This window comes from Hakea prostrata, chromosome 10, assembly GCF_041222555.1.
Source record: "Hakea prostrata isolate BN-2017 chromosome 10, UWA_Hpros_2, whole genome shotgun sequence".
Classification (NCBI taxonomy): domain Eukaryota; kingdom Viridiplantae; phylum Streptophyta; class Magnoliopsida; order Proteales; family Proteaceae; genus Hakea; species Hakea prostrata.
This window is the reverse complement of record NC_142609.1, coordinates 7,034,970-7,323,327: the sequence shown is the minus strand read 5'-3', so window position 1 is coordinate 7,323,327 and position 288,358 is coordinate 7,034,970. Positions and strand designations below refer to the sequence as shown.

General features: G+C 39.6%; 5 protein-coding genes and 1 long non-coding RNA gene across 7 annotated transcripts in view; 3 read left to right on the top strand and 3 right to left on the bottom strand.

Moving 5' to 3' along the window:
* The first annotated feature begins 64,655 nt into the window (after positions 1–64,655).
* Positions 64,656–66,740, top strand: LOC149001781 (uncharacterized). The gene is made up of 2 exons (XM_089137748.1): positions 64,656–65,826; positions 65,931–66,740. The coding sequence occupies exons 1-2, from the start codon at positions 65,038–65,040 to the stop codon at positions 66,018–66,020; spliced, it is 879 nt and encodes a 292-aa protein (XP_088993874.1). The 5' UTR covers positions 64,656–65,037; the 3' UTR covers positions 66,021–66,740.
* A 2,436-nt stretch (positions 66,741–69,176) lies between these two features.
* On the bottom strand, positions 69,177–72,208 carry LOC149001780 (uncharacterized). Its single transcript, XR_016170358.1, has 7 exons — positions 71,735–72,208; positions 71,501–71,544; positions 71,315–71,410; positions 71,143–71,219; positions 70,831–70,933; positions 70,426–70,629; positions 69,177–69,544 (listed from the first exon to the last, which is right to left on the bottom strand). It is a non-coding gene; the product is annotated as an uncharacterized LOC149001780 (long non-coding RNA).
* Positions 72,209–111,053: 38,845 nt separating this feature from the next.
* LOC149001779 (uncharacterized) lies at positions 111,054–112,985 on the top strand. Its single transcript, XM_089137874.1, has 2 exons — positions 111,054–112,009; positions 112,113–112,985. Exons 1-2 carry the CDS (start codon positions 111,221–111,223, stop codon positions 112,200–112,202), a joined length of 879 nt encoding a protein of 292 aa, XP_088994000.1. The 5' UTR covers positions 111,054–111,220; the 3' UTR covers positions 112,203–112,985.
* A 15,780-nt stretch (positions 112,986–128,765) lies between these two features.
* LOC149001778 (L-arabinokinase-like) lies at positions 128,766–234,299 on the bottom strand. Of its 2 annotated transcripts, XM_089138914.1 has the most exons (30): positions 234,171–234,299; positions 233,641–233,748; positions 233,093–233,200; positions 232,337–232,405; positions 232,004–232,087; positions 231,754–231,830; positions 214,239–214,305; positions 212,285–212,342; positions 212,101–212,168; positions 211,962–212,024; positions 208,585–208,638; positions 208,368–208,470; positions 208,170–208,279; positions 207,947–208,066; positions 198,170–198,226; positions 194,492–194,664; positions 194,218–194,386; positions 175,474–175,557; positions 174,318–174,443; positions 154,898–155,028; positions 154,736–154,817; positions 139,033–139,120; positions 134,022–134,065; positions 133,840–133,935; positions 133,667–133,743; positions 133,161–133,385; positions 132,753–132,918; positions 131,980–132,051; positions 131,514–131,717; positions 128,766–130,594 (listed from the first exon to the last, which is right to left on the bottom strand). In XM_089138914.1, exons 1-30 carry the CDS (start codon positions 234,207–234,209, stop codon positions 130,472–130,474), a joined length of 3,045 nt encoding a protein of 1,014 aa, XP_088995040.1. In that variant the 5' UTR covers positions 234,210–234,299; the 3' UTR covers positions 128,766–130,471. The 2 variants fall into 2 exon arrangements, with proteins under 2 accessions (XP_088995040.1, XP_088995041.1); XM_089138915.1 differs by having other exon boundaries at positions 233,641–234,263.
* A 19,532-nt stretch (positions 234,300–253,831) lies between these two features.
* On the top strand, positions 253,832–256,753 carry LOC149001777 (RNA-directed DNA polymerase (reverse transcriptase)). The gene has a single exon (XM_089138305.1). The coding sequence runs from the start codon at positions 254,403–254,405 to the stop codon at positions 256,722–256,724; it is 2,322 nt and encodes a 773-aa protein (XP_088994431.1). The 5' UTR covers positions 253,832–254,402; the 3' UTR covers positions 256,725–256,753.
* A 24,440-nt stretch (positions 256,754–281,193) lies between these two features.
* The window catches only part of LOC149001776 (methyl-CpG-binding domain-containing protein 2-like), a 16,738-nt gene continuing 9,573 nt past the window's right edge, over positions 281,194–288,358 (bottom strand). Inside the window, 3 exon segments of the mRNA XM_089138327.1 lie at positions 281,194–282,033; positions 283,755–283,924; positions 284,109–284,162. Coding sequence (XP_088994453.1) covers positions 281,831–282,033; positions 283,755–283,924; positions 284,109–284,162 — 427 coding nt within the window. The 3' untranslated portion in view covers positions 281,194–281,830.

The following is a 288,358-nucleotide window of genomic DNA, read 5'->3' as shown; positions in this document are numbered from 1 at the left end:
CAAGCTTCCGTCTCACTGAATCGGTAAGTTTACTGATCTTTTCTTTTTGTAGTTTACTTGAAACGAGTAATGGCGGACGATAGGGCTTCTTTAGTACCCCATGCTTGGTGATAGCGATGATGCTTTTGCTTCTCCCTCTCCCCGAACAGTCGGATAGTGATAACAAAACCCTAACCGTCCTCTGCGGGGAGTTCGCTGAAGTTTCTCAAAAAGGTTTTGAAAGAAAAACCGAAACTTCTCCTGTCCTTGTCGAGTTTGGATCTTCCAAGATCGTTGATTCCTCTAGGCAACCTCAAACCTCCGGGTCCAATAGTGGGCCTGGCTCTGTTCCCTCCATTTATAATGGAGAAACTCTTCTTTCCGCTGTTGAAGATTTTGACCTTCCTTCCTCATATCAGGTTAGGGCTCCCCACCCTGATGAGAGGGTTGATTCATCTGTTTGTTCTAGCAAAGTCGCATTGATCTTGTATAACTTGTTAACTGTCACCTGTAATGACCTTCTTCTTTGATCAGAGATTGTATCCAGCTCTTGTAATTGTTTTGATACTGGCCTCTTTGGATCTTCTGAAGAAATAAGAAATTTTTATCTTGAACTTTGCTAGCCACTTGAATCGTCGTTGTATTAGGTCTTAGTTGTCTGAAACAATGCCTACACTTAAGGATTTCCGGAGAAATACAATAAGTCTGAGAAGGAACTCACTCGGGTTTTAAACCGATGCCTTATACTTAAGGATTTCCGGAGAAATACAATAAGTCTGAGAAGGAACTCACTCGGGTTTTAAACCGATGCCTTATACTTAAGGATAATTCAAAAGTTCAATAAGTCTCGAAGGAACTCACTCGGGTATTAAACTGACGCCTTGCAAAAGGAACTCACTCGGATTTTCATCCGATGCCCCGACTTAAGAAAGTTCGAAAGATTTTCCATAAGTGTTGAAGTGTTGAAGGACCCACACGAATTTTCATCCGATGCCTTATAGTTGGATCTTGTTCTTGAATGTGGTGTATGATGCCCCCCAATCAAAAGATAGTTTGTTGAAAACCAAAAATTGCATTGATTGAGTTGAAAATGATTACATCGCGAACAAAATTGAAATCATCTTCAAGGATAAAACTTTTTGAGATGCCTAGCATTCCACGAACGATCCAATTCTTTTTGGGAATCAATGTTCTTCAGCTTGTAAGCTCCTGAACCGACCGGTTTCACAACCATATAAGGTCCTTCCCAAGAAGGGTCCAACTTTCTTTGGTGACGCGGGTCGGAAGCTAGGGTGTTTCTCAACACCAAATCTCCGGCAAAGTACCGACGATTCTTCACTCGAGTATTATAATGAGACGCTATCCTTCTTTGATAATGTTGAGTTCGTGCTATTGCCTTTGCTCGAACTTCATCCAACAAATCAAGACTATCAAGCAGTCCTTGTTCATTTGCTTTTTCCTCGAACTCACGATCCCTTAACGTCCCTGCCATTATCTCCACTGGTGCCAATGCTTCGGATCCATATGCCAACCTGAATGGAGTTTCTCCTGTAGGTGTCCGAACCGTAGTTCTATAAGCCCACAGTACATTATATAGTTCTTCGACCCAAGAAGCTTTGTCAGCTTCGAGTCTTCTCTTTATTCCTTCCAAGAGCGTTCGGTTAGTAACCTCTACCTGGCCATTGCTTTGGGGGTATGCCACTGAGGACATACGATGCTCGATTATATATGTTCCACAGAATTGCTCAAATTGTGGACAGTCAAACTGAGTACCATGGTCAGTGACAATTATCTTTGGAATCCCAAAGCGATATATGATTGATTCAAGCACAAATTTCTCCACTTTTTTCTTAGTAATTGTCGCTAGTGCACTGGCTTCTACCCATTTGGTGAAGTAATCAATTGCTACTATCAGATATTCCCGTCCGCCCGATGCCTTGGTGAATTTGCCCATGATATCAATTCCCCACATTGCAAAGGGAATGGGATTTAGAATTGAAGTCATAATCTCCGCCGGGCGCTTCGACATCTTGTAGCATGAATTTGATAGCATTACTACATCGACGAACGTAGTCCATAGCAGCTTCTTGGATCTTAGGCAAATATAACCCCAATCTTAGAATTTTGTGGGCCAGGGCTCTGCCACCCATGTGAGCACCACAAATTCCTTCATGAACCTTAGCCAAAGCTGAGTTTGCTCCTTCGGGGCCTATACATCTCATAAGGGGTCCAGCATAAGATCTCTTATATAGTCTCCCATTCTGAATGACAAATCTAGCTGATCGAATCTTGATCAACCTTGCTTCTCTTGGATCCTCGGGTAACTTGTCATCTCTTAGATATTCAATTATTGGATCCATCCAAAGAACGTTCGCTTCAATATAAGAAATTTCTTTCTCATGATAACTTGGAAAAGTTACCTCTTCAATATAGACCGAAGGGTCTAGATTCTTTTCCTTGGCATTGGCTAGTCGGGATAGCTCATCTCGCCACCGAATTTTCATTCCTCGAAATCTGAGATATCTTCAAATTCGAAATTGGATCTGAAATGCCCGCACTATCTCCCGATATTTTTGCAAGCGTGGTTCTTTAATGCCATACTCCCCCTGGACTTGGTTGACTATAAGTCGAGAGTCACTATAAATAGTAACATCTGCAATAGCTAATGCCTTTGACAACCGAAGTCCTGCTATTAGGGCCTCGTACTCCGCTTCGTTATTACTCGCATCAAATGCGAATCTCAAAGCATATCGAATAATGAATCCTGCCGGACTTTTTAATAGAATTCCAGCGCTTGCTCCATCTTTATTACTCGAACCATTGACATATACCTCCCAAGTGGTTGGTATAATGGGATCTTCAATAGTGGGTTCCATTGGTGCGAGTAGTTTCTACTACAAAGTCGGCTAATGCTTGAGCCTTGATTGCAGTCCTGGGCTTAAAGCTCACTTGGAACTCACTTAGCTCAATCGACCAGGATACCATCCTTCCAGACAAATCAGGTTTGTTAAGAACTTTACTAAGAGGAAAAGTTGTAAATACCTCAATTGGATGAGCCCGAAAATATGGCCTTAGCTTCTGGCGGCCATCATGAGAGCCAGAGCACGCTTCTCAATCTCGCGAATATCTCGTCTCCGCATCCAAAGCAACACGTGGCTTACATAGTAAATCGGCCACTTGTTTCTTATCTTTCTCCCGAACAAGTACTGCACCGATCGGAAAGGGATGTCGCTAGATATAGCTGTAATATTTCCCCCTTCTCCGGCCTGGACAAGATCGGTGGTTGTCCAAGTGCTTCTTTTAATTCTTCGAAAGCTTTCCGGCACTCTTCGATCCACTTTGCTTCCTTGCTGCCCTTCGGTCTTTAAGTGCCTTGAAGAAAGGCAAACATTTTTCTCCGGACTTGGAGATAAATCGATTTAAGGCATCAACTCTCCCTGTCAAACATTGTACATCCCGAACGGTTTTGGGAGCCTCCATATCAATCAGAGCTTGTATTTTGGCGGGATTTGCCTCAATTCCCCTCTGTGATACCATGAAACCCAAGAATTTGCTCGAGGAGACTCCAAAGGCACATTTTTCGAGGTTCAACTTCATTTGATGTTTCCTCAGTATTGAGAAAACCTCAGTTAAATCTGCAATGTGATTTGCGTTTGTAAAGCTTTTCACCAAAGATGTCGTCAACATATGCTTCAACGTTCTTTCCTATCGGCTCTTTGAAAATCTTGTTGACGGCCCTCTGATATGTTGCTCTTGCATTCTTCAGGCCAAAAGGCATGACCTTGTAATAATAGCTTTCACGATCAGTCATAAAAGCCGTATACTTCTCATCTTCCTTATTCATAAGGATCTGATTATACCCTGAGTAGGCATCCATGAAACTTAAAGTTTCATACCCTGCAATAGCATCTATCAAGAGGTCAATCCGAGGCAACGGGTAGCAATCTTTTGGGCAAGCTTTGTTTAGATCCGTGTAGTCTGTACACATCCTCCACTTCCCATTAGCCTTTTTCACCATCACCACGTTGGCCAACCAAGTTGGGCACTCGATTGGTTCTATGAAACCAGAATTCTTAAGTTTTTCAACTTCATTCCGAACGGCTTCATACTTTTCAACAGAGAAATTTCTTCTTTTACAGTATCACCGGTTTCGCCTTAGGGTCTATCCGAGTTTGTGCTCTGCAATGGCACGATCGATCCCAAGCATGTCCTCGGCGAGACCACGCGAATACATCTTTATTCTGTTGAAGAAATAACTTCAATTCATCTTTAAACTCTTCCACTGTTCGGACCCGACATAAGTAATCTTTTTCGCATCTTCGGTACACAGCTGGATTTGCTCCAGTTTCTCCACTGGTTCGGGCCTTTGCATCTCTGTCTCTTCCCGATCATCTCGAATTTCTATGGGGAGGGCAGTAACCTTCTTAGGACCCTCCTTGTCTTTTAAATAGGCAACATAACACTGCCGAGAGATCTTCTGGTCAGAGGAGACTTGATCGATTCCATATCAGTCGGGAATTTTATCTTCAAGTGCTTTGTCGAAACAATAGCACCTATCTTGGATAAAGATGGTCGCCCGAGAATCATATTATAAGCTGGTAGTTCTCGAACCACTAGAAAGTTGATTCGGACAGTTGTTTCTTTGGGAAAACTTCCAATGGAAAGATCCAACTGAACCGATCCTTCCGCCACACTGCAGATGACCCCCGCAAAGCCATATAGGTGTGTTGATGAAGGTTTCATCAAATCTTGATCCACCTTCAATTTTTGATATACTTCGTAAGAAATTAGGTCAGCTGCAGACCCTGTATCAATCAATACTCTATGCACTTCCCGCCGTGCAATCTCTACCTTGATGACTATAGCATCATCGTGAGGTAAACAAACATCTCTCTCGTCTTCTTCGCTAAAGGTGATAGAATATTCACCATTCAGCTTCTCTGGCTCCAACAAATTTGGATTTGGATTTTAAACTTCGGAATGATTCAGGCTCTGGACCCCCGAAGATGGTAAGGATCGGTGACCGAGTAGCAGCTTCAATCACCTCCTTACCTTTTTTGGACTTCGGGGCCTCCCTTGATCGTTCTGAACTGACCGAACGATTCCTTTTAGGGGCAGCCGCACGTGGCCCACGTGGCTCCTCCCTTTTCCTCGCTAACAAAATCGGACGAGATGTCCCCGAGATATCAATCTCTCAATATCTGCCTTCAGATGACGACAGTCATTAGTGTAATGACCATAGTCCTTGTGGAATCGGCAATACTTTTCCCGATCCTGCTGCTCTCCGGGTTTCAAAAGAATTTTAGGCGGCCACTTCAAAATATTTTTTCTTTTGAGGATATTCAGAATATCGGCCCGAGGAGCATTCAATGGAGTGTACTCACTTCTGCCGGGGGATCTTTGGCGCCAAGGTTGGGATCTTCCAACCCGATCACGAACATTCTTCCTTGGCTTCTGCTTCTGCTCAGGAGCCTTTTGTTCATTATTGGAGACTTTATTATCTCCTTGGCGTGCATCTAGAATCTCCATGACTTCAGCCTGCTTCTGGCATCTCTGTACCAACTCAGCATAAGTCGTGGGTATATCATGTAGTAATAACTCCAGGAGTTTCCGATTTGTGAGTGATATGGAGAGTTTATGATCAGACCGGGTTCACACCTGGTCCAACCCTCGACCCCGTCCGAGACGGAGAAAACCGAATCGCTCTCGAGCGAACCGGATCCAGAAGATGGCTTGCTGGAGAAGAAAGATTATTCTGTTGCAAGCGTGCCCTAATCATACTTATGGATTAGGGTAATCACCTTGATGACAGCAGACTCAAACTGACGGCTGCGGATAATCATCATCAAAGGGATAACTATCGCATAACCTAACGGTTATCTCAGGAGTCCTCTACTAGCCCAAACTAGTAGAAGTCTATCGCTCAACGGGTCTTATTGATAAGATCCAACGACTACCCGAAGAAGGCTCGAGTGCATCCAACGAAGGAGATTCGAAGGTACACTCTATATAAACCTCACTACTATACAAGGTGAGGGACGGATCAATTGATCAAGGAGAATACTATCTGAAACTCAGGTTCAGATACATACTGATAGACCTCAACTATCAGCGTCTTGCTATCTAGATCACCTTTCCCGTTTCTTCATTCATTAGCTCTGTACTTCTAGCAGAGCCGTTTGTGATTAAGTTCATCAACTGACTTAGCCTTCGGAGGTGGACTCCCGACCCCAGCGGTCGGGCCACATCTGACGCTTTTGTTTTGCAGGACATTACGTGGAGATCCAAGGGCTGAGCAGATTTTGGACGCATCATTTGGCGCCGTCTGTGGGAATGACTTGAAAAAGCCATGGTGACTAGATCAGCAGCCGCAGCAGCCGCTGCACAACGCAATTCCGGTGTTCGAGATACCCGGGTGAATAATCCGGATATTCCCCGGAAAGCCAAAATCCTATCGAAGTGGATAAAGGCCAGGGAGGACGTAATCCTCCTGATACAATCCAAGATCAATTGGATCAGTTAAAGATTAAACTCTTGGAGGTGAGCCAAGCACTTCGCTTGCTCACCAGACGAGTGGTTTTGCCACAAGAACCTGATCAACACGATTCGGGGAGACGCGCATTACCACGTGACCAAAGAATGGCTGAAGACCGGAATGTTGATCAGAATTTTCGTGAAGGAGATCGAGGACTTCGGAGGACTGATGATCAACCAAGGCGAGGCAATCGGTTTGATAGACCGCAAGAGAGTACAACTGATTCAAATACAAGGTTGGATTCTAGGGTAAGAACTCACTCACCCATTGTCAGAAGAACCGTTCGTGATGATCGAGCGATTCGTGACGAGAGAAACGTTCGTGAAGGACGGGCTGTTCGTGATGATCGAGTAGCACGTGATGATCGTGTTAATCGAGGTCGTGATCGTATTGCTGAAGATCACCCGACCCAGATTGGTCAAGAATTGGCCAACATCAATGAGAAGTTAGGGCAATTGGCTAAGGGAAGGATAACTGAAGATATATACTCAGTCATTCGGAAGACTCCTTTTGCTGAGCCAATCGCGGGATATCGGTTTCCCCATAACTTCCGTTTGCCTACCTTCTCAACATTCGATGGCTCCGGAGATCCAATAGCTCACATTGGCTATTACCAACAGACCATGGCAGTTTCTGGTAATTCGATGAAATTTTATGCGGGGTTTTCGGATCATCTCTAACTGGAGCGGCACAAAAGTGGTTTTCTAACCTCCCCTCTGGAAGGATCGTAAACTTTGACGAATTGGCACGCCAATTCATAGGGCGATTCCAGAGTGGGATACAGGTCAAGAAAACGGAAGAAACCTTGTTTACTGTCAGACAGGGAAAGGACGAATCGATCAGAGAGTTTCTGAAAAGATCCAACTATAAGGCATCGGATGAAAATTCGTGTGGGTCCTTCAACACTTCAACACTTATGGAAAATCTTTCGAACTTTCTTAAGTCGGGGCATCGGATGAAAACCCGAGTGAGTTCCTTCTCAGACTTATTGTATTTCTCCGGAAATCCTTAAGTATAAGGCATCGGTTTAAAACCCGAGTGAGTTCCTTCTCAGACTTATTGTATTTCTCCGAAAATCCTTAAGTATAAGGCATCGGTTTAAAACCCGAGTGAGTTCCTTCTCAGACTTATTGTATTTCTCCGGAAATCCTTAAGTGTAGGCATTGTTTCAGACAACTAAGACCTAATACAACGACGATTCAAGTGGCTAGCAAAGTTCAAGATAAAGTGATTTCTTATTTCTTCGAAAGATCCAAAGAGGCCAAGTATCAAAACAATTACAAGAGCTGGATACAATCTCCGATCAAAGAAGAAGGTCATTACAGTGATTGTTAACAAGTTATACAAGATCGATGCGACTTTGCTAGAACAAACATATGAGTCAACCATTGAGAGGAGTCAAGGAAAAGAAGAGAAGAAATGAGGATTACAAAAATATTCCAATATTCAGAAAATCCTCTGCAATTTCATACTCTTTGCCCAGCTTGTCCAGGAGAAGAATGGTCCTCGACCAAACTCGCATTCGGCACAAGCTCGTCATAATTGACTTCTTCCAAATGGAGAATAAACAGGAGAATCTTCCAGATATTGCATAATATCTGGATCGGAAGGTGGAGGATCAATCTTATCCTTGGTCCAATCGGGAGGAGGAATACCCAAGTGTGGTAAATACTTCAGGATGGCAAACAAGACTTGTAGGGAGTCGTATCAAAATGAGGATCTTTCCTTAGTATTGATTCCCATACTTCGTTCTCACCATCCCGGTACGCCCTGCAAGTTGTAAGCATTCAACATATCAACAAAAGGCTTACTTGTGTAAATACTTGAAGACACAGCTCTGCGAACATCAGTTGGAAGGGATTCGGGCAAAGGAACGACGGCTTGCCTTTCGGGTAATGTTTCGGATCCTTTAGCTCTCCGACTTTCCAACTGTCCGTTCCGATTTGCCGGATCTTCTCCCCGGCATCATCCAAATCTGACCGAAGACGACCAATCATCGAATTCTTTTCTCCCCGCCACCTCCCAAGCTAGATTCCGAAGGCGAGCAATCTCAACATCTTTAGCTTCAGAGATTCCCCGAAGCCTAGAAACTTCATTGCTCAACCTACCGAGTCTAGTAACTGCTTCCACTTGGTTGTGGAAGTTACCAAGAAGACTCCCGCAAACAACTTTCGAGTTAGCAAGGAGCGAGAAAAGTAATTTTTCCAAATCGAGAGAAAATGAAGAAAGACTTACATCACCAAGTGACTTCGTAAAGACTTCATCCGGAAGTTTGGAAAGAACTACGCTCTCGAAGTCATTCGAGCAGCAAAGTACACCATTCCAACGCTCTGTCAAACTCGTTTGACACTAATTCAGGCGAAGGATGAGAAGGATGAGCTACATCAAGAGAAGGATGAGCTGCATCACTTGTCATCCGACAGCACTTCCTGGTGGCAAAATCCTCCAACTCGAAGGAGAGGAGGAGGATGCCAAACAAGCATTGGAGTTAGAAATAGGAGCAGCACTGCGTGGGGCCACACCTTCATCGACGCCAACATAGTTGCCTCGGATGCCCGAAGAGTCTCCTTCGGGGGTGCACCAACAAGCTCACCAGCAGGATTGCCGCCGGGACCATCGGCAACGGAGTGATCAAGATCTTCCCGGGAAAGACAAGCGGTCACTTCGGGCAAAGGAGGCGCAGGACGGCATCAACGAAGCTGCAGGAATCTGACTTGAAGACTCACCGCCAACAGTCGCCTTATGCTTGGAGGATTCATTAGTTGAAACCACTGCACTGGCCCCAATCACCGCCGACGGAACGATATTCTTGCGAGATTTTGCTATGATAAAGTCTGGGTTGATTTTGGGAGCCACTATACAAAAAACAAACAGCCGTATCGATCACGTAAATAAAACGACAAAGAACAATGGGGAAACCCTAGTTTTCTAAAGCTTCGACAGACCAACAAACTAAACCCCAAGTATAACTACTTGTGCGGTTTACTTCGGGGGAAGAGGGGAAAGAGATGAGAAATCAAAAAACTTACTTGTTCGGAAATGGATAGAGTCATCGTTGAAGTACGAGGAATACGGAGGCAGCCGAAGGACGAAAGGTTGCTTTGGCACTTTAGCAAATCTATCTTGCAGAAGTCAGGATAGATGGAGGGTACCCACGAAGGCTTTAAATAGCCTCAGGTATAAGACGACGATTGAAGGCTAAGAACAACCGACGACCCAGATCGAAACGACGCTTCGAAATCCGTAAAAAGCAAGATCAACGGTCGAAGGGATGCCACATGGAAACATGTGGAAGCGAGCACCTGATGCAGAGAAACCTCCAATCGTCGCACTGCCATTAAAATAATGGAGGTATTTCCGATTCATTGGAAACAGTGAATGGAACACAAAACCAGGAAAACGTTTGAACTTCGCAGAAGGGAAACGTGCGGACTTTGCAATAAATGAAGTAGTGGGGAAGATTAACGCATCTTCCCGAAACGCATCTTCACAATATTTCTACAAGATCGTTATTCGGCGAGAAATGAAGAGTTAAGTGATAAGTTTTATCATTAATACTTTGATATTCAAGGCAATACTTCGGCAAGAGATGGGGAAATTTTGAGACCAATATGAGTAAAGAAATATCTATTCATTAGAATGAGGGTACATCTTTACAAAAGGACAACGCCCTAAGCCTTTTCTTCATTGTTGCCCGAAGGACCCTGGTCGGGATGACTTTTCTCAGGATCCTGAGAAGAGCCTTCCTCAAGAATGTCATCGGCTGAATCCTCTATAGCAACAACTTGAGACTCGGCTTGTGATTTCTCCTCTGGAAGTGCCGGCTCGTCATCTAGATATGCCTCATATTGAGGGTCAGCTGGAAAAGGATCATCTACTTCCTGGGCCCAGTCTGGGAGATCCATACCAACTTTCCCGAAGACCTCTGGGTGGCATACCTCACGAAAAGGAGCAGTGTCGAAGTTAGGGATCGTTCCAAGGATCTGCTCCCAAACGTCGTTCTGCCCCATGCGGTAAGCCTGAATGTTGTAGAAACCTAGCAATTCGGAGAAAGGTACGCTGTTCAGGTATTTCCGGATGCACTCCTTCCGAAGGTTTGGCTTGATATGCTCAGGCTTGCCAACTTCAGATGTTCTTCGAGATCCCTACTCTTATTTTCAACGCCGTCACCAAACAACGTGGCAGCTGCCTTTTGCTTCCCGGCCTCGCGCTCGGCAGCGAGAGACACGAATTCTTGAAGCTTCAAGGGCTTCCTTGAGGGAGGTCACTTCTTCCTCATGCTTTTTCTGCAACTCTACAAAGAGCTGCAGCAATTGGTCTATTTCATAATTGGCCTTGGCCAATTTCTCTTCACAAGTTTGCAGCAAGGAGCTGGTGCGACCAACACGGCTCAATGCTTCCATGTGTTGATAAAAGCTCAACACAAGCATTCCCCGGGAAGACAGAAGATATCAGAAGAAGTCATAAGAAATTATGAGAACATAAATAAGCGAGAAGACCGTTACCTTGTAGATTGACTCACAAGGGAAGTGTCATCCAGGGCTTCAAACTCCTGGCGATCAGAAGGAGCAAGACTGAGAGAGCTCCACTCAGTAGCTTTCTCAGGATCCCGAGTGACCCCGTCTCGTCATCTTCGGGGTCCACCGAGGGAGGAAGACTTCCTCACTATCTCGAAGCTTTGGATTTTTTGTTGGAGGGAGCATCAATTGTGTCATGCCTCCTCTTGGTTCGGACGGAGGAGGAGACGGTGGCCCTCTCCACCATTGGTTTCTTCCCTTTGCCCGAAGCATCAGCTACATGCCTGATATTCCTGATACCCCTGTAAGAGGGGTCGGGAGAGGGAAGAGAAGCCTCTTGATCTGCAGTCAAGACCCTGGGCGATCGTTGTTCGGCTGTCACAACGGCTCTAGCGGCCTTCACCCGCAGACTTTCAGGGTTCGTTCTGGGAGGCACTGCAAAGAAGAAGGACAAGAATCGAATTCAAGACATTTCACTTCAGTCAAATCAAAGGATGATGGTTAGAAGCTCACAATGAGCCAAGCCCCAAGATCGAAGGATGGAGTTATACTCCATTTCATATCCATGTATCTCTTGATACCACGGAATGGATTTGATCTTCAAGATGGCCGCCTCGTCTTCTTTGGATAAGGGAAGGCCCCGGTTACTTTTGGACGAAGAAGTAAACCTCCTCCAGGTGGTCGGGAAGTTAAGATCTGATGGAGGCGCTCGACAGAAAAATAATCGTTCGCGCCATCTTTTGTGGTTAGAAGGGCAAGTTCCTTTGGCGAGGATGCTGCCCCTCCAATCAAGTTCAGCCCTATTGCGTTTGGAAAGAAAGACCCATCCGGGAGGATGGGAGATAGAAAGAACATGAAAATGTACAAAAAGAGAAAGAGATGGCGTGATGCCAAGCTCAAAACACAAACCCAAGAAGCCGACGATGAGACGCCAGCTATTGGGGAGGAGCATTCCGAGACAAATGTTCCAGTGATTCAAAACTGCGGAAAATAAAGGTTTGAAAAAGGGAAAGCGAACCCCGCTTTCCAGTGTATCTATATACAGGGAAAATTCACCCGGAAGAGATGAATCAACCCTCTCATCAGGGTGGGGAGCCCTAACCTGATATGAGGAAGGAAGGTCAAAATCTTTAACAGCGGAAAGAAGAGTTTCTCCATTATAAATGGAGGGAACAGAGCCAGGCCCACTATTGGACCCAGAGGTTTGAGGTTGCCTAGAGGAATCAACGATCTTGGAAGATCCAGACTCGACAAGGACAGGAGAAGTTTCGGTTTTTCTTTCAAAACCTTTTTGAGAAACTTCAACGAACTCCCCGAGAGGACGGTTAGGGTTTTGTTATCACTATCCGACTGTTCGGGGGCGGGAGAAGCAAAAGCATCATCGCTATCACCAGCATGGGGTACTAAAGAAGCCCTATCGTCCGCCATTACTCGTTTCGAGAAACTACAAAAAGAAAAGATCGGTAAACTTACCGATTCGGTGAGACGGAAGCTTGAGAGCGGGAAGGCGCGAAGCGACGACAAAGGTTCAAATTCCGGACAGGAAGAATGAAACCTACGAAGACAACGAACCGCTTTTAAAACTCCCGCACGAGTGTTTGGGAATCTGAACGATCGAGATTGATTCAAAATTGACGATCAAGATTGAAAGACGTTTTGAAAGTTTGAACTCACGAATCCGAAATAGGCGTTCGGAAACCGTCGCTTGGATGACGTGAGCCACGACAGATCAACTGCAACGGAGACATGTGGCCTTACACTCACAACGCTCGAGGAAAAGTGACCACCGCATTAAATGTGATATGACATTTAATGAAGCACGCAGAGATCATCACCTGACGACGAACCCAGTTAAAAACCAAGCCCTCGGGATCGACCGAACGCTTGGTCTGGGGGGCTCGTGATATGGAGAGTTTATGATCAGATCGGGTTCACACCTGGTCCAACCCTCGACCCCGGTCGAGACGGAGAAAATCGAATCGCTCTCGAGCGAACCGGATCCAGAAGATGGCTTGCTGGAGAAGAAAGATTATTCTGCTGCAAGCGTGCCCTAATCTTACTTATGGATTAGGGTAATCACCCCGATGACAAAGCAGACTCAAACCGACGGCTGCGGATAATCATCATCAAAGGGATAACTATCGCATAACCTAACGGTTATCTCAGGAGTCCTCTACTAGCCCAAACTAGTAGAAGTCTATCGCTCAACGGGTCTTATTGATAAGATCCAACGACTACCCGAAGAAGGCTCGAGTGCATCCAACGAAGGAGATTCGAAGGTACACTCTATATAAACCTCACTACTATACAAGGTGAGGGACGGATCAATTGATCAAGGAGAATACTATCTGAAACTCAGGTTCAGATACATACTGATAGACCTCAACTATCAGCGTCCTGCTATCTAGATCACCTTTCCCGTTTCTTCATTCATTAGCTCGTACTTCTAGCAGAGCCGTTTGTGATTAAGTTCATCAACTCGACTTAGCCTTCGGAGGTGGACTCCCGACCCCGGCCGGTCGGGCCACATCTCGACGCTTTTGTTTTGCAGGACATTACGTGGAGATCCAAGGGCTGAGCAGATTTTGGACGCATCAGTGAGTCCCGTGAATAGAGCGGTTCTGGCTACCTGTTCATCCAAGTTTTCTATCTCCATCGTCACCTTGTTGAATCTTTTCAGAAACTCTCTGATCGATTCGTCCTTTCCCCTGTCCGACAAGAAACAAGGTTTCTTCCGTTTTCTTGACTCCGTATCCCACTCGAATCACCCTATGAATTGGCGTGCCAATTCGTCAAAGTTTACGATCCTTCCGAGGGGAGGTTAGAAAACCACTTTTGTGTCGCTCCGATTAGAGATGATCCGAAAACCCGCATAAAATTTCATCGAAATTACCTCGAACTGCCATGGTCTGCGTTGGTAATAGCCAATGTGAGCTATTGGATCTCCGGAGCCATTGAATGTTGAGAAGGTAGGCAAACGGAAGTTATGGGGAAACCGATATCCCGCGATTGGCTCAGCAAAAGGAGTCTTCCGAATGACTGAGTATATATCCTCAGTTATCCTTCCCTTAGCCAATTGCCCTAACTTCTCATTGATGTTGGCCAATTCTTGACCAATCTGGGTCGGGTGATCTTCAGCAATACGATCACGACCTCGATTAACACGATCATCACGTGCTACTCGATCATCACGAACAGCCCGTCCTTCACGAACGTTTCTCTCGTCACGAACTGCTCGATCATCACGAACGGTTCTTCTGACAATGGGTGAGTGAGTTCTTACCCCAGAATCCAACCTTGTATTTGAATCAGTTGTACTCTCTTGCGGTCTATCAAACCGATCGCCTCGCCTTAGTTGATCATCAATCCTCCGAAGTCCTCGATCTCCTTCACGAAAATGCTGATCAACATTCTGGTCTTCAGCCATTCTTTGGTCACGTGGTAATGCACGTCTCCCCGAATTGTGTTGATCAGGTTCTTGTGGCAAAACTACTCGTCTGGTGAGCAAGCGAAGTGCTTGGCTCACCTCCAAGAGTTGAATCTTTAACTGATCCAATTGATCTTGGATTGTATCAGGAGGATTACGTCCTCCCTAGCCTTTATCCACTTCGATAGGATTTTGGCTTTCCTGGGGAATATCTGGATTATTCACCCCAGGTATCTGAACACCGGAATTGCGTTGTGCAGCGGCTGCTGCGGCTGCTGATCTAGTCACCATGGCTTTTTCAAGTCATTCCCACAGACGGCGCCAAAAATGATGCGTCCAAAATCTGCTCAGCCCTTGGATCTCCACGTAATGTCCTGCAAAACAAAAGCGTCAGATGTGGCCCGACCGCTGGGGTCGGGAGTCCACCTCCGAAGGCTAAGTCAGTTGATGAACTTAATCACAAACGGCTCTGCTAGAAGTACAGAGCTAATGAATGAAGAAACGGGAAAGGTGATCTAGATAGCAGGACGCTGATAGTTGAGGTCTATCAGTATGTATCTGAACCTGAGTTTCAGATAGTATTCTCCTTGATCAATTGATCCGTCCCTCACCTTGTATAGTGGTGAGGTTTATATAGAGTGTACCTTCGAATCTCCTTCGTTGGATGCACTCGAGCCTTCTTCGGGTAGTCGTTGGATCTTATCAATATGACCCGTTGAGCGATAGACTTCTACTAGTTTGGGCTAGTAGAGGACTCCTGAGATAACCGTTAGGTTATGCGATAGTTATCCCTTTGATGATGATTATCCGAGCCGTCAGTTTGAGTCTGCTGTCATCAGGGTGATTACCCTAATCCATAAGTAAGATTAGGGCACGATTGCAACAGAATAATCTTTCTTCTCCAGCAAGCCATCTTCTGGATCCGGTTCGCTCGAGAGCGATTCGGTTTTCTCCGTCTCGACTGGGGTCGAGGGTTGGACCAGGTGTGAACCCGGTCTGATCATAAACTCTCCATATCAAGAGCTTATATCTTCAATTGGATGGACATCTTGAAAAACTAATGACCCTTTCTGAGAAAGTCTTTGCCGAATTTTTAGATACTCAAAATGTCTAGCATCGGGTGAAGAGCTAGCCCTCAAAAAGATCGATTTTGCTTCAGTCCTGCGCATTAAATGCGCAAGACTGTTCAGCCAACTATTGGATCCTCTGCAATCAATCCTGGTCGTTGATACAATTTGAAATTTACAAATCGAACTGGTTTATTGTTTACAAATCGAACCATCTCCTTGGACCAGATGAACCAACCATCATTTCAAATTTTCAATTTTCATTCATATATGAATTCCTGGGCAGGATTCAAAAATTCAAAAATCAAAACTGAGAGAATCGCAAGACCATGATGGCTCGTTCTCAGGAATTTTCCTAGTATGAGGCATCGGTTTAACTCGAATGAGACCTCCTAACACTTAAAAAAATTCTCAAAATTTTCTAAGTATGAGGCAATGGTTTAACCTGAATGAGACCTCCTAACACTTAAGAAAATTCTCAAGAATTTTCCAAGTATGAGGCATTGGTTTAACTCGAATGAGACCTCCTAACAACTTAGAAAAATTCTCAAGAGTTTTCTAAGTATGAGGCATCGGTTTAACCCGAATGAGACCTCCTAACACTTGGGGAAATTCTCAGGAATTTTCTAAGTATGAGGCATCGGTTTAATCCAAATGATACCTCCTAATACTTAGAAAAATGCTCAGGAATTTTCTAAGTACGAGGCATCGATTTAACCCGAATGAGACCTTCTAACACTTAAAAAAATTCTTAAGAATTTTCTAAGTAAAGGCATTTCCTCAACCCGAATAAGATCCTAGCATTGGCTTAACCCAAACAAAAGCACCCAACACTTAGGAAAAATTTAGTATTTTTTTCAATAGCTCTCTGATATACCCTAGCATGATTATGAGACTAGTGAAATATTCAAGGGAGAATTACTGAAAAGAATTATCTTGGAGACAATAGAAAGAAAAGAAAATTTTTCATTGATTGATTTCATGGCCAAAGGGGGCCAGCCCTTACACACCAAAAAAAAACAAAAAAAAATCTGGTATTAATCTTGTACATGATCGGATATGGAGATTTCTTGAGGTTCTGCAGTCGGGCCTTGCTCTTCAAGAGGGACTTGATTGTCTTGCACCACTTCGGCTTTGGGGGAGAGAGCATGAGAATCACTAAGATAGAACTCGATGTTTAGGTCAGCAACTGACAGATCATCCTTTTCTTGTGCCCATTCGGGGAGGGGCTACTTCAGAGAATCGAAGACTTAGGGATGGCAGATTTCCTCGAAGGGACTGGCGTTGAAGGTGTCGTTCTATGCATTCCTGAAGGCCTGAGTGTTGAAAGGGACCAACAACTCGTTAAAAGGCTTTCTATTCAAACACTTCCGAATGCAAGCCTTCTTAACCTTGACAAGGACATGTTCGAGCTTAGAAGAAGCTGTCCGATCCTGGAGATCTTCTTTCTCCTTCACCAAAGTCTCAATCTTGGCCTTCGCCTCCCTCAACATCCCTTGGAGGCCCTTCACCGCCCAATCGAGGAAGCCAATTCTCCCGACGGCCACCTCTAGGTCTTTGTTGGCCCTCCCCAGCTTCATATTCTCCTCCTTGAGCTTTAAGCTCTCTTCTCTCAGCCGAATGATTTCGGCTCCCCTCGATCTAACCTCCTCCTCTTGCTGCTTGGACCGAGCACTAAGACACCCAACCCGAAGCATAGCCTCCATCTAACGGTGGAAGCTATCAACAATTACCCTGAAGAGAAAGAATAGAGTTTGATGATCAGGTTCTAGAAAAGTTTTAAACTTATGAATTTTTCAAACAAAAGTTTAAGGAAGAAAGCTTACTGGACCGAGGAATTGACAAATTCCTCATCAATGACAGACTCCAAGACTTTGCTGTCGGTAGGCATTTGGGCATATGTGCCCCATTGTATGTCCTTCTCATAATCATGGGTGACGCGATCGGTCACCTTTAATTTCCATGGAGGAATATAGATCTCCCCCTCTTCGGTACTCATACGCTGTTTTTTAGATGCGGTGTCATCGGTCAAGTCATGTCTCCTCTTGGTGAGGACAACATCTTTGTGGGTGGACTCTTCCACTTCTATGGGAGCTTCGCCTTTTTTGGCTCACTCGGTTAACATTTTCAAAACCCCTTTCAAGGCTTGTGTGGTAGGCTTAGGAGAGGGGGCAACAGTACCCTCGGACTCTTTTCTCTTCACCCGAGGGGTGCTGCCCTCTCCTGCCTCAATTCCTTTGGCAGCCATCGCCTTCACCACCTTCGGGTTGTATCGAGGAGGCACTGCATGATGAAAAAAACAGAGTTAGCAAATTAGATACAGTGAACAACTCAAAGTGATATTAAATTATGCAAAGGTGTAAGTGGGTTTGGGAGCTCATTAGGGGCTAAACCTCACATTTGAAGGACAGCTTCATACTCCATCACTAAGCCATGAATCACCTGACATGCCTTGATTGATTTAATCTTCTTGATGATGCTTTCGTCATCAAGAGTCAATGGCAGAGAACGTTTCGCCTGGGTATTGGAATCAACCAAATTCCATGCGACCGGGAAATTAAGTTTGGATGGTGGCGCTCGGCAGAAGAAGTACCGATGATGCCACCCCTTGGTTGGAAGGGCATGTACCCTTAGCTAAGATGCCACCCGACCATTGGAGTTCGGTCTTGTGGCGCTTGGAAATAAAAGCCCAACCTAGAGAGTTGGATTTGCTAATAGAGTAAAAGTGAGAAATAAAGTGAGAGAAGGCTGAACTCCAAGTTCAAAACAGAGCTCGAGGAAGTCGACGATATGATGCCAGCAATTCGCGAGGAGCATCCCTGGGCAAATCTCCTTAGTGATTTAAAATTTCATCAAATAACAGAGAAAAGAACGGGAACCTAACACCAATTTTTAAGGTGTCCAAGTAAATGGAAAACTCCTTGGGAGGGTTAGAACTAACCCTCTCGTTCGGGTTGGGCACCTGAAGGAGATATGATGTGGGCATGGAATAGAAATCGGAAGTAGATGCTAACTCATCATTAGTGAAATGAGAGATGAAAAAGCTAGGACCTTGGGCTAGTCTCCTAGACGGTCAGGAAGTTTTGGCAACAGTTTTGGAAGGTTTCTATTTTGAGGAATAAGAAGGCAAAGTATTCCCTGAAGGTTCCCTAGGGTTTTGGTTTGGGACCATGGAGGCTAGCCAACAATCGATAATCCTATCCCTGTGTCACCGGATAATTCAACAAAAGCAGAGGGCGTAGTATGGTCACCGAGTCTTCTAGTCCGGCGACATTACCAGCAGATACATCGTCTGAAGTTCTTCCACTGCCCATTAAAGAGAAAAGGAAGAGGTTTTTTCTATAGATTTCTAATAACAGAGGGAACTAAAATCTTAAAAAACGAAGCCCCAAACCCAAAAGAGCAAAAGAATGAAGAAGCAGTGAAGAGAGATTGATGAACTTACTTCTTAAACTTACTGGAGAAGGATTGAAGCCTGAAGATTGAAAAATTTGCAATTGTAGAATGAATGTAGGAAAACCTCAGACAAACAAGTTCGCAAATGAGAAGGTAAAAGTTGAAGATGAAGTTTGAGAGGGTAAATAGGCAAAAATGTCAAATCGTGTACCGACAAGATGCATTTAGATCAACGGTCGAGACCAAGCGACATTTCATGATTTAATCCAATGGATGAGATCAATCTTATCCAACGACTACAAAGAACTGTTGTTTCAAGCCTGGAGGTAATGATGATTACAGCTGACAAAGGCCACGTGGCATAAAGGGAACAGGTTACGAGAAGCGTGGGTGGCTCAAAATGTACCATTGTGCAGGCTAGCTCAATAAATGCAATGTTTGGGATTCGGGAGGACGTTTGGCCTTCTCCACATCTCGCCTTAATGATCGTGATCAGGAAAAATCAAACCAAACCCTCAGTTGAGCAATCCCAATCACTTGGCCTGGGGGGCTAATGATGAGGATGAATTAGCATCAAACTGGGTCCAACCATGGTCGGGTCGTAGATTCCGATTGGAGTCGTGCCTAGCTCTGGTCGGGTCTAGGATCCGGTCAGGACTGGTCTAGAGTTCAGATTAGTAACTAACGTGAGGGAAAATAACTTTACGGTTATAGAGATTAATATGATTCAGCCCACAGAATTCGTGATATGTGATCGAGTTATAAAAGGTAACTTCCACTAATATAAGGTGGACGATTGTGCTAAGAAAGGTAGCTGCCATTATCTCCGAAAGAGGGGTAAAAACCCTAAGATCGAACAACCATCAAGAAGAGGTACAAAAGAATCCAATGGTCGGGAATATAAGGTAAATCCTATATAAACTAAAGGATCACACAAAAGAGAGGTATCTGAATGGTTTCCCTCCATTATTGTATTCAGTTCAAGCTCTGCAACTAGCCAGAGCTCTATGATGTTCCACTTTCTAACTTAATCTTCGGAGGTGGCCATCCGACCGTGCGACCGGACCACATCTAACCTTACTTGCAGGTCACATCTTAAGGATTTGAAGCTTGAACAGATTTTGGACACATCAGACGGATTTTCTGGTCAAGGATAAATCCAAAGAACACTTTTCAAATCTACCATTGCACAACTTGAAAGGAGCAATCTCTAAGATGTAATACAGAATAGCAGAGGAAAACAAAGAGAAGATTAAAGAAATATGTAAGATTTCCACTAGCAACTCCACAATCTATCTAAATAAAAAGGAAGAGGAATAGGAGAAAAGGAACAGATGAGAAGGAAAACCGTGAGGGCAATTAAAATTAACAATACCCACAAGTAGAAAAGAAAGAAAAACGTGAAAATTAGTTTAGTTCATTTTCCTTCTTCCTTTAGGCCTGAGCATCAAAGACCAGAAAAAAGAATAAGGAAAAGGAAAGCAAACTATCACCACGAAGAAATGAATATAGATTTCACAAGACTACATTTACACCCAGTAGAGAGCCATAGACATAGATAGAAGCAAGTGGAAGAGCTTCTTCAGAGGTTTCCGAAATTAGGGTAGAACACGATATGTCAAAATCTCGTTTGCACCGAGTTTTGGTGTTTTCAAATGATTTTAAAAAACATATGGGTTGGTTCATCTGGTTTAGTGAATGGGTTCAGTTTGTAGATAGACCAGTTGGATGCTCACTTAACTCACTTAAAGTCACACATGTTGATACGGAGGAAATATGATCGAACCTGGTTCATACTCGGTTTGACCCTCGACCCCGGTCGAGACGGAGGGAATCGACTCGCTTCCGAGTGAGCCGGGTCCAGAAGATAGCTTGCTGAGGAAGAAAACTAAATCAGCTACAGCACGCCTTAATTCGACTTATGGATTAGGTTAATTACCCTAATGACGCAAGGCACAACTTGGCGGCTGTCACTTATCATCATTGAAGGGATAATCATTGAATAACCGTGAGGTTATCTCAAGAGTCCTCTACTAGTTCAAACTAGTAGAATTCTATCGCTCAACGGATCTAACTGTTAGGATCCAACGACTATCCGAAGAAGGCTCAAGTGCATCCAACGAAGAAGATTCGAAGGTACACTCTAGATAAACCTTACTTACCTACGAGGTAAGGAGGACTCAGATCCACATACACACTGGTAGACGTAAACTATCAGAGGCTTATGATCTAGATCACTTTCCCAGTTTTTCATTCCTTAGCTCTCTGCTTCTAGCAGAGCCATTTGTGATTAAGTTCATCAACTGACTTAGCCTTCGGAGGTGGACTCCCGACCCCAGCGGTCGGGCCACATCTGACGCTTTCGTTTTGCAGGTCATCACAAGGAGATCTAAGGGCTGAGCAGATTTTGGACGCATCATTTGGCGCCGTCTGTGGGAAAAGACTTATAAAGCTATGGTGACTAGATCGGCAGCAGCCGCTGCACAACGTGATACTGGTGTTCAAATTCCTGGAGAGAATAATCCGGATATTCCCCAGAGAAGTCTACCACCTCTTCAGGTAGATGGTGGTCAGGGAGGACATGATCCTCCAGAGGCATTCCAAGATCAACTGTCACATCCTCCCAGCCGGTACCCTATCTGGCATACCCGAGAGTGTGATCCACAGCCCGAAGATCAGGTATCGAGTAATCAACCTCCCACATAAACAATAACATAATCATGAACAATCATAATAAAAGTGCGGAAGATAAACCATAGATCCAATAAGGAAAGAATGAATCATAAATAAATCAGAATACTAGATATAATCAGAGTGTCAGACAGATAAGTAAAGTGAGGCAAAAATCCCACTCTACAACCAGCGGAAAAGTAGCTCTAAAAGATAATAAACTAGACAAAATCTAATCCCAGTAGCAAGTACAATGGGTAGCTAAATTGTTCTCCACTTTATAGACAACATCCTTATAAGTGTAAATCTCATAAATGGCACAAGGATGCTTCCACTCAATGGTCGGACTAAGCATCGTACGGAGCATAACCACTCGCGGGATCTTCAGTGTAATTGTGGTAACCGCAATCACCTTCCTGGAGATATGCCTCTTCGCCTTGCGCTTCTTCATAGGGACCGTCATAATACTCAGTACCTGCAGGATAGTCTAACAAACATTGTACAATAAAGGAATGAGTTTCAAAGAAACTCAAAGAAGGCGATTAAATCCATAATAACATAAATGGCAGGATTTCAGAACAAACATAAATGCAATATGATATGAGACAAGCAATGAATGAATGAATCTAACTCTATGTATGCTGGTCTCTATCGGCAGACATGCTTTAAGTCATAACACCGTACTTCTTTAGGAAGGTCTCAATCACTCATCATCAGTTGGTAATGGGTCCGGCATCCCTCGGGACATTCCATGGCTGGGGGTTAAGTCACCACTCTCTCACATCACCATTGGTCTAAGTACCGGCGCATGTCAGGGTAAAACCTAGCCAAATGCAAGTCTTCTACTTAGTTACATCAAGTCAGATCCGAGATACATCCATTCCTCGTCCCCGACGATCCTTTCCGGTATCCTTCACACTAGAGTCCTCATAGTCCCTGACTACGAACTCATCAACCCTATTGATCATCCACATATGGTAAACGGGAAGCTCTCACGTCCTCTCACGGGTTGGTTACCGGTCTTAAGCGCCCGTGAGCCCAAGTCTAACCATATGCAACCCTACCAATAAATGGCCCCCACAATGTGATTCCTGTCCTCTCACAGGTTGGTTACCGGTCTTGAGCGCCCATGAATCCCCATTGCTACCACGGATCGTTCGGTCTCAATACCCCTCCGATTAGGGTCTGACATAACAGGACATCCTAGCCAAACACTACTAGACAATCCTAGATATGTCATCCAACAGTTTAGGAAGGTGTCCAGAGGGCATCTCCGGAAACATCCCATAATATTCCCGTAGTAGTCCAAGGATAGAAGTGTCAAAAGGACACCTCTCCTTTCCAAACCATACTTAAGCATACACATGCATCAATTCATATCATCACATATATGGTAACTTCATATATGGAAAGAAATCAGTAATTACAATCACTTGTATATAATTGGTAAGTAAATCATACATGAATCAATTTAAGCAATGCTACTGTAATCAAGGTTATGCAACAGTAGTATATCATTGTAAGAATCTAGTTTAGGAAACATATCAATGATATTCAAATATAGAAACTAGATTTATGCTATCTATGTAATTAAGGAAATAACCATCCTTACCTTTTATAACTCGCAAAGGAATCCTAAGAAATCAAGTAAGATCTTGGCAAACTTGAGAAGAAGGTCCTAAACAAGTGTATACAACATATTAGGAAAGATCCCTAACAGAAAAAGATACCAAAACATCCAACACGAGACCAATTCCGGAGTTGCTTGTACTCATTGGTCGAGTGGATTGGTCGACTCGTCCACCATCGACCAATGCGATACAGATAGCCTAAAAAAAACAGAGTTTTAAGATATGAAATCCGAATTTGGTGGTTCAAAAGGGTACTAATCAAGGGGTAAACTACATCAGTAGTATTCTAACATATAGGGGACCTCAAAACACTAATCCAATCAAGCCATCAAGATCCAAATTAGGAAACAAAAAGTTACCATAATTAGATCAACCATGGATCTTGATGAATTCGAAATAGAAATCAAAGACAAGAACAATAGGAGGATGGATCATTGCTTCAGGTAAAGGTATCATGAAAACATACTTAGATCTTCAAGGAAATAGGCTTAAAAGCATAAATCTAAATAAGGAAACAAAACCTACCATATATGTAACTACCATGATTCATGAAGAACACATAGTATGGTAGAAGAGATCAACTAGAGATTGATAGATCATGGATCATGAAAAGAAAACACAGCAATTAACTACTAACATGATCAATATAGAAGATCCAAGGAGATCAGAATTCAAATCAGAAGTTTAACAAAGATTAGATCATGGTTTGATCATGATTCCTTCAAAAGCTTGCAATGATCATGGTTAAGATCATTGTTCTAGCCTCTAATCCTTAGGATGATCATGAGAGACAAGTCCGAGAGATGTTTGCAACAGAGAATGCAGCATCTCCTCTCTGTCTCAACTCAAAAAGGAAAGAAAATAAGAGATAGAGGAGAAGAAGAGAGTGTAGACATACCTTTTGATGAAAAGGAAGAGTTTCGACGAAGATCCGTCAAGAAAATCACCAAGGATGCGAGGGAGATGACTTGCAGAGGTCTTTGGTTCATTCCAAAGAGTTTGGAGGCAGAAAATACGAAGTAGACTCGAGATTGGACTTAAATAGAGCAAGAAAAACCTAATTGCCAAAGACAGCACTCATTGGTCGAGTGGATTGGTCGACTGGTCTAGTCGACCAATCGGTCGACCAATCTTGCCGACAAAATCCAAAACAGGGAATTGAAGACCCAGATCAAATCCAATCCTAAAGGGGTTTTGCACACATGTCAAGTGACTTACCTAATAGGTAGAAATGCCTTCAAACCAAGATAGAGAGCACTCCAAGTCCATCAACTAATCCGATCTTCATCAAGATTCAGTTTCCATAAATAGAACTTCATCATCAACTTTCATGGATTCAAAGCCAGACACCAAGTCCTCCACTGGGATGGCCCAAAGCTGACTTCTTACTTTACTTCGGGTCATCGGACCTACAAATAACAAGGTTTCCGGGTCAAGGTTAGGGCTGGGTTTTACATCAACTGAATCAGGTAAAGATTCAACTCTTGGAGGTGAGTCAAGCACTCTGCGTGCTAACCAGACGAGTGGTATTACCACAAGAACCTGATCATCGCGATTCAGAGAGGCGTGTATTACCACGGGATCAAAGATTGACTGAAGATTGGAATATCGGTTAGAACTTTCGTGAAAGTGACCGAGGGCCTAGGAGAATCGATGATCAACCTAGGCGGGACGATCAGTTTGACAGACCACAGGAAAGTACAACTGATTCAAATACAAGGTTGGATACAAGAGTGAGGACTCACTCACCAACTGTTAGACGAACCGTTCATGATGATCGATCAGTTCGCGATGAGCAAAATGTTTGTGACGGACGGGCCGTTTGTGATGATCGGATCGCTCGTGAAGATCATGTTGTTTGAGGTCGTGATCGTAATGCAGAAGATCACTCAACTCATATTAGTCAGGAATTGGCCAATATCAATCAAAAACTAGGGCAATTGGCTAAGGGAAGGATAACTGAGGATATTTATTCAGTTATTCGGAAGACCCCCTTTGTTGAGCCAATTGCGGGATATCAATTCCCCCACAACTTCCGTTTGCCTACTTTTTGTACATTCGATGGCTCCGGAGATCCTACGGCTCACATCGGCTACTATTAGCAAACTATGGCAGTTGTAGGTAATTCTGTTGAAATTCTCTGTAGGGTTTTTGGTTCATCTTTAACCGGAGCAGCACAAAAGTGGTTTTCGAACCTCCCATCTGGATGGATCGTAAACTTTGATGAGTTGGCACGCAAATTCATAGAGCGATTCCAGAGTGGAATCCAAGTTAAGAAGACAGAAGAAACCTTGTTTACCATTAGACAGGGAATGGTTTGGTTGACCGTTTCGGAAAGAAGATTCGTTAGGCCTACTCCGTATCCTACTCCTAGTTTTCAGCCTAGAAGTGTGAGCCAAAATTTTAGTTTTTCACCAGCTGGACAGCAGCGTCAATTCAGTGGGAATAGACCAACTGCGAATGTTCCAAGTGCTAAGTCAGTGAGTGTGAATCCTCGACCTATGGGTCCGAAGCCTCCAGTAGTAGTACCTTCAGTTGGACAGCCGGTTTGTTTTGTTTGTAAGCAGCCCGGTCATTTTGCTCGTACTTGTCCCAAGAAGCCTAATCAGCCCTATGTTCCTGTAGCAAAAGAGTGTATCTGCCCCTGTGCCTGGAAAAGTGTTTAGTATATCTAGTATTGAACAAGATGCAAGTCATGAAGTTGTGACAGGTACTTTGTTAATCGCTTCTATTCCTGCATTTGTATTGTTTGATACGGGTGCATCTCATTCGTTCATTTCGTCTGCATTCATTAGGAAGACTGACTTGATACCTACGAATTTGTCTAGTTGTTTAATGATTAGTACTCCTACTAGATCAATCGTGAAACTAGATAAAGTGATAGAAGATTGTCCTGTTATGATTTGTGAGAAGAAATTGAAAGCCAATTTAGTGATTCTTGACATGAAAGATTTTGATGTGATTCTTGGAATTGATTGGTTGACAGCCCATAAGGCTGTAATTGTTTGTTCTTCGAGGAAAATTCAATTTCAGATTAGTAGAAATTCAGCCTTTGAATTTCAAGGTGATAAAGGAAGAGTTAGTAAGAAAACTTTGTCTGCTTTGATGCAAGTCTGTGCATTAGTGGAAAGTGTTGCAGCTGAAAGTGAAGTCAAGGAAGTGAAAAAGAAGCTTGAAGAAGTGGAAGATGTTTGTGATTTCAAGGATGTCTTTCCGGATGATTTATCAGGATTACCTCCGGATAGAGAGTTGGAATTTTCGATTGAATTAATTCCAGGAGCCGCTCCGGTATCTAAACCTCCATATAGAATGGCGCCTACCGAGTTGAAAGAACTACAAGATCAGCTGAATGAACTCTCAGATAAAGGTTATATATAGCCTAGTGTATCGCCTTGGGGAGCCCCGGTTTTGTTTGTTAAGAAGAAGGATGGTAGTATGCGTATGTGCATTGATTACCGTGAGTTGAACAAATTGACCATTAAGAATAGGTATCCGCTGCCTCGGATTGATGATCTTTTCGACCAGTTAAGAGGTGCAACAGTGTTCTCGAAGATTGATTTGAGATCTGGATATCATCAGTTGAAGGTAAAAGCTAGTGACATTTGTAAGACAACTTTTAGGACAAGATATGGTCATTTTGAGTTTAGAGTTATGCCTTTCGGTTTGACTAATGCTCCTGCTGTGTTTATGGACTTGATGAATCGAGTATTTCATGATGTGTTAGATAAGTTCGTTATTGTCTTTAACGATGACATTTTGATTTACTCAAAGAGCGAAGAAGAGCATCGGAAGCATCTTGGTATTACTTTGCAAAGACTAAGAGATAAGAAGTTGTATGCCAAGTTTAGTAAGTGTGATTTCTGGCTTCCAAGAGTGGTATTTCTTGGTCACGTTGTTTCAGCCGAGGGTATTCGTGTCGATCCCGACAAGGTTAAGATAGTTGCCGAGTGGGAAAGACCGAAGACGGTGTCTGAAATAAGAAGATTCTTAGGTTTGGCTGGTTATTATAGGAGATTTATTGAGAACTTTTCTAAGTTGGCTGCTCCTATGACTAAGCTAACTAGGAAAGAAGAGAAGTTTGTTTGGTCTGACGCATGTGAGAAGAATTTTCAAGAATTGAAGGATAGATTGACAAGTGCCCCGGTTTTGGCAATACCCGATAATTCCGATGGTCTGACAGTCTATACTGATGCGTCTAAGATTGGTTTGGGTTGTGTTTTAATGCAACATGGGAAGGTGATAGCTTATGCTTCAAGGCAATTGAAGGTTTATGAGCGGAACTATCCCACTCATGATTTGGAACTTGCAGCCGTTGTTTTTGCCCTAAAGATTTGGAGACATTACTTGTATGGTGAGAAGATTGCGATTTTCACTGATCATAAGAGCTTAAAGTATTTCTTTACCCAAAAGGAGTTAAATATGAGACAAAGAAGATGGTTGGAATTAGTCTCTGACTATGATTGTGATATCCAGTATCATCCTGGTAAAGCAAATGTCGTTGCGGACGCTCTTAGTAGGAAAAGTAACAAGAAGGATTTAGATTTGAATGCTTTGAGCAAGTCGTTGTTGAAGTCAATTTCAGATTTTGAATTGGAAGTTGTTTCACAAAGTTCAGATGTTGTGCTTTCAGCCATGACAGCAAGTTCCACCCTTAGGGATCGAATTGTTGCCTTGCAAGATTCGGATCCGGAATTGAAAGAGAAGATAGAGAAGATTTCTTTAAATTCTGATTTGGACCCTGATTTTAGTATATCTATGGATGATGCGTTATTGTTTAGAGGAAGACTTTGTGTGCCTGCAGTTTAAGAAGTTAAAAAGGAAATTTTGAAGGAAGCACACTAGTCAATCTTTACCGTACATCCAGGAGGTACAAAAATGTATAAGGATTTGAAAGAACATTTTTGGTGGATTGGATTGAAGTCTGATGTGGAAGATTTTGTAGCTAAGTGTGAGACTTGTCAACGTGTTAAAGCTGTTCGACAACCTCCGTCTGGATTATTGCAGCCCCTACCCTTGCTTGGTTGGAAATGGGAGAACATTACTATGGACTTCGTGACTAGTTTGCCCCGAACAAGTAAAGGTAATGACACTGTGTGGGTAATTGTTGATAGATTGACCAAATCAGCCCATTTTATTCCTATGAAGATCACTCACACTATGGATAAGTTAGCTAGGCTTTATGTGGACAATGTTGTTCGTCTGCATGGAGTGCCTGTGAGTATTGTGTCTGATCGTGACCCTAGATTTACTTCAAGATTTTGGAATAGTTTGCGAAAGCTTTGGGAACCCGATTGAATTTGAGTACTTGCTCACCACCCTCAGTCTGATGGACAGTCTGAGCGGACAATTTAGATTTTGGAAGATATGCTTAGATCGTGTGTTGTTGATATGAGTGGTAATTGGGATGATCATTTAGCTTTGGTTGAGTTTGCCTATAACAATAGTTATCAGTCTACAATAGGCATGGCTCCTTTTAAAGCTTTATATGGAAACGCTTGTAGAATACCTCTGTATTGGACCGAAACTGGAGAAAGGAAAGTGTTAGGACCAGAAATGATTGAAGCTACCAGTGCGATGGTAGATATGATAAGAGAAAGGATTAAGACTGCTTAGTCAAGACAAAAATCTTATGCTGATAGAAGAAGGTCAGATTTGGAATTTCAAGTTGGTGAGAACGTTTTTCTAAAGGTATCGCCTATGAAGGGTGTAATGAGGTTTAATGTTAAAGGAAAGCTTAGTCCTCGTTATATTGGACCTTATGAGATTCTTGAAAGAATTGGATCAGTTGCTTATCGTTTGGCTTTACCTCTGTCGCTCGCTGAGACTCATAATGTATTTCATGTTTCAATGCTTCGGAAGTATGTTGAGAACCCAGATCACATACTACAACAAGAACCTGAAGGACTTTGTGCTGATTTATCTTATAAGGAAGAACCGGTTAAAATCTTGGATAGAAAGGACAAGCCATTAAGGAATAGAACTATCCCTTTGGTGAAGATTCAGTGGAAGAACCATACCCCTGAAGAAGCATCTTGGGAAAAGGAAGAAGATATGAAGGAGAAGTTTCCTCATCTTTTTGGAAGTTCAGGTATACTTTCAATTTCGAGGACGAAATTTCTTTTAAGGAGGGGGGAATGTGAAACCCGACCCTAACCTTAACCCGAATACTCTTTGATTGTAGGTCCGAAGAGCCGAAGTAGAAGTGAAAGTCAACTATGGGCCATATTGGTAGATGATATAGTGTTCGACTCCGAACCTATGGAGATTGAAGATGATGCCCCATACTTGAAGACAATGTTGGATATAGAGAAGAGACTGCACCTTGATGAAGAGAAGATTAGTTGATGACCTTAGAGCTTGGTGGGATATGATTTAAAGCCATTTTTCCATGCTAGGTATGTTATAGAATATGTGTTTAAAGTTTCGTTTGATTCCGAGTAGTGGAAGACCCTCAAATCCCTATTTTTGGCTTTGCTGTCAGCCTGGGTCGAGTGCTTGGGTCGACTGCCCAATGCTACCCAGCCAATCGACCCAGAGTTGCTGAACTCGAACAGAATCTTCTGTTTTGAGAATCTTACTATATATACCCCATGACTTCGTGATTTTAGTATCCCTAGCCTCCATAACACCTAGAGAACGAAGGGAAACCATCTCCAAGCCTCCAAGAGTGAAGAAGAAGACCTAATCTTGCAATCTTGCAAACTCTCTCTCTTGTTCTTCAATTAAAGGTTAGTAATCTATCTTTTATGTTAATGATTTATTCTTTCTATGATCACTCTCATCTCTGAACTGAGATTATGATGAAGATGCTGCAACCTTGTAGTCATATCTTTACAATCTCTTTTCATTCTCTTGTACTATGATCATCTCATTCATTCTTAACATGATTCTTATGATTTCTTCTTAAACTATGATAATATTTCCTATTTTGATTCATTCTAGCATTATAGATGCTTCTCTATGATTATTCATACCTCTGATCTACTGTGTTCTTGTACTAGAATGAGATCTAATCATCTCTAGTTCATCTCTTTCATTCATAGCATGTTTCCAATGAAAACTATGATTTTTACCAAAATAGAAACTATGGTTCTGAATTAGGAAGTAATGTTTTAATGGTGGTTTGATGTCTAAATTATGCTTTCTAGGCTTAGACTACTGTGTTAGACAATCCCTCCAAGTTTCGTCGCATTCCGGTTTGTGTAGCATAGGTTTCGGATCAAGATTCTATTTTTACTTTCGGATTTGCTCTTGGGCGATCGCCTGGGTCGACTGGCCAATGCTACCCAGCCAATCAACCCGCAACAGCAGAATCTGTTTTCTTCATCCGATTTGATCCAAATCATGCTTATTCTTTTAGGACTACTTCCTAATGATTGTGTGATGCTATTTTAGGGATTATTTGCTAACTTTGGATTCATCCTCTTGTTCGTTCGGAATATTCTCGGATCTATTTAAGGTAAGGAAAGTTGTTACCATATTAACATAGATTTGCATAGATTTAGTTTCTAATTTGGGAACTACTTAGATTTGCTACTGTTATGTTAGTTTCTATTATGATATGAATGCTGCAAGTACATTAGGATCTTATTTCTTTATTTACTTTATGTACTTGATTACGTATGAATACTTACTCATGTATGTTTCCTTATTTATTTAATCTTGTCTTTTTATACTCTTTCATATGATGTGATATTTGTCGTGGATGATATGATTGAATTATGATTGTGATTGCTTAGGTATGATTTGGGATTGGGGAATGTCCTTTTGACATTTCTGTCCTTGGACCTCATTGGGAGTAGTATGGGATATTTCCAATGTTGCCCTTTGACGCTTTCCCGGATTATTGGTTGTCATACCGAGGACTTGTCTAGTAGTGTTTGGGTAGGTTATACCTCTGTTATATCAGACCCGAATCGGAAGGGTATTGAGACCGAACGACCCGTGGTAGAAATGGGGATTCATGGGCGCTCAAGACCGGTAACCAACCCGTGAGGGGACATAAATCACATTGTGGGGGCCATTTATGGGTAGAGTTGCATATGGATAGACTTGGGCTCATGGGCGTTCAAGACCGGTACCCAACCCGTGAGAAGACATGAGAGCTTCCCGTTTACTATATGTGGATGACCTATAGGGTTGATGAGGTCGTAGTCTGGGACTATGCTGACTCTAGTGTGAAGGATACCGGAAAGGATCGCTGGGGGCGAGGAATGGATGTATTTGGGTCTGAGTTGATATGACCAAGTAGAAGACTTGCATTGGGCTAGGCTTTACCCTGACATGCGCCAATACTTAGACCAAACGGTGATGTGAGAGAGAGGTGACTTAACCCCTAACCAAGGAATGTCCAGGAAGGATGCAAGACCCAACTACCACCGGCAGACCCAAGATGCCAAGATGGCTGAGGGGGAGTGATTGACCTACCCAAAGAAGTATGGTGCTATGACTTAAAGCATGTTTGCCTATAGAGACCAGCATACATAGAGTTAGACTCATACATACATTGTTGCCTCATATCATATCATCTTATGCTTTGTTTGTGATATTATGTTATTTATGCTATTATGGAATAACTTGCCTTGCTGAGTTTCTTTGAAACTCACTCCTTTTTGTACAATATCTTTTGTTAGACTATTCTACAGGTTTTGATGGCTATGAAGCGCAATATGAGGAAGCACAAGATGAAGAAGCGTACCATACGCAAAGTGCTAGCGACTACGAAGATTACTTTGAGGATCCCTCGGGTGGTCTCTCTTGTTACCAGGATTAGCCCTACTGTGGAGTGGGAGCGTTTGAGCATCATCGATGAAGTCTATGTCTATGAGGACATCCTTTATAAAGTAGAAAAGACTCTAGTTTAGATTATATCTTTCTTTCTTGTCTTTAGAAATGGTTGTAATCCCATTTGATTATCGAACTACATTCCGCTGTACTCGTGGAGTGAGATTCCGCCTCACTCTACTTTTGATTTATATATCTATTGGTATCTTTTCCGCACTCTGATGAATATCTCGTTACTTTACCTTGATTCATTTGAATAATATTGTTAACATTGATTTAGTCTTGTTCTTGATTATATTGTTGTGAATGTGGGAGGTTGATTTCTCTAACTACTGGATCTTGTGGACTGTGGATCACACACTCGGGTATGCCAGATAGGGTACCGGCTGGGTGGATGTGACAATATATGTCCCATGGCTTGGTCAAACTAGGGTCCGTATGTGAAATCCCACCTAACCCTAACCCAGAAATTCTTATTGTAGGTTCGAAGACTCAAAGTGAAGGAAGAAGATAGTTGTGGGCCATCCAAATTGAACCTACTGGGTCTGACTTGGAACCAATGGAAGTAGATGGAGATGATGCTAAGATAGAAACCTCAATAGATTTCAGAAGAAAATGCAACTTAAATGATGACGGATTTGGTAGATAGACCATGAGTGCAGTGATGACACAAGTGGACGGTCCCATAAAACCAGGGAAGACCCTCCTATAACTTCGAAAAGGACCCAAGAAGAAGATAGAGCGTTTGGGGACCAAAATACAGTTTCTAGCCAAAAAGGTATAGGTTGGCAACCTGCCTTGGTCGCCCCAAGCGACCAAGCCAAGCGACCAACCAATCCCAGGACAGATTTGGTACTTTTTGGAAATTAGGTTTCCAAAGCCTATATAATCAATCTTCGATCTAGAGTCAACGTCTCCTTCTCGAATTACGCCTTCCCTTAACCCTATTGGTCATCCACATATAATGGGGGGGAAGCTCTTATGTCCCCTCATGCTTCTTGCATTATTGGGCTCCCACGAGCCCCAGCCTATTATATGCAACCCTACCAATGAATACCCCCATAGCAATGTTGTGTCCCCTCACACTTCTCGCATTCTTTGGCACCCACCAACCAAATACTACTGCCACGGGTCACTCGACATCAATACCCCACCGATAGGGTGATGATATGATGGATTTTCTAACTAAACGTCACTAGACTTCCCAGTCATGGCATCCAGTAATCATGAAAAGTGCCAAGGAGTATCATAGGATTGTGTCCCATACCGCCTCCATTGATGTCCTAAGACAGAAACACCTGAATAGTATTCCCCAATTCACAATCACAACTTACATTCACATTACAAGATGGATTCAATCACATTCTCAATTCACAAGTCAATCTAAGTCCATATAATCACATGTTGATCCATATATCATGAACATTATTCATCACATGTATACTAAAAATTTCAAAGTCATAATAATCATTCCCAAACCTTAAAACAACAATATGTAATCATCTAAGCAAGTTCCATAACAATCAAGAATGTCACTATGGTTATGTACAAGTGAACGTCCTCACCTTGCTATTGATTTGCAACCTTGTAAATTAGGTCAAAGAGTAAGTTTACACTTTCCAGAAAGTCCTATTAACATATTGGTTCAAAGTTATAAACAACCCTAGAGGTATGGGGTTGAAAAGATAAACAAACAACCAACTTGGCAGTGGGTGAGTTGCTTGGTTGGTTTCTTGGGGTAATCAGAGCAATCAACCCAACCATGAAAATTGCTAGAGCATCGATGGGTCGTCAAGGCAACATGAGCAATCAACCAGACCTCAATGTACGAACAAATTTGACTCAGATCAACAGGAAACTTCCCGTTTGGGCTCTAAACTACTCCAAAATTATTTAGAAAATTATGAAATCATATTTGAACATTATCTAACATAGTTTAGAGATCAAACATAGAAAAAAGAATGAAAACCTAATGAACCCATATTAGGTCTTCTCCGAAATCTAATCGCAAGATTCACGGATGAGCTAGAGTGAATGGGGATCCAGTCTAGAGTAAAGAGGATAGAAGAATCAGTTCATTACAGCAAGTAGAAACCTTCTTCTAGGTCTTGGCAGTAGGAGGAATCAATCAAAACAAAAGAACTAGAACAAAGAAGATAAATACTAACCTTTAAGAAAGCAACTCAACGTTTGAAAACCTTGACGGATGATCTCCACACCTTCCTTCACCTGGGAGAGGTTTCTCTTGAGGATCTCTAATGTTCTCTAATGACTTTAGAACATAATGACACATTTTAGAACGAAAAATCATTAAATAAGGCTTCAAAAATATCAATTTCCCAACATACCTTTTGTCCCCAAAGCTAGCTGGGTCACCTGGGCAACCAAAGCAGGCGACCCACCCTAGATACTTTTGCTCCAAGAGTGGAATTGAGGCCCTTAATGCCCTAGCTCAGTCTTGATCCTTTTTCTATGCTATAGAAGGGTCTTACCTGATTTTTCAAGACTTTTCTATACGTGTCATCATTGTATTTTGATCCATCTACCAAGTCCATCAACGTCTGAGTTATATCTTCTTCCATATTCTGACAGATCTCCCAACTTAGTATCATCTCCATCTATCTCTATTGGTTCAGATTTCAATCCAATGGTCTCAACTTGGATGGCCCACAGTTGTCTTCTTCCCGCACTCCGGGTTTTCGGACCTACAATATGGATTTTCGGGTTAGGTTTATGCGGGATTTCACACTACTGGAAAAGGATTGGCTAGATGCTTTCTAGGAGGCAAAGTGGCTACAAATCTTATTTCATAGGAACTTGAGATTCTTCGATTTTAATCTACCATGCAACAAATTTGTACTTATACACACAACATCCTTTTTCATTTTAGAAATACCCAAAATTGACAAGATTTGAGTTTTCTGTTTGTGACAAACATTCCTACTAAATAGGCTCCACTTTTTTCAAAATTGAATTCTTGTCTTGTGATATCAGAGAAAAGTTCCTGACAGCCCTTATGGTCAACACATCCTCTTTTTCCGACCGATAAAAAAGATATGCATAATCCATAAAAAAAGGTGAGACTTCCAAGGCTGTTTACGCAATCTTAATACCTTTGAACAATGCAAGACCCTGTATTCATTAGGGAGACTTGACAAAATCTCCATGATGAGAAGGAAAAGGTATGGGCTAAGTGAGTAGCCTTGTTTAATACCACTTGTCCTAGAAAACCATGTATGCAAGTTGTCATTGATTTTGAAAGAGAAGGAGGCAATGCTAATGAGCTTATACACAAGATCACACCAAAAGTGATCAAAGCCTAGAAAGGAGAAAAGGTCATGGATCACTCTCCAATCCACCCGATCATAAGCTTTTGACCTGTCAGGTTTTAATGCCATGAAACCAAACTTGCCCCTAGTTTTGTTCATGATATCACATCCTCCTAGCCAATATCCATTTACCCAAATACCCGAGGGAGTGATCCACAGTCACATGATCTAGTTTCAAGTCATATCACACACCATTCCACATAATAACATAATCATGAGCAAAAATAAATCAAAAATTTTAATATTAAAGAATAAATATCAAAAGTATTCAAGGATCTTAGAAGGATCTCAAAACAAATAAGTGGAAGCGAGGTCAAATCTAATAAAACTAATCCTCAAAAGAGAGGCAAACTGAAAAGAATAAACTAGAACAAAAATCTTTTTCAATGTTTCGCCTTCTTCTTGAAGCATTTATACACTTCCATCTTCAGGTCAGTGTCTAGCTCCTAATCCCAATGGTGTGTTAGGCATCTCCCCTCATTTTTGATCGGGGTCGTAATAATACTCCATACTGATACTTGGACCATACCACAAGCGACAGTTAGTTCCCCACTGTTTCCTCAGTTGTATAATCAGGGGGAAATATCTCCGAACTTGGGCTCAGGATTTCTTCTTCACTTGTATATTCATCTAAATACAATAAGCCACAAGGGATGAGTTTCGAAGAACTCAACAAGTAATTCATATAAATATGCATATCTTTCATTCGTACAAAAAGTAATAACAATAATATGCTACTAACATTGTACGAAGTGTCATGATTATGCAATGCAATGTAATAGTACTCCTATACGCTAACCAATGCAAGTCTCTATCTAGGTAGACGCATACTAAGATATATCACTAGCCTTCTCTGGGTAGGTCTCATCACTATGATCCCTCATCGACTGGTTACCTTATCGGGATCCTGAGCAAGGGGTACAATCACTTCACACCTTGGCTAGGGTTTAGGTCACCACTATCTCACCACACCATTGGCATGAGTACTAGTGCGTGTCAGGGAAAATCCTAGTCCAATGCACGTCATTTGCTCTGTCATATAATTCTAGGTTCAGATACCTCCCCTATGGCACCAACCAACTCAGTTAAGTATCCTTCCCTATCTAGAGTCAATGTATCTTATGGCTCCTGCCAACTTGGACTATGCCTTCTCTTAACCTTATTGGTCATCCACATATAATGGGTGGGAAGCTCTTATGTCCTTTCACGAGTTGGTTACTGGTCTTGATCCCCCATCACCCCACACTGTTGCTATGGGTCACTTTGTGAAATCCCCCATGATCCTAACCCAAAAATCCTTATTATAGGTCCAAGAACCCAGAGTGCAGGTAAAAGGTAAATGTGGGCTATCTAGGCAGACAAACCATTGGATTGGAATCGAACCAATGAAAGTGGATGGAGATGAAATTAAGTTGGGAATTCTGTCAGAGTTTGTAATTAGATCTAACTCGGACATGGTAGATGGATCAAGTGTTCATTGATGACACATGTGGAAGGTCCTGAAAATTAGGTAAGACCCTTTTGGAATGTAGAATAGGAGCTAGGGTAGAGCCATGGGCTTTTCAGGCCTTGATTTTGCTCTGGAACTAAGTTTCAGGGGTTGGTCGATTGGCCTGGTCGCCCTAGGAAACCCACTCAACCAACCACTCCCTACAGTGTTGGTTTTTGTTTCTATTTTCGATATAGGACCTCTAGGGTTATTTCTAATTTTAAACTAGCATGTTATTACGACTTTTTGGGAAGCATGAGCATACCCTTTGAGTGTTTTTTTGAAGTTGCAAAACAATAGAAAGGTGAGGACGTTCCCTTATACATAATCATTGTCTCTTTCTTATTTGATATGAGACTTGCATATTGATACACATGCTGCTGTTCTAAGACTTTGGAATAATGTTTATGTTCTAAAATTACAAAATACAAGTCGATTGTTATTGATATTGATGTATGGATCAAAACTTGAGGCATTATGGACTTGAATTGGTTTGTGGATTGTGAATGTTGATTTGAACCTTTTATTTCTTTGTGGGAGGTTGTTGTATGTTGTGATTGTGAATTGGGGAATACCTATCTGGGTACTTTTGGCTTGGATGTCAGCAGTGGTGGTATGGGACACTATTCTCTGATGTCCCCAACACTTTTTGCAATTATTGTTTGCTATGACTAGGAGGTGTAGAAGAGTATGGTTAGGCACCCTATCATATCACACCCTGTCAGCGTGGGTATTGATGCCGAGTGAATCATGGTAGTAGTGTTGGGTGGTGGGTGCTCAAGACAAGTAACCAACCCATGAGAGGAGACAACCACATTGTGGGGGCTGATTCATTGGTAGGGTTGCATATAATAGTCTTGGGCTCATGGATGCTCAAGACCAATAACCAATCAGTGAGAGGTCATGAGAGCTTCCTACCCATTATATGTGGATGACCAATAGGGTAAAGAGGAGGCATAGTCTGAGCTTGTTGGAACCATAGAATATGTTGACTTTAGTAGGGGAGGATATTGAACCAAGAGTGCGAGATGCATGAGGAGAAGTATCTAAACCTAGGTTGATGTGACTAAGTAGTTGACTTACATTGGGCTAGGTATATCACTGACATGCTCCAGTTCTCATGTCAATGGTGTGTGAGAGAGTGGTGTCCTAAATCCCAACTATGGTAACAGTCTGAGAGGGATGCTTTACCCCTTACCTGGGATCTCAAGATCGATAACCAACTTGTGAGAGATCAAAGTGACAAGACCTACCCAGAGAAGGTTGGTGTTTTATCTTAATGCATGTCTATCATATAGATTAGCATCAGTTAGAGTATAGTAACATTGTTGCATTTCACTTCATATCATAATACACTATATGATGTTTTGTTTTAAACTGTGATTATGGTTATATGCTTGTGAACCACTTGCTGATTTCTTTTGAGCTCACCCTTCGGGGAATTTGTTGCTTTAGATCTTATTGGAGATACAAATGTCGTATATTAAGATTACGAAGTGCAAGCGACAGACCTGTACAGTGTATAAGATTTTGGGGACTATGAAGCACACGGTGATGAATGTTCATGTCACAACTATGCGTACCAGGATTAGTGTGACTCATGAGTTGGTTAACACCGTTTGTGAAACAAAGACTTAAGTCCCCAATAGGGAGTTTTGTAGTTACATTTTGCTTAAGGACACTTACATTTTGTAATCTTAGGAGTGTTGTCTATACTTTTCCTTCCAGTTGATTGTTTCAATTTTGACATAACTTCTACACTCTGATTTGGTTTTGAGATCCTTCTAAGATCCTTGTTATTTGATTTACCTCTTTATTATTATATATGACATTGACTTATTATTGCTCATGATTGGTCTATTGTGTCAAATGGTATATGATTGTCTAAGACCTAAACTTGTGACTGTGGATCACTCCCTTGGGATTCGGGTGGATGGATAACGGTTGGGTGGATGTGACACACTCTCAATACCCTTGCCGATAGGGTAATAACATGATGGGGGTGCCTAACCATGTTTCCTCTAGACCATCTAGAGATGTTTCATAATCTATATGCTCCTTTTAAGGTTCCTAGGATGGTTAAACCATAACCTTAAATCATGTCCACTTTTATTCTAACTCAACAAAGCACCAATAATTCATGTAAACAGTTATGATTTACAATTTTAGAGCATTACAAAAGCTATAAATGTCTTTAAATAGCAACATGTAATTGAATACACAAGCCCAATATTGCATTAGAAATTAAAGATAAGCATAGGTAATGAATTCCCTCACCTTGTGATTGAAATCCGCAATATTTTCCCTCTTTGCCACGAGTTCTCTAACGTTCTCTGATGGCTTAGGAGTGAAATAACACATTTTATGTCAGAAATTATCAAATAGGGGTTTAAAATGTTGAAATCCCCAACTACCCTTTTTCACTTGCAAGCAGTAGTGACTCTGACCCTGACCCTTGGAATTATTCTAGGTGCAGTTTCAAGGGTGGTTCTTCCCTTGGCTTTGCTCCAACACATAGGAGATGTCTTACCTAATCTCTGGGACCTTCCACACATGTCGTCATTGAACTCCTGATCCACCTTCCATATCCACACATAGGGGATGTCTTACCTGATCTCTGGGACCTTCCAAACATGTCATCATTGAACTCCTGATCCACCTTCCATATCCGTCAACATTCGAGTAAGATCTTCCTCCGTAGATCTTCTTCCGTACTTTAAGACCTCTCCAGCTTTGTCAACTTTACCATCCACTTCCATTGGTTCAAGTTCTAATCCAATGGTCTCTATCTGGATGGCCCACAGTTGCTTTCTACTCGTGTTCCGGATTCTTAAACCTACAAAACGGATTTTCAGGTTAGGATCATAAGGGATTTCACACATGAAGTGAAAATTTTCATGTGTAAGAAAGATATTTTCAGTAATTTGTCTCCTGACAACAAAGACACCTTGCAAAGGGGAGATGATGGGTTTCAATCGAAGGGCAAGCATATTATAAGAATCTTGTATGTGACATTGCATAAACTATTGGGTCTGTATTCTGAGACAAGTCGAGCATTGTCTTTCTTGCGTATGAAGCAGAGCAGTGTGTGGTTGGTTCCCCATGGTAAGGCACAGTCTTTAAAGGAGGAAACGAACTTCAGCAGATCCGTTTGAATAAGGTCCATGCATTTATTTCTGAAAGAGAGGCATTATATCCATCAACACTAGAAACATTGTATGGCCTACGAGAGAACACTATCATTTTTATTTCCTCGATAGTGGGTGATGTTGTTAGTGAGCTTCTCAAGGCTCGACCGACCAAAGGAGGGAAAAAGGCTTTCAATGGAAGAAGTATCCAGGGGGGCTGCTGGAGGAACAAATGCATGAATTCAGCGAAGGCAAAGGCAATCTCATGGGGTTCCGAGAAGGTGAGGGCATTCTGATCAATGGAGTCAATCGTCCTTATCTATGGTTTTTAATCATAGTGCTTAGGTGATAGAATCTAGTATTTCGATCACCTTCTGAAATACGCAAGCCCTTAGATTTTTGGAATCAGAAGAACTCCTCTTCATCCAGGGCCCAAGAGAGAGTAATTCTCTCGTATCGCTAATAGCCTTCCAATCGGGATTAGCATTAGATTCTAGGGTATCGACTTCTAGTGTCAATCCTTCAAAAAGTTTAATCACATTGACAAAGGTAGATGAGTTCCAAAATGACAAGTACCTGGATACGTGGCAAGCTTGCCCAACTAAGGTTGGCCAGTGTTCAATTCCCAAGTATTGGATACATCCTTCAAAAAATTGGGGTGTAGGTGCTAGGCAATTTGGTAGTGAAACAGCTTCTTTCCACACTGCCTCATGTCGATCGTAAAAATGAGGAGTGGGTTGTGGTTGGAGTAGCTGCAAGTAATCTCCGAACAAATGTTGATTGAAATAATGTAATCTAATAGAGATTGGCAAAAATGTGGTCCAATTTTTCCTTAATTAAATTGGGTGGTTTCTACTAGTTTGACCAAGTAAAATAAGATCTGGGTGCAGAGAGCTCGAAGCGGGATTTTGAGTTTACCAAATCCAAGAAGGAGAACAGGGATTGAGTCAGTTTAAACTTACCCTCAGGTTTCCCATCAACAGATAAAATCTCATTGAAGTTTCATATCAAAATAAAAGGTTTGCCAAGGGTAGAGATGGAGGACATGTTTTCCAAACAACAACCCTTTCCGAGTAAGTGGGTGGGGTATAAATAAACACAACTACCCAAGGTGATGGGTCGAGGCATGAAATGGCAATGACATGATTACCTGAAAAGATTAGGGGACTTTTATCTCAGTTTGAGGAAGCACCAAAAGCACTCCCTTGAGTTCCTTTGTACCTGAGCTATTAGAATAGCCAACAATAGAGAAACCCAAAAAAAATTTCTATGATTGTAGTAGTTAGGGATGGTTTGCACATCGCATAAGAACATATAATTAGATCGTACCCAAAAAAAAAAAATGAACATATAATTAGAGGCTTATGTCTGTTCAACATCTTTTTTAGACATTGAAGTGAGTATTTACCATTCACACCTGTGATATTCCAAGAAAGCAGTTTCATTTTAGCTTAGTTCGCTCTCTTCACACCACCTAACACGAGAAAAAAAGGCTTAGGAAAACAAGGAAGGCGAGGCAGATATTGCACAATCAAAAGTATAACACATAAATAAAGAGAAAAAGCTGCAGAACAAAGAAGCCGAAGCGAAATAAAAGGGTGTCATGCCCTAAAAATAACCTAAAGTAAACAAAGAGCAAGAAAACCAAACGGGAATAAGCAAAGGAATAACTGCTTTATATCTAGTATACTGGCAACATGCCCAACGTGAAATAACATTGCCAATAGAAAGAACAAAAAAACATCGACCCAACAGGGCATAAAGCAAACAACAATCAAGCAAGGAACGAAAAAAATGAGGTAATAAATACTAAGCTGAGAAACGATACCTAGATCTAAAAGCTATTTTGTTGCACCAATAATAAATGATAGCCCAAACAGAAATGAAATAAACAATACACAGATTGAAAATTCACTATAGCGGTGGGCGTTGGATGCCGGCGCCACATTCTCTATTTGAAATGCAGCAGTAAAAGAGTTCATTAACTAGTGTTGGGAACTTTTGAATAGTCCAAGGGCAGTTGTGAAAATTCAAATATTAGGTGGCTACAATATATGAGGATATATTGGTAACCGCCGACCCACTCAACACACAAGTAAGATACGAGATTTGTTGAACAATGTCTCTCTCCAAGAAAATGCAAGAACAAAAGGGAGAAATTTTGGAGGTCTTCTTCCTTGTTCGACTTGCACTTCGATCATCCATCTACAACGGCATTTGCTTTTGTTATCGGATATTAGTTTTTCAGTACAACATAATGACTAACAATCCTAAGCATTGTAAAGTCCTCATTCTTGTAGAACTCCACTCCTTTGTATAATATCACATCATGTTTTGGACGAAAAGAAAATCTCATAATGTATGCTACCATCTTTATTTAAAGATAATGAATTTCTTTTTTTTTTTTTTGGTCAACAGATAATGAAAGTTCTTCCTAGAATATAGTTGATTGTGGATTTCACCATGGACGTAGACTTTACATTGAAGATCAAACCATGTTAAAATCATGTATTCATTCTGAACATAGTATCAGAGCATACTTGGATTTATTCGGCATGCACGCGTTCTTGAAGCTTTGAATCTGCGAAAGTGAGCGTGAGGATTGCCTACAACCATCGTGAAAACGTTCACCTGTGCAATGTCTGATCTGCTCCACACCATTCACACTAGAACGGTTCTTGTTGTCAAAAAGCGTCTTACGCTTGCTCATCCCCATTAGAATTTGAGATGCAAACTTCACCACTGGAAGTTGGAGACAACATTTTTTGACATATAAGAAATGCCTTTTTATTTTTTTGGGTCTCCAAACCCAAAACATCTTTTTGGTTCCACGTGGTGAAGAGTGAAGACTTTTAAGCACTTTTCTTTATTGGTTCTCACGTGGTGAAGACTTTAAGTACTTTTGTTTGCTTGGTTGCTGATTGGTTGTTAAAATAAAATAAAAAATAAATAAAAAAAGAAGAAATAAAGGGTAGAAGTGTTTATCATAACTGACCCAAAGGTTTCATATGAACCCACTGGTCGTCTTACATCCACCTTACTCAATGAAAGAAACTTCTTGACTTGGTCTCGTGCAATAACCGCTGCCTTAGATGGGCTTTCTAAGATTGGTCATGTAAATGGATAGATCAAAGCTCCTGATATTGTTGACCCCAAATATGGTGAATGGCTTGCCAATGATAACCAAGTTATGACTTGGCTTTTTAATTCCATGGAACCTCAGATATATGAGATTTTTGTTTACTCTGAAACGGCTAAATCTCCATGGGATGCCTTAAGACTCATGTATGGACAAGCAGATAATTCCTCTAGAATCTATGAACTGCAACAAGAGATTGCCCATGTTAAGCAAGGCTCTTCTCAGTCTTTTTCTGATCATCTTGCAAATCTTAGAAAGAAATGGGACAAACTTCATCAATAGTGTCCACCAGCCCAAACTATTGATGAATATTTGAAAAGAGATGAGCATGATCGTGTCTGTCAACTGTTAGCCAGTATTCTTCCTGAATATGAAGACTTAAAAAGACAGATACTTATGAATCTTGAAATTCCCACATTCACTACTGTTTATGCAATTATTCAGAGAGAAGCAACTAGAAGACGTGTTATGCGATTTAAATCTAAAACAAAGACTGATCAAAGTGAGACTAATGCCCATGTTGCAATTTCAAATATTTTTCCTAATTCTGGCTCTGAAAATCAAGTCTCTTATGGTCGTCATCATGGGAAAGGTCGTGGAACTCAACCTACTTATCATTGCAATCATTGTAATCATGATGGTCATTCTAAAGAACAATGCTGGCAATTCACCCTCACTTGCGTTCTTCTAAAGATCAAATCACCACTAAAACATCAGATCCAAAAATTGTTGTCCAAGCAAGCTCTTTAGATTTTCAAAGTCCTCTTGAACAGATTACATCTCAACTACAGCAACTCCTTCAGTCAAATAGTTTTGTTCACTCAATAGCTGAATCAAGCAATGTTGCTCACACCATTGGTACTCCCCTTGCCCTTTCAACTTCATCTCAAAATTACTTTATAGTAGATTCAGGTGCAACTGACAATATATGTCATTCTTCATATTGTTTATCTAATTTCAGTACTAAAAAAGAGGACTTCTTCTCTCCTATTATAGTTGCTAATGGCACCACTGTTCCTATTGAAGGACATGGGAAGTTGAATTTATTTTCAACCAAAGCAGATGCATTGTTTGTGTCATCTTTGTCTATGAATTTACTATCAGTTAGAAGGATCACTAAGAGTTTGAATTGTGATGTGATCTTTTCCAAAGACAAAGTAATATTTCAGGACAGTAGAACCAGATTGACGATTGGTGAAGGTCGCCTGCAACACGGTCTCTATGTATTGGACTCTCCAAATAGTGCTTTGGTTTCTTTAAGAAATCCTGAAAATCCCAACTTTGGCATTGGCGTATGGGCCATCCTTCTAATAGGATTCTAAATTTTTTGAATTCATCTTTCTCTTTTGATTCCAGTTGTTGTGATGCGTGTCATTTTTCTAAGCAACATAGATTGCCCTTTTTGAACAGTACTCATGTTTCTAGTATGTTTCTTGAGATTGTGCATTCTGATTTTTGGCACTCTCCTATGGATTCAAGAGATGCTTTTAAATTATTCATTAGTTTTATTGATGATAAATCACGAGCCACGTGGTTATATTTATTAAGATCTAAGAATGAAGTTCTGCAGATATTTCAAGACTTTTGCAATATGGTTCACACTCAATTTCAGACTAGTATTAAAATCTTGCGAACAGATAATGGCACAAAGTATACGAGTACTCATTTCCAATCATATCTCAGAAATATGAGAATCTTGCATCAAACATCATGTGTTGGCACACCTCAACAAAATGGAGTTGTTGAACATAAGAATAGACATTTGCTTGAGGTGACACTTTCTTTAATTTTTCATAGAAATCTTCCCAAAATTTATTGGTCTAATGTTATTCTTACAAGTTGTTATTTGATTAATCATCTTCCAAGTAGTGTGTTACAATTCAAGATTCCACTAGAAGTTCTCTATAATCTTCCAATTACAATGACTCATCTTAGAGTGTTTGATAGTGTTGCTTGTGTTCATTCGTAGCATGGTAGCAAACTTGATCCTCGCTCTCAGAAGTGTGTGTTTTTTGGGTACTCCACATCACAAAAAGGCTATAAATGCTCTAATCCTTCCACCAAGAAAGTTTTCATTTCTCATGCTGTTTCCTTTGATGAAACTCACATGTTTTATCATTGCAAAAATCAGATTTAGGGAGAGAATAAGGATCATTATAATGAACTTGTTGTGTAGGAATTTTCTCCTACCCCATTACCAAGTATTTCAAATAGCTCAGCAATTGAAATTGACCAACAAAACAATCTTGATACTCAAGAAGAACCACAAATATTGGCTCCATTTGAGAATGGGCAAACATCAGCTATACAAATTCGAAGGTCAATTCGAGTTTCTAAACCTTCCATCAGATTGCATGATTTCTCAACATATCATACAATAAAATATCACATTCAATCTCATATTTGTTATGATCATATTTCTCCTCAATTGCTTGCCTTTTAACTGCTACTAAGGATCATAACGAACCAATTAATTATTTTGAAGCCAAGAATTCATCAGTGTGGATGAAGGCTATGGAAGATGAACTAAAGGCCCTTGATAAAAATCATACATCAGATTTGTTCCACTCCCATTTGATGTACACCCAGTTGGTTGTCTATGGGTCTATACAACCAAATACAACAGTGAAGGCACAATTGAAAGATACAAGGCTAGGCTTATTGCCAAAGGATATACCCAAACATATGGGGTTGACTATAAGGAAACTTTTGCACCTGTAGTGAAGATGAACATTGTAAGAGTGTTAATGTCAATAATCATTAATTTTTTTGAATGGCCTTTCTTCAAATGGACATTAAGAATGCATTCTTACAAGGAGATTTCTAGAAGAAGTATACATGGAAGTTCCTCCACGTCATCCATTAAAAAATCAAGATGTTATTGCCTATAGATTGAAGAAGGCAATATATGGTGTTAAGCAATCACCACGAGCGTCGTATGAGAAGTTAAGTACAGCCCGGATTCAAAAGAAGTGGATAGACTCTTCAATGTTTGTCAAGAAAACTACTAGTGGTACAATTGTCCTCTTAGTCTATGTCGTGACATAGTTATCACTGGAGATAATCATAAGGAAATTACCACTCTCAAACAATATTTAGATGAAACTTTTGACATCAAGGATGTGAGAAAACTTCGATATTTTCTTGGTATTGAAGTTGCAAACTCTAGTAATGGATTGTTCATTTGTTAAAGGAAGTATACTCTTGACCTTCTAAAAGAAACTAGAAAAATGGGTGTGAAACCAACTAATTCTCCCATAGACTATAATAGCAAAGTAGTCAGTGATTCTACTACTCTGCAAGATATTGGTTGTTTCCAACGATTAATAGGACGACTAATTTATCTTACTATTACTAGACCTAATATTGCATATTCAATGAGTTATGTGAGCCAATTCATGCATGCTCCTACCAAAAGACATATGGAGTTGGAAGACCATATTCTATGTTACTTGAAGTCATCTACAAGATGAGGTATATGGATGAAGAAAAATGGGAACACTATTATTGAAGGATTCTCTAATGCTGAATGGGCTAGTAATCCTATTAATCGAAAATCAACAACTAGTTTTTGCATATTTGTTGGAGGAAACCTTATCACTTGGAAAATTAAAAAACAAAGTGTGGTTGCATGTTTTAGTGTTGAAGCTGAGTATAGAGCAGTGGCAACTACAACTAGTGAATTGGTATGGATCAGATCTCTTCTTCAATAATTAGGATTTGACGGTTTTAGTCAACCTATGAAACTCTTATGTGATAACCAAGCAACTACTCACATTGCTTCCAACCCAATATTTCATGAAAGAACCAAACACATTGAGATTGATTATCATTTTATTCGTGAAAAAATCCAAGATGGAACTATTGCAACTCTATTCATAAGAAGTGAAGAGCAACTTGCAGATATTTTCATGAAAGCTTTTTCCAACGGAACATTCCAAAAATTATTGTCCAAGTTGACCTCAAATGTCATCTTCGATCCAACTTGACAGGAGTGTTATATGAAGACTAGCAATCCTAAGTATTGTAAAGTTCTCAATCTTTGTAGAACTCCACTCCTTGTAAGATACCATATCAGGAACACTACCATTTCTATTTACATATAATGAAAGCTCTTCTAAGAATATAGTTGATTGGAGATTTCACTATGGAAGTAGACTTCATACTGAAGATCAAATCACGTTAAAATCGTGTATGCATTCTAAACAGGTTTGTAGATCTATTCTCTTTCCACAAGATTGATGATTTACAAATGATGGATTTCATGAATGAACGAGGACATGTATCCTTATATATTCTTCCACTGCATTTTTTTTATTTTGAGATTAACGAATCTGAGTAAGATTCTATCATCTTCATCTTTAGAATAATCAATCTGGAATATCATGCTATCTCCCATGTTAGATATAGAGAACCAACAATTAGGTATTCAAAGATGTTGATGTAACGTACTTTCATTTCACCCTTGAGAGATCGTAAATTGAGCAATGGGTCTAAGTGATGTCAGAAGGAGTGAATTAAGAGCAAATCAAAATGAATCAAGAGGAGTGGGACAGTGGAATGGTGGCGCTACACACTGGCGCTTGCGACTTAGGTTATTGCGCTCCTCCCCTTCCCCAGAGGATGCAACATTGCCCTCGCCAGACCTCACATCGCCAGGAGGTGCAACAGTGCTTGATCCCCTAGAAGGCTTGGTTTCAGATTCACCATTAGAAATTTTCACTGGCTGTATTGAACACGTGTTGTCTAGATTTGTTAGCTCTTCCTGCCCTATTTAAGTTGTTCAAGGGAAAAGAGTACAACAAGATCCTTGAGAATGGGCAAACAATTCAGATCCACTGTCGTATTGACCTCAATTCCATTTCCATTTGTTTGTTCATTCTGCATTCCAACCTCTTGACTTCCATTTGTGAAGTCATCAGCTTCAATAACATTTTCCCCCTTATCTCGCTTCTTGTCACTGTTAGATCCCACCTTCGTCGTGACAATTTTCTCCCCTTCAATTAGCTGCAATTTTTCCTATTAGGCTTTCATTTGATTTCCCCTTCTTTAAATTAGGTTACGATTTTCAGTACCCGTAACAATAGCATCTACCACTCGCTCTTTTTCTTCTCCAGTCTTTCTCCACTTCCTTTTCAGACTCCTTTTCAATTTGTTTTTGTTTTTCTTCAACATCTTTCCCATTTTCTTTCCATTTTTTCCCTTTTTTTTTCTTCTTTTTCTTTTCCCATTTTTTTTTCCATTTTTTTCCTTTTTCTTTTTCCTTCTCTTTTTCTTTTCAAGTTTACATGTCCATCAATCTATGCTTGGGAACTTTTGTTGTGGGAGACTTTTTTTTTTTTTTTGATAGAAACAAAGTGATATTACAAATGGCAGTTACACAACTCCGCTAGCCTTACTGCTTCCCATGTGTTTGAAATCGACCTATCTACGGTATTTTGTGCAAGGGAACAAATCCAAGCTTGGATTTTCAGTATTTGAATTGATTCGATATGGACATTATTAGTTGCCTTGGCTAAGGAAAAGAGATCTTTTATAACCTCAATTGGCCATGCTATTCGGGCTTTAGGAATGTAATGTGGTAGCTCTTTAATTGTTGACCATAATTTTGAAATGCGGATACCAAACGATGTTGCGTAACAAGATCATTCGATAAGACCTCGAATAACCAGTTGAAGCTGGTTGCTTGATCGGAATCTACCAACTTCACAGTGGTGCAGGCAGCCGTGTACAACAATGGCCCAGCAGCATCCTACCCATTCGCTCCTATCAGGTGTAAATCCTGCACATATGAGGAGATTATCATTTACAATTTCAGTTGCATGGAAGGTAGTGCAAGAGCAGACATTGGGAAAAGGGAGTAGCTGAGAAGTATCCATAGAGCTGCTACCTGGTGGTTTGAGACTAAGTTCCTTAATCCATTTGTTTAAAAATCCTACAACCCGACTGGGATGCGGAGTAGTTTTATTGGCAAGAGTCTCATTACGAGTAAGCCAAATACCATAAAAAGTAATAATAAATATAGAGGAAAACCATGTTAGGGTAGCTTTATCCAACATATCCTGGGAAATCATAAAAACACAAAGGTCCCGCATATCGGTTATAGACATATTTTCCAACCGAAGACCTAGTGGTCCCGAGGCCCAAATCCTCCGTGTCCATTGGCATCCAGCAAAGAGGTGCCAAATTGATTCACTATGGCTATCACAAAGTACGCACATAGGATCAGCCATGGTCCACTTGGCCAGTTGTTCCTTAACCGAAAGACCTACATGCAACATACGCCAAAAGAAGAATTTAAATTTAGGATGTAAAGGGATTTTCCAAAAGAATTTCCACCATTCAGACAACCTATGGCTTGTGCCAGCATATCTTTCACCAAGCAAAAAGTGATAAGCATGTTTAGTGGACAACTTGTTAATTCGAAAGTGAGTAACCACCCAATAATCAGCCTCTTGATTAAGAGGGACAGATGCCAGAAAAGACCTTTCCAGATCCCTAATTGGGACCAAAGGATGGGAGAGAGAACCAGGATGATTAGTTGCTTCAGCCACAGAGATCATCCGCAATGGTGTAGGGATGCCCTTACAATCGATAGAAGGAGCAAAGTCAGGATACACCCAAGGGTCAAACCATAAATTGGTCGTTCTCCCATTCCCTACTTTCCTTTTAATCATTTTAGACAGTAAAGGAATCACTTTCTGAATGCTGTTCCAAACCAGAGAACCCTTTTTATCTTGGACCTTGGGGTCAAACAAAGAAAGCTTTGGAAAATATTTGGCTTTAAAGAATTGAGAGCAGAGAGAATTAGTCTCAGTGAGAAGTCTCCAACCCTATTTGATAAGAAGAGCTTGATTTACCAAAGCTAATTTTTTAAGCCCTAAACCCCCCATGTGTTTAGGTTGACAACATTTATCCCAAGCAATGAGAGTGAGATGTTTACTTGAATCAGTATGTCCAAGCCAAAATCTCTGACAAATAGAATCCAACTTCCTGCAAATCATCTTTGGAAACAAAGAATATTGCATATGGTAAATAGGCAAAGTCTGAAGAACATATTGGATTAAAATTGTTCTTCCAGCAAACGACCTAGCCAACCTGGCTTGCACCTTACTAACCAAGCTCTCCAAATTCTCAGTGCGGGCCCTAGAATTACAGAGATTAGTTCCTAGATACACAACTTTGGAAGGCATTTCTTTCAATTTCAGGATATTTAGCAACAGGGCACGCATGTCACTAGACACCGCACTACTAAAGAAAGCCTCGCTCTTTTCAAAACTAACTACTTGACCAGTAATGCAAGAGAACAGGTCCAAAATAGTTTTAATCACACACACATCCTCCACAGAAGCCTGACTGAATAAGAATATATCATCAGCAAAGAATACATGGGAAATTTCTGGTGCGTTCCGGGAAATGGTGATACCCTTAAATGCATTCAAGCCTCGAAATGCATTTAACAGTCTACAAAGCACTTCCATAATAAACAGAAAGAGATTAAGGGCTAAGAGGCCATCCTTGACGAAGGCCCCTCGAAGCAGTGAACCAAGAAAAAGGAGAGCCATTAATTTTGATAGAGAAAGAGGTAGAAGACACAAGTCCATCAATCAATTTACACCACCAGCTACTAAAGCCCAAGCATTGCATAATTTTAATTAGGGAAGACCATTCGACCCTGTCGTAAGCTTTAGACATGTCTAATTTCAAAGCAATGAAGCCAAGCTTGGCTTTGGTCTTCTTCATGTAATGGAAAATCTCCTGGGCGAGGAAGATATTATCCATAATCTGATGGGTGGGAACAAAGGCACTCTAGCAGGGTGAAATAAAGTGATGGAGCAACGGTTTTAACCTCAAGGCAATGAGCTTCGCCACAATCTTATAAGAAACATTACACAGACTGATAGGGCGAAACTCACTAATAGAACTAGCATTCTCCTTCTTAGGTAGAAAGCACAACAAAGTATAATTAGTTCCAAAAGGCAACACAGCATTCAAGAAGAAATTTTGTACAAACATAACAATATCAGGATGAACAATATGCTAGAAATGTTGAAATAAACAAGCCTGGAAACCATCATATCCTGGTGCTTTATACACACCCATGGAGAACACAACATGTTTAATTTCATCATATTAGGGATGGCAGTGATATTAATGGCAGCATGAACAACAGACTCCTCATGAAAAAGGTTATCAATCAAATGAAGCATTGAGGGATTAGAGGAAGAATAAAGTTGGGACATAAATTAGCAAAGCAAGAAGCAATCTTCGCAGGTTCAGTAATCCATTCCCCATTATCACAAAGACCTTCAATTTTCCTATGTTTAATACGGATTTTAGAGGCTAAGTGATAATAAAGTCGTTCGCTTAGGTAAGAAGTTTTCTTTTTCTTGTTGATGCGTCCAAGAAATTGTCAACCTTCGATTCCTCGATGATTGCCTACAAAAGAGAGTTCGATGTGGCCTGACTGTGGGGGTCGGGAGGCCACCTCCGAAGTTTAAGTCAGTTCCTGAACTAATCACCAGAGCTCTGATAAGTTTCAGAGCTAAATAATGAATGCGTAAATTGGAAACAGTTTAGATACCTTTGGAATGAGTGGATCATTCGTTTATATAGATTTTACCTCCAATTCTCGACCGTTGAGTGAAGTCTCGATCTCTGTTAGTGGCCGTCCGATTGTAGGGTTTCCTTCTAGATATTCGGGACCGCTTATAGTTACCAATCGCGACATGATTCCCTCAATGCTTTGCCAGTAGTTGCTTCCTATAAGTTAGCTTCATCTACCGCAACATTCGGGAGGCCTTACCGGACTGCTAACCAAAATGCGGCGCCTTTATGATCATTAAATTAGGGCTTGGGAGGTCCCTGGTTATGGTCTAACATGGCTGAGGATTATGAACCTGGTCCACCGGTTCAGTGCAATTTTCCTCACATCATTTGTCCCATAGGCCAAGCATTTGATCAACGATGTTGAATGCTTGGTCTGGTGAATTTACCGATCATGAGCGGATGTGATATATCTTTCCAAGTAAAAATATCTCAGCATTTAATGCTGGTGACATCTCTTTCCAACGAGGTGTCGTCGAAACATTCTAACGCCTCGTTGCCCATGCGTAGTGGGCCACGTGGCAGTTGGGGAGGTGCAAACGTTACACCCTGCCGTCGAACCGTCCTTTCAGTTTTATTCCATTATGACAAAGTTTTTTGAATCGTCAGTGACGTCAGACCAGTAGAGCCTTAGGAATCATCCGATCTTTTTCTCTCGAATCGATGTGCCCCTATCCACCCATTAACTCTTGTTCATTTACCTTTTGAACCTATAAAAGGTTCCTCATGTCTCATTTCTTCTTTTTACTTCATTGCTCCTTTGGTTGTGCTCTTTCGAGTCTTTCAGTTTTCAACTTGCGCATCTCAAGCTCTGTTCTTCTAAATCCTGAAATCACAAGTAAGTTTTGTTTCCCTTGCTTTGTTTTATCTTCTCTTCTCTTTTCCTGCATTCGCACAGTCCATTCTTTCTACTTATTTCTTCAGAAATGGGTAGCGGTAAAACTTTTGAAAATAGCGATTCTGTATCCTGCCTAGTAGAGGGTGAAGAATCTGTTGACCAAGGAAGTCCCACTGCTTCTGTTGAACTCTCTGGTGATTGGGATCATAGGATTACCGAACACTGGTTGAGGCATGCCTAGGCTAACCCTAGAGACGCACCAGGCAATGCCCCCATTTTTAAGGGGTCTTCCTCAAAGAAGAGAAAAGCTCCTAAGAAGACGACAGTGGAGAAAGCCCGTCCTTCAAAAAGACCTTCCGCCGGGCCCTCAGGTATTATTTCTGTGGTTCACCCGGAAGATCTGAAAAATATTTGTGATGACTATTCCATTCCACACTCTTGTGTCCTTCGCGTCCCGAATTCAAATGAGAGGGTCAATTCCAACCCTCCAGGGGAATTCTCTCTTTACCTCGACTCCTTCAAGAGTGGGGTTCAGCTTCCTTTCTTCTCTTCTATGATTGCCGAAATTTTAAACCACTGGCAAATTTGTCCTGATATGCTTCTCCCGAACAGCTGGAGGCATATAATCGGTTACCTAGGGCTCTGCCATGAGCTCGAGCTAACCCCTTCTTTAGATGTTTTTCGTCATTTCTATACAATGAGTAGATCAAATCCACCCGGGTGGGTAGTCTTTTCCGAACGCCCAAAGACTAAGCTCAATTGGCAAGGGAGAATCCTTGCAGAGGGTACCTACCCTTCCAATAATAAAGGATGGCGGGAAAAGTTTGTTTTTTGTAGGGTTCCTGAATCCAAACATAAATTTCCAATGAGTTGGAGCACCCCGGACTCCTTCACCCAGATCAATTGCTCTCCTTTCCTTCCCACTGCCGAGAAAGAGGCAGTTTGGGTCATCAAATCCATTTCCTGGCGTTCGGAAATCCATGGGCATGCCATGGAGTACGAAGTAGTTCTTCGCTACTGGGGTTTGAGCCATGGTGAGCGCCCAAAAAGGTTTTATTCCACTCTATTTATGCATATACTCTTTGTTCTTATACTGATCTTGATCTTTGGTTGATTTGCAGTGCCTCCCAAGTTTAACCGCAATGCCGTCTTTTCTCTGGCTCAAAAAGGCTTGGCCGCTGCCGAGGAAAGAGTTCCCTGGAAAGGGAGAAAAGAGGCTCCTGAGGATGCCCCTTCTCCTAAGAAGGCTTTGTCTGTTGCTGCCCCGAAAGGGTTTACTCCCCCGAGGGGGCTCTTGAGGACCAAGCCGGATCGTGCTGCCCGAGGAAAAGATCCGGTAATAGTTGAGGAATCCACCCATGGTGATACCGCCCTTGTCAAGAGGAGAAGGGAGCTGACCGATGATGCTGCTTCTAAGAGAAGCAAGGTTGATCAAGGGGAAATCTATGTTCCCAAATGGAAAGTGAATCTTCAAGACCCGGTTCTCTTAGATACTGAAGCATCTAGTGATTGGGCCGTTAATGCTCGAACATTGTGCGATCGGAAAGCCTTGAATGAGATGCCCAATGATGAGTTGGTGAACTCCAATATTAGGTGTGTATTGATTTTATTTTTAACTCTTTTCCCAGCCGGAACCTCTGTAGCAGACTAACTTGTTTTCGTATTGTTGCAATAGGGTTCTTACTGAGAATTTCCATCGTGAGATGGAAGCAAACATGAGAGTCGGCCGCCTTCGTGCTGACGTTTGTCTCAGTAATGAGCTTGCCAAGAAGAGGTTGGGGGAAATTTCTGCGCTGGAGGAGGAGATTGCCCATCTTCGTCCTGTCTCAAGGGAACTTGTTGTTGCTAAGTCCCGATTGGAGGATTTGAGGAAACAGCTAGTAGAGTTGAAGAAAAGCATCCGGTCCTTAGAATGCCAAATCGAGGATGTTACCCGGGAGAAGGAAAAGTTGGAAGCTATTGCTTCTCCCCAAGGTCCCGATGATCTGAAGTCAGAGGTTCGGAAAGCTTGTGTCTTGAAATATTTGAACAACGTGCCTTTCGGTGAGTTACTCAATCGGTATAATCTGGTTGCCTATCGGGAGGGTGTCAAAGAAGTGTGGAAGAGTATTCTGACGACTGATCCTTCCTTCCTGATTGATGAGCACAAGGACTTAATTTTTGAGGAGACTTTTGTGGATTTGGATCTTCCAATTCCAACTTGGGTTGCTGAAAAGAAAAATATGCCGCCACTAATCCCCGGCGGCGCTGTCATTTGCGAATATTTGGATGATGAGCCAGCTTTACCTTCGGACGCCAAAGGGGTTGCAGACAATGTTCCTCCAACTACTCAAAACTTTGAAGGACAAACTGCCAAAGCTTTACCTGAACATGTTCCTCAATCTTCTGCAAATTTGTAGATGCTACTTTTTTTTTTTTTTTTTTTTTTTTGTGTGAGGGTAGACCCTCCCTTTTGGGTCTTAAACTTTAAGATGAAATCTTTTTTGGCTTATTGCTTGCTGTAGTTTTGTCGATTGTATCTTTGCATGTTTTATTGTTTCTTATACTCACATTTAACGGAACATACTTGCCTTAATCCGAACACAAACTGAAACTCTTTTGGATTTATTGTTGTGCTATCTTGTTCTTCTACTGCCCCTTATTTAAAATATTTGAAGCTTTGGCCTTTGAACGAACCATCTTGTTTAGGAATAATCTCTCCTTGATTCTTCCCGTTCGATCGTCCAGCGGTTATCTCAAACGTTCCTTTATTTTTTTTCTTGGAATTTATCTTCCTTGGGAAACGCAAACGTCACTTAGGTATTAAATGCTCGATTGACAGTTTGCACACTTGAGTTCGCCATCTTCATAACTGGCGCCTTCCTTGCCACATGGACAGATGCGATGTGTTCGAACCCGCTTTTTGAAATTCAAAAAGTTGCTTATTGTCCACCGTTCATCATCTGGCGTATTCCAATCGTCGTTAATCTGCAACCATTGATTTAGAAAGCTTGAACCATCATTATGCTTTCGCCGTTGGATTTCCCAAAACTTGAATCATCATCATCCTGTTTCAGTGTCCATTTAAACGCTTTGGCTTTCTCTTTTTTCTTGATTTCTCATTTTGGTTGTGCAAAGCTCTAACGTTTCTGGAACCACGCAGCAAAACTTCATCTTGTTGGATAATGGATTCCTCTGGCATTTCTGCTTCTACTGCAATGTCTGTGAAGTGCATACCATGGGAAAAGTCCAGAGAAAGGCGAAGAGACTTCTTTAGTTCCAAAACCTCCCCCTCTTTCTACGGATGAGATTTACAGGCCTCCCTGGAAACTGCAGCGTTCTAACTGTGTTACCGGCAGTTTTGGACGGGCGTTGGAGTGGTGCACTCTTGCCCAAACACTGGCCGAAAGCAAGGCTTTCGACTCTATTCCTCACGATGCTTTTGTAAAATCGTTGGTGATGTGAGTCTCTTCTTTGAGATTATTCTTCGCTTTTTGTATATTTTTCTAAATCCTGCAAAAAAATTGCTTGTTGTAGGAGTACCGTGGATAACTTCCACAAACAGGCGAAGGCAGCTTAACGGATTGGAAAGATGCATTCAGAACTCTCCAGGCTTTGGGCTGAATCTTCGTCCAAGGATCGGGAGATTACACGCCTTCAGGATAGGCTTTGGGATGAGGTAAAGGTAAGAAATACTGAGATTTTAAATCTTTCTCAAGCCCTGGATGTTGCCAATGGTCAAATCCGTGGTTTCGAGCGAAGGGTAATAAATCTTTTGGGGGAACTGAATAATTTCGAAGCAAGCTGGAAGAGCTGCGGAAGCAAATAGTTCCTCCCGATCTTAATTGCATTCCTGCCGAAACCCAGAAGGTTTGCATCCGTAAGTACTTAGACAGTAAGCCTTTTCGTAACTTGTTGGATATTTTGAATGATCATGCTTATTGGGATGGCCAGAATGAGGTGTTCGAATCAATCTTGAGGAGAAATCCGAATTTTGACATGGCTCCCCATCAATTTCTTTGCCATCCCGAAGTCTTCACGAAGTTGGGGCTTCCTTCTCCCGAATGGGCCGAAGATGTAGAGGATCTGCCGACTCCTAATCCGGACATCATGTTGTATCTTGATGACTCACCTCCTGCAACTCCAATAACAGAGGAGATTGCAGAAAACAAGGAAGAAGTTGACGCTCCAAATGTCAATCCGAAAGGCGTCAATCCTTCTTCCACAACGATCCAAAGAACAGGAAGGGATCGCCTGAAGCTTCTTCGCCAGATTTTCTTTTCCTTCTTATCTCAGCGACTGAAGATGAAGTTTCTTCATCAGTTAAAGGGTAAGGATATTGGAAAAGCTAGACGGTGGGTTTGGGCTGCTCTTCCCAGTTGTTGGTGGAGTTCTTGTTTTCTTTGTAGAAATGTTCCTTGTCCAAGATATTATATGATCTCCCGATCATAGTTTTAAATTTGAAATGTTCCTTGTCCAAGATTTTGGAACACTGTGTATATCCCGAACGTTGTATAGTGCTGGCCTTTGAATAAATGTAAAGTTGTTTTTGTATTAATCTTCCCAATTGCAAAGCTTCTTTATTGTTCCCGGATTAAGCTGAGTCAAATTGGTTATTGTTTGATGTGCCCGATCTGCGTTTGAGGATGGTATTCGGTTTATCCGAAGCCTGAAAACATTAGTTTCTAAGGTTTTAAGAGTTCGATAATTATAATCGGTGAGCAACTGATATATTCGACCCCGAAGAATTCATCATAACTTGTGTTCTTTTGAAGGTCCCACTCGGTTTTACCCGATGCCTTAATTGGATGCACAAGAGTTTCATAGGGATTCTTACTAAGGGTTCGATGGTTATATTCGGTGTACATCCGATATACCTGACCCCGAAGAATTCCTTATCACTCTTGTACCTTTCGAAGGTCCCACTCGATTTTACTCGATGCCTTTACCCGAAAATTCTCCAATAAAGAATTTTTGGCTTTCAAAGGTCCCACTCGGTGCTACCCGATGCCTTTACCAGAAAATTCTCCAATAAAGAATTTTCGGCTTTCGAAGGTCCCACTCGGTGCTACCCGATGCCTTTACCTTAGGAAGTAACAACTTCCTAGGCTTTTTAAGGTTCTGTTTGGAATTTATCCAATGCCCTTTACCTTAGAAAATTCTGCAAAATTTTCATCAAGGCTTTAGAAGGTCCCACTTGGTTTTACCCGATGCCTTTTGATCGAAGGTCTCATACGGTGTTACCCAAAGCCTTTTGATTCTAAATGTACTTTGCTATATACGGCCCCCAATTAAAAGATTTGGAAGTAAAACCAGTATTCTGCATTAAGTAATTATAGATCAAGATGATCAAGATCGATAAACGTTCTTCAATAAAAAAAATGTTGATAACTTCAAGAGAAATATTTCTTCAAATGCTTTGTGTTCCATGATTGTTCTAATGCATGCTCTATTTCCAGATCTTTCAATTTATAAGCTCCTGAGCCTACTTGCTTGATAATCATATACGGTCCTTCCCACGCTGCGTCCAACTTTCGCTAATGGTGTGGGTCCGATGCAAGAGTGTTCCTTAGAACTAAATCTCCTGCACAGAACTGCCTATTTCTTACTAGAGCGTTGTAGTGAGAGGCTATCCTTCAATGATATTGTTGTGTTCGCGCTACCGCTGTTGTTCTAACTTCATCCAATAATTCCAGGCTGTACAATAAACCTTCTTTATTGGCTTGTTTTTCGAACTCTCGCTCCCGAACAGTTCCTGCCATTATCTCAATTGGTGCAAGTGCTTCTGCGCCATATGTTAATTTGAATGGGGTTTCTCCAGTGGGTGTTCGGACTATTGTTCGATATGCCCAAAGGACATTCGGTAGTTCTTCGGTCCACAGGGATTTATTGCTTTCTAGTCTCTTCTTGATTCCATCCGGTAGCATTCGGATTGTCACTTCTACTTGACCATTACTTTGAGGATATGCAACAGATGACATTCGGTGATCGATCATATAAGTATTGCAGAAGAGTTTAAATTGGGGATTATCGAACTGAGTTCCGTGATCAGTCACCACTATCTTTGGAATTCTGAACCTATGGATTATTGACTCTAGAACGAACTTCTCCATTTGTTTCTCTATGATTAATGCCAAAGGAGCTGCTTCTACCCACTTTGTGAAGTAGTCGATTGCCACAATCAAGTATTCCTTTCTTCCTTTTGCTGTGGAGAATTTTCCCATCAAGTCTATTCCCCACATTGCAAATGGAATAGGGTTTAGAATTGACATGAGTGTTGTAGCAGGCGCTTTCCAGACGTTTGCGTGTATCTGGCATTGGTTGCAAGACCGAACATATTTCATGGAATCTTCTTCCAACTTGGGCCAATATAACCCAAGACGGAGGATTTTATGCCCTAGAGCCCTTCCCCCCATGTGTGCTCCGCAGATACCTTCATGAACTTCAGCCAACGCCGTTTCGGCTTCTTTGGGACTGACACATCTGAGTAAAGGCCCTGCAAAAGACTTTCGATATAGCCTGCCTTGCTGAATGGTAAATCTTCCTGCATGAATTCTTATCGATCGTGCCTCCTTTAAATCCTCGGGTAATTTATTATCCCGAATATACTCAATGATGGGGTCCATTCAGCATCTGTCGCTTTCTATGTATGAGATGAGGTCGACCTTAGCGCTCGGGAAGTTCAGCTCCTCAATGTAGACCGATGGCTCCAAGGTTTGTTCCTTAGCGTTTGCTAATCTAGAGAGTTCATCTGCTACTGAATTCTCCTTTCAAGGTATTTGACATACCTTTATCTCTTTAAATTGCTTCGTGAGATTTCTGACCAGCTCTTGGTACTTCTGTAAGCGAGATTCTTTTACTCCGTATTCTCCTTCTATCTGATTGACGATAAGTTGGGAATCATTGTATACAGTTGCTTCAGCTACTGCCAAGGCTTTGGCGAGCCTAAGTCCTGCAATGAAAGCTTCATATTCTGCCTCATTGTTACTCACAGTGAATGCAAACCTCAGAGCATACCGAATCAAGAAACCTCTCGGGCTTTTTAACAAGACTCCTGCCCCCAAACTGAATTTGTTGCTAGAGCCATCAACGTATATGTGCCACATAACTGAAAGGATAGGTTCTTTTTCTTCTTTGATCGGAGCTGTGGATTCTACCATAAAATCGACCAATGCCTGTGCTTTTATAGCTGTTCGGGGTTTAAATTCCACCTGGAATTCCCCTAACTCAACCGACCATGCTACCATCCTGATAGATTAGGTTTGAACAGAAGCTTTTTCAAGGGGAAGTTTGTGAGTACCTCGATTGGGTGAGCTTGGATGTATGGTCTCAGCTTTCGAGCTGCTACCATCAGCGCCAACGCCTGCTTCTCGATCATCGAATATCTTGTTTCGGGATCCAAGAGCACATGGCTAACATAGTAAATGGGCCACTGTTTTTTCTTTTTTTCCCGAATGAGGACAGCGCTCACAGCCAATTGTGATGACGCTAAATATACTTGTAAAATTTCACCCTTCTCAGGCCGAGAAAGCAATGGTGGCTGTCCGAGTTTCTTCTTCAATTCTTCAAATGCCTTTTGACATTGGTCCGTCCATCGAGCCTCTTTGCTTCCCTTCAAATCCTTCAGGGCTTTGAAGAAAGGTAGGCACCTTTCTCTCGATTGTGATATGAATCGGGTCAAGGCCACTATTCGTCCAGTCAAGCACTGAATGTCACGAACGGTCTTTGGCGGATCCATATCGATCAGAGCTTGTATCTTGACAGGGTTTGCCTCAATTCCTCTTTGTGAAACCATAAATCCCAGGAATTCCCCTGAGGATAAACCGAAGGCACATTTCTCCGGATTCAGCTTCATCTAATGTTTTCTCAAAACAGAGAATACTTCCTTAAGATCTGTAATGTGGCCAATCCTCTGAAGACTTTTTACCAACATGTCATCGACGTATACTTCCATGTTTTTCCCGATCAATTCACCAAAGATTTTGTTTACAGCTCTCTGGTACGTGGCCCCCGCGTTCTTCAAACCAAATGGCATAACTTTGTAAAAATAACTTTCCCTGTCAGTCATGAAAGTAGTGAATCTTTCATCCTTCTTGCTCATCAGGATTTGGTTATATCCCGAATAAGCATCCATGAAACTTAATGTTTCATATCCAGCCGTTGCGTCGATCAAAAGATCTATACGCGGTAAAGGATAACAGTCCTTCGGGCACGCCTTATTGAGGTCTATGTAGTCAGTACACATCCTCCACTTCCCGTTTGACTTTTTTACCATTACGACATTAGACAACCATGTTGGACACTCAATGGCTTCGATAAAACCAGATTTCTTTAACTTCTCAACCTCCTCTCTAATAGCTTTATGCTTCTCAATAGAGAAGTTCCGTCTCCTTTGAATTATAGGCTTGACCTATGAATTGATCCAGAGTTTGTGTTCGGCTACAGCTTGATCAATTCTTGGCATATCGTTTACTGACCAGGCGAAAACATCTATGCTTTTTTGCAAAAAAATTTGTAGTTCTTTCTTGAAGGGTTTTGGTTGTTCAGACCCAATATATGTGGATTTTGCCTCGTTTCTTGGCTGCAAGAAGATTCGTTCTAATTTCTCCACTGGTTCAGGTCTCTGCATGGTATCTTCGTCTTGATCGTCCCTTACCTCAATTGGTAAGGCTATGGCTTTTTCTGGTCCTTCCTTATCCTTTAGATAAGCCACATAACATTGTCAGGAGAGTTTCTGATCTAAAACTACTTGCCTGATCCTAGTGTTAGTAGGAAACTTTATCTACACATGCTTTGGCGAAACTATGGCGCCTAGCTTCGTTAATGAAGGCCTATCGAGGATCATGTTATAAGCGGGAAGATCCCGAACCACCAGAAAATTAACCCGAATGGTTGATTTCTTCGGGAAATTTCCAATCGAAAGATCTAACTGAACTGATCCCTTGGCTATGCGGACGAACCAGCAAATCTGTAAAGGTATGTTGAGGAGGGCTTCATCAAATCTTCCTCAAAATTGAGCTTCTGAAAAGCTTCATAAGAAAGAAGATCCATCGAAGATCCCGTGTCAACCAAGACCCTATGTATCTACCTTCGCCCGATCTCCACTTCGATAACTATCGCATCATCATGAGGCATGCTTACACCTTGCTCATCTTCTTCACCGAACGTGATGGGAATTTCTTCTACTTTCTTTCTTTTCTGTGATTCTTCTAATCCCACAAATCTTGACTTTGCCTTTAACTTCATCAAAGATTCCGGTTCGAGTCCTCCGAATATAGTGAGGATTGGGGACCTACTAGGTCCTGCCAATTCCTTGCCTTTCTTAGATCTTGGAACCTCGACCCGACGCTCCCTGCTTGGCGAGCGATCTCTTTTTTCATTCGTCATTCTCTTCTCATCCTCTTGGACTTTCAAAAAACTCCTGAGATGACCTTGATTGATCAATCTTTTGATATCTGCTTTGAGGTGTCTACAATCATTAGTGTAGTGTCCAAAATCTTTATGGAATCGAAAATATCTCTCCATATTCTTTTCACCCGTCTTTCCGACTATCTTAGGTGGTCATTTCAAAATATCTTGATTTTGATCTACATCAATATCTCCGATCGGGGAGCATTTAGTGGCGTGTATTCATATTGATCGGGTGATCGCCTTTTCCAAGTTGATTGTGGCTTTCTAGTCCGAACGATCCTGAGTAGGTTGCTTCTGCTTTTGGCTTTTCACAGGGGCCTTCTGCTCCTTGGTCGCTGTCTTAGATTCTCCTTGCCTCGCATCGAGTATCTAAGTTACTTCCGCTTGCTCTTGGCACCTTTGTACTAATTCAGCATAGGTGGATGGCATATCCTGAAGTAGATATTCCAATAATTTCTAGTTGGTTAACCCCATAAAAGGGCAGTTTTTGCCACCTGTTCATCCAAATTCTCTATTTCCATGGTGACTTTATCAAATCTTTTCAGGTATTCCCGAATCGATTCATTTCTTCCCTGTTTGATTGTAAAGAGTGTTTCCTCCGTTTTCTTAATCTAGATACCACTCTAGAAACGTCCAATAAATTTGCAGGCCAAGTCGTCAAAATCATTGATTCTTCCCGAAGGGAGATTAGAAAACCACTTCTGGGCTGCCCCAGTTAAGGAGAAGGCAAATACCCTGCAAAGAATTTCGTCAGAATTTCCAGCTACTGCCATGGTTTGCTGATAATAGCTAATATGTGCCGTAGGATCTCCCAAACCGTCAAATGCTGTGAATGTTGGAAGTCTAAAGTTATGCGGAAACACGAACATGGCTATTGCATCAACAAAATGAGTCTTCCGAATAATTGAGTAAACATCATCAGTTCTTCTCCCTCGGGACAGTTGTCTCAACCTTTGGTTTATGTTGGCAAGCTCCCAGCCTATATGTAAACAACTCTTTCCTAACGTTTGGACGTTGGAGAATGAGTACGTACTCCCCTTGGCAATCTTGTCCGGGAATCAGTTCGGCTAGCCTGTGGCCTATCGTACTGATCATCCCTTCTTGGATGTTCGCCAATCCTTAAATCTCGGGCTCGCCGCAGGTCTCTTTGAGCATTCGGGCCAAAATTCTGGCCTTCAGCCGGCTGCCTTCCCTTTCGATAGAAATCACTCGAATGTGCGATATTTGCTCTTTGCCTCTCCCGCACATCTTTGGGCCTCCACTTGATCAGGAGCCTGAGGAGCCACCACCTGCCTAAACAGAGTGCAGATCATGTCCTACATTTCTAGAAATTGGACTTGCATCTGGTCCACTTGTTGCTGAAGTGGATTAGAATGGTTTTGATGTTCAGGTCCATCAACTCCATCTTCATGAGTTTATGGGGGTTGGCCTCCTTGAGGAACATTTAAAGGATTATTCTCTTCAAGGAGTGGTGGAATGTTAGCTAGCCGCCGCAGCCGCTGCTGCCGATCTAGTTACCATGACTTCTTGAAGCATTTCCCACCGACGGTGCCAAATGATGCGTCCAAAAATTGTCAAGCCTTCAGATTCCTCGATGATTGTCTGCAAAAGAGAGTTAGATGTTGCCCGACCGTGGGGGTCGGGAGGCCACCTCCGAAGCTTAAGTCAGTTCCTGAACTAATCACCAGAGCTCTGATAAGTTGCAGAGCTAAATAATGAATGCGTAAATTGGAAACGGCTCAGATACCTTTGGAATGAGTGGATCACTCGTTTATATAGATTTTACCTCCAATTCTCGACCGTTGAGTAAAGTCTCGATCTTTGTTAGTGACCGTCCGATTGTAGGGTTTCTTCTAGATATTCAGGACTGCTTATAATTACCAATCGCGGCATGATTCCCTCAATGCTTTGCCGGTAGTTGCTTCCTATAAGTTAGCTTCATCTACTGCAATGTTCGGGAGGCCTTACCGGACTGCTAACCAAAATGCGGCGCCTTTATGATCATTAAATTAGGGTTTGGGGATCCCTGGTTATGGTCTAACCTGGCTGAGTATTATGAATCCGGTCCACGTGTTTGGTGCAATTTTCCTCACATCACTTGTCTTTTCTTTTTTCTTGGAGGGGCGGGGTCGGTGGGCTCTGCATTCTTTCTTTCTGCCTCTTTACTTTTTTATGTAATGATTTGTTTTTCTTCTTAAACGTCTTTCTTTTTCCTTATCTTTTTTCTTTCCCAAATTCTTTTTCTTTTTTCTGTTTTCTTTTTCTTTCCCCACCATACTTCCCAGACCTCCTTGTGACGCCACACCATCAGCAGGGATCATCAGTTCATGGTTGACGCGCTCTAAGTCAATACAAGGAATCAGTGCAGGATCACTTTCGTTGTCCATATATAGAAACTATACACTGGGAAAACGGAAATAGGTTGAGACTGTTGGCGCAACAGTGTGATTGCTAATATATATGTATCACTCTAGAATGCACTCAAAATATAATTACCTCACTAAATGACTGAAAACAAGAAACATCTCACGGACTCACGGTTGGTGTTGCAACACCACCTCTCACTATCTTACTATTTTTATCTTTCTACTCACATCACTTTCAATCTCTTTTCTTTTCTTCTTCCACTAAGTCTCTCTCCTCTCTACTTCTCTCCTTCCACTAACTCTCTTTCTTCTCTAATTGTCTCTTTTTCTTCCGTTCATACACGTTCTGCTACTTCAACACAACAGGGTGTTTCAACTTTCAACACCTTTCTTCTCTTACTCTCTTTCTCTCCTTCCACTAACACTCTTTCTTCCTTAATTACACATTACCAGGCCCTACTCTATTTACAGACATTCTTAACCGACTCTGAATCCGCCTCTATCTCTTTCTTTAAACTTGTACAGACTTCATCTTCAACCGCCTCTACATCTTTCCTCTTGAAAATTCTGCAGCATTCTACCATCTTCATCAAGCTTCTAACACTTTCTTTGAGTTTGCCGACCTTCCAAGTCGGTGTTTGACTTCAACAGAGACGGCACCTTCCTCTCCTCTCCTCTGGTGTTTGCCTGCATTCAACCGACTTAGAAGAAGAAGAAAAGGATTCAGGAAATTAACGGACGACATATGGCAACTGAAATGAGCTTAAAGCTTCTGGTGGACAAGAAGAGAAACAAGGTCCTCTTCGCCGAAGCAGGAAAGGATTCTGTGGATTTCCTCTTCAGCCTCCTCACCTTGCCACTCGGCACCGTAATCAGGCTCCTTACCCCAACCCAAACAACCACTGGATGCATCGGCAATCTTTATTCCAGTGTCCGAAACCTGGATAAGCTTTACATGCAACCCAAAGTGGATAAATCCTTGCTTCTTGAACCCCAGATTGGTTCTGCTGGTAATCCAGCGCAAACGCTGCTTATCCAGAATGGTGGCAAAGCCAATAATAGCAAGTCGGAGAGCAGCCAGCCGGTGAAGCCGACCTATTATCGGTGTGATCGGAATGAAAATCATAATATTCCTTTCGGTCATCATAATATTTCTTTCGGTCATAACCCTAGTACTTTTTCTGTTTCTCCTTCTTTCGGTCATATTAACCCTATAAATCAGTGCAAGAATTATGTGAGCAATATTCAGGGGGCTAAGTGTGGTTGCTGTGGAGGGAAGATGATGACACAGATTTTTTTCGTTGACGAAGTAAGCTCGACGGTGGCGGATGCTGGCGGTCCTTCCACAGTTGGAGAAGAAAGCGGTGGTGGTAGAAGAAGAGGATACGTGAAGGAGGCGGTGACTTACATGATTACTGATGATCTGGAGGTGACGCCAATGTCTACTATCTCTGGTATTACCTATCTTATTAAGTACGAAATCAAGGACATCAGCGTCTTGGAAGACAGGGCCGTTCGTCTGGGCATGGAAGAGGTACTTAAATTCACACAAAAACACAAACTCAAGTGTGTTTTGATTTGATAGATTTTTTTTTCTTCTTCTTCTTCTCTCTAGGTTGAGATTTATTGTGTGAACAGGGTCTGGATTTGCTGAGGGCATCACTGCAGTCAAAGTCGGTTCTTACGGATGTTTTCCTTACAAAGAAAGGGGCTAAATTGGAAGATTGATCTACTTCTTCTCTGTTTCTGATCTTCTTCTTCTTCCTCTCTGTTTCTGATGGTAACCATCATGTAGATAGTTTATGAGTTGGTGCTGGTAATTAATTAGTTTCGTGTTACTTCTACGGTAATTGACCTAATTAATTCGCTTTGAAAACACTTGATTTGGAGAAGTATTTGGCCTTGAGAATGGTAGCCAAAAAGAATTGAATCCTTTCACCCCGAAGGGGAGCACAGACGGTTTTTCCACCACAAAAATGGTGGGTTTCACCACCCCCACGACTAAAAATATTTAAAATAAAAAATAAAAAAAACCTTCCCATCACCACCCCTGAGCCCTCTTTTTTTAAGGTGGTAAGCCGTCGGGGTAATGCTTTTTTTGAGGCAGATCCGGACTCAAAAGAATTAAATTCACTGAAGAGCTTCACATCCCCATTTTAGAAGTAATGCTTTGTTGATATTGTCACATCCACATAGTCGGAATCCATTTACTTGAATACTGAGGGAGTGATTCACAGTCAAAAGATCTGGTTTCAAATCACATCACACACCATTTTATATAATAACATTATCATGAGTAATAATAAATTAAATGTTTTACCATTAAAGAATAAAGGATCTCAAAAGGATTAGAAATAACAAGCGGAAGCGAAGTGAAATCTAATAAAACTAATCCTCGAAGGGAAAATGAACTGGAAAGAATAAAGGTAGAATTCTAATTTTTTCTAATGTTTCGCTTCTTCTGCAAGTGTTTGTACACTTACAACTTTGGGTTAATGTCTAGCTTGTAGTCCCAATGTCAAATGAATCGTCTCCTATTATTGTTGATCAAGGCCGTAATGGTACTCCATCGGCATGTAATTGAATATATAAGTCAAATATCGCATTAAGAACCAAATATAAGCATAAGTAATGAATTACCTACCTTGCGATTGAGTTGTACTACTTTAAGAGAAACCAAAAAATGCTTTAACATGCCCTCAAATAATCCTATTCAAATGTTGGTTAAAGGTTAGAAACAACCCTCGAGGTCCTATGTCGAAAATAGAAACAAAACCAAAATGGGTAGGTAGGGGTCTCATGAATAGTAACAGGTAGGGGTTGTCCAAGGAGACCCTAACCAATCAACCCAGTGGATGGGTTGCATGAACAGTAACCATATGGGTTGGTTGGGGAGACCCTTAGTCAATCAACCAATGGGGAGTATGGGTTGCTCGGAGAGACCCATGGTCAATCAACCTAGAGGGTACAGATTGCTTTAATAGTGTCTGATAGGGATTGGTTGGGGAGGGAGACCCTCCTAAAGGGGTTGCTTGAACAGTACCCGATAGGGGTTGCTTAAGAGACCCTTGTCCGAGTACGGACAAAACTCTCTTCGACAGTCAAATAGCTACGAGATTTGATTTTATAACCCTTCCAAAGCAAGTAGAAAACTCTAAAAACATCTAACAACAAGTTTTAACGATAAGAATCATTCAAAAACTCAAATCAAATTGAAAACCTAAATGTTGGTGCAACCTAGAGGGGGGTGAATCGGTTGCAACTAGTGGATTGTCCCAATTTTTTGGTTTGATTGCAATTTCAAGATAAATTAAAAAATTCAAGTGAAATTAAACAATAACAAACAACCACAACACAAGAATTTATAGTGGTTTGACTTTATAAGTCTACGTCCACTCTTCTTTTAGCCTCAAGAGATATTTCCACTAGTGATTCTCTTTCAATACAATGGATAGAGATCACTTTTTACAATATTTGTTACGAGGCAAGAGCACCCTTTACAATCTTTGTTTATCCTAGGGCAAGAGCACCCTCTTCAATCTTTGTTCATGGGCAAGACCCAAAACCAATTCTAATCTACCTAAACTAGAATTGAACAATTGCAAGAGAAGGATGTTACCTAACAAGAAGTGTGACACTTTACCTCTTGGGTGAATGTGATGCAATGAGAGTTGTATGCTCAATTGTAAAATGAATGAACCACCAATGCCTTCAATCACCTCAAGCTTGACTTCCACAAGCTTACATAACACCTTGGTATGTTCTTCAAGGTTGAGTGAGGATGAGAGGCAAAGCATAATTGCTTTCTTGTGATTTGAGAGCTTAAAAGTGTTTGGGGAGTAGTTGATCAATTGTCAAGGTCTCAAATGATGTAAATTGGGCTTATATAGATGGCATTTGAGTGCCTTAGCCCAACCCCCAACGGATAGAAAACGAGCAAATTTTAGCCTAGACGGACGTCCGTCTCATTAAAAAAGTAGCCGTTAAAATTTAGTTGTCGCAGATTTTTAACCAAATGGCAACTGTCTCAGACGGAGCTCCGTTTGAACAAACGGAAGTTCCGTCTAAGCTTTTGTGACTAGACGGACGTCCGTCTGAAGCATAGATTGCATAGTTAGGTGCAAACAAGGACTTGTTTGGGTTTTCGGTATTTCTAGCCAACCCTAAACCTCATACACTCTCCTAATATGTCAGGTCAGTCTAGTGACATGATATTCGTATAATTGAGTGCAATTATATATGAGTGTACATGAAGTGAATTAAGTCCTAATTTGCTAAGTCTTTTTGCTTGAGCTTGAGTTGATGATCATTGATGTTCTTTGAGTCTTTTTGTACTCCATTCTTCATGCTTATCTTGACTTAGACTTCATGTCTATTTTGGTTTGGTCTTGGCCTTGACTAGGGCTTAGACATTTGGTATTGAGTTGGATTTGGTGCACTTGCTCTCATATTGAACTAGACAAATACAACTTAGTATAGCCATTTAATTCATGTTTGTTATCATCAAAACTAATGGAGACTGACATGGCAATACTGACATGGCATTTCCCAACACTAAAGAATCATAATTAGGTCTCCTCTGAAATTCATTCGAAAACAAAGATAGAATAGAGTGATTGTAGGATCACTGTAAAGCCATAATATGGAGAGGGTTTAGGTCTCTATTAACTAAGGTTATCTCTACAAGGATCCTCTAATAACAAAGAATCAAAAGAAGATAACTAGAAGAAGAAAGGATATACTAACCTTAGAAAACTTAGTTGGTGAATGAAAAGCTCTCTAGAAGATCTTTGTAATGTTCTCCCTCTTTGCCACGAGTTCTTTGATGGCTTTAGAGTGAAATAACACATTTTAGGTAAAATAAATCATTAAATAGGGGTTTAAAACACTGAAATCCCCAAAATTGCAGTCGAAGAACTATATAGGAGATATCCACGCAGAAAGTTAAAAGTTCAGGTTCACATCACTAACTTTTGGACTTTATTATTTACCAAAAAAAAAAAGAAGACTTTCGGACTTTAACCAAATTGATTTGGGAAAACGATTTGAATTGAATTGGAGCTATATAACTTCAATTGGATGGAAATCTTGAAAAACTAATGATCCCTTTCTTGAGAAAAGTTCACATCTTAGCTTTGTCAAAGAGAAAATCTACGCCGAATTTTCAGATACCCAAAATGTCCAGCACCGGGTGAAGAGCCCTCGAAAAGATATGGCAAATGGCCAGTGTCATTTTTGTATCTCTCTTGAATCTGAAAAGCAAAATGTTAAAAAGAATCAGTGCATTGCGAAGCACTAGAGGAAGAGTCACTGTAATCAAGAACAATTAATGTCAAACAAATTCAGAGAGAATCAATGAAAGCTCCTCTTAAAAAGTCATTAAGTAAGTGAGAATTCACACAGGAGTAAATTTCAGGTGGGTAGATGCATGACCATAAAGGCAAACAATGGACAGAATTTGGCTGAAACTTGCAACCACGTTCCTGCTGCTCATTCATGCACATAATATTTCATAGGATCTTTTGGAAAGTAATGAACCCTATTTGTGAACCCATAAAAGAAGGGATTTATTCCAAATCAGCACATACGACGGGCAGCAAGATATAACAGAAAGTTCTTTTTTTTGGCAATCACTGACGCAGCTCACGTATACATTGTGTTGTTGCCATTAACTGCAGCAGTCCATTGATCTGATTCTTCTGGTTATAGAGGGGAGTCCTGTTATGGCCATATATATATATATATATAAGAAAGAATCTACAGTCATAATGTGGAAACTGTGGCTTGATGGGTTGACCCCGAGCACTGCCACAGAGGAAGACATTACAAATAAGCTGATTTCTTGTTTAATAGGATCTTAAATCTGAGGCTATAAGGGTGTCCTTCAAGATGCCAGAGAACTGAATTAGAATAGTTGCATAAGCTGAAAGGAGGAATTGGTGACAGACAGGACACCTTTCTCTCTTCCCTTAGGGTGTGAGCTTACTTCCTTTTACCCCCAAGATTTAATTCTGGCTCAAACTCTCCAAGAGCATGACAGTGGTTGGACATACTAAGTAAAGAGCAAATCATGAAAGACACAGATACATTTTGTATCTTTTCCATTGATAATGAAGAATAATGTTTCAATTACCTCCAGAATTTGTTTGCTGCTCTGTTGACATTTCTTCCCAAGAACACAAACTGTTCCACCAGATCCTCCCCCAGTAATCTTCGCCCCGAATAGGGTACCACTGTTATTATTACTTACTTCTTTATGCTGCATTTCCTGTACCAGTCTTAATAGCCTATCCGTTCCATCAGAACCCAGTCCACAAGAACTGTATCTGTAATGGCACTGCAATATATGCAAACGAAATGAGTGATATTTTTTAGTTATCTGCAAGAGGTAGTTGCTTCATTTATTTTCTTTTGATTCAACTGAGGGGTATTGTAACTTCATATAGCATTACTAAAAACCAGTATAAAATAATATTCACTACAATAATCTTAAAAATTATCAAATGCAAGACAACAATTAACTAACACGTGACATTACCTATGTGGAAAGAGGTTACACAAGTAATCCAATGAAGCTTCAGCTTCAAGTAGTTCCACATCATCCCGTTCAATTTCACCAGGGTTCATCCCATTATCATTCACTAGTTCGTTAGAATTATCAGTTGACGATGAATATGACAGTAGTGAACATTACTATAAGAAATTATATAAAAAGTGTGACCACAGTCAAATAGTGTCATCTTCTCCCATACAATTGGCAGAAACTACATATAATAGATTATACTACTCTAGCTACTTTTATTACAAATTTGAGTAGACTTCAAGAGAAAGTAAAATTATAGAGACCAACCTGTGTCTTGTTCCAGAATCAATGCCCCAAAATTGTATATGAGAAGGAATTTCAACAAGACCTATTACTTCAGCAGGCTAAATAGGAAGAGAGAAAAAAAAATTACAATTTGATCTCAGAATTTCACCTTTAGAAGAGAGTAAAGCAAGGGCATATAACTTAAACAGCATACCTGGCAGATCATTGCAAGAAGTTTATTGGCTTCACCACATGCTGCTGTCATCTGGTCCATTACACCACAGGGGGCACCAACAACATGATTCTCCACCTGTAAAATAAAAAGTTGTAAGAATTTGAATGCCTGTTGATGCATTTTTCTGAAAATTCTGCTATCTATGGTTGGGAATTATGTTCATGCCTTTTGACATAGCATTGCAAGATCTCTTGAGGTGATGTTCAATCCTGGAGAAAAAAGAGAGATTTATTTATTTTCTGTGAAGCAGAATATAAACATCTACAGATACTGTTGTGGAATCACATGATCTAAGAATTCTTGAAGAAAAACTAAAAGATCCGCTAGTATTTAAAATGCTTTCAGTTTGCAAAGAAAAATAATATTAAATGCATAGTGCAGACAGTGATTCCCAATCACCATTGAAGATGAAGATGGTCTGTGCTTTAGACCAAATTGTCTTCTATAATTGAATTCCTCGGTGTGGTTTGTGTCTTGTCTTTAGGCATCAATGAAGACTGCATCTCCTCAAGGCTGCTTTCCCTCCCTCTTCTTCATCAGCGATTCTTGGTGGCTCTTCTTCAGTACTGGAGGTTCCTTCCTCCCTTGCAGCCCCTTGCGATGCTCCCTTTGGTATTAGTGACCTCCCTCAATCTTTGGCTAGCTGTGGTAGAAACCGAAAAAGAAAAAAAAAAATAGACGCCAAAGTGGAATTTTGGCATTTGACTCTCCACCACCTTGGGATACCCCTCATGGTGGACAAAGTGCTCAAGCTGGGTTCAGCTGAGGGTAGTACTTTGTCAGATCTCTGTGCTGACGCTTCTATCAAGATTGCTGTTGATGGATCTTCAAGGGCAACCATCCTTTCCTCGGTGACTAGAGGTCTGCATGCTACTACCATCTCCTCCCCCCCCCCTTGCTGCTAATCCCCTGCAGCCTAACCCCCTACCATCTTTCCTTACCCATTATAACTCTCCTTCTTTTCTCATCCTACTAGATCCACTATCCCCTTTCACTTGCTAACCTTATTAACTACCTAACCCTCATCTCCACTATCTCCACTTTACCTTTGGGGCCTATACCAAAAAAAAAAAAACTTTACCTTTGGGGCCCACTCCTCCCTTAGCCAACCTCCTCTTTTTAATGGCACATTTCCTTTGGTGGGCCTCACCCCCATCACCCACTTCGGTGGGTAATCTCTCTCTTTCCTCCTCTCACTTAACCCATTTCCTCCCCTCTTCACCTCAATCCAGCCCGCTAGAGTCTTTTAATGGACTTTTAAACCATAACCCCTAGCCCCATTAGATCATTTTGAACCTGAACGTATTTTGGCTTATACAAGGCCTTCCTCTTACCTCTCTTTGTCCCCCCACCCCTGCTCCCTCTCCCTCTCCCCCTCCCCCTCCAACCCCTCCCCTTTCTCCCCTACCCCTGATCTAGGTCTTCTATAAATCCTAATATGTTTGAAAGTTGAAACCCCTGCCCCCTTTGGTTCCAGCCTATCGACACACTCACCCCCCCCCCCCCGGGTTCCCCCCTTGTGTCTCTTAGTGTAGTTGTGCCTAATATTGTCAACGTTGGGGATCTTGTACTCAACATAGTAGGACACCCCTTGTCTCAGCCATGTCAGAAGCCTTGATTTGGAATGTCAAAGGCCTTAACTCCCTTGCAAAACAAGGGGATGTTAAGATTGCCACTAGGTCTTCCAAAGTTCTTTCTATGACCTGTTAGAAACCCATGCCCTTCCTGAGAATGCCTCTTGAATTGCTTCGGATATTGCTCCTTTCAAACTATGACCATTGTGCTACGGGTCTCATTTGGATTCTTTGGGATCCTTCTAAAATCAACATTTCTCTCTCCTTCTCCCAAATCATGCATCTCTGCCACTCTTCTCCTTCCTCCCATTCCCACTTATTCCTCTCCATCATCTATGGTTTCAATCTCTCCTCAAACTGGCTGCCCTTATGGGATGAACTCCAGTCCCTCGGTTCCTCGGTTGGAGCTTCTACCTCGGGCCTAAGTGGCAATTTCAATGATGTTCTTCTCTTCCAATGAACACGTGGGAGGCTTCCCCCCAACCCTTTTGTTGTTGATGCTTTTAATTCTTGCTTTGAGGACCTGTCACTAATTGATCTCCGTTCGTCTGGTCATTCCCTTACTTAGCTGAATTGCTATATCAGTGGTGAGTGTAGCCTCTAAGCTTGATTGCTTTCTCACAATGAAGCTCTGGCTCTCATGTTTCCCCTCCTCCCATGCTTCCTTCTTTCTCTAGAGCATCTCTAACCACTTCCCCTTGCTTCCTTCACATTCAATCTCCTCCTTTGCCCCCAAAGCCTTTCTTTGACATGTAGTTCTTCAATGCTTCTTTTCTTCCCACAATTTGTGCCGCTTGGAGCAAACAAGAGCATTATCCTTCCCTCCCTCTTGTGCCCTTTGTAGGACAGCTCCGTAATTCTAAAAGGCTTTCATGTCTTGTAAGAGGGTATTCTTGTGCCAGGGCGATCTTGCTAGAGTACAAACTCTCCTCCAATATGATCCCCTCTATTTTGCTCTAGCTATGAAGGAAAAATTCTTTGCAAGGACCTCTCCTCTTTTTTGATTTAGGAAGAGAACTTTCTATCAGAAATCTAGAATGAAGTGGCTTGAGCTAAGTGATTCAAACACTTTTTTCTTCCATTGCTCTCTCAAAGCTAGCCACAATTTCAACTTCATCCCTCTCATTCTCACTAGTAAAAGGGCTTATATTTGTGATGTCCCATCCATCAAGGTTGCGGTCGTCTCATTCTTATCTTCCCTCCTTGCTCCTTCCATTCCTCACTGCCCCCCTCCCTCTTCACCTTATCAATAAATTTGTTGACCCTAGCCTTCTTGATTCTCTTTTAAGCCTTCCCCTCATTTGATGAAATCTTTGTCGCTTTCCGCTTCCATAAATCTAACTGAGCCCCAGTCTGGATGGTTTCAAGTATAAGGATTTTCTATGTCACCAAGGATTTATTCAAAACAACCTTGTTTGCTTTATCTGTAACTTCTTCCTAAACCCCTCCCAGCTTACCTCTATAAACCAGACCTTCCTTTCTCACCTCCCCAAGAAGCCGGGTGCCTCCTCGCATTCTGATTTATAGCCCATTCCTTTGTGATCTCCTTTATAAGTTCATTGCTAAAATTCTCGCTAACGGGCTTAACTATGTGATGCCCTCCCTTGTCAGCCTGAATTACTCGGGTTTCATCTCTTGGAGAAACATTTCTGACAATATTCTTCTTTGTGCTAAGATTGGGGCTTCGATAAATCCTCTCACTCTCTCACTGCCCTTCTGATAGTTTGATCTCTATAAAACCTTCAATTCCCCCTATTCTTTGGATAGAAGTTAGCATCTCCAACCCTTGCTTCTCTGTTGTTACTAGTGGGTCCCCTGCTAGCTTCTTCCGCTCCCGTGTTGGTATTCGTCTTAGCTGCCCCCTTTTCCTTTTCTCTTCTCTCTTGCCCTAGAGGTGCTCTCCTGTATCATCCAGTCCAACTTTGACCAACTTTTTTGGATGATTTCATGATCTTCATTAAAGCTTCACATTCTTCCATTTCTAACATTCTTTCCTTTGCTGCTCTCTTTGAACCCCTCTCCAGCCTTCGTATCAACCTAAAAAAATCCACCTTCTTCCTATATGGGGTCACATATTCTGATAAAGTCTCCCTACTTCAGCTTACGTTTTTCTTTTTGAGTTCCTTCTAAGTGATCTACCTTGGCCTTCCCCTTATTCCAAGCAGGCTCACCTCTCACCACTACACCCCTATGCTCGACCACATCCATAAGAAGTTCTAACTTGGGAAAGCAAGGACTTCTCCTTCATTGGAAGGGTGGTCCTCATCCACTCTGTCCTCCAATCCTTTTACCTCTATTGTTGTAATATCTTGTCTCTTCTTAAAACCACCATTCAAGCCACGGAAGCCCTCTTCTGCTCCTTCCTTTGAAAAGTTTGTGAAGTTTCTTGCTTCCTCCGTCCCATCAGTTGGGCCTAAGTTTGCCACCCCAAAAAGGAAGGTGGGCTAAGCATTAGGAGAATCTAGAACTATAATAATGCCAATCTCCTTACTCATCTAGAAAATCTCCTTCAAGCATGACTCTATCTGGGACCATTGGATTCACTCTTATCTCCTCAAGCATCACTCTGTTTGGACTACTCCGATCCTTGCCAACCCATCTTGGGCTTAGAGGAGGTTGCTCCTTCTAAGGTCCCTTCTCTCTTAGCTATCTACACTTGAGTTTCGAATGGTTCTTCTGTATCCTTCTAGCTTAACCCCTTGCGCACCCTAGGCATTCCCTATAATCTCTTCGGCCCTTGTATTATGTACTACTTGTACCAAATTTGCCTCTCTCTCTCATCCTCACCTCTTTTGGCTCTTGGACACTTGACCTATTCTCACCCGAGTCTCACACAACTTTGGTCCCCCCCCCCGGCCCAACCGTCCCTATGACTATTGCATTTGCCTCTCAACTCCTTCGGGCTCCTTCTTTGTGGCATTAGCTTGGAACCATATCTGGACCTTCGCTGCTTTAGTCCTTTGGGCTCCCTTGGTTTGGTTCAAAGGTCACATCCCTCACCATTCTAGGAGGCAAAGTGGTTGCAAATCTTATTTCATAGGAACTTGAGATTCTTCAATTTCAATCTACCATGCAACAAATTTGTACCTATATACACAACATCCTTTTCCATTTTAGAAATACCCAAAATCAATAGGATTTGAGTTTTTTGTTTGTGACAAACATTCCTACTAAATAGGCTTAGCTTTTTTCAAAATTGAATTATTGTCCCGTGATATCAGAGAAAAGTTCCTGATAGCCCTTATGGTCAACAAATCCCCTTTTTCTGCCCGATAAAAAAGATATGTATCATCCGCAAAAAAAAAAGGGTGAGACTTCCAGGGTTGTTTCCGCAATCGTAATACCTTTGAACAATTCAAGGCCCTATATTCATTAAGGAGACTTGACAAAATCTCCATGATGAGAAGGAAAAGGTATGGGCTAAGCGGGCAACCTTGTTTAATACCACTTGTCCCAGAAACCATATGTGCGGGCTATCATTGATTTTGAAAGAGAAGGAGGCAATGCTAATGAGCTTATACACAAGATCACACCAAAAGTGATCGAAGCCTAGAAGGGAGAAAAGGTCATGGATCACTCTCCATTCCACCCGATCATAAGCTTTTGACATGTTAAGTTTTAATGCCACGTAACCAAACTTTCCCCTAGTTTTGTTCATGATGTCACATCCACCCAGCTGGTATCCATTTACCCAAATACCCGAGGAAGTGATCCAATGTCACAAGATCCGGTTTCAAGTCACATCACACACCATTCCACATAATGACATAATCATGAGCAAGAATAAATCAAATGTTTAATATTAAAGAATAAATATCAAAAGTATTCAAGGATCTCAGAAGGATCTCAAAACAAATAAGTGGAAACAAGGTCAAATCTAATAAAACTAATCCTCAAAAGAGAGGTAAATTGAAAAGAATAAACTAGAACAAAATCTATTTCATTTTTTCACCTTCTTCTCGAAGCATTTATACACTTGCATCTTCTGGTCAATGTCTAGCTCGTAATCCCAACGGCATGTTAGGCGTTTCCCGTCATTGTTGATCAGGGTCGTAATAGTACTCCATACTAGTACTTGGACCATACCACGAGCCATAGTCAGTTCCCATTGTATCCTCAGTTGTATAATCAAGGGAAAGTATCTCCGAACTTGAGGTCAGAATTTCTTCTTCACTTGTATAGTCATCTAACTACAATAAGCCATGAGGGATGAGTTTTGAAGAACTCAGAGAGTAAGTCATATAAATATGCATATCTCTCATTTCATACAAAAAGTAATAACAATAAAATGCTAACATGGTATGAAGTGTAATGATTATGCAATGCAATGTAATAGTGCTCCTATACACTAACCAATGCAAGTCTCTATCTAGGTAAACACGCACTAAGACATAACACTAGCTTCCTCTAGGTAGGTCTCATCACTTTGATCCATCACCGACTGGTTACCTCTATTGGAATCCTGGGTAAAAGGGTATAATCACTTCACACCTTGGCTAGGGTTTAGGTCACCATTGTCTCACCACATCATTGGCGTGAGTACTAGTGCGTGTCAAGGAAAATCCTAGTCCAATGCACGTCATTTACTCTGTCATATAATTCTAGGTTCAGATACCTCCCTTATGGCACCAACCAACTCGGTTAAGTATCATTCCCTATCTAAAGTCAATGTATCCTATGGCTCCAGCCAACTCAGACTGCGCTTTCTTTTAACCATATTGGTCATCCACATATAATGGGTGGAAAGCTCTCATGTCCTTTCACGGGTTGGTTATTGGTCTTGAGTCCCCATCACCCAATATTGTTGCCATGGGTTACTCTGTAAAATCTCCCATGATCCTAATTTGAAAATCCTTATTGTAGGTCCAAGAACCCGGAGTGGAGGTAGAAGGTAACCGTGGGCCATCTAAGTAAAGAGACCATTGGATTGGAATCCGAACCAATGAAAGTTGATGGAGATGATATTGAGTTGGGAGTTCTGTCAGAGTTTGGAATGAGATCTAACTTGGACGTCAATGGATTCGGTAGATGGATCAAGTGTTCATTGATGACACATGTGGAAGGTCCCAAAAATTAGGTAAGACCCTTTTGAAATGTAGAATAGGAGCTAGGGTAGAGCCATGGGCTTTCTAGGCCTTGATTCTGCTCCAAAACTAAGTTTCAAGGGTTGGTCACTTGGCCTGGATGCCCCAGACAACCCACCCAATCAACCGCTCCCTGTAGTGTTGGTTTTTGTTTCTCTTTTTGATAGAGGACCTCTAGGGTTATTTCTAATTTTAAACTTGCATGTTATTACGATTTTTTGGGAAGCGTAAGCATACCCTCTGAGTGTCTTTTTGAAGTTGCAAAATAATAGTAAGGTGAGGACGTTCACTTGTACATAATCATTGTCGCTTTCTTATTTAACATGAGACTTGCATATTGCTGCCTTAATTTGCAACTCTTTTTATTTCCTTCTTCAGTTCTTTGTTGCATTGCTTTCCTTCTGAGTAATCAAATTTGTATTTGAGGATATTGAAGATTAGTCATCATTTGCTGTGTTCAAGTAACAAATAAGGTTGCCAAGAATTAAAACTTTATTATTGCAGACGTTGGCATATATAGAGACATATCATCAAATCGTCAATACCTGCTAGAGTCACTAGACTCATCCTACCTACTGGGACCATTACCCTTCTAGGGTTCTAAAACCTGAAGCTCCTATATATGTTAGGACAAAGGAGATGGTCTCAATCAGGTAGTGTTGCTTTCTTGGATCACTTTCTGTAAAAATCAATCCACTGTAGCAAGTTTTGGCGTTCGTGGAATTGGATATACATGCCTTATCCCCAGCCATCAAAGAGTGCAAAAAGCCTGGGAACTGCCAAGAGAGAAGAGACCCAGGTGCCAAGTGCCCCAACCCTAGCTAACCCTTCCATAACTCCTTGGACATTATACCAAAAAAAAAAAAACTCCTTGGACACCTGTGCAATCTTTTCATTTTTGCAACCATGTACTGTCATTAGATCTTAAACATCCCAGAATCACGCTACAGCAAACGAAGACGCTAGAAATCATGACTGTTGCCATTTTTAATTTTATTCTGATCTGATGAAGACCGATGTAGTACTATTAGGGTTTCACCCTCAGTGGATGCAAACGTGTTCCCTACGTACCCCCTCTGCTCCGAGAGGCATAACAAGCACAAAGCGTCCCCCACTCATCATTTGACGAACACAACCAAACAAGCCCAAAAGGTTTTCTATTCACTTTCAGTGCCTGTAGATCCTCTACCCGTTGTATGTATATTTATACATACAGTACTGCACAATAACTACGAACAAAATGAATGGTGATGAGATTCAAATGGGTCTGACATGGACTCACCTTTATTATATAGTGAAGAAGTGTGAATGAGACAGACCTCATCTTTAACAGGGAGGTGATCCAAGACTCCACTTCTATCAGATACTTTCCATGTCAGCATTAAGCACCACCAGCCACTTTTTTACTTCTTTGTTTTTCCGTCAAAAACTGAAATTCCATCAAATAAAACACTCCAAGATTGGTGACCGGGAAGATAACAAAGTAGTATCAACAAAAAAACAATGGGAGAACTCCCCACCAAGATTTAGACAATGAAAAATCACGAGCACCCCTCGCCAAAAAAGTCCGGTAAGACATTGTTCGATCTGGAGAAAAAGTTAAAACACTGCAGCCACTTTGTTTGATAGAAACAAAAGAGTTTAGATCCTGTGTGTATGAACTTCTAATGTGCCTTGGTACCAACGGCAGGGCATCCACAGGTCAGATGCCTGGACGCACTGGATGCCTAAACGCAGAGGACCTGCGTTGGAAATGGATATGAGCACAAGGTTATGATGACTTGATGAAATGAGTCCAAATTCTTTCCACCTAACTTGTCCCTCCACCCGTATAGCTAAGGATGTAAACGGACTGAATTTGGCTCGGGTAATATCTGAATTAAAATCCTAATATTAAACACATTACCTGGATTTGAACCCAAAATCTATTAGATCTGTAAATTTATAACTAAATTCAAATTTGTTTAGTTATTAAATTTTTGAATAATATTCTATCTGAAACTGAAAGTAATCGGATGGATAAAAATATTAGAATTCGAATGAGATTTTAAATTCATTCTTGAGTATTTGGTCAATTAATGTAATGGTGTATTGGAAGTATAATGTAATTAGGTATTATTAATGAATATTAGTGAAGCGATAATAATGTGTCCCCTAAAATTAAACTTTAATCCGATATGGTAGCAGAACCAAATAGTATCCGTCGATTAGATCCGTCAAATATCTAATCAAATCAGATAATATCCGACTTAAAATTGACATATCCAAATTCGAATCCAAATAATCAAATTTAGATGCACGTATACAAATATGAATTGTCAACCATCCATTTACATCCCGGCAAACAGCCACATTCATAAGGTTTGTCCGTACCAGATGAGGGAAGTATGCCAGCATGGATCTCACACTCGTGTAATTGTTTTGTTTTTGTTTTTTTTTTTTTTTTTGTCAAAAACTGGAAAATTTCATTAGATGAAAAGGTCCCTAGAAAGAGACCCCATAGAGAGAGAAGAAGAGTTAATTACAAACAAAGGGGGATACCCCACCACACCCTAGATAACTGAAACATATGCGCCCCATGGGCTAAATAGTCCGCAAAACTATTAAGATGCCTAGGAATAAATTGAAAATGAACACAAGTAAACCTGGTAGTAAGGAGTTTAATCTCATATATAAGACCCATATAACCAATCTAAAGAGATAGAAGAGTCCTGCAAAGCTAAAATCGCAGAGTGGCAATCCGAATTTACTTTGATTGCAGAAACTCCTAGAGAAGATGCTAGAAAAAAAACCATCACGAATGGCCTCCAATTCCATCATCAAAGCAGATTGGGCTGAACTAAACTTGCATTGTGTAGCCAAGAAAACTCTCGTTGAATCCCAAATTAAACAGCCTCTCCCTCCTGAAGAAGAGTTTTTCTCCCACGAACCGTCGACATATAGTTGAAAAAAGTCAGTACCTTCTCCCATATCCAGATTTATTGTTGCATGGCTCGGATCCAAACAAGGATCAGTACGGACATGGAGTTGGATCTCTGCAAACAAAGAGTGATAAGAGTGTATAGTATGTGTTGGGAAATGCCATGTCAGCATTTGCCACATCAGCCTCCAATCAGTTTTGATGATGACAAACACTCTACTAATGATTCCATTTAGATGTGTTTTGTCCAGCTCATCACTCCAGTAAATCTCGATGCAAAATGACCTGGTCAAAGAATTACCGGAGAATCAAGCTCAAAACCAACTCAAACCATCCTAGACAAAGAACCAAAGTCAAGATGAGTATCAAGACCGTCTGGGCAGACAGTCGACTGTCTAGTTACTGATCTGTTTTTAAAACAATAGTAGGCCAGACGGAATTTCCGTCTAGACTACTTAAGCCAGACGGTCGACCATCTGTCCCTGACTTAAGTACAACAGCTATGTTTCAACGGCTAGTTTTTGAGACGGCTGACTGTCTGGGCAGACGGACGATCGTCTGGAGTAAAATTTCACTGAAATTTTATATCTGTTGGGGAAATGGGGAAGGCAATGAGTTGAGGTCTATAAAAGCCCAACCACCCCCATTTGAGACCAACCCTCTCCCCCACCAAGCCAATACTCACTCACAAGTAAAAAAGCCATTATATAATGGCTTTTTTAGCACCATCACTAGCTCTCCAACTCCATTCAACTTTGAGGGACATTCCAAAGTTGCTAAGCAAGCTTATTGAAGCAAAGCTTGGAGTCATTGAAGGTCATTGGAGCTTTTTCATTGGTGCATTGCTGTTCTTGAAGCATTCATTTATTGCATCACACTCACACAAGGGGTAAAGTTGTTAGGTAATATCTAACACTTCTTGTATTTGAATTGGTTGATTAGAATTTGTTATTGGGTGCTCTTGCCCGTGAACAAATATTGCTTGGGTGCTCTTGCCCGTGAACAAAGATTGTAAAGGGTACTCTTGCTCCGTAACAAATATTGTAAGATTTGACTCTCTACCCATCATATTGAAAGAGATTCATTAGTGGATACTCTCTTGAGGCTAAGAGAGGAGTGGACGTAGACTTGTAAAGGCGAACCACTATAAATTCTTGTGTTGTGATTGCTTGTCTTTATTGAATTTCATTTAAATTGTCAATTTACCTTGAAATTGCAATCAAACCGAGAATTTGGCATAATCCATGAGGTACAACCTAATCACCCCCCTTCTAGGTTGCACAAAAAATTGGTATCAGAGCGGGAGCTCAAATTGAGATTAAAATCAATCTCTAATAGAGTCAAAGATCATGGCATCATCATCCAACCAATTCTTTTCAAGACCCTAAGGTCTAAATACCTCTAGGCCTCCATATTTTGATGGAGAAGGGTTTGCTTATTGGAAGAATAGATTTGAAGACTTTCTATGTGCTATTGATATAGATGTTTGGGACATAATTACATATGGACCCAATGAGATTACCAAACTTGATAAAGACGGTAACAAAATCCCCAACCCAAGGACCGAATGGGATGGAATTGACAAGGTCAAATCCCAAGCAAACCACAAGGCTAAAATGTTCCTACAATGTGCCTTGATTGAAAAGGTGTACAATAGGTGTGGTACTTGCAAGAATGCAAAAGAAATCTATGACAAATTAATAGTCACCTATGAAGGCACAAACCAGATAAAGAAATTAAATTTAGATGTTTATATGCTTCAATATGAAAACTTCAAAATGTTAGATGATGAAGATATAACTTCTTTGTTTACTAGGTTTTCTAACATTATTAATAAGTTGCATAGTCTTGGCAAAGAATTTGCAAATGAAGATGTGACAAGAAGAATCCTGCAAGCTCTTCCACCATCTTGGAGACCCAAGAAAACAACAATTCAAGAAGTAGGAAATCTAGAACATATCACACTTGATGAGCTCATGGGATCTCTACTTGCACATGAGGCTGAGCTTGAGGAAGACAAAAGATATGAAGAAATTCATTCAAAAGATCCAAAGAAGAAGTCTATCGCTCTTAAAAGCTCCATCAAGAAGGATGATGAAAGTGAAGAAGAAGAAGAAAGTGACTCCGACAGTGATATTGCACTTATCACAAGGAAGTTTAGGAAATTTCTCGAAGGAAGGAAAGTAAGATTTCCATCTAAAGGACAAGGGTCAAAAGAATCCAAAAGTAAAAATCCTTCAAAATGTAGAACCCCACCCACTAATAGTCAAGATGTTATTTTGTTTTGAGTGTAGGAAACCAGGACACTTCAAAAACGAATGTCCCAACAAAGGAAAAAAGAAGGCGTACAAAGCCGAAGTAATCTACACTACAAGTGATGATGAAGAAGAAAGTGAAGAGTCCGATGAAGAAAAGATCAACTTAGCCTTGATGGTTAAATCAAATGAAGAACAAGACTATGAGGTAAATTCTATGAATGATAGTCTTGATTCTATGCATGATGAGAATGAAATAGATGATATTGATGAAGAAGACTTAGCTAGTGGTTTTGAAACCTTATACAATTTTAGTAAGAAATTGAAAAGAAAAAGAAAGTCTTAGAAGGAGAAGTACTATCTCTAAATGACACCGTAAGTGATTTACGGGAGTACATTAAGAAGATAGAAAAAGAAAATAGTGATCTAAATGAAACCATTGTGAAATCCACAAGTGAGCAAAAGGACCTAAATGGTCTTTTAGGAGAACTATATCCTCTCAACAACACCGTAATTGAATTACGAGAGCACATTGAGAAAGTAGAAAAAGAAAATGTGGATTTAAACATTCTCTTGTGAAATTCACAAATAGTCAAAAGAACCTAGATAGTTTTCTAGGAACCCCCCCCCCCCAAAAGAGTCCACAAGATAAAGGAGTATGATTCAATGGTGAAACTTCAACTCCCAGAAAGGGGAAGGAAGTTCTATTTGAAAAAGGGGCATCTAGCAAGAATCCCTCACCAAAACCCACAAACGTTCAATGGAACTTTCAAAGTGGGAACAAGACCCAACCTCAAACCAATAAAGGGAAAATGGGAAGAGGAAATCACTATTCCCAAAGGAAAGGTCAAAATGGTCCAAGGATTGACCAAAAAACAAGATGATCAAATCAAGGTCATTCAAGAAGCAATGGAGGAAATCAAAACTATTATGACCCTAGGTGGCAAAAATCCCAAAACTACCAACATGCCTATAGACAACAACATCATCAATTTTGGCCAAACCAAAATCAAATGATGTTTGATCACAGCTGGTCATATCCCTACTATGCATCTTTTGAGCATATGTCTCAACCTCCATTCAGACCATACATGCCAAACCATCAAAGACCTAGAAGAAATGAAAACTTCTATAAAAACACAAATAAAATGAATGGGCAAAACTTCAATGGACCAAGGAAACAAAGACCTCAAGTCCAAGAACCATTTGACATTTGTGATCCAAGGTTTCAAAGCCGAAGGGATATCAACCTAGTTGGTTCAACATGGAACCAATAAGATCTAACCAAGTTGGACCCATATTGTGAAACCAGGCCCTAACCTTAACCCGGATACTCTTTGATTGTAGGTCCGAAGACCAGAAGTAGAAGTGAAAGTCAACTATGGGCCATATTGGTAGAAGATATAGTGTTCGACTCCGAACCTATGGAGATTGAAGATGATGCCCCATACTTGAAGACAATGTTGGATATAGAGAAGAGACTGCACCTTGATGAATAGAAGATTAGTTGATGACCTTAGAGCTTGGTGGGATATGATTTAAAGCCATTTTTCCATGCTAGGTATGTTATAGAATATGTGTTTAAAGTTTCGTTTGATTCCGAGTAGTGAAAGACCCTCAAATCCCTATTTTTGGCCTTACTGTCAGCCTGGGTCGAGTGCTTGGGTCGACTGGCCAATGCTACCCAGCCAATCGACCCATAGTTGCTGAACTCGAACAGAATCTTCTGTTTTGAGAATCTTGCTATATATACCCCATGACTTCGTGATTTTAGTACCCCTAGCCTCCATAACACTTAGAGAACGAAGGGAAACCATCTCCAAGCCTCCAAGAGTGAAGAAGAAGACCTAATCTTGCAATCTTGCAAACTCTCTCTCTTGTTCTTCAATTAAAGGTTAGTAATCTATCTTTTATGTTAATGATTTATTCTTTCCATGATCACTCTCATCTCTGAACTGAGATTATGATGAAGATGCTGCAACCTTGTAGTCATATCTTTATAATCTCTTTTCATTCTCTTGTACTATGATCATCTCTTTAATTCTTGACATGATTCTTATGATTTCTTCTTAGACTATGATAATATTTCCTATTTTGATTCATTCTAGCATTATAGATGCTTCTCTATGAGTATTCATACCTCTGATCTACTGTGTTTTTGTACTAGAATGAGATCTAATCATCTCTAGTTCATCTCTTTCATTCATAGCATGTTTCCAATGAAAACTATGATTTTTACCAAAATAGAAACTATGGTTCTAAATTAGGAAGTAATGTTTTAATGGTGGTTTGATGTCTAAATTATGCTTTTTAGTCTTAGACTACTATGTTAGACAATCCCTCCAAGTTTCGTCGCATTCCGGTTTGTGTAGCATAGGTTTCGGATCAAGATTCTATTTTTATTTTCGGATTTGCTCTTGGGCAGACTGCCTGGGTCGACTTGCCAATGCTACCCAGCCAATCAACCCGCAACAGCAGAATCTGTTTTCTTCGCCCGATTTGATTCGATTCATGCTTATTCTTTTAGGACTACTTCCTAATGATTATGTGATGCTATTCTAGGGTTTATTTGCTAACTTTGGATTCATCCTCTTGTCCGTCCGGAATATTTTCGGATCTATTTAAGGTAAGGAAAGTTGTTACCATATTAACATAGATTTGCATAGATTTAGTTTCTAATTTGGGAACTAATTAGATTTGCTACTGTTATGTTAGTTTCTATTATGTTATGAATGCTACAAGTGCATTAGAATCTTATTTACTTTATGTACTTGATTATGTATGAATACTTACTCATGTATGTTTCCTTATTTATTTAATCTTGTCTTATTATACTCTTTCATATGATGAGATATTTGTCGTGGATGATATGACTGAATTATGATTGTGATTGCTTAGGTATGATTTGGGATTGGGGAATGTCCTTTTGACATTTCTGTCCTTGGAACTCATTGGGAGTAGTATGGGATATTTCCAATGTTGCCCTTTGACGCTTTCCTGGATTATTGGTTTTCATACCTAGGACTTGTCTAGCAGTGTTTGGCTAGGTTATACCCCTGTTATATCAAACCCGAATCGGAAGGGTATTGAGACCGAACGACCCGTGGTAGCAATGGGGATTCATGGATGCTCAAGACCGGTGAGTTATATCCGTGAGGGGACATGAATCACATTGTGGGGACCATTTATGGGTAAAGTTGCATATGGATAGACTTGGGCTCATGGGCGTTCAAGACCGGTAACCAACCCGTGAGAGGACATGAGAACTTCCCGTTTACTATATGTGGATGACCTATAGGGTTGATGAGTCCGTATTTGAGAGAGTCGGATACGCTGACTCTAGTGTGAAGGATACCGGAAAGGATCCCGAGAGGGGAGGAATGGACGTATCTGGATTTGAATTGATGTAACTAAGTAGAAGACTTGCATTGGGCTAGGCTTTACCTTGACATGCGCCAATACTTAGACCAAACGATGATGTGAGAGAGAGGTGACTTAACCCCTAACCATGGATTGTCCAAGATGGATGAAGGACCCACTACCAACCGACGTTGTGTGATGAGACCTACCCAAAGAAGTATGGTGCTATGACTTAAATCATGTCTGCCTATAGAGACCAGCATACATAGAGTTAGACTCATACGTGCATTGTTGTCTCATATCATATCACTTTATGCTTTGTGATACTATGTTATTTATGCTATTATGGAATAACTTGCCTTGCTGAGTTTCTTTTGAAACTCACTCCTTTTGTACAATTTCTTTTGTTAGACTATTCTACAGGTTTTGATGGCTATGAAGCGCAATATGAGGAAGCGCAAGATGAAGAAGCGTACTATACGCAAAGTGTTGTCGATTACGAAGATTACTGTGAGGATCCCTCAAGTGGTCTCTCTTATTACCAGGATTAGCCCTACTGTGGAGTGGGAGTGTCTGAGCATCATCGATGAAGTCTATGTTTATGAGGACATCCTTTATAAAGTAGAAAATACTCTAGTTTAGTTAGATTATATCTTTCTATCCTGTCTTTAGAATCGGTTGTAATCCCATTTGATTTTCGAACTACATTCCGCTGTACTCGTGGAGTGAGATTCCGCCTCACTCTACTTTTGATTTATATATCTATTGGTATCTTTTCCGCACTCTGATGATTATCTCGTTACTTATCTATGATTCATTTGAATAATATTATTAACATTGATTTAGTCTTGTTCTTGATTATATTGTTGTGAATGTGGGAGGATGATTTCACTAACTACTGGATCTTGTGGACTGTGGATCACACACTCGGGTATGCCGGATAGGGTACTGGTTGGGTGGATGTGACACATATAGACATGGGGAACAATGCACTGTTTTTCTTTTCTATATAGGTATGCTTGATGAACAGCCAAAGAAGTGAATGGTACATCGATAGCGGGTGCTCCAAGCATATGACGTCAAATCCAAAGCTCTTCACAAAGCTTCGATCGTATGATGGAGGAAGCATCACCTATGGAGACTGTTGGGAAATGTCATGTCAGTATTTGCCACATCTGCCTCTATTGGTTTTGATGATAATAAGCATGAATTACTAATGGCTATATTGAGTTGTGATGTTTTAGTTCAAGATGAGAACAAGTGGACCAACTCCAAGTCAAAGCCAAGATCATGCCAAGATGGACATGAAGATGGGCATGAAGTCCAAGTCAAGATGACCATGCCAAGATGAACATGAAGATCGTTGCTCAAGATCAAGTCGAAGATCAAGTCGAAGATCAAGACTTAGGCTGAATTAGGGCTTAGGACACTCTCGCATACACATTCATGTAAATGCATCAATTATATGTAATTCATATTACTATAGTGACCTAGGACATGTTAGTGAGGTGTACAATGCTTTGGGTTGACCAAAAAGTCCAAAAACCCAAGCCATGTCCCAGCCCCAACTCTGTTTAGCAAGACAGAGCTCAGATGGTCGACTGTCTGCCCGACCGTCTGTTTTGGTTTTTTGTTTTTCTCGAAAAAGGAAGGTCATACGGAATTTCCGTCGGCCAGACGGCTGACCGTCTGGCCTTGACTAAGTCATAACACCTAGTTTTTTAACCTATCTTTTCCAGACGGCTGACCGTCTGGGCTGAAAACAGGACAAAAATTATGTCCGTTTTCGATCAGTTGGGGATTGGCTTTAGGCACTCAAAGGTGCTCTATATAAGCCCAATTCACCTCATTTGAGAGGTTGAACACTCACACTTGATCACCCACTCCCCAAGTGATCCTAAAGCTCTCAAATTGAAAGAAAGGCGTTGTACTTTGCCTCTCACCCTCTCCCAACCTTGAAGAACAATACCAAAGTGTTAAGCAAGCTTGTGGAAGCCAAGCTTGAGGTGATTGAAGGCGTCCGTGGTGCATACATTTCCATTTGAGCATACAACTCACATTGCATTACATTCACACAAGAGGTAAAGTGTCACACCTCTTGTAAGGTAACATCCTTCCTTTGTAACTGTTTCAATTCTAGTCTAGGTTGATAGATTAGAATTGGTCATTGGGTGCTCTTGCCCGTTAACAAAGATTGATTGGGTGCTCTTGCCCGTGAACAAAGATTGTGAAGGGTACTCTTGCCCTACTTGCTAAACAAAGATTGTAAATGGTTCTCTTGCCCCGTAACAAAGATTATTGTAAGGGTTTGATCTCTACCCATTGTATTGAAAGAGAATCAATAGTGGAATACTCTCTTGAGGCCAAGAGAGGAGTGGACATAGACTTGTATAGTCGAACCACTATAAATCCCGTGTTGTGGTTGCTTGTAATTGTCTAATTCGTTTGAATTTTCAATTTACATTGTATTTCCGCATAAACCGCAAAATAGGGATATTGCACTAGTTGCAACCGAGAAGGACCCCCCCAAGGTTGCCCCAACAGAGACAATAACAAAGGAAAAATAGTTGGCATTGGATGAACCAACATTGGAGGTACTTCTATCTCTAATGTATACTTAGTTGATAAACTGTCCTATAACTTGCTTAGTGTAAGTCAACTATGTAGTATAGGATATAGAGTCACATTTGTTGTTTCTTGTTGCCATGTGAAAGATATGAATGGAAATCTAATCATAAGAGGTAGTAGGAGGGATAACATTTACACTTGTGTTCAATGAATCATCTCCTAACTTGACTTGCCTTATGTCACATGAAGAAACTATAGTTTGGCATAGAAAATTAGGCCACATCAACATGAGGCTAATTGAGACCATTGCATCAAAGAATCTAGTTAGAAATCTTCCAAAAATGAAGTTTGATAAAAACTATTTTTGTGATGCGTGTCAAAAGGGAAAACAAATCAAAGTGTCACATAAGTCCAAAAACTTAGTCTCCACTAGTAGACCACTAGAACTCTTACACATAGACTTATTTGGACCAATTCCCACAGCTAACCTTAGTGGTAAACACTATACCTTTGTAATAGTTGATGACTACTCAAGGTATACATGGACCATATTTCTAAAGCATAAAGATGATGCTTTTGAAGAATTTGTCATCCTTGCTAGGAAAATTCAAAACCAGAAAGGTTACTTCATAACCACCATTCAAAGTGACCATGGGAGGGAATTTGATAACAACAATTACTTTGGAGAATTCTGTGATAAACAGGGCATAACTCATAATTTCTCCGCTCCTAGAACACCCCAATCAAATGGAGTAGTAGAAAAAAAGAATAGGTCACTCCAAGAAATGGCTAGGACCATGCTTAGTGAATTCCCAATGCCAAAATATCTTTGGGCGGAAGCCATAGGCACCGCTTGTTATATCTTAAATCATGTCCTAATTAGGAAATTCCTAAACAAGACACCATATGAATTGTATAACAACAAAGTTCCTAGGGTTGATCGCTTCCAAATATTTGGATGCAAATGCACTATATTGAACACTAGAGATCCTAAGGGAAAAATTGAAGAAAAAGTGGATGAGGGAGTGTTCTTGGGATATTCCCAAAACAGCAGGGCCATATAGAGTGCTTAATAAAAGAACCCTAGTTGTGGAAGAATCAATGGATGTCTCATTCAATATATCTCCACCTAAGGAAAAATACAAACCTCTAGTTGATGAGGAAAATGATGGGAGGATTGAACATGCCATTAGAGAAAAAGTTGACAACTTATCTATAGAAAACCCCAAAAATGATCCCAAAGATGGTGGGACCCCCTCTCAAGAATTGCCTAAAGAGGTAGTCCCATGGAAAGACCATCATCTTGAACAAGTCATAGGTAACTTAGGCCAAGGAATCCAAACTAAATTAAGAACTCAAAACTTTTGCAATTATGTTGCATTCCTGTCAACCATAGAACCTAAGAATGCTAAAGAGGCCCTAACCGATAGCTATTGGATCATGGCCAGGCAAGAAGAGTTAAATCAATTCGAAAGAAATGATGTTTGGGAACTCATTCAAAGACCTCGAGACCATACCATCATAGGCACCAAATGGGTGTTTAGAAACAAGCTTGATGAGAATGGTCAAGTTGTTAGAAACAAGGCAAGGTTGGTTGCCCAAGGATATAATCAACAATAGGGAATTGACTTTGATGAGACCTATGCACCCGTAGCCTGTTTAGAATCCATAAGAATGTTATTGGCATTTGCATGCCATAAGAATTTCAAGTTATATCAAATGGATGTGAAAAGTGTCTTCTTGAATGGATTCATTATGGAGGAAGTGTATGTTGCACAACCCTCGGGCTTTGAAGACTCCACTTTCCCCAATCATGTCTTCAAACTCAAAAAGTCCCTCTATGGACTTAAACAAGCCCCACGAGCTTGGTATGAAAGATTAAGTAAATTTCTAGTCCAAAAGGATTCTCAATGGGTAAGGTAGATACCACACTATTTGTCAAGTACAAGAAAAATGATATTATTATCGTACAAATATATGTGGATGATATCATATTTGGTGCTACAAATGAATCCTATGTCATGAGTTTAGTACTTGCATGAGAAATGAGTTTGAAATGAGTATGATGGGTGAATTAACCTTCTTTCTTGGTTTACAAATTAAACAAAATGAAAATGGAATCTTCATTAGTCAAACCAAATACATAAAAGAACTCATAAAGATATTTGATGTAACATCTCAAAAGGCTAGTGGAACACCCATAAGCACATCTTTGAAATTATCAAAATGAGGATGGGAAGCCTTTTGATGCCACGAAGTATAGATGTATGATTGGAAGCCTTCTATACTTAACGGCTAGTAGACCGGATATCATGTTTAGTGTTTGTGCTTATGCAAGATATCAAACCAACCCTAAACAATCTCATGCTTGTGCTATTAAGAGATATTCAAATATTTGAAAGGCACATCAAACTTAGGCCTGTGGTATCCTAAAGGTCAAGAATTTGACTTATTGAGTTTTTTGGATGCCGACTTTGCCGGTTGTCATGTTGACCGGAAGAGCACAAGTGGCACATGTCACTTGCTTGGACCATGTCTAGTATCATGGTCCAACAATAAACAAAACTGTGTTGCTCTTTCGACAACCGAGGCGGAATACATTGCAGCCGGTAAGTGTTGTGCTCAAGTTATTTGGATGAAACAAACCTTATTAGATTATAAGTTTCAACTTGAGAAATGTCCCATCAAGTGTGACAGAACTAGTGCCATCAATCTTAGCAAGAACCCTATGCATCACTCAAAAGCCAAGCACATTGACATTAGACATCATTTCCTTAGGGACTGCATTCAAAAGAATGAAGTTGTCCTTGAATTCATTGATACAAACCATCAATTGGTGGATATTTTCACCAAACCCCTAAGTGAAGACCGTTTCGTTGAACTAAGAAGAGAATTGGGGCTGATTGACCTCTTAGAATAGAGAAAATCATTAAAAAGTTACCCCAAATCCCACTCTTAAACTCAGTGGGCAGTTCAGCAATCAGACAATCGACCGTCTGCCTAGACTGTCGTCCTTCTAGCCTACTGTGTTGGTAAACCAGACGGTCAACTGTCTGGATCAGACATTAGTCCGTCTGGCTCACTTAAAAACACACGCATGTTCTGTTTTTATTTCCAAAGCCTCTCTCACTCTCTCTCTCTCCTTTCTCTAACTCCCCACGATTTCAAAACTTTTCAAATCCCTAATTTCTCTCCTCATTTCCATCGACATCTCCATCTCTCTTTCTCTTTAAAAACCCTCTCCCTTGCTTGCATTCGACTCCAAGAACTGCAACCCTCAACTCCTCTCTACGTGTGTGAAGGACCCATTGCAGAAGCTCTCAAGCCCTCTCTCTATTGCTTGTGTGCTCTCTGGTAAGTCCTCAAGGATTTCCTATTTTCTTTAATGAATCAAAACCATGGATCATCTTAAGTTACAAAATGCAGTATTTTTTTTGAAATTCTAGGTTGCAGTATTTTACAAATCGATGGGTTTCAATCTACTTTGATTCAGCCAAAGACCATGCACAGCATGCACTCTCTTTGTCAAAGCAATTGGATTTTATAAAATCATGGACTCTTAACTCCATAAACCCTTTGAAAACCTGATTTTTCCCCTGTTTTCATCTCCAAAATCCCCTTAGAATCAAGAATACTTAGAATTCCTTGTTAAAACCATATTCTTTTGAATATTTATTGGTTAGAACAAGATTCTAGATGAGTAATAGCAATCGATCATCTTCCAACTGTTGAAGATCACATGTTTAGGGCAAAATTTGTCTTCCAATCATGATGGTTGCACACCTCTGCTTTTATTTCAAATTTGTGGATGCCAACCATTGAAATACCAGTATGGCTGCATTATCTCCTCTGTTTTACCTCCAACTTGTGGAGTATTAATGCATTTTTCAAAAACTCTGGTTTAGGCCCTTTATCTAATCTCAATTTTTGAAATATGAATGCTTATACCAGTGGGTATATCTCTTTGTTTGACAGATTATCATGTCTCATCGCAAGAACCCTGCAGTGCGAGGTGGTGCTTCCTCTTCTAGAGTCCCTCCTCCTAGCCCATCCCATAATGAGTCTCCTAAGGGTTCCCCTAGACTAGATAAATGGTTTAGGGATGCTAGAGCTCAGCGACTGTTTTCTCGGATCTCTAACCGAAGCATTGAGCAAGGCTCAAGTGTTGACCTTGATGCCTTCTCCAGATTTCCCGTCAAGGAAATGTTCGAAGCCATGGGCTGGGGTCCCATGCTTCGTGCCAATGAGGTCACCTAGCCCTGACTGGTGAATCATTTTTATGCAAATCTTCGCCATGAGGGAACAGGTGCAAATCTGCAAGTCACTTCCTATGTCAAAGGAGTGAACATTCCCTCACCATCCCCTCATTTTATCCCATCTGTAAGATCTCTACTGAGGGAGATCTTCACTTCTAGACTTACAAGGATACCCCACCTGAGGATGTTCAGATAGATGATGTTTATCACAATCTCCTCCCACCTGGACCCCATCCTAGCTACTACAGGGACATAAAAGAAACAATGTTTACTGAATAAGCTAAAGCCGTCAGCAAAATCACTCAACGGAACCTATTTCCTAAAAAGGGACATCAGTCTAATATTACATCTTTTCAGACCTATGTCACCTACTGCATTCTTCATCATCAGCCCCTCTGTCTTCCGTATGTCATTCTCTCATACATGATTCAGTCTGCTGTGACTGGGAACAAATGTCTACCATATGGCAATCTCCTCACCAAAGTCTTCATGCACTTTAAAGTCAGTCTGAAAAATGAAGACTCTACAAAACCCCCACCAAAAGTGGACGCCAAAGGCATTGTTCCATCCCGCAAGTGAACAGCAACACAAGCCCGCCAAAGGAGTGTACCTCAGGCCATGGATATAGAAGGTGCATCAGCCGGGCTGTCACATCCACCCAGCCGGTACCCCATTTGGAATACCCGGGATGTGATCCACAGTCCAAGGATCAATGATCTGAGGTCCATGCCTCCCACATACACGTTAACACAATCATGAACAATAATAATCAATGGTAAAAACAGTTAATACTAAATATCATGAATAAGATAAGACTAAATAAATCAGAGTGCGGAAGGCAATAACATTAGAGCATAATCATAAGGGTGAGAGAAGGTATGACAACCACTCTCTCAGAACAGCGGAAAAGAAGTGTGATAACGTCAAATACATGTCTAAGTATCAAAAGGGTAACTCAAAGATAAGTTAGTTACAAGACCAATGGTTCCACAAATACACCAGGGGAATGGGGCACTATGCTAGGGTTTCTTCTATACTAATAGTAGTCTCCTCAACAATACGGATGAAGTAAACCCAGCGCTGCCGCTCCCGCACAACTGTGGGGCTAACCCTAGTGCGAATAATAATCCTCCTCGGCTCCAATATACGAATCCTCACCGACGCCACTACCCGGAGGGTAGTATGTGGAATCATAGTCCGCCTCATAGGAGGTGCCATCGAAATCTTCGGTACCTGGAATGTAATCTAAAACATTTGCACAAAAGGAATGAGTTCGAAGAACTCAGCAAGGAAGTTATTCCATAATTAGAAATCATACACATTCAGAACATATAATAATGCAATGTGATATGGAACATATGATGCAGATATGAGCCTAACTCTATGAATGCTGGTCTCTAAGGTAGACATGCTTTAAGTCATAGCACCGTACTTCTCTGGGTCGTCAGTCACTCTCCCATTTCCATATCTTGGGAATGCCCGGAGAAGATCGGTAAAGTCATCAAAACCATGGTAAGGGGAATCGGTCACCGCTCTCTCACATCACCATTTGGTCAAGTACTGGCGCATGTCACAGTAAAGCCTAGCCCAATGCAAGTCATCTACTCAATCGGTCAAGTCAGATTCAGATACGTCCATTCCTCGCCCCCGGCGATCCTTTCCGGTATCCTTCACACTAGAGTCAGCAAAATCCTGGATTTCGGACTCATCAACCCTATTGGTCATCCACATATAGTAAACGGGAAGCTCTCACGTCCTCTCATGGATTGGTTACCGGTCTTGAGCGCCCGTGAGCCCTAGTCTATCCATATGCAACTCTACCAATAAATGGCCCCTTTCAGGTATCCGTAGCATGGTTTATGTCCCCTACCGGATTGGCTACCGGCCTAGAGCGCCCATCCAACCATACACTACCACGGGTTGTTCGGTCTCAATGCCCTTCCGATTCGGGTCTGACACGACAAGGATGAACCTAGCCACACAACTAGACACTCCTATGTATGTCATCCAATAACTCAGGAAAGTGTCGATAGGCACCATCGGAGAATATCCCATACTATTCCCTCCGATGCCCAAGGACAGAAGTGTCAGTAGGACACCCTCCAATCCCAAGTCATACGTAAGCAATCACACATCAAATCTCATCATTTCTCATGCATCCAATGCATATTCATGATAGTACTCAAATCATGATATTGAAACGAATCACTATAAACATAAGCAAATCAAAATGATAGAGTAACACAACAAATGTATAAAGATTTAAATATTACTGTTCCAACACATATGTATCAGTATCATAATGATTGAAAGAATTTAGGGACTTCATTCTTTAAATAAAGCATAGTTCAACATTTGATGACTTATATGTTTATGGATATAACCATCCTTACCTTGGATGAGTTGATGATGAATTGAGAATACCAAGAATAGTCCAATAGAAGTGTTAAGGCCCTAAACAAACATCAATAATAAGTTAGAAAAGAAGTCGGGAAGATCGGATGTCATTCGAGTCAAAACTGACCAAGGTTGCTGTCAGCAACAACTTTGGTCGATGGTATCGACCAAAATGATCGACCAAAATAGTCCTCGGGCAGAATAGTGGATTTTGGGGATTTTTGGTCCTAAATGAGTCTTCCGGTGTTCGGATCAATCTGGAACTTGGAGGCATACTTAACAACAGTAGTAGGACACTATAAATCAAGGAATTAACCCATCCAATGGTCTAATTAAAAAGCCCCAATTTGAGCTATCAAGTTCAAGTGATAAACATCATGGCATGAGTTGGAATTGATTGCATTGATGAGTAATAGCATGCAATAGTTAGAGGAACTAATAGAAATTCAATTGGAATCATATGGCAATGTTAAACATGAACATAATACACTTTATAGCTCAGTTTGATATCAAATGGTATGATGTTAATAGGTAAAGCATGGAATACATATGCTAGGCATGAGATATAAGCATTAGCATCAATGAGTGGCTAAGGGAATCATGGATTGAGCATGAGTAGGCACTTGGAGTGGTGGTTGCAAGGTTGCAGCACCATTCCAAATGTCCCATCAGCAAGATGACAATAGAAAGGAGTAGAAAATGGTAGGGTAGAGAGTGGAATGAAGAGTCTTACCTTAGTGTAGAAGATGAAGGCAAGAATCAATGATAAACTAAGTGTCCTTGATGAGATACCCTTCACACTAACCAAGGAGCTGCTTTGGGAAGCTCTCCCCACGTTTCCAGGTGAGAAAAATGATTGCAAAAGGCTCAAGGCTCGAGGTCATATTAAATAGAAAAGGAATATTCCATGGAATCATTAACTTGGCAGATCGGACATTTTGGTCGATGCTTTTGGTCGATGGTATCGACCAAAATGATCGACCAAGATGATTTCAGCAGAAAACTCAAGTTTAGAACAGCAACTTCAAGTAGGGATTTGAAAGGCTATAGAAGGTCAAATTGAGTGAGGTTTTCTTCCACAATTCAATCAAGAAGTCTAGTTTCGGGGAATACCTTCGGATTGTGCACAGGAGGTCATTTGGTACATCAACCATATTAATCTTCTCCGATGCGCAGACTTTCCTTAAACACTGACAATGCATTTAAGCAAGGGGTATCATTGTCAATGTCCATGGGCTCGGTCTCCGAATCATGATCATCAATCAGAATGGTCCATAAATCTCTTCTTCCACCGCTTCGGGTCCTCGGACCTGAATACAACAGTGGATCCGGGTCAGGGTCAAGGTTAGAATAGGGCTGGATATTACACGGGCCACAACCATCTTCCTACTCCTCTTCCACCAATTCGAGATTTCAGGCCCTTGATTCTTGCCTCACCTCCTTGCAACAACACTTTGATACCCATTTTGACTCAATGGGTAATCGCATGGATACTGTTGAAGGCATGATAGCTCATCATACAGCAATGATGCAACATATGATGACTCATCTCAAGATTCCTCCTATGCCGGCTCCAGTAGTTGAAGAAGCGGAAGGCGATGAAGGAGAAGATGAGGATGAGGAAGGAAATGAGGAAGAAGATGTTGAGGCCAGTGGCAGTGGCAGTGGCAGTGGCAGTGGAGATGAAGAAGAGGGTAGCGAAGATGAAGACTAGCTTCAGTTGTTTGTTTTTTTGGCTATGCTATTTTTTAGTTTATTTCTTTCAGTCGAACATATCTTATTTCCGGTCATGATGTTTTAGCTCTTGCATCTTCTTTATGTTAAACACTTGTCTTTACATATGACATTTGATCTTATTGATGTAAATGACATGTTATGAAATGCAAGCTTATGTTTTCTCTTCTCTACTATTCTCTTGTTCTTAGTACAAGGGGAAGCTCATGTTTAGGGGGAGCTTCATATGTAGGGGGAGCATGCCATGCTTTCTTCTCCTTTTTGTTAATGACAAAGGGGGAGAAAATATTATAGTCAATTAGAAGTCTCTTTAGACTGTAAACCTTAATAGCATGATGTTTAATGCATATGTCATATGAGATTCACATGATGATTTATGAACTGATCCAAAGTATGGGGGTAGCAAGCATACTTCATGGCTATATGTGTCACACCCCACCCGCCGGTCTCGGTTACCTGCCCGACAACCTGTGGGAGTGATCCGTCATAGGATCCACGGTTTTAGTCTATCAACAATATTAAATACAAATAAAGATAATCAAGAGCAATAAATGTTCAATAAATGAATTAAAGGAATTACAAGAGTCCAAATACTCCAATAACAATAATAAAAGGAAAGAATAATAAATAAAACGAATACGAGTTCAGCGGAAGTAAACAAAAGAGTTATATCAGTTTCTTTCCAGTTTCCTTTTTCTAGGCTATAAACTTAGACTCAAGTTTCACTGATCAAACTTTCTAACCACCTTCCGTCTCTGACCATCAATAGGTGCGATAAGCGCACTCCATGCACCCGCAGGAGCTCCCGCACAGGCTATCTCCATTTCCCACTGATGGTGCCACATCCTCTTCATACGGGATGGTTCCTTCATAGGAAACCAGTCCATCTTCCTGTACAATTCCTTCTTCTGTGCAGGCTAATAAACATATACAAAATAAAGGCGTGAGTTCTAAAGAACTCAGTAAGAAACAATCATAAATCCCATCAATTATCCAACAATGCCAAAATGCACAAATAATATGAATGAATGCAAAGCATGAATGATACTATGATTTCTAACTATGCTGGTCTCTAACAGTTGACATGCTTTAAGATATACACTAGCCCTCCTTTGGGTAGGTCTAGTCGCTCTGATCCGGCAAGGACTGGTTACCTCTGTAGGGATCTTGGGAAAAAGGGAAAGTCCACACCTGGCTCTCATCTCCATGGCTGGGGATAAGTCAACACTCTCTTACCACGACCATTGGTAATGAGTACTGGCACATGTCGGGGTTTCTAATCCAATGCAAGGTCATATTGGTTACATGTCTACATGAAGTCCAGATACATCCCCTATGGCACCAACCAACTCAGTTTAGTATCCTTCGCAACCTAGGAGAGAGAATCCTCATGGACTGGCTACCGCTGTTGGACTCCACTCCTTAACCCTATGGTCATCCACATATTATTGGGGTGGATGCTCTCATAACTCCTCACAACACCCAGTCCGTTCCTTGGACGTCCATGAGCCCAACCCTAACATATGCAACCTTACCATTTATATGACTAACAGTGGACCAACGTCACATCATTGTCATCACGGGTCACTCAGTTTCAATCCCCCTACCGAAAGGGTAGTAGCATGTGGGGTACCTAGCCATGCAATTCTAGACTCTACCTAATAATGTCATCAAACAGTCATGACAGTGCTGGAGACATCAGCAGGCATGTGTCCCATTCCACAGCCTTCTGATATCCCAAGCTAAGATATCCCAAAAGAGATACCTCTTCCATCAGAACCATATACTAACCATCATCAATACATAACATTCATAATCAACACAGTATATATGTAAACAAGACAAACAACAGTAATATAACAAGATTAATATATAAGACATGAATACAGCAGCATATATAAAGAAATACTAATTCTAATAGACACAAGACTAGCAAATTTCAAGTCTATTCAAAAGATAGGATGGGTGTTGCTTGTGTACCAAGATGTTACGCAAGTGCACGTGTTGCAATCAAGTAATAAATGATAAGTAGAGTATCGATCCCACGGAGAATTCTATCATTAACTTTCAATGTAAAAGTAGAATTGATTTAAACGAGATTAACAAGGTTGATTTGTGATTGACTAACTAAATAACCAAATGACAGGTAATAAAACTAAGGAACTAAAATGGAGATTAAGCAATACAGAGAACTTAGTGAGTGAAAAGAGTGTTGGGAATCAAGTTTCCCCTCCCCTGAATTGTATAATGCAAATACTAAAGTAATACTACAACCCCAAAATATATCAAGAATTTGGAATGAATGGCAATATGGTATTTTCCAATACACATTAGCTAGCATCCTAAATCAACATCTGCATATTCCTATGAAGAATTGAAATATGAATGCAATTTAAACCCAATCCAATCAATGTAATGTGAGGTAATTGGGTATTCCTACCCAACCTACTAATTAACACAAACTAATTAAAGGTTATGCTAACTCACCCAATTCAACAAACATCTAGACTGCATTAACTTTCCAACTAACTCAATCATAATAATCGTTCATGAAAGATTCTTCAAGAACCGATATTAATCAATATATATCATGTTGAATTCCTTGACAACAAGTTGTATTGTAATAAAACTAAAGAACACATGATAAATGCATATCAAAATTCAGGTTAAGTACTTCTATCATCCCAACACAACACAAGTTTAGCCCATAAAAGACATTAAAAACACAACACTAGTTATTGTTAACATAAAGCTAGAAGATGAGAAGATAAGTTTATAAGAATGAAAAGAAGCTAAAGCTTCAATGCTTCCACATGAACTCTAGCCTTCTTCTCTAGCAGCTCTCCTTGCTTCCGCATGAGACCAGCCTTGGTTCTATCTTCTCTCCTCTCAGCCGTGTGTTGCTATGTACTCCTTTGCCTCCTTCTCCTCTTTTGTCTCTCTTTTCTCTATAAATGTATTCAATCATTAGGGTAGAACCTGGCCATAGGATTAGAACATTCCTCCTGAGATCAAGGGCTGAGAACCATCATGTATTTACAAGAATATTGTCCACTTATGTTAGCCCTTTCTGGTCAATTCCATTTGAATTGGATCTGAGAATATTCTGCTCCGTTGCTGTGGCAATGCTGCAGCAAAAATCACAACAAAGTTAGAGGACAGCTTCTTCTCCTATTATGGCTCTTTACCTACATTTTTCAAAAAGAAAGAGAAATAATCAAATTCATCCACAAATCTGAAGAGAAATTCATGTAAGAGTGACAATAATGAACTAAACAAGATGCAACATGTTAAGACTAAATAAGACAACATCTAATGAATACTATCACTAAAACAAAGACAAAACACTCCTAAATCAAGCCATCTCAAGTATAAAGTTACCAATCTTAACTCTATTTCATAGAGTTATCACACCCCCAAACTTAAGACATTGCTTGACCTCGAACAATAAAGACAAGTGAAAATACCAACTAACTATTAATGAAAGCATTAAGAGATCAAAAGAAAAGAAAAGTAGATAACTTGGCTTAATCATGCAATAGGATAGTGTAAGATAGAAGTTGCCTCTCAATCTTTCTAATTTTTTTTTTGATCCAACACGTCTGGCCAATAACTCTTAGATGTCTTACTTTACTCATCAGGATGCTCGCAAGTGTGTGTGTGAAAGTTAAGAATCTTGCCCCAGAGTACCCTAGTCCAGCTGAATCATGATCCTCAAGTTTAGTTCATTGATCTAATATGTTAACCAAATGATTACCTCTCCATTAATTAGGGACCCATATCCTTTTACACCCCCAAGAACTTGATGCATACCATTTAGAGCATTTGACCCCCAAACTTATTCTTTATGAAGCTTTTTTTTTTTTAATTTTTTTTTATATCATGTTGTCATCCTGCCTTTTTACGCGAATACCGCTCATTTGTGATGAAGATACCCGATGACTCAACAAGATCACAAACAAGAGTGCCTTGCATGCTCATATTCCAAGCCACTGTTGACGTCAAAAATACACATGGGTTACATGCATATTCCTGGTTACTAGGCAGCCCAAATCAGTCGAGCACTATTCTTTCTTTCTCTCTTTTCTTTCTTTCTTTCTTTCTTTTTTTTTTTTTTTTTTTTTTTTTTTTCATGATATATGTGCTCATATTCCAGGCCACTGTTGACTTCAAAAATACACATGGGTTGCATGCATATTCCTAGTTACTAGGTGGCCCAAAATAGCGGAGCATTATTCTTTTGGGGAAGGGAAGGGGTCAAACCTCAGTCAATATTCACAATGCACAGAGTTCTTGGAAACACCCAAATGGGGACCCCTAATGTGTAAGTCTCAAGGTTCTCATTCAACCAATTCTAAAATCCTAAAACTCTCACATTGATCCAATTTTTCCCAGGTTCTCCAGAGCTTGAAACATCACTTGGTGCATCAATAATATGACATCACAGAAATGAGTAATTGCAGACATCGAATCATTATAGCAGACTTGTGCTAAGATTTCCAACAAAATCAGATTAAGAGGCACTGACGTTCTCATTCATTAACAACCATCCAAATTACATGACAAGCCAGATTAACTACACAAACAACAAATCCCATTCTCTTTAAAGTGTGTTCAATGTAAGACCACTCCAATTTGTCATATGCTTTACACAAGTCAAGCTTAAGAGCCATGTATCCCTTCTTAGATTTGGATTTCTTAAGAAAGTGCAGATATTCATGAGCCAAATAGATATTATCTGAGATGGCTCTACCTGGAACAAAGGCACTCTGAGTCTGGCTAATAATAGAGCCCAAAATGGGTTTGAGTCTAAAAGCTAGACATTTTGCAATGACTTTGTAAGGAGTAGTGCACAAACTAATGGGTCGAAAATGAGACATCTCTTGTGGGCTATGCTTTTTGGGACTAGGGAGATCACAATTTTATTCAGGCTCTTGAGCATAAAACCCCCCATTGAAAAAATGTTGGACCCCCTTCACTAAGTCAAGACCAACAATGTCCCAGTGCTTTTGGAAAAATCTAGCAGGAAGGCCATCTATACCAGGAGCCTTGGTTCCTTTCATTTGAAAGAGGGTCTTTTCTATTTCATCATAGGTGAAGGGCCTGCAGAGGGTAGCATTATCTGAAGCTATAATGCATGTGGGAATACTAATCAGAAAGTTCTGAGGGGGAATGGGGGAGGATGAAGTAAAGATGGAAGAGAAGTGAGTGCAGATTTCATTATGAATCAAGTGATCCTCCTTAAGCCAGTGCCCGTTACTATTCTTTAATCTGTGGATGGTGTTTTTCTGCCTTCTATTAGCGGTAGCACCATGAAAGAAGCTAGTGTTTTGATCACCTTCCTTTAACCATAGAACTCGGGATCTTTGACACCATAATTTTTCTTCCACCAAAAGTTGGACTTCTAATTGTTTTTTGAGTTCCATTTCTTCAAGGGCAGTGCTTTCAGAAGGGAGTTTTTGTTGGCATACTTCAATCAGGCAAGTGAGATTTGCAATTTCTAGGGATGCATCCTAAATGTGGCTTTGCTCCAAATCCTAAGGGATTTAGAATAGTGTCTAATCCTTTGGTGGAGCTGGAACATGGAGGAACCAGAGAGGGATCCATTCCAACTAAGATTTATTTGAAGGGAGAGATCTTGATGATCCTCCCATTTGGTTTCATAATGGAATCTCATAGGTCTACGTTTGGGTGGGTGAAGGGTGACCTCCAAAGGGGAGTGGTCCGATCCCACTATGGCCAACCGATGACCCTGAATTCCCCCATATAAGTGAAGAAATTCCAAATTAACAAAAGCCCGATCCAGACATTCCTTAATCAAGTCCATGCCTTGTCTTTTATTTGACTAAGAGAATTTAGGTCCGGTGCATTTAACCTCCAATAGATCACAACTCTCAATTGCCCTTCTAAAGCTATCCATTTGGCTTTGGGGTTTTGGTCTCCCACCCCATTTCTCCTCATTACATAGAATCTCATTAAAATCACCAAGAATAAGCCAAGGACTACTTACAGAGGTACCCAAGTGTGCAACTTCATCCCAAACTCTATCTCGGTGCTCTACCTAGGGATGTCCATATACCAGTGTAAGTCTAAAATTTGCATTAGAAGAATAAACATGTATAAGCATATCTACAATATGTGAAGAACTAAATAAGATAGTGAGGGAAACATTACCATCCCAGAGAATTCCAATACCCCTTGAGTTACCAAATAGAATCCAGTGAGAAGAAATCATCAAAATTAAGTTTCCTAGCAAGTCTATAAATGTCAGAATCTCCTTTTTTGGTTTCCATCAACAATACTATGCTAGGCCTCCTTTTCCTGCATAATTTATGCAGGTACTGTTGTGTCAGGGGTGGGCCAATCCCCTGACAGTTCCAACTTAGGAGTTTCATGATGACTGTGGGGGCTGATTAAGGGCAGCCTGCCTCACCCTTTCAAAAGAAGATAAAAAAATGTCCCGGTATCGTATAATAGCCCTAAATCTGCTCGGGGATCTGCCCATTGCTCGTCGGGCAAGTCCATTAAGACTACTAGGTTGCTTTGCTCTATTGAAGCCACGCTCCTTAGAATCCTCCAGACTCATTTTTTTTAAGAGATGTAGTGACTTGTTCTGCCTCAGGGTCAAGGTCCCTTTTTCTTGAGGGTGTAGGTATTGCCTCATATGAGTTGGTTTCAGGAGAATGAATTTCCTCAATCCATACACGAGGACCTATATTCTGGATGATATGAGAAGTCCTTATAATGATAGGCTAAGACATAGTAATGGCAATTGAAGGACTTTGAGCTTCAAGTGGGCTTGTTGTTCTAACAGAAAGAGGTAAATTCTCAGAATTAGATAAAGTAACAGGATTTTGAACAAATTCACCTTCTTCAAGGATCACATTCGTACATGAGGAAGAGAGAAGGTGTTCACTAGCCATAGCATTCAGAGAGTTCACTCTAGAGATTGGGTGGGATGAAGGTGAATCAGTTAGGCACTCAGAGCTGGGTGAAGGAGGAGTTAAAGATTGGAAAGAAGATGAGAAAATGAGAGGTGGATTGGGGTAATCAGAGGGAAGGGCCTCACTGCTAGCATGTATGAAAGAACTGTCACTAGCAGGGTCTCGGTGGGGAGAAGAACCAAGGCTGGATAGATAGTTTAGATCAGAAATTGGTTGGGAGTCAGAAAGAACAAGAGGGTTCAGAGGAAGAATATTTAAATTTGGGGCCTGACCTTTTTGGATGCTCGTATGGACATTGGGCCCAATTGTAGGAATGGAATTCAATTGGCTATGTTCATGATTGACAACCCAATTTTGGAGTGGGCTTTGATTATTAAATTGAGGCCCATCCACTTGACCCATAGATTCCCCTGAGATTGGAGTTTCCTCTTTCGGTGCCATTCAGCGGAAACCGACATGGTTGCATAATCTCCAGCAGATCCGCCGGGACTGTTAAAAGGTCCTTCGCAAATTGAATAATTTATGGTTGAAGATGTACAGGAGAGTTTTTATCTACTAGGGGCATTAGCAGCCTCAATTCAATCAAAGAAATTTTAGCCAGCAACTTGCGAACTTCCTCTCTAGGAGGCCGATTGGAATTACTTCCTACTTTGATCCAGTCTCCAAAAGAAACACTACATATTTCCCCACAGTGCAAATCTGAAATACCTTCAAAAATAGGAAAACCTCCATTATCAAGATTAAGCCTAAGCATGCAATTTCTACCCTCATGTCCGAAGTGACCACAGAAGTAGCAGATTGAAGGTAATTTTTAATATTGCAGGTCAACCCATATCTCTTCATCTCTTGCTTTGAACATCCGAATGCCTGGCTTGATTGGTAATTGAGAGGAACGGGAAATACGAATCTCAAGTGGCCGTTCAAGATTTCTAAGCTGATTATGAGGTTTAAACCTCTTAAACGTAACCAGTTTGTTTCCTATTAGTGCCGCCATCTCTGAATTCTGCAAATCAGGAGGGAGGTTTGAAGCATGAACCCAAATATCGTAGAAATCGAAAACCACTTCCTTGACTAGGATACTTGGAATCCACTTCTTTAGTAGGAGCAAGTGATTTTTTATTACCAAGGCCCTTGGTTGAGTTCTACCTCCATTTCCTCTGTGTTTGCGAGCTGTATAAGATACAGGTAGGGACCAACCTGGGAAACCTCAAGGTCACGGCGGATATTCCAAGCTCTGTTTAGAGATAAAGCCACAGTTGAAACTCCAATCCTTATAGAAGTAAAAATCGTGCCAATAACAACATACTCACTATTCATTTCCCATCTATTGAGGTAAGGTTCCAAAACAGTGTTGTTTGTTGCCGGAATAAAGATATCTAGTTCAAAACGTTCACCTGATTCCTATGGAGTCGCCATGATGGTGGCAGACAACAACTTGCAAGACGCTATGGAAAACCCCCAAAGTAAGCTTAAAGTATGACAATAAACGAAAAAGAAAAGATAAAGAAAGGAAACATGGACACCAACCACACAACTAGAACAACTCCAGCTCCTGCTAACAATCAAATCCATAATGTGACCTCTCTTTCTGTCTCCTCTCTCTCTTTCTTTCTCCCACTAAACAAAGCCAACTCGACCGCCGTTTGAGGCGAAGAGATTTGCCTATGCAGTCTCTCCACCTCCCCTGCTCCTTCTCCCGCCTCCTACCTGCTTCCCTCTCCCGCCTTCTTTCCTTGCTTCCGCCTTCTCTCCCTGCTCCCGCCTTCTCTCCTGCTCCCGCCTTCTCTCGCTGCTTCCACCTCCCGCCTCTGCGGCTTCTCTCCTCCTCGGATCTTCTATTTCTTCTCCTCTGATCCTCTTTCCTATCTTTTCCCCCTTTCCCGTCTCTATTTCCCTCTCTCCCGTCTCCACTTAAATAACCAGATCTGGGTTTCCCCTTAGATCTGATTGTTCTTACAGTAGATCTGGTTGCAGTACTTTTTTTCCTTTTTTTTCGTTATCAAATAACAAATCAATTATCTGGTTGCAGTGTTCTTTGGTGCACACCGCAGAACAACTCCAGCTCTGGGTACAAGTTCTTCTGCGGCGAGCTTGACAGGTACGCCTCTAAGGCAGAGCTGAATGGCAGGTCCGAACCTTCTCCGCACTTTTGATGCTACCATCGCAACAACTGCGTGAGTTTTCTGTCCGTCCTTGAGGCGTGTTGTATGTCCGCTCTATGTGGCGTGTTGTATGTCCTCCCTTGTGGCGTGTATTATGTCCCCCTCTGTGGGTGTTTCTTTGGTGTTGTAGTTGCTATAGTTTTTGTTCTAAGGGTTCTTTGGGCGTGACCCATTTTGGGCTTGATCCAACCCTTAGCCTACCCTGTCTATTGCATGTACGACAGTTTGGTCAATTTCTGCTCCTTGGTTCGGTTCGAACTTTGTGTATTCATATAGTTGTGTCTGTACTTTCTTCAGTTCACTGAATGAAGTGCTATTTACCAAAGAAAAACCACACAACTAGCATACCAAAGCAGTAACTACTACACTATACCTTTAAGACACCTGTAGAGAAGAAGACAAGAAAACTTCCAAAATACAGAAGAAAGAAAATGTGGAAGACAATCACAAAGACTAGAGAATAAAAAAACAATAATCACAACACCAATAAATCAAGAAGCTGTAGATGGAGAAGACAAGAAAGGCTTGCATAAACAGGGTTCAACAAAAAAAACTATTACTGTCATTCAAAGCTCTAAACCCTGTACCCAGTTGTTGAAATAAAAAAATCAAAAACCCTCTCGGGAGGGGACACCTAATGGTTCCATCGGGAATTGAAACGAAACCAAAGGTAAATAATAGTGTCTAGATGTAAAACCCAGCCCTAACCTTGACCCGGAAACCTTGTTATTTGTAGGTCCAGTGACCCGAAGTAAAGTAAGAAGTCAGCTTTGGGCCATCCCAGTGGAGGACTTGGTGTCTGGCTTTGAATCCATGAGAGTTGATGATGAAGTTCTATTTATGGAAACTGAATCTTGATGAAGATCGGATTAGTTGATGGACTTGGAGTGCTCTCTATCATGGTTTGAAGGCATTTCTACCTATTAGGTAAGTCACTTGATATGTGTGCAAAACCTCTTTAGGATTGGATTTGATCTGGGTCTTCAATTCCCTGTTTTGGAATTGCTGTTCGCATTGGTCGACTGATTGGTCGACTGGACCAGTCGACCAATCCACTCGACCAATGGGTGCTGTCTTTGGCAATTAGGTCTTGCTTGCTCTATTTAAGTCCAATCTCGAGTCTACTTCGTATTTTCTGCCTCCAAACTCTTTGGAACGAACCAAAGACCTCTGCAAGTCATCTCCCTTGCATCCTTGGTGTTTTCTTGACGGATCTTCGTCAAAACTCTTCCTTTTGCATCAAAGGTATGTCTACACTCTCTTCTTCTCCCCCATCTCTGTTTTTCTTTCCTTTTTGAGTTGAGACAGTAGAGGAGATGCTGCATTCTCTGTTGCAAACATCTCTGGACTTGTCTCTCATGATCTTCCTAAGGATTAATGGCTGAAGCAATGATCTTAACCATGATCATTGCAAGCTTTTGAAGGAATCATGATCAAATCATGATCTAGTCTTTGTTTATCTTTTGATTTGAATTCTGATCTCCTTGGATCTACTATATTGATCATGTTAGTAGTCAATTGTTGTGTTTTCTTTTCATGATCCATGATCTATCAATCTCTAGTTGTTTCTCTTCTACCATACCATGTTTTCTTCATGAATCATGATAATTACATATATGGTAGGTTTTGTTTCCTTATTTAGATTTATGCTCTTAGGTCTATTTTCTTGAAGATCTAAGTATGCTTCTCATGATACCTTTACTTGAATCAATGATTCATTCTCCTATTGTTCTTGTCTTTGATTTCTATCTTGAATTCTTCAAGAACCATGATTGATCTAATTATGGTAACTTTTTGTTTCCTAATTTGTATCTTGATGACTTGATTTGATTAGTGTTTTGAGATCCCCTATATGTTAGGATACTACTAATGTAGTTTACCCCTTGATTAGTACCCTTTTGAACCACCAAATTCGGATTTTATATCTCAAAACTCTGATTTTATAGGCTATCGTCTCGCATTGGTCGATCGATTGGTCGATTGGACCGATCGACCAATCCACTCGACCAATGAGTACAAAGCAACTCCCAGAATTGGTCTGTTTTGGATGTTTTGGTATCTTTTCTGTTAGGGATCTTTCCTAATATGTTGTATACACTTGTTTAGGACCTTCTTCTCAAGTTTGTCAAGATCTTACTTGATTTCTTAGGATTCCTTTGCGAGTTATAAAAGGTAAGGATGGTTACTTCTTTAACAACATAAATTGCATATCCTAGTTTCTATATTTGAATCTTGTTAAGTTATTTCTTTAATTAGATTCTTATAATGTTATACTACTGTGGTACTGTTTTGATATCAGTAGCATTACTTATTTATATTGAATTGACTCATGTATGATTTACCTACCAGTTATATACAAAGTGATTGTAATTATTGATTTCTTTCCATATATGAAGTTACCATATATGTGATGTTATGAATTGATGCTTGTGTATGCTTAAGTATGGTTTGGAAAGGAGAGATGTCATTTTGACACTTCTGTCCTTGGACAACTACGGGAATATTATGGGATGTTTCCGGAGATGCCCTCTGGACACCTTCCTAAACTGTTGGATGACATATCTAGGACTGTCTAGTAGTGTTGGGCTAGGATGTCCCGTTATGTCAGACCCTAATCGGAGGGGTATTGAGACCGAACGACCCGTGGTAGCAATGGGGATTCATGGGCGCTCAAGACCGGTAACCAACCCGTGAGAGAACATGAATCACATTGTGGGGGCCATTTATTGGTAGGGTTGCATATGGATGGACTTGGGCTCACGGGCGCTTAAGACCGGTAACAAACCCGTGAGAGGACGTGAGAGCTTCCCGTTTACCATATGTGGATGACCAGTAGGGTTGATGAGTCCGTAGTTAGGGACTATGAGGACTCTAGTGTGAAGGATACCGGAAAGGATCGTCAGGGACAAGGAATGGACGTATCTGGATCTGACTTGATGTAACCAAGTAGAAGACTTGCATTTGGCTAGGCTTTACCCTGACATGTGCCGGTACTTAGACCAATGGTTATGTGAGAGAGTGGTGACCTATACCCCCAGCCATGGAATGTCCCGAGGGATGCCGGACCCATTACCAACTGATGATGAGTGATTGAGACCTTCCTAAAGAAGTACGGTGCTATGACTTAAAGCATGTCTCGCAATAGAGACCAAGCATATGTAGAGTTAGATTCATACATTCATTGTTTGTTTCATACCATATTGCATTTATGTTTGTTCCGAAATCCTGCCATTTATGTTATTATGGATTTAATCGCCTTCTTCGAGTTTCTTTGAAACTCATTCCTTTATTGTACAATGTTTGTTAGACTATTCTACAGGTTCTGAATATCATGACGGCTCGTACGAAGAAGCGCAAGGAGAAGAGGCATATCTCCAGGAAGGTGATTGCGGTTACAACAATTACACTGAAGATCCCGCGAGTGGTTATGCTCCGTACGATGCTTAGTCCGACCATAGAGTGGAAGCGCCCTTGTGCTGTTTATGAGATTTATACTTATAGGGATGTTGTCTATAAAGTTGAGAACAATTTAGTTACCTATTGTACCTGCTATTGGGATTAGATTTTATCTTGCTTATTCTCTTTTAGAACTACTTTTCCGCTGGTTGTAGAGTGAGATTTCGCCTCACTTTACTTATCTGATTTAGACACTCTGATTATATCTAGTACTCTGAGTTATATATGATTCATTCTTTCCTTATTTGGATCTATGATTTATCTTCCGCACTTTTATTATTATTGTTCATGATTATGTTATTGTTTATGTGGGAGGTTGATTACTCGATACCTGATCTTCGGGCTGTGGATCACACTCTCGGGTATGCCAGATAGGGTACCGGCTGGGAGGATGTGACACTAGAAACATCTAAGACTCATTTGGAACCTGCAGAAATAGGTAAACAACGATTTCCGGCGAGAAATCCAAAGTAGCTCAGGCTCTTTTTGGTATCAATTCTCATTCTCTATTATGCCTATTTAAAATAAATACAAGAATTCATTATTGGTCAAGAATGAAAAATGGTTTGGTGAATTTTATCGAAAATAAATTATGAAATGAAAAATAAGTTTCGTGTCAAGATAAAAAAAATTGTTAAAAAATGATAGTAAACAAGTGAGAAAAGAAAGAAAAAGTATGGTTGTTATAAAAGAATGTGTATTGACTATTGTACCCTCATCTTACTTACAAAACTTTAAGTAAACTTACACAAATGAAGATAATGAAATTCTCATCATAATCCATAATGGACAAAAAGTTCATTATGGATTTTGGAGTTTTTTCTATTACTTTAAATAAAAATAAAATTAAGAATAAATGCCAAACAATTTAAAATAACAAATTTTTTTTTCATAATTTACAATGATAATTGATACCAAAAAGAGCCTCAACTTACGGAGCGCATACACAAACTATAAATTCGTGTAATTGTTGGTGTAAGTGATACCGACACTACCCAAAAAAAAGATGATACCGACACATGAATTTAATTTGTGCGTTTTAATTGTCGAAAGAACTGAAAAAGGTCCCACGCCCCAAATAGGTTTACATAAAGATATCTCCTCTGGTGTTCGCCTACATTCGATCAAGTTAGAAGAAGAAGAAGAAAAGGATTCATGAAATTAACGGACGACATATGGCAACTGAAATGAGCTTAAAGCTTCTGGTGGACAAGAAGAGAAACAAGGTCCTCTTCGCCGAAGCAGGAAAGGATTCTGTGGATTTCCTCTTCAGCCTCCTCACCTTGCCACTCGGCACCGTAATCAGGCTCCTTACCCCAACCCAAACAACCACTGGATGCATCGGCAATCTTTATTCCAGTGTCGGAAACCTGGATAAGCTTTACATGCAACCCAAAGTGGATAAATCCTTGCTTCTTGAACCCCAGATTGGTTCTGCTGGTAATCCAGCGCAAACGCTGCTTATCCAGAATGGTGGCAAAGCCAATAATAGCAAGTCGGAGAGCAGCCAGCCGGTGAAGCCGACCTATTATCGGTGTGATCGGAATGAAAATCATAATATTCCTTTCGGTCATCATAATATTTCTTTCGGTCATAACCCTAGTACTTTTTCTGTTTCTCCTTCTTTCGGTCATATTAACCCTATAAATCAGTGCAAGAATTATGTGAGCAATATTCAGGGGGCTAAGTGTGGTTGCTGTGGAGGGAAGATGATGACACAGATTTTTTTCGTTGACGAAGTAAGCTCGACGGTGGCGGATGCTGGCGGTCCTTCCACAGTTGGAGAAGAAAGCGGTGGTGGTAGAAGAAGAGGATACGTGAAAGAGGCGGTGACTTACATGATTACTGATGATCTGGAGGTGACGCCAATGTCTACTATCTCTGGTATTACCTATCTTATTAAGTACGAAATCAAGGACATCAGCGTCTTGGAAGACAGGGCCGTTCGTCTGGGCATGGAAGAGGTACTTAAATTCACACAAATACACAAACTCAAGTGTGTTTTGATTTGATAGATTTTTTTTCTTCTTCTTCTTCTCTCTAGGTTGAGATTTATTGTGTGAACAGGGTCTGGATTTGCTGAGGGCATCACTGCAGTCAAAGTCGGTTCTTACGGATGTTTTCCTTACAAAGAAAGGGGCTAAATTGGAAGATTGATCTACTTCTTCTCTGTTTCTGATCTTCTTCTTCTTCCTCTCTGTTTCTGATGGTAACCATCATGTAGATAGTTTATGAGTTGTGCTGGTAATTAATTAGTTTCGTTTTACTTCTACGGTAATTGACCTAATTAATTCGCTTTGAAAACACTTGATTTGGAGAAGTATTTGGCCTTGAGAATGGTAGCCCAAAAAGAATTAGGTTCACTGAAGAGCTTCACATCCCTGTTTTAGAAGTAATGCTTTGTTGATATTGTCACATCTACATAGCCGGAATCCATTTACCTGAATACTGAGGGAGTGATTCACAGTCAAAAGATCTGGTTTCGAATCACATCACACACCATTCCACGTAATAACATTATCATGAGTAATAATAAATCAAATGTTTTACCATTAAAGAATAAAAGATTTCAGAAGGATCACAAATAACAAGCGGAAGCGAAGTGAAATCTAATAAAACTAATCCTCGAAGGGTAAATGAACTGGAAAGAATAAACTAAGGCAGAAATCTAATTTTTTCTAATGTTTCGCCTTCTTCTGTAAATGTTTGTACACTTACAACTTTGGGTTAATGTCTAGCTTGTAGTCCCAATGTCAAATGAATCGTCTCCTATTATTGTTGATTAAGGCCGTAATAGTACTCCACACTGGTACTTGGATCATACCACGAGCCATAGTCAATTCTTTTTTCTTTTTCTTTTTTTCTTTTTTCAGCTGTATAATCAATGAGAAATACCTCTAAACTTGAGCTCTGGATCTCTTCTTCACCTGTATAGACATCTAAAAACAACAAGCCACAAAAAGGATAAGTTCTGAAGAACTTAGTGAGTAATTCATATAATTATGCATATCTTTCATTCAACCATAAAGTAAATCAATATGTTGATATAATATTTAGTAGCATGATTATGCAAATGCAATGTAATAAAGTTCCTATACTCAAACCAATGTCAGTCTCTATCTAGGTAGATACGCACTAAGATGTACACCAGCCTCCTCTACATATTCTCACACAGACCTCTCACAAAGTATCACCGATCTTGAGCGTCACGACCAATGTATGGGGATAAGTGGATAACAGTCCAATCATCGACCATGGTTGGGGATTAAGGCTACACTCTCTCACTACGACCGTTGGTATGAGAACTAGCATGTGTCAGGGTATTGCCTAGCCAAATACAAACTCTTCTACTTAGTCACATCATTCTAGATTCAAATACCTCATCGTATGCTTCTCGCCTTTTTGGTTCAGTATCCTTCCATATCTAGAGTCAACGTATGATATGGCTCCAATAAACTCGGACTACGCTTTCCCTTAACCCTAAGGGTCATCCACATATAATGGGCAGAAAGCTCTCATGTCCTCTCATAGAGTCTCATCAATCTTAAGCGTATTATATGCAACCCTACCAATAAATGGCCCCCGCAATGTGGTTGTGTCTTCTCATAGGTTGGTTACCGATCTTAAGTGCCCACCACCCCACATTGCTACCACAGTTCACTTGGCCTCAATACCCATGCCGATAAGATAATGACATGATGGAGTGCCTAACCATGTTCACTTGGCCTCAATACCCCTGCCGATAAGATGTTCTCTAATCTATATGTTTTTTTCTAGGGATAATTACTATTGACCCCCTGTATTTTGATTTTATTACTATTGTATCCCCTGTACTTTTCAAAATTACTAATCCAACCTTCAACTTTGTTCATAATTACTATTGCCCCCTACCGTTAAGTTCCGTTAGTTAATTGATGATGTGGCATCTTTATATTTTCTCAAAAACCCCAAAATACCCTTATACTTATCTCTTTACTTATTTACCCTTTTGTCAAGTTACAATAGTACCCTTAATTAATTGTGGACAAAAAAAAAAAAAAAACTATAATCCGTTTTATTCTCAAAAAAAAAAAAAAAAAAAAAAAAAGAATGATTGAATAAATCTCAAATAGAAACGGAAAAGGAAGGAAAATCGAATTCAACTCAAATTGGAAACTGAATATCACCTAAAAATTTTTCAAAATAAATGAAGTTTAGTGAGGGTGGGAAACCAAATTGGATTTGGATTTTGTTCATTTCTTTAATTCAAAATAAATGAAGTTTAGTAAAGGTGGGAAACCAAATCGGATTTGGTTTTTGCTCATTTCTTTAATTCAAAATAGATGAAGTTTTGTGAAGGTGGGAAACCAAATTGGATTTGGATTTTGTTCATTTCTTTAATTCAAAATAAATGAAGTTTAGTAAAGGTGGGAAACCAAATCGGATTTGGTTTTTGCTCATTTCTTTAATTCAAAATAGATGAAGTTTTGTGAAGGTGGGAAACCAAATTGGATTTGGATTTTGTCCATTTCATTAATTCAAAATAAATGAAGTTTAGGGTAAAATTGACATTTAATTTGGTTTTATAAATGGGGTAGCATCGTGTTTTGATTTTTTTAATTTTAATGAAGGGCAAATTAGACATTACATATTCAAACTTGAGGGCAACTTGTTATAAGGAAGGGGGGCAACAGTAATTTCGTAAAGAACAGGGTTTTATTAGTAATAAAATCAAACTACGGGGGGGCAACCAGTAATTATCCCTTTTTTCTAACGTTCCTAGGATAATGGTTAAATCACAATCCCAAATCAAGTCCACTTTTATTCTAACTCAACCAAAGCACCAGTAGTTCATGTAATCAATCACATTTTATAATATTAGAGCATTACAAGATTGTAAATATCTCCAAACATCGGCATGTAATTGAATATATAAGTCAAATATCGCATTAAGAACCAAAGATAAGCATAAGTAATGAATTCCCTCACCTTGCGATTGAGTTGTACTACTTTAAGAGAAACCAAAAAATGCTTTAACATACCCTCAAATAATCCTATTCAAATGTTGGTTAAAGGTTAGAAACAACCTCGAGGTCCTATGTCAAAAATAGAAACAAAACCAGAATGGGTAGGTAGGGGTCTCATGAATAGTAACAGGTAGGGGTTGTCCAGGGAGACCCTAACCAATCAACCCAGTGGATGGGTTGCATGAACAGTAAACATATGGGTTGGTTGGGGAGACCCTTAGTCAATCAACCAATGGGGAGTATGGGTTGCTCGGAGAGACCCATGGTCAATCAACCCAGGGGGTTACAGATTGCTTTAATAGTGTCTAATAGGGGTTGGTTGGGGAGGGAGACCCTCCTAAAGGGGTTGCTTGAACAGTACCCGAAAGGGGTTGCCTAAGAGACCCCTGTCCGAGTACAGACAAAACTCTCTTCGACAATCAAATAGCTACGAGATTTGATTTTAAAACCCTTCCAAAGCAAGTAGAAAACTCTAAAAACATCTAACAACAAGTTTTAACGATAAGAATCATTCAAAAACTAAAATCAAATTGAAAACCTAAATGTTGGTGCAACCTAGAGGGGGGTGAATCGGTTGCAACTAGTGGATTGTCCCAATTTTTCGGTTTGATTGCAATTTCAAGATAAATTAAAAAATTCAAGTGAAATTAAACAATAACAAACAACCACAACACAAGAATTTATAGTGGTTTGACTTTATAAGTCTACATCCACTCCTCTTTTGGCCTCAAGAGATATTTCCACTAGTGATTCTCTTTCAATACAATGGGTATAGATCACTCTTTACAATCTTTGTTACGGGGCAAGAGCACCCTTTACAATATTTGTTTATCCTAGGGTAAGAGCACCCTCTTCAATCTTTGTTCATGGGCAAGACCCAAAACCAATTCTAATCTACCTAAACTAGAATTGAACAATAACAAGAGAATGATGTTACCTAATGATATGGAGAAATTATGATCGGACCGGGTTCATACCTGGTTCGACCCTCGACCCCGGTAGAGTTAGAGGGAACCGACTCGCTCCCGAGCGAACGGGATCCAGAAGATGGCTTTCTGAGGAAGAAAACTTATTCAGCTACAAGCACGCCCTAATCCTACTTATGGATTAGGTTAATTACCCTAATGATGGAAGATTCAAATTGACGGCTGCGGCTAATCATTATCGAAGGGATAATCATCGCATAATCTAAAGGTTATCTCAGGAGTCCTCTACTAGTCCAAACTAGTAGAAGTCTATTGCTCAACGGATCTAACTATTAAAATCCAACGACTACCCGAAGAAGGCTCAAGTACATCCAACGAAGGAGATTCGAAGGTACACTCTATATAAACCTCACTGCCATACAAGGTAGAGGATACACACAATCTGAGACTCAGACTCAGATTCAGATACATATTGGTAGACGTAAACTATCAGAGGCTTACGATCTAGATCACCTTTCCCAGTTCTTTATTCCTTAGCTCTGTGCTTCTAGCATAGTCGTTTGTGATTAAGTTCATCAACTGACTTAACCTTCGGAGGTGGACTCCCGACACCCGCGGTCGGGCCACATCTGACGCTTCGTTTTGCAAGTCATCACGAGGAGATCTAAGGGCTGAGCAGATTTTGGACGCATCATTTGGCGCCGTCTGTGGGAAACGACTTGAAAAGCCATGGTGACTAGATCAGCAGCAGCCGCTGCACAACACGATTCCGGTGTTCAGATCCCTGGAGTGAATAATCCAGATATTCCCCAGGGAAGCCAAAATCCTATCGAGGTGGTCAAGGAGGATGTAATCCTCCTGATACATTCCAAGATTAATTGAATCCGGTAAAGATTCAACTCTTGGAGGTGAGCCAATCACTCCGCATGCTCACCAGACGAGTGGTTTTACCACAAGAACCTGATCAACGTGATTCAGGTTGACGTGCGTTGCCACATGATCAAAGATTGGCTGAAGACCGGAATATTGGTCAGAATTTTCGTGAAGGAGACCGAGGACCTAGGAGGATTGACGATCAACCTAGGTGAGACGATCGGTTCGACAGACCACAAGAGAGTACAACTGATTCAAATACAAGGTTGGATACAGGGGTAAGAACTCACTCACCAATTGTCAGAAGAACCGTTCGTGATGATTGGATAGCTTGAGAGGATCGTGTTAATCGAGGTCGTGATCATATTGCTGAAGATCACCCGACCCAGATTGGTCAGGAGTTGGCCAACATCAATCAGAAATTAGGGCAGTTGGCTAAGGGAAGGATAACTGAGGATATTTACTTAGTCATTCGGAAGACCTCCTTTGCCGAGCCAATTGCGGGATATCAGTTTCCCCATAACTTCCGTTTGCCTACCTTTTCTACATTCGATGGCTCCGGAGATCCAACAGCTCACATTGGCTATTACCAACGAGACCATGGCGCTTTCGGTAATTCGATGAAATTTTATGCGGGGTTTTTGGTTCATCTTTAACTGAGCAACACAAAAGTGGTTTTCGAACCTCCCCTCTGGAAGGATCGTAAACTTTGATGAATTGACGCGCAAATTCATAGGGCGATTCCAGAGTGGAATACAGGTCAAAAAGACAGAGGAAACCTTGTTTACTGTCAGACAAGGAAAAAACGAATCAATCAGAGAGTTTCTGAAAAAATTCAACAAAGTAACGATGGAGATAGAAAATTTGGATGAACAAGTAGCCAAAACTGCTTTATTCACGGGACTCACTAATCGGAAACTCCTGGAGTTATTACTGCAGGATATGCCTACGACTTCTGCTAAGTTGGTACAGAGATGCCGGAAGCAGGCTGAAGTCATGGAGATTCTAGATGCGCGCCAAGGAGATAATAAAGTCTCCAATAAGGAACAAAAGGCTCCTGAGCAGAAGCAAAAGCCAAAGAAAAATGTCCGTGATCGGGTTGGAAAATCTCAGGCTTGGCGCCAGAGGTCTCCTGGTAAAAGTGAATATACTCCATTGAATGTTCCTCGGGCTGATATTTTAAATATCATCAAAAGAAAAAATATTTTGAAGTGGTCGCCTAAAATTCTTTTGAAGACTGGAGAGCAGCATGATCGAGAAAAGTATTGCCGATTCCACAAGGACTATGGTCATTATACAAATGACTGTCGCCATCAGAAAGCAAATATTGAGAGATTAATATCTCAGGGACACTTGTCCAATTTTGTTAGCAGAAGGAGGGAGGAGCCACGTGAGCCACGTGCGGCTGCTCCTAAAAGGGATCGTTCGGTTAGTTCAAAACGATCAAGGGAGGCTCCAAAGTCTAAGAAGGGCAAGGAGGTGATTGAAGCTACTCGGTCACTGATCCTTACCATCTTCGGGGGACCAGAGCCCGAATCACTCCGGAGTTTGAAAACAAAATCCAAATTTGTCGGAACCGGAGAGACGCAGAAGCGAAAAAAGTTGAATGGTGAAGATTCTATCACCTTTGGCGAAGAGGATGAAAGAGGCGTCTGTTTACCTCATGATGATGCTATAGTCATCAAGGTAGAAATTGCACATTAGGAAGTGCATAGAGTTTTGGTTGATACAGGGTCTGCAGCTGACCTAGTTTCTTATGAAGTGTATCAAAAATTGAAGGTGGATTAGGACTTGATGGAACCTTCATCCACACATCTATATGGTTTTGCAGGGTCATCTGCGGTGGCAGAAGGATCTGTTCCGTTGGACTTATCTATTGGAAGTTTTCCTAAGGAAACAACCATCCGAATCAATTTTTTGGTGGTTCGGGAACTGCCAGCTTATAATGTTATCCTCGGGCGACCATCTTTATCCAAGATAGGTGCTATTGTTTCGACAAAACACCTGAAGATATAATTCTTGACTGATATGGGAATTGGTCAAGTCTCCTCTGACTAGAGGATCTCTCGGCAATGTTACATTGCCTATTTAAAAGACAAGGAGGGCCCGAGGAAGGTGACTGCCCTACCTATAGAAGTTTGAGACGATCGGGAAGAAGCAGAAATGCAAAGGCCCAAACCAGTGGAGAAGCTGGAGCAAATCCAACTGTGTACCGAGGATAAAAAGAAGATTACTTATATCGGGTCTGAACAACTGGAGGAATTCAAAGATGAGTTGAAGTTATTTCTTCAACAGAATAACGACATATTTGCATGGTCTGCTGAAGACATGCCAGGAATCGATCGGGCTATCGCAGAGCATAAACTCTGGATAGATCCGAAGGTGAAACCAGTGATACAAAAAAGGAGAAATTTCTCCATTGAAAAGTATGAAGCCGTTCGTGGCGAAGTTGAAAAACTCAAGAATTCTTGTTTCATAGAACCAATTGAATGCCCAACTTGGTTAGCCAACGTGGTAATGGTAAAAAAGGCGAATGGGAAGTGGAGGATATGTACAGACTACACAGATCTCAACAAGGTTTGCCCTAAAGATTCCTATCCGTTGCCTCAGATCGACCTCTTGATAGATGCGGCTGCAGGATATGAAACTCTAAGTTTCATGGATGCCTACTCAGGGTATAATCAGATCCTTATGAATAAGGAGGATGAGAAGTTTTCAGCTTTCATGACTGATCGTGAAAGCTACTTATAAGGTCATGCCTTTTGGCCTGAAAAATGCAGGAGCTACATATCAGAGGGTCGTCAAAAAGATTTTCAAAGATTTGATAGGGAAGAATGTTGAAACTTATGTTGACGACATGCTTGTAAAGAGCTTTACAAAAGCAAATCATATTGCAGATTTGACTGAGGTATTCTCAGTACTGCGAAAATATCAAATGATGCTGAATCCAGAAAAGTGTGCTTTTGGAGTTTCCTCAGGAAAATTTTTGGGCTTCATGGTGTCACAGAGAGGTATTGAGGCTAATCCTGCCAAAATACAACCTCTGGTTGATATGGAGGCTCCCAAAACTGTTGGTGATGTGCAGTGTGTTTAACAGGGAGAGTTGCTACTTTGAATCGATTCATCTCAAGTCTGGAGAAAAGTGTTTGCCTTTTTTCAAGGCACTCAAAGATTTGAGGGGCAGCAAGGAAGCAAAATGGACCGAAGAATGCCAGAAAGCTTTCGAGGAGCTAAAAGAAGCACTCGGACAACTGCCGATCTTGTCTCGATCAGAGAAGGGGGAAATATTACAGCTATATCTAGCGACGTCCTTTTCAGCGGTCAGTGTAGTACTTGTTCGTGAGAAAGATAAAAAAACAGTGGCCGATTTACTATGTGAGCCACGTGTTGCTAGATGCGAAGACAAGATATTCGCAAATTGAGAAGTAGGCTCTGGCTCTCATAATGGCCGCCAGGAAGCTAGGCCATACTTTCAGGCTCATCCAATTGAGGTATTTACAACTTTTCCTCTTAGTAAAGTTCTTAATAAACCTGATTTATCTGGAAGGATGGTGTCCTGGTCGGTTGAACTCAGCGAGTTCCAAGTGAGCTTTAAGCCCAGAACCGCAATCAAGGCTCAGGCGCTAGCCGATTTTGTAGTAGAAACTACTGCACCGGTGGAATCTACCATCGAGGATCCCATTATACCAACCACTTGGGAGGTATATGTGGATGGTTCGAGTAATAAAGATGGAGCAGGAGCTGGAATTCTATTAAAAAGTCCAGCGGGATTTATTATTCGATATGCTTTGAGATTTGCATTTGAAGCAAGTAATAACGAAGCAGAATATGAGGCTCTGATAGCTGGACTTCGGTTGTCAAAAGCATTGTCTATTGCAGATGTTACTATTTATAGTGACTCTCAACTTATAGTCAACCAAGTCCAAGGGGAGTATGGTATTAAAGAACCACGCTTGCAGAAATATCAAGAGATAGTGCATGCATTTCAAAACCAATTTCGGAATTTGAAGATATCTCAGATTTCGAGGAATGAAAATTCAGTAGCAGATGAGCTATCCCGACTAGCCAATGCCAAAGAAAAGAATCTAGACCCTTCGGTCTATATTGAAGAGATAACTTTTCCAAGTTATCATGAGAAAGAAATTTCTTATATTGAAGCAGAGCATTGCTGGATGGGATCCGATAATCGAGTATCTGAGAGATGACAAATTACCTGAGGATCCGAAAGAGGCAAGGTTGATCAAGATACGATCGGCAAGATTTGTCATTCAGAATGGGAGACTTTACAAAAGATCTTATTCTGGACCCCTTATGAGATGTATAGGCCCCGAAGGAGAAAAATCAGCTTTGGCTGAGGTTCATGAAGGAATTTGTGGAGCTCACATGGGTGGACGAGCCCTGGCCCACAAAATTCTAAGACTTGGGTTATATTGGCCTAAGATCCAAGAGGTTGCTATGGAATATGTTCGTCGATGTGGTAATTGTCAAATTCATGCTACAGTATCAAAGCGCCCGGCAGAAACCATGACTTCAATTCTAGATCTCATTCCCTTTGCGATGTGGGGAATTGATATCATGGGCAAATTCACCAAGGCATCAAGCGGACGGGAATATCTGATAGTAGCAATTGATTACTTCACAAAATGGGTTGAAGCCAGTGCACTGGCAGCAATTACTGAGAAAAAAGTGGAGAAATTCGTGCTTGAGTCAATCATATATCGCTTTGGGATTCCAAAGATTATCGTCACTGACCATGGTACTCAGTTCGACTGTCCGCAATTTGAGCAATTTTGCGGAACATATATGATCGAGCATCGTATGTCCTCAGTGGCATACCCCTAGAGCAATGGACAAGTAGAGGTTACTAACCGAACGCTACTGGAAGGAATAAAGAGAAGACTCGAAGCTGACAAAGCTTCTTGGGTCGAAGAACTTCATAACGTACTGTGGGCCTATAGAACTACGGTTTGAACACCCACAGGAGAAACTCCATTTAGGTTGGCATATGGATCCGAAGCATTGGCACCAGTGGAGATAATGGCGGGGACATTACGGGATCGAGAGTTCGAGGAAAAAGCAAATGAGCAAGGACTGCTTGATAGTCTTGATCTGTTGGACGAAGTTCGGGCAAAAGCAATAGCACGAACTCAACGTTATCAAAGAAGGATAGCGTCTCATTATAATACTCGAGTGAAGAATCGTCGGTACTTAGCCGGAGATTTGGTGTTGAGAAACACCTTAGCTTCTGACCCACGTCACCAAAGAAAATTGGACCCTTCCTGGGAAGGACCTTATATGGTTGTAAAACCATTTGGTTCAGGAGCCTACAGGATGAAGAACATCAACACCCAGAAAGAGTTGGATCGTTCGTGGAATGCCAGGCATCTCAAAAAGTTTTATCCTTGATGATGATTTCAATTTTGTTCGCGATATAAACACTTTCAACTCAATCAATGCAATTTTTGGCTTTCAACAAATTATCTTTTGATTGGAGGGCATCATACACCACATTCAAGAACAAGATCCAACTATAAGGCATCGGATGAAAATCCGTGTGGGTCCTTCAACACTTATGGAATTTTTTCGGAATTTCTTAAGTTGAGGCATCGGATGAAAATCCGAGTGAGTTCCTTCTGCAAGGCGTCGGTTTGAAACCCGAGTAAGTTCCTTCAAGACTTATTGAATTTTCGAATTATCCTTAAGTAAAGGCATCGGTTTAAAACCCGAGTGAGTTCCTTCTCAGACTTATTGTATTTCTCCGGAAATCCTTAAGTAAAGGCATCGGTTTAAAACCCGAGTGAGTTCCTTCTCAGACTTATTGTATTTCTCCGAAAATCCTTAAGTAAAGGCATCAATTTAAAACCCGAGTGAGTTCCTTCTCAGGCTTATTGTATTTCTTCGGAAATCCTTAAGTAAAGGCATCGGTTTAAAACCCGAGTGAGTTCCTTCTCAGACTTATTGTATTTCTCCGGAAATCCTTAAGTAAAGGCATCGGTTTAAAACCCGAGTGAGTTCCTTCTCAGGCTTATTGTATTTCTCCGGAAATCTTTAAGTAAAGGCATTGTTTCAAACAATTAAGACCTAATGCAACAGCGATTCAAGTGGCTAGCAAAGTTCAAGATAAAGTTAATTTCTTATTTCTTCAAAAGACCAGAAGAAGCCGGTCTCAACATCAAACATAAGATTACAAGAGCTGGATACAATCTTCGGTCAAAAAAGAAAGTCATCATCGGTGATTATTAATAAGTCATACAAGATCGGCACAACTTTGCTAGAACAAACATATGAGTCAACCATTGGTGTGGATTCAAGGAAAAGAAGAGGAGAAATGAGGATTACAAAAAATATCTCGGTATGCATAAGATCCTCCGCAATTTCATACTCTTTGTCCAGCTTGTCCAGGAGAAGTATGGTCTTCGACCAAACTTGCATTCAAGGCGAGCTCGTCATAATTGAATCCTTCCAAGGGAGAGAAAACAGGAGAGTCTTCCAGATAATGCATAATATCTGGATCAGAAGGTGGAGTATCAATCTTATCTTTGGTCCAGTCAGGAGGAGGAAGGCCCAGGTTGGTAAATACTTCAGGATGGCAAACAGCACTGTAGGGAGTCGTATCAAAATGAGGATCCTTCCTTAATATTGATTCCCATACTTCGTTCTCACCATCCCAGTACGCCTGCAAGTTATAAGCATTCAGCATATCAACAAAGGGCTTACTGTGTAAATACTTGAAGACGCAAGCTCTGCGAACATCAGTTGGAAGGGATTCGGGCAAAGGAACTACAGCTTGCCTCTGGGGTAACGTTTCAGATCCTTTGGCTCCTGACTTTCCAACTCCTCGCTCCAATTGCCGAATCTTCTCCCTGGCATCATCCAAGTCCGACTGAAGACGATCGATCACCGAATTCTTTTCTCCTGCAACCTCCCAAGCTAGTTTCCTAAGGCGAGCAATCTCGAGCATCTTTAGCTTCGGGAGATTTCCCGAAGCCTGGAAACTTCATTGCTCAACCTATTGAGCTTAGAGGCTGCTTCCACTTGGTTGTGGAAGTTACCAGTAAGACTCCTGCAAACAACTTCCGAGTTAAAAAGGAGCAGAAGAGTAATATTTAGAATCAAAAGATAATGAAGAAAGACTTACATCACCAGTGACTTCATAAAGACTTCATCTAGAAGTTTGGAAAGAACTGCGCTTTCAGAAGTCATTCGAGCAGCAGTGCACCATTCCAATGCTATGTCAAACTCGTTTGACACTAATTCAGGCGAAGGATGAGAAGGATGAGCTACACCAAGAGAAGGATGAGCTGCATCACTTGTCACCCGACGACGCTTCCTGGTGGCAAAATCCTCCAACTCCAAAGGAGAGGAGGAGGATGCCAAACAAGCAATGGAATTGGAAATAGGAGCAGCATCTGCTGGGACCACACCTTCATCAGATGCCAACATAGTTGCCTCAGATGCCCGAAGAGTCTCCTTCGGGGGTGCACCAACGGTCTCTGCAGCAGGGGCGTCAGCAGCGCCATCAACAATGGAGTGATCAAGATCTTCCTGGGAAAGACGAGTGATCACTTAGGGCAAAAGAGGTGCAGGGACGGCATCAATAGAAACCGTGGGAATCTGACTTGAAGATTCACCAACAGCAGTCGCCTTACGCTTGGAGGATTCACTAGCTGAAACCACCTCACTGGCCCCAACCACCGCCGACGGAACGATTTTCTTACAAGATTTCGCTCTGATAAAGTTCGGGTTGATCTTGAGAGCCACTATATAAACAGAAAAGCCGTATCAGTACAGATATCCAACGACGACAGAAACGAGGGAAAACCCTAGTTCTCTATCACTTATGAAAAACCCGATTAACTAAACCCCAAGTACTACTACTGTGCAGTTTACTCAGGGGGAAAGGGGGAAAGAGATGAGTAATCAAAAAACTCACTTGTTCAGAAGTTGATAGAGCTATTGTTGGAGTACGAGGAATACGGAAGCAGGCAGAAGGACGGAATGTCGCTTTAGCAAATCTAACTTGCAGATTGCAGGATAGATGGAGAGTACCCACGAAGGCTTTAAATAGCCTCAGGTATTAAGACGACGGTTGAAAGCTAAGGACAACCAATGGCCCTGATCGAAATGACGCTTTGAAATCCGCAGAAAGCAAGATCAACGGTCGGAGGGATGCCACATGGAAACATGTGGAGGCGAGCACCCGATATAGAGATACCTCCAATCGTCGCACCGCCATTGTAATAATGGGTGTATTTCCGATTCATTGGAAACAGTGAATGGTATACCAAAGCAAGAAAACGTTTGGACTCCGCAGATACGAGAAGGGAAACGTGTGGACTTTGCAGTAAATGAAGTAGTGGGGAAGATTAATGCATCTTTCCAAAACGCATCTTCATAATATCTCTACAATATTATTATTCGTCGAAGAATGTGAAGTTAAGTGATAAGTTTTATCATTTATATTTTGATATTCAAGACAAGATTTCAGCAGGAGACAGGGAAATGGAAAGGCCAACATGAAAAAGAAGTGTCTATTTATTAGCAAGGAGGTCAATCTTTACAAATATATATATATATATATATATATATATATATATATATATATATATATATATATATATATATATATATATATATATATATAAACTCCCTAAGCCTCTTCTTCATTGTTGCCCGAGGAGCCCTGGTCGGGAGGACTTTTCTCAGGATCCTGAGAAGAGCCTTCCTCAAGAATGACATTGTCAAAGTCCTCTTTAGTAGCAGTTTGTGACTCGACTTTTGACTTCTCCTCTAGAAGCGCCGGCTCGTCAGCCAGATATGCCTCATATTGTGGGTCAGCTGGAAAAGGATCATTTTCTTCCCGAGCCCAGTCTGGGAGATGCATGCCTAATTTCCCGAAGACCTCTTTATGGCACACCTCACGAAAGGGAGTAGTATCGAAGGCAGGGATTGATGCAAGAATTCGCTCCCAAACGTCATTCTGCCCCAAACGATAAGCTTGGATGTTGTAGGCACCGAGCAGCTCGGAGAAAGGTACGCTGTTCAGGTACTTCCGAACACACTCCTTCCGAAGCTTTGGCTTGATGTGCTCGGGCTTGCTAGGGACTGCTCACTTTAGATATTCTTCGTTCTCCCTACATTGAAATTCAAGCCTGTCACCGAACAACGTGGCAGCTTCTTTTTGCTTTTTGGCCTCGCGTTCGGCAGCAACAGCACGAGCCTTCGAATCATCAAGGGCCTCCTTGAGGGAGATCACTTCTTCCTCATGCTTTCTTTGCAGCTCCTCGGCAGCTGTAGTCAGCCGGTCTATCTCAGAATTGGCTTTGGCCAAATTCTCTTCACAGGTCTGCAGCAAGGAGCTATTGCGGCCAACCCGGCTCAATGCTTCCATGTGTTGATAGAAGCTCAACACAGCATTCCTGGGAAGGCGGAAATTATCAGAAGAAGTCATAAGAAATTATGAAAAAATAAGTAAGCAAGAAGACCGGTTCCTTGTGGATTGACTAACAAGGGCAACGTCATCCAGGTTTTCAAATTCCTGGCGATTGGAAGGAACAAGACTGAGGGAGCTCCACTCTGCAGCTTTCTCAGGGTCCCGAGTCACCCTATCGGTCAACTTCAGGGTCCACTGGGGGGTGAAGACCTCCTCACAATCTATTGAAGTTTTGGATTTTTTATGGGAGGAAGCATCAATTGTATCATGCCTCCTTTTGGTTCGGGCGGAGGAGGAGACATTAGACCTCTCCACCATTGGCTTCTTCCCTTTACCCGAAGCATCAGCCACGGGCTTGATATTCCTGATACCCCTATAAGAGGGGTCGGGAGAGGGAACAAAAGCCTCTTGATCAACGGTCAAGGCTCTGGGTGATCGTTGCTCGGCTGTCACAACGGCCCTAGCAGCCTTCACTCGCAGGTTCTCGGGGTTCATTCTTGGAGGCACTGCAAAGAAGAGCAAGAGTCAGAATTAAAGACATATCACTTAAGTAAAATTAAAGGAGGATGGTTAGAAGCTCACAATGAGCCAAGCCCCAGTACTGAAGAATGGAGTTATACTCCACCTCAAGTCTATGTATCTCTTGATACCATGGAATGGATTTGATCTTCCTGACGGCCGCCTCGTCTTCTTTGGATAAGGGAAGGCATCGGTTATTCTCGGAAGAAGAAGTACACCGCCTCCAGGCGGTCGGGAAGTTAAGATCCGATGGAGGCGCTAGACAGAAAAAGTATCGTTCGCGCCATCTTTTGTGGTTAGAAGGGCAAGTTCCTTTGGCAAGGATGCTGCCCCTCCAATCAAGTTCAGCCGTATTGCATTTGGATAGAAAAACCCATCCGGGAGGATGGGAGATAGAAAGAACATGAAAATGTACAAAGAGAGAAAGAGATGGCGTAATGCCGAGTTCAAAACACAAACCCAAGAAGCTGACGATGAGACGCCGGCTATTGGGAAGGAGCATTCCGGGACAAATGTCCCAATGATTCAGAACTGCGGAGAACAAAGGATTAAAAAAGGGAAAGCGAACCCCGCTTTCTAGTGCATCTATGTACAGAGAAAATTCACCCGAAAAGGTTGAATCAACCCTCTCATCAGGATGGGGAGCCCTAACCTGATAGGAGGAAGGAAAATCAAAATCTTGGATGGCTGAAAGAAGGGTTTCCTCCTTGTAAATGGAGGGAACAGAGCCAGGTCCGCTATTGGACCTGGAAGTTTGAGGCTGCCTAGAAGACTCGGCAGTTACCCTAGAAGTCTTGGAAGGTCCAGACTCGAGGAGGACAGAAGGAGTTTCGGTTTTTCTCTCTAAACCTTTTTGAGAAACTTCAACAAACTCGCGCCAGAGGACAGTTAGGGTTTTGCTATCACTATCCGACTGTTAGGAAGGAGGAGAGCAAAAGCTTCATTACCACTACTATTACTAACACTGGGTATCAGAGAAGCCCTATTATCCGCCATTACTTGTTTCAGTAAAACTACAAAAAGAAAAAGACCAGTAAACTTACTGATTCAGTGAGGCAAAGGCTTGAGAGCAGGAAGGCGCGAAGCAGACAACAAAGGTTCAAATTCCGGACAGGAAGAATGAAACCTACGAAGACAACGAACCGCTTTTAAAACACCCGCACGAGTGTTCGGGAATCTGAACGATCGAGATTGATTCAAAATCGAGGATTGAGATTAGAAGACGTTTTGAAAGTTTGAACTCACGAATCCAAAACAGGCGTTTGGAAACCGTCGCTTGGATTACGTGAGCCATGACAAATCGACTGCAAGGAGACACGTGGCCTTACCCTCACAACGCTCGAGGAAAAGTGACCACCACATTAAATGTGATATGACATTTAATGGAACATGCAGAGACTATCACCTAACTAAGAACCCGAAGAACCCAGTTAAAAACCAAGCTCTCGGGATCGACCGAACGCTTGGTCTGGGGGGCTCGTGATATGGAGAAATTATGATCGAACCGGCTTCATACCTGGTTCGACCCTCGACCCCGGTCGAGTCAGAGGGAACCGACTCGCTCCCGAGCGAACCGGATCCAGAAGATGGCTTGCTGAGGAAGAAAACTTATTCAGCTACAAGCACGCCCTAATCCTACTTATGGATTAGGTTAATTACCCTAATGATGGAAGATTCAAATTGACGGCTACGGCTAATCATTATCGAAGGGATAATCATCGCATAACCTAAAGGTTATCTCAGGAGTCCTCTACTAGTCTAAACTAGTAGAAGTCTATTGCTCAACGGATCTAACTGTTAAGATCCAACAACTACCCGAAGAAGGCTCAAGTACATCCAACGAAGGAGATTCGAAGGTACACTCTATATAAACCTCACTGCCATACAAGGTAGAAAACACACACAATCTGAGACTCAGACTCAGATTCAGATACATATTGGTAGACGTAAACTATCGAGGGCTTACGATCTAGATCACCTTTCCCAGTTCTTTATTCCTTAACTCTGTGCTTCTAGCATAGCCGTTTGTGATTAAGTTCATCAACTGACATACCCTTCGAAGGTGGACTCCCGACCCCCGCGGTCGGGCCACATCTGACGCTTTCGTTTTGCAGGTCATCACGAGGAGATCTAAGGGCTGAGCAAATTTTGGACGCATCACCTAACAAGAAGTGTGACACTTTACTTCTTGTGTGAATGTGATGCAATGAGAGTTGTATACTCAATTGTAAAATGAATGAACCACCAATGCCTTCAATCACCTCAAGCTTGACTTCCACAAGCTTATTTAACACCTTGGTATGTTCTTCAAGGTTGAGTGAGGATGAGAGGCAAAGCATAATTGCTTTCTTGTGATTTGAGAGCTTAAAAGTGTTTAGGGAGTAGTTGATCAATTGTCAAGGTCTCAAATGATGTAAATTGGGCTTATATAGATGGCATTTGAGTGCCTTAGCCCAACCCCCAATGGATAGAAAACCGGCAAATTTTAGCCTAGACGGACGTTCGACTCATTTAAAAAGTAGCCGTTAAAATTTAGTTGTTGCAGATTTTTAACCAGATGGCAGTCTGTCTAAGACGGAGCTCCGTTTGAACAGGAAGTTCCGTTTAAGCTTTTGTGACTAGACGGACGTCCGTCTGAAGCACAGATTGCACAATTAGGTGCAAACAGGGACTTGTTTGGGTTTTCGGTATTTCTAGCCAACCCTAAGCCTCATACACTCTCCTAATATGTCCTAGGTCAGTCTAGTGACATGATATTCGTATAATTGAGTGCAATTATATATGAGTGTACATGAAGTGAATTAAGTCCTAATTTGCTAAGTCTTTTTGCTTGAGCTTGAGTTGATGATCATTGATGTTCTTTGAGTCTTCTTGTACTCCATTCTTCATGCTTATCTTGACTTAGACTTCATGTCCATTTTGGTTTGGTCTTGGCCTTGACTTGGGCTTAGGCATTTAGTATTGAGTTGGATTTGGTGCACTTGCTCTCATATTGGACTAGACAAACACAACTTAGTATAGCCATTAGTAATTCATGTTTGTTATCATCAAAACTAATGGAGGCTGACGTGGCAATATTGACATGGCATTTCCCAACACTAAAGAATCATAATTAGGTCTCCTCTGAAATTCATTCGAAAACAAAGATAGAATAGAGTGATTGTAGGATCACTGTAAAGCCATAATATGGAGAGGGTTTAGGTATCTATTAACTAAGGTTCTCTCTACAAGGATCCTCTAATAGCAAAGAATCAAAAGAAGATAACGAAGAAGAAAGGATATACTAACCTTAGAAAACATAGTTGGTGAATGAAAAGCTCTCTAGAAGATCTTTGTAATCTTCTCCCTCTTTGCCACGAGTTCTCTGATGGCTTTAGAGTGAAATAACACATTTTTGGTCAAATAAATCATTAAATAGGGGTTTAAAACACTGAAATCCCCAAAATTGCAGTCTAAGAACTATATAGGAGATATCCACGCAGAAAATTAAAAGTTCAGGTTCACATCACTAACTTTTGGACTTTATTATTTACCAAAATAAAAAAGAAGACTTTCGGACTTTAACCAAATTGATTTGGGAAAACGATTTGAATTGAATTGGAGCTATATATCTTCAATTGGATGGAAATCTTGAAAAACTAATGATCCCTTTCTTGAGAAAAGTTCACATTAGCTCTGTCCAAGAGAAAATCTACGCCGAATTTTCAGATACCCAAAATGTCCAGCACCGGGTGAAGAGCCCTCGAAAAGATATGGCAAATGGCCAGTGTCATTTTTGTATCTCTCTTGAATCTGAAAAGCAAAATGTTAAAAAGAATCAGTGCATTGCGAAGCACTAGAGGAAGAGTCACTGTAATCAAGAACAATTAATGTCAAACAAATTCAGAGAGAATCAATGAAAACTCCTCTTAAAAAGTCATCAAGGAAGTGAGAATTCACACAGGAGTAAATTTCAGGTGGGTAGATGCATGACCATAAAGGCAAACAATGGACAGAATTTGGCTGAAACTTGCAACCACGTTCCTGCTGCTTATTCATGCACATAATATTTCATAGGATCTTTTGGAAAGTAATGAACCCTATTTGTGAACCCATAAAAGAAGGGATTTATTCCAAATCAGCACATACGACGGGCAGCAAGATATAACAGAAAGTTCTTTTTTTTGGCAATCACTGACGCAGCTCACATATACATTGTGTTGTTGCCATTAACTGCAGCAGTCCATTGATCTGATTCTTCTGGTTATAGAGGGGAGTCCTGTTATGGCCATATATATATATATATATATATATATATATATATATATATATATATATATATATATAAAGAAAGAATCTACAGTCATAATGTGGAAACTCTGGCTTGATGGGTTGACCCCGAGCACTGCCACAGAGGAAGACATTACAAATAAGCTTATTTCTTGTTTAATAGGATCTTAAATCTGAGGCTATAAGGGTGTCCTTCAAGATGCCAGAGAACTGAATTAGAATAGTTGCATAAGCTGAAAGGAGGAATTGGTGACAGACAGGACACCTTTTTCTCTTCCCTTAGGGTGTGAGCTTACTTCCTTTACCCCCAAGATTTAATTCTGGCTCAAACTCTCCAAGAGCATGCCAGTGGTTGGACATACTAAGTAAAGAGCAAATCATGAAAGACACAGATACATTTTGTATCTTTTCCATTGATAATGAAGAATAATGTTTCTATTACCTCCAGAATTTGTTTGCTGCTCTGTTGACATTTCTTCCCAAGAACACAAACTGTTCCACCAGATCCTCCCCCAGTAATCTTCGCCCCGAATAGGGTACCACTGTTATTATTACTTACTTCTTTATGCTGCATTTCCTGTACCAGTCTTACTAGCCTATCCGTTCCATCAGAACCCAGTCCACAAGAACTGTAACTGTAATGGCACTGCAATATATGCAAACGAAATGAGTGATATTTTTTAGTAATCTGCAAGAGGTAGTTGCTTCATTTATTTTCTTTTGATAATCATGAGGTATATAATATATTATTTTGAAAAATATTATAAAATTGGTCTCATTATAAATTGTGTAATTTTCTTTGGTGAAATTATAAATTGTATAAGTTGAGGATCCAAAATTTGGAAATTCGATGGGGGATATTGGTAGATAGCTAGACAATAGTTATTCAGTAAAAAACAGTCAATTACCTGATACATGAGTTCTCCAAGGGAAGAAAGTTGTTCATATGAATTCTGAGCTGTTAGAAGTGATTTAAACATCTGTGTCAAGAAACAGACGGTCAGAGGTAAAATAACCAGCTATAAAGCATGGGTGAGAGAACATCTTTTTTTGACCCATGCGGGATGAGTTCTGATAATTCATCTACTTATGCAGCTTCCACAATATTTGAATTCAATATAAAGCACTACATATCAAGAATAAACAACATTAATCTTCCACTCGGTCCAGATGCATCTGGAAAAGTTGTGATTTCAGATAATAGAATATGGGTTTACTTTCTAAACAACCAATTGATAATCCTTTCACATAAATCAAAATTTAGTACCAAAAAAAAAAATCAAGAAATTTTGAGGACATTTGCTACTAAAGAGTTATAGTGTTCACACCAAATATATTTAGTAGTAAGCGAGCCATGGCACAATGATTAAGTTGTGCCATTACAGCCTTCTGGTAGACGGTTCAAAACATGGAATTATAGCCTCTCCTGTATAGCAGAATGTAGGGCTGTATAAATTTGGGCCTCCCCAGACCCTGCAACAGTGGAAGCCTGTGCACTGGGTTTTCTTTTCTTTTTTTATTTTATTATTATTTTGGTAATTCATGCAGTGGATGGATCTTTTGTTTGCTCAGTCATATATATAGAGCATCAGGCAAACATTTGCATCCTTCAAGTCGAAAATTTGTTAGTTTTAATCACTGACAAAAAGGAACAACAGTTCCAACTACAACAAGAACTAACCTGGACACGGAAATTTTCATAGATAGGATGTTGAGTAGCTGCTTTCACTCCATAAGCCTGCCTGTGATCAATTACAGTAACCGAGTCATTATGATCGTTGTACTTCTCAAGGAATTTCTCACCATGCATTGACTCGGGAAGCCTCTTTGCATAGACAGATTCATATCTGTGGTCCAAAATAAATAAAAAAATGGAAAAGAAAACGGTGATTAAAGTACATAATGTGCTTATTGTATTGCAAAAAGCCTGTACTACTCTCGCAGCACGACTTTATACCAAAATTGATTCAAATGAGGGGTATTGTAACTTCATATAGTATTACTAAAAACCAGTATAAAATAACGTTCACTACAATAATCTTAAAAATTATCAAATGCAAGACAACAATTAACTAACACGTGACATTACCTATGTGGAAAAAGGTTACACAAGTAATCCAATGAAGCTTCAGCTTCAAGTAGTTCCACATCATCCCGTTCAATTTCACCAGGGTTCATCCCATTACCATTCACTAGTTCGTTAGAATTATCAGTTGACAACGAGTATGACAGTAGTGAAGATGCCATACACTTTATCATCTTTCGACCCATAAAGGCACCAATTCTCACTGATCCATAGTCAGTGCCGCCGACACTGTAAAAGATTCAGATGAAAAGAATCAGTAATACACAAGAGAAATGATAAGCCAAAAAGTGATAATTTCTTGCCATATTTTGCGAACAAAACCCTGTGGTATTTTAGATTGCTTTGGACAACATTACTATAAGAAATTATATAAAAAGTGTGACCACAGTCAAATAGTGCCATCTCCCATACAATTGGCAGAAACTACTTATAATTGATTAGACTACTCTAGCTACTTTTATTACAAATTTGAGTAGACTTCAAGAGAAAGCAAAATTATAGAGACCAACCTGTGTCTTATTCCAGAATCAATGCCCCAAAATTGTATATGAGAAGGAATTTCAACAAGACCTATTACTTCAGCAGGCTAAATAGGAAGAGAGAAAAAAAAAATTACAATTTGATCTCAGAATTTCACCTTTAGAAGAGAGTAAAGCAAGGGCATATAACTTAAAGAGCATACCTGGCAGATCATTGCAAGAAGTTTATTGGCTTCACCACATGCTGCTGTCATCTGGTCCATTACACCACAGGGGGCACCAACAACATGATTCTCCACCTGTAAAATAAAAAGTTGTAAGAATTTGAATGCCTGTTGATTTTTCTGAAAATTCTGCTATCTAGGGTTGGGAATTATGTTCATGCCTTTTGACATAGCATTGCAAGATCTCTTGAGGTGATGTTCAATCCTGGAGAAAAAAGAGAGATTTATTTATTTTCTGTGAAGCAGAATATAAGCATCTACAGATACTGTTGTGGAATCACATGATCTAAGAATTCTTGAAGAAAAACTAAAAGATCCGCTAGTATTTAAAGTGCTTTCAGTTTGCAAAGAAAAATAATATTAATGCACGGTGCAGACAGTGATTCCCAATCACCATTGAAGATGAAGATGGTCTGTGCTTTAGACCAAATTGTCTTCTATAATTGAATTCCTCGGTGTGGTTCGTGTCTTGTCTTTAGGCATCAATGAAGACTGCATCTCCTCAAGGCTGCTTTCCCTCCCTCTTCTTCATCAGCGATTCTTGGTGGCTCTTCTTCAGTACTGGAGGTTCCTTCCTCCCTTGCAGCCCCTTGTGATGCTCCCTTTGGTATTAGTGACCTCCCTCAATCATTGGCTAGCTGTGGTAGAAACCGAAAAAGAAAAAAAATAGACACCAAAGTGGTATTTTGGCATTTGACTCTCCACCACCTTGGGATACCCCCTCATTTTCCCTCATGGTGGACAAAGTGCTCAAGCTGGGTTCAGCTGAGGGCAGTACTTTGTCAGATCTTTGTGCTGACGCTTCTATCAAGATTGCTGTTGATGGATCTTCAAGGGCAACCATCCTTTCCCCGGTGACTAGAGGTCTGCATGCTACTACCGATGGCTCCATTCTAGGACCTCGTCTAAGATCTCGCCCCCATGCTGCTAATCCCCTGCAGCCTAACCCCCTACCATCTTTCCTTACCCATTATAACTCTCCTTCTTTTCTCATCCTACTAGATCCACTATCCCCTTTCACTTGCTAACCTTATTAACTACCTAACCCTCATCTCCACTATCTCCACTTTACCTTTGGGGCCCACTCCTCCCTTAGCCAACCTCCTCTTTTTAATGGCACCTTTCCTTTGGTGGGCCTCACCCCCATCACCCACTTCTCCCACCTCACCCCAATGTTCGGTGGGTAATCTCTCTCTTCCCCCTCTCACTTGACCCATTTGCTCCCCTCTTCCCCTCAATTCAGCCTGCAAGAGTCTTTTAATGGACCTTTAAACCATAACCCCTAGCCCCATTAGATCATTTTGAACCTGAACATATTTTGGCTTATACAAGCCCTTCCTCTTACTTCTCTTTGTCCCCCCCCCCCACTTCCCTCCCCACCCCCTCTCCCTCTCCCTCTCCCCCCCCCTTTCTCCCCTACCCCTATCTAGGTCTTCTATAAATCCTAATATGTTTGAAAGTTGAAACCCCCGCCCCCTTTGGTTCCACCCTATCAGACACTCACCCCCCCCCCTTGGGTTCCCCCCTTGTGTCCCTTAGTGCAGTTGTGCCTATTATTGTCAACGTTGGGGATCTTGTACTCGACATAGTAGGACACCCCTTGTCTCAGCCATGTCAGATGCCTTGATTTGGAATGTCAAAGGCCTTAACTCCCTTGCAAAACAAGGGGATGTTAAGAGTGCCACTAGGTCTTTCAAAGTTCTTTCTATGCCCTATTAGAAACCCATGCCCTTCTTGAGGATGCCTCTTGAATTGCTTCGAATTTTGCTCCTTTCAAACCATGACCATTGTGCTAGGGGCCTCATTTGGATTCTTTGGGATCCTTCTAAAATCAACATTTCTCTCTCCTTCTCCTCCCAAATCATGCATCTTTGCCACTCTTTTCCTTCCTCCCATTCCCACTTATTCCTCTCCATCATCTATGGTTTCAATCTCTGCTCAGACCGGCTGCCCTTATGGGATGAACTCTAGTCCCTCGGTTCCTCGGTTGGAGCTTCTACCTCGGGTCTAGGTGGCAATTTCAATGATGTTCTTCTTTTCCAATGAGCGCGTGGGAGGTTTCCCCCCAACCCTTTTGCTGTTGATGCTTTTAATTCTTGCTTTGAGGACCTGGCGCTAATTGATCTCCGTTCGTCTGGCCATTCCCTTACTTAGCAGAATTGCTATATCAATGGTGAGTGTAGCCTCTAAGCTTGATTGCTTTCTCACAATGAAGCTCTAGCTCTCATGTTTCCCCTCCTCCCATGCTTCCTTCCTTCTCTAGAGCATTCTAACCACTTCCCCTTGCTTCCTTCACATTCAATCTCCTCCTTTGCCCCCAAAGCCTTTCTTTGACATGTAGTTCTTCAATGCTTCTTTTCTTCCCACAATTCGTGCCGCTTGGAGCAAACAAGAGCATTATCCTTCACTCCCTCTCGTGCCCTTTGCAGGACAGCTCTGTAATTCTTAAAGGCTTTCAAGTCTTGTAAGAGGGTATTCTTGTGCCGGGTGATCTTGCTAGACTACAAACTATCCACCAATATGATCCCCTCTATTTTGCTCTAGCTATGAAGGAAAAATTCTTTGCAAGGACCTCTCCTCTCTTTTGATTTAGGAAGAGAACTTTTTCTATTAAAAATCTAGAATGAAGTGGCTTGAGCTAAGAGATTCAAACACTTTTTTCTTCCATCGCTCTCTCAAAGCTAGCCACAATTTCAACTTCATCCCTCTCCTTCTCACTAGTAAAAGGGCTTAGATTTGTGATGTCCCATCCATCAAGGTTGCTGTTGTCTCATTCTTATCTTCCCTCCTTGCTCCTTCCATTCCTCATTGCCCCCCTCCCTCTTCACCTTATCAATAAATTTGTTGACCCTAGCCTTCTTGATTCTCTTTTAAACCTTCCCTCATTTGATGAAATCTTTGTCGCTTTCCGCTTCCATAAATCTAATTGAGCCCCAGTCCTGGATGGTTTCAGTATAAGGATTTTCTATGTCACCAAGGATTTATTCAAGACAACCTTGTTTGTTTATCTGTAACTTCTTCCTATACCCCTCCCAGCTTACCAATATAAACCAGACCTTCCTTTCTCACCTCCCCAAGAAGCCGGGTGCCTCCTCGCATTCTGATTTATAGCCCATTCCTTTGTAATCTCCTTTATAAGTTCATTGCTAAAATTCTCGCTAACTGGCTTAACTATGTGATGCCCTCCCTTGTCAGCTTGAATTAGTGAGGTTTCATCTTTTGGAGAAACATCTCTGACAATATTCTTCTTTTTGCTAAGATTGTCCAGGGCTTCGGTAAATCCTCTCACTCTCTCATTGCCCTTCTGATAGTTTGATCTCTATAAGACCTTCAATTCCCCCTATTCTTTGGATAGAAGTCAGCATCTCCAACCCTTGCTTCTCCGTTGTTACTAGTGGGTCCCCTGCTGGCTTCTTCCGCTCCCGTGTTGGTATTCATCTCAGCTGCCCCCTTTCCCTTTTCTCTTCTCTCTTGCCCTGGAGGTGCTCTCCTGTATCATCCAGTCCAACTTTGACCAACTTTTTCGGATGATTTCATGATCTTCGTTAAAGCTTCACATTCTTCCATTTCTAACATTCTTTCCTTCGCTGCTCTCTTTGAACCCCTCTCCAGCCTTCGTATCAACCTAAAAATATCCACCTTCTTCCTATATGGGGTCACATATTCTGATAAAGTCTCCCTACTTCAGCTTATGTTTTTCTTTTTTAGTTCTTTCTAAGTGATCTACCTTGGCCTTCCCCTTATTCCAAGCAGGCTCACCTCTCACCACTACACCCCTATGCTCGACCACATCCATAAGAAGTTCTAACTTGGGAAAGCAAGGACTTCTCCTTCATTGGAAGGGTGGTCCTCATCCGCTTTGTCCTCCAATCCTTTTACCTCTATTGCTGTGGTATCTTGTCTCTTCTTAAAACCACCATTCGAGCCACAGAAGCCCTCTTCTGCTCCTTCCTTTGAAAAGTTTGTGAAGTTTCTTGCTTCCTCTGTCCCATCAGTTGGGCCTAAGTTTGCCACCCCAAAAAGGAAGGTGGGCTAGGTATTAGGAGACTCTAGAACTATAATAATGCCAATCTCCTTACTCATCTAGAAAATCTCCTTCAAGCATGACTCTATTTGGGACCATTGGATTCACTCTTATCTCCTCAAGCATGACTCTGTTTGGACTACTCCAATCCTTGCCAACCCATCTTGGGTTTAGAGGAGGTTGCTCCTTCTAAGGTCTCTTCTCTTTTAGCTATCTACACTAGGGTTTCGAATGGTTCTTCTGTATCCTTCTAGCTTAATCCTTGCGCACCCTAGGCATTCCCTATAATCTCTTCGGCTCTTGTATCATGTACTACTTGTACCAAATCTGCCTCTCTCTCTCTCATCGTCACCTCTTTTGGCTCTTGCACACTTGACTTAGTCTCACCCAAGTCTCACACAACTTTGGTCCCCCCGCCCCCCGCCCCAACCATCCCTATGACTGTTGCATTTGCCTCTCAACCCCTTCGGGCTCCTTCTCTGTGGCATCAGCTTGGAACCATTTCTGTACCTCTGTTGCTTTCCCTATATAGGGTTTCCTTATTCATCACCATATCGCCACTAGCCCTAACTACATTCTTTGCTGAAATGGTCTTGAGGATATTGACCACCTTTTCTTCACCTACCTTTCTCCTGCACTATTATGAGGAAAACCTCTAATTTCATTTGGCCCCACTCCAGATGCTTTTTCGGGTTTCCTAGGGATTGCTCTTGGGTTCTGAGGTCCTTTTCGGTGATTCCATTTGTGATCGACTAGGTAAGTTGGTTTTTGGAGCAATTGTCCACCAACAATGGTGGGAGCGTAACCTTAGGAGATGGATCTCCAACTCTAGGCCTTTGGACTCATTTGGAAAGCCATCCACATTTATGTCTCAAATTAATTGCAATAGATCCCCCATCCCCCTATTGGTGATACCCTACGGAAGACTTATTCTTATTACCTGGGTTTAGGTTCCACTATTCAGTTTATCAGCTAAAGACTGTTTTTTCTCTCCCCTCTACGGGGTTTTAGCAATGATATTTAAAAAAATAAAAAATAAAAGCAAAAAAATTAATCTAGATCTGGGGAAATAATCAACTGAAGTATTTTTTTTCTACATCAAAATATCAGATTAGAAACTCATTAAGCACTATTGAAGAGCAAGTAACCATAAGCAGCAGCTATCGCAGACATGCTAGCGACCTCCACTGCTGCAGAAGAAGATACGCCTTTGCCTTCAGGAACTGCAGAAGAAACCTGAAAGTTTTAGGGATAACATCAGAACAGTTTAACAAATAGTGGCCAGCAGATAAAACAAATGACTGCTCTGAAGGTTGAACCAATTGAATCTATAACAACCAGAGTAACATAGAAGAAGTTGGAACTGCAAAGGGAAGAAATTTTTGAGGAATTTACATGGAGAAAAATCATACAGAACTACAGCAGAGAGCGACCAAGAAGGTCTTTGACTATATGGATTGGGCACCATATCTTTCAAACTGTCACAAAAATTGCTCTACACAACAATCTTATGTGGTATAGGACATTTTCCTCTATCAATGCCAATTATCCATAAATTTAGCACAAAACGTTTAAATTTGATAGAGATGGTTAAAATATTTGAAAATCTGTGTGCTTGATAAGGGACTGTTCCAGTAAGAGGCATGGTATCCGATTTATTTGGAAGCATCCTTACATATTGGTAGGTCAAGAACTAATTGGTGGGAAGGACTGCCTTCATCAGAAAGAATATCCGCCTTCACTTGTGCGGTGTTGGTTGTAAGTCAAAAGAGAGCATGCCTCAGTAGAACCACAAGGACAATTTCTTCTTGTATTAAATAAGTTTAGGGAGGCAATTTTTTATCTGGGAGTGCTGGCTTGTTGTCTTTCATTAGGGGAAGTGACTCAAGGGGGGGAGGGTGCTCACATAGGCCACACTTTCAAAAAGAGTTCTTTTCCCATAGTTTTACACCGTAATATGGGATTATTGATAATTTGGGGAATCAAGCTTAATGTAACTGTGACATAAATGAGCGTCCAAGTTACAAATATACCTACTGAGCAAATCCACATATACAGTTTACATCAAACCCCTCAAGTTGGTGCATAGATATCAATCATGCTCAACTTGCCAATATTAGATATGAAACCTATTGTTCTTAAACCTTCAGTTAAAGATTCATTGTTGACCATCAGATGGAACATAGAAAATGTAGATAAGGCCTTGCTTCATCTTCTATTTGATAGAATGGGGACCAATCAAGACTATCATTCTGAAGAATATGACCATGATTGTGTAGCAATACTGATTTGAGAATTATTGTTAGAATATAGGTGCATACGTAGCTCCACATAAACGCCAATATCTTGGAGCAACTCATGCAGTCATAGTAATTCATATTAACCATGTGACATAGCTCTAAATCCAACTTTAGCATCGGACAGGATACCACACTTTTTTTCACGATTGTCCATGTAACTAGGTTACAACCAACATAGGTACAACAACCTGAAGCAAACTTTCAATCATCTGGACATCCATCTCAATCAGCATTTGTATAGGTCTGAATCCAAAGGTGATCATTAGGAGAAAGAAGACTTCTTTCTCCAGAAGCTGCCTTCAAGTACCTCAAGATTCTATATACAACATCAAGGTGTGAGGAACAGGAAACATATATGGCTGATTAACTAGGCAAAGTCCATTATTTTAGGGGCCTTACCAAGAATAGCAAACGACAACTTCTTGGATAAATGGGTTTCTCTGAAACCACTTCTTCATTTAAGTACCTTCTGCATGCTTTTGTTTTACGAAAGCTCTCAGTTGGTGACTTTAGGCCCATCCATGATAAGATTAGAAGAAGAGTTGAAGGATGGAATGTTTGATTCCTATTAATCAAATAATGAGCAAGGCCAACAAACCAACTTCTACTAACCTAGGTCTACAGGATTTTCACTGGATTTTGTTATACTTTATGACTTAAGAGTTGGTTTTGTAATTTATAATTGAGATTTGACTACTTATGGGATGTTCAAGTTATGTCTTATGTGTTTGTTATGAAAACTTTAATGAGGCTTCAATTTTTTTTGTCTTTATCAATTGAAATTGCGTCTCATTCATGTCAATTTATACTTCAAGCAAGTTATGGTTTGTTAAAATACAACATTTAATTTTGTCTGATAGATCCAAGCATGTGGGAATCCAAACACCAATTTATGTTGTTTGTTACTCAAATTAACCACAAATGTGTTTATGGCATTAAAATATGCTGTCCAACAAAACCAGGTAAAACATGCATACAACCTCCCAAAACCAGCCACTGAAACTTAGCACAATCATATACCAGGTTTTGACGAAATTTTTTGATCATCATGAGGTGGTCGAAACCTCGAGATGGAATGAAATTTCAAATCTTGGTCGCAACTGAACTTTTCTCCTCGAGGTGGTCCTTGTCTGGTACATCTGAAGAGTCTCCTATGTCTTCCATTCATAGGGATTGTGAGTTTTCTTTGCTCCAAATGACTACTGTAAAACTCAATGGGACAAATTATCTTAGATGGTCTCATTCAGTTTCCCTTGTTGGTGCTCGTATTAGGCGTGATGGAAAACAAATTTGCACTCTTGCAAGTGCTTTATCTGAGCGAGGAAAAGGTAAAATGCCTAGTCAACCTGTGCACCAACTAAAAAAAAATCATCCTTATCATGCCTAATAGCTCGTGGTCCTACTATCTTGATGGGACTTCTACCAAACCTTCCACACTTGGTTTGCAACTTTCCAAGTGGTACACAGATGAATGCTTGGTCATGGGTTTTCTCATCAACTCCATTAAATCAAGCATTGCAGAGAATTATCTCCCCCTTCTTGATGCCACAACTATTTGGAAAGTTGCTAGGGATACTTACTCATTGCACAGTGCTTTGAAATTAGACAGAAGATAAATCAGTTGCAACAGAAGGACCTTACTCTTTCTCAGTACTATAACACTCTTCGGGGATTTTACCAGACTTCAGATTTCTACAGGAAGTTTACATCGAAGAATTTTGAAGATGCTATTGCCTACCAACAATGGGAAGATAAACAAAGTTTATGATTTCTAGGCAGGATTGAATATAAAATTTGATCAAATTCGTGCACAAATCCTTTTTAGAGAGCCTTTTCCATATTTGGCTCAAGCCTATGCCATGGTAGATACAGAGGACAATCGAAGGACAACTATGGTACACACTCAGACACTTGATAGATCTGCATTAATGGCTAATTCTGGCAATAACAAATCTAGTTATGGTGATTTTTGCCCTCCACTAAAGTGCGAGTATTGTGGAAAAGAGCGTCATACAAAGGACAAGTGTTGGAAGTTACAAAAACGTCCAACAAATTCCCGTGGAGGAGGTAGGAATGGGAATAGGGGCAGCAATTAAGCATCCGCAAATCAAGCCAGTTCTAACACACTAAGTACTCTAGCACCTCTTTCCTCAGATGAGCTCTAGCATCTTTGCCAGATGATGTCCAGACTTGACTCATTTGCGCGTGTAGCTTCTGCTGTTGTTCCCTTTGCTGATCCACAATTCCCTACAGGTACTTTTTGGTTGTCACAATATCAATTTGACTTATCCGTCCTAGATAATCGACTCTGGGGCAACTGACCATATGACAGGCTCGTTTAATTTGTTCCATACTTATTCATCTGTTCCTTTTGCTCGTGATGTTTGAACGGCTGATGGGTCTCTCTCCCCTGTCTCTAGGAAGGGATCTATTATTTGTTCGCCTTCTCTTACCTTATCTAATGTCTTGCATGTTCCTAAGTTTTTTTATTATCTTTTATCAATTAGTAGCTTTACTCTTGATATGAACTGCAAAATAACATTTTTTCCTTCTCATTATGTGATTCAGGATTTGAAAACGGGGCATAAGGTTGGTAGTGGTAAACAGAAAGGGGGGCTTTACTTGTTGGATGGGTCCCCATCATCTCTTTCTACGACCTTTAGTTCCACCTCTCCTGCACTGTTTACCTTATTGCAATGGCATCGTTGTCTTGGCCAAGTTTTTTTACCTTTTTTGTCCAAGTTATTTCCTGATCTGATTAAAAGATGTTATTTGTTTGAATGATTTCTATAGTAAAGCCTGTATTTTGGCCAAATAGATCAAGCATGTTTACCCTATTTCAGATCATCGTAGTAATATTCCTTATTCAATCATTCACTCTGATGTGTGGGGTCCTTTTCGGATTGTGTCTTTATCTAGTCATAAACGGTTTGTTACCTTTATTGACTGTTGCACTAGGACCACATGGGTTTACTTACTTCACCAAAAAAGTGACATTTTTCTCAAGTTTTAAAAAATTTTGTAATGTGGTTAGGACTCGGTTTGCGGCGATAATCAAAATCCTTCATACGGATAATGGATTTGAGTACTTGGGTGGATCATTCCCTTCCTACTTAGCAAACCATGGCATCACACACCAGACTAGTTGCGTTGACACTCCACCTCAAAATGGGGTTGCCGAACGTAAGAATAGACATCTACTTGAGGTAGCACATTCCCTTATGTTTACTATGCATGTGCCTTCTCGTTTTTGGGGTGATGGCGTGACGCAGTTCTTACTACAACATATCTAATTAACCGAATGCCTTCTCGAGTCTTAGACCAGCGTTGTCCCCTTGAGGTTCTTTTAGGGACAACACTCTTTACCGTGCCACCTAAGGCTTTTGGATGTGTTGCCTTTGTCTGAAACCACCATGTTCATGGTAAGTTGGATACTCACGGGTTAAAGTGCATTTTCTTGGGTTATCCTCCTACACAGAAGGTGTATAAGTGTTATCATCCAAGTTCTTGTTGTTTCTTTGTCTCTATGGATGTTGCGTTCTAGGAATAGATTCCTTTTTTTTTCCCCTACACCTCTTCAGGGCGAAAGTCTTAGTGAAGAGGTTCCAGTGTTGATTCCTCCTTTCAATATTTCTCTTGAAATTCCTGCAGATGATCCTCCTTTGGAAGATGGAGTGACTAGACATAAACAATTGGTGGATGATGTGCAGGGGGAGACTAAACCTTTGAAGACCTATCAAAGAAAGCAACAAGTGACCCCTTCTGATCCAAGCCAGTTAAAAGCTTCCATTCCTCCAAGTGAGTCTGTCTTTAACCCTTCTTCTGATCCTATTTTGGACTTACCAATTGCATTAAAAAAGCAGCCTCGAGCTTACACCAAACATCCTATTTCCAATAATGTTTCATATCAATCCATGTCCACAGAATTTCAAAGTTTTATTTCCTCTTTGTCCTCTACTTCTATTCCTAAAACTTGGCAGGAAGCATTATCTCACTCAAACTGGAAGGATGAATGAGGAAATGTAAGCTCTGGAAAGGAAAAAAAACATGGGACTTAGTGACTTTACCTACAAGAAAGCGAATTGTTAGGTGCAAATGAGTGTTTGTGATCAAGCACAAAGCATATGAGATCATTGAGAGGTATAAGGCAAGATTGGTGGCCAAAGGCTTCACTTAGACTTATGGCATTAACTACCAGGAGATATTTGCCACTGTTGCCAAGATGAATGCAATTCGTACTATTCTTTCATGTGTAGTTAATAAAAGATGGAGTTTACAACAATTAGATGTGAAGAATGCTTTTTTGAATAGAGAACTCCAAGAGGAGGTATACATGGACTTATCACCTGGGTATTATATCGCCAAGACTTATGGGAAAGTGTGCAAGTTAAAGAAGGCTTTATAATGGGTTAAACCAATCTCCAAGAGCATGGTTTGGAAGGTTCCATAAGGCAATGATATCTAATGACTATAAGCATAGCAATGCAGACCACACTTTGCTTATTAACAGAGATGGTTCCCAAACTACTATACTTTTAGTATATGTGGATGATATTGTGATCACAGGCAATAGTGAGGATGAGATTTCAGCATTGAAGACTCATTTGGAAACCGAATTTGAGATCAAAGACATGGGAAACTCAGATATTTCCTAGGTTTGGAGTTGGCATTTTCTGCCAATGGTGTCTCTATCTCAGAGGAAGTATACATTGGATCTTTTAGAGGAAACTAGGATGCTAGGATGTAAGCTTACTGAGACTCCTATTGAGCCTAACCTACACTAGAAGGAAAAGGAAGGAGAACCAGTTGACAAGACAAGGTATAAAAAATTAGTGGGAAAGTTGATTTACCTATCTCACACTAGGCCTGACATTACATTTGCAGTTAGTCTTGTTAGCTAGCATATGCATGATCCTTAATCACGCATAGATGCAATATATCGGATCTTGAGGTACTTAAAGGCCACTCCAGGAAAAGGGTTTTTAATTTCAGCTCATGGACATTTGAAGATTGAGGCATATACAGATGCAGACTGAGCAAGATGTCCTCTAGGTATTGTGTGTATGTGGGAGGTAGCAGCAGCGATGATCGATGCTGAATTGAGAGTGAGAGAGAGAATCAATTTTTTTCTTTCTTCAGCTTTAATCGATCTTTGGTTGTGATACCATGTTGAGAAAATCGATTATGATAGAATGGCTTAATAGATCAGTGTGATCTCAAGCCTTCTATTCATAAGGAGGTGTAAAGAGAACCATTACATAAATACCTTTACTTGGGTAACAAGAAATAGAAAATTACACGAACTAAAACTCTAACATAATTGAACTCCTAAGAGAACTCAACCAACAGGAGTGTTAAAATGCACTCAAATCTTGTGGCTGCTGTCTTGGTGCACAAGTTACACAAGTTTCTAACTTAGAGTAGTCTTGGTGCACACGTTTTGGAGAATCAAAGTTTTTATTTCTGCTTAGTTTCTAGAGAAAATAAAAAATTACACGCTTTAATGGGGCTTAAAATCTAGCTTGCACACTTTAGTGCCCTAAATTACAGATTGCACACTCTCAAAATTACAAATTGCAGACTTATAACATTCCATCCATGATTATGTTAATTCATGTGTGAAATGTCTGCATTACCCTCATTAAGTCAAATTACATAAATACCCGTTTTAAACCCTCTCATACCCAACCCTCTAGGTGGGTGAAGGGATTCACCCATGTTCTACCTACACCTCACACAAAACTACCCATCTTCACCGGAAACCACCACCCACTGCCAAAAAGTCTCTCTGCCCATCTTCCCTTGCTGGAAACCCTCTCTCTCTCTCTCCAACCAATGGAGGCAGGAAGGTTTTGTTCCTTACATGAGCCCTAAAAGCTTGAACAAATTAGAGAGGTACCAGCGAAAGAGGGTTTCCAGTTCCATGGAACTCTCATTTTGAGAAAACTATAGCTTTAAATATCGATATGCTATCCTGGTTGGGTGTCATCCTATTTGTGCAACCCGTCGATGATGGAATTGGCATTTTGTGTCTTTGCGGAGGAGGAAGAAGAAAAAAGGGCAAGGAGAGGAAGAAGGAGAAGATGCAGAAGATCTTGGGATTTGTTCTTTAAGCTTTGAACTCTACAAATCGCTACTAGTTTCTTCTTTGACTTAAATTAGCTCGGCCATGGTGGCTCCAGCCCCATTTTTAAGGTACTCTCTCTCTCTCTCTCTCTCTCTCTCTCTCTCTCTCTCTCTCTCTCTCTCTCTCTCTCTCTCTCTAGTTCAGTTGATTTTCTTCAGTAATAATCAAGAAGCATTTTGATTTAAATCATCTACTTCAACTGCTCCGATTATCTCCATTGTGCTTATTCCATTCCCTTTTGTTTCGTAAAACCAAGTTTTCCGTGAAATTGGCACAGAGTTCTTCATTTGTGATGAATTGATAATTTTAACTTCTTTGCTCGGGATTTGGGATTATTGATTACTTAAATTGAAATTTTAGTCCATTAAAATTTGATTTTATGTTCATCAGAAGATTAAACTACTCCGTGTTTCTTGCAAGCATTTGCCTATACCGGCATAGAAATCACTATGATGGTCCCTAAGGAACAGATTCCTGACCTAGCCAAGCTCGTCTCAACTTGGCAATGGATGAAAACAAACGTTCTCCCTTACATTCTGGCATCCAACATAGTTCACATTCTCGTTGGCAACAAAATCCTAGATGTTAGAGAGAGAGAGAGAGAGAGAGAGAGAGAGAGAGAGAGAGAGAGAGAGGCAGGGGAAAGTGAGGTTGATGGTCACCAACGGGGGAGGGGGTACGGGTGGTTTCCGGCCACAGTGGTGGGTAGTTTCTAGTGAAGTGTAGGTAGAAGATGGGTGAAGGGAGAATTCCCCTCACCCACCTAAAGGTTGGGTATGGGAGGGTTTAAATGGGGGTAGTTATGTCATTTGACTCTAATGAGGGTAATATGGTCATTTTACTCATGACTTAATAGAATCTTGCATGGAATGTCAGGAGTGTGCAACTTGTAATTTTAAGAGTGTGCAATTTGTAATTTAGGGCACTAAAGCATGCAATCCAGCGTTTAAGCCCCACTAAAGTGTGCAATCTATAATTTTCTCATTCTTCAGCTTCTTACCATTTTCATACTTTTTATTTTGGGCAGAATGTTTTGTCAGTTTATTCTGTCCTTTTACAAGTAATTTTGTTTCATTTTCTAGAGGATGAGGTTACTTGTCTGTTAAGTTGTAATTTGAATTTGAAGGCTATAAATACACCAGCCTGAGATTCTAGGAAGTTAATCTAGAGTCGCAGGCTGCTACTGGTTCTTCTTTTTCTTCTTCTTTGTTTTCTCTTTCAATTCAGTTACTGATTTAACTCATAGAGCTTATTTTCTAACAGATATTATCAATGGGAAGTTTAAGGTATTGTTGAGGACTTTCCATGAGCACTTGTAGTACTGCAATCTCAAACAGTGTATCGAAACTGAAACATACTGTTGGTACTTTATTTAATGTATTTAAATGCCCCAAATTGTGCAACAGAATGTGTTTTCACCCCGAAGATCAGTTAATCCGTAACCATTAAAGTTGCACATCAGAATAGTTCCTTCAGGTGCCTTGTGTGATATTCCTGACTAGATCTTTACCCAATCGTGTTGGTCTGAAACGCGAGAGAGCTAGTGCAACAATGTTGTGGGCATTGAAGATAGACCCCACAAGCCAACCCATATATATGGAAGTGGACAATCCAAACCATGCAGGTGTATGGGATGAGGACTGAAGAAGGAACTCCCATCCAAATGTGATGGAAAGGTGGATAGTCCAGCTTCAGGAGTTGCACATATGAGATGACTCCATCAAGTAAACCCTACTGCTCAAAACCAATATTTAATCACTCGTTCCATAGGCACATATATGCATATAGACCTACCGCGTGGACCCTGAGTTCAATGCTCCTCCTATAGTGGATCCACCCCCTGGCTAACCGGTTGATACACCATCGACCGCCATCCATACCTGGTTGATGGTGTTTAGTGCAGGGTAAAATGGTAAAAGAGCCCCTAAACCCCAAGGAGATCCATATTATGAAGGGGAGACTCTCATTTCTTGAAAATATTGAAGGTAGCTTAAGAGAGAGGGAAGGGAGAAGAGTCTATGGGAGGCGAATGTGCTGAAACTAACAAAGTGACAATTGGACAAGGTATACTTCACTACCCTTTATCTTTAAGTTTCATCAAACTTGGCCATGCATGGACCCATAAGAGACCATTAATGCAAGGAAGTGGGGGAAATCAAAGGGGCCTTCCTCATCAACATTCCCCATATGCTTCTAACACCTAGACTAAGCTACTGATGTAGATGAATAGGTGTTTTAGCAAAGATAGGAAGATGTTGGGATTGAAACCCAAAGTTTGAGTGAAAGGAAACTTAAAATAAAGGATTAGGTTAAGGGTTTATTAACTAAGAAAATACATCAGAAAACAGGTCAAAGGGAAGGGATTGTTCATTTTGAAGCTCAGTGGGAATGGGGAGGAAAAAGCCCCAAAGCACGGATGGGATTTTGGTCAGAAAACCCACAGGTCGATACAGCTGGTCGATGCTGTAATGACCAGCTGGTGCTACTGCATCAACCAAGTATCCTACACGGGGCCAACCAAGACTGATATGGGGGTGGTTTTGAGAGTTAATTCCTTTTACATAGTCATTAACACATACATGTTAGGGCAAGTGGCAACATCCCACTTTGGATCATCAATTGGTTTGAATATTAAGTACAAGCAAAGTGAGGGGAATTGTATGCTAGACATAGGATTTAATACAGGCTCTGTTTATAATGTTAACGTTGCATATGTTTTAAGATGAATGTAGAAGTCATAATGCATGCATACATGGGGTGTAATTATGCGGGTCTCACACTACATAACCAATACTTCATTTGTTTAATATCTTCAATACTATATATAAATATGATTATATACATGGGATTAAGGGACTGCATTCTTACAATATGCTGGGATTGGTGGCTGTGGCCATTACCTTTGAATACTTATCCACCTCACATAATCATGCACACATGCACAAGTGCACAACCATATAGTTACATTGGGTTAGGAATCAACCCCTATGGTGCAGATGCCCTAACAAAAGGGGTATTAAGGTTGGCAACCTGCAGTGTGGAGTAGCGGTACTAGTGGGTGCCCAACAGACAGAATGAAAACAGTAAGGGGACATTGGGTATCCTACTGTACCATTATGTCAATACCCATAGAACAAAATTCAATCAAAATTTTGCATTTTGGGAACCTCGAAACGGAAAACTAGGCGACCGAAAAAAATCGCAAGTTTCGATCGAAACCTCAAAACTTGTCGAAACCTGGTTCAACCCAACTGGACCAGCTGGCTCATGAGAAAAAAAAATTCCCAAATTTCGTGGGAAACATGGAAAATTTCATGGAAGCCTAGGACTTTTTCCTAGAAGTTTCGTAGCTTTCCCAAATTTTCATTTTTTTCTTTCATGTTTCCCCAAATACCACGAAAAATACCCCCTCCATCACGACTTCCCTATCCAAATTGCGTATTCCCTCAGACTGGTTATCTTAGGCATGTTGATGACCAGACTTACAAAGTTACAGTTTTCAATTACTTGACAACCATAGGCATAAAATGTCATGGGATGTCTATGTTTGTTGGTTGGAGGAGAGGATGTTACATGCATAGTACTACTCAGCTCACGGGATGGATCCACCGAGGCACTCATCTTGGCACTAAGTTGTACTTTCCTTTTATTGTCAGTTACTTTGTATTTGATGTTTTGAAGTTAGAAATTATATATTGAATGTTATGTACTTAAGTAGTTAAGTTTATAATGTACTTCTCGGACAACTCTACATTGATGTTATGTACACTGAATGACATATCTACATTGATTTTTTTAGAAAAATACAGCCAATGTGTTCTTTAAACTCTAATTAGCTTAAATGTAGAGTCCCACCCTAAAACCTATTGAAACTTGCACAAAAAAGTCCTAAGTTTCCTCGAAATTTCCAAGTTTTGCACATACCATCCAAGATAGTGGGTGCTTGAGGATGGTAGCTTCTAACCATGGGTGCACTGTGAGTAGAGACCCTGCATTAGGCTAGGTAAAACCCAGACATGCATAATCCTTGCACCAACGGTCATGCATTTTCTATTCACGAGTGATGATGAGTGGATGGTGCAGATGTTGAGAGTGGTGAGGTGTTGAGAGTAGTAGTGTTGTGAATAGAGCGACAAGAGAATCCCTTAACCCTGGTCGTGGTGCTGAGTGTGGCCTTTACCCTAGAACCCTAGTGTAAAACGTGTTACTATAGTTAAAGAGCTACATGATAACATATGATGGATGTCATATAAGGTTGCACAACATGCATTGTGGATGTGATTGTGTTTTCCTCACGAGTTCGGTGGAACTCGCTCCTCCAAAGTTCTTCTTTTAAGTTGGAGCGTAGAAATAGGGATCACACTAATGGCTGAGGCAAATACGCTACTTGAATCGTAGCGTGATGCGTTCTTTTATTTATTTCAGATTTTATGCTAGAATTGGATGATTGTAAAGAAGTTGAAATTTAAAAGCTAAGGAAACGTTCAAGCTTTGCTCCAGTGAATTGTTATCTACTTTAGTATCGCTGAAGTGGACATGTGTTAATTATGGTACTGTATCGGGCTGGTCTAAGGGGAATATTGTGAGGGAATCTTGAGCCATCAAATTGATTCCGTATAGCCATAGACGCGATGTGACACCTTAAGGCTGTATTCACTGCTAAAATCGAAAGATGACAGGGAAGAGGAAGATAGGAAAATTAACCAAAATAGAAGAGCTTGTTCCTCAGTATATATAGAGTCCCAAATCCAATAGGCGAATGGATATGATCACCTCCTTATCTGAGTGTACTGCTCCCTATCACCTCCCTTAGTGAGGGAACCTCTCTAGGTCACCTCCTTATAGGAAGGTACCTCTTTGGGTCACCTCCCCATGGGAAAGCAGCCTTCTAGTAGCACCTTTTTGGATCAAGGCCCATAACCCATGATCCACGACCGACACCCCACGTCCCCAACTCCCAAGTTCCAAGTCGTAGATGTATTAATGTTAATTAGTTAATTAGATTATATATACAATCGCTCAGTTGGACTAGGTTCTAGCTCGGTTAGCATCGCACTGCATGTATGCGGTCCTTAACCCTAACTCCTTTTTGATAAGGGACTAAAATTTCCACGACAAAAAATCATAAAAGGAAACAGTAAATAAAAACATTTATATTAAAATATTATTACATAATTAAGTTTTAAACATTACATAATTAACTTTTAAACATTCCAACACAAGGCCCTTGGAAAGTTCAAGGTGTAAAAGGGAATCATTTAGAAGGCTGGATTGCTACATACAAAGGAGTTTGACATGTGTTCTAAGAACTAAATCAACTAACAAATCACATGACAGGTGTACAAATGGACAATATTGAAGTATAGTGGAACCTTCACCAAAGAGCTAGAGGATCCAATTCAAAAGGATGTCAAGTCACATTTTTATTATAAATTGTACTAGGGTCACTTGGCCACTTGGGTGTTGTAAAGATCAGCCTCAGAGGGGAAGGAGTTATACCACAGGTGGTGTTTTTCATGTGCAGCTCTGCCCTTTCTATTCTATAAATTTTTTTAAGATGGCCCAACAACTCAGAAGGGATGGCTCATGCTTTGAAAATGATTTGGAGTTGCCATTTAGGATTAGGGCTTAATAGCCCAGTCCTTGAAAAGGGTAGGGCTACATGATTCCACTTAATCCAGTCTAGAGATTCAAGCAAGTGGTTAGGTAATGAGTGTAGGAAGGTATTAGCAACACAACTTGTTTAGGGCTGCCAGTCTTTCTACTAAATGCAAGATACAAAATGTTCTCTCTTGATCGCAGTGCAAAATTTAGGTAGTAGGTACCAAAGATGACCGAAATTTCAGCAGATAAATTTCAACCCTTAATTTCAGTGGGTTTTTGGGGGTTCTGACATAGTTTTTGCTGTCAACCCTAATTTGAGGCCAATAAACACATTGAGTGTTATTTTTGCCTAAAACCTAAACCAAAGTGGTTTTCTTGATCGGCACATGCGCTGCTCCATGCAGGCGAAAATCGAAGTCTAGAACATGAATTTTGACAAATAAAAAATGGATAAGATGCAAGAGAACTACAATCTTCATTAATATGCAACAAGAAAGACAACAACTAAAATTCAATATACAAGTAGTCAAGTATAAGTGTAGAAGTCAGTAGTTAATAGTACAATATTAAAACAATATAACTGTATAATATAACAATAAATGAATGAATTACAAATTAAAAATTTACTATACATATCACAACTATGAATAACTTAATAATAGTTGTTGTGTAGGGGTGGCTCCATCATCTCAACCCCGTAGGCCTGCCTTTACAAAGGCTAGACATACTCAACCCATGTCATAAAACCCATATAGTGCTCCTTATAGTCGGACAAAGCCCTTCTATAGGTAACATCATCCTCATAAAACAACCAACCCATCTTAAAGAAAGTACCATAAGGGTAAGGACTTCCACAATGATATTTCAGTGAAATGTGAAATTTTAAAAATTTCAACCGAAATTAAAATTGTGTTTCGACTGGGATTTTGTTTTGGTGGGGACCACGACACTGAAATTTGGGCAGAATTTCACCAAAATTTCACGAAATTTTATGCTCTTGATGTACCCAAGACCAACATCGGTGAGTTCATGATCATGTGCACACATTGATACACATTCACTATATACACTATAAATGTGTTAATGTCTACATCTTGGCAAATTAAATGAATACAAATGAATAATAATATGATAATGGTAAAGAACATGTCTTGTTGAGGAATTGCTCAAGTGATGATGGAAGATCACCTTTCTTCTGTCTTTAGTTTGTCAAAGTAACAACTATGAATGGGATCCAAACTTCTAGAAAGTCGAGCAAAGTAATAGCATCATGAGGTTTTCATGAGTTGGTGCTCGATCCTTGATAGAATGATGTATCATGAACTCAGACTTCTGAAAAATTAGGCAAAGAGATGGCATCATAAGGTCTTGGGTCTGATTCCTAGATAGAACAATGATTGCAAATGGTGTTCAACCTATGACGGGCCAAAAATTTGGTAGGAGAACGGTGCTAGGGTTTCTGAGCTGGGAACTCATTACAACTCGGACCAAGCTAGCATATAACCAAAATTTGGAAAACAGGTAGAAGGATCTTAATATGGTCCCCCCTTGGAATCTACCATTAGTGAGTAGCAAATGGGAGGGGAACACTTTGTATCGTAGGCATCTAGGGACTTCTAGCCATGAGAAAGATCTTCAAGACTATATAATGGCACCGTAGATTCCACATTGCCCTTTCATAGCCACAGAAAAGGAAATGGTAGCCACAGACCTTTTAGGCCTATAGTGATTATGGGGATAGGTCCCAAAGCCATTTATGAAATTATTTGAAAATTGTTTGGGCTCGGTGGTTCTCGGAGAATGTCTAAGAAAGAGGTTGGTCCCCTTCAATTTGTCATCATTGTCAGTGAAGGATGGCCAATTTCAGTGTCTACAGATTGCCTTGCTTTGGCTGGTACTTGTATCATATCCAAAGGTCAAATACAAAGACTTTGAAATTTGTGACCCTAGAACAACATATTGCTGATATCTTGCTTAAGAGTGATGAAGATGCCATGCAAAATCACAGCATCTAAGACCCACTTTGAAAATTTTGTATGGTATATGCTGCCGCAATCTTGAAATCTTATCTTGTAAGTCTGATAGTGCATCACTTCACCAAAAATTTTAAGAGAGGGACAATTTTAAATTATTAGTGGAAGTACTATGGGTACTTTTACAATTGCTTCCACTAAGTGAGGATAAATTCTTTGATCTCGCTTTTGTTTCCTACCCTCGATTTGCACAATTGTGCCTATCAAAATCATTCCATCAATAAGGACATGATTGCTAGAATCATAGCAATGCCATTTTCACATCTCATATTACAAAACCGAATCAGAATCAAAATCCTTAATGTGCCTCATATAGTTTTGAACCGTCATATCATCAAGTTACACCATCATTAGGCCTCAAGTTCAGTGAGTTCAAGCCTTAGGGGCCTTAGGATACTACCATTAATACAAAGGAGTCTGAAAAATTCCGAGCATTGGTCAAAAAGTGACCCAGACACTGACCCAATTACCATAGGACTACAGGCTACTTTTGTGCAAAGTGGCTTTACTGTTTATGATAATAAATGATACTGTTTCTATTTTATGATATCAAGGTCTTCTGATACATGCAATGTAATACAACTCTGAGTACACATTATATTTATACGTAGAGAAATTAGTAATATTATATAATTCAAACACAAAGAGCATGTCCACATTGTTGTAACGCATATCTCATTGGTTACAAATAAAGGTTGTCCTTCCAAATAAAATTAAAGAAACATGCAATATCATGCATAAAATTGATGTTGAATAATCAGAGGATGAATACAAGTGGAGGGTATACCAGCATACTGATACTATTATCAAAACGAACTCCCAACTCAGTCATTAAGACAAGGATTGTCCCAGCTACATATGCTGCCCACCTGAAATGGTCCACTTATTAGTAACTGATCATTTTAAACTGTAAAGAAACAGTTTGAAGTCAATAAGAAGAGTGACCCACTTTTTGGATGGATCATGGGAGAAGAATTTATTTGCCTTTTCATAAGACATAGGCTTGTCACCATCCATCAAATCAGACAAGTCCATGTCAAAGGTTGGTCCACGATTACTTAATTCTGATCCATATGATACCTAAGATGGACAAAGTTGGAAATGAAATACAGAAATACGTTAGTTCATAGTTAGAAATATCCCAAACAAAGAGGGCAGAAAATTCATAACTAACAAGAGAAGTAAAAAAAATAGCACGACATATGTTGCAGTATTTGCTGCATTGCTTTTGCAGGCCATGACTAGATACAATCTAACCCAGACCATGGACCAGATATAGATTTGGTCATGTCAAGTAGGAAAAAAGATACTTTTTTCTTTGATGATAATTAACCATTTATTTATATTGCTTGACATTATTTGCCGGGAGAAAGCTGTATGAGGAGTTAGAAGTTACCTAGTTGAGTTTTGCTTACTCTTTGGAGTTGGTTTCTAATTTTCATCTAATTTCTTGAATATGCTTTATCAAGAAGAGTTTTCAGTTTTGAAGAATAAACTCGGTTTTTTGATCCAGTTGAAGCCTGTGTGGCCAGGGCAGCTCTCTTCATTCCTTTTTCTCCCCTCTTCATGGCATCCTGGTTCCCCTCCTTTTCTTCTGATTCTCTCTCCACTTCCCTCATTTCTCGACACCTAAGCTGATATAGGTGACTGGTTGATGCAGATAAATCACATTGATGGCTTATTTTACTGGTTGGTTTGTTAAGTGTTGGGCCTTAAATCCAGTAGGTTTTATTAAGGTTACATAATATTATCAGCCATAGGTAGTTGTACACCAGAGGCAGTACTATCCAGAAATCAAGATCAGAAGAAGAGATCTAAGATTTTCCATGGCTAGTTACAGATGCTTTGATGCTATGAAACAAGAACCTCTGTAACAGCCAAGAATTAAAGAAGAAAGAATACCCAGAAGAAGAAGAGAGAAGAAGCAGGTATCACAAGCTTAAGGAAGGCCTGTGATTAGGTAGTAAAGTCACTCAATGGCAGGATTGATTTATCACTTAATAACTAGTAATGAAACTCCAGTTCTGCCCTTTAGTAAATTACAGCAGAATCACATAATCAAAAGAACCAAAAACACTATTAACTGCGAAAAAAGGACAATTGTGCCCCTACATGGAACAAAATTAGATCGATATGGTTGATATTTCGACCGAAATGTCTGCAAAAATTGAAATCAAACGAAATATACATGTACAGGCACGAAAAGTGTCCTATATCATATGTCGGTCGATACGACACGATATTTCGGCCCGATACCATATCGGGCCAAAACAACACATGCGTAGGCTTTAAAATGTCCAATTCTGAACCATTTATCGACCTATCGCTAAATTTACTTGTTTCGAGTGATATCGCCAGGGTGATTTCGACCCTCTTTTGGATTTTTTTTAAATATCTCTTGCTTTCATCCCTCTTTTCACCTAATTTCTACAATTCCATTTCATTCAAACACTAGATTTGCTCTTGCATTTGTGCATTTTCTCAAATCTTGCGCGGTGAGTAACCAATTTCCTCATTTTTTTATTTTGGTTTTGTTTGTGCCTTAAATCATCTTAGATTGCTTCCAAATTTAAGTATGTTTACTTTAGAGTGTTGATCTATGAATTTGTAGTGTCAAAATTATTTTTTGATTCTTCCTACTATTTTTTTATTTTTCTTTAATTAAAAATTATTTAGTAAATTATGTATATTGCTAAAAATGTATATGTATAGTACATGTATGAGCTTCAAATAAATGTATGTGAGAGTTAAGACACCATATTGCTGTTATGGTGTTGAATTAATTTTTTTTTCTGTTAATTATGTAATTTTACTGTATTTAATATATATTTAAATAATTGAAAAAAAATTAAATATTAAAAAAAACTAATGAATTTCTATTTTAAATTTAAAAATAGGAGAGTATTAATGGAAGCATGTATGCAATTTTTGGAGCATGTTTTGGATATTTCTAAGATAGTGTGTATTTTATATATTTTTAAATTATATATATATATATATATAATATTCTTATATTTAAAAATAGGAGGTTATCATTAGAAGCATATATGTCATTTTTGGAGCATATTGTGGAGCTTTTCAAGATACTTAGTCTGTATTTCTTGTATCAGGCACTCTCTTTCAAAGATGTCAGACATAGTTTGACAACACAGGAGGCCACTGACAGCTAATAAAAGGAAAAGCGAGTGTAATTACTATAAGAAACAAATAGGAGGAGGTGAGGCCACTAGACTGAAGTTGCATCTAGATGGTGGAAACAGGGATGTAGTAGGGTGCCCAAAGGTGCCTGTAGAGGTCAAAAGGGCAATGGCCTCATATATCAGCGAGGGAAAGCAAAAGAGGAAAGATAAGAGAACACAAAGGGAGGAGTTCGAGGATGCATGCTTAGATGACGTTCCAGAGCCCGAGGATTATAGTCTGGATGAGCTAGGAGAGTATGGATGTGACCCTGATCCAGAGGCCGATCAGATCAGAAGGGCGATGATGATGAGTAGGGAGCAACAGAGGCTTGATGACATGAGGAGGCAACAGAGGGGTTTGGGTTGTGGGTCCTTTAGAGAGCCAGTAGGTATGGGAGGCATAGGCGGCTCCCAAGTCCCTATGAGGAGGACTCAGAGTGTGAGGCAGGAGGTTCCTATCCCACGGGCCCCTACAAGGTGTCAAGCTTCGTCAGTACATCCTACAGATCCGGATCTTGAGATTCTTCGCAATGATCAGGCCTTATTTGCGACGCATGAGCATAAATAGTGAAAGTTGAAGCACTTATGGGGAGTGTGAAGGAAAAAGTGGGGATGGCTTTCTCCAAATGGGCTTATTACCATAGTATTTCAGCACATACAGCCCAGGGGCCCTACTATAGAGATATGATTGAGGAGATAGGCAAGGCTAGGAGTGGTGTATAGGGCCCCACTCCATATGAGATACATAATGTCTATTTGCCTAAGCATAAACAGGACTTAAATGAGTATATTAAGGGATTAAAGCTTATGTGGGCTCATTATGGAATATGGAGTGACTTTGATGGCTGATGGTTGGACTGGTCCCACTAGACAGTCCATCATCAATTTCATGTTGAATTGTGATGGGAGGACAGTGTTCCTCAAGTCAGTAGATGCATCCGGTAATAAGAAGGATGCAAAATATATTTATAAATTATTAAAGCAAGTGGTGAAGGAGGTTGAAGTGGAAAATGTGGTCCAAATTGTGACTGATAATGGCTCCAACTACAATATTAATTTTCATTTTTAAATACATATATTTACATTACATGTACACTTTATAACTTTGTATTGAACTATTGATGCCTTGATGGATGGACAGATATAAGCTCTTTTGGACTCCACGTGCTTAATGTTGAAGGACATCAGAAAGGTCAAGCTTGTGAAGAAGACCGTGGAGCAAGCCCGACAAGTTAGCACCTTCATCTATAACCACACATATGCATTAAGGATGATGAGGGACAAGTGTTAGGGTGAGTTAGTGAGGCCAGGCATTACCAGATTTGCTACTAATTGGATAGCACTACAAAGCTTTGAGTGTAGGAAGACTAGCCTTAGGAGCATGTTTGCATCAGAGGAGTGGTTTAGCTGGGAGGGTTCTTCATCTGTGGGAGGAAGGAGAGCATAGTTGACCATACTGGATGAGACTTTCTGGCATAATGTGAGGATAGTGGTGAAGATGCTTAAGCCTGTGGTGCATGTGTTGAGGATGGTAGATCAGCAAAGAAAACCTACTCTACCACACATATTTACTGTAGTAGAGAGGATGAAGCAGCAAGTTGCTCAAGTCCACCCGCACGGCAACAAGAGAGTCCTCAAAATCATCGAACTTAGATGGCAGTCTATGTTGCAACATCCACTGCATAAGGCTGGTGAGTTGTTAAGTCCAGTATTTAATTTAATTTGCATGATGTTATCACACTATTAAGCATTAACTATTCCCTTTTATGACATACTTTTTATTACACAACATACTATTTAATGGATGCGGTCCAAACTGTAATGGAGAAGTTGGAACTGGATCCATCTAAACAAGCATTCATCCTTATGGAGGTGAGATAGTAATTTGAATCATTTGATATTCACAATTCATAGTTTTATACTAAGTCACAATTCATTGTTTTTTCTCTTTATATATTAGATAAAGGCATTTAGGGATGCCACTGGGAGCTTCATCGGTTCTATGGCCGTATCGGGACGGGAATTCGCCCCTGCGGGTAAGTTCATTCATTTATTTCATTATACATTTAATTATTATATTCTATCTTTAATTTAGTTATTTAAGTATTAAAATGACTTGGAGTCTATGTTTGTTGCAGCTGGGTGGTGGGTGAAATTTGGACGTGACTCACCCCACTTAAGTGTGATTGCAAGCAAAGTGCTCTCCTAGATATGTTATGCCACTGGTTGTGAGCGAAACTGGAGTACCTTCAGCCTCATTCACTCGAAGAGCCACAGCCTCATTCACTCGAAGAGCCGCAACCAATTGGGTGTGAAGCGTCTAGAGGACCTTGTCTACATACATTATAATATGAGACTGAGAGAGGATCATATTAGACAGGGGATGGACAAAGAGAGTAACAATATCGAGTTGGCCGACATATTTGAAATGGATGATGATGATAACCCAGTAGTTGATTGGATCAGGGATAGTGGAGAGCCATTGCTGGATAAGGAGGGAGGTCGTCCTAGTAGATAGATTGCAGAGGAGATGGGGGCTGATGTGGAGGACTTCATGGCCCGGAGGGGGAGGGCACATGCAGTGCCTGCCCGTCCCTTCGTGCCACATCCTAATGCATCCACCCAAAGTGAGGATTTGATTGTCTGGTCGAACATTGAGGATGAGGTGACTCAGGCCTCTGGCGATGACAACGATGGTGGTGATGATGACGATGGTGGTGATGATGGAGGGGATGAGGAGGGTGTTGGACCTCGTGATCAAGATTCAGCTGATCCTAGGGACATACCACCACCACTACCACGACCACCATCAGTACGTGAGAGTTAAGGGTGGGGAGGACGACCACCAAGATTCATAGGCGAGAGTCAATTCACTCACGTGACACAGGATTCAGACAATACTGGAACTGCATCTTGAGGCCAAAATGTTTCCTTTACATATTTGAGGAAGGGGAAGGACGGCACGGCTATAGCACAGAGGACACACCATCATATGGGTCCTACCGTCCGGCTGATGCTGAGAGCTTGGTGGGATCTATGAGATCGATGAGCATTGATGATTCTAGAGACTACTCCACCTTCAGAGGATCCGGATGGCAAGGCCTGCAAAGTCCTCATATGATATTGTTGTGGAGAGTATTGGTTCTACTGGGTCGACTTATAGAGCTTATAGTTATGGACCATATAGTGTCCCTCCTGGCTATCAGATTCAACGTCAGGCTAGTCAGCCACTAGTGGAGCCTTATGGTTATGGAGCAGCCTATGGAGCTTATGGTGTCCCTCCCACTGTCACTTATTGAAGTTAGCCACTGGGACCTTATCAGTATGGACCTTATCCTTCTACTGACAGCCATGGTGCTCCTTCATTTGTTGAGCAGATCTTCCATTCTATTCCACAACCACAAGGCCGACCACCAGCCTTTCCATATGCAACTAAGCCAGTTCCTTATATGGAGATTCACAACTTCCCACCGTTAGGAAATCTTATGCATGTGGATGAGGCCACGTACAAAGATGCAGTTGCTGACTACGTCCAAAACTATATGGGGCGAACATCATCAGACTTGTATTGTCATTTGAATGGGGTGCAAACGGAAGAGGGAGACATTGAATAAAATAGACTTGCAATTAGTAACATTCTCGCTTCTTCTCATATGTAGTATATACTTGGAAAGTTGGATATTACATTTTGAGTAGTTTTTTTAGTAAACTAGTAGTTCTATAGTGTTTATTATGCTTGAAATAGGTAGTATACAAGAATCCAAATCAATTTGAGTCCATGTGAGGCCCAAAATTAAGGTTTCAAGAGTTTGGAAAAAGTGTCCAATTTCGGTCGAAATTTCGACCGAAACATGGGAATTTCGGCCTTTTGCAAGGTCGAAATTCCCATTTCGACTGATATTTGTTCCTTGCCCCTACTAGTGAGCAATTGCTTAGAAACCCAGCTATTGCTGCTGAGGCTTCAACAACCTTTATTATAATTTTGTTCAAGAGATTATATAAAGCAATGGGCCTATACCTACAATAGTACCCCCATCTCCCCTTGTAGGCACCAGCGAATATAAGTCATATTTGTTGAGAATTGCAGCAGCCTTGGTGCACAAGTTGCACAAGTTTCTTTTTTGGAGAAGTTTCTATTATGGAGATGCTATCTTGGTGCATAAGTGTTGGAGCTGCAGCCTGGAGTTTCCTTTTTGGATATTTTCTATTTCCTTCTGTTTCTATTTTAGTTGCTTTCTACTTTGGTTACTTTCTAATTTTTTTATTGCTTCATTGACAAGTAATGTCCCTAGGCTAGTTTCCTTTTTAGTAGATTTGGGAGATTCTATGCAATATGTAATTTTTCTTTTTGTTGTAACTTAAGTTAGAAAACTTTCCTAAAGTAAGACTAGATTTTACACTATAAATAAAGTACCAGGGTAGAGCTAAAGCATACACATGCAAGCTCTCTCCTCTTCTTCTTCTTCTCCTTTCTTCTTCTTCAGTTGTCTTCTATTCTTTTTCTTCTTTCTGAATTTCCTTTTAATCCCTAGGCAGATTACAAGTGCTGAAACTCGAACATGGTGTCAGAGCGGGTTTAATCAACCTAAGGACTGCTTCTTCTCTCTCAATATTCTTTGTCTTTTCCTTTCTACCTCTTGCGCAGCCACCCCTTGCTGCATTAATGATATATTAGATCATTCTTCACAATTCATGAAGTGATCTACGTACCTAATATTACCACTACTGCAAAATCCAGAACTTAGTGAAGTTTTTTGGACCCGGGAGGACCTGTTACATGCTGCAGCTTTTTGCCAGCCTGAACATATATTTTGCTTCCAATTAAATTTGTGTTGCTTCTCTGGACTGCATCTATTGCCTTGACGAAATTTGTTTCATGTGATTCCTTCAACTACTACCGCTCTTTAATTGGTTTTATGTCTAAAAAATACTGTTGATGCCGTAGTTGATTCATGCCGATGCCAATGCTAGTGCTGTAGTTGTTTTGATTCAGAACTTGTTGAAACAAATTATTTTCTTGTTTCTCAAAATGTTGAGAATGCATTGTTGGTTATTGCAAGACCAAAGTAGTGCTACCTCCTTCCCCGGTTTTGGTAACTATGGTTGAATATCACATTCTATTTTTCTATTTTCCTTCAAAAAACCTCTACCTTGTTTTTTTTTTCTTTTCCCCCTCTTTGGCAGTTTGTTTGCTTCCATAGTTAAGGGATGAAGACTATCACATTACTTACCTGCTTTATCTAATTTCAACTATTCTTTACTCAAATACTCAATTACCATAAATTCTCTTCTTTTATAGTCCCTTATATCCCATGATATTCTTTGACCTTCTTGGATTTTCTTATTTATAATTACTTCTAAATTTCTTTTCCATTATTACTCCTCCATATAGCCCCTCTTTCCATTATTAGTGCTCCATCTATTACCTTTGTTTCCAGCATAAGTTCTCCTTTACTTATTTAGTATATTTCTTAGGACTTGGTCATTGCTTAAGTCATGCTACTTGCCTCTCTTTATTTAGCTTCCTTTTTATGTTATTCTCTATTTGGAGACTGGGAAAAAAAACAGAATTTACCAAACTGCCATTAGGGTCATTTTGAAAGGTGAATCCCTCTTTAAGGTCAGAATTTACAGAATTGCTATTAGGCATATTTTGTTAACCATTTATATAATGGACTCCTGTTACATCAGCTTGTGAGTCCAGTGCATGCATAATTGCATCTTATAATCTCCCATAAGGAGAGTTCAAGAATTATTTCTTAAATTCAGACTTGCTAGAAGAATGAAGCCTATATCTACCATAAAAGGGCACAGTAAAGATTCTTGTTTGGGATTGTCTTGTACTGGGTATTGGTTATTAATTGTCCACATGTAATGCTACATGTGAGAGGGAGAATGGAGACTTATTCTATATCTATTCAAGGTGTGTTGAAGGATATTATTTGTGAAGATCTTTATCCTCTCAAGATGGTATTCTACAACAATACCTTTACCTACTTACCATTACCTGTCTACTTGGTTTGTAGTAACTTATACTACCTTTAACTACCAGTTGGTCCGTAGTAACCAATACTACCTTACCTATTTGGTCTGCAGTAACCTCTACTATCTTCTAACTTACCTACTTGCTCCACAGTAAGCAATATTGCCTTTTACCTACCCATACTTTACCTGCTACTTGCCTTTAACTTACCCAAACTGACCCTACTATTTGCATGCTTGCGACGCGCTTAGATAGACATTGGAGCTGCAATTTTGAAGAATTAGTGTAGAGATCCTCCCTAGTATTGGCATTATTTGGATAGTGCCTTTGAAGTTGCTATACTAATGGATTTTATTCATCTTCAATGTCACCGATTTGTTCTTATTATTTGGATGGTTCGTTCGACATGAAGAATTAAAGGGTTTTTTTAGTTGGTGTTGATTATCTCCTGGATGAAGCTCTTTCAGTGTTTATAGGCCTCTGCTATTGTTACACAGTTCAAGAGTGGCATTGGCTTTCAAGTTTATTCTTATTATCCAAGCTAGAGCTTTCTTTATGTATACTCTAGCTTGAGGGAGAGCGTGGAGAATTACAGCAGCCTTTGTTCACAAGTTGCACAACTTTCTTTTTTGGAGAAGTTTCTACTATGGAGATGCTACCATAGGGCACAAGTTTTGGAGCTACAGCATGGAGTTTCCTTTTTGGATACTCTTTATTTCCTTTTGTTTCTGTTTTAGTTGCTTTCTACTTTGGTTACTTTCTATTTTTCTTATTGCGTAGTTGACAAGTAATCTCCCTAGGCTAGTTTCCTTTTCAGTAGATTCACAAGATTCTATGCAATATGTAATTTTCCTTTTTGTTGTAACTCAGTTTAGGGAACTTTCCTAAACTAAGACTTGATTTTACATTATAAATAAAGTACTAAGAGAGATCCAAAGCATACATATGCAAGCTCTCTCCCTCTTCTCTTCTTCTCCTTTCGTCTTCTACAGTCTTCTTCTATTCTTTTTCTTCTTTCTGGATTTCCTTTCAGTCCCTAGGCTGATTATAGGTGTTGAGATTCCAACAAAACTCAAATACTAAAAATGAAAAGTTCAATGTTAATCTTAAAATTTGGTGACATCAACTAATTAGGAAACTAAAATAATGAAAGAAACAAAAGCGACTGAACTTACAGAATCCTTATCCCATCCAACTAAGAACTATAATGATATAACCATAATCCTAAAATCTGCCCATATATGATATATGAACCTGTTAAAGTGGCCTATTACAGAATAAAAGTAAGAGGCAAACACATAAACCCAAAGCTGATGTCCAATAAAATAAACCCATTACATAATTTATTGGCATAACTTTTCCCAGCTTGAAGAAAATCAACCTTGAGTTTTCCAAATTCAAGCAATCAACTTTATGTGGTTAACATTTTCTTCAAACCATAATAGAATTCTGGGAGCTCACGGATCTTAGGATTAATGTTGTCAACCTGGGAGTTTTCATGGGGAAGAAACAAGGCAGTGACACAAATCCTATCTCTTCACGAACAGCATATTAGATCTTGTCAGTTTCTTGTGTTGTTTTCTTGACTTCATCCTCATGTCTTGGCCTTATCTCCCATCATTACTTCAACCTCTTCCTCCTTGATCTCTTCTAAACAGTCCATGATAAGCTCCAGGTAAGAAATTCTTCCATCTTTCATTAGTCATCAATTACACAGGAAAGATATCAGTGTTATCAAGGTATATTCTCAGATGACCCTTCACCTTTGCAATTGGAAAAGAGCTTTATTTAAATGCTACCCTTGTAGTATAAGAATTCAATCTATGATGTTATTGGAAAATATGTTAGTGTTGCTATGGAGCTCAGTCTCAGAAGGATGCCAACAAGTAGTCAAAAAATATGAATTTGATTCGTGTCCACAATTGTTTTAGGTTCTCCAGAGTCAAATTTGGATAATCTGGAACAAGATCTATCTGAGATAAATAAATATCAAAGAATAAAGATTAGAGTTGATATACAATGATATTATGGATTCTTTGAGGATCAACAGGTTCTAATGTTTATGTTGTAAGGGTGTTTTGGGAACTATCATGTCGACTAGCTGTCTTATATTGTAATTCTATCTTTTGACCTTTCTTATCATTACTGAAATAATACAGGTGTATCAAAGAATCACTCCAATACACAAAATTACTGTTCTTTCTTCTTCTGCTTCATCTTCTTCAACCTTTCTTCTTCATTGTTATAATTCTTCTTTGCATTTGTTAACTTCCAACCTGGCATCAGAATCTTGATATTCATCCCCAAAAAAAATTTGAAGATCCATCCAAAAAAACCTGGCATCAGAGCACATGTTGTTGGTCTGACAGTCAAGCTATCTTCTTCTTCCCTCATCTCTCTCTAGAACCCCTAGTTATGAAGTGGTTATGAACTTCTGAGGAAAGAATTCTTATGTGAATCGTTTGAAGAACTACTATAAGGGATGAAGTCATCAAAAGCCTATTTCATTGAAGGAACAGGCATCCAAATTGTTAACCGCCAACTTATTCTGTAATTTTCCTTTTTCTCCTTCATTTGGTAAGCTATGCAGATGAAGTTTGGCTTATTTGGTTCTAGGTGTCCTTTTTTTTTTTTGTTGGATGAATAAATAATTATATAAAAGGAAAGAGGAATACAAGGTCTTTAAGAGGAAGACCGGAGAGTAGAACTGAGCCCCCAAGAGACAACAATGAGCCTGTTCCTTGGGGTATCATCGACCGGGGGGTGGGGGATAGCTACCAATCTAGAAGAAAAATCAAAGTGGATGGCATTCCAAATCTGGTAGAACAAGCGAGATTTGGAAGTCCATCTCTGGAGATTGTGCTCCCACCAAATGTGGTGGACTAGGGCACCAAACACTAGCTTACCAATCTGATCGCAAATGGAAGAGCCTGAGAAGTTTCTCAAAGTCCAAGACCAATCTCGCCCAAATCCAAAGGAACGTCTCGAACGGGGCCATATGAAGGAGAGGGCTTTTCCCCAGATAGATTTGGAGAAAGGGCAGCAAAAGAAGAGGTGCTCGATGTTTTCCACAGCGGACCAGCATAGGATGTAGTTTGGGTTAACGGGGATATGGCGGTCAGAGAGGAATGTGTGGGTGGGAAGAGCTAGGTTAAGGGCTCTCCAAAGGGTAAGAGAATGGCAAGGAATGAAGCCTTTGAACCAAACCAAGGAGGGCCAGGGAGGTTTGGGGGTATGGGGCCTAAGGAGGTTCCAAGCCGAAGGGATGGAAAAGGATTTGGTGGGGGACGGAAGCCAAATGGTGAAGTCACTGAGGGAGTTGGAGAGAGGGGGAAGGGAACCCCAAACCTGTGTGAGACTGGGAAGGAGGGGAGGGGATCCAAGAACCATTAGAGATGAAAGCCGACAAAGGGGTGGATTTGGGGATACAAGACTCATAGACTATGCGCGGCCCGAAGTGATTGTATAGAATGCCCATCGGATGCCACGGACCAAGCCAAAAGGATGTGGAGGATCCATTAAAGATGGAGATAGAGATGGCAGAGATAGCCCGGGGACGGAGGAGGAGGATTTTCCTCCAAACCCACGAGGGATTTGAGGGCAAAGAAGCAGTCCAGATGGAATCCGACCGGAGAAGGTAAGAATAGACCCACCTAACCCAAATAGAATCATGCTTTGAGGCAATTTTCCAAATAAGTTTGAGGAGACAAGCCAAATTTACATCTGAAATCCGACGGATGCCAAGGCCCCCTTCAGAGGTAGGGCGACAGATGGAGGCCCAACTAACAGAACGAATGAATCTAGAGACTTCCTGCCCTTTCCAAAGGAAGGCACAAAATAAGGATTCCATTGCATGGATGGTGGCTTTGGGGAAGGAGAATATACCGCACCAGTATAGATACGTAGACTGGAGCACAGAGCGGATGAGGGTCTCTCGGCCAGCAAAGGATAAAAGTTTTCCTCTCCAAAGATGCAATTTTTTGCGGATGTTGTCAAGCATAGGAAGGCAGTGGTGGCGGGTGAGCCTACCTGGAATTAGAAGGAGACCAAGATAGACCACAGGGAAGGAACCCGGCGAGAAGCCTAAGAGCTGGAGGAGAGAGTTCCAAAGTTGATCAGAGATACCGGAAAGGAAAATGGTGGATTTGCCTAGATTGACCCTGAGGCCAGAAAGGGAATCGAAGAGCGAAAGGGCTGAGAGGATGGAGGAGATAGAAAGGTGGTCTGCTTTAGAGAAAATCATGAGGTCATCTGCAAAAGCAAGATGAGTGAGGTTTAGGGACCGACACTTAGGGATGGGGGAAATGAGTAGATGGCCGGCTTTGGATTGTAGGATGTGGGAGAGGACCTCTAGAGCGAGAGAGAAGAGGAAGGGCAAAAGGGGACAGCCTTGGCGGATGCCAACACGGGAGGGAAAGAATCTGGCCGGGGAACCATTGGCCAAGACGGAGAATCGAGGGGTGGAAATGCAAGCTTCAATCCAGCGGATGAAAATGGGAGGGAAGCCCATGGAATGGAGAACATCACTAATGAAGTCCCATCGAATGGAGTCAAAAGCATTATGGAGATCAACTTTAAGAAGGGCAGCGGGGGAATGGGAAGATCTCTCAGAGCCCCTAACAATCTCCTCACAAAGGAGAATGTTGTCCGCAATACTGGCGGCCGAGATGAAGGCAGATTGATTAGGACTCACGAGGGAAGGAATGACCCTTTTGAGCCTATTCGCAAGGATTTTAGAGATAAATTTATAGATGAGATTGCAAAGGGAGATGGGACGGAAATCGGAGAGGGAGGAAGCTCCTGGTTTTTTGGGAATGAGACAGAGGAAAGTTTGGTTGATGGAGAAGATTTGGGAGGGGTTAAAGAAGAAGCTACGGATGGCAAGGACAAGATCATTCTTAATGAAATCCCAAGCAGCAAGGAAGAAGCCCATACTAAAGCCATCAAGGGCGGGGGCTTTATTCGTCTTGTGGGAACGAACAGCAAGAAGGATTTTTTTCCTTGGAGGGGATAGCACAGAGAGAGGGGACAGAGGAAGGGTCTAAGACTTTGTTGATGAGGTTGGGGGGAAGGGGGGAATGGGGCAGAAGAGAGGGAGGAGAGAGAAAGGAGGAGAAAAAGGAGACGATCTCAGCTTTGATGCTAGCGGGGTCCGAAATGTGGGTGCCATTCATAGTGATGAGGGAAGGGATGGAATTGAAGTTGTTACGGGCTTTGAGGGAACGGTGGAAGAAGGCAGAGTTGGAGTCCCCGAGATCAAGCCATTTGATTCTAGCTTTCTTGCGGAGGAAACTCTCTTCAGAGGAGAGAGATTGCTCATTCTCAGCAAGGGAGGGGTTGAAAGGGTCATCTTGGAGAAGGGATTGAGTGATCTGGAGCTTTGAACAGCAAGTGGAGATTCTAGAATTGATATTGTCGAAAGAAGAGGAGTTCTAAGAATGGAGGGCTTCTTTAGTGTTGTGAAGCTTACGAGCAAAAGCTACAAGGGGGAGGGAATGACATTGGACCGGCTTGGCCCAAGCTTCATGAACTGTAGGGCGGAAAAATGGGTCGGAAGACCACATATCAAAGAATTTGAACGGCTTAGGACCAAAGGAGGAAGGGGGCGAGAGTTTGACCAAGCAGGGAGAGTGATCAGAAAGACTAGAATTAGAGAAGGAGGCATGGGACAAGGGAAAGGAAGAGAACCAAGAAGGATTCGCTAGGAAGCGGTCTATCTTGGATGCAATCCTGGCAGCACCAAATCGCCGATTATGCCAAGTGAGAGGATGGCCCAACCAGTGGAGGTCCGCTAAGCTCGAGTCATCAAAGCAAGAATTGAAGGCATTCATTGCAACAGGATCCGGGGACGAGCCACCAACCCTTTCGAGGGAATATCTAACGATGTTGAAGTCACCCCCAATGCCCCAGGGGAGGTCAGAGACAGAAGAAGAGATGTCTTGTATATCATCCCAAAGGGGTAGACGATCAACAGAGAGATTATGGGCATAGACTATAGTGAGGAAAAAGGAACGGGAGAGATTATCCAAGATGCTAAGATGCAAGAATTGGGGAGAGGTTGAGAGGGTGGAGATTTGGAATCTCGAGGGGTCCCAAAGAATCCAAATACGACTAGTGGAAGATGAGGAGGAGTTAGAGATGAAAGACCAAGAGGGAGCAATAGACCTAGCAATCCAATGGGCATTATCTAATTGGACATGAGTTTCAAGAAGGGCACAAAGAGAAACCTTAGCAGTTTGTATAATGTTCCTGACATCTGCTTGTTTTTCAAGGGAATTTAGGCCCCTGACATTCCAAATAAAGAAATCAGACATAAGAAATAATGGGGGAGAGGACATCATATTCGCTACTGGGGATGGGGAGAGGGTGCTCACACAGGGGGGAGTTAAGTGGCGAAGGGATTTCAAAGATATTAGGGTCAATGGAAGAGTTGGAAGATGGGGACAGAGGCTTATGTAAGGTGGTGGTGCTTAAGGGGGTGGAGAGGCCGATATGGTTAGAGGGAGAACCATAATTAAGGGTTATAAGGTTGTTGGAAGTGGTGGGAGGGAAATTGGTTGAGGGAGAAACCGGGGGGAGGCTGGGTTCAGTGATAGTGGCGGGGGTGGATGTTAAAAGGATATGGGGAACAAGCTGGGGGTTGGAGATGGATGAAGGCAAAGAGGGGGGTCCGCTGCTGGACAAGAAAAGGTTTGAAGGGCCATAGGGAATGGCTTGGGCTTTAGGGATAGGAGGGAGATGTTTTTTAGGCTTAGAAAGCCCACAAGAAGGAGGCCCAACGATGGATGAGTCTTTAGAACCAAGAGATATGGGCTTGGGAGATGTTGAGGGAGATGGCGGTGGGCTTGGGCTTGCAATGGATATTGGAGGAAGTGGTTGACATTGAGGTAGATGGGTTGCTAGCGGTGGGCTTGGGCTTGCGACGGATATTGGATGAAGAGTATTTAGTGGCCAAGTGATGGGGAAAGGATAAATATGTTTTTTTGGATGGCTTTTGGGATAGAGGAGGGACGGAGACGTTGGGGCCTACAGGGGAGAGATCGAGGCATGGCGGGGATCCAGACACCATCGCAAGGGAGAAGGAAACTAGAGAGGTGCAAGTTTCGATCACTGAATCAGGACTTACCATTTTCGTCTGTAGGGCAGCAGCAAAGGATTCATCCAATTCGATGGAATTAGCGATCTCGCAGGAAGTGGTTTCCAGTTTGTCGATGATAGCAGGGCCAGCTTTTTGAGAGGCAAAACGTATTGCATCGGTGTCAGGGTTGCAGGTGATGTCAGCTTTCGAGGCAGCTTTCACAGAGTGAGAGATAAGGTTGGTCGCCAGTGTTGGAAGCAACGGTTTCCTTCTGTTTCTCCGGTAGGTGATTGCAGAAGGTTTAATTGAAGTTTCAGAGCTATTCACAGCCAAAGCGGTGATGGCAGCATCAGGCAGACCCACCGGAACTGAGATCTTCGGTAGAGAGTCAATGATTTTTTGCGGAGGGCAAAATCCAGAGTGATAATCTCGTCGTCGGATGGAGCGATAATTGGAGGAGCTACACAATGAGATCCAGAGACCTCATTTTGAATCTGAGGTCCAGTATTTGTAGGAGCTTGAACAAACGAGGAGCAGGATGAATCTTCATGGCCAAATGAAGAACATAGGCTGCAGCGAGATGGGATCTAGTCATATGCGATAAGCTGATCGTAACTCAGGCCATTATTGTCCGTGATGGAGACAGTTGTAGGGAGGGGCTTAGAAGCAAGGAAATCAATACGCAGGCGAGCATAAGATATCCTTTCCATCTTGATGGTCTGAGAGTCCGTGCGAAGGGGCTTGCCAAGGGCAGAACCAATGCGGCTAAGGCAGTAACAATTCCAGAACTCAAAAGGGAGTCCAGGGAGGTTGATCCACAGGGGAAGAGTTTTGAAGTCGACCCTGCGGAGGGGAGATGACGGAGACCAGGGCTTAATGAAGATACGAGACTTCCCCACAGACCAGGGGGAGCCTTCCAGAGCTCGAGATTGACAAGCAGAAGACGAGAAGTTGAACAAGTAGATTCCAGAGTCCAGAAGGAAGGTGTCCATGATTCCTGAAGCAATCCATTGTTTTGCGAGAGAGGATTTGGTTATGTTAAGGGGAGGGATAGGCCCAAGGAATTGACCGATGATTGCAAATTTCCATCGGTCAATCCCAAGGGTGGTGGAAGCCGAAGGGCAGTGGGCGATGGCGGTATGGTTGGTAGAAGAGGGGGGAATGAAGGAGAGGTTTAGATTATCAGTGTGGTGCTGGGTGGAGAATAGGGAGTTCTAGGATTTCTTTTTTTTTGGGGGGGGGGGGGGCAAGGGAGTTCAGGAGGGGGAGGGACGGAAGAGGGGGGCACCGGCAATTTGGAAGAGATGATTTACAGGTCGCCAGCGACAACATTCAGTTTAGAACAAACATACACATTTGGATGGACCATGGACCATCTAGAGTTTGGATTTTCTTGTGATTTTTAGGTAACCTTTACCATGTAGAGAACTAAATGAGGTAAATATAAGCTTCCTTGATTATCAAACTGGCTTAAGTTCTAGGTGTCCTTTGATTCCCCTATGGTATTGATTTTGTTGTCTAAGAGTTGAAGGTCGACTACTCCTTTTTCTTATGCTTCCAAGTCATTGCAGGGCTCAGTTTTACCTGAAAAATGTTAGTATGATGCTTTGAACTGTCAATTTAGTTGGTTTTTCATGTCGCTTGAGCTTCTTTTAATTGTGTAATGAGTCCATGATTTGAAGTATTTGTTGAAACTTGAAACTGTGCCTTCCTTGAGATGTTTGCCATGTTTTTTTTCTGGTCTGTGGTTACCAGTTTTTGAAAGGCTTCCTTTTAGGATATCTAGGTATAGACCATTCTCCACACTTGAACTTGCGTATTGTTTCAAGACTACTCCTTCCCCTCCTCAAGTCCTTTCTGACAACCACAATGTTCATGTCTCCCATGTGAAGTTGGATGAAACCAACTATTTAAATTGGATGCTCCAAAATCTTGACTTTTGTTGTAGGGAGAAACTAGGATACATCACAGGCATGTCAAACCCCCTCTACATATGACCCAACTTATTTTGAATGGAAGATAGAGCATTGCATAAGACTTGGCTTCTTTTCTCTATGAGACTTGTGATTGGAGGGAGATTTATGAGAAAAGAAACTACCAAGGACATCAGAACCATTGACCATGTTGTGGATTCAGCTAAGGTGTATCAGCCTCTCCAGTAGATAGTAAGAATTAGAGCATTCCATAAGTATGACTTGGCTTATCTTCTCTATCCTGTAGTTGGAAGGAGATTTATGAGGAAAAAGACTACCAAGGACATCAGAACTATTGACCACGTCGTGGATTCAGCTAAGGTGTATCAGCTTCTCCAATAGATGGTAACAATGGAGCCAGGTCTATTTCTAAGTTTTATGATACTAACATTGGTCTTCGGGAGGAGTATGATCATTATAGACTTTCAAATCTCCAGCCTAGTTGATGAAGCGAATTTTAATATGCTCTTGAGGGAATTCTCATTCTTCTTGGAGCAGTAGCACTGAACCCAAAGTGTGAGCCTCTAGGCATAAAAATCTAGATAGGCATCCTCTTCCATCCTTAGATGAGATGCATAGTTATTTGCTAGGTGACAAGACTTGAAAGGCAGCCATGGAACCTTCTTTCTCCCTAGATTCATTAGCTTTTCCTCTAGCTTTCAGCTGGTTAGGTGAATTTATGGAAGAGGCCAAGGTTGGAAATGAAAAAAAGCCTAGATGCACCCCTTTGGAGTACAAAAGATCTGTATTGGGTTCTTTGTTTGTCCTCGTACATATGACGGATCTACTATTGAGGTCCTAAAGGCGCTGCTAGAGCATTTCTGTGACTAGTACTCAAAAGTACGTGCTACTGACCATATATGGCTTGTATGACTCACTACTATGATTCCTATAGCAATTGCTGTAGGAATAAGGTGAGGTTCCTGATGCTCCCTCTCCTTCATTTCTGCTCAGGGAATACTCTAATTTTGTTTTCTATTTCTCTTGATTCCGTGTTTTTACATTCCTAACACTTCAGAATCAGAATCAAGGGAACGATTGGACTTGTCAATAATGATCGAGGTCCTCTTTATTTATAATGCTATTTACAGTACAAGAGTAAAAAGGTAAACAAGAGCATTAATAAACCCAAAAGCTAAAGTGATGACATTCCAAGCCTATGGTATTTAACACTCCCCATCAAGTTAGTGCATAGATACCAAACATGGCCAACCTGGGACCGGGAATAGGATATTTCACAAGCCAAACCGCGGTAAACTCATCAAGTAGTTGCTTCTCGGGGCTAAGGGAAGTCAAAAAGTAGGCATTATCTTTCTTCTCCAGCTCTTTGGTTTAGCTGCAAAGGATGGGAGAGATCTCCACCAAATATTCCTCTACAAGGAGGCTTTTATGAGGAAATTTAACAAAACTAGTTCATAGCATCCATTTTGAAGAAGGTTAATGTGTGGTGTTTGGGATAAATAAAAGACTTGAACGCTCCTGGTCCTCTTGGGTTTGAGGCTAAGTCCTATAAGCATTTATGGGATACTGTAGGAGAGGAGGTCACTGAGGCTACCCTGTGGTTTGGTTATTTTCACTTCTATTAATATTGTTGAGAATTGCAGGACCTGCTGCAATTCTCAACACATGGATACAGCCTTGTACAAGAATTTGATTAATAGGTTATGGCTTAAGCCTATTCTTTAGTCCGTGAGACACAGACCTGCTATGAAACAGGGTCACGTGGTTAAATACCATTAATGGCTAATAGGATTCTAACTGAGGCTAGGTGGAAGCTTAGTCATAATTTCTCCTTCTCCATTCTTTCTTCTACATCAATATTCATGGGAGTACTTACTTCCTTGCTTTCTACTACTCCATATTCTATTTAACAATTGTTGTACAAAGTGTTTCTTTAACCATGTTAGGGTTGACATTGGCTAATATTAGAAATCTCACCAATAAATAATGTTTCCTGTCTATCTATCTATCTAATCTATCTATCTATCTATCTATATATATATATATATATATATATATATATGCAAGTTCGTGGTAAGATAAATTATAAAACAATATAATGAGTTTAAATAGAAATAATAACTAAGAGAAAACTGTCTTCAAGAAACTGACGGATAGAAAAATAAACAGCATTACTCATAGCAGTAGTAAATTACAATTTGTAGCCAAGGAGCTGACTCTTGCCCTTTTGCAAGCTGCCGAGCTTGTACATGTTTCCATAGTTTTTGCTTACTTGGATGAATCATCTGAACAGCAACATGGCAGGCTTCTGTAATAGGCATCTGAGAGAGAAAAAGGCACCTTCTCAATACCATAACTGTTTTCTGTATATGATTTATCTATCTTGTGTATTACAATGGAATGAAATTTTAAGGAAGAATTAAATCCAGGGTTTGCGGCTCAGAAGATTATAAGTTGGATATAAGAGCCCCATGACCCCTGTGCCTCGAGGCCCCCGAAAAAAAATCACAAAAGGAAACAACTTAACCTATAAGGAACATGGTATAAACACTCACAAAGGTATAAGAGAAGTGGAGGCTCAAGTTGCTAAGGATGACTAAATTGACTTAAAATCATAGACTTCTAATGCAACAAACAGTTCACAGCAATTGATAAAACAAGGACTATTAAAACAATTACACGTATAGAGGTCTCGGTTAGAAAATGCCTACACTCCCACTGATGATTGGTGAAAGGATGCCAATTCAAAACCACTTTGCAGTGTGGACCATAAAACAGGGGTTTAGAAAAAATTTAAAATGGTTCAGGTAATGGGAAAGAAACATGAAAATTCTTCTTGAGATAGTGAAATTTATATAGACAATCTAAAGTTTTAGATAAAATTATAAAACACAGGAGAGAAATAACAAAATAAGAATGTTTGAAATGCCAAGCTCTTCTCAATCACACTGTAAAAATACATTTACAGGATTTGCCCTCCTGATGTATCTGGAATTGCTGCTAATATATAAGAGGTCACCTACAAGTATGACTACCAGCATCACAACTGAGTATAATTAGGCATTAACAAAACCCATGAAATTTGCTACAATGAAACCCAAAAAAAGAGCTCAAATTGTGAAAAGAAAAGATATACAATGAATAAAAGGAAGACCTTCTTTTGAAGTTTCAAGATGCAGAAAAGACAAGACAACCAAAATCTGTTCTCCACACAAATCTTGGGCTCCTTTATTTAGGTGTAGATGTGAGACATCTGAGTTTTGGGAAAGATAGCTCATCTGGAGAATGTTTCCTTTATAGACACAAGCTACAAAAGCAACCAGAAAAAGAGGGGAGGGCGGGAGAATTTACCTGTAATACAAGGCTCCCTGAGTAATCCGCAATACCTCCCATTACATCCAACCTCCCAGGTGCTCTTGCTACAAATATTTCTTCCTGCAAGATAGAACATTTTTACTACTAAATAATAACTGCAAGAAACAAAAGCTCAAGAAAAAAAAAAAAAAAAAAGAAAAGAACACCAATAACAAACCCTATGAGACTATGCACTCCTTTTTCAAAATTAAATGTATGTTTCACAAAGAAACTAATTTAGCTAACCCCTTCAATTTATCAATGCATTATGGAACCTCAGATATAACAAGACATCATCTACTTTGAGCAGAACCAACGAATCGATTCAATGTAACATCATATTAGATTCAAAATCCAACCCCCACCCCCCCCCCCGGCGACCAAAAAATAAGAAAAAGATCATATGGCTCAAACCAGCAAGATAGTCCACAAAAAGAACATTTCGACATCTGATACGGATCAACCTCAAAATCCTATCAGGTGCAGTTAACTCGTACCTCAAACTCTAAATGTTGGTTTAATTATCCAATGGATGGATTCAAAGATATTGACGCGATAGCAGTGTACAAATTTCAGTCAAAATATGCAAAAAATTGGTCTGCATCTTGGTTTTTTCGAAAACCTACATAAAACTCATAGGTAGAATTTTTTTTTACCAAGTTTCCGCCCAGACGGCCCACCCACAGCCTTTTATTATGCTATCTCACACTTGCAGAACTCAAGTGGTACTGCCAGCATTGTTTCAACCTCGTGAGCCCATTTTTCTGAGATTTTTGGTATTTCAACCCATTTTTCACCCAATTTTAGTCACTCCTTTGCCTTCTATCACACACTTTGCTCCTCCTTTGGGGATTTTCTCAAATTTTTCCGAGGTTTGTTCTAAACTACACATTTTTTTATTGTTTCAGTTGTTGATGACTCAAATGGTGCTCTTTTGGCTTTTAAATTAACATATGTTTAGTCTAGGACTATGATTTATGTATGTGTGTTGTTAGAATTATTCTTTTATTAAATTCAATTTTATTTTCTGATTTTAAAAACTAGTTTCTAAATTATGTATTTTAAAAAAAAATACATATATATTCATCACGTATGGGAGTAATTTAATGTGTGCATTAGGCTCTTTTCGGTATCAATTATCATTCTCAATTATGAGAATTTTTCATTATTTTAGATTGTTTGGCATCTATTATCATTTTTATTTTTATTTAAAATAATAGAAAAACCTCCAAAATCCATAATAGACAACATGTCTATTATGGATTATGGTGAGAATTTCATTCTCTTCATTTATGTGCAGGTTTACTTAAAATTTTATAGTTAAGATGAGGGTAAAATAGTCAATACACATTCTTTTATAAAAACCATACTTTTTCCATCTTTTCTCACTTGCTGACTATCATTTTCTAACAATTTTTTATTTTGACACCAAACTTATTTTTCGTTTTTTATAATTTATTTTCAATAAAATTCACCAAACCATTTTTCATTCTTGACCAATAATGAATTCTTGTACTTATTTATTTTAAATAGGCATAATAGAGAATGAGAATTGATACCAAAAAGAGCCTAAGACACCATCACTCGACCTACGTAGTGATAGTAATGAATTGAATTTTTGGTTATTGTATATTTTTGTATATGTAATTTTGTATCAAACATTTAGTAAATGCAATACAATTTGTTCAATTTTACGAAATTTGTATTTCTCGGAGCCTCTAAGGTATACTATAGTACTGAGTGATAACTTTTCATTGGTTTTTATAGCAAAATACCTACACCATTGTGCATTCTTTATGCTTTAAATAGGTAGTATGTAAGAAATCAGACCAAAATTACACCTAACAAGCCCCAGAACTTGCTGTCGAAACTACCAGGGAAAATTTCCAGGTTTCAACCATATTTCAATTTTGAGGCTGGTTAAACCGAGATTTCGAACCTTAGAGTGAGATTACATAATGACAACTAGTTCCAGATTTAGAAACACTGTTGAAACTTTACATCAACACATTTTCTACTCATTGTATGATAAATATTCATAAAAATCACCTTAATCCCATTGTCGGAATGCATAACCTAGCAACTGATACAATTCATAGCTAAATATAAATTAATGGTACTCTTCAACTGCAGGCTAAATCAATCCACCCCATCACTTGTAGCCATTGGAAAGTTAGGATTATCAATTACTGACTTTAAAACCCACGATATAGTGTTGTAAAGGTGTTGGAGAATCAATACCCTAGCTGACACCAGACACTAATGACAGAAAATAGCAACCAGAGGCTTGTATCGTTCAACACATGTTGGCAGCATGTACTAAAGCATTAACAGTCATCAAAGAGTAAGAAAACTGCAATCCCTTACTTGAGACCAAACTGACATGTATAATTGAGGTTTCTGAGAAAAAAGATAGGTATAATAGTAATACGCCATAGCTAGGAGTACGGGTTAATGACATTCTATCATTTATTGACAGAGTGATCAACTTATGATGGGAAAAGCCAGTTCCATGTGCATTTGGCCTTCCACAGACTTTGCTAAATCTGGGAACCTTTCTGGAATGGTTCGAGAAATCCTGACTGATGTCTGAGTGACATAGCATGCCTTCATATATATTAGTAATATGGAAAGAAGAAAACAAATATTCCCAACGTTGAGTTATTACAATAAGATACACTAACAGAAATTCCTAACCTTCTAGATAATATTACTGTATTGCAATACTCCCCCTCAAATTGGTGCAAAGATATTGATCATGCCCAACTTGATTAAAAAATTTGGTCCTCAAGCTCTTTGGAAGTATGTCAGCCCTTTGATTGTTAGAGGTGACAAAGGAGATCAGCATTAACTCGATCTTTTCCTTAAACATAGTGCCTGTTAATCTCCACGTGCTTGGTCTTGTCATGCTGTACTGAATTGTGGTCTATGCTGATTGCTAACTTACTGTCCAAGTACAGCCGTATAGGTGTCTCAAAATATTGTCCAAGTTCTTAAAGCAGTCCCTTCAGCCATAACACTTTACAAATACCTTGAGCCTTTGCTCTAAATTCTCCTTTGCACTGAACCTAGCAACCACTGCCTACTTTTTACTCCTCTAGGTTACTAAGTTGCCTCCCACATAAGTACAGTACCCAAAGTAGACTTTTTATCATCAGGATTCAGGACACCATACCCAATCCACATCTATGAATGCCTTGATCTTCAAGTGTCCATGAGAAGTTATAATCCCATTTCCTAGAGTAGCCTTTAAACACCTTAAGATTCGGTAGACAGCATCCAGGTGTGAGTAGGGAACAAGCATATACTAGCTTAAAAGACTGACTTCAAATGTAATGTCAGGCCAGGCATGAAACACCTAAATTAATTCCCTACCAACTTCTGAAAGCCAATTTTGTCTACTAGTTCTCCTTCCTTCGACTTCAAATGTAGATTGGGCTTGATGGGAGTCTCAGTTGGCTTGCACCACAACACTCCAGTCTCAATCAACAAGTCAAGAGTAATTTTCTTAGAGTGAGATACCATTAGGCAAATATGCCAATTCCATGCCTAGAAAGTACCTGAGTTTCCCGATATCCTGGATCTCAAACTAAGTTCTTAGGAATTTTTGGCCAAAATCTGTTTATCACTGCTTCCCGTGATAACAATGTCATCCACATACACTAGCAACACAATCACACGGGAATCCTCCCTATTGATGAACAAGGTGTTCTTAGCATTGCTCTATGTATAGCAAGGAAAAAATTCCAGTCGAACTAGGAATTTCGACCCTGGAAAAGGCCGAAATTTCCAAGTTTTGACCAAAATTTCCAAACTTGTGATTTTTTTACTAAAGTTTTGAGATTTATATGGACTCAAAATGATCTGGAAGTAGTAGTTTACCAAAAAAAAATGATCTAGAACTACCTATTTCAAGCATAATAAACACTATGGAACTAGTAGTTTACCAAAAAAACCATTGCAAATGTAACATTCAAGTATATAGTATATATAAGAAGAAGTGAGAATACTAACAATTTCAAATCTACTCTATTCCATGTCTCCCTCTTCTCTTTGCACCCCATACAAATGACAATACAAGTCCCATGATGTTTGCCCCATATAGTTGTCAACATAGTTGGCAACTGCAACTCTATATGTGGCCTCATCCACATGGCTAAGATGTCCTAATGGTGGGAAGTTGTGAATCTCCAAATAAGGAACTAGCTCAACTGCTTATGGAAAGGCTAGTGGTGGTTGTGGTGTAGAGTGAAAGATCTGCACAATAAATGAAGGAACACCCTGGTTGTCAACAAGGACAAGGACACTATAAGGTTCTTACTGACAATAAGGTTCCAGTGGCCTGACTCGATAAATGAGTGGTATGGACACCATAAGCTCCATAAGCTTTATAACCAAAAGGCTCCACTGGTGGCTAACCCTTATTCTGATAGCCAGGAGGGACACCATAAGGTCCAACCATAAGCTCCATAAGTCAATCTTGTAGAATTGATGCTATCCACAAAAGTATCATATGAGGACTCTACAGGCCTATGCCATCTAAATCCTTTGGAGGTGGAGTCTCTGGAATCTTCTATGCTCATCGATCTCATAAATCCCACCAAGCTCTCTGCATCAGCCGGACGGTAAAACCCATATGATGGCATGTCCTCTGTGCTATATCCGTGTTGTCTCCCCGTCCCCTTCCTCGAATATGTCGAGGAAACATTTTTGCTTTGAGATGCAGCTCCAGTATAGTCTGAATCTTGTGTTGCGTGGATGAATTGACTTTCGCGTGTGAATCTCAGTGGTCGTCCTCCCCCTCTCTAACTCTCATGTATTGCTGGTGCTGGTGGTCTGTCCCTATGATCAGCTGAATCCTGATCACAAGGTCCAACACCTCCTCATCCCCTCCATCATCATCATCATCATCATCACTATCGTCGTCATCCCTAGGGGCCTGAGTCACATCATCCTTAATGTCGGACCAAACAATCAAATCCTCACTCTGGGTGGATGTGCTAGGGTGTGGCACAAAAGGACAGGTGGGTGCTGCATGTGCACCCTTCCTGGGCCATGAAGTCCTCCACATCAGCCCCCATCTCCTGTGCAATCTGTCTATTGGGACAACCTCCTCATCCAGTAAGGGCTCTCCATTGTCCCTAATATAGTCAACTACTAGGATCATCATCATCCATCTCAAATATGTCATTATGTCGGTAAACTCGATATGGTTACTCTCTATGTCCATCCCCTGTCTAATATGATCCTCTCTTAGTCTCATATTATAGTGTAAGTAGAGAAGGTCCTCTAGACACTTCACACCCAATCAGTTGCACCTCTTTGAGTGGATGAGGTTGAAGGTGTTCCAATTTCACTCACAATCAGTGGTAGAATACGTCTGGGAGAGCACTTTACTTGCAATCTTACTCAAGTGGGGTGAATCACGTCCAAATTGCAACCACCATTCAGCTGCAACAAACATATACTTTAAGTCATTTCGATACTTAAATAACTAAGTCAAAGGTAAAATATAATAATTAAATATATAATGAATTAACTTACCCCCAAGGGCGGATTCTCTTCCCGATACCATCATAGAATGACCGAAGCTCCCAGTGGCATCCCTAAATGCATTTATCTAATATATAAAGGAAAAAAAAAAACAATAACTAGGTTAATACTTAAGAACTTAGTATTAACCTATGAATTGTGAATATCAAATCACTATCTCACCTCCATAAGGATGATTGTTTGTTTAGATGGATCCGATTCCAACCTCTCCACTGTAGTTTGGATGTCATCCATCAAATCTTGCCTTATCCTAAAATTTTCTCTTTGTAATTGTACTTGGGATTAAATAGTATATGGTGTAAGAAAAAGCAAAAATAAGAGGGAATAGTCAATACTGAATAGTGTGATAACATAGTGAAAATTAAATTGATCCCTAAACATAACAACTCACCAGCCTTATGCAATAGATGCTGCAATATAGACTCCATCTAACTTGGATGATGTCGAGGATTTTTTTGTTGCCATGTGGGTAGACCTGAGCAACTTGCTGCTTCATCCTATCTTCTTCAGCCCATATGTGTGGTAGAGTAGATCTTCTCTGCTCACCTACCATCTTCAACACATGCACCACAAGCTCAAGCATCTTCACCACTATCCTCACATTATCCCATAAAATGTTATCGAGTATGATCAACCGTGCTCTCCTTCCTCCTACAAATGAAGAACCCTCCTAATTAAACCACTGCTCTGATGTAAACATGCTCCTAAGGCCAGTCTTCCTCCTCTTAAAGCTCTACAGTGTTATCCAAATGGTAGCAAATTAATTATGCTTTGCCTCACTAAATCACCCTGACACTTGTCCCTCATCATCTTTAATGCATATGTGTGGTAATAAATAAAGGTGCTAACTTGTCGGGCTTGCTCCACGGTCTTCTTCACAAGCTTAACCTTTCCGATGTTCTTTAGCATTAAGTCAATGTAGTAAGTAGCACATGGAGTCCAAAAGAGCCTATATCTGTCCATCAAGTCATCAATACAAAGTTATAAAGTGTACATGTAACGTAAATATATGTATTTAAAAATGAAAATTAGTACTAGAAATATAGGCATGTTTTGATACCCAGGGTTCCCTTGCACCTTCAACCAGCTTTCTTGCAATTGGAGCCATTATCAGTCACTAGTTGGATCACATTCTCCACTCCACCTTCCTTCAGCACTTTCTTTAATAATTTATAACTATATTGTGCATCCTTCTTCTCACCAGATGCATCTACTGACTTGAGGAACACTGTCCTCCCGTCACAATTCAACATGGAATTGATGATGGACTGTCTAATGGGACCAGTCCAACCATCAGCAATCACAGTCACTCCGTAATAAACCCATATGGGCTTTAATCCATTAATATACTCATTTAAGTCCTCTTTATACTTAGAAAAATAGACATTATATATTTTATATGGAGTGGGCCCCTGTACACCACTCTCAGCCCTTCCTATCTCCTCAATCATATCCCTATAGTAGGGACCTTGGGTTGTATGTGCTGGAATACTATGGTACACAGCCCATTTGGAGAAAGCTATCCCCACTTTCTCCTTCACACCCCCATAAGTGCTTCAACTTTCTCTGCTTTTGCTCAAGCCTCCTAAATAGGGCCAAATCATTGCGAAGAATCTCAAGATCTGGACTGTAGCATGCGCTAAGGAAGCTCGACCCCTTGTTGGAGCTAGTGAGATAAGAATTTCCTACCTCACACTCTAACTCATCCTAATAGGAACTTGGGAGCTGCCTGTGCCTCCCAGACCTCCTGGCTCTCTGGAGGACTGACAACTGATGGACTTGGGAGCTGTTTGTGCCTCCTATACCTACTGGCTCTCTAGAGGACCGACAACCTATAGTCCTTTGTTGCCTCCTCATGTCGTCAACCCTTGCTGCCCCCTACTTATCATCATCGCCCTCCTGATTTGTTCCGACTCTGGGTGAAGGTCACATCCATACTTTCTTGGCTTCTCTGGCTATGGAAGGTCATTTAGGCATGCATCCTTGAAATCCTCCCTATGCATTCTCTTCTCTTTCCTCTTTTGCTTTCCCCAGCCAAGCATAAGGTCATTGCCTCTTAACCTTTGAGGGCACCTTTTGGCATCCTACTACATCCCTATTTCCCCCAGCTAGATGCACCTTGAGTCTAATGGCCCCACCTCCTCCTATTTGTCTCTTACAGTAATTACACTCACCCTTCTTCCTATCAACTGTCAAAGGCCTCCCGTGTCGCCAAGCTATGTCTAACATCTTTGAAAGAGAGTGTCTAATATAAGAAATACACACTAAGTACCTTGAAAAGCTCCACAATATGCTCCAAAAATTCATACATATTTCTAATAATAACCTCTTATTCTTAAATATAAATAAGTTTTTTTTAATATCTAAATAATTTCAACATATATAAAATACACATTAATTATCTTAAAAAGCTCCACAACATACTCCAAAAATTGCGTACATGCTTCCACTAATACTCTCCTATTTTTAAATTCAAAGCAAAAATTAATTAGCTTTTTTTTTAATATTTAAAAAAATTAAAATTATTTAAAAAATTATTAAATATAGTAAAAATATGTAATTGACAGAAAAAACTTTGATTCAACACCATCATAGCAATATGGTGCCTCAACTCTCACATACATTAATTTGAAGCTCATACATCTACTATATAAGTATACATATACATTTATAGCAATATATATAATTTACAAAACAATTTTTAATAATAGAAAATTTAAAAAAAAATACTAGGAAGAACCAAAAATTCATAGATCAACACTCTAGACTAGACATGCATTAATTTGAAAGCAATCTAAGTTGATTTGAGCCATAAACAAAACAAAAATAAAAAATAGAGAAGTTTGTTAACTCACCTTCTTTAATTCTCAAAAACTCAACAATGGAGGAGCAAGATTGTAGAGGAATGCAAAGGAGTTGCTAAAATGAGGTGAAAAGAGGGTTTAAATGCAAGAGAGATGAAAAAAAAAGTGGTTTAGGGTCGAAACTTAGCCTTGTGAATTTGGTTGAAATTGGCAGAACCTGCGTATTCCACTCGAAACACATGAGTTTTATAACTAGAGGTGTATCGTTTTCGGCCCTATATGAAATTTTGTGTTGTTTCGACTGAAATTTCGTACCATTTTGGTTGAAACCTGTAACTTTTCCGAAATAATTGAAATTTCGTTCATTTTTCAAAAATGCAGGCATTTCGGTTGAAATTTCGACAATGTTGACCGAAATTTCTTCTATGATTTATAGCCTTATGAATTTGTTTTAGACAATAGAAGGCTCTTTAAACCTGCACACTTTCCCGTGAGTTTCAGAAGTACAAATCTAGGTGATACATCTATATATACATAATACATCTTCTTGAATTTTTCTATGTAGAAAGGCATTCTTCACATCTAGTTGTTGTAGACTCCATCATTGGTTTATTGCACATAAGAGAACTTGCCGAACTGCATTCATCTTGGCAGCTGGGGAAAATGTCACTTGATAGTCTACCCCCTATGTTTGAGTAAAACCCTTAGCTACCAATCTTGCCTTGTACTTTTCCACAGTTCTTTTTGCCTTGCATTTTACAATGAATACCCACTTGCATCCAACAGTCCCCTTCCCGATAGGCAAAGTCACTAGTTCCCATGCCTTGTTACTTTCAAGAGCTCTCACCTCATCCATTACTTCCTTCCAGTTTGAGTGAGTCAATGCCTCCTACCATGTGTTATGAACAAAACTACAGAAGTAGAGGACAAATAGAAAACAAAGCGTTGAAAACCTGGGGATAGGGACGAAAAAAGTTAGAAATTGGGTGTTTGGTGCATGTACATGGCTGTTTCCTTAATGCAATTAGTAAGTCTAAAGAAGGGTCAGAAGATGACTTAGAAATTGACACCAGGGATAGTTGCTTCGGGACTCAAAGCAGGAGCCTCCAATTGGCTAGGAACAGAGGTGTTGTCAGAGCTGGTTGTTCCTCCCCCTACACATCATTGTCTTGGTCTCTCAGCTGTTCATGTCAATAATTCCACCTTTTAAGGGAGGTTCATCTATAGGAATTTTAAGTGGAATATCTAAAGGAGGGACAAGGACCAGAACCTCTTCACTAGTACTCTCCCCCCTGAAGAGGCATAAGGGCAAAAAGGAAATTTGTTCCTAAAACACAACATTCATGGACACAATCACACAACAAGGTGGAGAATGGTAGCACTAATATCCTTTCTAGGTCCTTTTGGGTGGAACTTAGAACAATAACCAAGAAAAAAGCACCGTAATCCACATGCGTCAAGCTTACCATGGAGATGTTGGTTTCGGGCCAAACCTACACACCAAATACCTAAGGGTGTATAGTAAAGGGTGCTGTCCCTAAGAAAGCTTAAACAAGACAGTGTTGTCATAACACTCAGGATAGTATACAGTTGATGAGATAGGCCCCAATAAGTATGGCATCCCCCCAAAAACGACGAGGGACATTTATGGTAAACATAAGGGAGTGGCCAACCTCAATAAGGTTTCTATCCTTGCGTTTGGCAACTCCATTTTGAGGTAGAGTGTCAACACAACTAGTCTAATGGATTATCTCATGGTCGACCAAATAAGATGGAAATTCTCACCCGAATACTCAGTCCCATTATCAACTTGTAGGATTTTTACTGTAGCCCCAAATTGGGTAATAAGCATTTCGTGAAAAGTTTTCAAACAAGAGAAAACATCAATCTTTTGATGAAGTAAACCCATATGGTTCTAGTGCAATAGTTAATAAAGGTAACAAATCATCAATTACCAGAAATAAAAACAATACGAGATGTGCCCCACACATCAGAATGAATAATAGAAAAAGGAACTTTATTGCTACTATCTAAAATAGGATTAACATGCCTAGTATGCTTGGCTAACAAACATCACAATGAAAATCATTTAAGTTACAACGCTTAACTAAATTAGGAAAAAGCTTAGATAAAATGGGTAAGGAATGTGACCTAAACAATATACCACTGTGACAAAGTGAAAAGATTAGGAGAATCGTTACCAGAGACTGTAGTCAATGTCGAAGAAGACCCGTCTAGTAGACAGAGCACCCCCTGCTGTTTACCACTACCAAATGTATTCCCCATCTCCAAGCCCCAAAACACACAGTAGGAAAGGAAAAAAGAAGGCTATTTTGCAGTTTAGATCACAAGTAAGACTACTAATAGACAGATGATTAGCAGAGAACTTAGGAACATGCAAAACAGAGGATAGCTTTAAGGAAGGAGAACAAATAATGGAACCTTTTCCAACAATAGGAGAAATCAGCAATACGAACATTATAATTCAAAGGAATAGAAGAATATGTATGAAACAAAAATGAAGACCTAGTATACAATTGATTGCCCTAGAGTCAATTATCCAAGAGGAATGACTCAAGGTGACACTGTGACAACCGAAGTTACCTGTGGTGGGATCTGTGTCTGAAGGGGGGAACCATGGCAAAAGCGACACTGGAACTAGAAGTCGACTCATAAGAAGATACTTCAAGTCTGGTCATTAGCTGACTGAGGTGTTGGAGCTCATCAAAGAGGAGCTAGAGCACTTGGTTCTTCAAGATTGGCTTGATAGGCAGATGATTGATTTCTACTCAGATTGGCATTCCTACCTTCTCCACAAGAATTAGTTGGACGACCATACAACTTCCAACACTTGCCCTTAGTGTGACATTCCCAACCAGAATAATCACATTTAATTGGTGCACCGGAAAATCACCTCTACAGGTCCGGTTACCTCCTTTACCCGCCACCAACGCAGATCTCTCTAGCATCTAAGTGGGCACCATTGCTATCTAGCGATTATCTTTAGGTCAAGCATAGCATGAGCTTGCCCCATGGATGGAAAAAATCTCCCATGAGAGGATCTAAGCCCGTATCTGATCGTATTCAATAGTTAGTTTGGCCAAGAAATTATACACCCAAAGTTATCTTCCCACTTCTGATAGGCAGCAACATCAGTAACATAGGTTAAGAGTAAAATGCCCGTAGAAATCAAAAGTATAATAGTATTCATGAAGACTGTTGTAATACCGAGACAAAGTAAGTTCCTTATGTTGCAACTAATGGAATTTTCGCCAAATCTCGAAACAGTGTGCATTGTTTCCCACCTTTGAATAGGTTACCTTGGCAACTTTCCACATCGTTGCAGCATCAGGAAAAAGGAGATAGCTTTCTACAATACCCGGTTTAATGGAATTAAGATGGAACCCCCTAACCAAACAGTCATTACTACTTGTCTGGTTTTGTACCAGCAGAAGTTGGCTTGATAGGAGTCCGTGAAAATGACCTGTAAGGCCACGAGCACCAACCGCAAGAGAAACAGATCAACGCCCACGCAGGTAATTATTCCCATAAGTTTAACAATGTTCATATGGAATGGGGAGAAATCACATTCCCAAGAAACTAGAGTTTCCTCCATTCTAGATGTATCAGAAGAGGCGAAGGTTACTGAACCAAAGGCCATTGCAAGGAATCAAACAAAAGACTGATCCAAAAAATAGATCACAACATCAATAGCTAAAAAGGAAGTCTTGGTAGGAAAAAAAATGCTCACCACCGAGGAAGAAAAGCAATCGGTAACGAAGGTGGATGAAAAGGGAAGCAAGGAGGATCGAAGGGCCTAAAGGTCTTGCAGCACAGTTGCAATAGCTCTAGGGACCTCCGCAAGAGGTGGTAATGGCCTTTAAGGCTATTGTTGACTGGTGGGAAGCCTGGGATGGCAAAGGACCACCTTAGGGATGTGATGCTTCTAGGGCTATCGCTGGGTGAAGGAGAGGCCGGCTGGAGGTGGCGACAACCCTAGAGACAATCATGGAAGAAAATTCGATCGAAATGGTCGAAATTTCGATTGAAATGCTTGCAAAAATCCAACTCGAAACGAAATGTATCCATTTCGTTTCGTATCGACCGAAATTTCTGTCGATACGAGTCGAAATTTCGACCCGATACCATATCGGGCCGAAACGACACTTACGTAGGCTTTAAAATACCCAAAATCGAGCTCATTTTCGACCTACCATCAGTTTCGACTGTTTCGAGCGATATCGCCCAGGAGATTTCGACCTGATTTTGCATTTTTTGCTGATTTCTCTTGCTTTCATCCCATTCTACACCTAATTTCTAGTATTCCATTTCCTTCAAACACTTGATTTGCTCCTCCATTTGTGCATTTTCTCAAATCTTGCAAGGTGAGTAACCAACTTCCTCATTTTTTGATTTTTGTTTCATTTGTGCCTTAAATCATGTTAGATTGCTTCCAAATTTATATATGTTTACTTTAGAGTGATGATCTATGAATTTGCAGTGTCAAAATTATTTTTTGATTCTTCCTACTATTTTTTTATTTTTCTGTTATTAAAAATTATTTACTAAATTATGTATATTGTTAAAAATGTTTATGTATAGTACATGTATAAGCTTCAAATGGATGTATGTGAGAGTTGAGACACCATATTGCTGTGGTGGTGTTGAATTAATTTTTTTTTTCTGTTAATTATGTAATTTTACTGTATTTAATATATATTTAAATAATTAAAAAATATTTAAATATTAAAAAAATAATTAATTTCTGTTTTAAATTTAAAAATAGGAGAGTATTAGTGGAAGCATGTATGCAATTTTTTGAGCATGTTGTGGATATTTTTAAGATACTTAGTGTGTATTTTATATATTTTAATATTATTTATATATTAAAAAATACTTATATAGTTATACATATATTTTTTTTATATTTAAAAATAGGAGGTTATTATTAGAAGCATGTATGTCATTTTTGGAGCATATTGTGGAGTTTTTCAAGATACTTAGTGTGTGTTTCTTGTATCAGGCACTCTATTTTAAAGATGTCAGACATAGCTTGGGATTATGGGAGGCCACTGACAGCTGATAAGAGGAAGAGTGAGTGTAATTACTGCAAGAAACAAATAGGAGGAGGTGGAGCCACTAGATTGAAGGTGCATCTAGCTGGTGGCAACAGGGATGTAACAGGGTGCCCAAAGGTGCCTGTAGAGGTCAAGAAGGCAATGGCCTCATATATTAGTGGTGGAAAGCAAAAGAGGAAAGAGAAGAGAACACAGAGGGATGAGTTCGAGGATGCCCGCTTAGATGACCTTCCGGATCCCGAGGGTTATGGTAGGGATGAGCCAGGAGACAAGTGACCCCGATCCGGAGGCCGATCACCGAGGAGGGCGATGATGATGAGTAGGGAGCAACGAGAGGATTGATGACATCGGGGAGGCAACAGAGGAGTCCGGGTTGTGGGTCCTCTAGAGAGCCGATGAGGTATGGGAGGCATAGGTGGCTCCCAAGTCCCTATGAGGAGGTCTCAGAGTGTAAGGCAGGAGGCTCCTATCCCACGGGCCCCTACAAGGAGTCGAGCTTCCTTAGCACATCCTGCAGATCCGGATCTTGAGATTCTTCGCAATGATCCGGCCCTATTTGCGAGGCCCGAGCATAAACAGAGAAAGTTCAAGCACTTATGGGGGAGTGTGAAGGAGAAAGTGGGGATGGCTTTCTCCAAATGGGCACATTACCATAGTGTTCCAAAGCACATACAGCTCGGGGCCCTACTAAAAAGATATGATTGAGCGGATAGGCGGGTTGGGAGTGGTGTACGGGGCCCCACTCCATATGAGATATATAATGTGTATTTGCCTAAGCATAAAGAGGACATAAATGAATACATTAAGGGATTAAAGCCCATGTGGAATCATTATGGAGTGACTCGATGGCTGATGGTTGGACTGGTCCCACTTTGGACACTCCATCATCAATTTCATGTTGAATTGTGATGGGAGGACAAGTGTTCCTCAAGTCGATAGATGCATCCGGTGAGAAGAAGGATGCAAAATACATTTACAAATTACTGAAGCAAGTGGTGAAGGAGGTTGGAGTGGAAAATGTAGTTCAAATTGTGACTGATAATGGCTCCAACTACAAGAAAGCTGGGTTTGAAGATGCAAGAGAACTCCAGGTATCTAAAGTCTAAACATATAGTATTAATTTTCATTTGTAAATACATATATTTACATTACATATATACATGTACACTTTATAACTTTGTATTGATGGCTTGATGCCTTGATGGATGGACAGATATAGGCTCTTTTGGACTCCTTGTGCTGCTCACTACATTGACTTAATGTTGAAGGAGATTGGAAAGGTCAAGCTTGTGAAGAATACGGTGGACCAAGCTCGACATGTTAGCACCTTCATATATAACCACACTTATGCATTAAGGATGATGAGGGACAAGTGTCAGGGTGAGTTAGTGAGGCCAGGCATAACCAGATTTGCTACTAATTGGATAGCACTGCAGAGCTTTGAGAGTAGGAAGACTAGCCTTAGGAGTATGTTTGCATCAGAGGAATGGTTTAACTGGGAGGGTTCTTCATCAGTGGGAGGAAGGAGAGCATAGTTGACTATCCTTGATGAGAGTTTCTGGCACAATGTGAGGATAGTAGTGAAGATGCTTGAGCCTATGGTGAATGTGTTGAGGATGGTAGATCAGCAAAGAAAACCTACTCTAGCACACATATTTGCTGCAGTAGATAGGATGAAGCAGCAAGTTGCTCAGGTCCACCCACGCGGCAACAAGAAAGTCCTTCAAATCATCAACAGTAGATGGGAGTCTATGTTGCAGCATCCACTGCATAAGGCTGTTAAGTTGTCAAGTACTTAAGTCTAGTATTTAATTTAATTCTCATTATGTTATCACACTATTAAGGCTTAAGCATTAACTATTCCCTTTTATGACATACTTTTTCTTACACAGCATACTATTTAAATCCCAAGTACCATTACAAGGACAATCTTGGGATGAGGCAAGATTTGATGGATGCTGTCCAAACTGTAGTGGAGAAGTTCGAACCGGATACAGCTAAACAAGCAATCATCCTTATGGAGGTGAGATAGTGATTAGAATCATTTGATATTCACAATTCATAGTTTTATACTAAGTCATTAACCTAGTAAGTAGTAACTACTAAGTACTAACTAGTTATTGTTTTTTCTCTTTATATATTAGATAAAGGCTTTTAGGGATGCCACTGGGAGCTTCGGTCGTGTTGTGGCCGTATCGGGACGGGAAACCGCCCCTGCGGGTAAGTTCATTCATTTATTTCATTATACATTATACATTTAATTATTATATTCTATCTTTAATTTAGTTATTTAAGTATTAAAATGACTTGGAGTCTATGTTTGTTGCAGCTGAGTGGTGGTTGCAATTTGGACGTGATTCACACAACTTGAGTAGGATTGCAAGCAAAGTGCTCTCCCAAACATGTTCTGCCACTGGTTGTGAGCGAAATTGGAGCACCTTCAGCCTCATTCACTCGAAGAGGCGCAACCGATTGGGTGTGAAGCATCTAGAGGACCTTGTCTACCTACACTATAATATGAGACTGAGAGAGGATCATATTAGACAGGGGATGGACAGAGAGAGCACCAATATCGAGTTGGCCAACATATTTGAGATGGATGATGATGATAACCCAGTAGTTGACTGGATCAGGGATAGTGGAGACAGATTGCTGGATGAGGATGGAGGTCTTCCCAATAGTCAGATTGCAAAGGAGATGGGGGCTGATGTGGGGGACTTCATGGCCCAGGAGGGGAGGCCACATGCAGAGCCCGCCCGTCCCTTCGTTCTACACCCTAGTGCATCCACCCAGAGTGAGGATTTGATTTTCTGGTCCGACACTGAGAATGAGGTGACTCAGGCCTCCGGCGATGACGACGATGGTGGTGATGATGACAGTGATGGTGATGATGGAGGGGATGAGGAGGGTGTGGGACCTCGTGATCAGGATTCAGCTGATCCTAAGGAGAGACCACCACCACCACCACCTGCTGGACGTGAGAGTCAAGGGGGGGAGGACGACCACCGAGATTCACGGGAGAGAGTCGGTTCACCACCCACGCGACACGGGATTCGGACCATACCGGAGCTGCATCTCGAGGCAAAAATGTTTCCTCTACATATTCGAGGAAGGGGAAGGGGAGACAACGCATGGGCCGGGAGCACGAGAGGACACGCCATCATATGGGTCCTACCGTCCATCCGATGCCGAGAGCTTGGTGGGATCTATGAGATCGATGAGCATTGATGATGCTAGAGACTCCTCCACCTCCAGAGGATCCGGATGGCATAAGCCTGCAGAGTCCTCATATGATACTGCTGTGGAGAGTATTGGTTCTACCGAGTCGACTTATGGTTATGGTCCTTATGGTTATGGACCATATGGTGTCCCTCCTGGCTATCGAGTTCGGGGTCGGGCCGGTCGGCCACGACCGGAGCCTTATGGTTATGGAGCGGCCTATGGAGCTTATGGTGTCCCTCCCACTGTCGATTATCGGAGTCAGCCACTGCGACCTTATCAGTATCCTTATCCTTCTCCTAGTCCTGAGAGCCAAGGGCAGGGTGGTCTTTCATTTGTTGAGCAGATCTTCCACACTATTCCACAGCCAAAAGGCCCACCACCACCAGTTCCTTTGGAGATTCACAACTTCCCACCGTTAGGGAATCTTATGCATGTGGATGAGGCCACATACAGAGGTGCAGTTTTTGACTATGTCCAAAACTATATGGGGCGGGGGCAAACATCATGGGAGTTATATTGTCATTTGTATGGGGTGCAGACGGAAGAGGGAGACCTTGAGGCTTGAATAGAATAGACTTGTAAGTTGTAACTTGTAAGTAATAACAATACAGCTTCTTCTCTGATTCATGTACTATATACTTGGAATGTTGGATGTTACATTTTCAGTAGTTTTTTAGTAAACTAGTAGTTATTATAGTGTTTATTATGCTTGAAATAGCTAGTATGCAAAAATCCAAATCAATTTGAGTGCATTTGAGGCTCGAAATTGAGTTTTCAAGAATCAGGAAAAAAGTATCCAGTTTCAGTCGAAATTTCGACCTTTTCCAAGGTCGAAATGTTCATTTCAATCGAATTTTTTACCTTGGAGACAATAGAGAGGCGATGGCTCTAGGTCTGTTGCTGGGTAAACGGAAGGCTGGTGGGAGGTAAGTGCACGGTTTACACTCTTCGGTTCATGATCTCTGCAGAATAATGGTTTAAAGAATGATTGGAGGTACTTCAATTGTCAGTAGGAAATTAATGATCAAGACTCCAAATAAAGCTTAGAACTGAGTCAAAGGAAAGATTTTTCTCATGTTGCTTTTTGTTGTCATTAAGTACAGGCAGATCGAATCTCATTTCAATGGGTTTTGGCCCCACCATTCTCTTAAGGTGAGGAAAACTTTTCCAGCCATGCTTCCCTTCTTGAGATCAGACTCCCTCACTCAACTATGTGTATCACATTCATAGCATCTTTTTTATAATGTAGCATCAAGTATATTGACTCCTACTGCCACAGAAAACCCTCTTTGTCAGCCAACAAAGTGATCTAATGCATCTTTAGAAATGTCAAGCAGTAACAGATGGCCCACTCCTATCTCTAACTAATCTCTTGACTGAGCTATATCTATATCACAGGAGTGTTTTCCCTGCTACCCACTTCCCTAACTGGCTATTTATGTTTGAAAAATAAATATTGCAGATGACAATTCAGTAAATTGTATTTCAAAGGTTATCACCAATAAAAAAAAGGGTAACAGTTGATATTTGCATACTCAAATGTGATGGCATTAAAATTATGGAAAAACTCAGGGGTGGCATTGATAAGTTCCCTAAAATAATCCAAGTAACAAAACAAACTGGGTAGTTCCATATGCAACCTAATTTCCCATAGTTTAGGACCATAAAAGGCCTATTATATTAAAAACCCATGGGATCAAAAGCCCAACATGTATATAACCAAACTTTGACTTATTCCTAAGTACCCCACTTTGGTGATGGATTTGCATCACTTCCATTCAATTGGATGTATATCAGTACACCTTATTATAGCTCATTTGTCCATCTGATTCACATCAATTAGCCAGTTTCTAGATGGGAAGTATCATTTAGTATTTAAGCCCAAAAAGAAAATTTGGTATGTTGTGGGCATGTGCAACTGCTCAGGTCAAGTGCATACACACTTTTTAGTGTAGTTCCTCACAATGCATGAGAAAGAGAATTTGTATTATTTATACCCACATGGATGGGCATGTTCTACCATGAAATGAATGCACAACCAAGAAACATATAATGTGGTGAGTACTATGAGAAACGAACAAGACCTCCCAGCTAAAGAGTCCAGATGCGGCAATAAGCTCCCTCGTTTGATAATTTTCAGCATTGTATCCTGGGTCCTGTACAGTACTCAGTTCTGCCAAACTCTTTAAGAAAGTTATTGTATCTGAAAGGCCAATAAGATCTCCATGAAGAATCTCAAATTCTTCAGTGCGTCTAACAAAAAGCAAGCAGAAGATATTTGTCAAGCAAAGTACACACATGATAATATGACAATGCACATTCATTGGAATTTAAAGAAAAAAATTATGAGAAACTCACGACTTTGCAGGATAGCTTTTCTCATTCATTTCAACATTAGGCACTGCTTCTCCAAATCCAAGTTTACTTTCAGCAAGTGAATAACATTCTGGCATGTGGACATCTTTACCTGGGACACTTTGTAGTTGATATCCAAGTACTATGGCATCACACAATCTCCGTGCCCCACTTAGCTACAGTTGTCAGTAGAAAAAAGATCAGATTCATTAATAGGTTGTTAATAGCCGCATAACCAAACTGCAACTTAATCAAGTACTGTCCAGTACTGAAATTCTGACACGCAGGATAGGGTTAATGACAACAAGCAATCAAATGGCTCTGAATTACAACATATTGTGTAACACCCTATGAGGTGGTGAAACTTGACGATAAGGAGATTCCTCAGAGTGATTGTTTTAGGTACCTAGGTTCAATCATAAATAAAAGAGGTGATATAGAGGATGATGTTTCCCAAAGAATTAAAATAGGGTGGATGAAGTGGAGAGGTGTGTCCGAGGTCTTGTGTGATCGACGTATTCCTTTAAAGCTTAAAGAAAAATTCTATAGGACTGTCCTTCGACCAGCTATGATGTACAGTGCAGAGTGTTGGGCTGTTAAAAAGAATCACATAGATAAACTTAGTGTAGCAGAAATGAGAAAGCTAAGATGGACGAGTGGCAAAACTTGGAAGGGTAAGATAAGGAATGATCATATTAGAGTTGGCCTGGGAGTTGCTCCCATTAGTGATAAACTTCGAGAAAGTCGTTTGAGGTAGCACGCCACGTTCAACAAAGACCTATAGATGCCCCTATATAGAAAAGTGATAATCCAGATTGAAGGAACTAAAAGAGCTAGGGGCAGACCTATCACCTAAAATAACTTTAAAAGAAGTGGTGAGAAAGGATATGCATAGCTTAATTCTTGTATCTAGCATGGCCTTAAACAGAATCAATTGGAAGGCAAGAATCCATGTAGCCAACGGCATTTAGTTGGGACAAGGTTTATTGTTGTTGTTGTTTTTGAAGAATACTGGCAGATTTACTGGTTTATGTGACAAGCTGCAAGTGCAAAGTGTGAAATGAAATCTGACAGTCTGACAAACTTCAAATTTGGCAATTGGCATTATGTGTCCATTCTAAGTAGATGTTGAAAGAGTTAGAGAAATCCTGACCTTTATCTGAAGGACATAGCTAGAGCTTTATTTATAGTCATAAGTTACCAATTACAGACCAAATCAAATCTTCCCCGTGTGGGAATCTTACAAGAATAATAAGAGATCCTAAAAGATCCTAAAGATCCTAACAAAACCCAAAGAATAGCAATAAATCATGTCTTTCTTGAACATACAAAGCACACTAAAGTTAACTGCCACTTTGTTCATTGAGAAGTTGCAACAATGGCTAGTTCCTTCAAAATATATCCGTGATGGAGGGCAACTACCTAATATGTTCACAAAATCTTTAGGCTGCAAGGGTTGATTATATTTGTAACAAGCTGAGAATGTGCAACCTGTATGCTCCAGCTTAAGGGGAAGTGCTAGAAAGAAGAGCTAAAAAGGGTAGAATTGAATGAAAGAAAAGGGAACACAAGTTAGTGCAAGGGCTAACTCAAGAGGACGTTTTCCTTATTAGATTAGGTTTCTTACTTCTATTTTTAGTGTCCTAATTAAGTTTGTACATCTAATAGTTCGAGGTCTCGCAACATCTCGTAAGATCTCTTTTTCTTTTTTCTTTTTTCTTTTTCTTTTTTTTTCTTTTTTTTTTTTTTTTTTTTTTTTTTTTTTTTTTTTTCCTTTAGATCTTGAGACAAGATCTATGTGCCCGGAAATACAAGATATGAGCTAACATCTAGATTCGAGATCCCGTATCTCACAAGATCTCCATTCAATCCAGTCTCTGAAAATACCATATCTCGATCTAGAGAAGTCAAGATCTCGTGTCTGAACACTCCTACCTTTGCTGTTTTGGGTGTTTTGGCAGGATCTTTTGCTTGAAAGTTGGTTGGTTCTCTACAAAGGGCACACCAACAAGCCATTTAGCTCATCTACAACAAAGATACAAATATTGAAGCCAATGATGAAGCAAGTGAGTATTCTCCCCAAACTTCATTTTTCTCAAAAACTATGTGCTACACTAATGGAGGTGGTGCTGGTGCTAGTGTTGGAGGAGTTGCTTAGTCACTGAATTTACTCTTGTACTCCCATGGTGCAACTTATAAGTACACTGATGTTTTCATTTCTATCAATTAATGATTGTTATTTCATGTTTTATAACTCTAAATATCACTCCTTCAACGTATCAATTTCAAAGTTAGGGTCAAGTTGGAACTCATATATATACGTGTTTTCTCACAAATATAAGGTCATCACTATGTTTAGAAGGCCCAAAATACTCTAAATACCAAATTATAGCCCAAAGCAAGACCTAATACCCACCGAGATGGGCCCTCGAGTATGGTCGAGTTGACCAAGGATTTTACCAGATCTCGGGCTCAGATATCACAAAAATCACACGAGATCTCAATTTTTTTAGGCACCGAGATGTATATAATCGAGATCTCAAACCATGGTAGACCTATGTTGGTCTATAAATAAAGATAGTGGTTATTGGAGGTTCACAATTTAATGTGAGGCCTACTAGGATGTTGTAAATACTTCTTCTCCTCTCGCCTTTTTTCTCTCTTTTCATTGTTTCTCTTTCTTATTTACACTTTGGAAACAACATAGGATTGATAAATGTATGGTTGGACATTTATTGGATGATTTCCATCGTAATCAACCAACTTATAAGCATAGCTATAAAGGTGAGGTGATAGAGAACAATGAAAACCAAGGCGACATCAAGCAAGGCGACAAGGTGAGACCAGGTTGCCTTGACCCAAAGAAGGGGCAGGAGACGCTCAGGCAATGCCATGAGAACTATGCTTAATAGACCTAAAACATAGGTACATGAGTTGAGTACAAAATTCCCTATAAGTAAAATTGAACCAATGATTCAATCCCGGTTCTTTAACAGATCTTGGTTAATTATCCTTGTTCAATTGAGGCTAAAGAAATTGATGTGTAGTAAAAGGGTAATTGAACAAATTAGGTTTTATGACTAGTTCCAATACATGATAAGTAGTGAACATGTCCTGTACAATGGACGCATTAGATGCTCCTATACGGCAGTGATTGATTCAGATTGAAAGTGCTAAAACAGTCACGGGTAGACCTGTCCAGGAGTGAAGACACGCATAGCTTAGGCTTTTTAGGCAAGCAAGGCATTGAGTAGACTTGACTGGAGCTAAGGATCCATGTACCCAACACCATTTTGTTCAGATAAGGATGAACTGAGTTGAAGTTAAGCCTTTATTATCTAGCCAAAACTGAATTATGTACCTATTCTACTGTTTATACTTCTATCAAATGCTATTTTATATCCTAAAAGGATAAACCATTCCCAGGGAATAAAACCCCAGACCAGATTGCAGATTTAAAGATGGAGTCACATAAAGAACTCTTATTTCATCTCATTAACAAAATCAACAAGCAGTATGTTAACAACTTACCGGTACATGGTAAAATATAGCAGAGCTCAATAAATTAAGAGAAAACCAGCACTAGAAATTCAAAATTTACTTCCACCAAAAAAAGGAAATTCTTGAATCACCTAGGAGATAACAATATTAAAACACAATTTCATGTTTCCCAGACTATACCTTGTCTGAAGCATAGTTTTTGCCAACAGCAGTATCCTGTAGTATGCGAGCAGCCACCTGAAATATTTATTAAGGCTATGACTACGCAGATAAACTGACAAGACAGGGTCAGGTAATACAATTATATCATCAGGAAAGGACAAAACAAAATGATTGAAAACATACTATCAGAAGAGGAAATATCAGAACCTTCTGGTTGGGGAAGAAAAACTCTATATAGTATCAAACTGAATTACAGCTTTGCAGGCTGATCATAAAACACTTAGTTATCATTTTAGAACTCTATTCTAATTCCAAAAGGATCATATATTCATATCATCCAGGGTCAAGGACACTTTTCAGTGTTATGAACCATCAAAGAAACAAAATGAAGAATCTTTCATAAAAAAAAAAGAAGAGAATTTAACAGTATTTCACATATAAGACAGTATTGGACTAGGTCCCAGTTATTACAGTTAGGATCTACACAGAGTGGATGCAAACTTTCCAACTTTATACCTACTATACAATCTATTGTAAAATAAAACAGAAGGCAAATGTTCGCTGCCACTATGACTAGCCATTCTACAGCAAATTATGTTAGGAAATTTTTAAGATTTTGGATCAGTATCTGAAAATATATTTTAACTTGCTGAAATCGTACATGTTGAGAGAATTGATAAATCTTAAATTGTTCATTATAGTCATAACTTACCAAATACAGAACACACCAAATCTTCCCAGTGTGGGAATCTTACAAGATATCTTAACAAATATACCCTTAATAAGGAAAACACAAAAAATAGAAAGTAAATCTAGAAAATAAATATACTAATACAATCTTACCCCAACTAGCACCTATTCTGTCTTACAACACTCCCCCTCAAGTTGGAGCATAGATATTTATCATATGCCCAACTTGGCGATACTATTGAACATCTTGGTGCTCAAGCTCTTTGTAAGCACATCATCCTGCTGACTCTCTGAGGTAACAAAAGTGATACAAAACAATCCAGCCTCAACTCTTTGATGAAGTGTTTATCAATATCCACACACTTGGTCCTGTCATGCTGTATTGGGTTGTGAGCTATGATTGTTGACCAACTGTCTGAGTACAACTGTATAAAAATAACTAAAACTGACCTAATCTCCTAAAGCAGCCCTTTCAGCCATAGTACCTCACAAATACCCTGAGGAATCGCCCTATACTTGGCCTCTGCAATGGACCTTGCAACCACAGCTGGTTTCTTGCTTCTCTAAGTCACCAAATTGCTTAGCATGCATATATGAATGCTTTAATCGTCAAGTGTCCATGAGCTGAAATCAAAATTCACTTCCCAGGAGTGGCTTTCAAGTACCTCAAGATACGATAATGCCGCATCGATTGTGAAAAGGGATCATGCATATACTGGCTGACAAGACTAACTACAAATGTGATGTTTGTGGTCTAATATGAGATAGATAAATCAACTTTCCCACCAACTTTTGATACATTGTCTTATTAACTAGTTCCCTTCTTTTGCCTTCAAGTACCTTAAGATATGATGCACCACATCTAAGTGTGAGTAGGGATCATGCATATACCGGTTGACTAGACTAACTACAAATGTGATGTCTGGTCTAGTGTAAGATGAATAGATCAACTTTCCCACCAAAGGTTGATACCTCGTCTTACCGACCAGTTCTCCTACTTTTTCCATCAAGTGTAGGTTAGGCTCAATAGGAGTTTCAACAAGTTTATATCCTAATATCCCAGTTTCCTCAAGTAGATCCAAAGTATACTTCCTCTGAGAGAGAGACACACCATTAGCCGAATATGCCAACTCCAGCCATAGGAAATATCAAAGCTCTCCCATAAGAAGGTCTTCAAAGCTGAAATTTCACTCTCGCTACTATTTATGATCACGATATCATCTACATATACCTAGAAATACAGTAGTGTGGGAACCATCTCTTTTAGTGAACAAGGTGTGGTCTGCATCGCTTTGCTTGTAGCCATTAGAGATCACGGCTTTATGGAAACTCCCAAAGAACGCCCTTGGAGATTGCTTCAACCCATATAAAGCCCTCTTAACTTGCATTCTCATAAGTCTTAGTACTGGAATACCCAAGTGGCACATCCATGTATACCTCCTCTTGGAGTTCTCCAAGTAGAAAAGCATTCTTACATCTAACTATTGTAGGCTCCATGGAAAAAAATTCGATCGAAATGGTCAAAAATTTCGACCGAAATGCATGCAAAATTTCAATTCGAAACGAAATACAGGTACAAGCACGAAATGTGTCATGTATCGTATCGTATCGCGACCGATATATCGGTCAATACGAGTCGAAATTTTGGCCCGATACCATATCGGGCCGAAATGATACTTGCGCAAGTTATAAAATATACTTTTTCGAGTCATTTTTGACCTACCAAGCCATTTCGATTGTTTCGACCCATATCGCCAGCGAGATTTCGAGCCCTTTTTTAGTTTTTTTTTATTTCTCTTGCTTTCATCCCTCTTTTCACCTAATTTCTACAACTCCATTTCCTTCAAACACTAGATTTGCTCCTCCATTTGTGCATTTTCTCAAATCTTGCAATCTGAGTAACCAACTTCCTCATTTTTTTATTTTTGTTTCGTTTGTGCCTTAAATCGTCTTAGATTGCTTCCAAATTTATGTATGTTTACTTTAGAGTGTTGATCTATGAATTTGTAGGGTCAAAATTAATTTTTTATTCTTCCTACTATTTTTTCATTTTTCTGTTATTAAAAATTATTTAGTAAATTATGTATATTGCTAAAAATGTATGTGTAGTACATGTATGAGCTTCAAATTTATGTATGTGAGAGTTGAGAAACCATATTGCTCTGTGATGGTGTTGAATTAATTTTTTTTCTGTTAATTATGTAATTTTACTGTATTTAATATATATTTAAATAATTAATAAAATATTTAAATATTAAAAAAAAAACTAATTAATTTCTGTTTTAAATTTAAAAATAGCAAAGTATTAGTGGAAGCATGTATGCAATTTTTGGAGCATGTTGTGGATATTTTTAAGATAGTTAGTGTGTATTTTTTATATTTAAATTTAAATTATATATATGTATATATATATATATATATATATATATATATATATATATATATAATATAATTTATATTTAAAAATAAGAGGTTATTATTAGAAGCATGTATGTCATTTTTGTAGCATATTGTGGAGCTTTTCAAGATACTTAGTGTGTATTTCTTGTATCAGGCACTCTCTTTCAAGTTTCAAAGATGTCAAACATAGTTTGGCAACACGGGAAGCCACTGACAGCTGATAGAAGGAAGAGTGAATATAATTATTATAAGAAACAAATAGGAGGAGGTGGGGCCACTAGATTGAAGGTGCATCTAGCTGGTGGAAACAGGGATGTAATAGGGTGCCCAAAGGTGGCCGTAGAGATCAAAAGGGCAATGGCCTCATATATTAGTGGTGGAAAGCAAAAGAGGAAAGAGAAGAGAACACAGAGGGATGAGTTCGAGGATGCAAGCTTAGATGACCTTCCAGATCCTGAGGATTATGGATGGATGAGCCAAGAGAGTGTGACCCTGATCCAGAGGCCGATCAGCTGAGGAGGGCGATAATGATGAGTAGGGAGCAACAGAGGGTTGATGACATGAGGAGGCAACAGAGGGGTCTGGGTCCTCTAGAGAGCCAATAGGTATGGGAGGCACAGGTGGCTCCCAAATCCCTATGAGGAGGACTCAGAGTGTGAGGCAGGAGGCTCTTATCCCACGGGCCCCTAAAAGGGGTCGAGCTTCGTCAGCACATCCTACAGATCTAGATCTTGAGATTCTTCGCAATGATCCGGCCCTATTTACGAGGCCTAAGCATTAACAGAGAAAGTTGAAGCACTTATGGGGGAGTGTGAAGGACAAAGTGGGGATGGCTTTCTCCAAATGGGCTTATTACCATAGTATTCCAACACATATAGCCCAGGGGCCCTACTATAGAGATAAGTAGGGCTGGGAGTGGTGTACAGGGCCCCACTCCATATAAGATATATAATGTCTATTTGCCTAAGCATAAAGAGGACTTAAATGAGTATATTAAGGGATTAAAGCCCATATGGGCTCACTATGCAGTGACTGTGATGGCTGATGGTTGGAATGGTCCCACTAGACAGTCCATCATCAATTTCATGTTGAATTGTGATGGGAGGATAGTGTTCCTCAAGTCAGTAGATGCATCCGGTGAGAAGAATGATCAAAATACATTTACAAATTATTGAAGCAAGTGGTGAAGGAGGTTGGAGTGGAAAATGTGATTCAAATTGTGACTAATAATGGCTCTAACTACAAGAAAGTTGGGTTGAAGATGCAGGAGAACTCCAGGTATCTAAACATATAGTATTAATTTTCATTTGTAAATAACTAAATACACATATTTACATTACATGTACACTTTATAACTTTGTATTGATGCCTTGATGGATGGACATATATAAGCTCTTTTGGACTCCATGTGATGCTCACTGCATTGACTTAATGTTGAAGGACATCAGAAAGGTCAAGCTTATGAAGAAGACCGTGGAGCAAGGCCGACAAGTTAGCACCTTCATCTATAACCACACCTATGCATTAAGGATGATGAGGGACAAGTGTCAGGGTGAGTTAGTGAGGCCAGGCATAACCAGATTTGCTACTAATTGGATAGCACTACAAAGCTTTGAGAGTAGGAAGACTAGCCTTAGGAGCATGTTTGCATCAGAGGAGTGGTTTAACTGGGAGGGTTCTTCATCAGTGGGAGGAAGGAGAGCACAGTTGACCATACTCGATGAGACTTTTTGGCACAATGTGAGGATAGTGGTAAAGATGCTTGAGCCTATGGTGCATGTGTTGAGGATGGTAGATCAGTAAAGAAAACCTACTCTACCACACATATTTGCTGCAGTAGAGAAGATGAAGCAGTAAGTTGCTCAGGTCCACCCACACGGCAACAAGAAAGTCCTCCAAATCATCGAACTTTGATGGCAGTCTATGTTGCAACATCCACTACATAAGGCTGGTGAGTTGTTAAGTCTAGTATTTAATTTAATTTTCATTATGTTATCACACTATTAAGCATTAACTATTCCCTTTTATGACATACTTTTTCTTACACAGCATACTATTTCAATCTCAAGTACCATTACAAGGACAATCTTGGGATGAGGCAAGATTTGATGAATGCCGTCCAAACTGTAGTGGAAAAGTTTGAACTAGATTCATCTAAACAAGCAGTCATCCTTAAGGAGGTGAGATAGTGATTTGAATCATTTGATATTCACAATTCATAGTTTTATACTAAGTCATTAACCTAGTAACTAGTTATTGTTTTTTCTCTTTATATATTAGATAAAGACTTTTAGGGATGCCACTGGGAGCTTCGGTCGTGTTGTGGCCATATCGGGACGGGAATCCGCCCTTGCGGGTAAGTTTCATTTATTTCATTATATAATATATATTTAATTATTATATTATATCTTTAATTTAGTTATTTAAGTATTAAAATGACTTGGAGTCTATATTTGTTGCAGCTAAGTGATGGATGCAATTTGGATGTGACTCACACCACTTGAGTGTGATTGCAAGCAAAGTGCTCTCCCAGACATGTTCTCCACCTGGTTGTGAGCGAAACTGAGCACCTTCAGCCTCATTCACTCGAAGAGGCGCAACCAATTGGGTGTGAAGCGTCTACAGGACCTTGTCTATATACACTATAATATGAGACTGAGAAAGGATCATATTAGACAGGGGATGGACAGAGAGAGTACCAATATCGAGTTAGCCGACATATTTGAGATGGATGATGATGATAACCCAGTAGTTGACTGGATCAGGGACAATGGAGAGCCACTGCTGGATGAGGAGGGAGGTCATCCCTGTAGACAGTTGCCAGAGGAGATGGGGGCTGATGTGGAGGACTTCATGGCCTAAGAGGGGAGGGTACATGCAAAGCCCACCCGTCCCTTCGTGCCACACCCTAGTGCATCCACCCAAAGTGAGGATTTGATTTTCTGGTCCGACACTGAGGATGAGGTGACTCAAGTCTCCGGCAATGACGACGATGGTGGTGATGATGACGATGGCGGTGATGATGGAGGCGATGAGGAGGGTATTGGACCTCGTGATTAGGATTCAGTTGATTGTCCAAATTTTATTTATTTTCACATAATCATCCAAATTTTCAAAAAATAAAATTAAAATTTATGAGGTGGAAAGAAACACTGACACTATGAGGATGTAGATCGCCCATGGGCGTTTAACATATATTTATTTCATAGCCATGCAAAACATGCATCATATATTTCTTCTACATTTTTATATAAGAAAAATACATTTTCTAAACCACAAAAATAATACATATTGCAAAACAAAATTTTGACACCGTGAGTTTGTGGATTGGTCCACGATGTTCAACATATATTAATTTCATTATCATCAAACAACTTTTGAACATCCTTTCCAAAGTAACTGTTTAGGCAAAAATCGGTTACCACAAGAAAACACTTCAATCTTAGTTTTGGGAGATTCAATCCATTGCAATCACAAGTTTGCCAGTGCTTTGTCAAGTCTACCCCTTGATTTGAGGTATTCCTGCTCAAAATGGTAAAAGTGGGTCTCTTGTGGGGTTTCCAATCAAAACCAACTCAAAATTAAGTCTTGGTCGAAATCTCGACTGAGATTTTGAGTCGAGATTTCGACGAGACTTGGTTATATTTCTTTTCTTTTTTTTCCTATTTACTTTGCCCCTTCAAAATTACGGAAAGTCGAACCAGGAAGAATATCAAGATTTCGCAAGATTCCAATCAATTTTAGTCATTTTCATTTCAACCCACATCTCATTTTGATGGGTTGAAATTCCAAGATTTGCTGAATTTTGGCGAAATTTTGTGAAAGTTTTTTCCATGATATATAATTGGTCCCTGAATGTTAGAATCTTCTCAAATACAGAAACTCCTTAGCAAAGAAAGGATTACTATATGCCAAGCACAATTAGATGAGAATAAAATGCATAACAAATTCTGATGAAGCTAGACACATATGATGAGAATGTCTACATCTGTTTATTGCACATTTGTGGGAGGTATATAGGCACATAAAGATGCACCCAAAAAAAACGCAGTAACCAGATCCAATGCAGAGGTAGAACTTCAGGAGGTGGTTCATGTAGTTCTTGACTGGAAGTGATCCAACTAGAAGCCAACAACCAAGATCAGCAACAATTTTGGAAAGCTCATTAGGTCAAAATAGGGTCTTAGATCAACTCTAAGGTTAGTGTTTGATTAAACCTAGGGTTTGATGGTTGGGTTATGTCAAACAAGTGTAGGAAATCTAACAGCAAAGGTTTGATGCTGTTTCAGGAAGGGGGAGAAAAAAAAAAGATCTAGGGTTTCCATGGATTGGGATGGATGCCTCATGGAATCAAGTACTCCTAGGACTGCAAGGGCGTTCCAATCAAATATGGTAGCATACTGATGGTTGGACTTCTTTGTAGGTTTTATGGTATGTGGATGGTTTCCACAAAGGATGAATGTGAGGGTCTATGGTTCAGAGGATTGGAAGAAGAACAAGGTTGGGGATGATTCAATTTACCGTTGTGGAATATCATCTCCTCTCTTGCGGTTTGTTATGGGATTCCTGCTCAATTCAATTGAACCAAGTATTGTGGAAAGTTATCTTCTTCTTCTTGATGCTGCTACAATTTGGAAAGTTGTCAAGGAGACTTATTCAAAGGTTGGTAACGATGCACAATGTTTTGAAATCAGAAGGAAAATTCATCAGCTACAACAAAAGGAGCTCAACATATCTCAACATTACAATACTCTTCCAAGTTGCAATAAAGCCCTTGACTTCTACCGGCATTTTACTTCATCCTGCACTGCTAACGTTGCTGCTTATCAGAAGTGGGAGGACAAGCATCGAGTGTATGATTTTCTATCAGGCCTTAATATTGAGTATGATCAGATCTGTGCACATATCCTTTCATGGGAACCTTTTCCATCTCTGGAGCATTTATTATACCGCACAAGGTATTCTGTTGTCCCATGTTTTGCAACAGTTCTGTTCCCTTAAGAATCTTTTAGGGACAGCAGCTTTTACTAACCACACAAGGTATTTTGTTGCATTGCCTTTCCCCAAAACCACCATATTCATGGTAAGTTGGATCCACGTAAGTTCCGGTATATTTTCTTAGGTTATCCTGCTACCAAGAAGGGCTATAAGTAATATCACCCTGCTCCTCATCATTTCTTTGCCTCTATAGATGTTGTATTCTAGTAACAAGTACTTTCTTTTCCCTTACACTACTGCAAGGGGAGAGTCTTAATGAAAAGATTTTGGTCTTGGTTCCTCCTTTAGATATTTCTCCTGAGATTCCTGTTGATGATCCTCCTCGGGAAGATGGAGTGACCAGACAGGAATAGCTGGTGGATAATGTGCAGAGGGAGCAAAGACCTCTAAAGTATCAAAGGCAACCCATGGGAGAACCCGCTTCAGTGTCGAGCCAATTGGAAGCTTTAGCTACTAGTTCTGAAGAACCAATTCCTCCAAGTGAGTCTGTTTCTAAACCATCTCTTAATCCCAATTTGGACTTATCAATTGCATTAAGAAAGCACCCACGGACATACTTCAAACATCCTATCTCCAATTTTGTTTCATATTAAACTTTACACCCATAAACAAAGCTTTGAAATTCTAAACATCCTATCACATGTGTTGTTAGTCTTGGTAGCCAATATAAGCATGATCCTTATTCCTCAAGTTTGGATGCAATATACAGGATCTTAAGATACTTAAAGGCTACTCCAAGAAAAGGTATTTTGATTTCTACTCATAGACACTTAAAAGTTAAGGCATACACAAACGCAGAGTGGGCAGGGCGTCCGGATGACAAAAGGTCTACCTCTAGTTAATGTGCATATGTAAGAGGTAACTTGGTGGCTTGGAGGAGCAAAAAGCAAGCAGTGGGTGCAATGTTGAAGCCATGTTTATGGCATTGGCTCAAGGAATTTGTAAGAATTTTTTTCTTCTTTTTTTTTATTTTTTTTATTGGGTCAAAAAGGTATTATGGTTGAAGGGGCTGTTTTAAGAGCTTGGGTCAAAATCAGAGACACCTATACAACTGTACTCAAATAGGAAATCAGCAATCAGTATAGCTCTTCTAGTACAACATGACAAGACCAAGCATGTGGAGATTGACAGGCATTTCATCAAAGAGATGATTGACACTAAATTGATTCATATTACTTTTGTTACCTCTAACAATCAATGGGCTGATGTGCTTACTACCGAGGCTTTCAGTAATATCATTGGCAAGTTGGGCAAGATAAATATCTATGCACCAACTTGAGGGGGAGTGTTGTAAGGTAGTAATAATAATTAGTTATTTTATTAAGGATATAATTGTCTTGTTAGGATCTTTTATTATTCACTTTGTAATCTTCCCCATATTGCAAAGATCTGTTTTATTTTTAGCAAGTCACTAGTATAAACAAAAGATATGTTGTGTCTCTCTGACACAAGTCAGGATTTTCTCAAATCTTTCAACACGCTTCTACGACCTCCCACTACCTTCCTTCTCCTTATTCACGTGTATCCATTGACTTCCAAATTCCTAATACCATGGAAAATTATCTATAGAGCCTGATGTTTTGAAGTCACTTCAAAAATATCCTATAATGAATCAAGTTCTCAATCTTGCAGATGTAGGCCACAAGATATGTACTTGAAAGCATTGAATTTAAGTATGACAAGCAGTTGCAAAAAGCATAAGGATACCTCGCCACCATTAATCTGTCCCTCATAGGAGGGTTTCAAAGTAACTGCACGATCAAGGTAAGGTTTCCAGAGCCCAGTAAGTAAATCTCTCCTACTCATCTCAACTCCACCTTGGTAATACTGATAAAATAAAGCATAGTTAGAGACAAACATAGGATTCCAAATAAATGTCTGGTATGACAGAAAAGAGAAGCTAACCAACATTCAGTCTAGCTGATTGTACCTCAAGCATGTTTCTCAAAAACGGTTCCTCATTGAAATAATCTCTCCTAACAAAAACAAACGGTAACTTGTATGCAAGGGCTTCACTCACTGTCCCATAGCCAATTTTTCCTATACGAAATATATGAGTTAAGTATCACGGCCCCACCTTTCACACATAGAAACAGATGGAAGCCTAACAATAATTTCATTGCATTACCAAGCATGCAGTCAGATGCTGCTATTAGATCAGGAGTATAGGCATCCTTTGGAAGCTTTATAAAATTATGCGGAACTATTTGGTCCTCAGATGCACCACAAACCTATTAAAGAAAAAAGTAGGAACACCTGACATTAATTCAGGTCCACTAGCAGCCACCATTACATACAAACATGGATGATAATATAAGAAACTTACGCCCCAAAAAAAAACATACCAGGCATCGCCAACCATCGGGTAAATATTCCATCTTTAGATTCCAGCCTGCTGGCTGCAAATGGAAAACCAAAGCCACAAATTACTAAAGAGATTGATTAGTTGTGCAATAATCATCCATAGGGTAATATATTGCTTAGTTGTTAACTATACGAAAGGAGATTAGTTGATACTAATTATCCAAAAGGTAATATCATCAAGGTTAAAGATTAGAAACAAAAAAATTTAGGCTGTCCAATAAATATAATGCATGGGTTAATGGACTATATAGAATAAGTTGTCAGATCAGTGCATTAGATACACTTCTTTGAAAGTTGCAATGGTGTTAGAAAATAAACTTTAATCAACCAAAACAGTGCAATAACAAAAAGAATTGAGAAGAAGAAGAGAAGAAGAAGAGAAGAAGAACTGATAAGAATCACATAAGCTTGCGATTCTAGCTTAGAACTCCTAGGAATCACAACCTCTTATTTATAGATATCAATAGTCTAGATTATAACTTGAGAAGGAAGCCATCTTGCCCCTGTAAAAAAGGAAAGGGTAAATATCACTTACCTTCCCTCTTAGTTGATTAAATAGCATTTAGACCCCCTCTTAGTTGGATAATATTACTTACCTCCCCTCTTAGCTGGAAAAGTTATCGAACAACTCCCTTCGATTAATATTTTCCGCTAAGTTCTATTTTTTCCGTCTAGTATTTTTTTAAATCCCAAATTACCCTTACTTAAAATTATATTTTAGTTTAAATCTTATATTACCCTCAATTACTTTAGTAGTTAAAACCCTAAATTACCACTCAATTAATTTTATTATTGAAATCTCAAAATACCCTGATCTTGTTTAATCTATATATTTCTTTTTCATTAGAATAAAAAAAATCAATTCAAAAAATATAAATGTCTTTCTTAGATTTCATTTCTTGCTTTCTTTCTTTTTTCTCTTTTTTTCTTTCCCTAATGAAAGAAAGATATCTAGATTGAAAGAAATAGGAGTATTTTAATGTCTTGGAATAAAATTAATTGAGGGTAATTTAAGGTTTTAACTATTAAAATAATTAAGGGTATTTTAGGGTTTTAACAATAATATTAACTAAAGGTAGTTTAGGATTTTACTAATATAGTAACTGAAAATATTTTGAGGTTTTAAACTAAAATATTTAATTAAGGGTAATTTGGGATTTTAGAAAAATATTTAACAGTAAAACTAGAACTTAACAGAAAAAGTTAAAAGAAGGGAGGTATTTGATAACTTAAATAGGTAAGATGGGAGGTAAGTGATATTATCCAACTATGAGGGGGTCCAAGTGTCATTTGGTTAACTAAAAGAGGAGGTAAGTGATATTTACCCAAAATGAAATAAAGAGTACAATTTATGGACAGAATTTTTTGTCCTAAAATCTGTCCAAAATAGAAAATACTGAAAGAAGAAAGTTCTAAAATTAGTGACTAACAGAAAATAGAAACTATGCTTTATAGAAATTCCCAAAACTTGTGTATCAAGATTCCTACGACAGAAATTGAAAGTAAAGTAGCATATCTAAAAAGGAAACAAGCATCACTCGCATAATACTGTTCACGTTCTGTTTCACATGAACAATAAAACAGCCCATTTTTCTTGCATATACTTCAACACTTTCCCTTAAGCTAGAGTATACACAAAGAAACTCTAGCTTGCACAATATGAATAAACTTGAAAGGTTGCACCAATCTTGAATCATGTAGTAATAGTAGACGTCGATAAACCACTAAAAATTAGAACAATCTCATGTCGAACAACCACCAATAATGAGAACAATTGGCAATCCATAAATATAACAGCATCAAAAGCACTATCCAAATAATGCCAGTAGTAGGGACGAATATCCACACTAATTCTTCAAAATTGCAGCTCCATGTTCATATAAGCACTTTGCAATAAGGCAAGTAATTGGTAAAGTATGGGTAGGTAAGACAGTATTGGTTACTGTGGACCAAGTAAATGGGTAAAAGATAGTATATGTTACTGCAGACCAAACAGGTAAAAGGTAGTATAGGTTACTACGGACGTCAATTAAGTAGACAAAAGTAGTATAGGTTACTACAAACCAAATAGATAGGTAATGGTAGGTAGGCAAAGGTATTGTTCTAGAATCCCATCTTGGGAGGACAAACATGTTCACACACAATATCCTTTAGAACCAGAATTGTCCAAAAATTGAACCCAAAACTAAGCCAACATTGAACAAATATGAACCAAAAACTAACCAAAACTTCATCTTCTTCCTCACGGAACGAGAGAAATATCAAAACCTTTTTAAAAAAAAACAAAATATTAATCCTAGAGGAGAGGGAAGGAACAAAAGGGAGCAAATTGCACAAATCGCACAAAAATGAACCACCAGCACTGCCACAGCCAAACTAATTGCTAAAAGCAAAGTCAAAGCAAGGACAAGAAAGACCAGATCTAACAAACAGATCGCAGATCTCACTACAGAACTCAAAGTCAGCTCGCAGCAAATTCAGAAACCAGAAAACAGATTTCAGAAAACTCAGTACGCAGATAAGATATAGAGAACCGGTACTTCCAATCCAAGCAAAACCTCCAATGGAAGGTCAAAAATAGAAAACAAACTACTGAAATTTATTTATTTTAAATGTTAAATCTCCATGGGAACCCCAGTTCAATGAATAGTTTGTCATCTTCATTGAACTAGGGTTCCATTCATCAAAATGAAAACCTAAATAACTCTCAAAACCAACAATCACAAAGAGAAACAAATTCTGATTAAACCTGCTTCGATACCATGTTAGAGAAGAAGAAGAGAAGAATTGAGAAGAAGAAAGAAGAAGAACAAATACGAATCACATAGGTCTGCGATTCTAGCTTAGAACTCCTAGAATCACAGCCTCTTATTTATAGATATCAATAGTCTAGATTACAACTTGAGAAGGAAGCCATCTTCCTCTCTTAAAAAGGAAATAAAGAGTACAACTTATGGACAGAATTTTATAGTCCTAAATCTGTCCAAAATGGAAAGTACAGAAAAAGGAAAGTTCCGAAATTAGTAACTAATAGAAGAAAAAAAACTATGCTTTATAGAAACTCCCAAAACTTGTGTAGCAATATTTCTAAGTTAGAAATAGAAAGTATAGCATATTTAAAAAGGAAACAAGCATCACTCACATAATACTGTTCATATTACTGTTCACGTGAATAGTAAAACAGCCCATTGTTCTTATGTATACTTCAACAAATAGAAAATATTAAAATAATGGAGAAGTTCATAGCTTTTCAAGGGATTCAAAATAGGAGGGAAAAAAAACACACACACACACACAACACAAACTAGAATTTCCAAAAAAATACAATATCTCAAACAAGTGATGCTTAGTATCTCACCTGTCCCCCAAAGTTGAAAATAACTACTTTAACATCATCCGCAATCCCAAGTTCCTTCCTGACCTTATCATTATAACAAAAACATTTTCGTTAGATATAGCAATCAACCATTCTTAGCAATTTCTAACAATCTCCAAACCTCTAATCTATTTTTGTGCAAACCCCTGACAATAAGGGGTACATCAATGACACCACCGAAAGCTGGCACTGGAACATCAGGATAAAAATTTCATAAATGACATGGAACAATATCTACAGCACAAATAAAAAGGATTGTCAATCTAAGACAAAGAGAAAGATTATTAATGGATGGTAGTACATACTTGGGCAATATCCTGGAAGGCGGATTACGAACTCACAATGAGAATAATCATCAGCAATCTGAATGGATTATCAAAACCCAACCAAGATTAATTTCATAGATATCTTTAAAATACATAAAATAACTAGAACATCACAAAACCAAAATGAAAAGCAAAGTGACACAGAAAAATAAGTTTAAAAAATATAATAACATATATTCAACAGAAAAAAAGGTTCATAGATGAGTGTCTGAAACAAGGTCTAGAATTACAAAGATACATCAATTTCGATCAGTAACTTGTCATGTTTCAGCTGGACATGCCATTTGGCCCTTTCTATGGTTTTAGTTCCCAGCATTTCTACTTATTTCTGGTTGATCCTGGACAATTCCGACAGAATACGGATCAGAATCAGTTTTAACTGATTTGATTATCTGTTCTGTTTTTTGGATCGTTGGCTGTTTCGGTGGTTTTTCCTACAAAATGGAACCTTTAGACTGTTGAAGAATCAAATTGGTAAATTTGGTTTCATACCCGAGATTGGTAGAACAATCTGTATTCTACTGTTACTGTATAGTTACACAAGTATCCTGACCAAGCCACAAATAATGCATATAGTTGGGATCAATTTACTATTTGTTGATTAGTTAATTTTGAAAATTTTAGTTGGGAAGAGGCTTGTTGTTATTGTTGTTGTTTCAGGATGAAATTGTTGTAGTTGTTAATTTGGAAAAATGTTGCTACACAGTGTTAATAACATGCAGACACAGGGTACAGAGCATTGCATACAATAAGTACTGAATGGGCAGAGAAAAGCTCATGTTGATTGACATTTCCAAATGCCGTTGACTGAAAAACATGAACAGGGGTACGATGGGAAGAGAAGATTCATTAAAGAGATCAAGTGAAGTGTAATTCTACATCTAATTAGAAGATATCCAAAGTTCAATGCTTGTAAATATGGTGTTGTCAAGTAAGGTGTGCAAAAGAGTAGAAGAGATATAAGAGAGAAGAAACAGGGAAGATAACGAAAAAGAACGAAAGATAAAATAATTGAAAAAACAAAGAATCCCTTCTCTCTCCAACTCCTCCCCCCCATTCGCTTTCTCTCTCTTCCCCTCTCATTCCTCTCTTTCTCCCATATGTCCTCTATTTCAAATCTTTTTTTTTTTTTCCTCTCTTCAGTCCGCCCACTTGTTCTCTCTCTTTCCTTTTCTCGCTCCAACTTCTCTCCTATTGGAAGTAGTCAAAAATCTCTCTTTTTTTAATCAGTTTAGGGAAGGACAAAAGGGGATTATTTGGTTGCTGCAGGAAATGATTCCATATTTCAAAAAAAAGATATTCATTGAAGAGAATTTGGAAGATGGATGGATTCAGGCACTTGGTTAAGTTCATTCTTCTTTCTAGGTCTTAGATGAACCTTTTATTAAGCTTGTAATTAATTGATCCAAAGAACCCTTGGTTACATGAATGTTAGAATTGTTTAACTTATTCATTATGGTGTGTAGTAGAACTGTCTGTAAGGTGGTTGGTAATTACAAGACTGCCCCAACCAATCTCCTTTTTTATTTATTTATTATTTTTTTTTTTATTTGATGAATTCCCAGCGAACCTTGAATCACAATCAAAGAAGCACCACCAGATAGAAGGAAGTTTTGGGATACACTGATCCCCCCCCCCCCCCAAAGCAGTGCCAACTAAGGATTCACATATTGTATATTTGTATTGCATAAGATGCACATACAAAACATAAAGTATCCAAAATTTCTTGTCTACCATTTGCAAGAAAGGGATAGGATAAAAGATTACTAATACAGATTCTCAAAGAAGAAGTTCAGAAGATTTTTTTTTAAAGCAAAAAGAAAATACTGATCAATGAAGAAACTAGGTTTGCATACCAAGAAAAAACAGAAGATAGCAAAGCTTATAAAGAAACCTTTTCGAATAACCACAGCAAAAAAGGGACAGAAATCACCTGCCACACAATTGATCGATGATGATATCCTGCGGCCATTACATACTCAGCATATATGACATCCCAACTGCAGTTTTTTAGAATAAAGTGAAGATTATTAATTTTAAAGCTATTGCATAGGTAAGGGTGAGGGAAAAAAAGAAGAAGGATATTTTGTGACAAACAGGACAAGATGCACCCAACAAAACCAAAGATCATTGCTAGAAAAATGGTAGTCTATAATATACAGTTTAAGTGCATGATTAATGCAGAGATGCACATATGAACACTATCACGAAGTTTCAAGTAAATAAGCAAAAGATCTAAAGAATAGATTAAATAAATAGATAAGAAGGGAAATTACAAGTTTTAGTAATCAAAATTAAGATCATGTGTTGGATTCTATTAGGAGTCTAATAAGAGCTTGTATAGGAGTTAAATTAGAGTTTGCATTCATGTAAAATTCTATTCCTTGTAATGTCTACTTTCCACTTAATTATAAATAGAGGGCTTAAGATCATGGATCAATAAGCCATTCACCACAATCGTTTCTTTCAACATGACATCAGAGCCTAAATTCGATTAGGATTTTTTTTTTCTTCTCTCTTCTTTTTTTCAAACCCATCGCAAACCATCGCAATTGGGTCACCATCATTTTTCAGTTACTACCAGCACTATCTTTTCTATTGCAAACCTCGAAGACCAGAAAAAGAAAAAAAATAAAGAAGAAGAGAAGAAGAATCTCGCTCCATATTACCGCCGCTGCTGCTTCCTGTTGCCACCGCTGCTACCATCGCTGCTGCTAATGCCTGCTGATTCCAGTTACCGCCGCTGCTGAGGAACTGCCGCTGCTTCCTGTGCAATCGACAGAAAAAGAGTCGAAACAGCAAACGCAAAGACTCTGCTACTACTGTAGCTGCTTCCTACGCCTAACAGTGGTTTGGCTGTTGCATTCTGCGACATTTCAGTTACTTAGAAGGGGTGAAGACTAAAGAGCTGCAGACAATTCTTTCAACATGGCAGCCACCAATGATACTACTGCTCCCACTGGATCCGAATATTTTCCCACTCTTCATTCTCTTTCGGTAAGGTTTGACGGCACAAATTACTTGATCTGGTCTTGATCTGCTTACCTGACTATTGCTGGAAGAGGACTAGTTGGATACATTACGGACACCACTATCAAACCCACTACCGCAGGTGTTTTACAGGATAAATGGATATCAAATGACTCTCTTATTATGTCATTCCTTTTGAATTCCATGCATCCAAATATTGCCCGGGGTTACCTATTACTTGGATACTGCAGCCCAAATCTGGAAGGCTACTACTGAAACATATGGACAGTTGGAGAATGATGCACAAGTTTATGAGCTATGAAAGAAGTTTCATGACACTACCCAAAAGGAACTAAATGTGGCCCACTATTATGCTGAGTTGCGATCTCTTTGGCAAGAGTTGGATCATTATGGGGATTATCACCCCACCAATCCAGATGATGTGGCGACTTATAAGAAGCACATTGATAAGATTCGAGTATATGACTTCTTGGCAGGTTTGAACATGGAGTACGATCAGATCAAAGTGCGAGTCTTAAGTCGTTCTCCCTTTCCTACACTAGAACAGTCTTATGCTCTTGTTCAGTGTGAAGAAAGTCGTCAATTAGCCATGCTCCATACTCCTATTATGGAGAAATCAGCTTTACAATCTGTTCGCACTAAATCTGATCCGACTAAGGAGATTGTCAAGTGTAAGCATTTTCACAAACCATATCATACCAAGGAAAATTGTTGAAAACTATATGGGAAGCCTGCTGATTTTGAGCAAAAACAAGCACAAAGAAAGGGAAAACCAAAGGCTAATATTTCTGAGACAGTTTCCACCACACCCTCTGCAGACATTGGTTTTTCACAAGAGGAGTTCGCTACTCTGCGACGTATTCTGCAGTCTTCTACTGCCGGTACAACCTCGACCACTGCTTCCTCTACTACCCATACCAAATCCTACCTTGCTCCTTCAGGTAAAACTTTTACAAGCTTTCAAGCTTCTTCAATTTCTACTCCTTGGATCATTGATACAGGAGCCACAGATCATATGACAGGTTTATCCACCTCTTTCTTACAATATTCTCCAACTTCTGGAAAGGATAAAGTTCGAATTGCGGATGGTTCTTATTCTTCCATTGCTGGAAAAGGGACCATTCAACATTCTCTATCACTTTCTTTGTCTAAAGTTTTACATGTTCCCTGTTTCTCTACTAACTTGCTCTCTATCAGTAGTCTCACACATGACTTGAATTGTAAAGTGACTTTTTTTCCCATCTTACTGTGTCTTCCAGGATCTGGTCACGCGGAAGGAGATTGGACGTGGTAAACTAGACAATGGACTTTATTTGCTTAAGCCGATTGGAGAATCTACGTCTATTTTGACTACATCTTATAATCCGGTCCATTCGGTAATATCAGACCTTCATCAATGGCACCGTAGGCTAGGTCATCCCCCTCTAAGAACCCTTAAGAAAATATTTCCTGATTTGGTTTCTTCTTGTAATGAGGATATTTTTTTTGTGAAGCCTGCATTTTTGCGAAGCAGACTCGTTCTACTATTTACCTTCTCTTCATAATAGAAAACCTATTCCTTTTATGTTAATTCATACTGATGTGTGGGGTCCCTACCGACGTGTGTCTATTACTAGCCATAGGTACTTTGTTATTTTATTTGATTGTCACTCTCGTTCTACATGGATTTATCTCTTAAAACAAAAAAATGAGGTTTTCTGATGTTTTCATGATTTTCATAATATGAATAAAACTCAGTTCAATGCCACTGTGAAGATCCTTCGCAGTGACAATGACACAGAGTATATTGATGGTGAATTTCAAAGATATCTCTCTGACTCTGGCATAATACATTAAACCAGTTGCGTTGATACGGCTGCCCAAAATGGGGTTGCCGAAAGGAAGAATCGGCATCTCTTAGAGATATCCCGTTCCATTATGATTGCTATGAATGTACCTGACCAATACTGGAGTGATGCTATACTCACTGCTTCTTACCTTATGAATAGGATGCCCAGTAGAATACTTGGTTTTAAATGTCCTAATGAGATTCTTCAGGTAGCCTCTTCTTTTATTATTCCCCCAAAGGTTTTGGATGAGTGTGTTATGCCAGAATCACAGCCCACCAAAATAAGTTGGCTCCCTGCGGCCTACGCTGCATATTTTTGGGGTATTCTGCTACTCAGAAAGGGTACAAATGTTATCATCCTCCCTCCAGGAAAACCATTGTATCCCTGGATGTACTTTTTCATGAGTTTTGCCCTTACTATACACCTCTCCAGGGGGAGAGTCTTAGAGGAGAGGTGTTCTTTCAGACTCTAGATCTTCCTATCACACACCAACATAACTTAAGAGTCCCAGAAGAGTTTCCTGACCAGGGGGAGACTTTTGCCAGTATACCTGAGGACTCTAATCATCCCCCTTCGATTTTTGAACCATGTGAAGGACCTAGCCAGGGGGAGACCACTCCTGTGAGACACACTGTTGGGGTCTTTCAAAACTAGATTGACCAGAATAAGGAGGTGCAGACTTATTAGAGGAAGAAATACAACCGGCTAAAGCAGGTGGAGAAAGGTGATACGTTACCACTTCAGTCTCCTGCTCTAGAATCAGATTCTATTGAGGTATCTTCTTTCAATCTTCCTATTGCTGTTAGAAAAGGGGTCAGATCTTGTACTCAACATCCCATAGCTAAATATGTTTCTTATAACTCTTTGTCTGACTCCTACCGTGCTTTTATATCCTCTCTATCATCTGTATCTGTTCCTAAAAGTTGGCAGGAAGCCTATGCTTGATAAGAGATGGAAGGAAGCTATGGTAGAGGAAATGCAGGCAATGAAGAAAAATGACACTTGGGAGCTGATTACACTTCCTCCAGGAAAAAAACCAGTGGGCTGCAAATGGGCATTTGTGGTTAAACAAAATATGGATGGATCAATCAACAAGTTGAAAGCTAGACTAGTTGCAAAGGGGTTTACACAGACCTATGGGATTGATTATCAGGAGACCTTTGCCCTCATTGCGAAACTAAATACTATCGAGTTACTGTTGTCCGTAGTGAACAAACACTTGGAACTTGCACCAACTAGACGTAAAGAATGCCTTCTTACATGGGAGTTAGCGAGAAGAGGTCTATATGGAAATCCCACATGGTTTTTCTGATGAAAATACTACAGGGAAAATCTGTCGGTTGAAGAGGTCAATATATGGGTTAAAACAGTCTCCTAGATGCTGGTTTGGACGCCTTCTAAAGGCAATGACTTCTATTGGGTACAAGCAAAGCAATGTTGATCATACACTATTTGTCAAGAAGTCAGGTACTAACATCACACTTCTCATTGTTTATGTAGACGATATTGTCATCAAAGGGAATGATGGTGAAGAAATTCAAAAGTTGAAAGACTTTTTTGGCAGAGAATTTGAAATTAAAGATCTAGGAAGTTACGATTTCTTAGGGATTGAGGTGGCTCGATCAAATAAAGGTATATTCCTATCCCAAAGAAAGTATGTCCTAGATCTATTATCAGAAGTGGGAATGTTGGGGTGTAAAGCAATTGATACCCCTATTGAAACTGGAGCGAGACTTAAAGAAAAATAGGGAGAACCAGTGGACAAAGGAAGATACCAAAGGCTGGTAGGGAAGCTTATTTACTTGTCCCACACCAAGCCAGACATCGCTTATGCTGTAGGGATAGTGAGCCAATTCATGCATGATCCATATTTAGCTCATATGAAGGTTGTTACTAGAATACTACAGTATTTGAAGGGAACTCCTGGAAAAGGAATACTTCTAATACCCACCGATAATCTAAAAGTAGAAGCATACACTGATGCAGATTGGGCTGGATCTCCAGACAGGAAGTCAATTTCAGGTTACTGTACCTTTGTTGGAGGTAATCTAGTTACTTGGAGAAGTAAGAAACAGAATGTGGTAGCTTTATCTAGTACCGAAGCTGAATATAGAACTATGGTTCGTGGAGTTTGTGAGCTACTATGGTTGAAAGGCTTGCTGCAAGATATTGGAGTCCAAGTTCCAAACCCTATGATGTTATATTGTGACAACAAGTCTGCTATTAGTATTGCTAATAATCCAGTGCAACATGATCGAACTAAGCACATTGAAATTGACAGGTTTTTTGTCAAAGGAAAGTTGGAACAAGGGCTTATCTGCATGCCTTTTGTAAGATCTGGAGACCAAGTAGCAGATGTTTTCACTAAGGGTTTGAAAGAAAGAGATTTCCTTTCTATTGTAGGCAAGTTGGGCATGACTAATATCTATGCCTCAACTTGAGGGGGAGTGCTGGATTATATTAGGAATCTAATAAGAGTTTGTATAGGAGTTAAATTAGAGTTTGCATTCATGTAAAATTCTATTCCTTGTAATAGTCTACTTTCCACTTAATTATAAATAGAGGGCTTGAGATCATGGATCAATAAGCCATTCACCACAATCGTTTCTTTCAACATCATGAATTTTAAAGAAAGGTTAGAACCATGGTGAAATAGCTTAAGAAAGCTATTGGTTAGAAAATAGAAGTGTCAACATTGCCCAGCCATCTGATGGGGCAAAAATTATGGTCAAAAGCTGGTTAACTTGCCATCCCATGTCAAAATATCATAGAAATATTGCTGGAAGATGGAAACGTAACATAGGCAACAAAATAGTGGCACAATACTTCAACTAGAGAAGCAACCAGTTGATTCACCAAACCCAACCCAGCATCACAAATTCTCCAGGTCAGAAGGGTTCCAGTGCCCTCACACGAACACCTACCGGAGTTACGTAAAAATTTAGTGATAAAGAAGTCACTAAAACATAAACAATTCCTATAGTCAGGAATCAGATTGTGCCAAAGCTTTGGACAATGTAATCCTACAAGTTGAAAGGACATAATAACCAAAAAAGGGTTGATCCAGTGGTAGGAAGAGCTGAAGTCTTTTAATATAAGACTCATAGGGACAGAAATTGTGAAATCCAGCCCAAACCCTAACCTGGACACCCTATATGTTTTGGATGACGAAGTGACTTAGTGGTGATTGACCCAAAACCCATGGAGATCCGAAGACCCGAAGTGAAGGAAGAAGTCATTGTGGGCCATCTCAATAGAAGACATGGTGTTTGACCCAAAACCAATGGAGATTGATGATGGAGTTCACTTTTTGGAAATTTTGTCTGATTGGAGATGAACTGCACCTTGTTGTTTAAGAACTTGGTTGATGGACTTAAAGCCCAGTTGGACATGGTTTGAAGGCATTTCTCTATGCTAGGTGAGTCATATGTTGAGTTGGGAGAAGCCCATTTTGAATTGGAATAAGTTTGAGCCTTGAAGCCCATGACTAAGGCTTGCTGACAACCTTGGTCAACTGGGTGGTCGACTAGGCCAATCGACCAACAGGGATAGAATCTGTGTAAGATCTTCTTTTAGGGTTTTTTATGCTTTAATTAATGGGACTACGTGATTTTCAACCTCTCTTGTTTCTAAAACCTCTGGAGAACGTGTGAAGCCTCTCTCAAAGCCTCTCTTGGTGTTGTGGAAGATCCCCAAGCATTCTACCAAGTTTCTATTTTGGTTTCTCTCATTCAAGGTTGGTATTCTACCTCTTTCTTCTTTAATCTTTTCTCTCTACTGTTCTGGTTTATTGTTTTCATTGTGAGGAAGGTATTACACTACTGTAATTGCCTATTCTCTAATCTCCTTGTGTCTTAGAGTGAAACCTCATTCACTCTATGCATTCTTTGAAGCTATATGGTGATTCTCCTTGTTTCTAATTTGGTTTTGATAGCATGATCCTTTCTTACTGTAGTTTTCCTTTCTAATCAGTGTTAGACATGTTTATTCTTAGTTTCTATTGCTGATCTATGATCTCCATATTTGATTTTATAGAAGAGATCATTGATATCTTCATGAATGCATGTTTAATCTTATTTCTCTAGCATGTTAGATCCATTCTCATGACAGTTCTTATCTCTGATCTATTGCTAATGTTCCTTTAGAGTGAAATCCTATTCTCTCTAAATTCTCCTTTGAATCCATGGCTTGCTTTCATTGAAAACCATGTTTTGATTAAATTAGAAAGTCATTGATTTTGATCATGGATGGTGTCTAATCCATGTTAGATAGTCTTAGTATGTTTATGTGGAGTTCCCTTTGAATTTCGGAGTAATCGGACTTCAAACGAAGAAGTTATGACCGATTTAGTGTTTGTTGTCGCGTACTGTTCACCTGATCGACTGGGTGGTCGACTGGTCTACCACCCAGTCGACCACCCAGTCAACCAAAGCTGACAGAAACTCTGTTTTGCTCCGTTTCGACTCCTATCTCTTGGATTTACTTCTTATGACCTATACATGTTTTCTTAAGTTTGTTTAGGTGATTTTGGTCTTGATCTCTGATCTCTCAATTGAAGGTTAAATATTCAGATTACGAGGTGAGTATTCCAACTCACAATATGCCTATTTACATGCTTTTTGTGATATGACTTGTATGCATGACTTAACTACTGTTGTTTTACTTTCTTAGCATTGTATCACTTCAGTAACTACATTAGCATGTTTATAATGTTATTTACATATTGGATTGATGATTTCATGTTGAGAATGTGATATGGACTATGATGTGAATATGAATGTGAATGGGACTTGTATGAAATCATGACATAATGTGAATGCCTAGGTTGTGGTTGTGGAATAGGGAATACCCTTTTAGCGTTTCTGGCTTTGGACACCAGTGGAAGTGATATGGGACGCTTTCCTATAGTGCCCCTTGACTCTTTCCCTGACTACTGGTTCACATACCTAGGTTTGGTCTAATAGTGTTGGCTAGGAATACCCTGTTATATCAAACCCGATTCGGAAGGATATTGAGACCAAGTGACCCGTGGTAGCAATGGGGATTTATAAGCGCTCAAGACCGGTGAGTTATATCTATGAGAGGACATGAATCACATCGTGGGGGCCATTCATTGGTAAGGTCGCAAGTAGTAGACTTGGGCTCATGGGCGCTCAAGACCGGTGAGTTATATCCGTGAGAGGACATGAGAGCTTCCCGTTTACTATTTGTGGATGACCAATAAGGTTAATGAGTCCGTAGTCCGAGTTGGTTGTAGCCATAGGATACGATGACTCTAGGGGGGAAGGTACCGGAAAAGATAGCCCGGGGCGAGGAATGGAAGTATCCAACCCTAATTTGATATAACTAAGTAGATGACTTGCATTGGGCTAACATTAACCATGTACACGCGCCAATACTCAAACCAATGGTGATGTGAGAGAGCGGTGACCTAAATCCCAGCCATGGAATGTCCTAAAGGGATGCAAGAACCAATTACCACCAGAGAACCCAAGATACTGAAACGATTGAGGGAAGAGTGATTTGAGACCCGGCCATAGGAGTATGGTGCTATGACTTAAAGCGTGTCTGCCAATAGAGACCAGCATACATATATAGAGTTAGAAGCATACTTGCATATATTGTTCCGTATCATTGCATTTATGTTTGCCTTGATTGTGTGTGACGACGCTTATTGTGATTGGATATACTTGCTAAGTTCTTTTGAGCTTACCCTTCGGGGAACTTGTTTTAGATGATTTTGCAGGTCCGGAAGAGAACCCGTGCCACAGTATGGAGGACCCTTCCATATATGATGCAGCTCCGGAAGTCTCTGGAGAAGGGCCTGACTAGCAGGGCAGCCAACACTCAAGTTTGGACTGCATTGATGGCTCCTATTGGCGGCAGCCGACATCGTCTTGTTCACCGATAGGATCGTGAGCTAGATGCTGACCTGAAGCTACAAGAGCACGACCTAAAAGTGAAGATGATGAAGATTGAAGAAGAAGAAGAGCCGATGGAAGATGTCTATTAGATTTCTCTTTTCTTCTAGTCTTTTTCTTTTACTTGTATTAGCTTAGAGATTTGCTTTAGATTTCGATCTACCTTCCGCATATGTTTGTTGGATGTATTTTCGATATACTTTACAACTGTCCTTGATTGGTATCTTGTTGTTCCACACTCTGATATTCTTTTGTGATCCTTCCGAAATCCTTTCTTGACTTTTATTAGTAAAATACTTGAATACAATGATTTGTTCTTGCTTTTGATTATGCTATTGTGCTAAATGGATATGATCGTTCCTAAACTTGATCTTCGGGGCTGTGAATCACACCTCCGGGTATTCCAGATAGGGTACCGGCTGGAGGGATGTGACAGAAACTGCCATGCATGAACAAAATCTTAGAAATACAATTGGTAGCACAAGGAGAGAATCTAAACCAATCTTGTCAAAGGGCTACAAGACCCAAGCTGTTGAGGGACTCAAAAACTAACAAATTACCTTGACAAAAATGACAAGTACAATCTAGGCCTTCCTTCCTATTTTCTTCAACTGAATCCTCTCCAGCATTTACTCCTGCACTATTACGATCAATGGCAAACCTGCTGGATACTTCTCCTTGATGTAACCTCAATTTAATAGGTACTATTAAACCAAGATCCTGAAACAGAAGTAGGCTAGCTCAATGGGGCAAAAGGGCTGCGGTTAGGCGTTAATTCAGTTGTGGAGTATCCTTGTAGGCTGATCTCGTGAGCTTGTTGCAAGTTAAAACAATAACAAGCCGGGGTTAGGGAATTTGTTACTAGGAAGTAGATCATAAGGGTAAATGTAACTATGTAAGAATTATAGAACACTTTCAAGATCTCCTGAGATGGGATAATAAGGGATGTTTTTCTAGAGATTGGCAATTAGGGATTAAAGGTGCCAAAATGAGATGAAACTAACCTAGGGAGTATGGTATAGATTATGTCCTCAAAGCACGGTATAAATTTTTGTCAAAACCGCTTGTTTGAAAGAAAAACAAGACAAAATCTAGATGGAATCAAAAAAGTACAAGGTTTCGACTGAAACAGTCAAAATTTCAATCTAAAGGGGCCAAAACCTTGAAACCTGTGAGATTTCGCAGGTTTTACAGCTTCCGCCAGATTTTTCCCTTTGAGTTTCAAACCCAAACTGCCAGATTTTTTTTGCTTATTTTTTGTGATTTCAACCTCTTTTTCACCCTAACTCAGTAATTCTTTTGACTTCAATCACACCATTTGCTCTTTCCTTTGGGATTTTAGAAGATTCTTGCAAGGATTGTTCCAAACTTCCCATTTTTTTAATTTTTGTTTTGTTGATGGCATGAATGGTCTTGAGTTTTTCTTTGTTGATGGCTTGAGTGGTGTCGTATGGAGTATTTTTCCTTATTACACATTTCTTAAGATGGGACATCTACATTATGTTGATGATCCCACCTATGGTAACACAGTGAGTTATCTCTTGGACAACTTTAGGCATAACATGTCATGCGGAGCTTTCATCCATTATTCAGAGTACTACTCTACTGTAGATAGGAGATGGATCCACAGATTCTAGCCAGACACTCAACTTGGAACTGAAGCCTAAGACTCTGTTTTTGGTTATTGTATTTTGTTTTACATGTAATTTTCTATCAAACAATTCATGTATGCAATACAGTTTGTTCAATTTTACAAAGTTTGTCTTTCTCAAAACCTTTCATGTGTTAATATACTAGAATGATAAGTTTTCAGTGGTTCTTTTTAGCAACATACCAATTCCATTGTGTTCATTATGCTTTAAATAGGTAGGAGGCAAGAAATCAAATGAAAAACACATCATATAAGGGTCGAAACCTGATGTCAAAACTTGGGTCAAAATGTTCCAAGTTTGACCGAAATTTCGGTTGAAACCAACATATCTCAATTTCTAGCCTGGTTGAAACTGGCCTCAAGACCAAGATTCCAATCCTTACCGTAAAGCTAGAAGATATACGAGGTATTTTGGTTTTAGATTTTCAAGATTTAGGGTTTCTCTTTGATGGATTTGAGGGTTAGGCTAGTTACAAAAGTATGGGGTTAAAATCAAGCGTCTATGGGATGGGAAGAGGCAGCGTTGGAACTTTGACAGGTTTTGGATGCTGTAAAGTGCAAATCTAGGGTTTCTTGATTTTGGAGGGAATCGAATTGGGCCAAGAGGGGAATGTAAGAGAAGGCGAAGACACAGTGCAAGCTTCAAGATTACCTCATTGTGGAGCCTTGTCTTCAAGTGTGGATGAGGATTGAGTGAACTGTTTAGCTGTCCTTAGCTACAGCCATATTTTGGATGTTACTTGCCAATAACCAAGTAAAACCACCTTGGATATGACTCACCAAGGGATCGATCTAACCTTACCTCAGATAAGGCAAGATATTAAGAGAATCAGCAAAGCTGAATGGAAAAATCAAGTAATTAGTGTATATGCATCCATTGAAAGGGGGTTTTACTTATAGATGGCTAATCAGCCCATACAATGTGAATCCTCCTTACAATAGGGCTTGAATACTTACCAACTTGCGACTCCTGGCTGAAACATAACTGGACACTCTAAACAGTCAAACAAGACCCCTAAACTGTGGAGGCCTTCCAAATCTAATAAACTGATAATTAAATAAGTTATAGGTATTCCACCCTAGACTTAAGCTTGGCAGAATTTACAATAGTACCATCGTCAACCAAAATTTAAAAGTACTGAAAGAAAAAACACTTAGTATAGACTGCTTTCTACTACTACTAATATTTCTCGGCAGCAACCCTAACTGTTGATAGCAGCTCATAGGTGCTGGGCAGCTAGCTCGAGAGCCTTATATTTGTGGTGGCCTGCATCACATCCCTGTTGATATCCTTCAGAGCTGTCCCCTCTCCCCCTTTCAGTTTCTCCTTGCCCTTGATGTCCAATCTTGGAGTACTCAACCCAAAATGGATGAACTCCTTGTCTCCCTTATCCCTGAAACATAAAGTCCTTATTGTTCGCCATGTCTCTCCATGAACCCTTTTTATTTTTGATAGGTAACCATTTTATATTAGATAGGAAGAAAGAACAGAATAGGATATCCCATAAGAGTTGCGATTCTTATGTGAAAGAAAGGGAAAGTAAGGAATCATGGAGAACAAGCAACCTGGCCCTGTTACAGAATTAGAAAGTATAGGTGCTCTACAAAATTGCGAAGTGCAGATTCTGTTACTAATTTTCTAGCAAGTTGTGTCGGAACAGATTTAGAATTTAGAAGGTGGGTGTTTAATTTGGAATGTATCTAGAATTAGTAACTTGGATTCCCATCGATTTTGGGTCTGGTTTAGGGTTGTAACATCCAACTATAAATAAAGGTATTAGAGGGCAGAGACGACGCTACTGCAGAATCGTCTCTGCATCTTCTTCTTCTCATTCTTTTCTCTCTTCTTTTCAGGTTCTCTGATTTCTTCTTCAACCTGCGGCTGCACCTCAGTAGGAGATTTTGGTTTTGTTATATGGTATCAAAGCCTTTCTACTGAGGTCATGGTCACCTGGGTTTCCATCTGTCGGTTTTTTTTTCTTTTTTTTTCTTTTTTTTTTTTGTGAGTCGTGTGTGGCAGCAGCAGCCTTAAGCTGCAACAGTAATTGTGATGTTCAAATGAATTAGGTTCTAAGAAGACAATTACGTCTTCTATGTTTGTAGTCATTCATACTGTCAGTAATTACTATTCTGAGCTTCCACAATGGCTGATCCTTTGGCAACTCTATCCAAGGAAGGTATAGTCCTCCAAATTACAAGTACTAAGTTGAAAGGAGCCAAAAATAATTTTCTTTGGGCAAAGGCGATGTATGCATTTATCCATGCCCAAGGAAAATCAAAGGACTAAAAAGAAAACTATCCCAATGTTGATTAGAAGGATGCAGCCACTATTTTCGCACATAAAACGTGGACTCATGAAGATGTTGTGGTTAAGGTATTCATTTGGAATAGGGTTGATTCTCCTATTGCAAATAACATCATGTTTTATGACACATCCAAGCAAATATGAGAGGACTTAATGCAATTCTTCTGGTCAAGAAAAAAGTACTTTGCGTGTTTATGACCTATATGATTAGATGTTCAGTTACTCTCAAAAGGATCGCTCATTGATGGAGTGCTATAGTGGATTTAAAGCATTAGTTGAAGAGTTACAGCAACATCAGCCCCTTACTACCAATCTGGAAACTTTAAAGACAGAGGGCTGAATTCTATGTTTCAAAATTCTTGGCTGGTTTAAATCCAGAGTTTCCTACAAGTAAGTTCAAATTTTGACATCTAAAACTACTACTACTTTGATGCAATACTTACAGCTTGTACCTTGATAAAAATCAAATGCTATCCTTAGTTTTGTAAGATGAGACATTGGGATTTGTTTATCTAGAGTCACCACTATTTTCTATCTCACCCAAATTTTTTGGCTATATATGTTATGCACATGTTTTACCTCAACCAAAAGATAAGTTTTCAGTAAAAGCTCATAAGTGCATTTTTCTAAGTTATTCTTGGTACCAAAAAAAGGGTACAAAGTTTTTGACCCCTAACTAAGAGTCAATTTATCACAGCTTGATCAATTATCTCAAGCTGATAAGTTTGACCCCCCCCCCCTAAAGGTGCTGCCATTTCCCACTGAGGTACCTAGGTTAGAGGAGTTGCCTGAAGGAGAACCAAACAGTGGTGCTACTGAAGAACCATTTGTATTTCCTTGTCTAGATGAGGTGCTAGTTCAATTTCCATCAATAAAAGTCTATCATTGGCGGAAGAAACAAAAACAATCGGATGGTACAACAGTTGATATCTTCTTCGACAAATCCTCCTTCAATGTCTGATAGTCCTGATAGTTTTCCCATTGTCTGAGGAAAGGTAAGCATTCTTATTCCCAACGTTCAGATGTTAGGTATCTTATTTCTCATTATGTTACTACACTTCACTTACATGTTCAATATTGTAGCCTTACCACATCTCTGTCTTCTATTACTATTCCATCTACATACTCTGAGGCTCTCTTTGATCCGGGTTAGTCTGAAATTGAGGCTCTACTTTCTAGGAATACATGGACTCTTGTGGATTTGCCTCTAAGTAAGGAACTTGTTAGACGTCATTGGGTTTTTGTGATTAAACATAAGTCTGATGGGTTTGTGGAGTGCCTTTACGTGCAATTGGGTGCAAAGGGGTATACTTAAGACTTATGGTGTAGATTTTTTTTGAAACTTTCTCCCCTGTAGCCTGTTTGAATTTTGTGTGTATTTTATTATCATTTGCTGCTTAGAATGGCCTCTTCATCAGTTAGACAACAAAAATGCTTTTTTGTATAGAGGTTTGGCTGAAGAAGTGTATATGGAGCAACCTCCTTGATTTGTTGCTCAAAGAGGTTATTCTACTAAAGTATGTTGACTTCACAAGTCAATCTATGGGCTGAAACAGTCCCCAAAAGCATGTTATAAAAAGTACAATTCAGCATTAACTGAAGTGAGATTTTTCCAGTGTTATTCCAATCATTCTGGCACATTTATAGTATTCTCTTGGAATTAAAATTCTTCAAAGGCTTCACGGGATTGGCCTTTCTTTGTGAAAGTATGTGTTGAACTTGCTAACTGAAACTGGTATGCTTGGGTGTAAGCTTGTTGATACACCTATGGACTCTCATCTCAAACTCACCAAGGATGGAGGAAAGTATTTTGTGAATCCCCAAAGGAATAAACGGAAGGAAAATCTTATATATCTTACCATGACTCATCCAAACTTGTATGTTGTAGGTGTTGTTAGCTAGTTCATGCACTTGTCCAAGGAGCCTCACTAGGATGCCGTGATACATATCTTACAATATTTGAAGAAGGCTCCAGGAAAAGGACTTGCGTACAAGAGAAATACTCATCTAAAGTTGTGTGCTTATTCAAATGTAAACCTGGCAGGATCACAAGATGATCGGAGATCCACTTGTGGTTAATGAACTTTCCTTGGAGGGAACTTGGTCACTTGGAGGAGAAAGAAGCAAATTTCAATGGCTCGGTCTAGTGCTAAGGCAGAGTATCATGCTATCGCTCACAAGATATAAGAATTTTTTGGGTCAAGTCCTTCCTATTGTCTTTGCCTCTTCTTCTTCTTCTTCTTCTTCTTCTTCTTCTTCTTCTTCTTCTTCTTCTTCTCATTCTCTTCTCTCTTCTTTTCTGGTTCTCTGGTTTCTTCTTCAACCTGTGGCTGCACCTCAATAGGAGATTCTGGTTTTGTTATAAACCCCAATTGGGGGGAGAAGATTCTATTTAACAAAGGCATCCCCTCCTAACCATTTTCCCTAACCATTTTCCCAAACACTACAGATTCCCATGGAATTCGGCCTATCCCAGTCATAAATCTCCTGGCTGGTCCATAAGGACTCCTCTTCAAATGTCAACCATCTTATTTTAGGGTAAATAGGTTCCCTCCTATGCTTCTGTGCACTGATGTACATATGCAAGGCCGCCACCATTCCACGCTGGGTGGTTGAAGCTCTCTCCATGAGTCCATGGATAACAATGACGTCCTTACAAAACATTCTGTTAACCCTTCTTATGAAAAAAAGTCTATTTGGCAGATACAATTCCCACTTTTATAAGTAACTAAGTGATTCTCTCTTATATCGAAGAAAACTTTTACAATTGAAGACCATTAGCGACCACAAATTCTAGGTTTGAGGCCTCCTCATTGTTTCTCTCCCAACATTGTATTCACAGTGTAAATGTTAATATCCTGTACGGTTACTACCAAGTGTTCATTTGAGTCCCCACCAATAATAATCAATTCATATCGACTACAATCCTACATTAAATCAGCCATGTGTTCCCCAACTTGATGCTTACAAGTTCCATGCAAACACACTTGGGGTGCTACATGCAGACAATGTTGAACCTGTTTCTCCAATATTAGTTTGGATGAAGTCAGCCAATACCTTGGCTTGGTTACTCTTCCTTGAGTTCCTTCTTGTCTCCTATATACATACAAAACACGATATTTATCCTTTGTCTCCTCATAACGTTTACCAAGCTGAAGCTTTTACCACTTCAAGATCCATTGCCCACCTAGCTTAACCAATTCTATGTTTCGGAATGAAATATTTCCTCTCCTTTGGTCTTGCCTACTAATCTCAATGTTTGGATGATGACATGTTGTGTCACCAACGGGGAAGCATTAATAGGAAGAGAATGGTAAGGCATGAAATCAAAGGAAAAAGGATCAAAATCTCAAGCAATTAAATGACAATAAACCCTCACAAGAGTGGTTTTTGGGAGATGGAAATGGCATAATGCATAAAAGCCTTCCATCTCCTTTGTCATTCTCAGAATCACTCTCCTCCACTCTCCTCCACTCTCCTCTCAAAACCATTGGTGCCTTATATAAATATGAATAAGAAAATTTACTAAACCCAAAAATAAAATAAACAAAAACATTTCTAGGCAGGGTCATGACGGGTAGAGTTTTGATCAGCCAAAAATGGATCTGCTTCCAACCGGCCAGCTGGTTCCATAGTCTAGCAACTTGATCTCTGTGCCTAAATGGTCTTATCTCTATCAATGATCACTGATTGACTTGGTTCTTTATCCATATGAAATCTGGCTCAAAGAGCTACAACTTTCATGTTCAAACCTTAAACTTAGGCCAAGTGCAGGTACTGCTTCCTTCAGCATACACTGCTGCACATCATAAATGCTATGATCAAGCCATGACTTCTCACTCTGATGTCATATTATTATAGTTGTTCTCAAGTGATTAACATTTAGCACATAGATATAACATTCTCATGTGTTGACATCCTATATTCCTACTAAAAGACAACTCAAAAAATTCCATGAAATTGATGCATGGTGTAGAGAACAGAATTCTCTACAGGATCTGAACATCATGTGCGACAACTAATGTGAGCCCAAAATCTCTTCAGCTAATATTTGATTGATAAGATTCAACCTAGATATGAAATCTGACCCAAGTCTCATGATTATTATTTCACAAAACAAAGAACTGGTGAGAAGATATGAGCAATAAATGCACTGGCCAAAGCGTGAAACTGCAGTCTTCAACCTTTCTTGCTCCAAAACAGTACCTATAGGCGGCTGTCAAATCAAAGCCAGTGGCAAATATGTGTGTGAACAAGTGATACTGCTCATGACAATGATAACACACTTACCAGATGGATGCACCTAGATGAATAATAATTATACATAAAATAAGACATGAAAATTTTCAAGGTGACTTGAGAAGGGTTACTCTAGGTGATTGCTGATTAGTTGAAAAAGAGTAGTTCAAAACAGTATAGGAATCTACAGAAGAGACCATTGAGTGCACTGGAAAGGAAGAGTCATAATGTGCAGATCAGATAGACAATGGTTTGGGGAGAAGTGTTCAGAAAGGATATGAACAGTTTTGGGTTGACAAGAAAATATGGCTTTGAACATAGTTCGATGGCAAAACAGGATCCAACTAGCCAATCCTATTTAGTTAAAAAAAAAATATATATATATATATATATATATATATATATATATATATATATATATATATATATATATTCTTAATTTAAGTTGAGTTCAGCCAAACCAATATGAGATGGATTAAAGAAATATTAGTCTAATAAGTCCAAAAATTTACCTGAAATTGGCTACACAAACAGAGTGAATTCCAGCATCTGCTGCAGCTCGACATGCAAGAGGAACAACATCTGAAACCTGTTCCCACAGAAGAATCAATATACTTTACGTTAGCCCAAAATTGCTTCTGCCAGTACATTGATATTGATATGCCTTACATCCTTCTCATGTTTTATTCTATAAGGTCCATTAAAAATAAAGAGCCAATAATTTGGAATCAATAATTTCTTCAAACAAAAGCACTCAAGTACCACTAAATCAGCCTTGATGGAGTTCAGCCACTCAACTTCTGTCGCCAGAATAGCATACCGAGGAACCACAGCTGTTTGAGAATACTGAATTGTCCAAAAAAGAAAAGGATGTTTATGAAGGAAAGGAAGATAATTACCAAGAAAAAAAAAACAGTAAATCAGGGATAATAATGAATACAGAAATTCATCAAAAAAAAGAAGAAAAAAACAATGAATACAGAAAAGATTAATAAAGTAATGCAAATAAAGTCACCAAGAATATAACCATAATGAGTAAAAAGTAAGTTGAAGAATTCAGTTACTTTTACTGATAACCAAGATAGCATTCTATACCTTCTCCAAAGAGCCAAGGCGATCCACAGTCAAGGCATCTGCCTGTACAGCTCCACAATCCAACAAAACCTGTAATCACAGATAAATTAATTTATGGTAAGAAACCGTGTTAAAATGCCATTTCAAGCCACGATTATATGCATGCCTGACACCTCCTATGGCTTAAGGATATCTGTAATCCAAGGGAAGTGTATATGAAAAAATTACATTTCTTTCAGGGGGGGATATGAGAAGAAGTTAAACCATTCCCACTCTAGACCAAAATTTTAAGTAAAAAAGTTCAAACGCTTTGCTCTTAAAGAGTCTTAGGGATCATAATCACCCCTGTTCCAGTGAATGTGTGATGCAAATGCACCCACCATTTTTTTAGGTCACTGGTAATTTGTATTAAGAAAAGGAAACAACAGAATAACGGTATCAGCAGCTTTCTGCTGCTACATCAACACTGCCGAAAATCAGCACTTTTGCAACTCAGAACAGCTTCCACCACTTTTGGCAATGCCATCAACAGGAGGAACTCACCCACCATTTTTAAAGCTTAAAATTGAATAAAATAAAACTAGATCACTTTTACTTCAGCAACAGGACTCTTTAAGTGAACCTACCAAGCTAATTTCTAACAATGCAAATGCAAAAAGATCCTTTTGAAAATACAGAGCAGAAAGAAAAAATTTGACCCTATCGAACATCGAAAATTTACGATCAAGCTAACAATTTGCTGATTCTCGAATATCCTAAGTCCCAAGTTTAGATGACCTTGCGAATGAAGAGTCTTTGTGACTGTATCTCAGTAGTAAATATGAAGTTAGGTGCGGCAGTAACTATGTGAACATCATGCCCAGCTGCAATGAGATACCGCACAACCTACAAAGCAGAACAAATCAACAGCACTTGCAATCAACTAGAAGTCTTATAATCAATCAAAAATATTATTTTCACGATAAAAAAAATTCAATTTCAAATTAAGAGGATGTAAAGAAAATAAATGCATTTTGTAAAAAGAAGAATCAAAGAGCATAACAAACCCATCATTAACACTTAAAAAATAGAGCTTCTCTGAAAGCTTTAGGGATGAAAGCATTTTTTTCATATCAAAAAAAGTAGAGTAGAGAATTTTTAGTGCTGAGTCGTTAAGACATAGCAAACTATAAAAGTCAAATTAAAATGCGATGCTAAATCTGCTTAAATGACAGTCACTTAGAAAATTAAACTAATGAATATGACATAGATCAAGTTCAAAAAAGAGGAAACAAGGGGTTCACTCCTTCAGATAATGACAATGGCGAACGAATGAAAATCCAAACCTCAACAACGCGCGTAGCATGACCAAACCCATGACCGCTAACGTAATACGCAAAGACGAGATGCTTTCGAGAGGCGGAGACTTCATCATTCTCATCTGTGCTCGTATTCTTCATCATATAACAAAATGAGTCCGTCTTTAACAATCAACAAGTTAAGAACAAATATAAAGTTGGTAATGCTGATTAACGGAATATATTCAAATCAAACGAAGCTCTGAGTGGTTGAAGTCTTTGTACTCCGCGAACTACCCACAGATCAACTAAATTAAACGGAATTAAGAAGGATCTCCGTCAACTCAAGAACTGCTACTCCCGTCGTTGACAAAATGGATCAACCACAGCACTGGACGACTAAAATTAGACATTAAAACGTCTCCATTTCGATAATGTAGTAGCAGCTGTTGAAGGAATCTCCATTACAATTTCACTAATTTGTAGAAGGTATGCTTAAATCTCCATTACTGTTCAGAACAGGATGAAAAACATTCTACCATCGCCATAAAATAGAACCAAAATTTACTACCAATTACCATGCAGTGATCGTCACCAAAAGTAGAAGATAGAACCATCAGCAACCAAAATTTTCTGGTTGTTCAAACATTTCGAGAAGATACAGAGAATTTGCATTGACGCAGGACCGCTTTGACAACCCAGCAGTAACTGTTATACAATAGATTGAGTTATTTCTAGTCAAAAAGAATTTCGTCCTTACTATAAAAAAAAAAAAAAAAAAAAAAACCTTTTTGGAAAATTACATCTTTTAGGCTTTCTTTTACAAAAATAACCACTCAATGTTTCACTTAATAAAACTGGCTAAAACTAAATTTAAGTTTACAAAACTAACCAAAATAGTAATTTTTCATTCCTTTTAACATTTAAACTGGCTAAAACTAAATTTGGATTTACAAAACTAACCAAAATAGTAATTTTTCATTCCTTTTAACATTTTTAACCCCTAAAATTAACCACATTAAAAAGGAAAAGTCACTATGTTGGTATAATTAATTTTATGGGTAAAAATGTCCAAATTGATGAAAAATCACTATTTTGGCTAGTTTTGTAAATCCAAACTCAGTTTTAACTAGTTTTATTAAGTGAAACTTTGAGTGATTACTTTTGTAAATGAAAACTTAAATTAGTTAATCAAGTAATTTTCCCAAAAACTTTCCATCGTCATTAATCTTAACAAAATTAAATTTAAAAAATTGAGAAAAAGGGAAATTTTTGGATTTTTTTTTCTAGTAACGAAAAGATAGTTATGTGAAAACATAATTCTTCTCACAAATAAGAGTTCTACTGCTCATAGAAAGAAAAAAAAAATTGAAGGAAACTCAAGTTTCGATCAAGTGAAAATGGAAAACCTATATAGGAAATTGAAAATTTTCGAGGAGACTTAGGAATTTTTTGTGCAAGTTTCGACAGGTCTTAGGGAGTATTTTAAGATGGGACTCTGCATTTAAGCTAATTAGAGTATAAAAAACACATTAGTTGCATTTTACTAAAAAAAATCAATATATATATATGCCATTCAATGTACATAACATCAATGTAGAGTTGTCCAGGAAGTACACTATAAACTTAACTATTTAAGTATATAACATTTAATATATGATTTTTAACTTTAAAACATCAAATACAAAATAACTGACAAAAAGAAAATATAACTCATTGCCAAGAGGAGTGCTTCGGTGAATCCATCATGTGAGTTGAGTAGTACTATGTTTGTAACATCCTCTCCTCCAACCAATGAACATATACATCACATGACATTTTATGCCTATGGTTGTCAAGGTAATCAACAACTATACATAACTTTATAAGTCTGGTCATCAACATACCTCAGGTAACTTATATGAGGGAATACACAATTTGGATAAAGAAGTCCTGATGGAGGGGGTATTTGTCGTGGTATTTAGAAAAATATGAAAGAAACAAAAAAAATTAAAAAATTGGGAGGAGAGGATGTTACAAACATAGTACTACTCAGGTTTCTTTCATATTTTTTCACGAAATTTCTCAAGTTTCTAAGAATTTCTCAGGTTTCCACAAAATTTCTCATATTTCCCACGAACTTTGGGAATGTTTTTTCTCACGAACCAGCTAGTTCAGCTGGGTTGAATCAGGTTTTGAAGTTTCGAGAAGTTTCAACGAAATTGTGGTCAAAATTTCGCAAGTTTCGACCGAATTTTGCTCTATGCTACTGCTACCTATTCTATTTGCAACCAAAACAGCTAAGTTAGTAAAGCTAGATAAGAATGTTGGGGATTTAAAATTACAAAAAGATGCTTCTGCATAATTTGTCAAGATGTTGATCAAAAGTGGTGCTAAAGTTATTGGCCAAGGTCGGCTTGGTTTGGGGAGCATGCCTAAAGCTTCATTATGGTTGCACCATATTTCCTTAAGAGTAATGCGAAGTGCAAATGTCATAGTAATACCTTGTTAGATTGCCTCCAATACTGCCTCCAAACTTCCACCTTTTGTCATTCGCCTAGCTCCCATATATTGAATGCATCCATTTTCAACAATCCCCACACTCCATTCCACTCTTTTTAGAAGTCTGCTATATACCCTTGCACACAATAAAGTAGGTAAGTGTATTGTGTTTATATATGGGTGCTATTATCAAAATTTTGATTGGCCTTCCTTCATAGCCATCTTCCTGTATTGGTGTTTGGCCTGCATCAATAATATCAAATTCATAAAAATTCAACTCAGCTATCCATTTGGTAACATTCCTCAGAACCATGTGAGGATTTGGTTTTTGTTTATTAAAGATAATTGTATTTCTTTCCTGCTTCCAAAGAAAAAAGCAAGTTATTATAATGAAGGGGGAAAAAAACATTTTTTGTTTTCAAATCCTATTGTGTATTAGCTAGGAACCTTTTGTACAAATGCAGGATTGAGTGATGGGCCAAGTGGCCCGTTCTCAATCCTAGCGGTCCTATAGCCCAAATTCTTTTGGTTCATTCGCATGAAATGAAGACATGCCAAACCGTCTTTGCCTTGTCGCCGCACAGATCACAAACAAGGTTCGTCTTTGACCACTGGGATAAGAATCATAAGATAGACTTAACTGGTAGCCTTACATTCACAAGATGCCAAAAGAAAGTTTTAAATCTAGGGTGTATTAGTAGCATCCAGAAAAATTTCCACCATGCGGTATAATCATTGTAATCCCTTGGATATTTTGGTTTCAACAATGTTCACCCCACCAGTTTGGCAAAGAACTCACCATTGGATGCAATTAATGATACCCAACAATCATTTGTAGTAGAAACTAAAAGTTTAGAGGAGATTGATTGAAAGTTTTTGAGGCTTGAGAGAAACTCCTTGTTAATCTAGACACTTCTAACCATCTCATCCAAAGGGATTTCTTGAAATCATATATTAGTTTTAGGTTCAGCTATAGAAATGCTTGTTGAGTTCTTTTGCCAATGGCCAAACCAAAATGAGGTATCTCTTCCATTTCCAACCTCCCTACCATTAGTTCAAGTAATGGGATGATGAGGTATTTTCATAGGAAAAGCCTCTTCGATCCAAGAGTATTTGGATTGTGTTGTTGTCTAGTGTTAGCATATCTACATCTGTGATAAGAAGTCTCTATATGCTGGAATTTTTTTACAAATTTTAAGTTTATGACTAATACTTGTCAAATTACTACATTCCTTTACGCCTAACATCATAAGTTTTAAAATGCAAAAGATGTATTTATGCTTATTAAATCTTCTCATAAGTGAGGGGAAAATTTTTAAGAAGATACTTAAAATTAGTCAGACTCGTTCATCATCTTCATCTTTTCTGCTTTTTTTAACCCTTAAAAGTCAAAAAGGTTTCGAGGGTAAATGATTAGTAGTTTGGGAATTTCAAAAGAATAATAGCTATCAAGTATCATTTTATCCTAATATTGTAACAATAGGGGTGTGTTTGATACATAATTTGAAATATAATAAACATGATAGAATAAATTTCAAAGGATATAAATGTAATAGTTTGCAAATTTAGGGATTACATATGTAATTTGCTCTAAGTCAAAATATCAATCAAGCTCCTCAGAACTTATTTTATTTTGAAAAGATAAATAATATGATGAGCACATTTATGTGTGAAATCTTAGGGCATAAAGCATGCATTTTATACACTTATAGTGGAGTTATCTTGGGTTTTATGTTGTTTTTACAGATTTTAGGACTTTTCAAGATTTAAGCAAATATTTGGAGTTTTGGGCTTGAATCATGCAATTTTACACTTCAAGAAGTCCATTCAAATTCTCAAATGCAAAAATGGGCCTGATCTGGAGCATGATGGGCTAGAGATGTGTGATTATGGGCCAACTTGAAAATTTTGAAGAGATAAAGAAGGCAAATTTGATCTACGGCTGAGATTATAAATTATCAATCAAATCTACAGAGATATTATTGAGAGAGTCCACATGGAGAAAAGAGTCCTTGCATACTTCAATATCTTATTTTCTATTTGGGATTTGATTAAAGAAAGAAAAAAGATAATAAATAATTATATTCAAATAAGGATGAAGCAAAAATCCCGTTTTTGAATGTCTTTGTCCAGTTTCGATCAAGCCCTTCATCGAATGATCATTCGATGTCCGATCGTGCTGATTTTTGGAGGAGAGCTTCAAGACTACTTAAACCTAAGGGTGTCGATTCGGTACGGTATCGGTAATTCGGTACGGTACGGTACGGTTTTGGGTTTGAAAACCTCATACAGTTTTCGTACCGTACCGAATTTATACGGTACGGTATGAAAACGGTATTTTAAAAACGGTACGGTATGAAAACGGTAATAATTCGGTACGAAAAAACGGCACGGTTCGGTATACGGTTCGGTTTTATTACGGTATGAAAATCGGTATGTTTTCAAGGTTTGGCATAAGAGTCATCTATGGTGGGTTTTTTTTTCTTTTTTCCTTCACCTGATGAATATTTGACTTATGTCTCAGTCGTTATTACATTATTATAGAGATCAAGATCAAAACTTCTAGTATGAGATTTAAGAGTATTGTTCGAATCATCACAATCTTATCACACTGCTGGCAGCAATTTCAGCAAATAGCTTGACTTGAGCCAAACAAAGCTGGGAAAGGTTGAAAATCTGCAATTTGGTAAAACAAAACTAATTTCATCACCTGTCATTAATTGCATGTATATATGCTAACATGAGAGAATTGTAAGAGGATCTATTATTTCCCCCCTTTGGTATTTGCTTGCATTTGTTGAAAGTCATTTGAGCATTCATATTTTCTGATTTCCTTTTGGACCTGAATTATGTGGTTAATGAAATTGTCAAATTATCTACTCAGTTATGTCACCAACTTGAATCCATGATGCTGGAATTGCTCAACCGTGGGCCTTTGAATAAGCCTGGCCTAATTATGGGCCTGAAATCTTGGGGTAGTTCTGAGAGGGTACCTAGAAGCATCACAATCTTATCACACTGCAGATACAAGAAAACAAGCACCAACAAAGTTACAAAACTAGCATACACTAAAAACTCTTAAGAAGTCCAGTCTTCTCATCCTATGTTGCTATGCATCAACTATTTTGTTGGATGATTCCATTAAGGTATTCCACGAACTCATCAATCAGGTAGGGGCCATGCCCATGCACCTTCTGCATCATAGTTTGACAGAGTAGGGCCTACAGTCTGCACAAACCAAGACGTGGCAAACGTCATTTTTTTCTTTCTTTTAAAAGCTATAAAAAGAAATTCAGTAATAGTAAGCATCAAACCTAGAAAGTGAATTTAAATTCTCACCACATAATGCAAGATTTTGATTAACCTGCACAACATTTCCTAGCCTAGGACTCATGAATATTAGGTTCTTCTTCATTTAAAAATACAATAATACAATGTGAGGAGGAATAATCTAAATCTTCACTTGGATCCATTAAATTAAACAAAGACTCATGGATTGGCTGGCAGAGATCGACGGGGCTGAAATACTTAACAATAAAAACAGAGACTATTGCAAACATTATAAAATAAAAAAAAAAGGTAAAGCACTCAAAAAAATGTTTACCCCAAAATGTGCTTCATTAAAGAGAGGATATTCCAATTTTAATAAAAAACAGAAAACATAGTTAATGAAAACATAGGCATGGCAAAGAACTAGATGAAATTACAAACTCTATGTTTTGTTGCTATGCATCCTCCCTTCCACAGTTCCACGAATCCACGCTACATCAATCCCTGCAATTTGGAATTAGAATATCATCTTTGGATTAATATTAACTTGAGTTTCAATTACTTTTAGATGAAAACAGAAGCATATACAACAACAATCTTATATTCTTATAGGCTTACTCTACGTTGCTAGGAGTTGAGGATCCTTCAGTAGAAACCGGATACATTGTAAAAACATCTTGCAATGCTTCAGATAATTCTTCAGTATCTTGATCTGGATCCGGTTCAGCTATACGAAATGAGAAAAACAACAATTAAAATAACTAATTAGAGTTAAAAAACAATATTTTAGGAGATACGCATAGTAATAACAAGAAAAAAATATTACCTCCAAAGTTCACATCATACATCCAATCTCGAAGGCATACTAAGGCTTCAACATTGTTAGGGAGTAACTTACTTCGATATTTATCAATCACCCTACCCCCAGCACTAAATGCCGATTCAGATGCCACCGTTGACACTGGAATTGCTAAAACATCACGAGCTACCCGTGCCAAATTAGGGTACTGTCCTTCAGCCACCTTCCAATATGCAAGAATATCAAAATCCTTTGCCCATGGCTTGGGTGGCTCTTCAAGATACAGTTCCACTTCAGTCTTATTTGTCCCAACTTTTTCCAAAGAATTTTTTTCAAGGAAATTCTATAAAATAGACATACAAGGTATTATATAATATAAAAACTAATAAATATCAATCAAATGATAACACAAATTATCAAAGACATATAATAATATACCTTGAGAAAATCAGAAGAGGCCTCGTAGATCATAACAGAAGAAGAAGAAGAAGAAGCATAAGACTCTTTATCTTTTGACATGTTCGCATATTCCCCATAGAGCTTTTCCAAAGTTCCCTTAACACGTCGAATTTCACCTTCCACTAAGAAAGAGTTTCCTTGATAGATTGATTCAAATGCAGCCTGAACAATACTCATTTTGTGATAATGACAACTGACAAAATCAAAGAGTATTTCTCCCAATATTTGTTGAATTTTAGTCTCATGGCAGTTAACATATTTCCCATAAACTCATCTATCAGTGATCCATTATTCAAAGTTATGTAAATTTCCAACACACAAACAAAGTAAAGATTTGAAGTAGGATATTTAGAACCCGATAAAACCTTTGTTACCTCATTGAATGGCTTCAACAATTTTAAAATTTTTTTAATCCTCTCCCATTCATCTGAGTCAGGGTTCAATGCATAACTTTGATCTGAATATCCCAAAGTCTCAAATACTGGCTTATAAAATAGAGCATCACTAAGCATTTGAAATGTCGAATTCCATCTTGTAGTTACATCTCCATGCAAACCCCTACTAAATGACATTCCTAGGCGAGCACAACATTCTTGAAATTTTACTTTCCTAGCTTGTGAGCTCTTCACATACTTGATACTATCTAGAACCTTTTGAACAGATGCATCTATGAATTTGAGGCCATCTTGAACTATAAGGTTCAAAATATGGGCACAACATCGAATATGAAAAAATTCTCCTTTACAAATCAATGCATTCTTTGAATTCAAAGTGGTCCTCAAATAATTAATCCCAGAATCATTGGAACTTGCATTATCAAGCATCACTTTGAAAATAATTTTTGTTCAATCCCCCACTCAATCAAAATCTTGTGAACAGCCTCACATATATTAGCACCCGAATGTGGAGGTGCTAATATAGAAAACTTGATCAATTTCTTCTGCAAAACCCATGAGTTATCAATATAATGAGCAGTGAGTGTCATATACCCATCATTAGCTATTGAAGTCCACAGATCTGTTGTGATTGACACTCTTCCAGATGATATCTTCACTGCCTCTCTAATAGCAACTTTCTCCTTCTTGAAGATTCTATGAATATCACTCAAAAGAGTATTCCTACTAATAGGAGAGTACTCAGGATAAATATATAACATTAGTTTCCTAAATGTTGGATACTCTACAAATCTCAGAGGGAGTTCATTCTTAACAATCATCTCCAAGACCAAATCACGCACTACAATCGGGTCAATTTTCAAGCTTCTCATCCCCAAGTTCCCATCACTTTGTTGCAACACCATTTGATTTATGTCTTTGTTATCTGCCTTAGGACACTTTTTCATGTGATTATTGAGACCAGTGGTCCCATTTTTTTGGGGGTCAGCCAAAAATATCTTCCCACATTTTGTGCATTCTGCTCTAGGCCTTCCATCTTGATATTTTTTGGGATCAGGATCAACCATTTTAAACCAATTACTTGTCCAACATAATGATGTTTTAACTTTGCCCCTTTTGGTTGGTTGATTTGAATCTGAAAGGTTCTCTCCTTGGTTATCTAATTGCTTAACAGTTCTTTCAGTCTGAGAAGGTTCCGGACCCAAAACAGAAACATCATGTGACTCGACAATCTCAGACCGACGCCTTTTCATTTTGTTGGAGTGACAAATATAATAGTAACTGCAAAAATGATAAATAAGACAATTCACCTCTTACACTCTTCCAAAAAATAGAAACAAGAGCAATAACAATAAACATGAAATCACAAAAGAATCAGTTGATAACCAATAAAATAATATACGAACTGCAGCTAAATTCCAAGTCTACATAGAACTATAGAAGTGATAACCCACATAATAAATATGTTAAACAAGTGAGCATAAACATGCAAACTCACAACCAATTTAGAGCTGGAAATAAGAAAACACATCATACAGGCTGTATGTAGAGAAGGTCAGGTCACAATTTGGTTTGTCACCTCTACTAGGTGGCAGGTGCCCATCGAAAAATTTACTTGACCCAACTTCCCAACACCACCCGAATCTCTTACCAAACAGGAGGGAAAAAAAAAACAGAAGAAGAAGAAAAGAAAAGAGAGAAGAAACCCTCCAATCGACATAAAAAAGATACCCACTTACAAATAAAAGAAATTTGCAATAAATATTAGCTGTTCCTTGCCAAACGAAAAAATGAGTACTACTCTATTATCCTTCATCTTGGAAATAACTTCCCCAATCCCACCCTCAATTCTCAAATATATACGGAGTTGAGAGTCTGATTGTATACATATGTACATGCTTTGCATCTTGAGCTTCCTCTCTATGCCTCAGCCTAAGCCTATACCCCAAAAGATTGAACAATCACAAGGTAAAAGACAATTTTTTTTCATTTCCAATAGAAAGAAAAGATCATAGCTTTTGGGTACCTTCACTTCCCTAAAATTGATTGCTTACAAATCGGAATGTGCAAACAATAATGATAATAACAGATCAAATAATAGTTTGATCAATGCAAAACCAAAACCAAAAATATTAATTAGCAGGCTACCCAAAAATCATTCAGATAGAAAACATGGGTTACACATAAATTAGGTATGGACCGTATGGTATACCAAACACCATGAAACAGAGTATGGCAAAAATATGTTACATGTTAGTAAGAATAATACTTTTTCGGATAAGGCATGGTTGAAACCAATGATCCTACAATCATTTTGCCATAACACACAATTTTCTTCTGTATCAAGAACCGAGTTGTAAACACAATTTTCTGTGGCAAAAACAGAATACAATTAACACCATGAGAGGATTCCTGTGGCAAAAACAGAATACAAGTAAAACCACGAAAATCCTCTCAGATATTTCATCAAACGTCTGCCATGCAAGTGAGTCAATCAAAATCGAACACCTCGCAAATCTGGTTCAAGCCTTCAAAAATTGGCATTCTAAATATCAAATGTGTTAATCAAATACCACATGCTTCAAGCCGATCACGGGGAAGTTGCTAGACATCAAACAAGTGTTAATTAACGCTGGGAACAATTCATTAACCCAAAAATATTAATTAGCTTATCGCTCGTTCGTCGAACTCCACTAGTTGCAGGCTTGCTTGCAGTTGCACTGTTGCAGGCTTGCTTGCAGCTGCTACTGCTTACGAGATGGAGCTTACCCAGCCAGATGGAGCTTCGAAGAAGGATGAACAAGAGGCGATTTTCTACTGCTTACCCAGGTCCCAGACGCCAGACGGTAAGAACAGATTTGTAGAAAATAAAAAGAAATCAGAGTAGAAGAAGAAACTAAACAAGAAGGAAGGAAGAATGAGAGGAAGGAAGAACGAGAGGAAGGAAGGAATCAAGAACTAGAGTAGAGTCTCACCTTGCAGGCTCGCACAATCGCACCTCTTGGCTCTTGCTCTCAGTCCCGCCCCCAATGGCTGCTCTCTGCTCTTCGAAGTTCGAATGTTACGACTTACGAACAAAGCAAGTTACAAGCCAATTTTAGGGTTTATCTATTATCATCGGTATACGGTATGCGGTATGCGGTATACGGTATACGGTTTAACGGTACGGTATACGGTACATACCGTCGGTATGGTACTGTATACCGAAACCATGCCGTACCGAATTACCAAATTCGGTTTCGGTACAAACCGTACCGAATTTGGAAACGGTACGGTACGGTGCGGTTTAAACGGTTCGGTACGGTGCGGTAATACGGTTTCGGTACCGAATTGACACCCTTACTTAAACCTCAAATCCAATGGTGGAATTATGCATCTGATCTCTCTAAGTCGGCGCGATTAGTACGTCAAAACCCTAATTGGCTGAGTTAGATAGGAACCATGAGTTTTATTCAAATTCAGCCGTGCCTCATATCTCATGTAAACTCTATAAAAGGAGAGCATACTCCATCAAAGGAGAATGGGTTCTAGAGCTTAGTAAAAACATTCTTTCTTCTCTCTTCAGTTTACTTAGGCTTTCTCTAGTTTTCTTTGCTTGCATTTGTGAGATTTAAATTTCTAGATTCAATGTTTAGGTTTTATTTTTTTATGTAATGCTATTCAAGTTCAAGTTTCAAGTTTTTAGATTCATTTTTCTCTGGGTCTAGCAATCGCAGATTTAGATCATTCTAGATCTAGATCTGGTTGCTAGGGTTGGTTGAGATTCGAATCATTTGTTCAATTCGCAAGTAAGTAACCTTCTTTATTAATCTTCTCTCCTCCCTCCATTCCCGCTTCTATCTACCCCTCCATATTCTTCATTTAGGATTTACTTTCAGCATTTACTTATTGTTCTCCCATCCCCTGGATCCTTGATCAGAGATGCCTATAGTCGTGCCTCTCTTTGGTTTAGGCTTCGTTTTTACTTTCTGCAATTTACTTTTTGTTATTTACTTTCAGCAATTTACTTTCAGCATTTACTTATTGTTCTCCCATCCCCTGGATCCTTGATCAGAGATGCCTACAGTCGTGCTTCTCTTTGGTTAAGGCTTCCTTCTCCTTTTATTGCTTTGTGTTGGAAAATGTCATGTCAGCATTTGTCACATCAGCCTCCAATCAGTTTTGATGATGACAAACAAAATCTACTAATGATTCCATTGAGATGTGTATTGTCCAGCTCATCACTACAGTGAATCTCGATGCAATATGATCAGGTCAAAGAATTACCAGAGAATCATGCTCAAGCCAAGCCAAAGCCAAGATCATGCTAAGATGGACATGACGATAGACATGAAGATAGTTGGAAAATGCCATCTCATCACTATAGTGAATCTCAAGGAAATATGACTGGATCAAAGAATTACCGGACAGTCAAGCTCAAGACCAACTCAAACCATCCGTTTCTCAAGATAAAGCCGAAGATCAAGTCAAAGATCAAGTCAAAGATCAAGACTTAGGCTGAAATAGGGCTTAGGACACTCTCGCATACACATTCTTGTAAATGCATCAATTGTATGTAATTCATATTACTAGAGTGACCTAGGACATGTTAGTAAGGTGTACAATGCTTAGGGTTGACCAAAAAGTCCAAAAACCCAAGCCATGTCCCAGCCCCAAACATGTTCAGCAGAATAGGGCTCAGACGGTCGATCGTCTGAGCAGACAGTCGACCGTTTGGTTTGTGTTTCTGATAAAATCAGAAACAAAAGGCCAGACGGAATTTCCGTCTAGCAGATGGAATTCCGTCTGAGCTAGTCAAGCCACACGGACAATCGTCTGGGCAGACGGACGACCGTCTGGAGTAAAATTTCATGGAAATTTTATATCCGTTGGGGAAATGGGGAGGGCTTTGAGTTGAAGCCCAACCACCCCCATTTGAGACTAACTTTCTTCCCAACAAGTCATATACTCACTCACAAGTGAAAGAGCAAATATTGAGTGCCTTAGCACCATCACAAGCACTCCCACTCCACACAACTTTGAGGGTCATTCCAAAGTTGCTAAGCAAGCTCATTGAAGCCAAGCTTGGAGTCATTGAAGGTCATTGGAGCCTTACCTTGGTGCATTACTATTCTTGAAGCATTCATTCATTGCATCACACTCACACAAGGGGTAAAGTGTCATTCTCCTTGTTAGGTAATATCCAACACTTCTTGTATTTGAATTGATTGGTTGAATTCTAGTCTAGGTTGATTAGAATTTGGTATTGGGTGCTCTTGCCCGTTAACAAAGATTGCTTGGGTTTTCTTGCCCATAACAAAGATTGATTGGGTGCTCTTGCTTGTTAACAAAGATTGATTGGGTGCTCTTGCCCGTAAACAAAGACTGTGAAGGGTGCTCTTGCCCTACTTGCTAAACAAAGATTGTAAAGGGTACTTTTGTCCCGCAACAAAGATTATTGTAAGGGTTTGATCTCTACCCATTGTATTGAAATAGAATCAATAGTGAATACTCTCTTGAGGCCAAGAGAGGAGTGGACGTAGACTTGTATAGTCGAACCATTATAAATTCTGTGTTGTGATTGCTTGCCTTTATTGAATTTCATTTAAATTGTTAACTTAACTTGAAATTGCAATCAAACTGAGAATTTGGGATAATCCACGAGGTACAACCTGATCAACCCCCAATCTAGGTTGCACCAACAATTGGTATCAGAGCGGGAGCTCAAATTGAGATTAAAATCTATCTCTAATAGAGTCAAAGATCATGGCATCATCATCCTTTTCAAGACCCGAAGGGCTTGATGTATCTAGGCCTCCATATTTTGATGGACTATGGTTTGCCTACTGGAAAATTAGATTTGAAGACTTTGTGTGTGCTATTGATATAGACGTTTGGGACATAATTGCATATGGACCAAATCTGATTACCAAACTTGATAAAGATGGTAACAAAATCCTCAAACCTAGGACTGAATGGGATGAAACTGATAAAGTTAAATCCCAAGCAAACCACAAGGCCAAAATGTTTCTACAATATGCTTTAAGTGATAAGGTATATAATGAATTTGGTTTTTATATGAATGCAAAAGAAATATATGATAAGTTGGTAGTCATCTATGAAGGAACAAACCAAATAGAAAATATCAACTTAGCCTTGATGGCTAAAATGGATGAAGATCAAGATCATGAGATAAAATCTAGATGTGATAGTCTTGATTCCATTTATGATGAAAATGAAATAGATAGCATTGATGAGGAAGACCTAGCAAGTGATTTTCATACTCTATGTAATTTTAGCAAGAAAATCAAAAAGAAAAACAAGGTCTTGGAAGGAGAAGTGTTATCTCTTAATGACACCGTAAATGATCTACGGGAGTATATTGAGAAAATAGAAAAGGAGAATAGTGACCTAAACAAAGCCCTTGTGAAATTCACAAATGGGCAAAGGAATCTAGATAATCTTCTACGAACCCCTCAAAAGAGTCCACAAGATAAAGAAGGACTCGGATACAATAGTGAAACTTCAACTTCTAGAAAGGGAAAGGAAGTTGAATTTGAAAAAGGGACATTCAGAAAGAATCCCTCTTTAAAACCCACAAATGTTCAAGGGAACATTCAAAGTGGGAACAAGACCCAACCTCAAACCAATAAAAGGAAAATTGGAAGAGGAAATCTCAATTCCCAAAGAATAGGGAAATTGGGCCAAAGAATGACCAAAGAACAAGAAGACCAAATCAACCAAGTCAAGGCTATTCAAGAAGAAATGGAGGATACCAAAACTATTATGACCCTAGGTGGCAAAAACCCCAGAGCTATCAAAATGCCATGTCAGCATTTGCCACATCGGCCTCCAATCAGTTTTGATGATGAAAAACACAATCTACTAATGATTCCATTGAGATGTGTATTGTCCAGCTCATCACTACAGTGAATCTCGATGCAATATGACCGGGTCAAAGAATTACCGGAGAATTATGCTCAAGCCAAGCCAAAGCCAAGATCATGTCAAGATGGACATGAAGATAGACATGTAGTCTAAGTCAAGATGACCATGCCAAGATGGACATGAAGACAGTTGAAAAATGCCATCTCATCACTATAGTGAATCTCAAGGCAAAATGACTGGATCAAAGAATTACTGGACAATCAAGCTCAAGACGAACTCAAACCATCTTAGACAAAGAACCAAAGTCAAGATGAGTATCAAGACCCTTGCTCAAGATAAAGCCGAAGTTCAAGTCAAAGATCAAGTCGAAGATCAAGACTTAGGCTGAAATAGGGCTTAGGACACTCTCGCATACACATTCATGTAAATGCATCAATTGTATGTAATTCATATTACTAGAGTGACCTAGGACATGTTAGTAAGGTGTACAATGCTTAGGGTTGACAAAAAGTCCAAAAACCCAAGCCATGTCCCAGCCCCAAACCTATTCAGCAAGAACGGGCTCAGACGGTCGACCGTCTGGTAGACGGAATTCCGTCTAGGCTAGTCAAGCCAGACAGACGGTCGTCCTTCTGGCCCTGACTTAAGCCCAACGGCTATTTTTTTAATGGCTAGTTTTTTTGAGACGTTTGACCATCTAGGCAGACGGACGACCGTCTAGAGTAAAATTTCACTGAAATTTTATATCCGTTGGGGAAATGGGGAGGGCTTTGAGTTGAGGTCTATAAGAGCCCCAACCACCCCCATATGAGACTAACTTTCTTCCCCAACAAGTCATATACTCACTCACAAGTGAAAGAGCAAATATTGAAGTGTCTTAGCACCATCACAAGCACTCCCACTCCACACAACTTTGAGGGTCATTCCAAAGTTGCTAAGCAAGCTCATTGAAGCCAAGCTTGGAGTCATTGAAGGTCATTGGAGCCTTACCTTGGTGCATTACTATTCTTGAAGCATTCATTCATTGCATCACACTCACACAAGGGGTAAAGTGTCATTCTCCTTGTTAGGTAATATCCAACACTTCTTGTATTTGAATTGATTGGTTGAATTCTAGTCTAGGTTGATTAGAATTTGGTATTGGGTGCTCTTGCCCGTAAACAAAGATTGTGAAGGGTGCTCTTGCCTACTTATTAAACAAAGATTGTAAAGGGTACTCTTGCCCCGCAACAAAGATTAGCGTAAGGGTTTGATCTCTACCCATTGTATTGAAAGAGAATCAATAGTGGAATACTACCTTGAGGCCAAGAGAGGAGTGGACGTAGACTTGTGTAGTCGAACCACTATAAATTCTGTGTTGTGATTGCTTGCCTTTATTGAATTTCATTTACATTGTTAACTATAAATTGCAATCAAACCGAGAATTTGGGATAATCCACGGGGTACAACCTAATCACCCCCCTTTAGGTTGCACCAACACTTTGTTTATTGCTTTGTTATTTATTTTTTGTTATTTACTTTCTGTACTATTTTTTTCCCTTTAATATCCATTCCCCCGATCGGTGGACTGTAAGCTATGGCAAAGGGTCCATAGTCAAAGTCATTATTATTATACTCCCCTTCCCTCGATCCAGAGCTAACACTCGGATCACTTCCCTTTTCCTTTTTATTTTATTGTTTGCGTTTTTTTTCTTCCTGTCTTTTATTTATGCATTGATTGTGTTTAATTTATTTTTCGTTTCAATTCGATTGCATTAGACGTATAGATTATGATCGTTTAGTTTAGTTAATTAGTTAACAAAAATTGAATCATTCCACTCTCGCATTACTATTAAGAAGTTGAATTATAAGTGTCATATCTCTTTGAGATCGACCCGTTAGCTACATGATACCGTGCGCTTTCGGTTACTTTTAAATTTTACAAACAATATCCTTCAAGTGATATGAGGCATCTACTATACCCTTTCAAAACCAACGTGAAGTCGACTTCTAAAGAAGTTGATCAATTAGGACCTACACTTTTGTGGTGTTAAACTATCCCCATCTTCCCCTAGGGTGTAGTGGATATGATCCACAAGTGACAGCATATATTTTACCCATACGATAAGTAGAGTTAGTCAAGAAAAATAGTGTTGAACTGATGACTCCAATTTTGAAGCCGAGATTATCAAAATTCTAAAGCAAATGTCTGTCCTAAAAGCTCTAGGTTGAATTGGCTAGAGCTTTCTACTCTAAAACATAGAATATTATTGGTAAGGGCATTGTCTTTTTATTGAGAAATTTCTTCTCAAATTCTTGCTAAACCCATAAAATAAACGTATATAACTTCCATTCCAAAGGTTGACACCCCATAATCTGTAGGAGATCATCATCCCATCAACCTTTGCAATAATGTATATATATGATTGTTTCTATAGTTATGGTCAATCAATCTGCCCAATCTTGCATAAAATCACTTGCTTTAACCAAAATAGATTCATTAATTCCATGTCTGACAACATTCTTCACCGTGAGAATGTTGACCACATGACTTTGGTAATTAACGTGGGAGCTCTGACAACATTCTTCACCGTGTGCATGCCTCTGTTTTCCACCACTGGCGTCAATCCTTTTGAACACCTCCATTAATACTTTGAGCCTCCTCTTCAATGTTTTCTTGATACTGGTTCGTTTGAGTTCAGATGAGTCCTTCAGGGGGTTAGTTCTGCCTAAAACCTTTGTTAGTGACTTCAGTACCGCCACACCCCATCTCCATCACCCCCGTGTGCCCCTTGCCCTCTATCTTTGCCTTCTATTCGAGGTGGATAACAACCATCTGATGAGGAATTAAAATTGAAGAAGCAGCAGAGAAAGCCTTGGAAGTTTGTTGGGCTACTATTCTAATAAGACACATATTGGAAGGGAAACCTTTTTAGAAGCAAACAGTAATTGAGGGATTCAAGAAAGTTGAGAATCTCAAGTTCGAGGTTGTTATCTCAACCCTTGAAGAATAAACGTTCCTGTTCTATTTCCTGCATGTCATGGACATGGAAAATGTTATTGATGAAAGGCCTTGATAAGTTTCAAGCAACCTCTTATTGGTAGAAAGATGGAATAACGAGCAGTGATGGAGCTCCTCCCATTGTGACCTCTAGGCACAACTTCATGGCCTTCCAGTTAGGGCTGCAACTGGGCCGGGCTGGGTCGGGCTTTTGCAATCCCAAGCCCAGCCCTATATGTTTTAATCTGAGCCCATTCTTGCCTTGACCCTAGTTCAGGGCCAAGGATTATTGTCCCTGGCCCTAAGCCCTACAGGGCCAAGCCAAGCCCATTCCCGCCCTAATTGGCCCTGGCCCTGACCCTAATTGGCTCTGATTGGCCCTAACCATAATTGGCCCTGACCCTGATTGACCATAATTGGCGCTAATTAGCCCTGATTGGCCTTGACCCTAATTGGCCCTGACCCTAATTGGCGCTAATTAGCCCTGATTGGCCTTGACCCTAATTGGCCCTGACCCTGATTGGCCCTGTCCCTAGCCCTGATTGGCCATATCCCCGGCCCTAATTGACCCTGACCCTGATTAGCCTTGTCTCTGGTAATCATTGCACAAAGTGGGGGACGGATGGGGCAAAATCAAATTTACTTCCAAGAACACACAGTGTAATTCACTTGTTAGAATATATTTTATGGATAGAGATATTCAATAGAGGAAAAATCTTCAACAATAATCGACCATTAGACAAATTTTTTATTTGTGCAAGATATTTCTAAAAAGGGCAAAGTGGAGGCACGGGTGGATGCACGATAACAAGAGCCCATAACAATCAATCACGAAGAGACCATAATCAGAAGCCATTGTACCATGGAGGATAGTACGGGGGGTTGAGATTTGTTGCTCGTAGTAGTTTGGGGAAGTCTGCTAAGCTACATCGGCATCGGCCCCGATGGAGTTTATGGCGGCTATCATTGGAGAAACCCTCGCCATTAGAGAAGCACTAATCTAGGTTTGGGACGAAGGAATTCCAAGTATGTTGATCCAATCTAATTGTTTGAGCAAGATTGAAGTTTCAAATGAAGGAAGCCCACTACCTTCAGTTCAGTTAGAAGCCATTATTTATGGTGTTCTTGTGTTAGTGTCTTTGTTTTCTTAGTGCAAATTCTCTTTTATTCCTAGGGAAGGGAATATGTTTGTCCACACCCTAGCCTAAAAGGTCTCAGTAGAGGACAAATTGGCCTACATCCTTCTTGGATCCTAGAACCATTATGTATTGCCAGTTTTTTAAATGAATGCTGCTTACAAAAAAAAAAAAAATAATAAATAAATAAAAGGACTTCGACAATAATCGTCTGATGTCATTTGTAGACTCATATCTAGAAATATTTCACATCTATCACAATCTTATTGCATAATTCTTTTGGGGTAAACTGGAAATCCATTTAGCAAACCAGGAAGGGATTTTGTGATCAAAATATGTTACTAAAAATTAGGGATCAGAATTTGGCTAGTCCTTCCCAAACCTTATTAGGCTCTCCTGGGCTATGTATCCACCAAACAATTGGCTTACCTTGGAATGTAATTGAAATTGTAGATATAAAAGTAGGAGAGAAGATGTCTAATATCCTCGATCAATGGCTAAACTTCTAGGGTAGGGGCTTAGAGAAGTCAAGGAGATAAGGTATTGTTTGCATATTATCACATTCAACGATTATCTTGTAGCACCATTCTGAGATACTCTTTAGCAGACCTTAGGGCCTGTTTGGTTACTTGAATCTGTAGATTTCAAAAATCTAAAGATTTCAAATCTATAGACTCCAAATCTCTAGAGTCATGGTTTATAAAATTAACTGTTTGGTTAGCTTGAATTTTTGGAATGTAATTTGTAGATTTATCCTAAAAAAATATTTATTGAATTATGTTCAAATGTTTAACGCTTTTATAGTAGGGGTGAAATCTTTAGATTTCACCTCATACCCATAAATCTGTAGATTTATGTTTTTAGTAGAAAAAATATGAATTTAGGGATTCACACAACCAAACGGGTAAAAATCTCCCATTTGTGAATTAGAGATTTCAAATCTCTGGATTCACATAACCAAACAGGCCCTTAGCATATAGCCATGACTTCCCTTACTAGAATGTCCACCAGATTAAATGGCTGGCGACGCAAGTCAGTCAAGTGAGTTCATGATAACAGACCCAAGCCATCCTTGGAACTGTTAAGTGGGAGAGAGGTGTCACAAATCACCTTCAAGAAGTCAGGTTGGTGAGAAAATCCAACTAGGGATTTGGTTTAAAACTATTCAGGTAACCTGTGTCTCCATTAAGGCTCTGAGTTCATAAACTCATCATAGGCCTATTCTGATTTTCTTTCTCTTCACCAGCCTCGAACCTTGGTTCTGAATTTAGATACATGGTACGTCAACCATTGAAAAGCCAAGAAGCCAGTTCATCATAGGCCTTTTGCACCACTATAGTTTTTCCATTCAGAATCCAAGAGTATTTGCCAGAGATAAGGTTATTACACACAATCCACAAGATGAATGTACCTAACGTAATCACCTTCTTCATAGCCAATCTTCTAATTCTCAATCTCTTGCGGCATATTTAGAGAATCACCTACATGAACCATGTACCAAAGGTGACGCAAAAACTAGATTGATCAAGCAAACCCACTGTCAAAAAAGAAAAACGACGGTTGCTTACCTCTTGCTTTGGAGTGAAAAGTCATCGGAGGCAAGTTGCAGCTGATGCTGTTAAGATCCCTCCCTTTTGATCTACCATCACTTAACATTGTACATGATTCAATGAGAAAATCCCACATTTTTTTTTGGGGATGAATAAGAAAATTCCATGCTTTTCTGCCCCCAAGATAAGTTTACCATCTATCTTGAACAAGGCTACCAACCTTGGTACATGGCAGATTTGCTATTTGCCAAGCCTTTCCGTATGAAAAATTTAGGATATGTGAAAACCTTTTCTGGAATTTCATATGCAAATATATCACAGAGAACATAGCTGGACCTCATTCGACTTTATCTTAGAGAAGAATAGACTTTATTTGTGAGCAGTAGATGACTTATAGGGTTCTACCAAAAAAAACAAAGATTACTTATAGATAGGGTTAGTTTGGTTGCGAACAGTTTTAATTACTCTCTCGTTATTGAGGACATCAGCTAAGAGCCTGGAAGCGCAAAATGAAGAGGTAGGTGTGACTCAAAGCTCAGTGCGATTCTACTGTGGAGCAAATTTCAGCCGGAGAGCTGAGAGATTCTGGAGAGCGAGATACTCTCTGGTTTCACCAGCGGGAGTCGACCGTTAGAGAGAAGTCACAGTCTACCATTAAAGGAACGAAAGCAGGGAAAATTAGAAGTCTAGGAAGCTGAATTGGTTTTCTGTTACCTCTGGTTTTCTTTCCTGATGTTTGCATCTTGGATTCCTTTTTCGTTTTTCATCAAATGGTTGGATTTTTGAAATTCTCTGAAAGGTATAATCATTCCTTCCGAAAATGGAACAATGAAACCTTTCTGCCCCATCCGCATATGATCTCCTTTTGTTCCGATGCTTTTTAGCCTCAGACGAATCATTTCGTCCAATACAAGGGTTTCAGTTTTCTCCTATCTGCGATTTTATTCTGTCAATCTCAACTACATTTCTTCACCAGTGCCGGAGATTTTTGAAGATGAGAGCCCTATCAAACCTGTAAACATAACCGATATCGAAACCTTGGTTCTCCAGCAGTACCGCCATGGAAAATTCTATGATCTCATCTCTAACGTCGTCTCCGTTCCAGCCGTTCTACTGGCTGCCTCTGAGAATCTCCGTCTTCGTTGCGCTGAGGGCGAAAGCTCCTTTAATTCTTCTATTTACGCCTCCGTGTCCCGGCGATTTTCAGTGGAAGACACTGGCTGTGAACTTCGAGAAAATCGTTTCGATGTTGAAGGTTGTTGCATTAGAATGCTGCCCTCGAGAAAGAAAGGTGATTCCTTGGTCCTTCCTAATATGAAACTAAAAGTTGTGATTGAAGCTGTTCGGCTAGTGTTGCAAATTGTCTACGATGAGCGTTTCGCTACTTTTGCTTATGGCGGTCGCGTTGGTATGGGCAGGCATACCTCATTTCGGTACCTTAAACACTCTGTCCAAGACCCCGATTGGTGGTTTCCTGTTTGCTTTCAATCTCAAAAATTTGATGCCCCACATTTTCGTAAGTTGAGTTCCTTCATTGAATCTAAGATAGAGGATAAGCTTTTGATTGATATTATATGGAGATTCTTTGCATCCGAAGCTGTGAGGATTGAATTTGGTGGGTGTTCCATGGGGAGGGGCTTTCCCCAAGAAAGTAACCTCTCTCCAATTCTGATTAATGTTTACTTCAACGGTCTTGATAAAGAAATACAGGATCTCCGCCTGCAAATTGACCTTCTTAATCCGAAATTTAATTCCATGGAATCTTCTTTACCTCCATCCAGTGTTTTCCATAAGCCTATGAAGATGTATGCAGTTAGGTACTTGGACGAGATACTAGTCATAACGTCTGGCTCAAAACCACTAACCCTGGACTTGAAGAATCAAATTGTAAAATATCTAGAGGGGATCTTGGAGTTGAAGGTAGACAGATTAAAGACTACAATCCACAGTGCTGTGTCGGAGACGATTATCTTTTTAGGAATGGAACTTCAAGCTGTTCCACCTTCAGTTTTGCATCCTCCGTTGTCAGATAAAGCAATCAGGGCCCGTAAGAAGTACATTAAACAGAAAGAGGGTAGAGCTCTAGAGCTGAGAAATGCTAGGGAGACCAGAAGGAAGAAACTGGGCTTGAAAATTTTAAACCATGTTTTTAAGAAGTTACAGAGGGCTGAAGGGTTCAAATTCGACTTCCATATTGAGATGCAGGTCAGAGATATCTTTAGAACTTGGGCAGATGAAGTGGTTCAGGAGTTCTTGGGGTCCTTGGATGAGCGCTCAAATTGGCATCGGACATTGTCATCAGGTGATTTTTTCAATTTGAAAGCCATTAGGAGTCAGCTTCCCCAACAACTTGTTGATGCTTATGATGAATTCCAAGAGCAGGTAGACAATTTTCTGAGCCCAGTTCAAGCTAGGAAAGCTTTGGAGGAAGAAGGAAGGATCATAGAAGAAGAAGAAAGAGAGAGTTACTCAAGGAGCACAGTGAAGGATTTGACAAAATTGTGTATCAGAGTTGCTGCACCAATGCATCTTGTTAGGAAAGCAGTTAAATTAGCTGGATTTACAAATTCAATGGGGCGTCCAAGGCCAATAAAATTATTAATTCCTCTGGAAGATACAGATATTATCAAGTGGTATGCAGGTGTAGGTAGGAGATGGTTGGACTTCTTTTGTTGCTGCCGGAACTTCAGTACAGTAAAAACGGTTGTTTCCTACCACTTAAGGTTCTCCTGTTTATTGACACTAGCAGAAAAGCATGAGGCAACCAAACGTGAAGCCATCAGGCATTACACCAAGGATCTGAAAGTTTCTGATGCAACTGGCCTGGAAGAAGTGCACTTCCCGACAGAGAGGGAGATAAAGATGATGGGTGATAATAATCTATCTGATCCAAAACCTGTGGATGGGACACTATCAATGATCATGGTCAGATTAGCTTCTGATGAGTCTTCATGTTCTTGTGTGGCTCACTTCTGCGACAGAACAGATGTTGGTGTTTATCGGATCCGGTTACTGCAAAACCGTCTTAATGTGAATCCATTGAATGAAGAGAAGTGGGTTCCCGGAATGGGAGCCATTCATGAGAGTCTAAACCGGAAGTGCCTTCCACTCTGTACAGATCATAAAAGTGATTTATACCTGGGAAAAATTTCCCTCCAGGACATTGATTGTACTTCTTTTTTGGATGTTAACTGAGTAAGAAAAGTAATGTTTTTTGTTCTGTACTGCTGCTTGGTTTTGATCCCCTTTCATATGCTAAGCAGGACGATAGATCAGGTAAATGTTATCAAATTTTGTTGGGGTTAATGAATACAGGGCAAACATTTTTCTTCCACTGAGGCTTGTTATCAGATTTTCTTAGATGTTCATGTTCAAGAATGATTTTGTTTTTGATTTTGGTTCCTTATTACAGACAGAAGTTGTTCTTTTTTATTTTGTTTGGAACAGTACTTGTATGTATGACAAAGGTACTTCTTTGATGCTGTAGTGGAGTTCATTGAAAGTGATCAAAATGCTCGCAAAATGGGCAAAAAGGTAAATTTACTCATTAAAATATAAATTTATTTTACCTCTAAAACTGATACTGTGTGCTAGTTGCCATGTTTGTGATTAATTCAGTCCAGTTAAAACAAACATGCTTATCCCTGATTTCTTCTTCTTAACATCTGCTGGAGTCTGGAATTTCTCCATGAATAAATTTATAAGTATTCTAAAGACAGATCTGAAATTGAAGCTAAATGCAGTCACTTGGTGATAATGTACCTGCAAATCTGTTGCTTCAGATGAGTACCATCCCCCTCCCCCCACTAAAAAAAAGTAAATTTTGTTGTGCTTCCTCTTCTCATGAAATCTACAGTTATGCGTGGTTTCATGCCACTGTGATCTTTTGCTGCTAACCTTTCACTATAAAATCTGCATGTGTTGTTGAGATAATGGTAATTGGGTATCACACTGTTTCAGTATCTGCACAATACGGCATCTGTATAGAATTTTTGATAAAAGTCTAGTACCTCTTTGGTTTTCTATGTATTTTGATTGATTTTTCATTCATTGGAAGCCAAGATATTAACCATTATATTCAATTCTTGGTGATTCGAGTTCATGTTTCTTTATATGCTTGAACTTATTTTTGTTATCTATAGGTCAGGTTAAGGTTGGAGCCTTGTATCTTTGTGAGTTCTGCCAGAAACTTAGTAATTGAGTACAAATGGTAAACAACCTATCTCCAAGAGAATCAACTCTGATTGATAATTCTGAAGCTGTTGGTCTTGAATCTTTACCTTGTCTTGTTATGCAACATTGCTTCCAGAAGTCCCTTGGTTTTGAAGGAATCGAACCTAGTAATTAGGGGAGAGTCATATAATCTTAGATGCATTTGCGTCATTCCCAGACATGATAGTATTGTTGATCTCAGTAACCAATACAACCACTCTAGAACTCTTACACCAAACAAATATAGAGTGATCAGAGTAATATTGTGAAAATCAATATGGAGTAATAATTAAACTCAACTTGTCAAATCAAGCTTTAAGTGATGGGTTTTAAACAAACAAAGGTTCCCCCCTTATAGCTTACAATTTTTGAGATTTCTTCCTTTAAGCAATATATCCTGGGAGGTTCCTCCTTGTGTAATTCACCATATAACAACATGTTGAAATCTAGCAGGTATAGAGGCCAATGTAATTGGTGGTAAGCTCTCAAAACACCCCAGACGGTAGGTCTAAGTATAACCCTTCACTACCAACGGAGACCTAACCTGTAAAACCGAGCCATTTGATTGTACTTCATCATGTAAACCCAGCAACACTGTACAAGCTTCTTACCTAGAGACAAATCCATTGGGGCCCATGTCTGACAAGAAACCAAGGCATCTGTTTCCATTTTTAATGCCACTACCTTTGATGAGAGAATGTCTCAAGATCTCCTTTCCGTCCTTTTGAATGAATGGAGTTTTGGTAAATGATGAGAGAACCAAGTTATGTAAAGATGGAAAGGTGAGATATGAAACAAATCATTCTCTAGGATAAACAGTGATGCATTCCTCAGTGCAAGAACAGATGACTCTGCAAAGAGGTAAATCATGAGAGACGGGGGGGGGGGGGGGAGTAGGAGCTTTAGCTGGATGTTCAAACTGAGCAGGAGGCCATCAAGCAAGATGAACTGTAGTCTGATAGTATATTTTTCTGAGATATCCAGTTTCTTAACATTTTATTAAGCACAATATTGACTAGTAATTGTTGCAATAATGGTTCTACCTAGTTGGCTAACATTTTCAATTAAGGTTTCTAATCGTTAATGGAAATGAAGGAACACTTTGATGTGGTTCAGAGTTCTTGATGGGATTCTAGAAGCAATCCAGGTGCCGGAACCAAACTTCATGGCCAGGTTCAATTATCAAATCAATGTGAACAGATTTAACTAGATTGTGGGAGACTTTCTATATTTCACTAAATAAACTACTTTGTCCTCAATTCTTTGGTGGGTGCAGTAAATTATAGGTGTATGAATCATTGAAATCAAATAGCAGAATGTAGATTATCCAGTCTGCTTATGCTTCAAGCTATGATAAAGAATGTTGAAGTCCAGCAGTGATAGCCAGGTTTCTACCTATTGCCAACTGTTAAGGGCTTTTCTGGTACTTCTATTTCTGTTATTTTTGTAGGGTTGGTTTTCTTTTTTATATTCTTGAATTTCTGCCGGTAGTTAGTGAAGGGAGACTTATGGAAAGGTATAGAGAGTGTAGGAAAGATCTTCATATGGTATTTATTGATCTAGAAAAAGCTTATGATAGAGTTCCTAGAGCATTAATTTGACATGTACTAGAGAAAATAAGTGTTGCAAATAAATATATAGACATAATTAAGGATATGTATGATGGTTCAGTGACAAGTGTAAGAACAATGGGGGGACAAAATAATGAATTCCCAATTATAGTTGGGCTATATCAAGGATCAACTTTAAGCCCACATCTATTTGCATTTGTAGACATTCAAGACGAGGTCCCCTAGCGTATGCTTTTTGCTGATGATATTGTATTGATAGATGAGATTCAAGTGGAGATTAATACCAAGTTAGAATCATGGAGAGTAGCTTTGGAATCAAGAAGCTTTAAACTAGGTAGAACAAAAACAAAATATCTAGTTTGTAACTTTAGTCATGATCGGGTAGACGATGAGATGGTGAAACTTGACAATAAGAAAATTCCTCAGAGTGATTGTTTTAGGTACCAAGGTTCAATTATAAATAAAAGAGATGATATAGATGATGTTTCCCAAAGAATTAAAATAGGGTGGATGAAGTGGAGAGGTGCGTCTGGGTCTTGTGTAATTGACATTTTCCATTCAAGTTTAAAGGAAAATTCCGTAGGACCATCGTTCAACCAGTTATGATATACGGTGCAGAGTGTTGGGTTGTCAAAAAGAATCATATAGATAAACTCAATGTAGTAGAAATGAGGATGCTAAGATGGATAAGTGGCAAAATTAGGAAGGATAAGATAAGAAATGGTCATATTAGAGTTGGAATGGAAGTTGCTCCCATAAGTAATAAGCTTCAAGAAAGTTGTTTGAGGTGGCACGGCCACATTCAATAGAGACCTATAAATGCCCGTGTAAAGAGAAGTGATATAATCCAGACTGAAGGAACTAGAAGAGCTAAGAATAGACCTAAGATAACTTAAGAGAAGTGGTGTAAAAGATATGCATAGCTTGGGCCTTGTATCAAGCATGACCTCAAACAGAATTGTTTGGAAGGCAAGAATCCATATAGCCGACCCCATTTAGTTGCGACAAGGCTTATTGTGATGTTGTTGTAGTTAGTGAAGGGACAAAACTGGCTTTTCATTGGTATTATAATCTTATAAATATATCCTATGGTTAAAAGGTTTCTCAACCTAATCACAGGCCTGCTCTCAAGCTTGCGATAACTCTTCTTCCTCTTCTTTTCTTCTTTTGGTTTTTTTTTCTCAGCTCCTTGGCTGGTTTCGGAGGTCCTGGATGGTAACATGGTACCAGAGCCTCTGTAACTAGCCTAAGGGTATTCCAAACCCTCTTCTTCTGGTCATGTCTCTGTTTTCTCCATCTAATCTTTGCAGCCAACCTTTGCTGCGATTCTTGTGTGAGTATTTCTCCTTCTTCATCCACTTATGAAGGATTATATGCCTGCCTATTAATACTACCAAGAACCGAGGGATTCTGGCAATGTATATATATGTATATACATCTATTTTCTGAAAATTGAGGCTTCTGCTGCACTTTTTCTGCACAATACTGAGGATCAATCTACTGCTTATTTTTGATGATCTAAAGTTCTGCTACAAGTTAATCTACTGTTGCCCCCTGTATTGTGCATTTGTTTTAACCTGAAAAATTCTGCTGCAGCTGAGATCCATTCCTACAACTAGTATTGATTGTTTTGGGTGATACAATTACTTGGAAAATATTTTTTGTATATGCTATTGCTGTCTTACTTATCTGAATTGGCTGCAGCCCTGTTTTCTCCTTTGATTAGTAGGAGACATCGCTGGTTGTGTGCTGCCCGGTTAGTGTTTGGTTTGTATTGGCTTGATTGTACTTTCTGGTTGATAATTTTATAATTACCATGGCCACTGAGACATTTACTCTTTCCTCTGAGCGTCTGAATATTCAGATTAGCTCCAGTAAACTTCAGGGTAGTTCTAGTTACCTTTTATCGGCACAAGCTGTTCGTACATATTTTTTGGCCAGATGGAAGATACCTTCTATTGAGAATCCTACCCCTTCTACCAGAGATACAAATTATCATAGTTGGTCCAACCGTCCAACGATACTGCAATTATCATGATTTTTGGTTGTGGAATAGTATGGAACCTAGTATTACAGCAAATGTTATGTTTTGTTCTACTGTTAAGGGCTGAGGGAATATGGGATGACTTGAAAGAAACATATTCTCAGGATATGAGTCATGTTTACGACATTTATGAAAAACATTTTTAGTTCTAGCAAACTCTGGAAATCCTGGTAAGATTATTGTAGTTTTTTTGAAGGAACGATGGAAATTGAACATGCTTCAGCCTCTTATTACATACATTGAGAGACTTAGAAACATAACAATGAGTTTTTCTTCTTCAAGTTTCTTGCTGGATCGGACCCTAAACTTAAGCAAATTAAAGGGCATTTATTAGTTGGAGAAAGTGTGTCCCACATTGAGTGAATTCTTCTCTCATCTCTCTTCTAGTGATTCGACTCCATCCTACTCCATTTGAAGGCAGTAGTTAAGCTTTTACCTCCTTCTCGTGGCCGCAATCGTGGCTGTGGTCCAGGGGGAGGCCATACATCTAGTCGCTGTGGTAGTCAACGTATGGATTGTGCTTCATGTCAGTGTACGTTTTATGGTATACAAGACATTTGTTGGATCGTTATTTGGCCAAATATGGTAATAAGGAATGGCTCAGCAATTAGCCAATCATGCAGCGTTTGATGGTGGTTCTGATATAGCTCTCCCTACTTATTTGACAACCTCTAACTCTTTAGGGGATCAATCCAAGAGTCTACATAATGATACGAGCCAGGTTATGCACCACTTACAAAACCATGAGGCATCTAGTTCCACTTCCCATGGTTCTACATCTATTGCTGCAGTATCTTATCCAGGTACGCTTGCCTTCTTAACCTCTGTATCCTCACCTTGGATCATGGATTCGGGTTGCCATTCACATGACAAGTAAGTCATGGTTGTCTACTTCTTTTCTACATTGAAACCATCCTTCATATGTCATTATTGCTAATGGTTCATCTGCACCTATTTGGGAACTGGTAAAGTATCACCCACTCCTCTTACTTTGTCATCCATTTTTTACATGTTGATCAATTTCCATTTAATCTTTTATCCGTAAGCCAACTCACTGAATTTTTAAAATGTGCTATAACTTTACATCTTGTATTTTTCAGGGTCTTCACACAAAGAGGACAATTGATGGAGGGAATGAGAAAGATGGTCTATACTACCTAGATTGCTGCTTGTGTTGCTGCGTCTATTTTTTACTGGAGGAGTCTTCTCTTTTCAGTGGCACCGTGGATTAGGACATTTACCCTTTACCCATTTACAACTATTATTTCCTTCTTTTAGATCTTTGTCTAGGTTAAAATGTGAGGCATCTGAGTGAGGAAACACACCATGCTTCCTATCTTGCTCGACCTAATAACCGTAGTAATTCATTATTTGTACATTTTGATATTTGGGCCCTTTTCGTGTCTGTAATTGACATGGTTTTTAGTATTTTGTTACTTTTGTTGACGATTATTCATGTATGGTTGTATTTATTAAAAGATTGAGCTGAACTTTTATCTACTTTTCATAATTTTGTCAATGAAACTAAGCCGCAGTCCTCCTTACCTAGTAAGATTTTTAGGTTTGACACAGCTTAGGAATATTTGTTCAACGTGATATTTTTGTTTTCTGTGAGCATAATGTGATTATTCATCAAACTAGTTGTTCTTTTTCCCCACAAAAAATGGCATTGCTGAAAGGAATAACTGCCATTTTCTTGAGGTAACCCATGCCTTGATGTTCTATATGCATGTACCTGTGCACTATAGGTGTGATGGGATTTTGATTGCTTGTACTCTTATAATAGGATGCCCTTACTTTCAAATAAATTTCCCTTTTCCCATGGTGTTTTTCACCTTATCCCTATTTTGTGTTCAACGTAGGGTAGAACTTTCCCCCTAATCAATCTAAGTATGTGTTCTTAGGATATTCTCAGTCATAAGGGTTACCGATGCTAAACTCGGTCATTCATAGACAATTTGTTAGTGCTGATGTGACTTTCTTGGAGGAAACTTCTTATTTTCTCCAATCCCCAAGATGATCTCTTTTTTTAGACCATCCCTTCTATCATCTCTATCCCCTCCCCCCTCCTTTACAAATGTATCTATGGGCGTCAGGTGCCAAGCGCCACTGTCCCACCTACTATAGTTGTTCCTCCACTGCCTCTCTAGCATTGTCCTCCTTGGTTGAAGCTCTTGCCGTTTTGCCTCTTAATGACTACTTACTTGTCACTCCGTATAAAAATAAACAACCTATTGTAATGTCATTTATCCTATTGAATGTTTTGTTTCTCACTCTTGTTTACAGCTAATATGCGCAACCATGCTGTTTCTCTTGCCACCATTACTATTCCTCATCGTCACTCCTTGGTTCTCCAAAGCCTTAGACTAAAAAGTAGCCATGAATGTGGAACCTTGAACATGTGAATTTTAGTCGGTTTACCTTCTGATAAGGATGTGGCAAATGTTGTTGGGTGTTTTGCTATCAAGTATCATTCTGATGGAACCATTGAGTTGCTCAAAAGCCCGATTGGTTGCCTAAGTATAAACTCAGACTTAAGGGATTGATTACTTTTAGACTTTCTTCTATGGCCAGATTTTAATTTGTTTCTCATTATATCCCTTGTAGTTTATTTCGATTGGCCATTATTATAACTGAATATACAAAATGCTTTCCAATATAATGATCTTCATGAAAAGCTATACATGGAGCAACCTCTATGATATGTTGCTCAAGGGAAAATCAACACCAAATGTTCAAATTGCAAAGCTATATATGGGCTTAAACAATCAAAAAAGGCATGCTTTGAGAATTCAATAATATTAACACCACCTATGGATTCATCAGTGTTAGGATCACTTTATGTTTGTCTGTCTTCAAGGGGACAAGGTTGTCGTTATAGTCAATTTTGCTTCTGTAGTGCGTAATAAATGCGCACTACGGTGGAGCAATCGGACGGCTCTGATCATCCTCCCCATTAAAAAATCAAAAAAACCCATTACCCACCTCATTAAGTGTGTGAACAGAGTTCGATTTGTTCGGTTCGGTCTGATGCAAACCAACCGGTCCATCTGGGCGGTTCGACTGGGTTTAGTATATCTTATTAATGGTGTATTACATACTACCAGCCTATACGTATATACGGTTGTACAGTAACCATATATACAACCAGTTCAAATTGTTTTGAAATTTACGAAACAAACCCTTGTTCTAAACCACCCCGCCCATTTCATTTTCATTTGTATTTTCGTTTTTGGCTAATCTGAAGCAACCTTACCAAGCTGGAGAAGAAATCGAAGGAGAGAAGAAGAAGAAGACCCCTTTGTGTTTTCGTTTTTGGCTAATCTGAAGCAACCGTACCAAGCTGGAGAAGAAATCGAAGGGGCGTCGTTAGTTGAGAACGAAGAAGAAGAAGAAGCAGAGGAGAAGAAGTGGCAGTTGAGAACGAAGAAGAAGAGGAGAAGCTCCAGCTTCGATTTTGAGAAATCTAGGGCTGAGATTGTCTCGTCTCGTCTCTGCGATTCTTCGATCAAAAGGTAATAACCAACTATTAAAACCCTTACCAAGGAAATTCCTGATGATGTGGTCGAAACCCTGATTTTGTCGTTGATTAAAGCTGAAAAATGCTCTGTAATAACTTGGTCGGTTTCTTTTAGTATTTGTTGTTTTACCTTTTTGTGGGGTTGTGGAGGGGTTTAATTTTGTTGTTTTGTGTACTGCATAAAATTGATGCATTTGGGTATGTGTGTCTTAATGATTCTCATTTCAATTGGTAAATCCTGTAGAGAGAATGGTTAGTTTAAATTTTTCGAGCTGCTATTTTGAACGGTGACCTAGTATAATGAAGGGTGATTGTGTGTATCTGGGTTGTCATTTGTCTCCTTGTTCAAGTGGGTTTAATTGGTGCAATTTGTTTATCTATTTATTGTAAGTCTTGAACAAGTTTACCCCTGGGTCAGTTGTTTGATAGGTGTGGTTAGTGGCACATTTCCTTTCTAAAAGTATGTGAAGAACACTTGTGCATGAATAGCATAACAGTCTGTTCCTTCGAGACCCAATCTATTGCAGCTTGTTACAACTTTATTGTAAATGTCCCAGAAGTTTTATCGAGGTTCGTTGTTCTATTCTTGAGTATCGTGTTAATTGTAATTTCATCAAAATCTTGTATCACAAAGAATGTAGCCAATGAATGGAATCCTATTGATTACTGGATGTTGAGGAGAGTACCAGCTTGCAATTTCTGAAGTCAAAGTAGAATTGAAGTGTCTTTGCCATGGTTTCAACCCCTACACGCATGTAATGCCAAAGGTTAACCTCATATCCCTCGGAGAGCTGTATCTACATCCATTTTATGAACTTTGAACTTGAAGTGAAGAGTAATCGGTTTTTATATAACTTTGAACCTCATAATCTTTTTGAAGGCTATAAATAACCTACTCATGCAATGTAAATTTCAGATATGTTGACTGAAATTTTTATTTGAAAAGATACTTGAGAGGAGTCATGGGATCCCAAGGTAGGTGACCTGTGGCTGGATTTGTGACTGTGTTTCTTCCTCCTGCATTTTATTTCCCTTTATGTGGACCTAGGTTTTCCCTATTTGGTTTTGAAAGGATTCATGTAGCTGGCCCGATTTAGTTGGGATAAGGCTTAGTTTGTTGTTGATTTTTTGTTGTATAAAACTTGTAAGAATTAAAAACAATAATCAGATGATGGTCTTCTACACAGTCAAAATTTGGTTGGACCCTTTTGTTTATTATTTTACAGTTTAGGGCTGCATGTTAAATTTGTGTTAAATTTGGTTGGACCCTTTTGTTTATTATTTTACGGTTTAGGGCTGCATGTTAAATTTGTGTTAAATTTGGTTGGACCCTTTTGTTTATTATTTTACGGTTTAGGCCTGCATGTTAAATTTGTTATAGTTTACTTTAATTTGTGTTAAATGTTGATTATCCAATATGTTTTTTGATATGTGCAGCAATTAGAGTTGGACTAGTATATGGGCCGTAAGATGGCAGCAAGTGGAAAGCATGTGCCAACAAAGCGGAAGGCTATGGCAAAGGATAAGGGAAAGGGAAAATCAGTTGTAGAAGCTGATGACGAAAGGGGCTGGTTCAATGATGATTATCCCCAATGCGATCCCAAAAGATTAAAGAAGCAAGCTATAGCTGAAGGAACGGAAGTGGACATTCATTCTTTCGAGGCTGTAGGTCTAGCAGCCAGATTTAGAGAGATTGGTTGGGAAAAAATACTTGAGGTAAATACCAAGTGTTATGACGACTTGGTGAAAGAGTTTTATAAAAATTTGATTGTCCAAGGAGTTGGGGAAGAGATTGGAGCCGTAAGCAAAGTTAAAGGGGTGCAAATAAAGTTTGATATTTGTACGTTAGCTGAGATTCTACAAATCTCAAATGAAGGTGCAAAAGTATTCTGGGAGCCTAAGAAGAAGTTCAATGACCTGATTAATGTGGATGTGACATATAGGGATATAATGCTGAATTATACGGGTGACACGAGGCATGTGAAGTTGAGGCAGCTGAAACCACTTCCGCACGCCATTGCATACATTGTGCAACACAATGTTGTACCTCGCAGTGGTCACCATGAAAGCTTAAATTCATTTGAAGCTTATGTCACCTATTGTGTGCATACAGGTAACAAGTTGAACCTACCGTACATCATTATGAAAATGATGCAGTACGCGAGATTGGCACCTAATCGGGCTCTCCCCTATGGCAAACTGCTGACACACATTTTTGAGCATTATCATATTGATCTGTCAGCGGAGGATTCTGAAGCAGGGAAGAAGAAGAAGAAGAAGAAGAAGAAGAAGAAGAAGAATGATGCAAAAATATCTGCCAGTAATTTTCATTTTGGAAAACCATTGGGAGATGTAGGAGCAGAGGGTGCAAATGTAGGAGCCCCGGTTGGTGAGGGTGTTGATCAGCAGGATGGAGCTAGATTGTCAAAATTTGAGAGAGAATTTGCTATCCTCAGGGGTGATGTACGGTATATCCGTCGGCGCTTAGATCAAATTGCAAAAGAGTTGCAGCTTTCGGAGCACTCAGATGGTTCTTCTGATTCTTTAAATAGCTTGTTGAATGATTGAGTTGCTCAAATCATAAAAGGATAAGGTAATGTTATTTGCAAGGAACTTGTTTGGAACATTTCAGGCGTATTTTCTAAAGATGGAATGTTATTTGAAGTTGGATGTGTTAAATAGATTTACAATAGACATTGGTTTTTTTTTGGTGAACAATTTGTATGTCACATATTTCTTATCTTTTGTTATTTCAGTGTGTGTGAATGACTATGAATATGATCGAGTGGTGAAAAATGATTTATTCTATTCATACTACCATTGTGACTTGTTATATTGGTTTGTAACATATTGTTATTGCATTGGGAGTTCAGACATGATATGAAGGTTGACCATTATTACTGAGTATCCAGTAATATTAATCTTAGAAGGTAATTGCCGTTTCCAACCTTCTGTTTTGGGAAACCAGCAACGATCCTTTTGCCATGGAAGCGTGTGTTTCTACGTGATGCTTTATATTTTCTCTCCCTTCGTCCACTGTGTTATTTCTTTCTTTATCAGTTACCAAGTTGATTGATGTGATCACAGAAGAAGAAGAAAGAACAAAACAGACCCAATCAGAGAGGGTCAACAGCTCTCGATCCCCAACATTTTTTCATTTCTTGTCATATGTTAACGTGACCATTCTGAGTTCCGGAATCCCAAATGGAAACTGGGTATGGCTTATACTTGATACTACCTTATCCCAGTGAGATATATGCTCTTTACTAAATTCTCTGATTCGGCTTCTGTGTGCTCAGGATAAATGGAGAAACATGAGTGTCAGTGCCAATGGGCAGGGTTGTAGAGAAAAAACAGAGGGCACGAAAGGTAAAGGCTCTTCTTGCCCCTCCAGCTCCCACCAGTCAGAGTCCAGTTGTGTCTGTTTTTAGCAATGTCTGCTCTAGTTGCAGAGGATGCTTGTGCTGATGCTCTAATGGATTCTGGGCCCCGCTCACAAGATGGCAAGCCTGCTCCTCCTAAGTGCGTCTCCTTTCACTTTAAGTCTTATACATGTCATTTATATGGACTTTGGTTATTAGGCACTTCCTTATGCTTATCGTCAGTGGTATTGTTTTTTTTTTGGCTGTGTGTGTGTGTGTGGCCTAGATGAAGCCATTATGGCAGGCAGTACAGAAGTGGGTGGGCTATAACACTCAGCAGACTAGGCTATCTGTAGTTATGAAGTTACCTGGGGTATAAGGTGAATCACAAGCAAAATTATTAGCAGCCTTCTGCTTATTAAGTTGAATTCAATTACAGTGTCCATTTGTATGATGTGATTAAGTAGATATGCCTTAGAGCTGAATATGTTTAGTTACTCTTAATTATTGGAAAGAAAATTGCAAATGTCCATCTGGCTAACTGAGACTAGTTTGCAAACCCCAAAGAGAAAGTTAGATTTTACCATGAAGATACATCAAGTAGTTGTAGTGTCTGAGTCCTAGTCAAGGGTAGTTTAGGTATTATGTTTATTTGTTTCTTTCTTATTTCTATGTTGTGTTACTTTAGTTAGTGTATCTTGAATAAAGCGGGAGTTTTAAAACTAGCTGATAACTCTCAACCATTATGACAAATACTGAGTTGTTTAGGGGTTGCTTCCATTTCCACGTTCACGCGTGTATGACTATAAGCAAAAGATACAATTCTTTGGAGAACAGAATTTTATTGCAAATAAAATTGAAAAAATCAGCCAATCTGCTCTAAAATCAGACAAGGTAGTCAAAGTCTCATGTTAATGCACAGTTTCATCACTGCCAAGCATACGAATTACCAAACACCACTTCAACTTGTAACAAACCCCAACCTGCTTAAAATTACTTCATCCATTCCGTATGGGGAGATAAAATTACATTTAATCTTAGCTTAACAGGAATTTTGGGTGTGTATATGGATGTAATCCATGAATTCCACACATAGTATATTCAAATATCAAAATATAAGAAATATCACACATAGTATATTCAAATATCAAAAAATAAGAAATATAAAGAAACACGAACTGGGAACCTTACAACTTGTTATCTGTCTATTAAATAAGCATTGTTCAAAGGATTCAAACAAAGAATCTCATTCAGCAAAACATCCAAATTAAATTTAACAACAATAGTCAACCTATTCAGATTGTGATGCAGATCCTTTAGCTTCAGCAGTAGGTGGTGATGAGTCAGAAATATCTGGGATGCCCAGCTTATTGGCAACTTGATCCACGCGCCGAAGGATCTTCCGCAAATGTCTTGAGGTTCGTGATAATTTTTTCTCAACACCCTCAAATTCATCTCGACTCATGTATGGATCAACACCAGCATGTGCTCCTACACCTGGAGGCTGCACTCCTACATCCGCCATCTCAAGATGGAATTTTTTTCCATGGATTTTAACTTCATTGTTCTTCTTCTTATTCTTCCCACTTTCACAATCCTCCCCCTCAAGATCAATCCCATAGGTAGTAAAGATTTTGGTAAGGAGTCTACCATATGGGAGAGCACGATTGTGGGCATCTTTCGCATACTTCATCATTTTGAGAATTATGTACGGCATGTTGAGCTGCGTACCTGAATGAATGCAATGGGTGACATAGGCTTCAAAAGAACTCAGCCGTTCACGGTGACCTCTTCGTGGGATAATGTTGTGTTGCACTATGTAAGCAATTGCATGAGGAATTGGTTTCAGGTCCTTCAACTTCACGCGGGTGTTACCCGTGTAGTGAACCATTATATTACTATAAGTGCGACCAACATCAATGAGGTGATCAAACTTCTTCCTAGGCTCCCAAAAATATAATTGTCCTTCACTTGAGACTCCTAGCCTTTCACCCAGCTCACGAATATTTAAGGCAATCTCCACCCCTTTAACATTGGACAGGGCATATAAGTTTCCTCCTCCTCCTTGAATCTCAAATTAGAATAAAAAACTTTAACCAGCTGGTAATAACAATTAGGAGGTAACTTAAGTATGTTATCCCACCCAATCTGCTTAAACCTATTTGTTACACCTCCTCTCTGAAAGGAAGGGATGTCTTCTTCTATACTTTGCTTATTAATGAGACTAAATGACGCTTTTGCATCGTCATCCACCAAATATGAAGCGTCGGCTTGCTGTTGCTTTTGCTTCCCTTTTTTAGCCCATTTGGCCTTCTGTTGAGTGGTTGCCTTAGGAGCCATTTTCCGGTGAGACTTATGGTACTTTTGGCTGCATGGATGCAACAAAACATATTAGCTAAACAACATATTATTAAAATGAAACTAAAGTATAACAAAACAAATACTAATTATACAGATGAGAGTCATGAGACAACATTAAAGAGAGAACACAAACAATCTAAGCATGAAAAACATTCAGTCCACACATTAGTTATTCAAAATTGGATGCCAACCATTGGCCTGGATTGAAACCTAGCCCCAACAAGTCATATTATAGACAAACATTTCCACACCCATGTGCCAAGCATCCACCCACACTCAACACATCACAAACAGAGGGAAATAACCCTCTAATGTTAACACCAAAAATGCTTCAAATTTACAAACCCTACCAAGTTAAAATACAAACCATTAACAAAAAAACGGGTTTGATCACAAAATTATCAAAGTGAAGTACTTTAAGTTCTAAACATTAACGAATGAAGTGATAAAATATCCACAGATTGCATAACAACATCGGCATTTGAGTATCTTAGACCGAGGACCCACTTCTTCACAGATTCCACATGTTACTAAAGGTACATCACTATAATTTGTAGGTCATAAAACCTTTATTCACACTTATAATAATCTTAACCTAGGCTAAAGTACATCCACAGCATCATCACCTATCAAAAGCAAATAATAAAGGAAGTACAAATCACAAAAACAGTATGACAACAAACAACCAAATTATTAAATGCCACAATATCATCAACAATGCTCGTCCCCACCATTTTTATTGCTCCCCTGCTGGGAAACCAACTTATGTTTGCCCAATAATGGATGTTATCATTGTTTCAAATATTCTGTTTTAAAAAAGTATTCAATAACCTCGTCATTGTAAATGACTCCATTGAGAATTACGACACTCCACTAAATAGTTGTATATCCAAAATATTAAAATGCATTGGTTTGAACAGTGAATATGCTAAAGATAGGATCTTATACAAAGGTATGCATTAATAGAAATCAATTATACTATAGCCGTCGACATGAAAGGACTTCATCCAAATAAAAATAATAAAATATGAGTGCATGGGTGATGACCAAGGTCCCTGGGAATGAAAACGACATATATCTCAATATTGTCCCAGAGAAGTTGCATCATCAAAAGGTTCAGTCATTTCGCTGAAGGGCAAGATGGCAAGATGAACCGAAATTTCGAACCTTGTTAGTAGCACACATCAAAAGCCTACATCTTTTTTCCCCTCTCTCTCTTGACCTCTTTAATTATGAGGTATGTCCTTGCTAGATGAGCTAATCCCTAGAAGTTGAGACATTTACATGAAGACTTAAATAACTGTAAAATTTTTCCAATGTGCAGAAAGTGATGGAAAGATTTCCAAGTGCCTAATCACAATAAATAAGTCAAGGTTTTGCATCCAACAATCTCAACAGCTTCTTGCTTTGTGCAATACAAGAGTTCAACTACACATTCAGTAGGCTGAGAGAAAAGTATTCCCTATAAAACAACACACACTCGTTTGGATTGTATTCGAAAAATGCCAAATACAACCAACAAACAACAAAAGAATGGATACAACCCACATTTACTTTTCTTCTTTTTCTGATAGAGTAACAGACAAGGGCCAGAAAGCAAAGATGTCAAGCTATACATGAATACATGAAATGCAGTTAAATAGACCCCTTAAGGAGGCCATGAATTTACATAATACCAGAATGCGAAAAACAAAGACACTGACCACTGCATACAATTGGATCCCACAAAAGTGCCAGGCACGAACAAAGTATGTATATCTGTCCACCCTTGCTCAGAAGTATGCTAGCGATTTTGACAACCTCGGTTTCCATGAAAATGACATATTCCAGTGTTCACAATGATGCCTACCTCTTCTTATTAGGTAATTCAAGGGAGTAAATTTGGAACCAGAACTGACTTTTTAAAACAAAAGAAAACCAAACCAAATACAATTCAATATAGATTCAGTATCTAAGGCAAAAGCCAAACCGTAAAGTACTAAATTACTTATTCCCTAACCAAACCATGTACAATGATTTTAAGTAGAAGATACCAATATATATATATTGTATAAACTCCAAATAGAACAAGAAACTGTTTATGAATCCGACAGAAGTGTACTGAAACCAAACCTACTCAACACACTTTTTGTAAATGAATATGCGTGGGTTGGGAGGAGGAGGGGGTTGTGGGTTAGGCTCAATGGGCATGGTTGGAAAGGATAAACGTCAGCGGAGGGAGGGGTTGGAGGACTGGGACAGGGGGAGACAAGGGGCGCCATTGACAGTAGGCAAGACGGAAGAAGTCCGAGAAGTTAGATAGGGTGTTTGAGAGAGAGAGAAAGGAGGGAGGGGGGAGCAACAATAATCTTGCAGGAACCTTGTGCTGGAGTGAGAATTGCAAGGGCGACAAGGCCAACATGATATTCTTCTTTGAGGTGGATGACAAGGGTACAGATGCCAATGGAGCATCTATAACTAGTGCTTCGGTCAAAGACACATCGATGTCTCACAAGGTAGAACTGAGTTCTTCAGAGGGAGAGCTGTAAATTGAAATTGCAATAGATCCTACGAGATAATTAATAGCAATATGGTCTTCCTCAAGGAGAGTAAAGGCCGGTGACTCAGTGGTGTCACAACCTACAAAGAGATAAAAACACTTGTATCGGGAGAATCGCGCAGCGGGGCGGTGCAATGCTGAATCGATTGACCTCAAGGCACTTTCCGATGAACTGTTGCAGTCCAACATTCTGTACAGTACGGTAGAGGGTTGTTTTTAGGGATACGTAGGGAGTCAATTGAAGAGATAAGGCCCTATGGAGCAATGTCAGGGGGTAGCAGCTAACCATAAGCAATGGTAGAGTGGCCATGCATTGTTTCTAGCCATGGACAATGACTCTGCTGGCATTAACGGTGTCGGTGGCTTCCCCTCTTGGACTCTCCGATAGGGAAGGGGGTGACAAATAGGCGGGAGATTCCGAGTGGGTCTACAGCGAGTGAAGGGAGTGGTTCGGGGAGGTACGGGGAGGGATTAAAGGATTTTACGGGAGGAATGGTTTGTAGTGGCATCAGGGGCCAAGGTACTAGGGAGGAACAGTTAATTGCCAGGCTTTACTAGAGCAAGCAAAAGTGGGGTGGATAAAAGACTTCATAGTAACGACAATGGGGAGGAAGGTTTTCAAAAAGGAATTCTTGGTTGAAGCTCCAATCTTCTTTTTTCTAAATAAGAATAGAGGGAGGCAAAAGTGAGGCCGCAAAGGCTTCCATACTAATTCTCACATACAACAACTTGGGTGGAGCTAATTGTGGCTTTGTGCGAGTGAAATAGAAAATTTTAGACTAATTCAAGCACAAGTCGTAGTCATTTAGGAGGTCTAAAAACCACAAACAAATTATATTTGTGAACATTGTAATCGACTCAACAAAAGACCCTGTCAACTGCTTAAACTTAGGTATAAAACTGAAATCCACATAAAAGAAAACACAGCAGAAATTCATTAACACACGTATCTCGAATCACACTCGAGAAAAGTAGAAGAACCTCTACAACTTAACAAACTAACATAGACACAAAAGTAACCACTTCTATATTTTGAGAAACCACAGCAGCCGGAAGTGAACAATTTCAAATGAACAAAAAAAAATTAAGAAGAAGCAAAATTCGCACTGAAACAACAAAGGAAATAGAACTTGTTAGGGATAAATTCGCACTCAGAATCCGGACCGAGCAAACCGCTAGAGCTGTTGCCTAGGCGGACGGCTGATTCTGAATGTTGGGGCTTTACATTTTGAAATTAAACACAACTTTGGTTTGTCTTCTCCGCCGTGTCAACCTGCTGCTTCTCGAGCTTCTCCGCTCTTCCCAAGATATTGACAACGATTGAAGCCTCAAGGACTTGGAGAAGTTCGAGAAGCAACAGGTTCAGGAACAATAAGAAGCAGAGGAGAAGACGAACCGAATTCCTATTTCATTTCAAAATCAAGATATTGAGAGCAAAAAAATTCAGATAGGTGTCCAAGACAGGTGTTCACATTTTTTACCACCTTAGTAACTTAAAGAAAGCACTCATGCATCCTACTGACCAGTTCCTAACCCAGGATGATACAACTCTATTTCACTCAAATATTCTACCGACTTGTGAAGCCTGATAAGTTTTCTATTCTTTGGTGGAAGGACACCAAATAATAGCATAGCAAGGAGCAATACAAAGGTGAAAACAAATCCTAAAGATTGCAAAGATAAGTGAACCACATTCCTTCAACAACATGGTTAAACAAGACACCACATTAAAGAAGAAGAAGAAAAATATCACAAAAGTAAGAGATCTTGGAATACAATATATAACAACTACTACTTGACAAAACTGGTTTGATCACTATCAACTCATATTTAAACATCCTGGAGAACGATGGCAATCAGAAGAGTGGTAGGAAAGGGCTCTCATTCAAAGGCTGGCACCATAAAATTTTATTCATAGAAACAACCTAACCATGTGCATCAACCATACAAAATAGAATTGGCAACAAATCTCTCGGGTATCTCAAGATAAGCCGATCAGGCTTCTTTCGGAAGGGACCACAATGATGCTCCATTTAAGATGATGCAGAAAATTATCACCGAAAAGGTAATCTGTACTTTCGAACACTTTAAGTTGGCTAATCACATTCAACATGCAAAGCCATCATCGGCAGCATAAAACTTCATCAATAATACCAACTCAAACTATCAATTTTTTTTTTCTCATTAACACTACCAACTTAAATAGATAAACAATATGTAATCATTAAAGTAATGGTTAACTAAAGGAAGGCTGTCATTCCAACATCAATACCCATAAGCTCATTGAAACCCAAAATAGCATTACTCCATACAACAAACAAAATGGTCCAACACAATTTTGTGTGTGTGGAAGAGCATCATCTGATTAGTTTTTTTAAATCTTACAAATGAATAAAACAATAAAACAAAAAATCAACAACAAACTAAGCCTTATCCCAACTAAATGGGGCCAGCTACATGGATCCTTTCAAAACCAAATAGGGAAAACCTAGGTCCACAGAAAGGAAAATTTTGATGCAGAAGGAGTTTTAATGATGTCAATGAGACAATGTTCTCACGTTGTACATGTAACAACTCATTGCGTGAACTCAGTATTATGAAAAAGAAAGAAAACTACATAATCCTAAATGAGGTAACCTTACTGCAGCCTTAAACCTTAAAGAAGATAGAAGTGATTTTCAGAATGGTAACCTTACTTGAACTTCACCAAATCGAAGCTTAGAAACGAAGAATCGCAGAGACGAGACGAGACAATCTCAGCCCTAGATTTCTCAAAATCGAAGCTGGAGCTTCTCCTCTTCTTCTTCGTTCTCAACTGCCACTTCTTCTCCTCTGCTTCTTCTTCTTCTTCGTTCTCAACTAACGACGCCCTTCGATTTCTTCTCCAGCTTGGTACGGTTGCTTCAGATTAGCCAAAAACGAAAACACAAAGGGGTCTTCTTCTTCTTCTCTCCTTCGATTTCTTCTCCAGCTTGGTAAGGTTGCTTCAGATTAGCCAAAAACGAAAACACAAAGGAAAATGAAATGGGCGGGGTGGTTTAGAACAGGAGTTTGTTTCGTATTTTCAAAACAATTTGAACTGGTTGTATATACGGTTACTGTACAACCGTATATACGTATAGGCTGGTAGTATGTAATACACCATTAATAAGATATACTAAACCCAGTCGAACCGCCCAGATGGACCGGTTGGTTTGCATCAGACCGAACCGAACAGATCGAACTCTGTTCACACACTTAATGAGGTGGGTAATGGGTTTTTTTGATTTTTTAATGGGGAGAATGATCCGAGCCGTCCGATTAGATCGGACGGCTCGCTCCACCGTAGTGCGCATTTATTACGCACTACAGAAGCAAAATTGCGTTACAGTTCTATGTGGATGATATAATTATCGTTGGAAATGACAAGGCTGGTATTGAAGAGGTGAAGGGTACTAAAGACTCATGTACAAACCAAGGGTACTCTACTATTTTCTTGGGATTGACGTGGTTCACAACAAGTAAGGGATTAACCTATCCCAACGTAAGTATTTATTGGATTACTTAACTGACATTGGGATTCTTGCTTTGAAACCGGTAGATATTCCACTTGATCCTCAGGAAGTTTGGAGTTGATGATGCGAAGGCAATGGATGATGTTCATCATTACAGGAGTATGATTGGGAAGTTGACTTATCTCACTGTTACGAAACTTGATATCATCTTTTTTGTTGGAGTTCTAAGTCAGTTTATGTAGTCTCCTAAGAAAGCTTATTGAGATGCTATAGTTCATGTGCTCCAATATCTTAAGGCTTCTCTAGGCAAGGGGTTAATTTATCGTCTCAACAGGCATGCGGGTCTAGTAGCTTTTTCTGATGCTGATTGGGCGGGGTTTACAGTGATTGATGACCTACTACAAAAAATTGTACATTTGTTAGAGATAACTTGGTCACATGGTGGAGTAAAAAACAGAGTACCATTGCAACGCCCAATGCTGAAGCTGAGTAGAGAAGCAATGGCTTATGTTGCTGCTGAACTCATGTGGCTTAGATCTTTGCTTCTTCAGTTGGGGTTCTCCATAAATTCTCAAATGAAAATTTTCTGCGACAACCAAGTTGCCATGTACATTGCAACCATGTGTTGCATGAGCGAATCAAACATATAGTGGTGGATTACTACTCTATCAAAGGTGCAGCAATGAAGAAGTTGACCATTACTTCCGTTGTGTCCTCATCTGATCAGTTGGCAGATATATTGACCAACGGGCTGTTTGCTCCTAGTTTTCATACTATTTGTACCAATTTGAGCATGGGAAGCTTGTTTCTAGCTATTTTCAACTGGCAAGGACTTTTCTGGTATTTCAATTTCTGTTATTTTGTAGGCAAGGTACGAAATCTCGCTGAGAATTCGTGTTTTGCAACTTGCCGAAACTAGCAAATCTGCGATTTTGCTGATATTTCCTCAAATTCGTTTCCAAATCCATCTAATTAAATATTTAAATCCTAATTCTTATTATCACACACCCACTTATTTTCAAAATTCAAAATTTTCCATTAATTCCCCATTTGTCAAGTTGTCAGTCACGCAATCCAATTCCTATTTATCACAAGCACCCACCCACCCACTTTCAAAATTTGAACTTCAAAATTCCCCATCTTATCAGGCTGTGCAACTCAAGGGAAGCTTCTCTCTTCAAGCTTATCCCACACACGCAACCCTTTCTTCTCTCTTCAAACTTCACTGAGATTTTAAACAGATAAAAGAAGAGAAACATTGTGAGACCGCTGGCGATTTAGGGTTTCAATCTAGCGTTGATGTTTGACAAAATTCCAGAGCAACTCAAGAAGGCGAAGGTCTATGCACGGAAAGAGCGAAAAATAATCCATGTCAATTATCAAGGCATACGGCTGTGTTGAAAGTTGAAACTCTAGCTTCTGCTCTTTCTTCGTCTTTGTTCCTGTTTGATTTTTTTTGTTTTTTTGAATTGCAAGGTTGCAAACAAAAGAGTATCTGGAATGTTAGCCAAGATATCACTGGTTCGCCGGAAAATCACAATATTTTTGAATGGTTGGAATCTTTTGATTTTTTTGAATTGCAAGGTTGCAAACAGAAAGAGTACCTGGAATGTTAGCCAAGATATCACTGGTTCGCCGGAAAATCACGATATTTTTTGAAATTTCGTCAATTCGGCGATAAAATAGTAAGATATCGCCAATATCTCACATTCTCGAGTTTCGGCGGCCGTTTCGTTTGCCATCTAATCGGCCGAGATTCTGCGAAATTTCACTGATAAGTTGCACCTTGTCTGTAGATTGATTTTCTTCTTCTTCTTTTAACTTTTTCTGCCGGTAGTTTGGTGAAGTTCAGAACAGGCTTTTCGTTAGTAACTTCAATTTTATACGCATATTCTATGATTAGGAGGTTTTTCAACCTAGTTGCCGGCCATCTCTCAAGCTTGCGATAACTCTTGTTCCTCTTCTTCTTTTTCATCTCGTTCTTTTTCTCAGCTCCTTGGCTGGTTATCGAGGTCCTTGGTGGTAACAAAGAACTGAGAAGATATATCAAACATTGATAAAAATGTCTTGAGTAACTGTTGAAATATAAGATGGATAACTCAGATTCAGTAGGAAACACTCAGAGCTGACTAATCAATATTAGATCTCAAAGTAGAGTAAAGAATGACATTTAATAGAACGAGCAGATGATCAAGAACAACAAGATAACATGACCAACATAGAAATTATATTAGTTTACCATATATAGCTTAATAGAAGAGGTTGACACACTCATCAAGTATTGAACCAGCGAGGGTATTTAATAAGACAAGGATAGAAATATTATTTTGCACCTTTCTTTCAATGGTCTATCCAAATGGAGTTTTGTATAGACAACTTCTCTCTCCTGTCCAAATGGATTTCTACTATCTTCTAGGTATCCAGATAATAAGACTGGACATTGATAGTTGTTCTGTTACTTCTTTTTTACCCTTTCAATGATCATTAGTCAAAGCATATATAGCTATTGAGCTTTTAGGCTTACGACTGCTTTTTTCAATTGAATGATACTGGGAATGGAAATACTCTTTGTACCATGGCCTATCATATCTTCTTTTTCCTTTATAGTTGATTTTTCTCATTGCGTGATCCTTAAGACTTCTTCAGATGTCTATTTCCAGGAAGAGCAATATGATCAAATTCTGGAGGTGAACAAGGAAAGTGTGAAGCTTTGCCAACCTGGTGTGAGCATTCAGCAGACTCATAACCATTTAGTATGTTCTAAGAATACCAAATTGCTGTATGAAATTCACTTCGTGGGCTTTCCTCTGCATCCTAGTGCAGATATACGATCTCTTAAATCGTGGAACTACCAACAATCTGAAGCAATTACCACATTCTTTTGGTTGAATTTGGGTTCCCTCATTAATTAATGCAAATCATTCTTCAAAAATTGACATTGTTCAACAATTGACATGAAAAAGGGTATATCAGTTCTACTAAACAATATTTCTGTTCTACTCATTAGAGACATTAATATGTTTTGTGATAAATATTGTGAAAAAAAAAGAAGATGTGAACAGATTAGTGATTGGAACTATCATACTTTGTTTTCAAGTGTACATATGATCTCATATATATATATATATATTGGAATGAGGTTCATCCGTGTACATATGATCTCTCGATTACATCCTCAAGGCGCTTTTTATATAATTAATATAGGCTGTGCTTCGCCCATGGTCCCGAGGGGATTCGAACTCTGACCTCCTATGTGGAAGCGTTGGGCTTTGCCAACTGAGCCACCCTTCGGGGTTATATATGTATATTCCTCTAGCATATGGAATTGTGGGCAGAGAATGAAGGCATTTCTCGGGAATGTTTTTCCTTCTTTTGATGATTGGTTGGAGAAAAAGAGTCAAGGCATCTTTTGCTTGCTTTTTAGGAAATACTTAAAGCTTATTCAAAATGGCGGATGAGAAGCCAAAATGTCAGAAAGCTTGTTTTTTTATCAGGTATGGACCGCATTCAACTACTTCAATCAGTGCCTAAAGGAAACTATATAGAGCGGTTCGCATTGTTCAGTTTTTTTTTTTCTGGTGGGTACTAACAAATTTTAACCTGTGTTCAATAATTTTCTCTACTTAGGTCTTGAATTGAAGAAGAGAAAAATTCTCTTTATTGCATGGAATTTTGTGTGTGAACCTATGGAGGTAAGTGGTCTTGGAAAGCAATGTCTTATAGCTGTTTTACTTTTGAACTTAAGCTGAGGAACTTGTTTGATATGTTCCTAGAAGCTCAATATTATGGAGGTATATCCCGGTAAATCTCCGAGACATTACTTTTGTACTTGATAGGGTCAGATATAACCGATGATGGTCAGCATTTTTTGGAACCCCAAAGCAGAATTTACAGAAGAGATAGAGCATTGGTAGAATAAGGGGTTGTATGGTAATGTTCTTATTCCGTTCCCTATTTTTAGATAAGAATCAGTTTTTCTGTTTGTATGCATTTTCATGGTTTCTCATTGCTTTTAGGAATCAGTATAAAAGATGTTTCTACAACCACCCCCACCCCCCGGTCAAAATGGGCTTAAAACTGTGCTAAAGCAGCAATTAGTTTCAAAAGTAATTTTAAAAATAAATAAATAAATAAACCGGATTAGATGTACATGATTTAGGCTGTTTTTGTTCCCAACGGAAAAAAACGAGAAACAAGTCTAAGATCATGCTGTTTTTGTTCCCTAAGAAGAAAAAAAAACCAAGAAACAAGTATAAGAACCTTGCCGTACATCTCCCAAGGGACTCTTAAAGATACGTGAAGAGAATCCAAATGGAACTCGTCTCTCTCGGTTGGAGGTTTTCATATATATACATATATACTAAGATTGATGAGTTCCATATAAACAACACATCGTCATCAACGGAGAGAATGGTGTGATTTTTAAATGTATAATTCTCTAGTTGATCAGTGAATTCCGTAACTTTTTTTCCTTTTCATTTCTCCATTTCAGAGCTTGAACATTGTCTGTTAAGAAGTAATGTTCTCATTTCTTATTCCCTTTCCTCTCCTTTCTGGTACAAGGAACCTCCAGAGTCTGGGATCCAGATTGAAGGTTGCACATTGCATTTTACTCGTTGGGAGTTGTGGCCAAGAACTCTGAAAGAGGGAGAAAAGGGTGAAAGCAAATTAAAAGAATTGCTTTGATTGATTAAAGGGGTTAAAACAAAGAGTAATTTTGAAAATTTGAGATACTGAGAAGGAGAAGTAATAGTCCACCCTTTTTAGGAAGTATTTACTAGTAAATAGAGAGTAAATAAAGGAAAGAGATTTTTTTTCTTATCAAGTGGAGATGACACATTTAACCCATTTTAGTGGAATTAGCTGAAGACATGCATTTCAGAGTGACCATTCAGCCAACCCTTTATAGTAATTAGCACTAGTCACCTGAAACTTTTACTTCCCTTTCAGGAACTCAAGGGCAAGAGCAAATGGAAGATCTCAAAAGAGATATGTATTACAATAATCAGTTGTTTTTACATGAATCCTCGTATATTGCATCGCATGATAACTTCAACCTGTAGGACCTTGCACAAAACTCTCCTTGCCACACAACAACAAAACTTCCTCCACCATTTCCTGCAAAATATAAGATCCTAAAACGTATCAAGGGCCAAAAAGAGACAGCATTCAACAAGACAAGTCTCCTTATCCATCCATTAAAGGCTAGAACGTTCTGATTGGATCTCAGGTCGATTATACAACGTATTACTGTACAAATTCTTGGATGATTTCTTGGCTCGCTTCTTTTCTGGTGGAGTGACAGGTTCCAAAACAGAATCATCAACGCAGGAATTCAATAGACTTCCACTACCAATCAGCAATTCATTATCAGCAGGACGAGCCCAGTTGAGTGGATTAACTGCAGCACAAATCCAAATAATTGAGTTAAACCTTGAACTCCTATATTCTATATCATCTGTATCAATTCAATCACAGCAGCAAACTGTGTTCTTGCTAAAAGACAGGGTTTTCTCATACCAAAAGACACAACAGAATGGACGACCAACCATTAGACATCACATATCTTGGACGATCAGAAGCAGTAGACATGGATAATGAAGATGGTAAACTGATATCAAAGTTGATGCAAATATGCAATAGGATCTAAGGAACAGGGTGAAAATTCTGCCAGATTAAAACCTAGTTCCCTAATTACTAAGTCTACAAAATTTGCAGAGTAAACTTTCAAACGCTAACCGAACATCAAAATTGTCACCTACCCTAAAAAGATGGTGAAGTAACTTGGATTCCGAATCCACATATCCTAAAAGCTTTCCTACACTCTTAGTGAACAATGCAACAACTATTCAACCTGCCTTCTGTTATCATTTCATACCGCAATATGGTATTGAAAGTATAGCAAAAGAAATCACACATACACTTGGAATTTGATCCAGTTACATTCTTAAGTTCATCTAAAGAACAAATTAACAAAAGCGAGAAAGTCATAGTACAAGAAAAATGAGAAAATAGAAGAGATCGAAGGTGCCTTTCTAGTTTCACATCTAGGACAATCAAAGACTTCTAAACACGTGCACATGCACAAGCACGTATATGCTAGCACATAAACTAATAAATGAAATTACCAAGACCACAATTAAATAATAAACAACTTTTTTTTTGAAGAAAACAGATTTACAATATCAATTCCACAGTTATCAATTCAATCATCCCTATGTACTAACATGGGAAAGAACCCATGGCTACTATATCAGTAAGACTTCTGCAAACATGGTTCTAGGTCACATCATTTTATTTGACCTTGGTCAGACAAAATTTCAACTGACCAGTATCTGGATCTCTCTTGTCCACTGTAATGAATCTCATTTGTGGTGGATGTTCTTTTGTAGAGAGGAACCAGGGTCTATTGTTCATAGAAAGGATTCTCAGGTTTGGATGGATGCTTCTAGTTTGTATTGGACCTGAAGTCGGCCTAACCCTCCAACATTGTACAAATTTTATCTTACAAAAAGGGCATATCAAGTGCATGATGCTCCCACCACTACAGGGTCTGCTGAGGGTCATAATATACTCCCACAATTGCACGGAGGCTATACTAGTTTTATCTTGAGTCAACCAAAATTTGCAAACATAACCACATTGCTTAACTGTCCTGGGCATTTAATCATCATACTAAAAGAAAGAAAACCATCACCACCAATCCATGCAGTCAAATGCTTGTCCACAACTTAACATTTTAAACTATGCTAATCTATTCTCAAAAAATAAAAATGTCAGAGTAACTTGTGCAAAAGAAAAGAACTGAAGGTAAATTGAAGGGACAAAAGAAAAATAAGCAATGCAATTAAAAATTAAATAGGTTTAAGCCTTAATACTTTTGACACTACCAAATGTTGAACTTGGCTGACAAGGCCACTACCCAAGTTTAGCTGGGTCTCAAAATCAAAATCCCAATCAGAAGAATTCCCATACAAACTATTTTAAGAATCCCAAAATATCTCTTCAGCCAACCTAGAAGAGAATCCACTGAAGCCTGACACAATCTTCAGTGCATTCTAACAATTGTGGCTCTTTCTTCTCTAATATGTGAAGATGGCTTACAGAATTTTGTTTCAATACCTTCCCGGGGTTCAAGGGGGCTAGATATCCCTTGTCCAGTGCTATCACATGAAGATGGCACACGTGCTGGGCGCTTTCTGACATAGTTCTCCTGAAGAGGTTTTGGTATTTGGAATGAAAATCGTTCCATATTGACACCTTCATTATACTCAGGATGCTCAGCCAGATACCTGCACAACAGGAAATTTTAAGCAGCTATAGAAGCTGCAGTCACACAAGCTTTCAACCACATTGATTTGGACTGTAAATTATATTCACTTTTGTGATTCATTGATTGACCAGATAAGGTTGGTGCCTCTGGAGGGGAGGGAGGCATTTGAATTTATAAAGGTGGAAGTTAAGGAGCAGACATACTTCTGGATCTCTACCATGGAGCGCAGTTTCTTGCCTGATGGAGCAGCATAATAACTGGAAACACCAAAAACTCCATGATCAAAATGCCTTCAAAATATATTTAAAGCCAACATCACCATGTATAATATATTGCACAAGTATGAAATGTTATACCGAAAGTATACATTTGGATAAAGCAAGATTTCATACAATATGAAAAGATACAACAACAACAATAAGAAGCCTTGTCCCAACTAAATGGGATCGGTTACATGGATTCTTGCCTTCCACTCAGCTCTGTTTAAGGCCATAATAGATATAAGGCTTAACCTATGCATATCCTTTCTTAGCAATACAATATGAAAAGATAGCATCCCATAAATAATATAAATTAAGCTTGCTAACAATCAGAATGCCAGGCAATGTCCGTAAAAACAAATGTTGTTTGCAGGACAACCTATTCACTGAAAACATCTCAAGAGAGACTGCATATACTGAAAGTAAATATACTTATTTTATTTCTAATTTTTTAGACCACTCCTCCAGCTTCTTTACATAGATATCTTTGTATATACATACAAAACAAATGCTACTGCTACATAAAAAGGTTTGGGTCCACCTCAGTATGGCAGCTCCAAGTAAAGCATCCAAGAATAATATCCCAAAGAAAATGGTGATCATCATGATGGAGGGGCATAATAGTTAAATAATCACAGAAACTGCATCCTCGGAAGGGAAAAGAAAAAATTGAGTCTCAATCGCGGAGAAAAAAAGAAAAGAAAAACAACCTCTGCTGCAAATGGGTTTGATTTTCTTTAGTCAATGACAAATCAAACTTATCATCAAGAAACAGACTCTAAAGTTAAAATTCTTTTAACTGAAGGACAATGACATGGGAACACAAATGATTTTTAACCACTTGAGAAAATAACCAATACAAAGTCATTCTCTCATAAATTTAATGATATTTTCAATGAATAATAAGTTTGATACAGCAGTCGTCACAGCATCTAGGCCACCAAGGTGGCTGCCAGGAGGGGAATCAAGGGGCACCAAACAGGCAGCAAAGCATCATCAAGGTGACAAGCCGCCACCAAAGTGCCTAGGCACCTAGGCAACGCCTTGACAACCATGGTTGGTAGCTCCACACTAAACTCCAATAGGCAAAGTCAAGTCTGCTGTAGGGCAAGCAGCTGGTACATTCAGATGCTGAGATCAACAGTACCCAAGAATTAAAGTTTGGCTTTCTTTGGTCAGCAAACAATTTAAACTTATTATTAGGAAACAAAGTCCACAGAGAAAGTTTTTCTAGCTGAAGGATGTCAGCAGAAAAAAGAAACAGAGGGAGGAAGAAAGAGGGAGAGAAGAAGTTGCTAACAACCAAGAGGCCTCAGCTTTTGAGGATCTCGAACACTTTAAACCTTATCTTTTATAGATACCCAGCCTCAAGTTTGCGCCAGACTCCTTTTTCTTCTCCTCTATCTGCCCTTTAGATCATATTCTAACACTCAGCCTCAAGCTGAAACACAGATGTTAAACATGCCCAGCTTGTCAGAAATATAATCAACTCTTGCAACCTCCAAGACTTCTTGAACAAATCAGCCAATTGCTCTCCAGTATGGACATGTCTTGGAGAAATCAGTCCTTGTTGTAGTTTCTCACAAACGAAGTGGCAGTTAACTTCAATATGCTTCATATGTTCATCATGGTTTGAGAACTCATGAGATCTCGCCAAGATCTCAGTTTTTCAGAAAACCAAGATGGGAGGCACACTGTGTCATGAAAATATAGTAGATCTCCAATGAGATCTCACTTTGATGGAAACACAATTTTCTTTTTCCTGTTTTTTTTTTTTTTTTTTTTTTTTTTTTTTTGAATTCTTTAACAAATTACAATTAAATTAGTATGAAGTATAAAATGGTTCTAATATATGTTAGAAACCATTGGAAGGCATACAACCTATGGAATCAAACTATTTTCCATTGATTATGCTATTTATTTTGAATTTTCAGATTTAATAAATTAATTTACGTAGTTAGGGAAAAGCTTTTACTTATGGAAAATTATCTGTTTTCTAAATGATTTTTATGTTATGTTCTCATATTTAAAAATACTATGATGTTGAAATAACCATCCTATGTTTAAACTTTTACAACAAAATCTGTATGTCATGTACTAAAAATTATTTTTATATAATTTTAAGTAACCAAAAAATATAGTTTTGTTAGTTTGATGTTTTTAGTGTTCACATATGTTAATGTATTAGTCTAATAGCATAGCCTTGAATAAAATTAGCATGTATGAATGCTTTTTGTATACACTAGTTATGATTTTCAATAGATACTAGTGTTTGATGACATATATTATACTATGTAACAACTTAAATGGCAGATGTGGAACTGGCAATGGTGAGATTGCATGGCAACATGTAGATGCCTTGAGTCAACAAAAAGAAGTATCGATGTTGTGAAAAAGCGCTCAACTCTAGGGGTGCAACTAGGTTGAAGCAACAATTGGCGGGGGGATGCAGAGATGTGGTCAAGTGTCCAAAAGTTCATTATGAAGTGCAACAAGCAAGTAACAACATATAACTAGCCTGGAAGAGTCTTGGCTGGAGGAAATCAAGGTTAAAGTAACACTTGGTTGGAACTTATGCAGATACACTCAAGTGCCACCAAGTCCTTTTTGAGGTACTGGAAGCTGTAGCTAAAAACTTATATTATTTGGCATTGGCTAGAGCTCAAGGACATAAAGGAGCTGCAGGACCAAGTGGAGGTGGTGGAGGTGGTGCTGCAGCTAGTGGAGCAAGAGTTAGAAGACCTGCTAGGTACCTTAGTGTTTTTAATCTTTTACTCCCATGGTGTAACTTACAACTATGGCGATCTTGTCATGTGAACATGTATCATGTACAACATATCATAGTTGTTTGAGTTTGAACGTTAATGTATTCATATACATTAAGTAAATATGCGTACTCTATGTTTTATAAGTCCACTCTTCTTCAGCATAATGGTTTCAAACTCAGGTTGAATTGGAACTCACATTTACAGTTGTTTTCTCATAAAACTAAGGCCGCCACTATGTTTAAAAGGCCTACAATAGGTTGGACAGCAATTTCCAGCCCTAAAAGACCTTAAAACCCACGGAGATGGGTCACCAAGTTAGGTTAAGATGCAAGGAATTTTTCCTACCACTCAAGGAGATCTCGGTTTTTTGGCCCATTCAGATGGCCGTCATTATCGAGTTCTCAAACTAGGGCACAAATCAGGGGCCTATCCTAAGCCAGTTTTCTGGTCTGCAAGGGCTACCAGTTTACTTATTTAGCATGCAACTTTTGTTTACTTTATTTTGAGTTAATTAGGTGAAGCTTCTCAGACAATTTCCTTTTCTTAAATACGGTTTATGATGGTCAGTTTCCTATTTGAAGTTGTTTCCATCTTAGTGAAGTGTCTAATTTCATGTATGTATTAATGTACTGAAGTTGTAACCAAATAGAGGTTGAGTATTTCGAATGATATTTGAGTTTGCCAAGCACCTTGTCTATGTGAGGGCGTGTGTAACATTAGTTCCCCCTTCCCTCTTCTACCTGTTGTTCTACCGTTCTCTCTATGAAGCACACCTAGTAGATTACAACCCCCCCCCCCCTATTAGGGAATAGAGAGTTATGTTATAGTACATAGCCTTGTTGTATTCTATTCTGCACTATCAGATACATATAAATACAAGCAAGGTGGGCCTGATGAGGTGTCCATCAGTTTACTTAATTTGTTGCATTGTGATATGTTATCAGGAGTCTTGTCCCAAACCCCCAACCCCACCCCCCCGCCCCGCGGGGGGGTCTCCATTCTGCACCAACTTGGTATCTGAATAAATAGAACTCTTGCATAAGATAGAAACCTAACTACCATGGAAAGAACTTCAAATAGGAAACTAAACATGGTAAATATGAAAGGCAACTTCCTAAGAAGCACATATGGAAGCAACTCAAACTAAAGTAAATAAAATATTACATCCTAAATGACCAAACTACTAGCCCTTACTGGCAAACCGGTTTGGCACCAGCCCATGTCCAGTGCTCCAAATGGATCATGTCCAACCAGACAGGTGACTGCATCAAAAAAAAAAAGAGAGAGAGAGAATCTCTTGCATACCTAAAATTAAACTCAAATTAGAAGAGTGACCCCAAATAGCTAAGCAAGTCCCTAACAAACCTTTTCTAAAAGAAAACAAAAAATTAGGACCAGGCTTCCACTATTTTAGGGTTTGGGAGG

Coding starts and splice junctions, on each gene's coding strand:
- LOC149001778 (XM_089138914.1), bottom strand. CDS start 234,209: ATGGTTCTATCTTCTACTTTTGGTGACGATCACTGCATG. Junction 212,025..212,100: donor TGCACAAAAATAGATTAGAG/GTTTGGAGATTG, acceptor TATAATGATAAG/GTCAGGAAGGAACTTGGGAT. Junction 132,052..132,752: donor ATGAAAATTTCCGTGTCCAG/GTTAGTTCTTGT, acceptor TTCTTGACACAG/ATGTTTAAATCACTTCTAAC.
- LOC149001779 (XM_089137874.1), top strand. CDS start 111,221: ATGGCAACTGAAATGAGCTTAAAGCTTCTGGTGGACAAGAAGAGAAAC. Junction 112,010..112,112: donor TTCGTCTGGGCATGGAAGAG/GTACTTAAATTC, acceptor TTGTGTGAACAG/GGTCTGGATTTGCTGAGGGC.
- LOC149001777 (XM_089138305.1), top strand. CDS start 254,403: ATGCTTTTTAGCCTCAGACGAATCATTTCGTCCAATACAAGGGTTTCA.
- LOC149001781 (XM_089137748.1), top strand. CDS start 65,038: ATGGCAACTGAAATGAGCTTAAAGCTTCTGGTGGACAAGAAGAGAAAC. Junction 65,827..65,930: donor TTCGTCTGGGCATGGAAGAG/GTACTTAAATTC, acceptor TTGTGTGAACAG/GGTCTGGATTTGCTGAGGGC.